At 42.2% G+C, this 243,793-nt stretch overlaps 4 protein-coding genes and 1 long non-coding RNA gene across 16 annotated transcripts; 1 reads left to right on the forward strand and 4 right to left on the reverse strand.

Moving 5' to 3' along the window:
- Window positions 1-3,281: 3,281 nt before the first annotated feature.
- On the reverse strand, window positions 3,282-20,835 carry LOC110501278 (COP9 signalosome complex subunit 8). Of its 2 annotated transcripts, XR_005038767.1 has the most exons (8): window positions 20,540-20,835; window positions 18,562-18,632; window positions 18,408-18,456; window positions 16,740-16,872; window positions 5,995-6,102; window positions 5,702-5,764; window positions 3,824-4,085; window positions 3,282-3,781 (listed from the first exon to the last, which is right to left on the reverse strand). XR_005038767.1 is itself a non-coding variant. In XM_021578706.2 (7 exons), the coding sequence occupies exons 1-7, from the start codon at window positions 20,633-20,635 to the stop codon at window positions 4,006-4,008; spliced, it is 600 nt and encodes a 199-aa protein (XP_021434381.1). In that variant the 5' UTR covers window positions 20,636-20,835; the 3' UTR covers window positions 3,282-4,005. The 2 variants fall into 2 exon arrangements, 1 of the variants encoding a protein (XP_021434381.1); XM_021578706.2 differs by having other exon boundaries at window positions 3,282-4,085.
- Window positions 10,344-12,111, reverse strand: trim63b (tripartite motif containing 63b). The gene is given in 1 exon segment (NM_001197215.1): window positions 10,344-12,111. A coding segment is annotated over 1 exon segment (1,056 nt). The 5' UTR covers window positions 11,951-12,111; the 3' UTR covers window positions 10,344-10,894.
- On the forward strand, window positions 17,424-22,891 carry LOC118943573. Its single transcript, XR_005038768.1, has 3 exons — window positions 17,424-19,270; window positions 21,312-21,448; window positions 22,012-22,891. It is a non-coding gene; the product is annotated as an uncharacterized LOC118943573 (long non-coding RNA).
- Window positions 22,892-50,056: 27,165 nt separating this feature from the next.
- lrrc3 (leucine rich repeat containing 3) lies at window positions 50,057-51,854 on the reverse strand. The gene has a single exon (XM_036959575.1). The coding sequence runs from the start codon at window positions 51,537-51,539 to the stop codon at window positions 50,739-50,741; it is 801 nt and encodes a 266-aa protein (XP_036815470.1). The 5' UTR covers window positions 51,540-51,854; the 3' UTR covers window positions 50,057-50,738.
- Window positions 51,855-69,895: 18,041 nt separating this feature from the next.
- pcbp3 (poly(rC) binding protein 3) lies at window positions 69,896-243,394 on the reverse strand. Of its 11 annotated transcripts, XM_036958551.1 has the most exons (18): window positions 243,074-243,379; window positions 224,232-224,328; window positions 220,334-220,424; window positions 219,837-219,947; window positions 218,515-218,641; window positions 139,692-139,861; window positions 131,915-132,058; window positions 125,355-125,378; window positions 125,227-125,259; window positions 125,010-125,126; window positions 124,355-124,486; window positions 123,803-123,931; window positions 120,671-120,745; window positions 116,890-116,931; window positions 112,390-112,468; window positions 73,026-73,078; window positions 72,475-72,644; window positions 69,896-71,163 (listed from the first exon to the last, which is right to left on the reverse strand). In XM_036958551.1, exons 6-18 carry the CDS (start codon window positions 139,764-139,766, stop codon window positions 71,109-71,111), a joined length of 1,128 nt encoding a protein of 375 aa, XP_036814446.1. In that variant the 5' UTR covers window positions 139,767-139,861; window positions 218,515-218,641; window positions 219,837-219,947; window positions 220,334-220,424; window positions 224,232-224,328; window positions 243,074-243,379; the 3' UTR covers window positions 69,896-71,108. The 11 variants fall into 11 exon arrangements, with proteins under 11 accessions (XP_036814446.1, XP_036814448.1, XP_036814445.1 ...); XM_036958553.1 differs by lacking the exon at window positions 224,232-224,328 and having other exon boundaries at window positions 112,390-112,465; window positions 243,074-243,394; XM_036958550.1 differs by lacking the exon at window positions 224,232-224,328 and having other exon boundaries at window positions 243,074-243,394.
- Between the last annotated feature and the right edge of the window lie 399 nt (window positions 243,395-243,793).

Consider the following 243,793-nt stretch of genomic DNA (forward strand, 5'->3'; position numbering starts at 1 on the left):
TTTTCAATTTAAAGTTTTATTAAGTTTTCTTGTTTTTCAATCAACCAACAAAACACATTCCACATTCACAGATGTGACAGGCTTAAAAAAATAAAAATAAAAAGTCAAAATATAATAGTACATTTGAAAAAATAAAAATACAATTAAAATGAAAGATAAAGTAAAATAAAAACACTTATTTTTCTTAATCTATTTATTGTCCTTGGTGCATATATATATATATATATATATATATATACACAGTGCCTTGCGAAAGTATTCGGCCCCCTTGAACTTTGCGACCTTTTGCCACATTTCAGGCTTCAACATAAAGATATAAAACTGTATTTTTTTGTGAAGAATCAACAACAAGTGGGACACAATCATGAAGTGGAACGACATTTATTCCATATTTCAAACTTTTTTAACAAATCAAAAACTGAAAAATTGGGCGTGCAAAATTATTCAGCCCCTTTACTTTCAGTGCAGCAAACTCTCTCCAGAAGTTCAGTGAGGATCTCTGAATGATCCAATGTTGACCTAAATGACTAATGATGATAAATACAATCCACCTGTGTGTAATCAAGTCTCCGTATAAATGCACCTGCACTGTGATAGTCTCAGAGGTCCGTTAAAAGCGCAGAGAGCATCATGAAGAACAAGGAACACACCAGGCAGGTCCGAGATACTGTTGTGAAGAAGTTTAAAGCCGGATTTGGATACAAAAAGATTTCCCAAGCTTTAAACATCCCAAGGAGCACTGTGCAAGCGATAATATTGAAATGGAAGGAGTATCAGACCACTGCAAATCTACCAAGACCTGGCCGTCCCTCTAAACTTTCAGCTCACACAAGGAGAAGACTGATCAGAGATGCAGCCAAGAGGCCCATGATCACTCTGGATGAACTTCATAGATCTACAGCTGAGGTGGGAGACTCTGTCCATAGGACAACAATCAGTCGTATATTGCACAAATCTGCCCTTTATGGAAGAGTGGCAAGAAGAAAGCCATTTCTTAAAGATATCCATAAAAAGTGTCGTTTAAAGTTTGCCACAAGCCACCTGGGAGACACACCAAACATGTGGAAGAAGGTGCTCTGGTCAGATGAAACCAAAATTGAACTTTTTGGTAACAATGCAAAACGTTATGTTTGGCGTAAACTGCTACATTTGTGTACAGAAAAATAAATCAGACTCCAGAGTCTGCACAATAGCCGTGGGAAGTAGGGGTGCTGAGAATGCTGCAGCACCCCCTGTTAAATCACATGGTCTGCAGGTCTGTGATTTCTTGACCTCTGTGTCCTCACTTCAAAGCCTCTCCCTCAGCAGCCTCACAACATCTGCATTCTTTTCAGGTTTCCAGTATGTGTTATGGTGCAGTAAACCTGGGTTGGCCCATCCACAATCACATTATATCACAAAGGAGTATCTGACAGGGTTATGATTTCGAAGACGCCCCAGGAATACACTGGGAATAGTGAGTTGAATGGAGGTTAGTGTGTTTTGAGCTTTCTGGTATAAAATGGCTGCCGTGGCATCCCCCAGCTGGGTGCTAAGCATTGGTAAGGGATGAGGTGAGTCCCCCCCCATAAAATGTAAAGCCTTTTGAGCACCTGGAAAAGGTGCTTGGTATAAATCCAACCCAGTCACATTAGAACAAGTCAGTCTAGACTCCTTTTGTTCGATGTCAATCTTTCAGCTGTTACTGTAAACATACCTGAGGTCAATGTAAATAGGCTAGGCCACAGGCTACATTCACAGGGCATCGGGGAATGGTGTGCGCCTGTGTACACAGATCTCCAAATTCATTACTGTTTATTTACAGTGTTGCAAACAACAGCTGTGCCCATTGTAAGCAGCCCAAAAAACAAGTTGGACCTTCCATCAAAAAGAGAGACTCGGCTTGATATTGTCCCCACGCAGCTGTTAGTCTAACATTGACTCTAAAGTCATAAAAAAGGTCCAGGTTGCACCTGTTGATATTGAGTTTCATAAATAATTAATGTTATAAGCCCCACACTATTTTAACTGTTGTGAGTCAAGGTGATAATGCAGCTCTATTGCAAATACTTTTCAGCGAGTGTAATGACCATGAGCATAACATTGTCATAGGACTGGGCTTCCCCATGATCACAACAGCTAAACCTCTATATTAGCCCATTAACAAACTAAACAAAAAGGAAGAACATGGATAACAGCAACGCAGGAAATAAGGATCTTTGAATTCGAAGCCAAAAAATGCATGTTCACAACTGGGAATTATTTGCATTAATTCCATGTGTGAAGAATTAGTAGTTTATCGTTGTTGATTATTTTCATTTGATGGTGTCCAAAGGCTTTATGTGGGAAGAGTAACAGTAATTACTTTGTCCATCTCCCCTTTTTATCAGTACAAGCATATAAGGCAAGTAATTACTTGCCATTAGTAAAATGTTAAATAGTTCACACATTCATGGTAATCAACTTTATCTCGAACCGCTCAGAAACGACCCTCACTTTGTCGACCTTCTCAATGTCATCAAGTTCAAATACAGTGATGCTTCCTTGCTCAATATAACTTTATGGCTGGCCCCCATGTGGATGACGAGCGATGTTGAAGTGCATATCAGACAGGGAGTAACGGATTCACTGAATAGTGAGTGATCGGGTCCAGTTACCACCAGCCTGACTGACACACCATAAACAGGACCATAGGGGTATACTACAACACAGGCTCAATGATTCTTAATTCCGGGTTGTAAGGCAACAAAATTGGCATTTTTCCTAAGGGGGTGAATACTTTCACAAGCCACTGTATTATGCCCCTAGCCTCTGGAATAGCCTGCCAGATAATCTGAGGGGGTGAAACTGTGTACATACTGTATTTAAAAGAGATCTTAAAACACAGCTTTTTAGCTTTGCTTTTCCTTAGGATTCTGTTTTGTCGTTCAGTTGTTATTCTTTTGTTTTTATCCTCTTATGTTGGTTGTGTAGTAAATATTGGGGCGGCAGGGTAGCCTAGTGGTTAGAGTGTTGGACTAGGAACCGTAAAGGTTGCAAGTTCAAATCCCCGAGCTGACAAGGTACACCTAGGCCGTCATTGAAAATAAGAATTTGATCTTAACTGACTTACCTAGTTAAATAAATGTATTTTAATTGTTTTTATTTTCTTCTGTGAAGCACATTGCGTTGCAATGTGGGGAGGGAGGAACGTCTTGGCCACCCTTCTTGTGGCATGTTGCTCTCACAGACAACTGACACTAGAGAGTCACAACTTTTCTGGTTTGCAGGGACTGCCCCCCCAAAAACCACCAAGTTCAGAATTAGAAACAAACCATAGCATTTATTCACGACTCAAAACACAAACAGTAATTCAAAGGCAAAGTCTATAGATGGAAGGGTGTTGTTGGAGAGAAGGGCCTACATTTTCTAAATAACCTGGAGTCATCTCTTACCTGAAGAATTTCTATTGAGGGATAACTTATAAGTGCTCAGGGAGTCCACATAAATAGGTATATTTATATATTTGGTATTGGGTAAAATGCAGTTCGGTGTCTTACTATGATCAGGTTCACTCCACTCTTTTGAGAAACCTTATAAATGCATGTAGCGATAAGGTGCGTACTCAAAGAGTATACTGAACAAAAATATCAAATGCAACATGCAACAATTTCAAAGATTATACTGAGGTTCATATAAATTCATTAGGTCCTAATCTATGGATTTCACGACTGAGCAGGGGCGTAACCATGTGTGGGCCTCGGAGGGAATATAGGCCCACCCACTGGGGAGCCAGGCCCACCCACTGGGGAGCCAGGCCCACCCACTGGGGAGCCAGGCCCACCCACTGGGGAGCCAGGCCCACCCACTGGGGAGCCAGGCCCAGCCATTCAAAATAAGTTTTACCCCACAAAAGACATGACCACAATCATGCACAAGGGGGGTCAGTTTGAGGTCCTGCGTGTGTGTGTGTGTCCATCTAAGCTTGGGAAAAGGGGCGTTCTGGTGTCCTCCTCATGGCAGACAAACAGAGCTGAAGAAAATGTATCAGTTCTCAAGAAAAGCCACGTAGTCAGTGAGCCTGGCCAGCTGCTGCTCATTTGGAACCAGCGATACAGGGGGAGGATCTGTTGAAAGAGAGAGGGAGTGAGTAAGAGGGATTCCTCATAGAGCCAAGTCTTCTACCATGTAGCATCCTCCATCTGTGTGTGTGTCAGAGTTTCCGTTATGAAAATGTGGTGCAGGACATTCGACCAGCAGCATTTCCATTTACCAGACATTTTAGAAATTTACGGGAACCATAGGCCTATGCATTGGGTGCGTAACCTGATTAAGGCATCCACCAACGGTGATCGGAATAACAAAAATCACATAATCACAGATTATAGTGATTTAATCTTAACAGAACGTGCAAGTCGAGGATGCAATGACGTGTCTCTTACTTACTGCGCACTTTGTAGATAGAATAACTGTTGACATTTACTTTTCCTCAGCCAACAAGACGAGTAACGAAAAGTACAATCATTAGCCTAGGCGGTGTGTGAGTTTGAAGCTAATTTTCACCATAAAAATGCAACTGTATTTGCAGACTTATGTAAAATAGCCTACTTTTCGGAATCTGACGAGTAGAGTGTATAGTCATAATTTAGGCTAATAATATAACTCAAATCACTGTTCGCAAAAAAAGATTGTCCAATGCATGGCTAAGCGCATATAGTAGAGAGGCCTAGGCTATATCAGATGTGTTTTTTCTTTCTTTGCGTAGGAAAAATTAAGCTTTTTATTTAGACGTATCATTCAATTCTACTACACTTTATAATACTGCAGACTTTAGCAGAATCTTTTTTAACTAATGAGTAGCCCACTCTGCTGACACTGACAAACAGATCAATAAAAACGACGTTGTCCATATAACAGTTGAGACAAACAGAATATGATATTCATCTAAGCTGGAGGAGGAAATGATTGCCCAAAAACAAACTTAAGTGGCACTGACCCGACCATGATAGAGTGAATATGTGCAGTGAGCACTCACCAAGGATATGGTCAATGCTCTCCGCTGGTGCCGAACAACATGAACATGACAGAAATGGGCAACAGGTTTCAACGGCATATGGAAGTCTTTATAAAAATAGGCTAATTGCCTCCACTGACATGGTCGGATTTTGCCTAAGCTACTTTGAAGCGAGGTAAAACATGCCTCCATATGTAGTGATACTTTCAGGTTTCAAACAATTAAGAAGCTATACATTTTCAAAATGCATACTGCCTCTAGCTCATTGCAAAGTGGTGTGTGACGCACTGATGAAGCCTGTCTTCATTTGCCTATGCATTTAAAAAGCAAATGGGAAGCGTGCTTCAATTTCCAGTTGAGAAATAAAAAACAATAGCTGTATGTATGACGTGGGACAAAAATATATTTTTAACACAAGATTGCATTTAGCATTGTTGCGCAATGATTGGGCTTATGAAAGTGCTGTCTGACAGATTTTCTGCTCAAAGGCTCTGTATGCTGATTCAATGTAAGAAAAATTGAGGTGCGAGAGGATTAATTGAGGGGCTGACGGATCAAGTCAGATGAACATATGTGCCACAGATTCTCAGCATGATGGTCTACTGATTACAGAAAGGGGCTGTTACAAGGTCCCGCAAAATGTTTCCATACAAAGTCGGAGGAAAAAGGCTCAGGCATGACAAATAGCCTACTGACGGGAGAAAAGAGAAGGGCAACAGCTCCACCTACCTGGCTTCTGGGGCATTACCATCCTGGTGGCAGGGTCTGCCTGCCAACCCTGGCTCACCACCCCTGTGGGAGGGAGAAAGTGATAAGAGAGAGGAGGGTTGGGTGGAGAAAAGGAGTGCAAAATAAGCAAAGAGATGAAAGGGGAAAAGTTAGACACACAATTTTTAGGTCTAAACTTGAAAAGTCACATGAAGAGATTAAGGATATACAAAACTATGGTATACGACTGTATTGTTGATCCAGTAGCCAGATGGTAGTGAGTATAGATTAGGTTCTGCACTGCTTCTGCTTACCCTTCACGGCGTCCTCCACGGAGTAGCCCACAAAGGCGGCAAAGTCTTCTGCCATGATGGAGGTGTATGCCTGGGCCACCAGGCCATACGCCCTCCGACGAGTGGTCTCTGTGGGAATAAAGATGGGTACACACGTGAGATGTCTGCATTTAAGAGAGGGCCATTTTGTCTTTCAAACATACAAAAAAAAAAATTGAATAACACCTCATGTAAACTGCACAACATGGAGCCCAGCCCCATGGTCAAAAAGTTATATTATTGTACTACTTATGTAGCAGTGCTAATAACAATGTTTATACTTGGACTGAGCAATAGCAAGTCAAATAGGCCTACAGTGTAAGGCAGATGTAAGGAAAAGGAGAGCACAAAAAAGGTCAGTGTATGATTTGGTCCCGAGTCAAGAGTGGGTCAACTGCTCCTTATGACGACATTGCAAAACAATTTAGCCTCACAGCTGACGGCAAACCAGACTTTGGCTTACACCTTTGATGGATTTGTATGTTTATTGATGCCCCGACAGCTTCAATGAACAAGCCCAAAGTTATCGCCTTCTCACTTTATAGCCTAGCAACAGTCTGTGTGTACTAACAACCCCCCATTTGCTACAACAGTGTTACCGGTGGTAACATAACAACTGGGACGAGTGGAGACAGCTGCGAGGACAGACGCAGTGACTGTCTGGGGTTTTTCCCCCTTTCTTCTCCCCAAAGAGCCCCCTGTTATCAATGTTACTTAATTTTCTGAACAAATGCCACATTTAGTTTTAACTACAGGCATTTGCCCGGAAAATCAACCGATATCCTTCCAACCACATTATGTAGCCTACTGTATATGGCACAATTAAGAGCCAGAGCATTATCAACTGGTGTGCTCAAGTAATAAATTAAAACTTCTGGTCCTGCCTTTTTAAGTAGACCTACAAAATGCCCAACCCACCTGAGGATGTCTTTCTCAGCCATCTACAGTGCATTCGGAAAGTATTCAGACCCCTTAACTTTTTCCACATTTTGTTACGTTACAGAAATGCCCCTCATCAATCTACACACACACACACACACAAATACCCCATAATGACAAAGCAAAAACAAGTTTAGAAATGTTTGGGAAATGTAGAAAAAAATTCTAAACTGAAATATCACATAAGTATTCAGACCCTTTACTCAGTACTTTGTTGAAGCACCTTTGGCAGCGATTACAGTATCAAGTATTCTTAGATATGGTTCTACAAGCTTGGCACACCTGTATTTGTGGAGTTTCTCCCATTCTTCTTTGCATATTCTCTCAAGTTCTGTCAGGTTGGATGGGGAGCGTAGCTGCACCGTTATCGGGTTCAAGTCCAGGCTCTGGCTGGGACACAAGGACATTGAGACTTGTCCTGAAGCCACTACTGCGTTATCTTGGCTGTGTGCTTAGGGTCATTGTCCAGTGAACCTTCGCCCCAGTCTGAGGTTCTGAGTGCTCTGGAGCAGGTTTTCATCAAGGATCTCTCTGTACTGTGCTCTGTTCATCTTTCCGTCAATCCTGACTAGTCTCCCAGTCCCTGCCTCTGAAAAACATCCCCACCACATGATGCTGCCACCACCATGCTTCACCGTAGTGAAGGTGCCAGGTTCCCTCCAGACGTGACGCTTGGCATTCAAGCCAAAGAGAGAATCTTGTTACTTTAGGTACCATTTGATACTTTCCGAATGCACTGTATTTCCTGTGCTTGAGGAGTATAAAATCAATCTCACTGGATTGATTGCGTTCATTTTATTCTTACTTGTGCCGGTCATTTCTTCCCATTAATGTTACGACCACGGAAACTTTTGTAATGTTACACCCTGGTAATGGCTGAAATGGACTCAAAGGAATAGATTGTCTTTCTGTTGAATCTATAAGAACGCTAAAGCTTTGTCAGGGACTTAACGCATAGTCTTGACACATACAAGAAATATCACTTTTTATGGGTGTTCATTTTTTTTAATAGAGTTGAAACGTTTAGAAATTTGATTTTGTATAGATAGGTGTAGCCTCTGCAGAGTCCCCAACAACCAGATTTTTTCAGTTTTTAGGGGAAATTAAAAAGAGCCTGTGACAAAGACTTCCGCTTTTGGACGTATACGAGGCAAAACTCCATCTTAAATCCTCCACATTTACTGAATTGGTTGAACAGTGCAGAAGAGAACCTTTGCCGACCTTTTTTTTTTTTCATTCTCGTCAAGACCAGTATATAGGGGATCAAGTTACAGGCATTTCTATTAAGCCTGCTACCTTACGTTAAGATACAGTGCCTTCAGAAAATATTCACACCCATAGACTTTGTCCACATTTTGTTGTGTTAGAGCCTGATTTTAAAATGGATTAAATGTAGATCTGTGGGCATCGGCCTACACACAATACCCCATAATGTCAAAGTGGAATTAAGTTTAGAAATTTGTACTAATTAATAAAAAATTAAAAGTTTAATTTTCTTGAGTCAATAAGTATTCAACGTTCAGAAGTACAAACGTGCTTACATAATAAGACACATAATAAGTTGCATGAACTAATAATAGTGTTTAACATTTTCTTATGACTACCTCATCTCCGTACCTCACACATACAGATAATTGTATGGTCCCCTCAGTCAAACACAGATTCAACCACAAAGACCAGGGAGGTTTTCCAATGCCTTGAAAAGGGCACCCATTGACATGAATATCCCTTTGAGTATGGTGAAGTTATTTGACTTTGGATGGTGTATCAATACACCCAGTCCCTACAAAGTTACAGGGGTCCTTAGTGGCCGGAGAGGAAGGAAACCGCTTAGAGATTTCACAATGAGGCCAATGGTGACTTTAAAACAGTTACAGAGTTTAATGGCTGAGATAGGAGAAAATTGAAGATGGATCAACCTTGTAGTTACTCCACAATACTAACCTAATTGACAGTGAAAATAAGTTAGCCTGTACAGAATAAAAATATTCCAAAACATGCATCCTGTTTGCAACAAGGCACTAAAAGTAATACTGCAAAAAAACGTGGCAAAGCAATTAACTTTTGGTCTTGAATACAAAAAGTAGAATGTTTTGGGGTAAATTCAATACAACACATTACCGAGTACCACTCTCCATATTTTCAAGCACAGTGGTGGCTGCATCATGTCATGGGTATGCTTGTAATCATTAAGGACTGGAGTTTTTCAAGATAAAAAAATATAAACCAAATGGAGCTAAGTACAGGCAAAATCCTAGCTGAGTTAGTTGACTTAAATCTATTTTAAAATCTATGACAAGAACTGAAAATGATTGTCTAGCAATGAAAAAACAATTTGACAAAGCTTGAAAAATGTGAAAATAATGAAACATACCCTGAAAGACAGACAGCTGTAATCGCTGCCAAAGGTGCTTCTACAAAGTTGTGACTCAGGGGTGTGAATACTTTTGTAAATGAGATTGCAGAAATACACATTAAAAAATCTAAATTAGAAAAAAAAATATGTTGCTAATGTTTTGACTTATTGTGTAGATGGGTGAAAAAATATGTATATATTCAAATTAGGCACATCATTTTCTGTATTTTAATAAAATATGTTTAGATTTTCTGATACCATTAGAAAAATGAATACAAATGCATTCTAAGAAAAAAGTGAATTTTGACAATAAATGTAACAATGGAATTCCCACCAAAATCCCTGAACTAAATATTTGTCCGCCCCAGTAAAATGTTTGTGCTCTAATTCAGTTAATATATAAAGTGCAGTGTCTTCATCCATTGTCTGTTGCATTTATTAGAATTGTTCTTAAAACCTTTTAACAATTTTGATGACCGTTGCTAGCACCACTGATAAAATTTTACAACTAATTCTAAAGGAATTTGGAGACTACAAGAACAGATGGCAGGAGCCATTGAACCAGCTGACTGGCAGGGTACTATCCAAAGATGACTAGTCATGTGGGCCGGCCCCTCCAAATGCCTCCACTACAGCTCTTCAGAAAGGAGTTGGTCGTTGCTGAGCAAGCCGGTCTATGACATGAGGGGGATGGTACTTAATGGAGGAGAAACAGGACCCCCACCTGACCTTCACTGACACTCTATTCCAGGGCCTCTGTCATTTCTCAACATCTTAACTTTTAAAAATAGCCACCCACTCCCCCCCAAACTTCACCAGCAAAGGCTTGCCACTGAGGACTTCGCAAGGGCTTTTATTTTTATATGCTGGCACATGCCAAGTGAGAGCAACAACATATTAGGACAACACCCAAATTATAGTTATCTTTCAAAACCATTGTTTTTACTTCAAACTGATTTGCTGGGTATGCATGTGTGTGTTTCTCTGTACCTTGAATAATCGGAATCTGATAAAAGCAAAGAAATATCTGCTTGAGTCATTTGAAGCATTGTTTATTTCAGGTTGCGATGAAAACAGATCTGTCTAAATATTCTGTTGCCAGTTGAGGGCACGCAATCAATTCAAGCATTTATCCGTTTGATACAACCACAGGCATTCTAGATGCAGATGAGAAATCAAAAATCAAAACTTTATTCCCATCTCAATCTCTACACCTGATAAAGTCTTCAAGTGTAAACAACCAGAGTGTATTCAACCTAAAGTACATAACAAATAGATCTGAATAAATCTGATATGGAAATACAAAAGTATAAAAAAACTATATAGTTTACCAAATGGCAAAGTTTAAGAGTACAAAATCCTAAATATTGCACTCAAAACTGGGGTAAGCCATTGTGTATTAAAGTCAATCCACTCCTTACGAAAACATTCTGACACAACTAACTTCTTCCATCCTTCCTTACTCCTAAATTATCTTAATATCTCTGAAACATTGAAACTAGAGTCCCTGCAATGGACATTCAGGTTGAAGAGCCTTCAAAAGTAGTAAATTGTTCATTTGTTCTGTTCATATATTTTCAAGTTTCATCACTCCTCCTCCTCTTCGTCCCCTTCCGCATCCTCAAACTCGTCATCGTCGACCATTCCAAAGTCCATCTTGGCCAGGACGACCTCCACATGCTCTGTGGACAGTGTGAAGTGGTCCATCTTCTCGAAGCCTGGCTCAGGCCTCTCCTCGCCCAGGGAGCTCTTGGCAGTGTCCTTGGTCTGTGTAATCAGGCCCTTGGAGGCCAGCAGGAACTCGGCAGCACCGCTCTGCTCCAGGGCCTGAACCGCCGTGTCAGTCAGCTCTGAGCCTGCCTGCAGTCGTTCGCCATAGCGCTGGGCCAGCGCCCGCAATGCTGTCACCTTCTCGTCCTGCTCCTTGCCGATCTGTTCCAGCAGCATGCCCTTACGCTCCTCCAGCACAGCGTAGAGCAGGTCGAAGCGCTCACCCAAGCTTTGCTTGGCACGCTGTGCATTGTCCTGCACCGCCCGGCAGGCGTCCTCCATTTGGTTGAGTAGGGCCTGAAGGCGCCCATTGCCCGCCACCAGGGCGTCGATGGCGTTGCTAAGCTCGCCCTTCTGCACCTGGTAAACACTGGCAAGCGGCGACACCTCACAGTCCTTGTGCTGGCCAAACACTTTGCACATGGAGCAGGTGGGCATCTGGCAGGTAACGCAGTAGATGTTGATCTTCTCCTCCTCGTGCTCCTGGCACATGGGTTCCTTAGAGTCCTTGGGCTTCAGTGGAGTCTCTGTGCTGTCTCCACTGCCACTACCCCCACCGCCCTCCTGCTGTTGCTTGTAGATGTCGATGATGTTCTCCACCAGCAGGTTGCGTTGAAGACCGTGCACGCCGTGGCGGTCCAGGACCACCTCGAAGCGGCAGGTGGGGCAGCGGAAGACGCCGCCCGAGAAGCGGTAGGGATTGCGTGAGTCGTAGAGGTCGCTGGCACAGCCACGGCACAGGTTATGCTGGCAGGGCAGGATGACCACGGGCTTAGTGAACATCTCCAGGCAGATGGGGCAGCTCAGCTGCTTCTCCAGGCTCTCCATGGGGCTTGGTGGACGCACCACCGAGGCAGTCCTCTGGACATCCATGCTGAAATAGGCTTCTCCTTAATGTTGGGCTAGAAAAGCTGAGTCTCTTTTTCGACACAGCCTTCTCAAACTTCAGTGTCTTGGACGACTGCTTCTTCTCCTATAGGCTTTAACAAGCCAGTAACTATGGAGGCTGGGGGCTGAACCTTTCTCTTTGGTAGCTGCTTCAGAGTCTGCTGAAGTGCTGACATCTGTTCTGGCTGGGGAATAGCAGCCCTGTCCTTTATACCAGCCTGCGACACCCGATATCTCCCACCAACCAGGGTACACATTCCTCCCTGCTTGTTTGCCAGACTCTTTTCTGAGAAAATACCCCCCACCCACTGGCTGCTGCATGTGTCATATGTTACACAAGGAGCGAGATCACCTCCCACAGTGACAGAAATTTGACAGGGCCAGGAGAACATTCAGCAGAGATAAAGCCCCCCATGTGACTGTCCCAGAGCAGTCGCACCTGAGGGAGATTTCCTTAAGGGTAAACAACATGCCTTGTCACGTCAACACACCCCTGACTTTGTTTACGACAAGCTGGTTTTCCAGGAGTATTACGACAAAGCCAACATAGGCTTCATAAAGCTGACCACCTTTCTCGCTGGTTATAGACTCTGGTCATATCAGAGCACTTCAGTAGATTAAATATTTCTCACTACATACTTTTTTGCCCCTTCTACATATGCCCAATGAATGGTGTTTTGAATCCAACATCTTTCTCGATAAACTGCCCCAACAAAACAAGCAAAATAAAATACCTCCCAGTGACATTTCTTTGGATTGAGTGCCGTTATATTACACAAGCGGTCAGCTATAGGTTAAACCCCAGATCGTGGAAATTGTCTTGAGTAACTCTCCTGTGAATGTGTAGCACATTCCGTGACGTTGAAAAATGATCAAAATAAAGAACAGTGAGCACCAGGGATGAGCTATTCTTAACCTTGCCGCATGAGTGACTTCATGTATGGGTCTACCAGGGTCCAAAAGTTAGAGGTGGTTACACGTGGGGAGTGTGAGCAGTGAAGGTCATACGTGTTTCCATATGACACTCTTATCTGCAGAGGCAGGAGCTTACTGATGGATATTTTAGTGTAATTTAAGACACCATCTTATCTGTCCATTTCATAACCTTGTGACAATACCTTTGTAATATACTCATCTATATTTACTACTGTCATTTTGAGAATCAAGAAAACAGATCTGTTTTGAACAATTGTGGTAGGCTAAATGGTGTGATGCTGCTTATGGTTTAACCTCACTAGGGTAGGGGGCACTATTTTCACCTCCGGATGAAAAGCGTGCCCAACGTAAACTTGGATAGAAAGATTTGGATAGAAAACACTAGTTTCCAAAACTGTTAAAATAATATCTGTGAGTATAACAAAACTGATATGGCAGGCGAAAACCTGAGAAAAATCCATCTAGGAAGTGGGATTTCTTTATGTTTGTAGTTTTCTATTGAATGCCATTACAGTATCCATTGACTTTGGACTCAAATTGCACGTCCTATGGCTTCCACTAAATTGTTTCAGGCTTGTATTCTGAAAATGAGGGAGTAAGACCACTTTGAGTGAGTGGACCCTGGGAAGTCGCAAGACCCATTTCCTGCGCACGACCGAGAGAGCGCATTTCTTGTTTTTCTTTTATATTGACGACACCATTGTCCGGTTGAAATATTATCGATTATTTAGGCTAAAAACAACTTGGGGATTGATTATAAACATCGTTTGACATGTTTCTACGAACTTCACGGATACTATTTGGATTTTTCGTCTGCCTGTTGTGACTGCCTTTGAGCCATTGGATTACTGAACAAAACGGAGGGTTTTGGATATAAAAAGGGACTTTATCGAACAAAACAAACGTTTATTTTGTAACTGGGAGTCTTGTGAGTGCAACCATACGAAGATCAAAGGTAAGGCATTTTTTATATCGCTATTTCTGACTATTTTTTGTCGTACTTGCCTGGTTGAAAGCTTTCGCCATAAAGCCTTCTTGAAATCTGACACGGCGGCTGGATTAACAAGAAGTTAAGCTTTATTTTGATGTATAACATATATTTTTTTACACGCTCTGCAATTTCACTGGATGTTGGCCAAGTGGGATGCTACTGTCCCAGGTACCCATAAGAAATTAAAGGGCTAGATTAAACAAGGTGAACTGTATCATATCCTGCTGTGCATCAATGGGACAATTTGTTTGTGTTCTTATAAAGCCTATTCATTTTCAATTAGGTATTACAAAACCTTTTAAAGATGGAATCCGCAGTACTGGAAAACAGCTCCACTGTCCGCATGACAAAGAGGAGCTGGGGAGCATCACATATGGTAAATATACATATGCTGCTGTTCTATCATGAGTGCAATAATGGGAGAAAAAAACTTGTTTGCAGTAACTTTTTGTTGTTCTTATAGAGCAAATGGACATGGCAGTTGCACAATTCAGGATTCCAACTTTAAGCTCCCTTATGTTTGCCCCGTATTACCATTTATTATTTATTTGACTAGGCAAGTGAGTTAAGAGCAAATTCTTATTTACAATAACGGCCTGCCTTGTTCAGGGGCAGAATGACAGATTTTTACCTTGTCAGCTCAGGGATTCATTCCAGTAACATTTCCTTTACTGGCCCAACGCTCTAACCACTAGGCTACCTGCCACCCCTTTTGATTATCAAAAACCCTCAATAGGCAGCAGACTACAATGTCCAGTTGAAGTCGGAAGTTGACATACACTTAGGTTGGAGTCATTAAAACTTGTTTTTCAACCACTCCACTAATTTCTTGTTAACTATAGTTTTGGCAAGTCGGTTAGGACATCTACTTTGTGCATGACACAAGTAATTTTACTTGTGAAGTCGGAAGCTTACATACACTAAGTTGACTGTGCCTTTAAACAGCTTGGAAAATTCCAGAAAATGATGTCATGGCTTTAGAAGCTTCTGATAAGCTAATTGACATAATTTGAGTCAATTGGAGGTGTACCTGTGGATGTATTTCAAAGCCTACCTGACTTGCCTAGTTAAAGTTATATATATATATATATATATATATATATATATATATATATATATATATATATATATATATATATATATATATATATATATATATATATATATGTGTGGCCTCCACGTGCCTGTATGACCTCCCTACAATGCTCCTGATGGGCATGCTCCTGATGAGATGGCGGATGGTCTCCTGAGGGATCTCCTCCCAGACCTGGACTAAAGCATCCGCCAACTCCTGGACAGTCTGTGGTGCAACGTGGCGTTGGTGGATGTGCTCAATTGGATTCAGGTCTGGGGAACGGGCAGGCCAGTCCATAGCATCAATCCCTTCCTCTTGCAGGAACTGCTGACACACTCCAGCCACATGAGGTCTAGCATTGTCTTGCATTAGGAAGAACCCAGGGCCAACCGCACCAGCATATGGTCTCACAAGGGGTCTGAGGATCTAATCTCGGTACCTAATGGCAGTCAGGCTACATCTGGCGAGCACATGGAGGGCTGTGCGGCCCCCCAAAGAAATGCCACCCCACACCATGACTGACCCACCGCCAAACCGGTCATGCTGGAGGATGTTGCAGGCAGCAGAACGTTCTCCACGGCGTCTCCAGACTATGTCACGTCTGTCACATGTGCTCAGTGTGAACCTGCTTTCATCTGTGAAGAGCACAGGGCGCCAGTGGCGAATTTGCCAATCTTGGTGTTCTCTGGCAAATGCCAAACGTCCTGCACGGTGTTGGGCTGTAAGCACAACCTCCACCTGTGGACGTCGGGCCCTCATACCACCCTCATGGAGTCTGTTATGACCGTTTGAGCAGACACATGCACATTTGTGGCCTGCTGGAGGTAATTTGCAGGGCTCTGGCAGTGCTCCTCCTGCTCCTCCTTGCACAAAGGCGGAGGTAGCGGTCCTGCTGCTGGGTTGTTGCCCTCCTACGGCCTCCTCAACGTCTCCTGATGTACTGGCCTGTCTCCTGGTAGCGCCTCCATGCTCTGGACACTACGCTGACAGACACAGCAAACCTTCTTGCCACAGCTCGCATTGATGTCCCATCCTGGATGAGCTGCACTACCTGAGCCACTTGTGTGGGTTGTAGACTCCGTCTCATGCTACCACTAGAGTGAAAGCACCGCCAGCATTCAAAAGTGACCAAAACATCAGCCAGGAAGCATAGGAAATGAGAAGTGGTCTGTGGTCACCACCTGCAGAACCACTCCTTTATTGGGGGTGTCTTGCTAGTTGCCTATAATTTCCACCTGTTGTCTATTCCATTTGCACAACAGCATGTGAAATGTATTGTCAATCAGCGTTGCTTCCTAAGTGGATAGTTTGATTTCACAGAAGTGTGATTGACTTGGAGTTACATTGTGTTGTTTAAGTGTTGCCTTTATTTTTTTGAGCAGTGTAGTAAATTGGTGAGAGACAAAGCCTAAGCAAGAGTTCAGTCTGTCTCAATAGGTCAATACAGTGAGCCTCAAACAAATCTGCAGTCAATCAATCACTCACTCAATGTGAATCATTACTCTCTGGAGTGTATTCAATAACACCCAGTAACAGTCTCCAGAATATGTTTTTCTCATCAGAAGACATACAAAAACAAAACAGCATGCATATTCTAAGAGCCCTTGCAGGACTAATGTTATATTTGAAAACCTGGAAACTCAGTCACAAAACCATGCGATCAGTCACATTGTGTTAGCAATGCATTTTGAGCCACAGATGTATATAGGATGTTTTCATTCAGGTCAGGTGTGTGCAATTGGTAACAGAAAAGTGCACGGCCATGACAGTACCTCTCAGGGCCTCCATGACTGGCAGGATGTTCTCAGACCACTGGTGAGCTGCGATGGCCGAGTAGATCCCTGGGAAGTCTCGCTGCCATATACGCTGACCCACGGCCCATACGGCCGTCAGTTCTAGGTTTGCCTGCACACAGCACATGTTTCAACCCACTTCACTGACATTACCATACATTGGGGCCTAGACTATAATGAATGACATGCAGGCTAGGAGGCCTGTTGATAGTGACACATTGGATACACTCATTCTCATGTGTTGAATTAATTCAGCGTGCAGGGCAGGTCCCACTGGTCTACCATCATTTTCAACGTGGGAAATTATATGATGAGTACCTATTCAATAGTTACGGGGTTCCCAGTGTAGCTTTAACATTTTTGTCTAACAACTATGGATGTTAACGGATAATCGTTTAAAATCGGTTAGCCGCTGAAAATACATTTGATTGGTCATATGCTCATCAGTCTATAGGTTAAATTGCCTAATTTAGGAGTTAAATTGGCACTTGTGTATATTCATTAGTTGTCATGAAGATTATCCCACCTGCACAGCATAGAGCCTAGTTTTAGGAGTGGAATGGCCTATCACGGGTAGGCAACCCTGATCCTGGAGTGCACCAGGATTTTTAGTTCCAACACTAGGCACCACACCTGACCAACTGAATTAATTGATCAGTTCAGTGATTGCCTAAATTCAACACACCTGGTCTTCCTGCAGCACTCCAGGGCTGCCTGGCCTATCACCTGTCAGACAGTGCAGCTCTTTAAAAATCTGGAGTGAAGCATGTGCTTTTATAAGCCCAGTCATTGCACAACAAATAACAATTCTAAATGCAATTGCATGTTAACTGTTTATGGCCACGATTAAGAGCTACTATTTTAAATTCTCAAACTCAACTCGTAATTAAAGAGTCCCTCCCATTCGCCATTCGAGTGCATAGGCTAGTCAACAATAGGCAGGCTATCATCATGTCACCCACCACTTTTCAATGTGAGCTTGAGGCAGTATAATTGTTTGAAATCTGAAAGTTTTACTTTGATTAAAATAATGAGGCATGTCTTACCTTGCTTCAAAACTTGGGAGGTAATTATTTAATACAGACTTAATGTCATTACCACCATTCTCCTGTTCTATTGGGTTTCATATCAACTTTCCTTCGTCGTCCAGAAGCCAAAGGCACAATCCTAGTCATATTAGCAACCCATCCTAGTTGTTGCCATTAGATTACCCTCTTTCTATCTTTGAGATTCACCTGTCACATATGGAACCACTCGCATTTGGTGCACTGTTTAGAACAGTGTTTTCACGTTAATTGCATTTTGGAAAATGTTTGAAAATTGGGGTTTATTAACTGTTTCATTACAGAAGTTGCATGTTCAATAATAGGCTTTAGTCTTTTAACTAAGACAATAGGAAGGCTTGCTATTGTTGCATGTTTGCATTAAGCTCTTAAAATGTAATGTGCATGCATTATATTTGGTTGGTCAGTCATTTGACTGTTTGGAGAGAGAAAATCTATTTGTTGATCGGTTAATGAGGTTAATGAGGGTCGATCAGGCGGCAGCAAAATTGACCCGAAATGTGCGTACCTACGAACAAAAAGACGCTTATGACACCAAGACATTTACAGCTATCTAAGTATGAGAAATTCAAACCCTTCTCACCGATTTAATGGCTTGAGGAATTCGCTTCCACAAGTACCTTGCGTTATTCCTGTAAAAAGAGAAAAAGTCATCTGACAATTAATTCCAATCATGTCTCAGTGGGCAGAAAATCTTAACTTTAGAAGGGCTTTTGGAAAGGCATAGCCTGACTTGCATGTCATTGTGCAGTAGATAGAGCACCAACAGCTGGGCATACACTTGAGGGGTAGCAATGCCACCTGGAGCCTGGCAATAAAAAGAGCATGAATTAGTTAATGCCTATGGTCAGACCATTCAAGCCAATTACTCATGAAGTTCCAAATTTGGTAGCACCCTCATGACTTGGGATAGCCCAATAATGGAGTAAAGGAGCCTACGTTACTCCTTACAGTCCAAGGACCTTACGTGTTCTGTTTAAAGGCGAATTGGCTCGAAGTCAAAACAGCTAAATACTCCATCTAATCCTGAATCGATTCTCAATTGCGGTACAGTTCTAGAATCAAATCCCTCAACTTTTCATATCAAATCAAATGTCACAAATGCAAAATACACACTTACTGTACATTGGTAAAACAGTTGCAGCCGACAATATATTTCAGTGAGAACATGTTTGGGGCATCAGTCTTCCATTTACACACAGGTGTTAGGAGACGCAGATAGCTAATTAGCACAAGTAGTCAACTGTCTTCAGTCTGTTTTCAGTAAACACGCACTGTAACATGGAGATATGGCCAAGTTGGAAACATGGAGAAACGGCATTACCATGCAGTGGTAAAAGAAATCATAAAAGTTCACATGGGAGGAACCATACGGAGGCCAAATGATCACTATTGTGTAGTTAGAGACGAGAAGACTCCCGCTGAACGACTGGAAATGTGTCTCAGGTAAGAATGACACTGGGACAATTCATCATTACTACATTTGGATATTGCGCCCTAACAGAACTGTTCTGTGCATCATTTTGCATGCCATCATGCAGGACCAGCTACTGATTTGAAATCAGTAATCTATATGGGAACAACCAGTTAAATGTATTGATGTTGCTAAAGATAGGAGACAGAAGAATAGGAACAAACTAGATTAAGTGTTATAATGCGCCATTGTGTGAGTCAGGCTGTTGGTAGGTCTGCCCACCTATGAAACCAGTAGGTCGATAGGAAAATAACTTGTCTGTTCTGTATAAGCTTTGGTCAAACAGGGAGAAAATTATCTTCTCCATGCAAACTCCCAAGTGACGCCCCCGAGTTGTGAAGCGGTCTAAGGCAGTGCTTGGGGCGTCACTAGAGACCCTGGTTCGATCACGAGCTGTATCACAACCGGCCGTGATCGGGAGTACCATATTGCGGCGCACAATTGGCCCAGCGTTATCCGGGTTAGGCAGCCATTGTAAAATAAGAATGTTCTAAACTGACTTGCCTAGTTAAAGTTATATATATACATATATATATTGCAGCCTTGCGAAGCAGATGTATCAAATAAGGAAAATGAGGGCTAGACATACGGCAAAACATGTGTATCTGGTGGACATCTGGCATTAATGTTCCAGTGTCAAGCCTTTAAAGCCACTAGTCTGCATTGTATATACCAAAGAGTAGCATACATTTAGAAGCTTAGTTTAAAACCTTGTCTGTGCATACCATCAGAGTAGGCCACCAACACAAAACGTACGGTTAAACAACGGACAAAATGTAAGCACTAGCCAACTGACGTACGAGTAACAAGATACTTTACGCACAACTCATTCAATGAATTGTGTTAGTCAATTTCATGTTATGAACTAGCTAGTTAGATGTGTCGTTTGCCAACTAACGCTAATGTGTCTGTGTGTGGATGGATAGCTAACTAACAACTGAACTTAGCAGCCAGCTACACCAAACGTAAACAACGGAGCAGATGCAAAAACACTAACGTTAGCAACATAACTAGCTAAATTAGCGAACTACGGGTGGCTAGCTACTTTCACTCACAGCGTTAGCTTTGTTCAACTTAACGGTAATGTTATGATCTAGCTAGCTCTAGACATGTTGTGTTCGCTGACGTTACCTACTTAGCGTGTGTGGATGGGTAACTTAGCTAGCTACAACACAACCCAAAGCAACTATCTTCGAACAGCGACATTTACATTATACAACTTTGAAGAAATACATAACTACCTCAAGCTCCTGTGTTTCGCACTGTTCTAAAAGTTTATCATAATTTTCACCCATTATCACTGCGGCAGGCATTTTGTTGCTGCCCAGATCAGTCATTCGACCAGATACTGGGTTTCCATTTGCACTAGTAGTTACCACAGCCACAAAGTCCAATTGGCTTGGTCTTTAAAACATTTATACAAACACACATTTTCTTCTTGGTATTCATATAAGGTTAAGGCCACGGGTTGCAGTGTGATTATGGTTAAAATCACATTTTACGATGAAAACATTGTAGAAATAGGCGGGGTTTATGACAGTGTGGCTGTGGTAACTAGTGAAGACCGAGGTACTGGGTAATTTCTTCTTTAAATATGTATTGGTTGATCGCAACCAAGTGAAAGCTGCATACACCGCTACCTACTGTATTGGAGTGCTAGGCGCCTATTAATTAATATATTTCTCTTATCGAGCCGTGTTTCCTCCTACTGTTCTTGGAAATTAAAAAATATAAAAATTGCCCTACCAACTAACCCTACACAAATTTAAACCTAACCACTATTCTATTACTGATGCTACACCAGGCCTGCAGCCTGGGAGGATCCTGGGAGGAACACACCTTGTTACTCTTCTTCAGTAAAATCTTGTACACCCAAGTACTTCTCTGCAACTACCACCACAACATTTATTTTCTGTATTTTATGTTCGATTTCTGCAGTACAGTTGATAACTATGGCTATGAATGCTTAGAAACCAACAGGATAACGGAAGCACATGTTATTCCTACTCACAGGTAGCCTCTTAGGATCCCTTGACCTACTCACAGGGAGCCTCTTTGGATCCTCGCCCTGCATATGACACCTTCTGTACTACTCTGATCCTGGCAACCTCAACCTGCCTTTCTCTCACTTCTTATCTCCGGCACCATGGGTAACCCTACAGTTAAAACACAAGTTTTCCCACCGATACTACACATTCCTTTGTCTCATGCCCTCCTGCACACTTCTCACATCTAGGAATCTCCCTCATACAAACTGCTGCAACATGACCAAAAGTTTGGCACCTAAAACACCATAATGGGTAATTGGATAACTGACACATCTTTACTTGACTTTGTCAGGTATTGATGCTGCATCAAAATTCAGCAGGACAAAGGGCCTCCCAAGTGGCATGGTCTAAGGTACTGCATCACAGTGCGCGAGGCATCACTACAGACCCGGGTTTGTAGTAACAGCTGACCGTGACCGGGAGATTGGCCCAGCGGGTTAAGCGAGCAGTGTGTCAAGAAGTAGTGTGGCTTGGCAGGGTCGTGTTTCAGAGGACACATTGCTCTCAAACTTTGCCGCTCCTGAGTTTGTAGGGGAGTTGCAGCGATGGGACAAGACTTTAACTACCATTTGGATATCACAAAATTTGGGAGAAAAGGGGTAACAGTACAAAAAAAACACAATAAAATTAATCAGAACAGACTGTATCTTCTGTTTCTCCACCAGGTCTGCATCTCCCCAAATGGGGGGCATCACAGACACCGGGAATCTTCCATTTCAATTGATCTTCCTCAACATAACGCCACCCCAGTTATCACTCCTTTCACTGGCACCCTGCTGCAGAGAGAGCAGTCACAGTTATTTCCCTAGGTGGGTGGTGCGGAGTGCCCACTCCCTCTGGATGGAAAAAATGCAAAAGATCATCACAAGTCTACTTCAACAGTCGCCAACCTCATCTCCACCCAATCCGATACCCACATATAGATCAGCCAGAATGTAAGGATTCATTCTCTACAAAAACCTCACTCCCACTGGGCCAGAATCATATTTGTCATCATCGGGATGAGGCTCTAACTCGGCTGTCTTCACCGCATATGCCGCCAGAGGTAATTAACCCTCTCTTGTCAGGTTCAATTTTTTTTTTTTTGTACTTGATGCCAATCTTCCTCACCACATGCTTCCCTTAATACCCAGCTCCTTTCCTTATTCTTCTCTGTCCATTTCTACATCTCCACGCTCCTTCATCCGCTGTAGTAGAAAACTGTTAAAATGGTTCTTGTATCTTGAATTTGGCGCAATGTCACATTGACTAAAAAAGCTCTACCAGCCACTGTTGCTCCTGTGCTACTACCGAACTGGGTCATGTCTAGGTGGGATCCAGCTTTTGTCAAATTGACAGTGCCTTCAGAAATTCTTCACACCCCTGGACTTTTCCCACGTTTTGTTGTGTTACAGCCTGAATTTCAAATGGTTTAAATTGAGATTTTTGGTCACTGGCCCACACGCACCCATAATGTCAAAGTGAAATGATGTTTTTAGAAATGTTTACAAATAAATGAAAAGCTGAAGTCCATAAGTATTTCATCTTTTAAGTTCAGGAGTAAAAATGTGCTTAAAAAGTCAATGTATTTGTATTTATTATGGATCCCCATTAGCAGCTGTTCAGTCGTGTGGTCAGGTGCCCACAAAAATTGGCTCGGAACAGGGCAGCACAATTGGCAGTTTATACAATTTTAAAAACATTACAATGCATTCACAGATTTCACAACACATTGTGTGCCCTCAGGCCCCTACTCCACCACTACCACATATCTATAGTACTAAATCCATGTGTATGTATGTTATTGTGTGTGTGTGCATGTGTCTTTGCCTATGCTTGTATTGCTTCATAGTCCCCACTGTTCCATAAGGTGTTTTTTAAATCTGTTTTTAAATCTAATTTTACTGCTTGCATCAGTTACTTGATGTGGAATAGAGTTCCATGTTGTCATGGCTCTATATAGTACTGTGCACCTCCCATAGTCTGTTCTGGACTTGGGCACTGTGAATATACCCCTTGTGGGGTATGCATGGGTGTCTGAGCTGTGTGCCAGTAGTTCAGACAGCTCGGTGCATTCAACATGTCAATACCTCTGATGAATACAAGTAGTGATGAAGTCAATCTCTCGTCCTTTGAGGCAGTAGATATTCAAATCAAATGTATTTATATAGCCCTTCTTACATCAGCTGATATCTCAAAGTGCTGTACAGAAACCCAGCCTAAAACCCCAAACAGCAAGCAATGCTGAAGCAGGAAGAAACATAGAGAAGAACCAGGCTATGAGGGGTGGCCAGTGCTCTTCTGGCTGTGCCGGGTGGAGATTATAACAGAACATGGCCAAGATGTTCAAATGTTCATAAATGAACAGCATGGTCAAATAATAGTAATAACAGTGAACAGGTCAGGGTTCCATAGCCGCAGGCAGAACAGTTGAAACTGGAGCAGCAGCACAGCCAGCTGGACTGGGGACAACAAGGAGTCATCATGACAGGTAGGCCTGAGGCATGGTCCTAGGGCTCAGGTCCTCCGAGAGAGAGAAAGAGAGAATTAGAGAGAGCATACTTAAATTTACACAGGACACCGGATAAGACAGGAGAAATACTCCAGAAATTACAGACTGACCCTAGCCCCACGACACATAAACTACTGCAGCATAAATACTGGCGCCTGGGGTCAGGAGACACTGTGGCCCCATCCGATGATACCCCCGGACAGGGCCAAACAGGCAGGATATAACCCCACCCACTTTTCCTAAGCACAGCCCCCACACCACTAGAGGGATATCTTCAACCACCAACTTACCATCTTGAGACAAGGCCGAGTATAGCCCACAAAGATCTCCACCACGGCACAACCCAAGGGGGGGAGCCAACCCAAACAGGAAGACCACGTCATTGACTCAACCCAAGTTGTGCACCCCTCCTAGGGACAGCATGGAAGAGCACCAGTAAGCCATTGACTCAGCCCCTGTAATAGGGTTACAGGCAGAGAATTCCAGTGGAGAGAGGGGAACCTGACAGCAAGGGCGATTCGTTGCTCCAGTGCCTTTCCGTTCACCTTCACACTCCTGGGCCAGACTACACTCAATCATAGGACCTACTGAAGAGATGAGTCTTCAATAAAGACTTGAAGGTTGAGATCGAGTCTGCATCTCTCACATGGGTATGCAGACCATTCCATTAAAATGGAGCTCTATAGGAGAAATCCCTGCCTCCAGCTGTATGCTTAGAAATTCTAGGGACAATTATGAGGCCTGTGTCTTGTGACCATAGCGTATGTGTAGGTATGTACGGCAGGACCAATTCGGAAAGATAGGTAGGAGCAAGCCCATGTAATGCTTTGTAGGTTAGCAGTAAAACCTTGAAATCAGCCCTTGACTTAACAGGAAGCCAGTGTAGAGAGGCTAGCACTGGAGTAATATGATCAAATCTTTTTGTTCTAGTCAGGATTCTAGCAGCCGTATTTAGCACTAACTGAAGTTTATTTAGTGCTTTATCCGGGTAGCCGGAAAGTAGAGAATTGCAGTAGTCTAACCTAGAAGTTACAAAAGCATGGATTCATTTATCTGCATCATTTCTGGAAAGAACATTTCTGATTTTTGCATTGTTACATAAATGGAAAAAAGCTGTCCTTGAAACAGTCTTGATATGTTCGTCAAAAGAGAGATCAGGGTTCAGAGTAATGCCGAGGTCCTTCGCAGTTTTATTTGAGACGACTGTACAACCATCAAGATTAATTGTCAGAATCAACAGAAAATATTTTTGTTTCTTGGGACCTAGAACAAGCATCTCTGTTTTGTCCGAGTTTAAATGTAGAACGTTTGCAGCCATCCACTTCCTTATGTCTGAAACACAGGCTTCCAGCGAGGGCAATTTTGGGGCTTCACCATGTTTCATTGAAATGTACAGCTGTGTGCCATACGCAAGCAGTGAAAGTTAACATTATGTTTTCAAATGACATCCCCAAGAGGTAAAATAAATAGTGAAAAAAATAGTGGTCCTAAAACGGAATCTTGAGGAACACCGAAACTTACAGTTGATTTGTCAGAGGACTAACCATTCACAGAGACAAACTGATATCTTTCTGACAGATAAGATCTAAACCAGGCCAGAACTTGTCCATGTATACCAATTTGTGAGTTTCCAATCTCTCCAAAAGAATGTGGTGATCGATGGTATCTAAAGCAGCACTAAGGTCTAGGAGCACGAGGACAGATGCAGAGCCTCTGTCTGACGCCATTTAAATGGTAATTTACCACCTTCACAAGTGCGGTCTCAGTGCTATGATGGGGTCTAAAACCAGACTGAAGCATTTCGTATACATTGTTTGTCTTCAGGGAGGCAGTGAGTTGCTGCGCAACAGCTTTTTCAAAAAAAAATGAGAGGAATGGGAGATTCGATATCGGCCGACAGTTTTTTATATTTTCTGGGTCAAGGTTTGGCATTTTCAAGAGAGGCTATATTACTGCCACTTTTAGTGATTTTGGTACACATCCGGTATATAGAGAGCCGTTTATTATGTTCAACATAGGAGAGCCAAGCACAGGAAGCAGCTCTTTCAGTAGTTTAGTTGGAATAGGGTCCAGTATGCAGCTTGACGGTTTAGAGGCCATGATTATTTTTGTCATTGTATCAAGAGATATAGTACTAAAACACTTGAGTGTCTCCCTTGAACCTAGGTCCTGGCAGAGTTGTGCAGACACAGGACAACTGAGCTTTGGAGGAATACGCAGATTTAAAGAGGAGTCTGTAATTTGCCTTCTAATGATCGTGATCTTTTCCTCAAAGAAGTGCACTAATTTATTACTGCTGAAATGAAAGCCATCCTCTCATGGGGAATGCTGGTTTTTAGTTAGCTTTGTGACAGTATCAAAAATAAATGTAGGATTGTTCTTATTTTCCTCAATTAAGTTGGAAAAATAGGATGATCGAGCAACAGTGAGGGCTCTTCGATACTGCAGAGTACTGTCTTTCCAAGCTAGTCGGAAGACTTCCAGTTTGGTGTGGCGCCATTTCCGTTCCAATTTTCTGGAAGCTTGCTTCAGAGCCCAGGGTGCAGAGGGAGTCTGGAAGGGCATCAAGGAATCTTTGGGTTGTCTGAGAATTTATATCACGACTTTTGATGCTCCTTGGTTGGGGTCTGAACAGATTATTTGTTGCGATTGCAAACGTAATAAATTGTGGGTAGATAGTCCAGGATTATGAGGAAAAACATTAAGATCCACAACATTTATTCCATGGCACAAAACTAGGTCCAGAGTATGACTGTGGCAGTGAGTAAGTCAGGAGACATGTTGGACAAAACCTGCTGAGTCGATGATGGCTCCGAAAGTCTTTTGGAGTGGGTCTGTGGACTTTTCCATGTGGATATTAAAGTCACCAAAAATGTGAATATTATCTGCTATGACTACAAGGTCCGATAGGAACTCAGTGAGGAACGCTGTATATGGCCCAGGAGGCCTGTAAAAAGTGATCGAGTAGGCTGCATAGATTTCATGACTAGAAGCTCAAAAGACGAAAATGTCGCTTTTTGTTGTAAATTTAAATTTGCTATCGTAAATGTTAGCAGCACCTCCGTCTTTGCAGGATGCGCAGGGAATATGGTCACTAGTGTAACCAGGAGGTGAGGCCTCATTTAACACAGTAAATTCATCAGGCTTAAGCCATGTTTCAGTCAGGCCAATCACATCAAGATTATGATCAGTGATTAGTTCATTGACTATAACTGCCTTGGAAGTGAGGGATCTAACATTAAGTAGCCCTATTTTAAGATGTGAGGCATCGCAATCTCTTTCAATAATGGCAGGAATGGAGGAGGTCTTTATTCTAGTGAGATTCCTAAGGTGAACACCACCATGTTTAGTTTTGCCCACAGACACAGACTCAATGGGGATAGCTGAGCTGACTACACTGACTGTGCTAGTGGCAGACTCCACTAAGCTGGCAGGCTGGCTAACAGCCTGCTGCCTGGCCTGCACCCTATTTCATTGTGGAGCTAGATCCCTGTCTATGTTCGTAGATAAGATGAGAGCACCCCTCCATCTAGGATGGAGTCCGTCATTCCTCAACAGGCCAGGCTTGGTCCTGTTTGTGGGGTGAGTCCCAAAAAGAGGGCCAATTATCTACAAATTCTATCTTTTGGGAGGGGCAGAAAACAGTTTTCATCCAGTGATTGAGTTGTGAGACTGCTGTAGAGCTCATCACTCCCCCTAACTGGGAGGGGGCCAGAGACAATTACTCGATGCTGACACATCTAGCTGATTTACTCGCTGAAGCTATGTTGCGCTTGGTGACCTCTGACTGTTTCATCCTAACATCGTTGGTGCCGACGTGGATAACAATATCCCTATACTCTCTACACTCGCCAGTTTTAGCTTTAGCCAGCACCATCTTCAGATTAGCCTTAACGTCTGTAGCCCTGCCCCCTGGTAAACAGTGTATGATCGCTGGATGATTCGTTTTCAGTCTAATACTGCGGGTAATGGAGTCGCCAATGACTAGGGTTTTCAATTTGTCAGAGCTAAGGGTGGGCATCTCAGATCCCTTAACGGGAGGAGTAGATACCAGAGATGGCTCGGCCTCTGACTCCGACTCGCTGCTTAATGGGGAGAACAGGTTGAAAGTTTCTGTCAGCTGAATGAGTGACACCAGTTGTGTATTCCTACAGCATTTCCCTCCAGAAGCCATGAGAAAGATTTCTGGCTGCGGGGACCGTGCGAGGGGATTTATACTACTATCTGTACTTACTGGTGACACAGACGCTGTTTCATCCTTGCCTACACTGAAATTACCCTTGCCTAACGATTGCGTCTGAAGCTGGGCTTGTAGCACAGCTATCCTCGCCGTAAGGCAATTGTTCTCCTGTATATTATGAGTACAGCGACTGCAATTAGAAGGCATCATATTAATGTTACTACTAGCTTCGGCTGTTGGAGGTCCTGACGAAGCATGTCCAGATAAAGTGTCCGGAGTGAAAAAATTTAATGAAAAACTAAAAATATAAACTGTAATTAAAAAGTAAAAACCGAGGGGCCTCCCGGGTGGCGCAGTGGTTAAGGGAGCTGTACTGCAGTGCCAGCTGTGCCACCAGAGACTCTGGGTTCGCACGCAGGCTCTGTCGGACCGGGAGGTCCGTGGGGTGACGCACAATTGGCCTAGCGTCGTCCGGGTTAGGGAGGGCTTGGCCGGTAGGGATACCCTTGCCTCATCGCACACCAGCAACTCCTGTGGCGGGCCAGGCGCAGTGCGCGCTAACCAAGATTTCCAGGTGCACGGTGTTTCATCCGACACATTGGTGCGGCTGGCTTCCGGGTTGGATGCGCGCTGTGTTAAGAAGCAGTGCGGCTTGTTTGGGTTGTGTATCAGAGGACGCATGACTTTCAACCGTCGTCTCTCCCGAGCCCGTACGGGAGTTGTAGCGATGAGACAAGATAGTAGCTACTAACTATTCGATACCACGAAATTGGGGAGAAAAAGGGGGTAAAATTCAACAATAAATAAATAAAAACCGTAAAGTTGTCAGGTATTAAAGTAAGGTTAGCAACAAAACGCACAGCAGCACGTAAACAAGTCTGCAAGTTGTGACCGGAAATGACACATTATTGACATGCATGTTATCTCTGTGTCCATCCTGAGCCAATTGTAATTTTCTTAAGTCCTTTCATAATTTGGTCTGACATACTTAAATGTGTAGTGTCAGCATTTGTTGCTGGCATGTCATCCCTAAGTTTGCTTATCTTGCCAATGAAAAAGTAATCGAAGTAGTTGGCAATATCAGTGGGCTTTGTGATGAATGAGCCGATTCAATGAATGATGGTGCCAAGTTGGCTTTTTTTCTCAAAATGTCATTTAAGGTGCTTTTAACTATTATTATTTATATAATTTATCTTTGTTTCATAGTATAGTTTATTTTTATTTAGCTTAGTCACATGATTTCAAAATTTGCAGTACATTTGCCAATCAGCTGCCAGACTTAATTGCCATATATTTTGCCTCATCCCTCTCAACCGTACAATTTTTTAATTCCTCATCAATCCAAGGGAATTTAACAGTTTTTCCAATCATTTTCTTAATGGGTGCATGCTTATTAGTAACTGGAATAAGCAATTGTATAAATGTGTCAAGTGCAGCATCTGGTTGCTCCTCATTACTCATTACACACCACAGACCAGCAAATATTATTTACATCATCAACATATGAATCACTCCAAAACTTCAGGTATGACCTCTTATACATTATATTAGGCCTAGCATTCGGGACTTTGGTTTTCCTAGATATGGCTATTATATTGTGATCACTACATCCTATGGATTTGGATACTGCTTTAAAGCTAATTTCTGCAGCATTAGTAAAGATGTGATCAATACATGTTGATGATTTAATTCCTGTGATGTTTATTGCAGGCACTGGTTACAGTTTGACATTTTTCCTTGAGTGGGCAGCTTGATGAGAGCCAGTCAATATTTAAATCACCCAGAAAATATACTTCTCTGTTGATATCACATACATTAAAAAGCATTTCACACATATTATCCAGATACTGACTGTTAGCACTTGGTGGTCTATAGCAGCTTCCCACAATAATGGGCTTTAGGTGAGGCAGATGAACCTGTAGCCATATTAATTTAACAATATTTAACATTAGATCATCTCTAAGCTTTACATGGTTCTGAATATAGACCGCAACACCGCCCTCGTTAGCATTTCTGTCTTTTCGGTAGATGTTACAACCATGTATTGCTACCACTGTGTCATCAAAGGTATTATCTAAGTGAGTTTCAGAGACAGTCAGATTATGAATGCCATCTGTTACAAGCAAGTTATTGACTTCATGGACCTTGTTTCTCAAGCTGCATATTTTAATATGAGCCATTTTTAGCACTTTTCTGCGTTGCTTGATTGTTTTTAATGCTTATCAGAATAGACTTGCTCATGTTATTTATTTTGGAGCTGATCGTGCAGGGTGAGCAGCACAAATTGGTCTTCCTACTAGGGCACACCGCCTCAGTGCTAACAGTGTACATTTGGTTCATAGGCTCATGATTACTGCATACAATAGCTGTAGGATAAACAGAGGTATTTGGTGCAATTAGGGGCACATACATTAAGTTACATTTTTTTCCAATGCCCCTAGGATAATGTACATTTGATGCAGCATTATGACAATTCATTTTCACAATGGTCGGGATTAACTGAGTTGGTCTTGGATCATTAAAACGTAATTGTTTCAATGCAGCCTTGAGTCCAGGAGCCAAGATGATTTGGATGGACTCCGTCATTCCTGTAGAGCAGTGGTTCCCAAACTTTTTATAGTCCCCTACCCCTTCAAACATTCAACCTCCAGCTGCGTACTCCCTCTAGCACCAGGGTCAGCTCACTCTCAAATGTTGTTTTTCCCATCATTGTAAGCCTGACACACACACACACACACTATATGATACATTTATTAAACATAAGAATGAGTGTTTTTGTCACAACCGGCTCGTGGGAAGCAAAATTAATGTTGGAGAATATAACACATTAGATTTGGTAAAAGATAACAAAGAAAAAACATGCATCTTTGAAATGCAAGAGAAAGGTCACAATGTATTATTTTAGGTTAGGCGCAATTCCAATTTTGGCTGTATATGTGCAAAGTTGTAGACTGATCCAATGAACCATTGTATTTCTGTTCAAAATGTTCAAAATGTCAAGTCTGCCCAAATGTGCCTAATTGGTTTATTGATACATTTTTAATAACTGTGCACTCCTCAAACAATAGCATGGTATTATTTCACTGTAATAGCTACTGTAAATTGAACAGTGCAGTTAGATTAACAAGAATTTAAGCTTTCTGCCCATATCAGATACAGTATGTTTATGTCCTGGGAAATGTTATTTTTACTTACAACCTCATGCTATTCACATCCTGTGGAGGTTTTAAGGAAACTAGGCATATATTTCGGTTCAGTGCCTCGCAGGAGAAGCATTTTAATGTTTTAATAAAAAAAAAAAACCTGTTTTGTATGTCTCTTCTTCGATATAGGGGGCGCTCTTTTAATTTTTGGATAAAAAAACGTTCCCGTTTTAAACAGGATATTTTGTCACAAAAGATGCTCGACTATGCATATAATTGACAGCTTTGGAAAGAAAACACTCTGACGTTTCCAAAACTGCAAATATATTTTCTGTGAGTGCCACAGAACTAATGCTACAGGCGAAACCAAGATGAAATTTCATACAGGAAGTGCCCTTGATTTTGAATGCGCTGTGTTCCAATGTCTCCTTATATGGCTGTGAATGCGCCAGGAATGAGCCTACACTTTCTGTCGTTTCCCCAAGGTGTCTGCAGCATTGTGACGTATTTGTAGGCATATCATTGGAAGATTGACCATAAGAGACTACATTTACCAGGTGCCCGCTTGGTGTCCTCCGTCGAAATTATTGCGTAATCTCCAGCTGTGTGCATTTTTCCATTTGGTTCAGAGGAGAAACCAAACTGCCACGAATTATTTATCATCAAATAGATATGTGAAAAACACCTTGAGGATTGATTCTAAACAACGTCTGCCATGTTTCTGTCGATATTATGGAGTTAATTTGGAAAAAAGTTGTAATGACTGAATTTTCTGGTTTTTTTCTTAGCCAAACGTGATGATCAAAACGGAGCGATTTCTCCTACACAAATAATCTTTTTGGAAAAACTGAACATTTGCTATCTAACTGAGAGTCTCCTCATTGAAAACATCCGAAGTTCTTCAAAGGTAAATTATTTTATTTGAATGCTTTTCTTGTTTTTGTGAAAATGTTGCCTGCTGAATGCTAGGCTTAATGCTATGCTAGCTATCAATACTCTTACACAAATGCTTGTGTAGCTATGGTTGAAAAGCATATTTTGAAAATCTGAGATGACAGTGTTGTTAACAAAAGGCTAAGCTTGTGAGCCAATATATTTATTTCATTTCATTTGCGATTTTCATGAATAGTTAACGTTGCGTTATGCTAATGAGCTTGAGGCTATGATTACGCTCCCGGATACGGGATTGCTCGAGAAGTAAAAAAAACTACAGTATGTATGCAATAGTGCAATACTGACCGACCCTGCAATTACATCTGTGACCCTGTGCATGTGACTAATAAACTATACAAGGAGTGGTTCAATTACATTTTGGGTGCTGAGACAGTTTTGCCTTCCTAGCATTCTTTAGCTTGACAATTTTCTCATCAATTGTTTTTTCAGTAAGCTTCAAGTTTCTTTTTGTCTCTTCTTTCAGACATTTTTTTTTCATCCACATTTTCAGATTCAATAATAAAAAATGTCTCATTCATATTTTCAGATTCATTTTCAGATTCAATAATAACTTCACATGAACCTCTCCTCGTGGGACGAGATTGTCCGCTGTTCACGGTACTGTGGAGGCACGAGCTGAGGAAAAAGGTACGAGCTGGACGAAGACAAGAGCGAGGACGACCCTTCACCTGTGCGGCCCGGAAGTATGCAGTTGACAACCCCCCCCCCCGGTGAACAACTGGAGGAGACCATCGATTTCGTGGGACCAGCCGAGACACCCACTGGGGGCCAACTGAGGATCCGAACTTGAAACCCGCCGTAGACCAAGTGATAGTGGTAGATGGACAGCTACTTCTGTGGGTGAGTGACTGGCGATACCCCCATTTCCAAAACAAGAATAACCTTTTGTATCAGGTGTCACGCCAACAGGGGGGACTTCGAGAGGTACTGTTGCTGCCCCGATGGTACGTGGGAACCGTTCTTCAACTGGCCCACCTGATGGGGGCACACCTGAGAATGGAGAAGACCCAGGAACGGATTGCCGCTCGGTTCCACTGGCCTGGGAGGAGGAGGGCAGTGGAAGACTATTGTTGCAGCTGCCCGGATGTCAAATCACGGCCCCAAAAGCACACTTCCGAAACCCGCTAGTCCCCCTACATTCATCGGGGTACCCTTTGTATACATCGCCATGGACATCGTGGAACTCCTGGTAAAAATGGCACGAGGACACCGGTACATCCTGGTAATAGTAGATTATGCCACCTGGTATCCCGAGGCCATTCCCCTACGGGCGACGATATCCAAGGGAATCGCCCGAGAGCTGTTCCTCCTCTTTAGCCGGTTGGGCAACCCCGAATGATATCCTGACATACCAAGGTACTGAGTTCATGTCCCGCCTAATGAAATATGTGTGTGCTCTCCTGCAGATCAAGCAGATCTGGACCTCTGACTTTCACCCGCAGACGAATGGGTTGGTCGAGCGGTTCAGTAAAACACTCAAACAAATGTTACGGAAGGTCATCGAGCATGACGGGAAGAACTGGGACCAGCTATTACCCCACCTGATGTTCTCGATCCGAGAAGTACCCCAGTCATTCACCGGATTTTCCCCTTTCTAACTCCTCTATGGGAGGAGGCCACGCAGCCTACTGGACCTTGCCAAGGAGGTGTGGGATGCCCAGCCGACCCTCTTACTTTCTGCGGTGTGGATTCAGACCAACACCTTGTCTCCGACCTGGTCTTCTCTGGGCTTGGGGCTTGTGGGCGCTGGTCCTTCTCCATGTGTTTCCTTACCACTGGCTATATGGCTGTCATCTACTCCCTCATCGTCTCCATGTGTTCTACCATGCTGTGAAGGTTCCTGGCAACATGGCATGGGCCGTACAAGGTGATAGAGAAGCTGGGACCCAGAACATCAAGCCCCAGGAGAGGAAGGTCCATGTGGTATGTGACTGGCCCGTTCCAAGGACCAAGACACAGGTCAAGTCCTTCCTGGGACTGGCAGGATGCTACAGCCGGTTTATGCCCAACTTTGCGGCTATAGCCTCCCCCCTTACCGGTCTAACCAGGGCTCACCTCCTGAAAACAGTGAAATGGACGTGCGAGACCGAAGCGGCGTTCAGACGCATGAAGGAAGCGCTGTGCTCCCATCCGATTCTTGTAACGCTCGATTAGCCATCCGGGGGGACTTTTCGAGGCCTGGTGACCGAGTCTACATCACGTGGCAATGGCTCTCTCTGCTGGACAAGCCAGGTCTCGACAGCCTCTCCGGCCAGAACTAATTGGGGCTGATTGTGGTTGGTAAGTAATCAAGGGGCTGATTGCTCACCAGCAGGACGAGTCCCATAAAGCTGCCAGATGGGCAGCACACAGGGTTGGAGACTGGGGGAAGAGTCCATTTACTTCCATATAGTCGTGCTCAGTACCAGAGATAATGGAGGGAGCTCGGTTTTGTTCCCGACAGGATACAGCAAGACTCTGGAGCCCAGAAGACAGTATACCGGAGGAGGTCTTCTGGGGGAGACCTATTATTTTCTCTTTGTTATTTGTTAAACACCCTTGAAACCAAGCTAATTCAATTGTGTCCCTGTCTGATCTGTGTAAACGTCTTGACCAAACCCCCTGGTCTGCCACATTATGTAAAAGTACAATGAAATGGTACCAAGCATATGGTTTTCATGTGGTTGATACCATTCCATTGACTCTATTACAGCAATTACTATTAGCCGTCCTCCCCTCATCTGCCTCTGGTATACAGTGAAAAATCTATTCCTTTAACTTCTCTAGGGTAGGGGGCAGCATTGGGAATTTTGGATGAAAAGCGTGCCCAAATTAAACTGCCTGCTACTCTACCATAAAAGCTAGAATATGCATATAATTAGTGGATTTGGATAAAAAAAAAACTTGAAAGTTTCGAAAACTGTTTGAATGTCTGTGAGTATAACATAACTCATATGGCAGGCAAAAACTTGAGAAAAAATCCAACCAGGAAGTGGGACATCTGAGGTTTGTCGTTTTTTGACTCTTGCCCTATCGAATACGCAGTGTCTATGGGGTCATGTTGCACTTCCTAAGGCTTCCACTAGATGTCAACAGTCTTTAGAACCTTGTTTGATGCTTCTACTGTGGGGGCGAATGAGAGGGGAATGAGTCAGAGGTCTGCCAGCAGCCAAGAGCTCAGTCTCGTGCGTTCACGTGAGAGTGACCTGCATTCCATTGCATTTCTACAGACACAGGAATTCTCCGGTTGGAACATTATTGAAGATTTATGTTAAAAAGATCCGAAAGATTGATTCTATACATCGTTTGACATGTTTCTACAGACTGTAACAGAGCTTTTGGACTTTGTCTGCTCGTGCGTCATGAAGTTGGGCTGAACGAACTAACAACAAGGAGGAATTTGGACATAAATTATGGACATTATCGAACAAAACAAACATTTATTGTGGAACTGGAATCCTGGGAGTGCATTCTGATGAGGATCATCAAATGTAAGTGAATATTTATAATGCTATTTCTGACTAATGTTGACTCCAACATGGCGGATATCAATTTGGCTTGATTTGTCGTCTGAGCGCCGTACTCAGATTATTGCATGGTTTGCTTTTTCCGTAAAGTTTGTTACATTAAGGAGAAGTATATCTTTAATTCTGTGAATAACACTTGTATCGTTTATCAATGTTTATTATGAGTATTTCTGTAAATGTATGTGGCTCTCTGCAAAATCACCGGATGTTTTGGAACTACTGAACATAACGCGCCAATGTAAACTCAGATTTCTGGATATAAATATGAACTTTACTGAACAAAACATACATGTATTGTGTAACATGAAGTCCCATGAGTGTCATCTGATGAAGATCAAAGGTTAGTGATTCATTTTTATCTATATTTCTGCTTTTTGTGACTCCTCTCTGGAAAAAATGGCTGTGTTTTTCTGTGACTTGACTCTGACCTAACATAATCGTTTGGTTTGCTGTCGTTGTAAAGCCTTTTTGAAATCGGACACTGTGGTGGATTTACAACAAGAGTATCTTTAAAATGGTGTAAAATACATGTATGTTTGAGAAATTTTAATTATGGGATTTCTGTTGTTTTTTGAATTTGGCGCCCTGCAGTTTCACTGGCTGTTGGCAGGAGGGATGCTACCGTCCCACATACCCTAAAGAGGTTAAATAAATAAATACTGCAATGTATTACTGAAGCAATTTAAAGCGATAATCCAACACTACACCACCACTGAAATGCTGCCAGTGAAGCATTAAGCATCCTAATTAGAAATTACACAAATAAATGTCATTCTTTTTCACACTCCATGCACCGTCTGTTGTACCCCTGTATAATCTCACCCCACTGTTCTTACAGAGCACTTGACCCCTTTCAAAACAAGACAAAACCCCCTTGACCTTTACACTGACGTGCCAGGTTGCAACGTGTTTTCGATCTTATCCTGTAACCCCTGCCCTGACATCTAGTGCAGCTCCGGGGTGCCACTTTCTTAATTACATTAGTTAGACATTAAAGCGAGGTGGGCTACTTTACAGGCTGCACTGAATGCATGATCTCCTATAGGCTCTGAGGGTTGCTGTTTTCCAAGAAGTGTTAGTGAGGTTCAGGTATTGATTTATTCCTACACCCTTCCCAAATATACCACCAAATCTATAGGTAACATTTATACCAGTTAATGGACGGACATTAATCTCTGTAGGCATAATCATTGCTTTGAATGGGAAGATGGGGGCTGGTTGAGATAGATTTGTGTATTTTAGTGATAATAAACCGTACCAATGAATAATCTCGATTAATATGCAATACCGATTCTTTCAGATCTGCATACGCTATCCCTGAAGCTGCAATTAAAATCAGATAAAATATACATTAAACCTTTGTTTGTTTGGTGTTCGGAGAATACCCAATGCTCTCTCATCAGAATACTAGCCAAAAATACTCCCTGTGATTGGAATCCAAAATGCTTTAATTTCTATTCATGTGAAGTTGGAATTACCTTTGCAGCAATACCACCGTAATCAAGTCGGTGAAAAAAAAAAACATAGAAGGGAGTACAAAACCCTACAAAGTCTAGGTGAAAGATGACAGAAAATATTGACTCTGCATTACAGATGCCACTGAAGTTCAGTTGATTGATGAAGTCTAAATTTATGGACACTGTCAATGTTTGAAGCCCTTCCTCCTCTAAATGTGATTAATGGGAAATCTCAGTGATGCTTTCAGAGGCAGAACACATATATTTTCAGAAGTGGTATATGGGCATCCAGTAACTGGCAGATGCAGAGGACTAAAATGATTAGGAGGAGGAGTGGAAGAGGAGGAAGAGTTGGAGGAGAGAAAGTGGTTAAAGAGAGGAAGAGGAGGAGCAGCGGAAGAGAGGGAAAAGAAGAGAGGAAGAGGACAAGGAAGATGGGGTGGAATATTGTAGATTAATGTTAACAGTTAAAGTCAGGAATAGTACACATACTAATGCAATTTTCATACTATTCTGTCAACCCAAACCATACTGTACTGGCTCTGATATTTTCTTAAAATAAAGATAGATACCCACATAATGTTGAATGCCCCCACTGTTTTATTGAGTGTATTGTTTATCTCCGGAAGCCTCTCAGCCTGACAAAGACGTTTGCAGAACACATTCAACCCGAACCAGGTCTTACTCCACACAAAAGGCCCACTACCCAGAACAATGTCAGTCACTGGACGGTGGGCAATGTCGCTGAGTCAACAGTATGCAACAATACACACTTGCTCTCCTGACCTTTTAATGCTATTTGAGAGCCACATTGATCTGATATCATAAGGTCATTCAGCACCCAGTCCTTTGAAAGTAATGAATTGCCTGTATGAATTACCGTTTTAATAATGCAGACTCTGGTACACACATAATCTACCTCAAATCACAATGTCTAAGAATAATGCAACAGGAAGGAGTCTTTTGGCTTGTGTTTTGAAGTAATGAGGACAGAGGGATGAATTCATGTCTCTCTCACTGTTCCTTAACCACAATGCATTTTCCTAACAGATTTTTATCTCTAGGTTAGAAAATTCTGTTGCATGCATAATAAACATCATAACACAAAAAAATATATTTTGACAATAGAATCAAGTACTGCTGACCACTCAATACATTTGTGCCAAACAGTTGCTGATACTTACATCTTAATTTGTGTCCCTTCAGCAAATGCCGCCAAATTAGTTGTGAATCAGCAATCAGCTGATAACTAATGTATCATGCTCATTTCCTTTCATGAATAGAGATGGAGAATAATGTGTTGTTGATGATAGTCATGTGTACAGGAAATGAAGTCGCTACTTATTGGGTTGGATGCGCGCTGTGTTGGGTTGGGTTGGGTTGTGTTTCGGAGGACGCATGTCTCTCGACCTTCGTCTCTTCTGAGCCCGTACGGGAGTTGTAGTGATGAGACAAGACAGTAACTACTAACAATTGGATACCACAAAATTTGGGAGAAAAAAGGGGGTAAAAAAAGTTGTTGCATGCAGCTACAGTGTACGCTAAGAAAGTGTGGCACTAGGGAGACATTCATTTAAATGCAGCCTATATTTTTGACTGTACATATTATCATTACAGATGTGGGAGAGGAAGAGCGGGATATGTATATGTTCCCTGATTGTATTGAGACAAGGAGTCTCTCGGTCTTGAGAGCACTGCAGCACAGAAATGCGCTCTTTGTCTCATCACAGTCTCAATCCACAGGGTCTGGTCTTGGTCTTGTCATGGCCTTGATACACTGGATACACCGGCACCGACAGAGATGGCCGCCTCGCTTCGCGTTCCTAGGAAACTATGCAGTGTTTAGTTTTTTTTACGTGCTATTTCTTACATTAGTACCCCAGGTCATCTTAGGTTTCATTACATACAGTCGAGAAGACCTACTGAATATAAGATCAGCGTCAACTCACCATCAGTACGACCAAGAATATGTTTTTCGCGACGCGGATCCTGTGTTCTGCCTTTCACCCAGGACAACGGAATGGATCCCATGCAGCGACCCAAAAAAACGACTCCGAAAAAGAGGGAAACGAGGCGGTCTTCTGGTCAGACTCCGGAGACGGGCACATCGTGCATCACTCCCTAGCATTCTTCTCGCCAATGTCCAGTCTCTTGACAACAAGGTTGATGAAATCCGAGCAAGGGTAGCATTCCAGAGGGACATCAGAGACTGTAACGTTCTTTGCTTCACGGAAACATGGCTCACTGGAGTGACGCTATCGGAGGCGGTGCAGCCAGCGGGTTTCTCCATGCATCGCGCCGACAGAAACAAACATCTTTCTGGTAAGAAGAGGGGTGGGGGCGTATGCCTTATGGCTAACGAGACATGGTGTGATGAAAGAAACATACAGGAACTCATCCTTCTGTTCACCTGATTTAGAATTCCTCACAATCAAATGTAGACCGCATTATCTACCAAGAGAATTCTCTTCGATTATAATCACAGCCGTATATATCCCCCCCCAAGCAGACACATCGATGGCTCTGAATGAACTTTATTTGACTCTTTGCAAACTGGAATCCATTTATCCGGAGGCTGCATTCATTGTAGCTGGGGATTTTAACAAGGCTAATCTGAAAACAAGACTCCCTAAATTTTATCAGCATATCGATTGCGCAACCAGGGGTGGAAAAACCTTGGATCATTGTTACTCTAACTTCCGCGACGCATATAAGGCCATGCCCCGCCCTCCTTTCGGAAAAGCTGACCACGACTCCATTTTGTTGATCCCTGCCTACAGACAGAAACTAAAACAAGAGGCTCCCACGCTGAGGTCTGTCCAACGCTGGTCCGACCAAGCTGACTCCACACTCCAAGACTGCTTCCATCACGTAGACTGGGACATGTTTCGTATTGCGTCAGATAACAATATTGACGAATACGCTGATTCGGTGTGCGAGTTCATTAGAACGTGCGTTGAATATGTCGTTCCCATAGCAACGATTAAAACATTCCCTAACCAGAAACCGTGGATTGATGGCAGCATTCGCGTGAAACTGAAAGCGCGAACCACTGCTTTTAATCAGGGCAAGGTGACTGGTAACATGACCGAATACAAACAGTGCAGCTATTCCCTCCACAAGGCTATCAAACAAGCTAAGCGTCAGTACAGAGACAAAGTAGAATCTCAATCTCAATCTCAATTCAATGGCTCAGACACAAGAGGCATGTGGCAGGGTCTACAGTCAATCACGGACTACAAGAAGACATCCAGCCCAGTCACGGACCAGGATGTCCTGCTCCCAGGCAGACTAAATAACTTTTTTGCCCGCTTTGAGGACAATACAGTGCCACTGACACGGCCTGCAACGAAAACATACGGACTCTCCTTCACTGCAGCCGAGGTGAGTAAGACATTTAAACGTGTTAACCCTCGCAAGGCTGCAGGCCCAGACGGCATCCCCAGCCGCGCCCTCAGAGCATGCGCAGACCAGCTGGCCGGTGTGTTTACGGACATATTCAATCAATCCCTATACCAGTCTGCTGTTCCCACATGCTTCAAGAGGGCCACCATTGTTCCTGTTCCCAAGAAAGCTAAGGTAACTGAGCTAAACGACTACCGCCCCGTAGCACTCACTTCCGTCATCATGAAGTGCTTTGAGAGACTAGTCAAGGACCATATCACCTCCACCCCACCCGACACCCTAGACCCACTCCAATTTGCTTACCGCCCAAATAGGTCCACAGACGATGCAATCTCAACCACACTGCACACTGCCCTAACCCATCTGGACAAGAGGAATACCTATGTGAGAATGCTGTTCATCGACTACAGCTCGGCATTCAACACCATAGTACCCTCCAAGCTCGTCATCAAGCTCGAGACCCTGGGTCTCGACCCGCCCTGTGCAACTGGGTACTGGACTTCCTGACGGGCCGCCCCCAGGTGGTGAGGGTAGGCAACAACATCTCCACCCCGCTGATCCTCAACACTGGGGCCCCACAAGGGTGCGTTCTGAGCCCTCTCCTGTACTCCCTGTTCACCCACGACTGCGTGGCCACGCACGCCTCCAACTCAATCATCAAGTTTGCGGACGACACAACAGTGGTAGGCTTGATTACCAACAACGACGAGACGGCCTACAGGGAGGAGGTGAGGGCCCTCGGAGTGTGGTGTCAGGAAAATAACCTCACACTCAACGTCAACAAAACTAAGGAGATGATTGTGGACTTCAGGAAACAGCAGAGGAAACACCCCCCTATCTACATCGATGGAACAGTAGTGGAGAGGGTAGCAAGTTTTAAGTTCCTCGGCATACACATCACAGACAAACTGAATTGGTCCACTCACACAGACAGCATCGTGAAGAAGGCGCAGCAGCGCCTCTTCAACCTCAGGAGGCTGAAGAAAATCGGTTTGTCACCAAAAGCACTCACAAACTTCTACAGATGCACAATCGAGAACATCCTGTCGGGCTGTATCACCGCCTGGTACGGCAACTGAAACTGGAAACACTTATCTCCCTCACTAGCTTTAAGCACCAACTGTCAGAGCAGCTCACAGATTACTGCACCTGTACATAGCCCACCTATAATTTAGCCCAAACAACTACCTCTTTCCCAACTGTATTTAATTTATTTATTTTGCTCCTTTGCACCCCATTATTTTTATTTCTACTTTGCACATTCTTCCATTGCAAAACTACCATTCCAGTGTTTTACTTGCTATATTGCATTTACCTTGCCACCATGGCCTTTTTTGCCTTTACCTCCCTTCTCACCTCATTTGCTCACATTGTATATAGACTTGTTTATACTGTATTATTGACTGTATGTTTGTTTTACTCCATGTGTAACATTTTGCCCGCTTTGAGGACAAAACAGTGCCACTGACACGGCCTGCAACGAAAACATACGGACTCTCCTTCACTGCAGCCGAGGTGAGTAAGACATTTAAACGTGTTAACCCTCGCAAGGCTGCAGGCCCAGACGGCATCCCCAGCCGCGCCCTCAGAGCATGCGCAGACCAGCTGGCCGGTGTGTTTACGGACATATTCAATCAATCCCTATACCAGTCTGCTGTTCCCACATGCTTCAAGAGGGCCACCATTGTTCCTGTTCCCAAGAAAGCTAAGGTAACTGAGCTAAACAACTACCGCCCCGTAGCACTCACTTCCGTCATCATGAAGTGCTTTGAGAGACTAGTCAAGGACCATATCACCTCCACCCCACCCGACACCCTAGACCCACTCCAATTTGCTTACCGCCCAAATAGGTCCACAGACGATGCAATCTCAACCACACTGCACACTGCCCTAACCCATCTGGACAAGAGGAATACCTATGTGAGAATGCTGTTCATCGACTACAGCTCGGCATTCAACACCATAGTACCCTCCAAGCTCGTCATCAAGCTCGAGACCCTGGGTCTCGACCCGCCCTGTGCAACTGGGTACTGGACTTCCTGACGGGCCGCCCCCAGGTGGTGAGGGTAGGCAACAACATCTCCACCCCGCTGATCCTCAACACTGGGGCCCCACAAGGGTGCGTTCTGAGCCCTCTCCTGTACTCCCTGTTCACCCACGACTGCGTGGCCACGCACGCCTCCAACTCAATCATCAAGTTTGCGGACGACACAACAGTGGTAGGCTTGATTACCAACAACGACGAGACGGCCTACAGGGAGGAGGTGAGGGCCCTCGGAGTGTGGTGTCAGGAAAATAACCTCACACTCAACGTCAACAAAACTAAGGAGATGATTGTGGACTTCAGGAAACAGCAGAGGAAACACCCCCCTATCTACATCGATGGAACAGTAGTGGAGAGGGTAGCAAGTTTTAAGTTCCTCGGCATACACATCACAGACAAACTGAATTGGTCCACTCACACAGACAGCATCGTGAAGAAGGCGCAGCAGCGCCTCTTCAACCTCAGGAGGCTGAAGAAAATCGGTTTGTCACCAAAAGCACTCACAAACTTCTACAGATGCACAATCGAGAACATCCTGTCGGGCTGTATCACCGCCTGGTACGGCAACTGAAACTGGAAACACTTATCTCCCTCACTAGCTTTAAGCACCAACTGTCAGAGCAGCTCACAGATTACTGCACCTGTACATAGCCCACCTATAATTTAGCCCAAACAACTACCTCTTTCCCAACTGTATTTAATTTATTTATTTTGCTCCTTTGCACCCCATTATTTTTATTTCTACTTTGCACATTCTTCCATTGCAAAACTACCATTCCAGTGTTTTACTTGCTATATTGCATTTACCTTGCCACCATGGCCTTTTTTGCCTTTACCTCCCTTCTCACCTCATTTGCTCACATTGTATATAGACTTGTTTATACTGTATTATTGACTGTATGTTTGTTTTACTCCATGTGTAACATTTTGCCCGCTTTGAGGACAAAACAGTGCCACTGACACGGCCTGCAACGAAAACATACGGACTCTCCTTCACTGCAGCCGAGGTGAGTAAGACATTTAAACGTGTTAACCCTCGCAAGGCTGCAGGCCCAGACGGCATCCCCAGCCGCGCCCTCAGAGCATGCGCAGACCAGCTGGCCGGTGTGTTTACGGACATATTCAATCAATCCCTATACCAGTCTGCTGTTCCCACATGCTTCAAGAGGGCCACCATTGTTCCTGTTCCCAAGAAAGCTAAGGTAACTGAGCTAAACAACTACCGCCCCGTAGCACTCACTTCCGTCATCATGAAGTGCTTTGAGAGACTAGTCAAGGACCATATCACCTCCACCCCACCCGACACCCTAGACCCACTCCAATTTGCTTACCGCCCAAATAGGTCCACAGACGATGCAATCTCAACCACACTGCACACTGCCCTAACCCATCTGGACAAGAGGAATACCTATGTGAGAATGCTGTTCAGCGACTACAGCTCGGCATTCAACACCATAGTACCCTCCAAGCTCGTCATCAAGCTCAAGCTGTGTCGTTGTATCTATCGAACTGCTTTGCTTTATCTTGGCCAGGTCGCAATTGTAAATGAGAACTTGTTCTCAACTTGCCTACCTGGTTAAATAAAGGTGAAATAAAAAAATAAATAAAATAAAAACTGGTCCTCCCACAACCGTAAGGCTCTCCAGAGGGTAGTGAGGTCTGCACAACGCATCACCGGGGGCAAACTATCTGCCCTCCAGGACACCTACACCACCCGATGTCACAGGAAGGCCATAAAGATCATCAAGGACATCAACCACCCGAGCCACTGCCTGTTCACCCCGCTATCATCCAGAAGGTGAGGTCAGTACAGGTGCATCAAAGCTGGGACCGAGAGACTGAAAAACAGCTTCTATCTCAAGGCCATCAGACTGTTAAACAGCCACCACTAACATTGAGTGGCTGCTGCCAACACACTGACACTGACACTGACTCAACTCCAGCCACTTTAATAATGGGAATTGATGGGACATGATGTAAATATATCACTAGCCACTTTAAACAATGCTACCTTATATAATGTTACTTACCCTACATTATTCATCTCATATGCATACGTATATACTGTACTCTATATCATCGACTGCATCCTTATGTAATACATGTATCACTAGCCACTTTAACTATGCCACTTTGTTTACATACTCACCTCATGTATATACTGTACTCGATACCATCTACTGTATCCTGCCTATGCTGCTCTGTACCATCACTCATTCATATATCCTTATGTACATATTCTTTATCCCCTTACACTGTGTATAAGACAGTAGTTTTGGAATTGTTAGTTGGATTACTTGTTGGTTATTACTGCATTGTCGGAACTAGAAGCACAAGCATTTCGCTACACTCGCATTAACATCTGCTAACCATGTGTATGTGACAAATCAAATTTGATTTGATTTGGTCTCAAGATCTTGGTTTTAAGGGTTCTGGTCTGGGTTGCAAGATCTGGTCTTGACCATAATGTATGTCTTGCCACATCTCAATAGCTACCAACCTAAATGACACATTATAAGAAAAGGTAGTGGATACATCACATGAATCACATGAGCATACTTTTCCTTTTGAAGGCTACTAACTGTTCTCATGAAAACTAACAGATTGGCTTATCACTTCTCTTGGATCTACTTCCCTTGGAGTAATAATGGTTAATAGAATTTTAACATTAGTTTGAGCCATTTTTCAAAATATGTAGATTTTTGTAGATTACTTATTATTTACGAGGGCTGACAAAATGTGAGTAAGGACAATTTGATGAGTCATTGCCAGATGAGATTAGTCAAAAGGGCTGTTACCTCTAAAATCACATTTCTTTCAATATCACTTTACGTTTCCAGGACAAGTATTTTATGTTGAAAGGAACGTATCTATTTTGAAAAGTTTACGTGGCTGAAGGCTTGGAGTTCAAGTCCCATTAGTGGATTAGACTAAATCGGGAGTAAGCAAATTGAGTGAATCCGTAGTGCAGATGTTCCGGCAATGGATTTAATTCAGGCTCAGAACTTCTACAGGATTGGTATCCCCCCGCAGGACGGTTGAACTAACTTGCGCTAATATGATTAGCATGAAGTTGTAAGTAACAAGAACATTTGCCAGGACATAGACATATCTGATATGGGCAAAAATATAAAAATCTTGTTAATCTAACTGCACTGTTCAATTTACAGTAGCTATTACAGTGAAAGAATACCCTGATATTGTTTGATAAGAGTGCAGTTATGAACTTGAAAATGTATTAATTAACCAATTAGGCACAATTGGGCAGACTTGATACAACACTTTGAACAGAAATACAATGGTTCATTGGATCAGTCTAAAACTTTGCACATACACAATCTAAATTGCACCTAACTTGGTATAATACATTGTGCCTTTCACTTGCATTTAAAAAAAACGCATTTAAAAAAAAAACACAGTGCTTTGAAAGGTTGGAGTGCTTTGAAAGGTTGGTAATGGCTCACATCAACACCATTATCCCAGAAACCCTAGACCCACTCGAATTTGCATACCGCCCAAACAGATCCACAGATGATGCAATCTCTATTGCACTCCACACTGCCCTTTCCAACCTGGACAAAAGAAACACTTATGTGAGAATTCTATTCATTGACTACAGCTCAGGGTTCAACACCATAGTACCCTCAAAGCTTGTCTCTAAGCTAAGGATCCTGGAACTAAACACCTCCCTCTGCAACTGGATCCTGGACTTCCTGATTGGCCACCCCCAGGTGGTGAGGGCAGGTAGCAACACATCTGCCATGCTGATCCTCATTACTGGAGCTCCCCAGGGGTGCGTGCTCAGTCTCTTCCTGTACTCCCTGTTCACCCACGACTGCATGGCCAGGCACGACTCCAACACCATCATTAAGTTTGCCGATGATACAACAGTGGTAGGCCTGAATGCCGACAACGACGAGACAGACTATAGGGAGGAGGTCAGAGACCTGGCCGGGTGGTGCCAGAATAACAACCTATCCCTCAACATAACCAAGATTAAGGAGATTATTGTGGACTACAGGAAAAGGAGGTCCGAGCACGGCCCCATTCTCATCAACGGGGCTGTAGTGGAGCAGGTTGAGAGCTAATCGTTACCTTGGTGTCCACATCAACAACAAACTAGAATGGTCCAAACACACCAAGACGGTCGTGAAGAGGGCACAACAAATCCTATTCCCCCTCAGGAAACTACAAAGATTTGGCATGGGTTCTGATACGGCAATTGCTCAGCCTCTGACCACAAGGCACTATAGAGGGTAGTGCGTACGGCCCAGTACATCACTGGACCAAGCTGTTTGCCATCCAGGACCTCTAAACCAGGCGGTGTCAAAGGATGACCCTACAAATTGTCAAAGACCCCAGCCACCCCAGTCATAGAATGTTCTCTCTACTACCGCATGGCAAGAGGGACCGGAGTGCCAAGTCTAGGACAAAAAGGCTTCTCAACAATTTTTACCCCCAAGCCATAAGACTCCTGAACAGGTAATCAAATGGCTACCCGGACTATTTGCATTGTGTGCCCCCTCCAACCCCTCTTTTTACGCTGCTGGTACTCTCTGTGTATCATATATGCATAGTCACTTTAACTATACATTCATGTACATACTACCTCAATTGGGCGGACCAACCAGTGCTCCCGCACATTGGCAAACCGGGCTATCTGGATTGTGTCCCGCCACCCGCCAACCCCTCTTTTACGCTACTGCTACTCTCTGTTCATCATATATGCATAGTCACTTTAACCATATCTACATGTACAGACTACTTCAATCAGCCTGACTAACCAGTGTCTGTATGTAGCCTCGCTACTTTTATAGCCTCGCTACTGTATATAGCCTGTCTTTTTACTGTTGTTTTATTTCTTTACCTACCTCTTGTTCACCTAATACCTTTTTTGCACTTTTTTGGTTAGAAAACAATACATTAATAAAAGCAAACCGATGCAGTATCTCAGGTGGTCCTCTGCTCAGTGTGTTTTGTGTCGATGTTCATGAACTAAAAGAAAAGTTGAAATCCTCCAAATATGATCATTTCCATATACAATATTTGGCTTGGTTGTAGACATAGTAGAAGTAGTGGTAGTGGTAATGGTGGTGGGGGCGGCTCCCGAGTGGCGCAGCGGTCTAAGGCACTGCATCTCATTCCTGGTTCGAATCCAGGCTGAATCACTTCCGGCCGTGATTGGGAGTCCCATAGGGCGGCACACAATTGGCCCAGCGTCGCCCGGGTTTGGCTGGCGTAGGCTGTCATTGTAAATAAGAATTGGTTCTTAACTGATTTGCCTAGTCAAATAAAGGTTAAATAAAAAAGTAGTAGTAGTACAACAATATTATAGGACCTTTATGATTCATATAATGATATACATCTATATTTTTGTACATTTATAGTAGTCAACTCACTCAGGGACATTGGTAAGCTGAAGAAAGTTATGAATAACAACCTTTATTTTCCAATGCTGCTATGGTGTCCATTTTGAATCCCACAGATTATAAATTTAAGTAACAATTCTACATTGACACATAGAAACAACAGAAATTGCACAATGGTAATTCCAAGAAATTACTGGAGACCTTTCAATTCTATAACAATGTGCAAATTTAAATGACCTAATGACAATAACACTTTAGACCGGGCCCAGTCCCAGAAAAACGGACACTTGGCCCATTCATTGAACATTATGACAACATTGAAACAACATTTTTACCTATTTTAGCATGTGGGATATCCCATACAAGCACAGATTGTATAAACCATACAAGATGTTGACTCACGTTTGACCACTAAAACACCAAATAAAATGAGGAAAAAGTCTAACTACACAGATAAAAACTTCCTACCCAGCAGGCAAAAATTGACACAACGTCTTAAGAACAATATTCTGATTGAGAAGACGTCATATTATCAGATGTCATATTTTGGTTGTTATCTGGTCAAATAACCAGATAAAGATGTATTTATATTGATTGCTAAAAATACATTAATGAAACTTCCTTAAAATAACCACTATACAACCTGACAATGACACCATAATTACTTCATTGCAACCAACGTTCCCCCTGAGTAGCAACTAACTAAATTAAAAGACAGCATTAACGGGAATTGTACATGGCAGAAGGAAAGGGGGGGCACATGATCTAGTACAGCCCAATACACAGTGTTAAGGTGTAGAATCGCAAGAGATGTCAAGTGAAAATAGTGTTCTAAAATAATTAACCTTCACCTGAATATAAATGAAATGATAGTCTAGATGATAAAATGCCGAATTTGTCAATGTACAGTGAGGGAAAAAAGTATTTGATCCCCTGCTGATTTTGAACATTTGCCCACTGACAAAGAAATTATCAGTCTATAATTTTAATGATAGGTTTATTTGAACAGTGAGAGACAGAATAACAACAAAAAAATCCAGAAAAACGCATGTCAAAAATGTTATAAATTGATTTGCATTTTAAGGAGGGAAATAAGTATTTGACCCCTCTGCAAAACATGACTTCTCCAAGTCATTAAGGTTTCGAGGCTGACGTTTGGCAACCCGAACCTTCAGCTCCCTCCACAGATTGTCTATGGGATTAAGGTCTGGAGACTGGCTAGGCCTCTCCAGGACCTTAATGTGCTTCTTCTTGAGCCACTCCTTTGTTGCCTTGGCCGTGTGTTCCGGGTCATTGTCATGCTGGAATACCCATCCACGACCCATTTTCAATGCCCTTGCTGAGGGAAGGAGGTTCTCACCCAAGATTTGATGGTACATGGCCCCGTCCATCGTCCCTTTAATGCGGTGAAGTTGTCCTGTCCCCTTAGCAGAAAAACATCCTCAAAGCATAATGTTTCCACCTCCAAGTTTGACGGTGGGGATGGTGTTCTTGTTGTCATAGGCAGCATTCCTCCTCCTCCAAACACGGGGAGTTGAGTTGATGCCAAAGAGCTCCATTTTGTCCTCATCTGGCCACAACACTTTCAGACGAGCATGTATATGTGCTTTCTTGAGCAGGGGGACCTTGTGGGCGCTGCAGGATTTCAGTCCTTCACGGCGTAGTGTGTTACCAATTGTTTTCTTGGTGACTATGGTCCCAGCTGCCTTGAGATCATTGACAAGATCCTCCCGTGTAGTTCTGGACTGATTCCTCACCGTTCTCATGATCATTGCAACTCCACGAGGTGAGATCTTGCATGGAGCCCCAGGCCGAGGGAGATTGACAGTTCTTTTGTGTTTCTTCCAATTGCGAATAGTCGCACCAACTGTTGTCACCTTCTCACCAAGCCTCTTGGCGATGGTCTTGTAGCCCATTCAAGCCTTGTGTAGGTCTACAACCTTGTCCCTTGTCCTCTTTGGTCTTGGCCATGGTGGAGAGTTTGGAATCTGATTGATTGATTGCTTCCGTGGACAGGTGTCTTTTATACAGGTAACAAACTGAGATTAGGAGCACTCCATTTAAGAGTGTGCTCCTAAACTCAGCTAGTTACCTGTATAAAAGACACCTGGGAGCCATACATCTTTCTGATTGAGAGGGGGTCAAATACTTTCTTCCCTCATTAAAATGCAAATCAATTTGTAACATTTTTCACATGCGTTTTTTCTGGATTCTTTTGTTGTTATTCTGTCTCTCACTGTTCAAATAAACATACCATTAAAATTATAGACTGATCATTTCTTTATCAGTGGGCAAACCCACAAAATAAGCAGGGGATCAAATACTTTTTTCCCTCATTGTATGTCCTTTTTCGTAATTTGATCACTCTGTTGTCAAACAAAATGTTCATGTGCCGCAGGAAATGCAACTTTTAGTGTATTTGAGGTTTAAAAAGGCTTCTAAAGTTTGGAATTTCCACTTTAAAATGTCAGACTTGGTTTCCCCCGACGAAAAACGTATCAACCCCTACAAAAATGCTCATTATAATCCACATAATAATTCACATTTCCTGTTGCGGAAAGATTATTTTCCTGCTGTGAGAAACTGGTCAAATTAAAATAGTATATCTGTGTCCATACAGAAATACAGAGAGCAATTATAAATACTAAAGGTCCAGATGAAGTCCAGATCTATTGTCTCCTAAGGCCACCTAAAATAAATCCCAGCTCAAAAATCAAGAACACCATTCCCCCTATCATCCACTCACTCACTCACTCACTCACTCACTCACTCACTCACTCACTCACTCACTCACTCACTCACTCACTCACACACTTTCTCAAATGTGTGCCACAGCGGGCCTGCTAGAGAACCGTGCTGATCGTGTCAAAGTCTTTGCTGATCTGCGAGCTGCTGGGCAGGGACTTGAGGTACTCCATGTGCCTCCTGGCATCCTCCTGGTTCTGCCGCACGTAGTAGATCACGTAGGCTATCACCATGGTGAACCAGCCGAACACAGTGACGAACATGGCCACATCGGTGGTCTTGTGGTGGAAGTTGCAGAAGTTGATGCCCGAGTCCAGGACCTTGATAATGGGTTTGCCGGCGTACTCCTCCTCCACAGCCGTGTGACAGCTCACCTCGTTGACCGTCTCTGGGTCCAGTCTCAGCTCCCTCAGGACCTCCTGCAAGCTGCACTCGCAGTGCCAGGGATTGTTGGAGAGGCTGATTTTGGCCTGAAGTTTGGCAAATGCCTCTTTGGGCACGCTGCTTATGCGGTTGTTGGACAGGTCCAGGACCCGAAGGACGTCGGAGACCCCCTGGAAGGCCCCAGCGTCCACCGTCTCAATGGCGTTGTTGGACAGATCCAGTTCCTGCAATCTGTTGAGGTCCTTAAAGGCCTGTTTGGGGATCTTGGTAATCCTGTTTGAGGCCAGCAGCAGGACTACAGTGTCATGCGGCAGGTCAGCCGGGATGTTCTCCAGGTTGCGCGACATGCACTGCAGCACGGCAAGGCTGTTCTTCTCCATGCAGTGGCAGCTCTTGGGACAAGCGGTCACCAGTGCACTTCTGAACAATATTCCAAAGTGCAAGGCCCACAAGAGAGCCGAGACAGCTGAGAGCAAGAGATTTCTGGGCCGATCATGACCCATACGGTTGGACATCTTCAGCTGTGTGCTCCTGTTGGTCCTGTCATGAAAGAGCAGTCATGGTTAAACCTTGTGTCACGTTGTTCTATCGTTATGGCTTGAAAACCACGAGACAAGACAGTTTTAACTTCCTTACAAGCTGTCAAGGTTTTATCTGTAGTTAATCCATCAGATCCATCGGTGAAGTATAATTTTCATGTCCTGCTGTTTCCAAAGGGTTTCAGTAGAGCCCAGTTTCACATGAGCTGCATTGAGAGTATTCCAGGTAGAATCCAAGAGGCTGATTTCTGATTGGAAAGAGAAGAGAGTTACTCAAGAGGGAACGGTATCTTAGAGGGAGATGAAGGCAACTATAAGGTGGAGGTAGGCTGAATGTGTTACCGGTACCCTCCTCCCATGTCGAGAACTGAAAGAAGAAAAATAGAATAGTGACAGTCCTAGTGAAAAAGGGAATTACTAGACATAGTTTCTTCTTAGAAGCAGTGACAGAGAAATACATGAAGGCCATACTGTAAGAGTTTTAGGGTAGGTTTAAGTATTTTAGGGATAAGGTTTTATATCAAGATTACTTTCCTAAAATATTCATACAATTGTCCTGAGGGCATCAGCCAAATTGGTTTTGCTTGCACATTGGGCATGGTCAATTCAAGTGTCACACTGTTTACACATTTGTAAAATGATAATCAAGGACAATCCATTTCACTTAAAGGAAATCTCATAAAGCAGAGAGACACATAGATTGATCTTCACTTACATTATCAGATCATATTAGGATAGCCTAATTCATTTATAATGACTTACAACATTTGAATGAAATTAATTTATCCTGCTTCTGCAGGATAGTGCCAGTTTAATAATGATTACACCCTCATGAACTGTGCTTCTCTTCTCATAACGTAACATATCAATGCTTCAGCTGCTCAATCATATTTCCACATAAAGGAAAACTGATGTCATACGTTTACACAACTAGAATGGATCCACTGTGCCAATCTATTATATCATTTTCACTATAGGTGCTCCCTCTTGTGGATTATGCTGACCATGCAGTTTATTGTTGTACTTGATGCCAACCTGTGATGGGACTGGGGGCACCAATGTGACATTTAGACATTTTATAAACCATTTTTGGGTACTGTACATCTCAATGTCTTCATTCCATGAGCACGCACACACACACAAAATATAGACAAGATTTCTTAAACAAGCCCCTCACCTTCAAATTTGAGCTGGAGATCATATGGAGGTGTCGACAGGAGTTTACACGCTAAAATGCTTAAGGGCACACTGGGACAGCCTGTAGTGACATTATGAAAGCACTGCCTTTGTTTTTTTACAAAACAGGCCATATTAATAGACCATGGCAGCCCTGCAGTTGAAGTGAGTTTAATAGAATGTATAAAATCATATGAGATTAATTTGGAGACAGAGCCAAAATATAACAAAATGTAAATAATTAGAGGTACTAATTGGTTCTCTACTTTGTTAGGTAACCATTTTTTATTCCAAGTCAAATAAGTTAATTACTGTAAATGCACTAAAATGTTGAGCACACATAATGTCATGCAGCAAATTGCTACATCCCTTTTTGGACTTTTAAATGAATGATATATACCCTTGATTCTTGAAGGATATGACTTGTAAATGCCTTATGAGCTTAGTTCAACTGCCCTACCCCATCAGAACCCAAAATATAAGTTTGTTTACTCCACTGTTTGTAAAAACAATACTGTATAGCCTCAAAACATAGTTTCAACTATAATTTTGATATCATGGGTGGTCAGTCCTTGCATCCACAGCTCTTGGAATTTGAGAGTAGTTACATTTCTTCAATCCCATCTCTAAGCTTTTTACCAAAACAGTGGTGGGTAAATTTGAAATAGTTTGAACTGCAGATTCCCCTGTAGATAATGTAGCACTGAATGTATCACAGATCAAATTAGGAGAGTTACAATCTGCAATATGATCACTTATAATAATACGGTTTCAGGCCACAATCCTGGTTTGCTATAAAGTTGAGGGGTGGGGCTAGATAAATGTAACCACTGTCAAATTCATAGGTGGAGCTATGGGTGCAAGGACTGAAAGGCGATCATCATGAGTTGCAAACATATTTTAAAGCGATAAAAACCATAAATAATGTAATAAAACAACCTTATATAATGGGGGAAGACAGTTCTAAGCTTACAAAGCAATTTACATTACATTTTTTACATTCAGAAGTTATATAAAACCATGCTATTTAATTGCAGTAGTAGCCTAACAAATTTTCCTCACATAATTTTACTGATTTATCTTTATTTAAATTGTCCTATACTTAATTATTTGCTCTTCCAAAAACCCACAATCAAAAAGAGTAATTCTATAGTTATTGGACATTAAATGTAGACAACTATGGCCTTTCCAAGTTTTTTGCCCCCAAAAATACAGAAACTTTTACAGTAGGCAGGATACAGATACAACTTACTGGAATCGTGGCCAACAATTTTCTCCGGAGTGTTACCATTACCATTATATTAAAAATTATTCCGCGTTATATCATAGTTATAAAAAGTAGCACACATCAGGTGTTTATCCAGCAGTCCATTTGCTCCAGAAGGCGTGCGTAAAAACTGGTGGACTCGTTTCCATTTTGAGAATATGTGCTTCTATATTTCAAATTTCCACCAAGATCCATACTTCTTCTTTAAGGCTAATTACTGCAGACATTTCTTATGAATATAAAACAAAACATAATTCAGACAGCTGTGGTCTGTACAACATGTCTTGCTTTCAGCACAAGGCATTCTATTCATAGTCTAAAATGTCAACGGTCAGCATAAAACCGAAGTTCCCGCATGGTCTGTACATGGTATTCCAAGTAACATCATCTCCAAAACAGGTACCCCACACCATAGATTACAGTTGTAATAGCTAATAGCCTACCGTTTTTTTAAAGAGATGACAGCAGCCACACTTGTTGATGTTCCTGTTCAGTCGCAGGCCTCATTCATCAGCACGTCCTGCGCCCATCAGTGGAGAGCATAGAAGAAGGTCGGTCGGGCTGTGTGTCGATTGGACTACTGTTAGTTTGGCAAGCCTCCACGTATTCCCTCGCTTGAAAAAAACGAGTCGATCCTGTATAGTCAAACAATGAATTTAGGGCCTGGTGGTTGAATAAAATATGCAATAAACCTGGAAAGCATTACAGGTTAACAATTTGTAACATAAATGTAAGGGGGATATATTAGGTGTTGTAAGACCTTGACTATAACCTGGTGAGTCGGTGAAGTCAATATGCATGTATTGCTTACTGTCATCAGTAACATGCTGACTGGACAGCCAACGTTGGTTGCACGAATATTGCTAAATAAATACATACATGTAATTCAATTGTTTCATTCAAACTGCATGTGCGCTTCAACGGGTGTCGGCGTAGCCAGGCGCATAGAACTTGGTAAATAAAAAAAACATAGAACTTGGTTCTATTTGAGACACTTGACGCACTGTAAATTCCTCCTATCCCCTCTACTGATTGGTTTTCACAAGCATACTAACCCAAGTGGGTGATTAAAAGATGAACAAGGAGAGATTCATCAAATTAAACAAACTAGGTTTCCACTTGTATCTGTGGATTAATTGTCAGAGTAGAGAACACACAATTTTGTATGACTCAAAATGTTTCAAAATTAAATTCTACAAAAAAGGGACAATATGCATTTCAGGTAAAATAACCAACACACTATGACAGTTTATTGTGAAATAGACACAAATTACTTATTCAAAATGTGTGACAGACACATGAAAAGTCCCCTTTTTGATTTTCTTTCTTCATAATGCATTAGTATACAGTACACGGATTCCAATCTGTGGTGGCTAATGTTAGCTAGGCTAGCTAGGTGGCTAACGTTAGCTAGGCTTTAAGGTTAGGGTTAGGTGTTAAGGTTAGGGTTTGGTTTAGGGGTTACGGTTAGGGCTAGTTAACATGCTAGCTAAGTAGTTAAAGGGTTAGGTTTAGGAGTTAGGTTAAAGGGTTAGGGGAAGGGTTAGCTAATTTAATAAGTAGTTACAACGTAGCTCAAAAGTAGTAAGTAGTTGCAAAGTAGCTCATTAGCGAAAATGCTAAAGTTATCAAATCAAATCAAATTTATTTGTCACATACACATGGTTAGCAGATGTTAATGCGAGTGTAGCGAAATGCTTGTGCTTCTAGTTCCGACAATGCAGTAATAACCAACGAGTAATCTAACCTAACAATTCCAAAACTACTACCTTATACACACAAATGCAAAGGGATAAAGAATATGTACATAAAGATATATGAATGAGTGATGGTACAGAACGGCATAGGCAAGATGCAGTAGATGGTATCGAGTACAGTATATACATATGAGATGAGTAATGTAGGGTATGTAAACAAAGTGGCATAGTTTAAAGTGGCTAGTGATACATGTATTACATAAAGATGCAGTAGATGATATAGTGTACATTATATAAATATGAGATGAATAATGTAGGGTATGTAAACATATTAAGTAGCATTGTTTAAAGTGGCTAGTGATATATTTTCCATCAATTTTCATCAATTCCCATTATTAAAGTGGCTGGAGTTGAGTCAGTGTGTTGGCAGCAGTTACTCAATGTTAGTGGTGGCTGTTTAACAGTCTGATGGCCTTGAGATAGAAGCTGTTTTTCAGTCTCTCGGTCCCTGCTTTGATGCACCTGTACTGACCTCGCCTTCTGGATGATAGCGGGGTGAACAGGCAGTGGCTCGGTTGTTGTTGTCGTTGATGATCTTTATGGCCTTCCTGTGACATCGGGTGGTGTAGGTGTCCTGGAGGGCAGGTAGTTTGCCCCCGGTGATGCGTTGTGCAGACCTCACTACCCTCTGGAGAGCCTTACGGTTGTGGGAGGAGCAGTTGCCGTACCAGGCGGTGATACAGCCCGACAGGATGCTCTCGATTGTGCATCTGTAGAAGTTTGTGAGTGCTTTTGGTGACAAGCCGAATTTCTTCAGCCTCCTGAGGTTGAAGAGGCGCTGCTGCGCCTTCTTCACGATGCTGTCTGTGTGGGTGGACGAATTCAGTTTGTCTGTGATGTGTATGCCGAGGAACTTAAAACTTACTACCCTCTCCACTACTGTCCCATCGATGTGGATAGGGGGGTGCTCCCACTGTTTCCTGAAGTCCACAATCATCTCCTTAGTTTTGTTGACGTTGAGTGTGAGGTTATTTTCCTGACACCACACTCCGAGGGCCCTCACCTCCTCCCTGTAGGCCGTCTCGTTGTTGTTGGTAAACTTGATGATTGAGTTGGAGGCGTGCATGGCCATGCAGTCGTGGGTGAACAGGGAGTACAGGAGAGGGCTCAGAACACACCCTTGTGGGGCCCTAGTGTTGAGGATCAGGGGGGTGTAGATGTTGTTACCTACCCTCACCACCTGGTCCATGATGAGATTCAAACACACATCCTTTGGGTAGGTAGATGTTCGCGTTATGGTGATTCAATAGATTGGAATAATCTATCACAGTATAACAACTCGTACTCTCAGTGATATATTGTTCCAATATATTGACACACTGTCACCTAAAAAATAATTTACAACCTGTGTATGACATGTTAATTAACTTGCAGGTGATTATGAAATTATGTAAACATAAGTGTTATTTTCAACCCAGTATCACAGATTGTGAAATAGACATGAATTGTTCATTGGAAATGTGTCTGTTTTGTGTGCAATATACAATTTTGTATACAGTGCATTTTAACTGATACCTTATACATTTATGCTACAAACATTCATTTACAAGGGCACAGTTATCAAAGTACCTCAAAGCATTCACATATCAGGCAGCAGCCATGTGTTTAGAATTTAAATGGAGTATATAACTGTAATTAACGCTATACTGTAGGTCAGAGAACATTCTTATATTCTTTCTATGGGTGAATTGTTTTTAACATCAACCCCAAACAATATGACCAAAATATCCCTCAAAATGTACTGCAGATGTTTACACATCCTCTGAGGATTGTGGTGGAGAGTATTATGCCTTTTAACGTAACACAATACTTTTTATGTGAGGAACTCTCATAAAATGTGTCTTCTCATCTGAGAAAGCTTGATAGATTTATAGTTGGTTTGTCACTTTCATTGAATGGAGGAGACCAAGGCGCAGCGTGATATGAATACATGATTTTAATGAAGACCAAGAACACTTACCAAACCGACCGTGAAGCTATATAATACTAGTGCAGACACAGGCAACTAGACATAGACAATAACCTACGAAATACCCAAAGAAGATGGCTGCCTAAATATGGTTCCCAATCAGAGACAACGATAAACAGCTGCCTCTAATTGAGAACCAATCTAGGCAACCATAGACATACATAAAAACCTAGATGGTAAACAAACCCATAAACCTACAAAACCCCTAGACAGTACAAAAACACATACATCACCCATGTCACACCTAACCAAAACAATAAAGAAAACAAAGATTACAAAGGTCAGGGCGTGACAGTACCCCCCCCAAAGATGTGGACTCCCGACCGCACACCTAAACCTATATGGGAGGGTCTGGGTGGGCATGACTCTGAGGTGGCGGTTCTGGCTCGGGACGTGGACCCCGCTCCACTTCTGACTCGTCACACTTACTTAATGTCTCTGGAGCGGGAACCCTCACCACCGACCACGGACTAGAAGACACCACTGGACTGATGGTCGAGTCTGGAGTGAGTGGCGGATCCGGACTGGAGGGAGACTGGCGGATCCGGATTGGAGGGAGACTCTGGCGGATCCGGACTGGAGGGAGACTCTGACACTGGGACCCGTCGTGTTAGGTTCCGGACTGCGGCCCGTCGTGGTAGGTTCCGGTCTGCGGACTGTTGCCGGACGCTATGGACTAGGTACTGTTGCCGGACGCTCTGGACTGCGTACTGTCGCCGGATGCTCTGGACTGGCGAGGCGCACTGTAGGCCTGGTGGGTGGTGCCGGCACTGGTGGTACCGGGCTGGAGACACGCACCTCAGGGTGAGTGCGAGGAGCAGGAACAGGGAGTACTGGACCCTGGAGGCGCACTGGTGGCCTGGTGCGTGGTGCCGGCACTGGTGGTACCGGGCTGGAGACACGCACCTCAGGGCAAGTGCGGGGAGAAGGAACAGGACCTACTGGGCTGTGGAAGCGTACTGGAGGTCTGGAGTGTAGAGCTGACACAACCCGTCCTGGCTGGATGGTTATACTTGCCCTGCAAATGCAGGGTGCTGGCACAGTACGCAGAGCCGGCGCAGGATATCCTGGTCCATGGAGGTATACTGGAGACCAAGAGCACTGAGCCAGCACCCTCCTTCCTGGCTGGATGCTCATTCTAACCCGGCCAATGCGAGGAGCTGGAATATAGCATACCGGGCTAGAAATGCGCACTGGAGACACCATGCGCATCTCTACATAACACGGTGCCTGACCAGTTACACGCTCCCCACGGTAAGCACGAGGACCTGGCTCAGGTCTCCTACCTGACTTAGCAAATCTCCTCGTGTGTCCTCCCCAAAAATTATTGGGGCTGCCTCTCGGGCTTTCGTGCTAGCCGTGTACCCATATATCGTCGCCGTTCCTCCTGTGCGCTCTCCTCCTGCTTCCATGGCAGGGTCTTGTCCCCTGCCATTACCTCCTCCCAGGTCCAGAATGTTTTTCCGTCCAGTATTTCGTCCCTAGTCCTCGATTCCACAAAGCGCTGTTCCTCCTTATCATGCTGCTTGGTCCTTTTATGGTGGGTTATTCTGTCACGTTCGTTGAATGGAGGAGACCAAGGCGCAGCGTGATATGAATACATGATTTTAATGAAGACGAAGAACACTTAACAAACTATACAAAAACAACAAACCGAACGTGACGCTATATAATACTAGTACAGGCAACCAGACATAGAAATAGACAATAACCCACGAAATACCCAAAGAAGATGGCTGCCTAAATATGGTTCCCAATCAGAGACAACGATAAACAGCTGCCTCTAATTGAGAACCAATCTAGGCAACCATAGACATACATAAACACCTATATGGTAAACAAGCCCATAAACCTACAAATCCCCTAGACAGTACAAAAACACATACATCACCCATGTCACACCCTGACCTAACCAAAACAATAAAGAAAACAAAGAATACTAAGGTCAGGGCGTGACATGGTTGTAATAGCATAATAATAAGTGGCGTCTGAGCTGGCTCTCGCATAGAATTCTATGACCTGGTACCAATTTCTTTTGGAAATTGTTTTCTAACTAACATCCTCCAGCCCAACTGGCTTGGATTCTGATAGTTTTATCTTATCTTTGTATGAAGCAGATGAAACCAGTACCACACATATTGTATTGCTGAGAGAAACTAAGACGTATGATAGAATAATAGGCATTTCAAGTTGTTTTCTGTCATTTTTAACGGAGACTCTCGGTTACCTCTGAAAGTTCCAATTTAGTAAAGCCCAGAATTAGTATCATTCTGTTCACCAAATGATCAATATGTAGCCTGTTCCCAGATCTGATTGTGCTTTAATTTCAACTCCTTGCCATGTTCTGCATGACAAGGAGTGGCATGATGGCACAAACTGAGTGGTACCCAGGCTAATGAATACCTGCTGACAGTGTAACACTGTCACTGTAACACTGAACACTTAAAAAGATGTGAGAGGCCTGTAATTTTCATCATAGGTACACTTCAACTATGACAGACAAAATTTGAAAAAAAATCAAAATCTTTAAGACAGTAGAAGATGTGGAAATATGTGTTTGTGTTCCGATTATCTTTGAAATACAATACCTTATCTTCTGCGAGAGGTACCTAAAACCTCCTAGCCCTCCCCATTGACATTTAATGTGGCTCATTGCATGGATTATTGATAGTGTAACTAAGCCCAAGTACAGAGTTATAAAGTTAAGGAAAACTATTTAAGAGAAGATGACATTACGGTGACATTTGCTTCTCAGAAAATCTTAGGTCAAGAGTTTTGAGGATATAGCTACTGGTGTGAGGCATACAAATCCTAACACTGCTGTCAATGAGCTCCAGCAGGCTTTCCACATCACCTTATGATCACATCCTTCAATCTTTGTCAATTCAATTCACGTCACCAGACAGAGGAGCTGGGGAATATAGAAAACATCAGATCAGCCTGGATGTGTGGTAGCAGTTTTATCTTCATTTGGATGTACCGTAACTTGTTTTGCTGCTGTGGGTTTCTTTTTCAATGGCATGTTTTTAAAAAGCAGCTAAGGTAATTGATATATATATATATATATATATATATTTTAAATGCTTTTCCACAAAAAAACATTGTTTGACTGAGAGCAAATACCTACAGCATGTGGATGGCAAAGGTGTAGTAAGTACGCAGCCCAGTCTCCCTCAATAAGATGCTGCTACCTTAAGCCCACGATACCAATGATGAGCTTTGGAGTGAAGTGCACTTAATGGTCTTAATTGATTTACATTAAGTAGTTTGGCCCATAATTGCCATGTAGACCACCAACAGCAACATGAACTGCAAAACACATTCATCTAAAGCTGTGCTAAGCACCACAGGCGGTGGTCCTCTGATACAATTAGCTGATTAATGTCCGAAAATTTGTGTTTGGATGGGTAGTATCAGGCATGGAAGAGAACACAGCGGTCATTAACAATAGAACAGGCAGACTGCAACTGTTTATTTACCAAGGTTGCTCATTCACTTCTCTGTACACCTGTGTCTTAATTAATTCCCAAGTGCTCCAACGTCCTTAATAGACAAATTACATGTGTCAAGTGCCAAGGGTGAATTCCGCTTCTATAGCCGACTTACTTATTCAAGCACAACGGTATTTTGTCATAGCAGATCCATCTTTTTTGATGGGCGATATCCTGCCTTTTGTCCCAAATTAATCACAATTACCAGTACTCTTACTGCCGCTCTGACCAAGGAATGGAGTTGGAGACCGCAAATGATATCAGTAGCTGGGTGATCGGGGTGTATCTGTTATTAGCAGCCACAATGCACTCTTGTGTTCTAAGTGCAACTCCAGAACAACTGAGAGCCAACATCGGACAAACAGGGCAGACATGTACAGGAGCTATTAAGTTAAAGAGCCATTACGGCACCATGCCTGTGGATATGTATTTATTATGCATAAGATACAAAACTAACGCCACATGGGCTCCTAAAACTTCCACTGATTGTCACAGATCCCCCCCCCCCCCCCCCAAGTACTGCTGCTCATTCCATTCACCAGCTCCAGAGGTCTATGTCACCGGCTTTCTAGGTGTCACTGAACTGGATTCATTTCCACCAACCCCAGACTGTCTTGTCTCATTACGCACACCTGGTTCCCATTCCCCCTGATTAGTATGTGTATATATGTGCCCTCTGTTCCCCATTGTCCTTGTCGGTTATTGTTACCATGTCCGTTGGTCTTGTGAGCACCTGTGCTGTTGTATCGGCCATGCTACGTGTTGTACACTTGTTTTATGGGTCTCGTCCCGTGTATTATTTAGAGGTTTACACCTCACTCTTTTGTTTGGATGGAGAAAATAAAAACCCCTATTACGTATTCCTGCGCTTGTCTGCTATTATTATACAGCGTGACACCGACACATTAGGCCCCCCATTTAATTTCTACTCAGAGGCAATCAAATTCCGGCATTGAAAGCCTGATGCAAACCCAATACTGAAGGTCTCCAGACATCCAAAAGTTTAGTCAATGAGATGAGGGTTCGATTCAATCAGGTCCGATTTAGCTACCTTCCCGCATAGCGGTTGTTTTGGCAGTGTCGGAGTTGAAACTGCATTAGAGCTGTCAAATCCAGAAGCTGCTCCCAGCATTATACCTGTAGAAGACATTTCCATTGGCTGCACGGAGTCGCATTATGAGAAATCCTATAAAGCGTTGTTTACAACTTCGAACACTGGAATGTGAGATGTAATCCACACCGCGATGAGACTCATATAACTCATATGTATTGAGCCTTGGGGTACGTCCTTGGTGACAAGCACTGGGTGAGACATCAGATTTTCTAACTTAGTAAACTGCACCCTTTGAGAGAGGTAGTTAGCAAACCAGGCCAAAGACCCCTCAGAGACACCAATACTCCTTAGCCAGCCCACAAGAATGGGATGGTCTACCGTATCAAAAGATTTGGCCAAGTCAATAAAAATAGCAGCACAATATTGCTCAGAATCAAGGGAAATGGTGACACCGTTGAGGACCTGGTTGCAGTGACACATCCATAACCTGAGCGGATACCAGATTCCATATCAGAGAGAATACTATAGACATCAAGAAAGCCAGTCAGTTGATTATTGATAAACAGGGCAAAATAGAAATAGGCCATTAGAATCAGCTTGATCTACCCCTTTAAAAAGGTTGGAGATAGGCTTGGCGATAATAAGGGCAGCAACCTTAAAGAAGAAAGGGTCTAAACCATCTGACCCGGATGCTTTTTTGAGGTCAAGTTTCAGGAACTCCTCTAGCACCTCAGACTCAGTGACTGCCTGCAGGGAGAAACTTTGTAGTTGGGCAGGGGAAAAAGAGGGTGAAGCATCGGGGATAGTCTCATTAGAAGGGGAGGGAGATGAGGAAATGTTGGACGGGCAAGGAGGAACGGCTGAGTCAAATAGGAATCCTGACTTAATGAAGTGGTGATTAAAGAGCTCAGCCATGTGCTTCTTGTCAGTAACAACCACATCATCAACATGGGCAGCTGTGAGGAGGAGGGTTTATTCTCCAGGTCTTAAATGTTGCCCAGAACTTCTTGGGGTTAGACCTACAGAGAGAGAACTGCTCCTTATTAAAGTAACTAACGTTGGCCTTCAGTATAGCCTGAGTGCACTTATTTCTCATTTGCCTTTCGCCAAATGCAATTATTGAGGTAGAATAACTCTGCAAGATCACGGTCGAACCAGGGGCTAAACCTGTTTTTAATTCTAATGTTCTTTATGGGGGCGTGTTTGTCAACAATGCCACAGAAAATATCAAAAAGAAGGTCTAAGCGTCTTCGACAGAGGGGATCAAGATGATTCTACATCGTTTTACAGAGGCCAGTTCACGAAGGAAGGCTTGCTCATTAAAGTTTTTTATCAAATGTCTATGACAAATCAGGACAGGTTGTTTCACTGAGCAGCCATTACGAACACAGGCTGTAAAACAGTGATCACTAAGGATAACATCAAGAAGAGTAGCCTTTTCTGGGTGTTTGGAGTCATACCTTGTGGGATTGGTAATAATCTGAGAAAGATTTAGGGAGTCCCATTGCTTAGGACTTGGTCGGGTGGTTTAAGAATCTCCCAGTTCAGGTCACCTAGCAGGACAAATTCAGACTTGGCGTAAGGGGCCAGGAGATAGCTTAGGGCAGGTAAGGTACAGGCCGGTGAGGACGATAGCACCCAGCAACAGTCAAGAGCTATTTGAAAGTTTAATATTTAAAACCAGCGAATTGTTTGGGGACAGACTTGGTGGAGACAACCGAGCACTGAAGGTGATCCTTGGTAAAGATTTCCACTCCCCCACCTTTGGAAGATCTGTCTTTCCGAAAAAGGTTATAACCAGAAAGGTTAACATCAGTATTCAAAACACTCTTCCTTAACCACGTCTCAGTAATGACCAACACATCTGGATTGACCCATTTTAGGTAATAAAACCCAGGCCTCCGGTGTCGAAGCCTTTGAGCCTGCCATTTGTTGGGCTCAAAGGCTTCGACACCTCTCGCTTCACACGTCAGTGCTAATTGAAGTTGATTCTCTTTGTCCTAGCAAGTTTAGTAGCCTTAGCATTCAGTCCTTACAAAGTAAAATATATCATTGTAATGTATTTTTCTTCTTGGCTTTTGAAAGTAAAAAAATAGCTTCAGACCAAGCATTACTAACTCAGGTCCAGGTTGGATGGTGTTTTCAGGTCTCTGCTTGTTTGCCAGAGCATTTGCTCTATAACTTGGAAATAATAATCCTTGGGTGTAGGAAGCATTACAGGTAATTCCAGGTAATTCTGTCCTAAATCAGCTTGTAGGGTTGGAGTTTTGTTTTGGAGTGAAGGCTATGTTGCTTAGGGTAGCATCCTGCTAAAAATATAAGTTTGTCTAACTCTAAATTGATCTATTTTTTAAAAACATGCTGAAAAATGTGGGAGCTCATCTGCTCATGATCTCTCTCTCTCGCTCTCGCTCTCGCTCTCGCTCTCTCTCTCTCGCTCTCTCGCTCTCTCTCTCTTCTCCCCCCAACCCATATAGACCAAATAGCTACATGTATAGCTGCATTGGAAGAGTTGGAGGAAAAATACCTCAGTGCCCGACCTCACTAATCCTCATGGCTGAATGGAAGCAAGTCCCAGCAGAAATGTTCCAACATCTAGTGGAAAGCCTTCCCAGAAGAGCAGAGGCTATTATAGCAGCAAAGGGGAGACCAACTCGATATTAATGCGCATGATTTTGGAATATGTTAGACGAGCAAGTGTCCACATACTTTTGGTATATATGACTGACACAAAAAGACAGACAGACACACACACACCAATGTGTCTTTCTCTCCCTCTCTTCCTCTTTCTTTCTTCGCATCACTGTACCCTCTACCATCATCACTGTACCCTCTACCACTGTTGTGCATTGCTATTGTTTTAACATTGTAGGTTGTAAAGCCTTATTTGCATATTTTCCAGCATGCCTTTCAAGTGAATGTGAGGGATACCCACTCATGACCGTTTCTTAGTGACAGAGACAATGTTGTTGCATTCAATAAATTCTATTCCTTAAACCGTCACCAAGTGACTGCCTAGTGAATGTGTTGGAATTGAAAGTAAATGCTTTATGACTATATATTATACATTTCATCAGGCCTTTAGTTATCCTCAACATTGTGTTCTGAAAGTCTTGGCTCATGGGCCACATCATACTTGCAACTCAATGTGAAATGATTAGTAATTCGGATCGGAATCCAGCCAAAGTAAGGATATCCAACAATTGGAATATTGACATGACAAACAAAACTACCAAAACCATCTAAACTGGACCAACCATCTCAGTAATGGGTGCAATAAGTCCAACCCCTTACAGATTGGATTAGTTTAGAAACATATACACTACATTACAAAAAGTATGATACCTGCTCGTCGAACATCTCATTCCAAAAATCATGGGCATTACTATGAAGTTGTTCCCTCATTTGTGCCTATAACAGCTCTTCTAGGAAGGCTTTCAACTAAATGTTGAAACATTGCTAAAGGGACTTGCTTCCATTTAGCCACAAGAGCATTAGTGAGGTCGGGCACTGATGTTGTGATTTTAGGTCTGGCTCGCAATCGGTATTCCAATTCATCCCAAAGGTATTCGATGGGGTTGAGGTAAGGGATATGTGGAGGCCAGTTAAGTTCTCCCACACCGACCTCGAAAAAACATTTCTGTATGGACCTAGCTTTGTGCACGTGGGCATTGTCATGCTGAAACAGGAAAGGGCCTTCCCCAAACTGTTGCCAAGCACAGAATCGTTTAGAATGAAAATAATAATAAAAAAAAATAATTGTTTAGAATGTCATTGTATGCTGTAGCGTTAAGATTTCCCTTCACTGGAACGAAGGGGTCTAGCCAGAACCATGAAAAGCAGCCCCAGATCATTATTCCTCCTCCACCAAATCTTACAGTTGGCACTATGCATTGGGGCAGGTAGCGTTCTCCTGGCATCCGCCAAACCCAGATTTGTCAGTCAGATTACCAGATGGTCCAGCTGATTCATCACTCCAAAGAACGTGTTTCCACTGCTCCAGAGTCCAATGGCGGCGAGCTTTACACAACTACAGTCGACACTTGGCATTGTGCATGGCGATTTTAGGCTTGTGTGCAGCTGCTCAGCCATGGAAACCCATTTCATGAAGCTCCCAACAAACTGTTATTGTGCTGAAGTTGCTTCCAGGGGCAGTTTGGTACTCGTTAGTGAGTGGTGCAACCAAAAACAGACACATTTTACGTGCTACGCGCTTCAGCACTCGGTGGTCCCGTTTTGTGAGCTTGTGTGGCCTACCACTTCACGGCTGAGATGTTGTTGCTCCTAGACATTTCCACTTCACAATAACAGCACTTACAGTGGACCAAAGCAGCTCCCAGGGCAGACATTTGACGAACAAACTTGTTGGAAATGGTGTCATCCTATGACGGTACCAGGTTGAAAGTCACTGAGCTCTTCAGTATGGGCCGTTCTACTGCCAATGTTTGTCTATGGATATTTTATGGCTGTGTGCTCAATTTTATACACCTATTAGCAATGGTTGTGGTTGAAATAGCTGATACACTAATTTGAAGGGGGGTCTACATACTTTTGTCCAGTGTAAGTTATTTATTTTTGTATAGATCAATTAATCAATTGATGTGCATGCAGAAATATCGATATTAAAACAAACTATTCTGAAAATCTACCTTCAACCAATCATTCTGGGAAGAATGATAATGAGACCTCGCCCATGTCTTTTTCACTCAGAGAGTTAACGGAAATGTACTCAACACAGTCAAGTAACAACAACACCAGACAGTGTTGATTCTACTGTGATTCAAATAACACTTGATTTATTCACGGTGAATAATGTTATAAAGTCTGTTTTGGACAGACAGGATTTTAGTTGTTTTGAGTTGTCGACTCCACTGTTAGCCTAAATAGTATTTACCGTAAATCTTAGCTTAGTTTTAGTTTTCGGAACTGGATTCTTTTGAGTTATTTCAGTAATCATGTTGCTTTTTTCATCGATTTTTTTCAGTCTTTAGTTGTTGGTATAATTAACTATTCTTGGGATGACCACTCAATAAAATAACAGCATGTTAAATGGCATTGGCATGGCTCATTGTTTCCCTTTTACAGCAATGTGCATCACTGGTCCAAAGTACGTGTCTTATGGCATTAGTTGCCCATGTCCCCAATGCTGGACTGGCACCCTGATGGTTCATGGGGTAACCTTGACTTGTCCAGCCTCAGATGCAGGCTCTGTCAAAATACCCGGGATAGAGATTAGGCCCTCAGAGGGGTAACACCTCCTCAGTCTCTTCTCCATAGCCACTACTTCTGACTACGGGACGATTGGATAGTTGAAAGTAATATGACAACATTTCCATCCAGCCAGTCAGAAGGCAAGATGAAGCTATTACGATAATGGTACAGCGACCCAATCCTCTCAGAGCTACTGGAGTTCTTAGGTGCAAGTAAGCTTTTGGATGTAGGCTAGGAGTCCATTTGGAATTGTGTTTATGTCACTGTAACACAGGTTATGGAGAGCTTAGAATAACTTATAACACATATAACATGCAACTTACATTTTTTCTAACAATAAATATTTTAAGAAAGACCCTCAGCAAAAATATGTTTATGATTGGATGTTAAGCATTATGATAATAACATTATATTTTATTATTAAAAAACACACACATAATAACAACCACCGATCCAAATGAAAAAACATAATTTAATTTATGTTAAAGTTTAAACTGATCTCAATAAATGTATCTAATATTGATCTGCAAGAAGCGAATTATCAACCATAAATACACTGTATATGTCACGTTCTGACCTTAGTTCCGTTGTTTTGTCTTTTGTTTTAGTCTGGTCAAGGCGTGAGTTGGGTGGGTTGTCTATGTTAGTTTGTCTATGATTTTCTATTTCTGTGTTTGGCCTGGTATGGTTCTCAATCAGAGGCAGCTGTCTATCGTTGTCCCTGATTGAGAACCATATTTAGGTAGCCTGTTTTCCATTGTGTTTTGTGGGTGGTTGTTTCCTGTTTAATGTTTTTGTTTCATTAATCAAGTCGACAATCTACTGGCAAATGCTTTTCAATTCTTGTCATATGAAGATAAATTATAGAAGAAACATACTCATTGGCCATTGGACATAAACATTACACAACAAGTTGGAAATCGCAAAATCAACAATGAGTGGTTTGGAAGGAATCAGTGGCCAACTGCAAGCATTGCAAAGCAATCACTATGCATATACTATGCCTGCTATTCAGTAGAGAGGTTGTGTGGTCCATGTCTGGGTTTAAGGGTCTCTTTCCCAAGCTTAAAAGGTTAAATGTTCACTCGTAACACACCATGGGCTAGAAAAAGTTGAAAACATTGGCCATGCTGTCAATCCAGCATGACTTCTGCCGCATTCAAAACAGCTGGAAACTTGGAACTGGGACATTTCAGTCTTCAGTGAGTTCAAGACAAATGGAAACTTGGGGGAAAAAACTAGCTCCAACTGGTCTTCTAGATCGGAATTCCAAGGCCTCTTTCTAGAGCTTCAACCTGAAGATCACTGACGTCACGATTCAACCTTGTTGTCTCGAAAGCATCATAAATCTAGAGACTGCCTGACTTTGATGATAACGTTTGATGACATCATTTGTCCACGAGAAGGACCACCTTCCTGTTCAAGTGAGCACAGCACAACAAGGTGAGTCCAAAAGTGTATTGTATGCTGCTGCAAAAATTATGTAATATGCCCACGAGATATGTATCTGTAGCTAAGAAAGTAATACTAAGTGTATGTTGTGTAGTAAGCTGTTAGTAGCTCATGTGCCTTAGCCTAATTCCCACTCATAACTTAGCCTACTGTTCTGACTTAGTGGTGAACCTGTAGCATATAGCCTGTTTTATGAAAATGGCATTAATTATTGTAGGAGCTTTACTTGGCTGCTGAAATAACAGCCCATGTTCTGAATTCTGTCGATATACATTTAAAAAATGCTGAACAAAGAGTTATATTGACTTCGTCCATCCTAGCTCGGTTAATTGATGTCTTAATCGAAATTACGGATTGCCTCTTATCCGCTCGTCATTCTGTTATGCCATAGATTGTACATCTCAATTGTCAGTAGAAACCACATTTGTTTAAGCAAGTCAGCCATATCAGAGATGTTTTTTTAAGGAGTAAATGAGGCTGAATGAACTGTTTCGCTGCCAGACAAGGCTCCGCTGATAGCCAGGTGTAGTGTTGGTAAGGATTCACTCCATGGTGCTGAAAAGAAAGCTCTGCTGTTGAGACAGCTTTATGTAGGCCCTGACAGGTTAGGAGCACAGTTTGTCACCCTATAGTGCAAGTAATGTATTGTTTAGTGTTGTGTTGTGTAGTGGGTTTGCTGACATGCATCTAAATAAAAATTGTAGTTTGCCTCAGCAAGATTTACTGTGCACATATCACCCAAAACTTTGCCATGTAATTATTTATGCAAAATATATTCAGATATTATTCCAATGTATGCATTTTTAGAGGCAAATACTCTGATGTGAATTCTTGGCTCAGTTCACTGTCCTAGCCTATTTCAATAGTACACTTATTAGCCTACTATTGAAGCATTGTGAATTACCTTGGTCCTAGACCCATGTTAGCAAATCAAAACATTAAAAACAAACACGTATTTTAATTTGGGACAGTTTATTTTCTTTTTGGGGAGTTTGAAATTGCACTTCGGGACAATTCTGGGATGGTTAGTCTCTCTCGAACCCTGCATATATCATGAGCACGCATAAAACACGATAGCTGTGTTTTAAACTTATTAAATAAACTGAATTTACAGTAAAGCACATGATAATGCCAAAAAATAAAGTGTCCTTTGAATAGTCGGTTGAGGGCAGGTGAGGAGAATCATGTTAACAGTGTGGGTATCATGTTTACTTTACATATAATAAATTAGTTAGGATCACTTAAAGGCGCAGGACAGATAAATACAGAGAACAAAAATAAATGTGCAATGCCATTGGCACATGGGTCGTGTGATGCAGTGAAGAATGATGGGTAGAAATTAGTGTTCACATTCCAGTGACCTCAGACGTCAGCCTAGAATAGCTAAGGAAGAGGGGAGAAGGGAAGGGTGAAGGAAAAAGTGAGAAATAAAACTATTCTGAGATTGGACACTTTCACACAACAGTGAAACTGCAGCATTCCGGCTTTTAGGTTTCCATGTTACATTTACTATTGTATATTGGTCATGCAAATGGATTTTATGATGCACTTTGATAAAAACCAATCCAATCTAATTCTGGATTTTCCCTAATTGAAAAACCTGCACCTAAATCTCTTGAACTACAAATAGTGTGTTTAAACGTAGTCCTCTATCACATTGGAAGTTGTTGACTCAATAATTTAAGTCTCCCTGCAAAAAGGAGAACCTCCAAAACCTCCTTACTATTTACATAAAAAGTACTTCCTTTTCATTCCAAATTTGACGCAACAATATCGCTTCACAAACGCATCACATCACTCAAGACTCATGGCCAATAGCATTGCTCAGTAGCAATCTGAATAGCAATATTTTTTTGTTTTCCACTTTTTATCCATTTTTAATTGCCTGACAATTAACTACAGAAAAATAATGTAACAATTATCCTAAGCATTCGGCATGCTGAAACACTATACGTAACTCTTTACATTACATGAACAGAATTCAAGTCAAATTTTTTCACTTTGCTTTACACTTTGCCTCTTTAGCCTATTCAAAGCTGCTAAAGCTTAATTAAGTGTCAAGTGCTAAAGGAATCAGGTAGCCATTAAGTTCTGTGGGAGTATACATGGGGTTATTGGGGAGACAGTTGCTGCTGTTAGCTTCTTGATAGTGGAACCAGATTTGGGCCTCAGGATGTTGTCATGGATGACGGGTCATTCCACATGGCAGCCACGTCCCTGAACCTGTCAGTGGAATTGTGGGAAAGCAATAGCCATTAGTCTCTTTCCAACCGCTTCTCTGGAAACCAAACCCTAAAACAAAGAAGTCACATAAAACAAAGCCCCAATGTTGTAAATTGTGTGTATCAGTAAAGATTGAAGCATATGGATTGGGACTGTACCCCTGACACTGTCTCATTTCAAAGTTGTGTTCATTAGGTGCTAAGGGAAGAAAACTGACTAAAACAGGGACAGACTACCTGGCCTTTGTTCTCCGTGCTCTCATGACCATGACCCAACTTTGAAGATAAGTTATATGAACATTTCTGAAACTTTATGGGAAAAAGCTTTAATGTTGTTTTGTGATAATGAAAGAGTGGTTTTAGAGGACAGTGAGAAGAAGGAGAGAGGTGAGAGCATAAGGGAACTTTAAAATACAAATTTGATCTCCAATATTGTATAATACACTGCTCAGCTCCTGGCTATACTGCCTCTGGCAAATACAGGAGTAGATGCTACCAACAACCACCAGGGTCAGATTTCCTTCTATTTAAAAGGTTAATGGACTTTGTGCTAGGACAAAGTCTAGGTCCGAAATGGCACCCGGCTGAATCCTCTGTAATAGCCTACTTGATTTATCTATAAATAAAGAGCTTGATACAGAAAAGAAAACCTAGTCAGTTGTACAGCTGAATGCCTTCAACTGAAATGTGTCTTCTTTATTTAACTCCTCTGAATCAGAGAGGTGCAGGGGGCTGCCATAATCAACATCCACAGCGCCCAGGAAACAGTGGGTTAACTGGCTTGCTCAGGGGCAGAACTACATATTTTTACTTTGTCAGCTCAGGGATTCGATCCAGTAACCTTTCGGTTACTGGCCCAATGCTCTAACCACTAGGTTATGTGTTACTTGTTACCTGTGTTGAGGTGGATGTGTTTTCTACTGTGCTCAGTCAAAAGCCAGAGCAGTGACACTTAACCTAAAGCAGCCTGCCATGAAAGATCAATCATAATATTTATATAAACCTCGTCAATAATGACACAACATTTTCAAAATGTAATCAATTACTGAATAATCTCAATAAAACATGTCATTGGGTTAGGTCTGTTGCCACCAAACTGCCATCACACGTTATGACTCATATTGATGCCAGAAATAGCCGTGGAGGCATTTGACAGAAGGCTTCTTTGCACAAAGGGACTCCTCCACAGACAACCATTTCCCACAGAAATGTACTGGAGGTCACTGATTCGGCCTCATGCTAACAATGCATACTACTTGCATTAGCATTATTAGTGTAGGCGCTCTGATGTTGGCGGTGGGTAAGAGGTTACCTTGCATTGATGAGGTACTGGGCAAGGCTGATGTTGGCGGGGGTTCCTGTGATAGTGATCTGGCGCTCCGACGAGCCCTCCATGGCATTAGCGATTTTGATCTGCGCCCCAGACATCTGGCGGATCTCGTTGATTTTGGTTCCCTGGCGCCCGATTATGCAGCCTATTAGCTGGGAAGAAATGGCAGCGGTTCTTAACTGGGAAACCTGGAACAGAAGCCTTGGGCTGGCTTTCATTGATTTGAGCTTTAAAAAGCTCAATCGTGAAAGCAGTGTGACATCATTGGCTCATTGCAGGGTCAGTTCCATTGAAACCCAGTAACAACAATTAATTAATTTAAAGTAATTTGAGAAATGTTTCATTTTTCATGAGGTATTTTTCATGTCATTGAAAGTTGATGGTGTTACAGGGCAGCATTTTTAAGTCTGTGTATGTCTGTGTTAACTAATATTTGTCTTCACAGTAAAAGTTATCTTGTGGGGAAGAGTTAAAATGAGTTGACCCTGATACCGGTTCATTAGTTGTTTATCCTACTGTTGTCCTTTACTCACATCATTTGGAATTGTGAGTTCATGAGTACTGGCCGGGGGGCTGGTATCCAAACCTGTGTTGGGGAACAGGGAAGGAGAGAGCATGGCATAAATAGCATTTTTTGTTAATTGGAGGATGTCTTGCTGTGAGTCAGGACCTTGGTCTCAGGATTGCAGTCCTAAGGCATCAAGGACCCTGGTTTGTTACCATAGTAGTCAACATGAGAGTCGTGCCCTTGGGGTGAGATCCAACATAATAGAGATCCCATTGAGTGGGATCCAAATTTATTGCCACCCTTGATAGAGATGAGCAAAAAAGACTGTATGAAATAAATAATACAATACTGAGCTGTATTGTATGCTCAAATAACAGGAATGTTTTTTTTATTTTATACTAATACAATTGCTCTGATAAAAATATTTTGTTTAAAGCCTCTATGCTGTCTTCTTAATTTAAATGTTTAAATCATCACTTTGTTCACTTATTATTATTTATTTTTATAACTTGTTATAATTTATTTCCCTGGGCCTCCTTTAGCCACTGAAATGCTCAGTCAGACTGTGTGGGCATGGGGATACAAATTTGAATATATGCTACATGACCAAAAGTATGTGGACACTTGCTCGTCAAACATCTCATTCCAAAATCACGGCATTCATTTGGAGTTGGTCGCCCCTTTGCTGCTATAACAGGCTCAACACTTCTGGAAAGGCTTTCGACTAGATGTTGAAACATTGCTGCAATGTTGCTTCCATTCAGCCACCAGAGCATTAGTGAGGTCTGGCACTGATGTTGGGTGATTAGGCCTGGCTCGGTGTTCCAATTCATCGCAAAGGTATTTCATGGGGTTCAGATCAGGGCTCTTTGGAGGCCAGTCAAGTTCTTCCACACCGATCTTGACAAACCATTTCTGTACGGACCTCACTTTGTGCACGAGGGCTGAAACAGGAAAGGGCCTTCCCCAAGCTGTTGCCATAAAGTTGGAAGCACAGAATCGTTTAGAATGTCATTGTATGCTGTGGCATTACAATGTCTCTTCCATGGAACTGAAGGGCCAAGCCCGAACCATGAAAAACAGCTCCCGACTATTTGTCCTCCTACACCAAACTTTACAGTTGGTACCATGCATTGCGGCAGGTAGCGTTTTCCTGGAATCCACCAAACCCAAATTCGTCCGTTGGACTACCAGATGGAGAAGCATGATTCACCAATCCAGAGAATGAGTTTCCACAGCTCCTGAGTCCAATGGCGGCAAGCTTTACACCACACCAGCCAAAGTCTTGGCATTGCACATTTTGATCTTAGGCCTGTGTTCTGCTTCTCGGTCAATGAAACCCATTTCATGAAGCTCCCGTCAAACAGTTCTTGTGCTGCCATTGTTTCCAGAGCAGTTTGGAACTCGGTAGTGAGTGTTGCAATCGAGTACAGGTGATTGTTATGTGCTATGCGCTTCAACACTCGCTAGTCCTGTTCTGTGCGCTTGTATTTGTATTTATTAAGGATCCACATTAGCTGCTGCCAAGGCAGCAAATCAAATCAGACTTTATTTGTCACATGCTCCGAATACAACAAGTGTAGACCTTACCATGAAATTCTTACTTACAAGCCCTTAACCAAGAGTGCAGTTAAATAAGAGTTAAGAAAATATTTACCAAAAAACAAAGTAAAAAAATAATAAAAAGTAACACAGTAAAATAACAATAACGAGGCTATATACCGAGTCAATGTGCGGGTGTTCAGGTTAGTCGAGGCAATTTTTACACACACTTAGTGGTGAAGTGATGATAAACAGCGAGTAGCAGCAGTGTACAAAACAAATGGGGGGGTCAATTGATTAATTGTTCAGCAGTCTTATGGCTTGGGGGTAGATGCTGTTAAGGAGCCTTTTGGTCCTACACTTGGCGCTCTGGTATTGCTTGCTGCGTGGTAGCAGAGAAAACAGTCTATGACTTGAGTGACTGGAGTCAATTTTTAGGGCCTTCCTCTGACACCGCCTGGTATAGAGGTCCTGGATGGCAGGAAGCTTGGCCCCAGTGATGTACTGGGCCATTCGCACTACCCTCTGTAGTGCCTTGCGTTTGGAGGCCGAGCAGTTGCCATACCAGGCGGTGATGCAGCCAGGATGCTCTTGATGGTGCAGCTGTAGAACTTTTGAGGATCTGTGGACCCATGCCAAATCTTTTCAGTCTCCTGAGGTGGAAAAGGTGTTGTCGTACCCTCTTCACAACTGTCTTGGTGTGTTTGGACCATGATAGTTTGTTTGTTATGTGGACACCAAGGAACTTGAAAGTCTCAACCCACTCTACTACAGCTCCAGAGATGTTAATAGGGGCCTATTCGGCCAACCTTTTCCTGTAGTCCACAATCAGCTCCTTTGTCTTGGCACCACACTGCCAGATCTCTGACCACCTCGCTATAGGTTGTCTCATTGTTGTCGGTGATCAGGCCTACCACTGTTGTGTGGTCAGCAAACTTAATGATGGAGTCATGTTCGGCCACGCAGTCGTGGGTGAACAGGGAGTACAGTAGGGGACTGAGTACAAACCCCTGAGCGGCCCCAGTGTTGAGGATCAATGTTGAGCCCCAGTGTTGACGATCAATGTCTGGATCCTGCAGACATTTTGTTGCCTACCCTTACCATATGGGGGTGGCCCGTCAGAAAGTCCAGGATCCAGTTGCAGAGGGAGGTGTTCAGTCCCAGGGTCCTTAGCTTAGTGATGAGCTTCGTGGGCACTATGGTGTTGAACGCTGAGCTGTAGTCAAAGAACAGCATTCTCACATAGGTGTTCCTTTTGTCCAGGTAGGAAAGGGCAGTGGGGAGTGCGATTGAGATTGCATCATCTGTGGATCTGTTTGGCCGGTATGCAAATTGGAGCGGGTCTACGGTATCCGGGAGGATTCTGTTTATGTGAGCCGTGACCAGCCTTTCAAAGCACTTCATGGCTACAGACGTGATAGCTACGGGACGGTAATCATTTAGGCAGGTTATATTCGCTTCCTTGGGAACAAGGACTATGGTGGTCTGCTTGAAACATGTCGGTATTACAGACTCGGAGAGGTTGAAAATGCCAGTGTAGACAGTTGTCAGTTGGTCGGCGCATGCTTTGAGAACACATCCTGGTAATCCGTCTGGCCCCACGGCTTTGTGAATGGTGACCTGTTTAAAGGTCTTCCTCACATCGGCTACCGAGAGAGTTATCACACAGTCATCCAGAACAGCTGATGCTCTCATGCATGGCTCAATTTTGCTTGCCTTAAAGCAAGGATTCAATCTTAATCCTGTATTGACACTTTGCTTGTTTAATGGTCTGTCTGAGGGCATAGCGGGATTTCTTATAAGCGTCCGCTCCTTGAAAGCGGCAGCTCTAGCCTTTAGCTCGATGCGGAAGTTGCCTGTAATCCATGGCTTCTGGTTGGGATATGTACGTACGGGAACTGTGGGGACGATGTCATCGATGCACTTCTTGATGAAGCCAATGACTGAAGGGGTATACTCCTCAATGCCATTGGATGAATCCCGGAACATATTCCAGTCTGTGCTAAAAAACAGTCCTGTAGCGTAGCATCCTTGAATCTAAAGTGTTGTTTTACGTTTTATGAGCCCCCAACCAATTGTGTTATTTTGCTTGTTTGTAACTTATTTTTTTACTATTTTTGTACATAATGTTGCTGCTAAATCCTTTTTCCTTTTCCTAATCCTAGCAGAATCCTTTTACTTATTTCACGACTCTGACAAGCCCGAGGCGGAGGATATACGACTCCCTCAGGAACAGGCCCAACCCCAGTGAGCTGCGTGAAGAGGAGATGGAGAAAGAGAGGCTGGAGGGCGGGCTGCCTTCTGAGGAGTAGGAAGCAATCGAATAAACCCCAACTCTCCTCAATTCTGCTCGCAAACATGCAACCTTTGGACAATAAAATAGAAGAGTTATTGGGAAGATTAAACTACCAACTGGACATGTAAAACTGTAATATCTTATGCTTCACGGAGTCATGACTGAACGACGACAATATCAACATACAGCTGGCTGGTTAGACGATGTACCGGCAGGATAGAACAGTGGCGTCTGGTAAGACAAGGGGCGGTGGTCTATGTATTTTTGTAAACAACAGATGGTGAACGATATCTAAGGAAGTCTCGAGCTATTGCTTGCCTGATGTAGAGTTTCTCATGATATTCTGCAGACCACATTACCTACCGAGAGAGTTTTCATCTATATTCCTTGTAGCTGTACATACCACCAATGAGCTGTATTCCGCCATTAGCAAACACGGAAACGCTCACCCAGAGGCGGCGCTGCTAGTAGTGGGGGACTTCAATGCAGGGAAACTTAAAGCAGTTTTCTCTATTTTCTATCAACATGTTAAATGTGCAAACAGAAGGAAAATAACTCTGGACCACCTATACTCCACACACAGAGATACATACAAAGCTATCCCTCGCACTCCATTTGGCAAATCTGACCATAATTCTATCCTCCTGATTCCTGCTTACAAGCAAAAATTAAAGCAGGAAACACCAGACACTTGATCATTAAAAAAGTGGTCAGATGATGAAGATGCTAAGCTACAGGACTGTTTTGCTATCACAGACTCGAACATGTTCCGGGATTCCTCCAATGGCATTGAGGCATTGAGGAGTACACCACATCTGTCATTGCTTTCATCAATAGCTGCATCGATGATGTTCTCCCCACAGTGACCGTACGTACATTCCCCAACCAGAAACCATGGATTACAGGCAGCATCCACACTGAGCTAAAGGCTAGAGCTGCCGCTTTCAAGGAGCGGGACTCTAACCCGGAAGCTTATAAGAAATACCTCTATGCCCTCCGACGAACCATCAAACAGGCAACGCGTCAATACAGGACTAAGATCGAGTCGAACTACACCTGCACTGACGCTCGTCGGATGTGGCAGAGCCTGCAAACCATTACAGACTACAAAAGGAAGCACAGCCAGGAGCTGCCCAGTGACACAAGCCTACCGACAAGCTAAACTACTTCCATGCTGGTTTCAAGGCAAATAACACTGAAACATGCTGAAACACTGAAACATGCTAACACTGAAACATGCATGTACCGTAAGACTGTGTGATCACACTCTCCGCAGCAGTAAGAGTAAGAGAGAGTAAGAACTTTAGACAGGTCAACATTCTAGCCGCAGGGCCAGACGCATTACCAGGATGTGTACTGCGAGCATGCGCTGACAAACTAGCAAGTGTCTTCACTGACATTTTCAACCTCTCCCTGACTGAGTCTGTAATACCAACATGTTTCAAGCAGACCACCATAGTGCCTGTGCCCAAGAACACTAAGGTAACGGGCCTAAATGACTACCCACCTGTAGCACTCACGTCTGCAGCCATGAAGTGCTTTGAATGGCTGGTCATGGCTCACATCAACACCATCATCCCAGAAACCCTAGACCAATTCCAGTTTGCACACCGCACCAACAAATCCACAGATGATGCAGTCTCTATTGCACTCCACACTGCCCTTTCCAACCGGGAAAAAAAGAGCACCTGAGAGCATGTGAGAATGCTGTTCATTGACTACAGCTCAGCGTTCAACACCATAGTGCCCTCAAAGCTCATCAATTAGCTTTGGACCCTGGGACTAAACACCTCCCTCTGCAACTGGATCCTGGACTTCCTGACGCACCGCCCCAGGTGGTAAGGGTAGGTAACAACACAACCGCCACGCCAATCCGCAACACAGGTGCCCCACAAGGGTGCGTGCTCAGCCCCCTCCTATACTCCCTGTTCACTCATGACTGCATGGCCAGGGACGACTCCAACACCATCATTCAATTTGCTGATGACTTAACAGTGGTAGGCCTGATCACCGACAAAGACGAGACAGCCTATATGGAAGAAGTCATAGACCTGGCCATGTGGTGCCAGGACAACAACCTCTCCCTCAACGTGATCAAGACAAAGGAGATGATTGTGGACTACAGGAAAAGAGGACCAAGCATGCCCCCATTCTCATCGACGGGGCTACAGTGGAGCAGTTGGAAGGCTTCAAGTTTCTTGGTGTTCACATCACCAACAAGCCAACATGGTCCAAGCACACCATGACAGTTGAGAAGTGGGCACAACAAAACATATTCCTTCTCAGGAGACTGAAAAGAGGGTAGTGCGAATGGCCCAGTACATCACTGGGGCCAAGCTTCCTGCCATCCAGGACCTCTATACCAGGTGATGTCAGAGGAAGGCCCTAAAAATTGTCAAAGACTCCAGCCACCCTAGTCATATACTGTTATCTCTGCTACCACACGGCAAGCGGTGCCGGATAACCAAGTCTAAGTCCAAGAGGCTTCTAAACAGCTTCTACCCCCAAGCCATAAGACTCCTGAACATCTAGTCAAATGGCTACCCAGACTATTCACATTGCCCCCTCCCCTCTCCACATCACTGCCACTATCTGTTGTCATCTATGCATTGTCACTTTAATTAACTCTACATACATGTACATACTACCTCAACAATCCGGTGCACCCACACATTGACTCTGTACCTACACCCCACTGTATATATTCTTTTTTTTACTGCTCCTCTTTAATTACTTACTTTTATCTCTTATTCTTATTCATATTTTTTTTAACTGCACTGTCTGTTAGGGGCTCGTACGTAAGCATTTCACTGTAACCTGTTGTTTTCGGCGCATGTGATTAATACAATTTTATTTTATTTTATCTGACCACTTCCGTATAGAGCGAGTCACTGGTACTTCCTACTTTAGATTTTGCTTGTATGCAGGAATCAGGAGGATATAATTATGGTCAGATTTTCCAAATGGAGGGCGGGGGAGAGCTTTGTATGCATCTCTGTTTGTGGAGAAAAGGAGGTTGAGAGTTATTTTCCCTCTGGTTGCACATTTGACAAATCAAATCAAATCAAATGTATTTATATAGCCCTTCGTACATCAGCTGATATCTCAAAGTGCTGTACAGAAACCCAGCCTAAAACCCCAAACAGCAAGCAATGCAGGTGTTGAAGCACGTTGGCTAGGAAAAACTCCTAAGAAAGGCCAAAACCTAGGAAGACACCTTGAGAGGAACCAGGCTATGAGGGGTGGCCAGTCCTGTTCTGGCTGTGCCGGGTGGAGATTATAACAGAACATGGCCAAGATGTTCAAATGTTCATAAATGACCAGCATGGTCAAATAATAGGTCTGGGACAGGTAGCACGTCCGGTGAACAGATCAGGATTCCATAGCCGCAGGCAGAACAGTTGAAACTTTAGCAGCAGCACGCCCAGGTGGACTGGGGACAGCAAGGAGTCATCATGCCAGGTAGTCCTGAGGCATGGTCCTAGGGCTCAGGTCCTCCGAGAGGGAGTGAGAAAGAAAGAGAGAAAGAGAGAATTAGAGAGAGCATACTTAAATTCACACAGGACACCGGATAAGACAGGAGAAGTACTCCAGATATAACAAACTGACAATCGCCCCCCAACACATAAACTACTGCAGCATAAATACTGGAGGCTGAGACAGGAGGGGTCAGGAGACACTGTGGCCCCATCCGATAATACCCCCGGACAGGGCCAAACAGGAAGGATATAACTCCACCCCCTTTGCCAAAGCACAGCCCCCACACCACTAGAGGGATATCTTCAACCACCAACTTACCACCCTGAGACAAGGCCGAGTATAGCCCACAAAGATCTCCGCCACGGCACAACCCAAGGGGGGGGCGCCAACCCAGACACATCAGTGACTCAACCCACTCAAGTGACTCACCCCTCCTAGGGACGGCATGAAAGAGCACCAGTAAGCCAGTAACTCAGCCCCTGTAATAGGGTTAGAGGCAGAGAATCCCAGTGGAAAGAGGGTAACTGTCCAGGCAGAGACAGCAAGGGCGGTTCATTGCTCCAGAGTCTTTCCGTTCACCTTCACACTCCTGGGCCAGACTACACTCAATCATAGGACCGATTGAAGAGATGAGTCTTCAGTAAAGACTTAAAGATTGAGACCGAGTTTGCGTCTCTCACATGGGTAGGCAGACCATTCCATAAAAATGGAGCTCTATAGGAGAAAGCCCTGCCTCCAGCTGTTTGCTTAGAAATTCTAGGGACAATTAGGAGGCCTGCGTCTTGTGACCGTAGCGTACGTGTAGGTATGTGTGGCAGGACCAAATCAGAGAGAAAGGTAGGAGCAAGTCCATGTAATGCTTTGTAGGTTAGCAGTAAAACCTTGAAATCAGTCCTTGCCTTGACAGGAAGCCAGTGTAGGGAGGCTAGCACTGGAGTAATATGATCAAATTTTTGGGTTCTAGTAAGGATTCTAGCAGCCGGATTTAGCACTAACTGAAGTTAATTAGTGCTTTATCCGGGTAGCCGGAGAGTAGAGCATTGCAGTAGTCTAACCTAGAAGTAACAAAAGCATGGATGAATCTTTCTGCATCAGTTTTGGACAGAAAGTTTCTGATTTTTGCAATGTTACGTAACTGGAAAAAAGCTGTCCTTGTCTTGATATGTTCGTCAAAAGAGAGATCAGGGTCCAGAGTAACGCCGAGGTCCTTCACAGTTTTATTTGAGATGACTGTACAACCATTAAGATTAATTGTCAGATTCAACAGCGAGCGAGAGCGAGAGCAATTTTGGGGCTTCACCATGTTTCATTGAAATGTACAGCTGTGTGTCATCCGCATAGCAGTGAAAGTTAACATTATGTTTTCGAATGACATCCCCAAGAGGTAAAATATATAGTGAAAACAATAGTGGTCCTAAAATGGAACCTTGAGGACCACCGAAATTTACAGTTGATTTGTGAGAGGACACACCATTCACAGGGACAAACTGATATCTTTCCGACAGATAATATCTAAACCAGGCCAGAACTTGTCCGTGTAGACCAATTTGGGTTTCCAATCTCTCCAAAAGAATGTGGTGATCGATGGTATCAAAAGCAGCACTAAGGTCTAGGAGCACGAGGACAAATGCAGAGCCTCGGTCTGATGCCATTAAACGGTTATTTACTGTCATGTATTGTCATGTTGTGTCTTTCTGTCCTTTCCTTTCACCCTGTCTCCCTCTGCTGGTCGTATTAGGTTACCTTTTCTCCCCCGCTTTCCCCCAGCTGTTCCTTGTCTCCTCCTAACTACCCATTCACCCCGTTTCCCACCTGTTCCCTTTTTCCCTCTGATTAGGTCCCTATATCTCTCTCTGTTTCTGCTCCTGTCTTTGTCGGATTCTTGTTTGTTGTGTTTCATGCCTGAACCAGACTATCGTCATGTTTGCTGTAACCTTGTCCTGTCCTGTCGGAATCTGCCGGTCTGTCTGAACCTACCTATGTTTGGTTATTAAAGAAGCTCTGTTAAGTTAATTCGCTTTTGGGTCCTCATTCACTCCCCGTGACAGAAGAATCCGACCAAGAATGGACCCAGCGACTTCGGATCCTCTCCACTCAGCCGTCGAGATCCAGGGAGCGATGCTAGGCAGACACGAGCAGGAATTGTCTGCTGCTCGACATGCCGTTGAGACCCTGGCCACCCAAGTCTCCAACCTCACAGAACAGGTTCGCCATCTCCGCCTCGATCCACCGGCCACTTCCAGGGCTTTCGAATCTCGGGAGCCCAGAATCAATAACCCGCCGTGTTACTCTGGGGAGCCCACTGAATGCCGCTCGTTCCTCACCCAGTGTGATATTGTGTTTTCTCTCCAGCCCAACACTTACGCCAGGAGCACTGCTCGTGTCGCCTACGTCATATCTCTCCTTACTGGACGGGCTCGTGAGTGGGGCACGGCAATCTGGGAGGCAAGGGCTGAGTGTACTAACCAGTATCAGGACTTTAAGGAGGAGATGATACGGGTTTTTGATCGATCTGTTTTTGGGGAGGAGGCTTCCAGGGCCCTGTCTTCCCTATGTCAAGGCAATCGATCCATAACTGACTACTCTATTGAGTTTCGCACTCTTGCTGCCTCCAGTGGCTGGAACGAGCCGGCCTTGCTCGCTCGTCTTCTGGAGGGTCTCCGCGCAGAGGTAAAGGATGAGATTCTCTCCCGGGAGGTTCCTTCCAGCGTGGATTCCTTGATTGAACTCGCTATTCGCATTGAGCGACGGGTTGATCTTCGTCACCGAGCTCGTGGAAAGGAGCTCGCGCTCTCCGTTGCCCCCCTCTCCGCATCACTACCATCTTCCTCTGCCGGCTCGGGAGCTGAGCCTATGCAGCTGGGAGGTATCCGCATCTCGACTAAGGAGAGGGAACGGAGAATCACCAACCGCCTCTGTCTCTATTGCGGTTCTGCTGGTCATTTTGTCACTTCATGTCCAGTAAAAGCCAGAGCTCATCAGTAAGCGGAGGGCTACTGGTGAGCGCTACTACTCCTGTCTCTCCTTCAAGATCCTGCACTACCTTGTCGGTCCATCTACGCTGGACCGGTTCATCAGCTTCCTGCAGTGCCTTAATAGACTCTGGGGCGGAGGGCTGTTTTATGGACGAGACCTGGGCTCGGGAACATGACATTCCTCTCAGACAGTTAAGGGAGTCCACGGCCTTGTTCGCCCTGGATGGTAGTCCTCTCCCCAGGATTCAGCGTGAGACGCTACCTTTAACCCTCACTGTTTCTGGTAATCATAGCGAAACCATTTCTTTTTTAATTTTTCGTTCACCTTTTACACCTGTTGTTTTGGGCCATCCCTGGCTAGTTTGTCATAATCCTTCCATTAATTGGTCTAGTAATTCTATCCTCTCCTGGAACGTCTCTTGTCATGTGAAATGTTTAATGTCTGCTATCCCTCCTGTTTCCTCTGTCTCTTCTTCACAGGAGGAGCCTGGTGATTTGACAGGGGTGCCGGAGGAATATCACGATCTGCGCACGGTGTTCAGTCGGTCCAGGGCCACCTCTCTTCCTCCACACCGGTCGTATGATTGTAGTATTGATCTCCTTCCGGGAACCACTCCCCCCCGGGGTAGACTATACTCTCTGTCGGCTCCCGAACGTAAGGCTCTCGAGGATTATTTGTCTGTAGCTCTTGACGCCGGTACCATAGTCCCCTCCTCCTCTCCCGCCGGAGCGGGGTTTTTTTTTGTCAAGAAGAAGGACGGGTCTCTGCGCCCCTGCATAGATTATCGAGGGCTGAATGACATAACAGTGAAGAATCGTTATCCGCTTCCTCTTATGTCTTCAGCCTTCGAGATCCTGCAGGGAGCCAGGTTTTTCACTAAGTTGGACCTTCGTAACGCTTACCATCTCGTGCGCATCAGGGAGGGGGACGAGTGGAAGACGGCGTTTAATACTCCGTTAGGGCACTTTGAATACCGGGTTCTTCCTTTCGGCCTCGCTAACGCTCCAGCTGTCTTTCAGGCATTAGTCAATGATGTCCTGAGAGACATGCTGAACATCTTTGTTTTCGTTTACCTTGACGATATCCTGATTTTTTCACCGTCACTCCAGATTCATGTTCAGCACGTTCGACGTGTCCTCCAGCGCCTTTTAGAGAATTGTCTTTTTGTGAAGGCTGAGAAGTGCACTTTTCATGCCTCCTCCGTCACATTTCTCGGTTCTGTTATTTCCGCTGAAGGCATTAAGATGGATCCCGCTAAGGTCCAAGCTGTCATTGATTGGCCCGCCCCTAAGTCACGCATCGAGCTGCAGCGCTTTCTCGGCTTCGCGAACTTCTATCGTCGTTTCATCCGTAATTTCGGTCAGGTGGCAGCTCCTCTCACAGCCCTTACTTCTGTCAAGACGTGCTTTAAGTGGTCCGTTTCCGCCCAGGGAGCTTTTGATCTCCTCAAGAATCGTTTTACATCCGCTCCTATCCTTGTTACACCTGACGTCTCTAGACAGTTCGTTGTCGAGGTTGACGCGTCAGAGGTGGGCGTGGGAGCCATTCTTTCTCAGCGCTCCCTCTCTGACGACAAGGTCCACCCATGCGCGTATTTTTCTCATCGCCTGTCGCCGTCGGAACGTAACTATGATGTGGGAAACCGCGAACTGCTCGCCATCCGGTTAGCCCTAGGCGAATGGCGACAGTGGTTGGAGGGCGCGACCGTTCCTTTTGTCGTTTGGACTGACCATAGGAACCTTGAGTACATCCGTTCTGCCAAACGACTTAATGCGCGTCAGGCACGTTGGGCGCTGTTTTTCGCTCGTTTCGAGTTCGTGATTTCTTATCGTCCGGGCTCTAAGAACACCAAGCCTGATGCTTTATCTCGTCTCTTCAGTTCTTCAGTAGCCTCCACTGACCCCGAGGGGATTCTCCCTGAGGGGCGTGTTGTCGGGTTGACTGTCTGGGGAATTGAGAGGCAGGTAAAGCAAGCGCTCACTCACACTCCGTCGCCGCGCGCTTGTCCTAGGAACCTTCTTTTCGTTCCCGTTCCTACTCGTCTGGCCGTTCTTCAGTGGGCTCACTCTGCCAAGTTAGCCGGCCACCCTGGCGTTCGGGGTACGCTTGCTTCCATTCGCCAGCGTTTTTGGTGGCCCACCCGGGAGCATGACACGCGTCGTTTCGTGGCTGCTTGTTCGGTCTGCGCGCAGACTAAGTCCGGTAACTCTCCTCCTGCCGGCCGTCTCAGGCCGCTTCCCATTCCCTCTCGACCGTGGTCTCACATCGCCTTAGATTTTGTCACCGGACTGCCTTCGTCAGCGGGGAAGACTGTTATTCTTACGGTTGTCGATAGGTTCTCTAAGGCGGCTCATTTCATTCCCCTTGCTAAGCTTCCTTCTGCTAAAGAGACGGCACAAATCATCATCAAGAATGTTTTCAGAATTCATGGCCTTCCGTCAGACGTCGTTTCGGACAGAGGTCCGCAATTCACGTCTCAATTTTGGAGGGAGTTTTGCCGTTTGATTGGGGCTTCCGTCAGTCTCTCTTCCGGCTTTCACCCCCAGTCTAACGGTCAAGCAGAACGGGCCAATCAGACTATTGGTCGCATCTTACGCAGTCTTTCTTTTCGCAACCCTGCGTCTTGGTCAGAACAGCTCCCCTGGGCAGAATACGCCCACAACTCGCTTCCTTCGTCTGCGACCGGGCTATCTCCTTTTCAGAGTAGCCTCGGGTACCAGCCTCCGCTGTTCTCATCTCAGTTCGCCGAGTCCAGCGTCCCCTCCGCTCAGGCTTTTGTCCAACGTTGCGAGCGCACCTGGAAGAGGGTCAGGTCTGCACTTTGCCGTTATAGGACGCAGACTGTGAGGGCTGCTAATAAGCGTAGAACTAAGAGTCCTAGATATTGTCGCGGTCAGAGAGTTTGGCTCTCCACTCAGAACCTTCCCCTTAAGACGGCTTCTCGCAAGTTGACCCCGCGGTTCATTGGTCCGTTCCGTATTTCTCGGGTCATTAATCCTGTCGCAGTTCGACTTCTTCTTCCGCGATACCTTCGTCGCGTCCACCCGGTCTTCCATGTCTCCTGTATCAAGCCCGTTCTTCGCGCCCCCGCTCGTCTTCCCCCCCCCCCCCCCCCCCCCCCATCCTTGTCGAGGGCGCACCCATCTACAGGGTCCGCAGGATTTTGGACATGCGTCCTCGGGGCCGTGGTCACCAGTACCTCGTAGATTGGGAGGGGTACGGTCCTGAGGAGAGGAGTTGGGTTGACGTGCTGGACCGTGCGCTGATCGAGGATTTCCTCCGTTGCCGCCAGGTTTCCTCCTCGAGTGCGCCAGGAGGCGCTCGGTGAGTGGGGGGGTACTGTCATGTATTGTCATGTTGTGTCTTTCTGTCCTTTCCTTTCACCCTGTCTCCCTCTGCTGGTCGTATTAGGTTACCTTTTCTCCCCCGCTTTCCCCCAGCTGTTCCTTGTCTCCTCCTAACTACCCATTCACCCCGTTTCCCACCTGTTCCCTTTTTCCCTCTGATTAGGTCCCTATATCTCTCTCTGTTTCTGCTCCTGTCTTTGTCGGATTCTTGTTTGTTGTGTTTCATGCCTGAACCAGACTATCGTCATGTTTGCTGTAACCTTGTCCTGTCCTGTCGGAATCTGCCGGTCTGTCTGAACCTACCTATGTTTGGTTATTAAAGAAGCTCTGTTAAGTTAATTCGCTTTTGGGTCCTCATTCACTCCCCGTGACATTTACCACCTTCACAAGTGTAGTCTCAGTGCTATGATGGGTCTAAAACCAGACTGAAGCACTTCGTATACATTGTTCGTCTTCAGGAAGGCAGTGAGTTGCTGTGCAACAGCCTTTTCTAAAATGTTTGAGAGGAATGGAAGATTCGATATAGGCCGATAGTTTTTTATATTTTCTGGGTCAAGGTTTGGCTTTTTCAAGAGTGGATTTATTACTGCCACTTGTAGATAGTTTGGTACACATCTGGTGGATAGAGAGCCGTTTATTATGTTCAACATAGGAGGGCCAAGCACAGGAAGCAGCTCTTTCAGTAGTTTACTTGGAATAGGGTCCAGTATGCAGCTTGAAGGTTTAGAGGCCAGGATTATTTTCATAATTGTGTCAAGAGATATAGTACTAAAACACTTGAGTGTCTCTCTTGATCCTAGGTCCTGGCAGAGTTGTGCAGACTCAGGACAACTGAGCTTTGAAGGAATACGCAGATTTAAAGAGGAGTCCGTAATTTGCTTTCTAATAATCATGATATTTTCCTCAAAGAAGTTAATGAATTTATTACTGCTGAAGTGAAAGCCATCCTCACTTGGAGAAGGCTGCTTTTTAGTTAGTTTTGCGACAGTATCAAAAATACATTTCGGATTGTTCTTATTTTCCTCAATTAAGTTTGAAAAATAGGATGATCGAGCAGCAGTAAGGGATCTTCGATACTGCACGGTACTGTCTTTCCAAGCTAGTCGGATGACTTCCAGTTTGGTGTGGCGCCAAACTAGTTAAAATGAGTTCCTCAGTTAGGTGGTAAACTGATTTTTGCCCTCTGACATCCTTGGGTAGGCAGTCTGGAAGGGCATCAAGGAATCTTTGTGTTGTCTGTGAATTTATAGGGTGACTTTTGATGCTCCTTGGTTGGGGTTTGAGCAGATTATTTGTTGCAATTACAAATGTAATAAAATGGTGGTCCAATAGTCCAGGAGTATGAGGAAAAACATTAAGATCCACAACATTTATTCCATGGGACAAAACTAGGTCCAGAGTATGACTGTGACAGTGAGTAGGTCCAGAGACATGTTGGCCAAAATCCACTGAGCCGTTGATGGTTCCGAAAAACTTTTGGAGTAGGTCTGTGGACTTTTCCATGTGAATATTAAAGTCACCAAAAATTAGAATATTATCTGCTATGACTACAAGGTCCGATAGGAATTCAGGGAACGCAATGAGGAATGCTGTATATGGCCCAGGAGGCCTGTAAACAGTAGCTATAAAGAGTGATTGAGTAGGCTGCATAGATTTCATGACTAGAAGCTCAAAAGACGAAAACATATATATATTTTTTTTAAATTGAAATTTGCTATCGTAAATGTTAGCAACACCTCCGCATTTGCGGGATGCATGGGGGATATGGTCACTAGTGTAACCAGGAGGTGAGGTTTCATTTAACACAGTAAATTCATCAGGCTTAAGCCATGTTTCAGTCAGGCCAATCACATCAAGATTATGATCAGTGATTAGTTAATTGACTATAATTGCCTGTGAAGTAAGGGATCAAACATTACGTAGCCCTATTTTAAGATGTAAGGTATCACAATCCCTTTCAATAATGACAGGAATGGAGGAGGTCTTTATCCTAATGAGATTGCTAAGGCGAACACCGCCATGTTCAGTTTTGCCCAACCCAGGTCGAGGCACATACACGTTCTCAATGGGGATAGCTGAGCTGACTACACTGACTGTGCTAGTGGCAGACTCCAATAAGCTGGCAGGCTGGCTAACTGCGCCGTATTTCATTGTGGAGCTAGAGGAGTTAGAGCCCTGTCTATGTTGGAAGATAAGATGAGAGCACCCCTCCAGCTATGATGGAGTCCGTCACTCCTCAGCAGGCCAGGCTTGGTCCTGTTTGTGGGTGAGTCCCAGAAAGAGGGCCAATTATCTACAAATTCTATCTTTTGGGGGGGGGGGGGGGGGGGCAGAAAACAGTTTTCAACCAGCGATTCAGTTGTGAGACTGCTGTAGAGCTCATCACTCCCCCTAACTGGGAGGGGGCCAGAGACAATTACTCGATGCTGACACAGCTTTCTAGCTGATTTACACGCTGAAGCTATGTTGCACTTGGTGCCTCTGACTGTTTCATCCTAACATCGTTGGTGTCGACGTGGATAACAATATCTCTACACTCTCTACACTCGCCAGTTTAAGCTTTAGCCAGCACCGTCTTCAGATTAGCCTTAACGTCGGTAGCCCTGCCCCCTGGTAAACAGTGTATGATCGCTGGATGATTCGTTTTAAGTCTAATACTGCGGTATTGGAGTCGCCAATGACTAGGGTTTTCAATTTGTCAGAGCTAATGGTGGGAAGCTTCAGCGTCTCAGACCCCGTGACGGGAGAAGTAGAGACAAAAAAGGCTCGGCCTCAGACTCCGACTCGCTGCTTAATGGGGAAAACCGGTTGAAATGTTCTATCGGCTGAATCAGCGACACCGGTTGAGCATTCCTACAGCATTTCCCTCCAGAAACCATGAGAAAGTTGTCAGGCTGCGGGGACCGTGCGAGGGGATTTATGCTAACGTTACTATCTGTACTTACTGGTGGCACAGACGCTGTTTGATCCTTTCCTACACTGAAATTACCCTTGCCTAACGATTGCGTCTGAAGCTGGGCTTGCAACACAGCTATCTTCGCCGTAAGGCGATCGTTCTCCTGTAGATTATGAGTACAGCTACTGCAATTAGAAGGCATCATGTTAATTCTACTACTTAGCTTCGGCTGTTGGAGGTCCTGACGAACCACGTCCAGATAAAGCGTCCGGAGTGAAAAAGTTGATTGACAAAAAGTTGACTGAGGGAAAACCAAAAATAGAAACGATAATTAAAAAGTAAAAAACTTAAAGTTGTCAGGTAGCAAAGTAAGGTTGGCCACAAAATGCACAAAACGCACAGCAAAACATGAACAAGTCTGCAAGTTGTGACCGGAAATGCCGTCAGCAATGCAGCAAAAAGCATACTGGTAGAAATTATGAAAAATTGATTTAAGTTTGCCTGCATTAATGTCCCTGGCCTTATAGAGCTGGTTGAGTGCAGTCTTAGTGCCAGCATCAGTTTGTGGTGGTAAATAGACAGCTACGAATAATACAGTTGACAACTCTCTTGGTAGACAGCTTGGTCTACAGTTTACCATAAAATACTCAACCTCAGGTGAACAATACCTCGAGACTTCTTTAATATTAAACATCGCACACCAGCTGTTATTGACAAATAGACACACATCCCCATCCCTCGTCTTACCAGACGCAGCTTCTCTGTTCAGCCGGTGCATGGAAAATCCCGCCAGCTCTATATCGTTGTTCAGCCATGACTCGGTGAAACATAAGATATTACAGTTTTTATTGTCCCGTTGGCAGGATAATCTTGATTTTCCAATGATTGCACGTTGGCCAATAGAACCAATGACAGTGGGAGTTTACTCACTTGCACAAATTCTCAGAAGCCAGCCGAATGACAAGGATTTGGGCCTGTTCCCGGAAAAACAGTATATTCTTCTCGTTATACTCGTTAAAGGAAAAAGCTTCTTCCAGTTCAAGGTGAGTCACCGCAGTTCTGATGTCGAGAAGTTATTTTTGGTCATAAGAGACGGTAGCAGCCACATCATTTACATAATTAGTTAAAAAATAAGTTGCAAACAACAACAAAAAACTAAGAAAATAGCACAGTTGGTTAAGAGCATGTAAAACGTCACCCATCCTCTCCGGCTACTCTTCCTGTGGTCTACAAACATTAAGGCAGTTATATACAGTTTAGAATATTACATGATATTACAGTGCCTTGCGAAAGTATTCGGCCCCCTTGAACTTTGCGACCTTTTGCCACATTTCAGGCTTCAAACATAAAGATATAAAACTGTATTTTTTTGTGAAGAATCAACAACAAGTGGACACAATCATTAAGTGGAACAACATTTATTGGATATTTAAAACTTTTTTAACAAATCAAAAACTGAAAAATTGGGCGTGCAAAATTATTCAGCCCCTTTACTTTCAGTGCAGCAAACTCTCTCCAGAAGTTCAGTGAGGATCTCTGAATGATCCAATGTTGACCTAAATTACTAATGATGATAAATACAATCCACCTGTGTGTAATCAAGTCTCCGTACAAATGCACCTGCACTGTGATAGTCTCAGAGGTCCGTCAAAAGCGCAGAGAGCATCATGAAGAACAAGGAACACACCAGGCAGGTCCGAGATACTGTTGTGAAGAAGTTTAAAGCCGGATTTGGATACAAAAATATTTCCCAAGCTTTAAACATCCCAAGGAGCACTGTGCAAGCGATAATATTGAAATGGAAGGAGTATCAGACCACTGCAAATCTACCAAGACCTGGCCGTCCCTCTAAACTTTCAGCTCATACAAGGAGAAGACTGATCAGAGATGCAGCCAAGAGGCCCATGATCACTCTGGATGAACTGCAGAGATCTACAGCTGAGGTGGGAGACTCTGTCCATAGGACAACCATCAGTCAGTCGTATATTGCACAAATCTGGCCTTTATGGAAGAGTGGCAAGAAGAAAGCCATTTATTAAAGATATCCATAAAAAGTGTTGTTTAAAGTTTGCCACAAGCCACCTGGGAAACACAGAAGGTGCTCTGGTCAGATGAAACCAAAATTGAACTTTTTTGCAACAATGCAAAACGTTATGTTTGGCGTAAAAGCAACACAGCTCATCACCCTGAACACACCATCCCCACTGTCAAACATGGTGGTGGCAGCATCATGGTTTGGGCCTGCTTTTCTTCAGCAGGGACAGGGAAGATGGTTCAAATTGATGGGAAGATGGATGGAGCCAAATACAGGACCATTCTGGAAGAAAACCTGATGGAGTCTGCAAAAGACCTGAGACTGGGACGGAGATTTGTCTTCCAACAAGACAATGATCCAAAACATAAAGCAAAATCTACAATGGAATGGTTCAAAAATAAACATATCCAGGGGTTAGAATGGCCAAGTCAAAGTCCAGACCTGAATCCAATCGAGAATCTGTGGAAAGAACTGAAAACTGCTGTTCACAAATGCTCTCCATCCAACCTCACTGAGCTTGAGCTGTTTTGCAAGGAGGAATGGGAAAAAATGTCAGTCTCTCGATGTGCAAAACTGATAGAGACATACCCCAAGCGACTTACAGCTGTAATCGCAGCAAAAGGTGGTGCTACAAAGTATTAACTTAAGGGGGCTGAATAATTTTGCACGCCCAATTTTTCAGTTTTTGATTTGTTAAAAATCCAGTACAATAAATGTCGTTCCACTTCATGATTGTGTCCCACTTGTTGTTGATTCTTCACAAAAAAAATACAGTTTTATATCTTTATGTTTGAAGCCTGAAATGTGGCAAAAGGTCGCAAAGTTCAAGGGGGCCGAATACTTTCGCAAGGCACTGTACATTTCATAACACTTTTCACAACACAAAGTTTGTGCCCTCAGGCCACTACTCTACTACAACATATTTACAATACAAAATCCATGTGTACGTGTGTAGAGTGCATGTCTTATCACACTCCCTGCTATTCCATAAGGTATATTTTAATCTTTTTTTATCTGATTCTACTGCTTGCATCAGTTACTTGATGTGCAATAGAGTTCCCTGTAACCATGGCTCTATGTATTATTGTGCTTCTCACATAGTCTGTTATTGACTTGGGGATTGTGAAGAGACATGGCATGTGTTGTGGGGTAATGATGAAGTCAATATCTCCATGCTGCCTTGTTTTGAGCCGATTGTAATTTCCCGAGGTCCCTCTTTGTGGCACCTGACCACCCGAGTGAACAGTAGTCCAGGTGAGACAAACTAGGGCCTGCAGGACCTGTCTTGTTGATAGTGATGTTAAAAAGGCAGAGAAATGCTGGCTTTACTCAAAGCCAGTGGCATGTTATTAGTAAAGATTGAAAAAAGTTTGGGGCCTAGACAGCTGCCCTGGGGAATTCTACCTGTACCATGTTGGAGAGGCTTCCATTAAAGAACACACTCTGTCTTCTGTTAGACAGGTAACTCTTTACACACAATATAGCAGGCGGCGTAAAGCCATAACATACGTTTTTCTATCTGAAAGACAATGATCAATAATATCAAAAGCCCACTGAAGTCTAACAAAACAGCTCCCACAATCTTTTTATCATCAGTTTCTCTCAGCACCAGTCATTTGTGTAAGTGCCCTGCTTGTTGAATGTCCTTACCCACAAGCGTTCTGTACACTCACTTCCGTCATCATGAAGTGCTTTGAGAGACTAGTCAAGGACCATATCACCTCCACCCTACCTGACACCCTAGACCACTCCAATTTGCTTACCACACAAATAGGTCCACAGACGATGCAATCTCAACCACACTGCACACTGCCCTAACCCATCTGGACAAGAGGAATATGTGAGAATGCTGTTCATCGACTACAGCTCAGCATTTAACACCATAGTACCCTCCAAACTCGTCATCAAGCTCGAGACCCTGGGTCTCGACCCCGCCCTGTGCAACTGGGTACTGTACTTCCTGACGGGCCGCCCCCAGGTGGTGAGGCTAGGTAACAACATCTCCACCCCGCTGATCCTCAACACTGGGGCCCCACAAGGGTGCATTCTGAGCCCTCTCCTGTACTCCCTGTTCACCCACGACTGCGTGGCCACGCACGCCTCCAACTCAATCATCATGTTTGCGGACGACACAAAAGTGGTAGGCTTGATTACCAACAACGACGAGACGGCCTACAGGGAGGAGGTGAGGGCCCTCGGAGTGTGGTGTCAGGAAAATAACCTCACACTCAACGTCAACAAAACTAAGGAGATGATTGTGGACTTCAGGAAACAGCAGAGGGAACACCCCCCTATCCACATCGATGGAACAGTAGTGGAGAGGGTAGTAAGTTTTAAGTTCCTCGGCGTACACATCACAGACAAACTGAATTGGTCCACCCACACAGACAGCATCGTGAAGAAGGCGCAGCAGCGCCTCTTCAACCTCAGGAGGCTGAAGAAATTTAGCTTGTCACCAAAAGCACTCACAAACTTCTACAGATGCACAATCGAGAGCATCCTGTTGGGCTGTATCACCGCCTGGTACGGCAACTGCTCCGCCCACAACCGTAAGGCTCTCCAGAGGGTAGTGAGGTCTGCACAACGCATCACCGGGGGCAAACTACCTGCCCTCCAGGACACCTACACCACCCGATGTCACAGGAAGGCCATAAAGATCATCAAGGACAACAACCACCCGAGCCATTGCCTGTTCACCCCACTATCATCCAGAAGGCGAGGTCAGAACAGGTGCATCAAAGCAGGGACCGAGAGACTGAAAAACAGCTTCTATCTCAAGGCCATCAGACTGTTAAACAGCCACCACTAACATTGAGTGGCTGCTGCCAACACACTGACTCAACTCTTGTCACTTTAATAATGGGAATTGATGGGAATTGATGTAAAATATATCACTAGCCACTTTAAACAATGCTACTTAATATAATGTTTACATACCCTACATTATTTATCTCATATGTATACGTATATACTGTACTCTATATCATCTACTGCATCCTTATGTAATACATGTATCACTAGCCACTTTAAACTATGCCACTTTGTTTACATACTCATCTCATATGTATATACTGTACTCGATACCATCTACTGCATCTTGCCTATGTCGCTCTGTACCATCACTCATTCACATATCTTTATGTACATATTCTTTATCCCTTTACACTTGCGTGTATAAGGTAGTAGTTTTGGAATTGTTAGCTAGATTACTCGTTGGTTATTACTGCATTGTCGGAACTAGAAGCACAAGCATTTTGCTACACTCGCATTAACATATGCTAACCATGTGTGTGTGACAAATACAATTTGATTTGATTTGATTTATGTTGTCAATTTGCGTACGGTAAAATAGCATTGTATCTGGTCAAACAGTATTTTTTCAGAAGTTTACTAAGGGTTGGTAACAGGCTCAGGCAGTAAAGGGAGCTTTACTATTCTTGGGTAGGGGAATTACTTTTTCTTCTCTCCAGGCCTGAGGGTACACACTATCTAGTAGGCTTAGATTGAAGATATGCAAATAGGAAAGGCAATATCATCCACTATTATCCTCAGGAATTTTCCATCCAAGTTATCGGATCCCAGGGCTTGTCATTGTTGATAGACACAATCTTTTTTTTCACCTTTTCCAGACTCATTTTACGGAATTTAAAATTATAATGCTTGTCTTTAATAATTTGATTAGTTATACTTGGATGTGTAGTTTCAGTGTTTGTTGCTGGCACGTCATGCCTAAGTTTGCTAATCTTGCCAATGAAAAAATCATTGAAGTAATTGGTTTTGTGATGAATGAGCCAATATCATTGGGTTTTGTGATGAATGAGCCATCTGATTCAATGAATGATGGAGCTGAGTTGACCATTTTGCCCAAAATTTCATTTAATGTGCTCCAAAGCTTTTTACTATCATTCTTTAAATCATTTTTAAAGTTTCATAGTATAGTTTCTTCTTTTTATTCAGTTTAATCACATGATTTGTCAATTTGCATTACATTTGCCAATTGGTTATGCAGCCACACTTATTTGCTATTCCTTTTGCCTCATCCCTCCTGCTCTAGTTTTGTCTTATCTTGATTATTGTTCAGTTGTGTGGTCGAGTGCTGCAAGGAAAGACCTAGTTAAGCTGCAGCTGGCCCTGAACAGAGTGGCACGTCTTGCTTTTCATAGTAATCAGAGTGCTGATATAAATATCCCATAACACACAGTATGACTTAAGTATGATCCCCAATTAGAGACACCGATAGCCAGCTGCCTCTAATTGGGAATCATACCAAAACATCAACATGTAAAAAAACAACTAGAACCCCACATAAAATATAAACTAGACTAAACCCCTAGTCACACCCTGACCTACTCATAGAAATAAAAACTTTTTTTTATGGTCAGGACGTGACAGTACCCCCCCCCCCAAAGGTGCTGACTCAGACCGCGAAACCTGAAACAAAAAGGGCGGGTTAGGGGGAGTGTCTAGTGTCGGTGGCAGCTCTGGTGTGGTGCGAAGTACTCGCTCTTCCCACGGTTCCACCAGCATTGGAGGTGGCTCTGGTGCGGGACGAAGAACCCGCTCATCCCACTGATCCAACCATGGACCCAGGCTGAGCACTGTGCCTGGACTGGACCTAGGTGCAGAAGAAGACTCCTGCCATGGAGCGGGACTGGATGCCGTGTCTGGACTGCGCATCGACACAGAGGAGGGCTCCTGCCATGGAGCTGGACTGGACGCCGTGCCTGGACTGGACATCGGCGCAGGGGAAGGCTACCGGCATGGAGCGGGACTGGACGCTGTGCCTGGACTGGGCACCAACACAGAAAAACAACTCTGGCCTTGGAGCTAAACTGTCGCCGGATGCTCTGGACTGGGAACTGTTGCCGGAAGCTCTGGACTGGGAACTGTCGCCGGAAGCTCTGGACTGGGGATCGTCCCAGGAAGCCTGGTGCATGGAGCCAGCATTGGTGGTACCAGGCTGGTGACACGCACCTCAGGGCGAGCGCGAGGAGCAGGCATAGGACGTACCGGACTGGGAGGCGCACTGGAGGCCTGATGCATGGGGCCGGTACAGGTGGCACCGGTCTGGTGACACACACCTCAGGGCGTGTGTGGGGAGCAGGCACAGGACGTACTGGGCTGTGGAGGCGTACTGGAGACCTGGTGCGTATAGCCGGCATTAATTGTAACGGAAATTTAACACACTTCGCACGGCACATGCGAGGAGCTGGCACAGGACATACTGGGCTGTGAAGGCGCACTGGAGGGAGAGTGCGAGGAGCAGGAACAGGACGTACAGGACTGGGGACACACACTTCAGGCAGAGTGCGAGGAGCAGGCACAGGACGTACCGGTCTGGGGAGAGGAGGAGACATATGACGTACTGGACTGGAGAGGCGCACCAGGCTGCTAACCGGATCCTCTGGTCGGATGTTGAGCTGAACACACTTGCACAACATCTCATCTCACTTTCTCCCAACTTTGCCATTTCCTTCCTGACAGTCTCTGGTTCCATCCTCTGCTCAGTTGCCAGCTCCATGTGCCAACCCCCCCCCCAAAAGAATTGGGGTTGTCCTTGGGCTTTCTGTAGCCGCGAACCCTGTCGTCATCGCTGTCCTCCATTATCTCCTTCCGTCTGTTGCCACGGAAGGGTTTTGCATCTCCCCATCACTTCTTCCCATGTCCAGAAATCCTTTACCTGGTGAACACGCTGCTTGGTCCTGGTTTGATGGGATATTCTGTCACGTTCGCTGGAATGAATATCGGACCAAGGCGCAGCGGATGTTGAGTTCCACATGAGTTTATGATAAAGTGAAACTGAACAAAGACAAAAACAAATAAACAATAAACTAACATCGAACCGTGACAACAGCGATGCTACGTGCACTAACTCAAAACAATATACCAATACAAAGAAGTGGAAAAAATGCTACTTAAGTATGATAGCCAGCTGCCTCTAATTGGGAATCATACCAAAACACCAACATAGAAAAACCAATGAGAACCCCACATTGAAAATATAAACTAGACTAAACCCCTAGTCACGCCCTGACCTACCCTACCAAAGAAAATGTTGATGATTTCATTCCTGTGCTGTTTGTAACTATGCTGATAAGTCGAATGAGCCTGAAGCAGGTTGCTGTCACGATCGTCGTAAGAAGCGGACCATAGCGCAGTGTGGTGTGAATGCATAATTTAATAGATGACGAAAAACACGAAGTAAACTGTACAAAAACAATAAACAAATAACGACCGTGACGCTATCATAAGAACTGTGCTGACACAAGCAACTAACATAGACAATCACCCACAAACAAACAGTGAAACCCAGGCTACCTAAGTATGATTCTCAATCAGAGACAACTAATGACACCTGCCTCTGATTGAGAACCATACTAGGCCGAAACATAGAAATCCCAAAATCATAGAAAAACAAACATAGACTGCCCACCCCAACTCACGCCCTGACCATACTAAATAACGACAAAACAAAAGAAAATAAAGGTCAGAACGTGACAGTTGCAGGCATTGGTTACAGTTTGAAGCTTTTTCTTGATTGGGCGGCTTGATGAAAGCCAGTCAATATTTAAATCACCCAGAAAAAATTACCTCTCTGTTAATATCACATACAATATCAAGCATTTCACACGTTATACAGATACTGACTGTTAGCACTTGGTGGTCTATAGCAGCTTCCCAAAAGAATGGGCTTTAGGTGAGGCAGATGAACGTGTAGCCATATTACTTCAACAGTATTTGACATTAGATCGTCTCTAAGCTTTACTGGAATGTGGTTCTGAATATAACCATGTATTGCTACCACTGTATCATCAGAGGTCTTATCTAAGTGAGTTTCAGAGATAGCCAGAATATGAATGTCATCTGTTACTAGAGAATTATTGATTTCATGAACCTTGTTTATTAAGCTTTTTTCTCAGGTTTTTGCCTGCAGTTCTGTTATACTCACAGACATCATTCAAACAGTTTTAGAAACTTCAGAGTGTTTTCTATCCAAATCCACTAATTATATGCATATTCAAGCTTTTAGGACTGAGTAGCAGGCAGTTTACCCTGGGCACATTTTTATCCAAGCTACTCAATACTGCCCCCTTGTCCCAAATAAGTTAATGCGGGCTATATTTATCACTTTTCTGGGATGCTTGATTGTTTTCATTGCCTTTCTGGGAAGCTTAGCAGAAGTAAACATGCTAATGTTATTTGTGTTAAGTGTAGGGTGAGCTGCACACAGTGGAATTCCTACTAGGGCACACCGCCTCAGTGGTAACAGTATAACTCTGGCTCAAAAGCACATGTTTACTGCATACAATAGCTGTCGGATCAGCAGAGGCATTCAGGGCAGTTAGAGGGAAATCATTTAGGTAAATACCATTGTGTCTACCAATGCCCCTGGGATAATTTATATTTGCTAAAGCATTATGACAATTTAGCGACACAATGGTAGGGATTAACTGAGCTGGGCTTGGGTCATTGATAAGACATTGTCTCATCGCAGCCTTATAATCCTGTGAAAGGATATAGGAACTAAAATCGCTAAAAGCGCTCTTTGGAACAATCCTCTTGCTGTTCAAAGTCTATTCCACTACAATATTGAGGAGAAGCATATGGAGACGACATCCTTGGCAGGCAAGTTCCTGGTAGCATAGGCCATTTGAATTGGGACAGATGACAAGGCGGGGATACATCTTTCAAACCAGAGCGGTGTCCAGCCACAGGAGTTGAGAATGAGAAATTTGCATTTTCCCCATAAGTTCGCGAAGAATTGAAATTTGGTTGCTAAGGATATCCACCTCATTCCTGAATCCTGAAATCCTCCGCATTGGTACTCCGGATTGTCAATATTGTCCCGGACAAGAGCATAATAACCACAGCTTCTACAGCGGTGGAAACGTTCATAAGCTGTTCCAGGTGAAGGGGGCTCCATTGAAACCTAGCTAGCTGTCTAGTTGGTAAACATCTAGTCCAAACCAGCAGGTTTTGACACAAACATTTATGAACAAAATAAAACTTCTGAAACAACAGGCCAAAAGAACAGGTCGAGCTGCAGAAGGTATCTGAGTTCATGACAGTCATATTTTTTGGCCTACCACTTTGCGGCTGAGCCGTTGTTGCTCCTAGACGTTTCCACTTCACAATAATAGCTCTTACAGTTGACCGCAGCAACTCTAGTAGGGGCAAAAATTTTAAGAACTGACTTGTTGGAAAGGTAGCCCCCTATGACGGTGCCACGTTAAAAGTCACTGAGCTCTTTAGTTAGGCCATTCTACTGCTAATGTTTGTCTTTGGAGATGGCTTTGTGGTCGATTGTATACACCTGTCAACAATGGTTGTGGCTGAAATAGCCAAATCCACTCATTTGAAGGGGGTGTCCACACACTTTTGTATAGATAGTGTATTTATATACAGCCCTGATTGGCTGATATAATTGTCTAGAGCCCACCCCTTTAAAAAAAATATTGTAACAAAGTCTCATGGTATTCAACCTGTCATTTGGGGCTGGAGTTGGACCCTGAAAGTGACAAACTTCCACAGGTGTGTAGGCTACGTTATTATTCAAATAAAAGGCATGCACATCACACATCTTCATTTGCTATATCATTCTTGTACTGTTTTCAATAGGTCACTAGAAGATGCAGGACCAAAACGTTTGCTATGTGGGCCATCCTGGCTTTTACTCTTCATTGCAGAAAGCCATGATTATCTACAGGGCAGACTCTAGGCCTCTGTGTCTCAGAGGTCAAACACAGTAAGTTATAGTTAGAACTGAGACACAGAGGCCCATGGTGTAATCTTCAATATCATCACAAAGCCTAATTAATCATTCGAAATAGACATTCTGATGATACTATTTAAATTTGTCTAATGAGTAAATACTCTTGAGTTACACATTTTGGAATGTTTCTGTGTTGAAAGAAAATAAAGAAACCAGATTGCAATAAAAGGTTGTTGTCATTCTTCATATATGTTTCTTATTTATTTGCATAACATACTAAACAGATCGTAAACCATGTTATAATGAAAGTCTAAATCATGGTATGTAAGTATTTTCAAGTTATTGTTTTACAACTCAAGCTCTTCAAAGTATAACTCATAGTAAATGTATTTAGATTATGATTCATTCAAAATAAGGAACACCTGTTTGTGACTGATTGTACTTTTAAAACATTTTTCATGGAATTTTCCATAATCTGTTTCTTATCCAGATAGTAAATTAAACACACATTTGCACCCAAGCAAAGTCAAAGTCTTACATATGATAAGGAACGACATACACAAGTAATATAATATTAACAAAACAATTACTTTATTGAAATAATAAGGTTAGGGGAATACATTGTCTCATTCAAACCTAGAAACAAAGTGCAAGTTGCATCAATATTAGAACCATAAAATATCCACAACTACCTGCCCTCGCATTGGGATACCACAAAAGCAATCCATGTCATATTCTCCTTTCTATCTTTCCTGTAACAAAGACAACCATTTCTAGAGCAGTCCTCAAGTACATTTAAGTTTCACTCTTTCTGTTCTGACATTCAGCCAAATGTTAGCTTGGTCTTCGATCTGTTTGTGCTATATGTATAGCCAACTGCTGTGGTAACATGGCATGCCAACTGTCATGCATTAGAAGTTAGCACGACAGCATAAACAGATCTGGGACCAGGCTAGAGCATTTTTACGACCTGCACCACCAGCTTGGTATGTACAGCAGCCACCTCCAACAGCAACAACCTAGGAGGATTGGGGGGAACCAGTTCAGCTGCTTCTCTGCCAGTCAATGTTTATCTGTCTGTCCTTTGTGTGTGTCATACGCTTCATCATCATCTTCATCAAGTAGCTTCTCATCAAAAGCATCTTCTTCCAAGAAGTCCATGACCTCATGGTCCTCCCTCAGTGATGATCCTTTAGCACATAAAAAGGGGACTATCAATGGAAGGCAATTGTGTCACAAGTTATCAACCTGTTTGCAAGGTGACAAAGTTCAATTATATAATCCTAAGGTTTTCACTTGAACATTGGAGAAAACATGTAACATAATTTAATATCTGATAGTCCATAACTGAAATATGATAATGTATGCCTGTAGCGAATCCTCCTAGACCTCCAGTCCGAGTTTTCATAAATTATATGATCTATCTATCTATACATCCATTATTGCATTCAACAGCCAGAAGGCTTATTATTTTTTAGGAATCACATCACAAACAAACATCAACCTTATGAGATATCTAGCTAGCTAATAATAATAATAATAATATAACCTCTCTCTTTCTTCTGTCTTGCAGGCCAGTTTGTTTTTAGCTCTAATGACAAATACTTTTCAAATGGTAAATTTCAGCTATTTATTTTGTATAGTCAAGGAAAACATTAACATAAAAATACAAGACACAAGCTAAATCAAATAGGCTACATTGGTCTGTTGTGGTTGACTGACTGACTGCAGCTGGAACAACAGTCAAAAGCCTATATAGCTAGCATTCGATAGCTCAAAGACTTTACTAGCTAGAAATCTAGACACTTTAGTGGCCTGGAATACAATGACATTGGTAAAGTAGGAAACAACTTTGCCATTATTATCACGTCGTCAAAGTTACTTTAGAGAGATGCCATAGCGAGAAAAGTTAATCAAAAATAGCTAGCAAGGCTAACTTTAGCTAGCTAAAATCCGGTCTGACTCCTGTTCCTCAATATTAGCAAGGTAGCTAGCTAAAGTTATACTCCGTCTAAAGTAAAACTGGCAACATCACAGTGATGACTAAATGTTTTCCTACAAATTATTTGCCTCCTTTAAAAATGTCATCTGTTTTCTAAGTCACAATATTGTGAAGAAGCATGCAACCCACGAATAGCATATAATTTACTTACTAAATAAAAATAACTATGTAATACTTACTTCAGGAATGGTTGCTACTGCTGTTGGTTTCAAGATCCATGTGACATAAAGATAGAGCTGCTGGAAAATCCAGATGTGAACCCAGCCTGATTTGGAATGCAGTCTGATGTGTGCTGTGCAGATGTGGAGGTTCAGACTGAACTTCTCTGACACTTGATTATAACGCCAAATAAGACAAATTGATTGTTCGGATGGAAGACTTTGCAGTATGGCTATCTTTGCACTGTCTCTCATGCTTTTGGGCGGGACCAGCACCAGAACTAGGAGGAAACAGTATATGCAAATGAACGATGAATGTTCATTAGTCTATTATAATCAGATCAGTTTACACAGAAAGGGCATTATCAGTGTTATTTCGACTTCATGCAGATGTAGGATCTTAATTTGATCACCCTGTTGCAGGAATACTTGTAGTGTATTTTTTGAGGATTTAAAAGTATTCTGAAGTTTGTAATTTCCACTTTGAAATTTCAGACTTGATTTTCCGATACACAAAATGTATCAACCCTTACAAATATTAGTTATAATCAACATAATAATTCAAATTTCATGTTGCTGCAGGATTATTCTCCTGCTGTAGCAAACTGGCCCAAATGAAGATCTGTATTGTGGAAATATTTCATATAAAAAACAAGGAAATCACATTTTGGCTGCACTGGGCCTTTTACGACTAGGGGGCGATATTTACATTTTTGGATAAAAAACGTTCCCGTTTTAAACAAGATATTTTGTCATGAAAAGATGCTCGACTATCCATATAATTGACAGCTTTGGATAGAAAACACTCTGACGTTTCCAAAACTGCAAAGATATTGTCTGTGAGTGCAACAGAACTGATGTTACAGGCAAAACCCAGATAAAATCCAATCCAATCCAATCCAATCAATCCAATCCAACCGCCTCATGCCAATGACTCCTTATATGGCTGTGAATGAGCTACGAATGAGCTTACGTTTTCTACGTATTCCCCAAGGTGTCTACAGCATTGTGACGTCTTTTTACACATTTCTGTTGACGAATAGCCATAAGGGACCACATTTAGCAAGTGGTCACATGACGTCTCCCGCAGAAAATCTTGCGTAAAACACTGAGGTAGACATTTTTCCAATCGCTTCTTATGAGAAACCAATTGCCTCGGCGGATATATTATCGAATATATATGTTAAAAACACCTTGAGGATTGATTCTAAACAACGTTTGCCATGTTTCTGTCGATGTTAATTTGGAAAAAAGTTTGGCGTTGTAGTGATAGCATTTTCCGGTCGATTTCTCAGCCAAGCATGATGAACAAACGGGAGCTATTTCGCCTACAAAAATAATATTTTTGGAAAAAAGGAACATTTGCTATCTAACTGGGAGTCTCCTGAGTGAAAATATCCCACGTTCTTCAAAGGTAAATGATTTAATTTGATTGCTTTTCTTATTTTCGTGAAAATGTTGCCTGCTGCCAGCAGAGCCTAGCATAGCATTATGCCATGATAAACTTACACAAATGCTTGTCTAGCGTTGGCTGTAACGCATATTTTGAAAATCTGAGATGACAGTGTGATTAACAAAAGACTAAACTGTGTCTCAATATATTTCATTTGTGATTTTCATGAATAGGAAAAGTTTCTAGGGGTATTTATGTCCGCTGCGTTGTGCTAATTCGTTTGAGGCTATGATTACGCTCCCGGATCCGGGATTGCTAGTCGCAAGAAGTAATAACAAGTCATGTTATTTTTTCTCTCAAAAAGATAAGGATCAACATTATTGGCTCCTGTTTTGTATGCCTCACCTTGCAAGGATAAGTATTTTTCTAAAATGCTATATGAGATTAGAGAACACATTGGGAGGGATCTTGACCATTCCTCAATGCATAATCTTTCCAGATCCTTGCTATCCTTTGCCTGCTGCTTATTGACTGCTCGCTTCAATTCAAACCACAGCACTGGGCAAAAACTGTGAATATTAGGGGATATATTTATATATTTCCAGATATCTGGCATTTTATTAGATATAAGGTGCTCCAGATACATATGTCTTTTTAAAACCTTTAGTCTAAGCCGGCGGTCATACCAAGATGGTCATTACCAAAGATCATTTAGTTATTTGACTTAGAATTTTAGGACCTCTTTAGATATACATAAAAATATGAAAACATTATTTGACGAAACATTGAATTTGGCCTTACTGCCAGTAGCCCATAGAAACACATTGAATAACACATTCATACATGGAACCACAGATTGTCAAAAAATACAATAAAAAGGAAGTTTGTTCTGAAATGTCTGTCCTATATCTGAGAGATATAAAAAAGATCAGGAAATGATAAAACAAAAATATTTGACACAACCTCTTTTTTTAGGAACTAAACTACTTCCATAGTGTATACTTCAATACTTTAAAAAAACTGGTACCGGGCTACCTTCAGATGAGTCTTGTGAGGCTTGCGGGCATCCTAGAGCAAACCGACATGTATGTGTTTGTGAGAGTCTCACCTTCCATAGTGGGGTCATAATACTGTAGTTTGTGGGCCAAACCGTTCAGACACTACTGATGTTATCATGAGAAGACCGATTTTTCAGGATGTCTCATGGTCTGACAAACACAGCTGCAGCTCTGCTGCCTTTCACCACATATGTGGATGTGGTGTATTGAGACACAGCACATGCAAAAAAAACATACCTGCGGCTTCAACAGAATTATTTTTATGGGGATTTTTTAAATTTTGGTAATTCGATTTTCACAGATGCGCGAACATCGAATCTAGGGAGTTTAATTTCCTATACGGAGCTAGGGTATTCTCGGTAATGGGACAGTTTATACATACATTCAATCTGGACCTCCAAAATCTCCCTGCTACCATTTGAGTCCAGGGAGATATCTGGGTTGAGATACTTTCAAGACACGCACCTGATGAGCATGCATATTTGTTGAATATTCAAACTCCGGGTGTCAACATGCAGACAAATCTAAGCCTTTATACTCAGGCATGAACAAATCCACGTTTTCAGAAATGCATCATATCTGATCATTTATGTATCTGTATTTCTCAACTTATTCATATTTTCAATAGATATCATTAAAATATATATATGATTTACAAATCATGTAATGTTTCATCCTTGCATGTCTCTGCTATTTCTGTTTCAGAAATGCAGAAATTCAAAACCACAGCTCCAATCATACATTTTCTGGAAATATGCAAACGTAGGCCAATCTTTGCGGAAAGTTATTTATTTAACAAAAAATGTAAGTTGCACACCCTCAATACCCCTGCCTGCCCTTTCTGTTATTATGGACAATGAGATGAGTGCTGATTGGGTCGTCAGTGGCAGTCTCTTGGTAATCCAGACCCAACGTGAGGGTAGAGTGTTGGTCTGTGTCCACTCCAAACTGTCAATGCATAAATCTAAATTGTGTCGATATTGCAAGAAAATGTTGTTACTATACTTACTTCATTCATGATGAGAAAATTGTCTGGAACTAGCTAGCTAAAAAAAGGGAAGTCAATTGTATTATTTGTTAGCTAGACTACCAGTTAGCTTTTACATCCCTATTATTTTTGTATATATAGAAAATAAAGTAGCTGCGTAAAGTGCAAGATTGTGAAAACAGAGGGAAAATGACACTTTTAAATATTTCTCTGTTAAACTTAAGAGCCAAAACAAAACAAAACAAATGTCTATGGAAAACATGCAGGAAATCTAAAATGTGCAGAAGTTCAATTTGCTGGCTAAACACAGAACACACAAATCGTATTGACTGCCCACCCTCGAAAGATCAAGTTGTCCTTGCCGCAGACATGTTGAATTTCAAGGGGGAACTTCTGCAATATCAGATTCCAGTGAAGGAGCCGGTCATTTGTGGAACTAGTCCTTTGCAGGAAAACGCGAGAGGTTATGATCGGTATAGACCACTAGAGGGGTAGCTAGACGGGTAGAGGCTGACACATACAGTGACTTCAAGAACGATTCATACCCCTTGATTTATTCCACATTTGGTTGTTACAGACAGAATTCAAAAAGGATGACATTTGTTTTCTTAACCATCTACATCCAATACCACATAATGAAAAAGTGAAAACATGTTTTTGTAACGGTTTGCAAATGTATTGAAAACGAGAAGTGTACACAGCCCTGAGCCAATACATGTTATAATCACCTTTGTCAGCAATTACAGCTCTGAATATTTCTGGGTAAGTCTCTAAGAGCTGTGCACATCTGGATTATACAATATTTACACATTGTTCTTTACAAAATTATTCAAGCTCTGTCAAGTTGGTTGTTGATCATTGCTAGACAACCATTTTCAAGTCTTGCCATAGATTTTCAATCCGATTTAAGTCAAAACTGTAACTAGGCCACACAGGAACATTCAATGTCGCCGTGGTAAGCAAATCTGGTCTATATTTGGGGTTGTGGTTTAGGTCATTGTTCTGCTGAAAGTGAATTCATCTCCCCGTGTCTGGTGGAAAGCAGACTGAACCAGGTTTTCCTCTAGGGTTTTGCATGTGCTTAGCTCCATTCCCTTTCTTTTTTATCCTGAAAAACTCCCCAGACCTTAACGATTACAAGTATACCCATAACATGGTGCAGCCACTTGTATGCTGGAAAATATGGAGAGTGTTACTCAGCAATGTGTTGTATTGGATTTACCCCCAAACATAAAACGTATTCAGGACAAAAAGTAAATTGCTTTGCCACATTTTCTGCAGTATTACTTTAATTCCTTGCCAACATTTTGGAATGTTTTTTATTATGTACAGGCTGCCTGCTCTTCACTGTCAATTAGGTTAGTATTGTGGAGTAACTACAATGTTGATGATCCATTCTCATTTTTCTCATATCACAGCCATTAAACTCTGTAACTGTTTTCTTCTTCTCCGGCAACTGAATTAGGAAGGATGCCCGTATCTTTGTAGTGACTGGGTTTATTGATACACCATCCAAAGTGTAATTAAACACTATTTTTACACACAGTGAGTGAGTGAGTCCATGCAACTTACTATGTTATTATTCACATTTTTACACCTGAACCTATTTAGGTTTGCCATAACAAAGTGTTTGAATACTTATTGACTAAAGACATTTCAGCTTTTCATTTTTTATTAATTTGTAAGAATTGAGGCTGTAACCAACACAATGTGGAAACATTCAATGGGTGTGACTACTTTCTAAGGCACTGAAATCAAATCAAATGTTATTTGTGCCGAATATAACAGGTGTAGACCTTACTGTGAAATGCTTACTTACAAGCCCTTAACCAACAATGCAGTAAAAAGTACCACAAGAATTTACATAACAATAATGAGGCTAAATACAGGGGATACCGGTACCGAGTCAATGTGGGGGGTACAGTTTAGTCAAGCTCATTTGTAAAGTAACTATGCATAGATAATAAACAGAGAGTAGCAGCAGAGTAAAAACAAAGGGATAGTCCTGGTGACCATTTGATTAGTTGTTCAGCAATCTTATGGCTTGGGGGTAGATGCTGATAAGAAGCCTTTTGGTCCTAGACTTGGTGCTCTGGTACCGCTTGCTGTGCAGTAGCAGAGACAACAGTCTATGACTTGGGTGATTGGAGTCTTTGCAAATTTTTTGGCCCTTCCTCTGACACCTCCTAGTATTTAGGTCCTGGATGGTAGGAAGCTTGGCCTCAGTGATGTACTACCCTCTGTAGCACCTTACGGTCAGATGCCGAGCAGTTGCCATACCAGGTGAAGCAACAACCTGGGCAAAGTTCGGTGCAATTCCTGGCGAGAAGACCGGTCTGACTTTTCCTTGGCCCTTCCCGAGATACACTGTTGTGCGATGTGCATACACATTCAAACGTGGCATTCCTTAAACTGAACAGAAGACAAAGGTAAGAAAACAAAAACAGATAGCTCTTCGGCGCCCTCAGATAGAGGGGCAATATCCCTTCAGCAGATCAAACTTGCTAACGTACTTGGCAGCACCAACACAGTCTACACAATTGTTGACCCTGGGCAAAGGGTATGAGTCTGGCTTAGTAATGGTATTGTGTTTACGAAAAATCTGGGGAAAAAATGCAGAGACCCACCCGGCTGAGGTACTATTATACAGGGCTAATTCCACAGACTGTTGCCATGTTGTGCAATGCGGTGTGCAAGCATGAACTACATCTTGCTGCAGAGTTTCTCTCTCTTTTCAGGATTCACTTGATAGACGTGCTGTTTATTTGGGGCAGAGTCCCCAACGTCAATGTCATGCTCTAAATTTGTCTGAGTCAGCACATCTGAGAATAAACCTTGATATTCTAAAAGTAGTGCAGCAATGTCGCCTTTATCCCTGTAGATAAGTGTACCAAAAATCCATTATCGTTTTGCAGGATCACTGAGTTACTCAACCATACCACAGGCACAGGGCGAATCTGGCTTTCCTCATGCTCTCGATGAATAAGCAGGACCAACACAGTCCACCAGAACCCTGTCGGAAAGGTTTGTCTAAAGCATGTATAGGCTGAAAAGATGCAACCGGAACAGTTTGATTGGGTTAACCCGTCAGCTGGCAAATGCGACAGGATGAGTACAGTAAGCTACAACATAATTTTTCAGACCAGGCCATAAGAAGTTATGCGTCCCTCAGTATCTCTTGTTGGACTGTAACTCCGTCAGTTGTCTTGCCCAGAAGTGGCATGAGACTGACATTTCCTCATCAGAACATCATCTCTGTCAAAGTACCCCACAAACTTAATCAAATTCCTCTTCTGGACGTATTGTACCAGAAAGAGGGGAGAGAGAAGCATCTTTCTCTGTTTGGAAATCAGCTGCTTCCTAGACATCGAAGTGTCAACTGTAGGGACCCTCTCTTCTTTCAGATGTCCTGCTAACTCGCTCACCTTTGGGACTTTTCAAACTCTGGAGGGATTACCGAAGTCAGGACCACACCTAAATATCACAAACAGGACAAACATGGTGGGATCGGTGACATCCTCCTCAACAATAGACTTCCTTTCAGCAATCTTCTTAGTCACGGCACATGTAACAGCACATGCTGGGAAGACTGTAGGGTATTTATTTGATAACCCGTCAGGTTCCTCTACTCTGGGCACCTTACAAACGACAGGATTTGGCACAACCTTCCCACCAGCCAAATCGTTGCCCAAAATTAATGAGGCCCCCTTCACATGTAGACTAGCTTCACTCCAGCGACCACAGGACCAGAAACAAGATCAGACTCGAGTTTCACTGCATGAATGGTTCACTACATGGATGGACTGCATGAAAATACCATGCAGCCCACCTCCATGCCTTGAACTAACACATTGTAACCAGTTGCAAAAGTTTCAAAGGCAAAACACCCTCCACAATGAAGGACTCGGCTGACCCAGTGTCCCGCAATATCTTTAAAGACTGCTTAACAGTATCACCACTCTACAGAGACACAAACCCATCTGAAACAAAGGGTTCATTCAAGTCTGACCAAAACGCTTGTTTAGGAGATAAACCAGTCCCAACCAGAAACTTAATGGGCTGGAGGGCTCCCACAAGAAGAAACTGCTTTTTCTCTATCTCATTTTCTGTTTTAACTTAGGACAGTGTGGCCTTTCTCATGGCAGCAATGACAAATTGGTGGATACAAGGAACCAGTTTTTTGCCCACCCCTGTCTTTGGGCACTGGAGAAAAAGACTGAAGCTTTGTAGTGAGTGGTGACTTCTCTGGATATTTCTTTGTGTAGGGATAGGTACTTAGTGCCTTGCTTGTGAAAGTAGTTTTACGTCAACACAAATTTATTGTAATGATTTTCGTTGGCGGAAGGAGAGGAGGACCAAAGTGCAGCGTGGTACGTATCCATACTACTTTTAATTAAGGATGAATAGACGAACAAAAACAACAAAACGATAAACGAACAGTTCTGAAGATGCGACAAACACTAACCAAGAAAATATTCACCCACAACTCAAAATGGGAAAACAGGCTACCTAAATATGGCTTCAATCAGAGACAACGATAGACAGCTGCCTTGCTTTTTTTCCAGAATTCCCAGTTGTTTTGAAAGCACCATAAATCCAGAGAATGTCACACTTTGATGACAGGCCCTAACAGTTTGTGGGCACCGCTATAGTGCAATTAATGTATGTTTTAGTGTTGTGTTGTGTAGTGCCTTTGCTGGCATGCATCCCACTTATTTTTTGTTGCCCCACCAAGATTTATATGGTAAAATCAGCCCTGAACGTGTTAAGGAACTAGGTACACAAGCTAAAATGGAGAGAAAAACCAAGGCCTGTAACAATGTGTGTGGCCGAAGAGTTGTATTTTCATGTAATTTTACCATAGCACTGATTCCAATCTAAGTGCCAATGCCGTTTATCAAACTTCAGGTGTTTACAATTGTTGGATGACATGAAAATAGAGCTCTTTGGCCACGCACACAAGTGGTGGGTTTGGCGTCGAAATAAGGATGCATAAGCAGAAAATAACCCCATACCTACTGTAAAATATGGTGCTCTACCTTTGATGTTAAGGGGCTATTTTGCTTTCACTTGGACCCATGTTAAGGTGAATGGCATCATGAACTTTACCCAGTACCAGGAGATTTTAGCCAAAAACCTGGTTGCCTCTGCCAGGAGGCTGAAAATTGGCAGCAAGTGGATTTACCAGGGAGACAATAACCCCAAGCACACATAATCCACAAATAAATGGTTAAATGACAACAAATTCAAAATTTTCCAAAGGTCAGTCCCCTGAACTTGAACACCACTGAAAACCATTGAAAACCTGTGGTTTGAAATGAAGAGGGCAGTCCATAAGCGCAGGTGAAGGATATCAAGGATCGGGAAGGATTCTGTATGGAGGAATGGTCCCAATGTGTTCTCCAATCTCTTAAAACATTTTAGAAAAAGGCTCAGTGCCATTATCCTCGCAAGGTGAGGTATTGAAAAGTATTGAAAACTGGGGTGGCAATAATTTTGACCACTTTTTCGAGAAAAAAGATATCACTTGTTAATTAAACAAAACCTCTTTCTCTGAGTAATTGTAACAGTATAAAATACCATAATTTCCCAATTTTTTTAGCATACAAATATTCTTTATTTTTACAGTCTTTTTTGCTCATCTTTATCAAGGGTGTAATTCAATCAATTGCAATAATAATTACAATCATTTTGGACCCCACTGTACAGTCATGTACAGTTAGTCAGGTGTTTGTGAAAGAGAGTACGAGGTTATTTAGGCCTATTGTTTGGTGCATTGCCTGCTCTGAAAGAAAAGTACAAAATAGTGATTTCACCGTCAAATAAAGTGCAACCGTCTTGCTTTTTTCAAATTCGAAGAACATTGACAGCTGGATGTTTTTGATGGTGTTCCTCCTCGTGATTCTCAGGATCTGTTTTGAAAGGCATTTAGGAATCAGGAACTCTGAAATGTAGGGTCAATAAGACCCTTTGAAAGGCCTGAAAAGCTGGTTGTTGTTTTAATCAATCAATCCTGTCCTGAATAAAATGGTAATCGTCAAGTCCTTGTAGATGACACTGGTGGAAAGAGGACTCAAACGGCGCCATCTTTATTCATGAGACCTTGGTTGTGTCTTTTACAAATACCTGAGTTTTACATTATATGAGGACAATCATTTTAGTACTAAAGTCCAAGCCATATAATGCAGATGCAGGAGACTGGAGTTGTCCTCTGTCCATGTGTCTGTCCTTTTTATATTAACTGGGAACTAACTAAATCTCAAAAGAGACCATAGCTGGGATGTAGCAAATAGTTGTTGCCAGATGGTATTTCAAAATAGAGTCCTCATGCATGACAAAATGTCAACCAAATGAAGGCAGGGCCAAACAAAAAGCCAAGCATAGGAGAAAAGCAACCTCCAGAGACATAGGGAAAGAGAGGAAAGAGAGAAAAAGAAGAAAGAGATGACAGTGTCTACAGATACAAAGAGAAGGAAGTGTTGAGAGAGGGTTTGTGGGTACGTACCAGGGAAAGCAGGGGTGGTCTGTCCGAGGGGGGTAAAGGGGGTTTGCTGCATAGCCAACTGGTGGAGCTTGGTCAACTGCTGAGGGGGGTAGGAGCGACAGTAGAACTAAGAGGTTATTGTAAGGTCACACCGACAAGAAATCAAGAACTTAAAACTAGAACAGTGAGGAGAAACAGTGAGGAGAGGAGGCATGACACATGGTGGTGGGAGATGAGAGAGCAAAAGAGAGACACACACAGAGAGAGAGAGAGAGAGAGAGAGAGAGAGAGAGAGAGAGAGAGAGAGAGAGAGAGAGAGAGAGAGAGAGAGAGAGAGAGAGAGAGAGAGAACTTGAAGGACTTAGCCCAATGTGGTTGAGATGGGGTGTTATATTTGCTGCTGTATCCAGTTTGTAATAGCAGATGGATTGCATAATCAACAGAGATGCAGCTTTTTCACAGGAAAGATCAACACAGACAACTTGTTGCATTATAATATTTTCCATTGATAATGAAGACATCAACTAACTTCTTAACATTCTAATTTAATGTATTCATCTGTGATGCAATGTATGTGTGAACACTTCAATCTGGTTGGTTTTCTGGTTAAAAGGTCCAGTAATTTTTGCAACATTTATCAAAACATCTGACTCACATCCGAAATTGTCTGATTAAATAAATATACCCCTAATACATGGTTGAAGTCACCATTGCTGTTGTACCTAAAGTTGGAGTCTAGGGTTAACATACAGTAAATACTGCAATTGCAATCACAAACCTTGTGAGCTAGACTTAAGTTTATGCAATTAGACAAGCTAAGGAAAGAATGTTTCAATGTTTTATTTAAGATTAGCCATGACCGGTTTGGGGCTTAAATTTAGAACACAGAACAACGTGGTCTGACCAGTAACTTAAATCTATGTGAGATCCTAGTTTGTCATTTATTGTTGTTGCATCTGAAACTTCAAAACATTGAACAACTCCTTGATTCAAAACTGTATTCCGGTAACTTTGGGGAAAATCGATGGTGCGTAACACTGATGGAACAATATGCTCATCTTACAACGTGGATGACACATTAGTCCGAAATTCACAAATCCTGTATTTATTCTTTACAATTAATAATCTAGTAACATACAGTATAACTCAAGATTGACCACTCAAACCATTTCTTACAGTAAACCAGAGATAGGCAACCTTGCCAAGACCAACAAGACAACCTTCATGGGCCTGGCTGTCAGTCCAACAACACTTGGCCCATATAAAACTTTGCAATTGACAATTTTCCCTCACTGTCTATCATTGCCATCAATAATGAGTGAGGATGGATGCTTGGGAATCCCTCACCCTTTAAAGAGTAGCTTAAAGAGGGTGGGGAGGATGTCAAGGCCCTATTTGAGTGATTGTAATGTCAACCAATGGTTCCCCTGACATCAATCATGCCTTCTCCGAATTAAAGGATCTGACACGCGGTAGCTCTCGAGATGCTCTCGAGACAGAGACAGATGAAGTTAAATTATTAATGGACCCTATGTAGAATATGATTTATCCTCCAAAAAAGATAGAACAAATATTACAATAAATAATAGGGTTAAACTCAAATATACTGATTAATAAAAAAAACATTCTTTATTGATTTTCAATAAAAGTGGTATTATATTTCTTAATAACATTCGAAATAGAAAATAATTGCTGGAGATAAGTCACATATGCAGCTTTCAAAAATACAAGTGAATGTCTGCTCAATCCCAATTTATAACCAACTGATTGCAGCATTACCACATAAACGGAGGAGCCAAGTAGAAGAGGGAGAAGTTAGGGAACTTGTTTGTTGTCTGCCATATATTAAAGATACAAATTGACTGAAAATAATTGGCATAAATAGAAAAAACAGTTTCATTTGAGGACAAAAATGTTGACAGCTGCGCCATACAGGTTGCAAAATAAATGGGAAGAGATTTTCGATGGTTTATGAACTGATACAAAAAACACTTGATTCAACACAAGTTTGTCCATTTAAATTACTATACAAAATTCTTGCCACCAACATAATGGTATATACAATTTCAAGAAAATGTGAACCCTTTCGAAAAAAATTGATATTTTCATAAATTGGTCATAAAATTTTATCTGAACTTCATCTAGGTCGCAGCAATAGACAAAACACATGCTGCTTAAACTAATAACACACAAACCATACATTCTCATGTCTTTATTGCACACCGTGTCAACATTCACAGTGCAGTCTGGAAAAAGTATAACTCCCTTGGAGTTAGTAACTGGTTGACCCTCCTTTGGCAGCAATAACCTCAACCAAACGTTTTCTGTAGTTGCAGATCAGACCTGCACAGGTCAGGAGGATTTTTGGACCATTCTTAAGTTTAGCAATATTCTTGGGATGTCTGGTGTGAATTGCTTTCTTGAGGTCATGCCACAGCATCTCGATCGGGTTGAGGTCAGGACTGACTGGGCCACTATTTTCTTTTGTCGAAGCCATTCTGTTGTTGGTTTACTTCTGTGTTTAGGGTCGTTGTCCTGTTGCATAACCCAACTTCGGTTGAGCTTCAATTGGCGGACAGACATCATCCTGCAAAATGTCTTGATAAACTTTTTTTTCTGTCAATGATAGCAAGCTGTCCAGGCCCTGAGGCAGCAAAGCAGCCCCAAACCATGATGCTCCCTCCACCATACTATACAGTTGGGATGAGGTTTTGAGGTTGGTGTGCTGTGCCTTTTTTTCTCCACACATAGTGTTGTGTGTTCCTTCCAAACAACTGAACTGTAGTTTCATCTGTCCACAGAATATTTTGCCAGTAGCACTGTGGAACATCCAGGTGCACTTTTGCGAACTTCAGACGTGCAGCAAAGTTTTTTTGGACAGTAGTGGATTCTTCCGTGGTGTCCTCCCATGAACACCATTCTTATTTAGTGTTTTACGTATCGTAGACTCGCCAACTGAGATGTTAGTATGTTCCAGAGATTTATGTAAGTCTTTAGCTGACACTCTTGCAGGGCTCTTGCAGTCATTTTTGCAGGACAGCCACTCCTGAGGAGAGTAGCAACAGTGCTGAACTTTCTCCATTTATAGACAGTTTGTCTTACCGTGGACTGATGAACATTAAGGCTTTTAGAGATATTTTTGTAACCCTTTCCAGCTTTATGCAAGTGACCAATTTTTTATCTTAGGTCTTCTGAGATCTCTTTTGTTCGAAGCATTGTTCACATCAGGCAATGCTTCTTGTGAATAGCAAACTCAAATTTTGTGAGTGTTTTTCATAGGGCAAGGCAGCTCTAACCAACATCTCCAATCTCGTCTCATTGATTGAACTCCAGGTTAGCTGACTCCTGACTCCAATTAGCTTTTGGGGTTCACATACTTTTTCCAACATACACTGTGAATTTTTAAACAATGTATTCAATATAGACAATAATTTGTGTGTTATTAGTTTAAGCACAGTATGTTTGTCTATTGTTGTGACTTTAATGAAGATCAGCTCAAATTTGATGACCAATTTATGGGTAAATCCAGGTCCAATTCCAAAGTTCACATACTTTTTCTTGCCACTGTATATGGGGCATACAACAATCTCTGCTCTGTAGATTTTGCTGCGAAGAGACAGAATCTCTAGATAATTTATTCTGGTATTGCCCTTATGTATGTTTCTGGTCAGGAATGGTAAAAAAAAAAAATCACAACATTCACTTAAAATGAACCTTACAAATAACAATGTTGGGCGATTTGGAAAGCCATAGTCAGTCAATAAATAATTTTATAATACTTGTAAGAAAGGTTTTCATCTTTAGCTCACAATCTGTGTATACCATGGAATTAGAAAGGTTTAAAATGTATGTAAAACATCCCAGCACAATTGAAAAATATATGGCTCATGGAAACCAAACAAGGGTGGTCTATGGTGATAGGTGGAATGGGCAGAGAGTGGCTGAGGGGTGGGATTAAAGAGCTTATGTTCAGTAATATATTATTGTCATGTGATTGCTGTATATAAAAGTACCATGTATGTAATATGAATATGTAAAATGTATGTAAATGTAGCATAAAAGTTGTATAAAAAAACAAAAGATGTGTGTCCTCCGTGGATGGGTTCATTTTTTAAAAACACACGAAAAAACATTGGAGACTTTGTATGGCCTTGTCGAATTTAGGAGGTGTCCACACCCAGACAACCAGTTCTATAATGTTCTACTTAGTCATAAGTACTGCAACAGAGCACGACATTAGTCAGAAGCAATTTCCTGGATGTGGAGACTGTTGGATATTTGCGATATTTGGGTATTTGCGATTCTAAATCTGAAAAAAATCACTCTGAACCAAAAACTTGTTTCTTAAGTGCCTCATTTTAAAATTTTAACAGGCCAAGACCTGAGATTGGAGGTTTCGGAAGGCTTACACTGAGAACGATGTTGTATTAATATGACTGGTTAATATTCATAGGTGTAAGTCTAAGAAATGTGCAGACTTTTAACAGTAATAAGATGTGACAGCAGAGACTTGGAACTCACATCTGGGTGTGGGATGGCATATTGTCCCTGAATTGTGTAGGCCTGTATGGAGGAAGAAGAAACACAAAAATGGAATATTATCATCTATCTTCACAGGGAATAGGGTTTATACATGTAATCTCAGAGACTACTCTGAAGTTCAATCATTATCTGAGACTTAAGTACTGTCTCATTCAATTGCCTAAATAGTCTTTGTTTCCCTCGAAGGCATTTTATACTAGACAATGTTGCATAAATGTCATCCACCAAGTTTATATAAAATATGAACACTGAACAATTTCAAACCACTGTGAATAAACTAACATGACTTTCGAAAAACTTGCCTTATATGATATCCCTTTAATAGGTGATAGTCAACCACATGTTTGTACTTTGATGCCTTGACTATATCTACTATTCATTACATGTAATATCTTTGAATAATTTACAGTAGTGGTAGTGGTTGAGTAGTTGTATTAGTAGCAGTAGCAGTAATCAAAAATGTTAAAGTTAGAATCAGCGAAAAGACGTTGCTACGAGCAGCACCTCAGATATAGAGATGAGCAAAATGTAAGACTTCGCTTTCACACAGTCACACACAGTATCTGCACATGGGCACAGTTAAGCTTCATGCTATCCACAGTGTGGTAGCCAGGGCACCAAAACAGAGGAGGAGTTGAGCCTCTCGCGTCCATGCTTTTAGTTGTTGCGGAAAATGACTCACTATGCTGTTTACTTTCTGCATCTAGACTATATGTACAAAAGTATGTGGACACCACTTCAAATGATTGGATTTGGCTATTTCAGCCACACCCGTTGCTGACAGGTGTATAACATTGATCACACAGCCATGCAATCTCCATAGACAAACAGTGTCAGTAGAATGGCCTTACTGAAGAGCTCAGTGACTTTCAACGTGGCACCGTCATAGGATACCACCATTCCAACAAGTCAGTCCGTCAAATTTCTGCCCTGCTCGAGCTGCTCTGGTCAACTGTAAGTGCTGTTATTGTGAAGTGAAAACATTTAGGAGCCACACACAAGCCTAAGCCTAAGTACACCATGCACAATGCCAATCGTCGGCTGGAATGGTGTAAAAGCTCGCTGCCATTGGACTCTGGAGCAGTGGAAACGTGTTCTCTGAAGTGATGAATCACCCATCTGGCAGTCCAACGGACAAATCTGAATTTGGTGGATGCTAGGAGAACGCTACCTGTTCCAATGCATAGTGCCAACTGTAAAGTTTGGTGTAATGGTCTGGGGATAATTTCCATGGTTTGGGCTAGGCCCCTTAGTTCCAATGAAAGGAAATCTTAACTCTACAGCATACTGTCATGGCCAAAATGTTCGAGAATGACACAATATTAACTTTCACAAAGTCTGCTGCCTCAGTTTGTATGATGTAAATTTGCATATACTCCAGAATGTTATGAATTAATTGCAAAGTCCCTATTTGCCATGCAAATGAACTCAATCCCCCCGAAACATTTCCACTGCATTTCAGCCCTGCCACTAAAGGACCAGTTGACATCATGTCAGTGATTCTCTCGTTAACACAGGTGTAAGTGTTGACGAGGACAAGGCTGGAGATCACTCTGTCATGCTGATCGAGAACCAATAACAGACTGGAAGCTTCAAAAGGAGGGTGGTGCTTGGAATCATTGTTCTTCCTCTGTCAATCATGGCTACCTGCAAGGAAACACGTGCTGTCATCATTGCTTTGCACAAAAAGGGCTTCACAGGCAAGGATATTGCTGCCAGTAAGAATGCACCTAAATCAACCATTTATCGGATCATCAAGAACTTCAAGGAGAGCGGTTCAATTGTTGTGAAGAAGGCTTCAGTGCGCCCAAGAAAGTCCAGCAAACACCAGGACCGTCTCCTAATGTTGATTTAGCTGTGGGATCGGGGCGGGTGGACAAGCAAAAACCCACAAATTCTGACAAACTCCAAGCATTGATTATGCAAGAATGGGCTGCCATCAGTGGCATTCTCAAAACTTTTGGCCATGATTGTACAATGACATTCTAGACAATTGTTATTGTATGCCCAACATCAGTGCCCGACCTCACTATGCTCTTGTGGTTGAACGGAAGCAAATTCCCGCAGCAATGTTCCAACATCTAGTGGAAAACCTTCCCAGAAGAGTGGGGGCTGTTATAGCAGCAAAGGGGGGACCAACTCCATATTAATGCCCATGACTTTGGAATGAGATATTCACCGAGCAGGTGTCCACATACTTTGGTCATGTAGTGTTTGCAAGTTGCTACATTGTATTGACTTCAGCTTGGACACTTTTTCTGTACTTTGTTCTTGGTACTTGAATGAGGAAATCAACATTGGTAGACCCAAAATGTCCAATACTTTTGGCCATGTAGTTTATCTACCTCAATTACCCAGTACCCCTGGACATCGACTTGGTACTGGTACCCCGTGTATATAGCCAAATTATCGTTGCTCATTGTGTATTTCTTCCTTGTTATTACTTTTGAATTGTTTCCATTTTTATATTATAAAGTAGTAATAATTTCACTGTTTTGATTTTGAACTTGGTAATCTATAGGAAGCGTAACATGGTCACTCCTGTTCTTCGAATTATTGATGCCACATGACCTGCTACAGTTTGTGCATATATATTGTTGTGTTGGATTACCCTGTTTCTGACTCCCTATATATATATATTCACGAAAAGTGCACAAAAAATGTAGTTCTGATCTACTACTTAAATGCTTGAAGGACTTACTAAACAAATAGTTAGTAGCTGGCAGCTTAGTTGCACAGAATATGTCAATGATTCATTTTAGCTCTGTCCAAGCAACTTTGGTCAAGGCTATTATAGCAGCAAAGGGGAGACCAACTCCATTTTAATGCCCATAATTTTGGAATGAGATGTTCTTCGAGCAGGAGTCCACATACTTTTGGCCATGTAGTGTACGTCATATCGCTGAGTCTACCTTTAAAAAGATGTTTACAAGTCATCAGGAATGTTAAAAGGATATTATATATTTTTGAAAGAGGAGGTGTGCACTGTACAATTAGAGCTTGCATGCAAGTAATTAGTTAGGAGTGTTTTGAAACACAATCTGAACTTAAATTTTCTCTTTCGATGGTTAACCCACAAAGGTGTTAAAAGTCCAATAGCCATGCTGTTCATTTCGGTCCTGACATCCTAAAGGACCCCTCATCGTGTTAATAGTCCAATAGCCATGCTGTCCAATAGACATGCTGTTCATTTCGGTCTTGACATCCTAAGGGGCCCCTCATTTTGAAGGTTTTTGTTCCAACCCCCCCATCCCAACACCCCTTTATCATTTTAATGTTACTGTCAAGAGGTGGACTTGAAATTAATAGAACAGAATTAAGTGAAAGTCGGAACAAAAACCTCTGTGAGCAGGGGTCCTATAAAGCATCACCGTTACAAACTATAATGGCCCTCTATTGAGTAGTAACCTGCAACAAGGTCCGTCACTATATCCCTCCCTCCCTCTTGGCCTAGCTGTACCCTGCCTTACATTTAGGTTGCGAAAAAGTTCACAGCCGCAGGCCGTGATAGTCTATACGTCATATAGACATCCACAACTAGATAGGAGCCTATCAAACAAGGCTTGTTAGAATGTAATATAAGGAGCCACACTGACTCTTGTGGCTGCTCTGAACTTTGTACATTGGGCTTTACAAGAAGGGGGGCGGAATGCGAGTGAGTGTGAAGGTGAGAAAACCTGAGTGCACTAACAGGCCGTGGTTGATGCTGGAATAAAAGGCTGATGTTGGCTGCGGTTGCCACCAGCAGCTCGGCTCTTACCTGGCCACCTGAAAAAATGACGGGGGTGGAGGCGGGCTTTGGGCGGTAGGGAATGGTGGCACCTTTCGGTGGGGACTAGGAGAAGAGGAAGAGGGAAGACACAGAGAGAGCGTTAGACCAGGACTGAGTGTGTGGCCGTGGGTTTGACAAAAGAGACGAGGGAGACAAAGATTACATCAGATTACATGTCACCTAAGTCAAGCATTATAGAGGGAATAGGATGCTGTTTCAGACAGATGTGTTTTCCCAGCCCAGTGTTTCTGTGAGGAGTTTGTCTGTAGCATTCTATTCGCCAAATCTTGAAAAAAAAGATTGAAAGACGGCTGGGTGTTTCAATAATGTAAAGTATAGGGGCAGCTGTAGCTGAATGTGTTAACAGCAAAAAACACATTGAATCTGATCTTTTGAGTTTTGTCTTATTCCACATTTTCGTATGTAGTTCTTAATCCTGATACAATTCCGATGTTCCATTAGCGACCTCAGATCAGATGGGTTTTTTTTGCACGTGACCTGCCGTTACCACAACAACCCCCCAAAACATTAAAGGAACACTGACAGGAAATGAGCATTGCATCTGTGTGATATTTGGCAACATCAGTGTGAATGTGCAAATCTGATATGGGTCACATAAAACCGAGTGTGGAAAGTCAGAAAAAGTATTGGATATGAAAAAATATTGGGCTCTTAGAATGCATGTATAAACACAGCCTTAGAGAGCTGCTTGAGTAAGACACATGATATATTAATGTGGCAGTACACATACACTTTGGGTGATGATTAACTCCATCAGATTGTATCACTAGCCTTAGCAAGACAAAAGCTACATGTCAGTTTAACTGGTTATCAGACAAGAATAATCTGTACATTAGTAAATAGACTATCAACCAGCAGTGCTTGACTTGGGCAGGAGCTCACCGGAGTTGAATACTGGTACCTCAAATTTTCTACTGCTTGAACTCCTGTTTATAGAATATACTCCTGCACCTAAATATAAAATATAAACAATATAATTGGCACCCAAAATGAGTAACGGAACCTATTTCAGTCCAACCAGGAACAAGAAATAGTTGACTTCGATGGGGAAAATTGGGGCAATAATAACTACATTGCTCAAAAAAATAAAGGTAACACTAAAATAACACATCCTAGATCTGAATGAATGAAATATTCTTATTAAATACTTTTTTCTTTACATAGTTGAATGTGCTGACAACAAAAACACAAAAATGATCAATGGAAATCAAATTTATCAACCCATGGAGGTCTGGATTTGGAGTCACACTCAAAATTAAAGTGGAAAACCACACTACAGGCTGATGTCCTTAAAACAAGTCAAAATGAGGCTCAGTAGTGTGTGTGGCCTCCACGTGCCTGTATGACCTCCCTACAACGCCTGGGCATGCTCCTGATGAGGTGGCGGATGGTCTCCTGAGGGATCTCCTCCCAGACCTGGACTAAAGCATCCGCCAACTCCTGGACAGTCTGTGGTGCAACGTGGCGTTGGTGGATGGAGCGAGACATGATGTCCCAGTCCCAGTCCAGTCCATAGCATCAATGCCTTCCTCTTGCAGGAACTGCAGACACTCTCCAGCCACATGAGGTCTAGCGTTGTCTTGCATTAGGAGGAACCGCACCAGCATATGGTCTCACAAGGGGTCTGAGGATCTCATCACATGGAGGGCTGTGCGGCCCCCCCAAAGAAATGCCACCCCACACCATGACTTACCCACCGCCAAACCGGTCATGCTGGAGGATGTTGCAGGCAGCAGAACGTTCTCCACGGCGTCTCCAGACTATGTCACGTCTGTCACATGTGCTCAGTGTGAACCTGCTTTCATCTGTGAAGAGCACAGGGCACCAGTGGCGAATTTGCCAATCTTGGTCTTCTCTGGCAAATGCCAAATGTCCTGCACGGTGTTGGTCTGTAAGCACAACCCCCACCTGTGGACATCGGAACACCCTCATGAAGTCTGTTTCTGACCGTTTGAGCAGACACATGCACATTTGTGGCCTGCTGGAGGTCATTTTGCAGGGCTCTGGCAGTGCTCCTCCTGCTCCTCCTTGCACAAAGGCGGAGGTAGCGGTCCTGCTGCTGGGTTGTTGCCCTCCTACGATCTCCTCCACGTCCCCTGATATACTGGCCTGTCTCCTGGTAGCGCCTCCATGCTCTGGACACTACGCTGACAGACACAGCAAACCTTCTTGCCACAGCTCGCATTGATGTCCCATCCTGGATGAGCTGCACTACCTGAGCCACTTGTGTGGGTTGTAGACTCCGTCTCATGCTACCACTAGAGTGAAAGCACCGCCAGCATTCAAAAGTGACCAAAACATCAGCCAGGAAGCATAGGAATTGAGAAGTGCAGAACCATCACCTGCAGAACCACTCCTTTATTGGGGGTGTCTTGCTAATTACCTATAATTTCCACCTGTTGTCAATTCCATTTGCACAACAGCATGTGGAATTTATTGTCAATCAGTGTTTCTTCCTAAGTGGACAGTTTTATTTCACAGAAGTGTGATTGACTTGGAGTTACATTGTGTTGTTTAAGTGTTCCCTTTATTTTTTGAGCAGTGTAATTTAGTGATTCGATCAGAAGCTGTGTCTACACCACATTTCTGAGTTAAAGGCAAAATAACACTCTTCCCATGTTGTGAGATATTTGAACTAAGGTTTTATTTCTAAATGTGATGTTAATTTAAAATGATTGAATTGATTTTTTGAGTTCTCTCTGTTAGAGCACACAAGTTGGTTTTGTCTAACCCCTGAAACTTCTGGACCTACAAAGTTTTTACTGGGGAATTATTATATTATGTTCAGTCCATTATGTCAGACATTTTTTACCATCACAGCAAGAGTATTTATTTATTTATTTATTTTTATTTTACCTTTATTTAACCAGGTAGGCAAGTTGAGAACAAGTTCTCATTTACAATTGCGACCTGGCCAAGATAAAGCAAAGCAGTTCGACAGATACAACAGTATCTTGGAAGGGGCTAGGGATAGAGACCATTCAGAGTGCCAGCAGTAGCATGGCTCTCTCTGTATCTTTGTTCTGGCTATGTGGGTTTTGGTGGCTAGATTCCCATTGTATTGCACTGAAAATGTCCTCTCCCTCCAACATACTTTACCTCAAGCATGACCACACAGATTTGTTTGACACACTGGATTATGGCTTCAGGGGTCCCAGAGATTGTCACGGCACGCTCTGTGGAGTTAGGCAGCATGTCCCCTGCCACCTGAACCTGTGCCCCTGTGGACTGGGGAGAGATAGACATGGCACAGTGAGACATAGTTCCAGTGCAATTCAATTCACTTGCTGTAAATTGGCCTTATTTATCTTGCATCTTGAGCTCCTGAGTAAAGACAATCAACGTGTATAGATCACATTGATATTGGAAATAACAACATAAGGTCACACTCACAAAGACACAGAGCCATTGACAACTCAAGTAATACGGTGAGGGTCATTGCCTAGTATGATACGTTTGTTGGGTTTATTTAGTATAGGCAACAGTCATAAGACAGAAATGAAGTATAGTAAATTGAGGAGTGAGCAAGTGCACACTTCTGGTAGAAGGGTAAAGAATCGGAATGCAAACAATCTTGGCATCATCTTGATTCCATGATTCATGTCTGATGTTCATGGTATAGCCTGCTACTGTACCTGTACTGTAACGTACCTCTCTCATCTCCTTTATCTTGGAACCTCCCTTCCCAATGAGAGATCCACACTGGCTGGCTGGCACCACCAGACGCAGAGTGACAGGGGGCTTGCTGGTTGCTGGACTGTTGCTCATGGAATTGATTATATCCTGGAATGGGATATAATCTGGTCAAGCATAAGAAACAGTTGCCTGTGTAAGACATATTTTACTTTGATGTTTACTACACCTTCTTTCCATGGCCATTTATGTTTCTCCCTTTTGTTGGCAAATCGGTTTTGTTGGACCACGGTTAAAGAAAGTAAAGGAGGTTATTCTTCATAATTATATATTTTTTTTTGCCTAAATGTGAAATGCTTTTATTAAATTGGCATACCCACAGGGATTAAACATATAAAAACCTGGCAAACTTTTTGGCTTCACATACTGGCTTCACAAACAAATTGTTTCATGTTTTTATTAATCCCTGTTACTATGCCAAACTAATTAAGACATTTTATATTTTCACAAGGTTGAAGAGTGCCTTGAATTCGTCTGAATATGAAGACAAAATCAACAACCCTCCCAAGGAAAGCACCATCTGAAGCTATTCTCTATTTGTCCTCACCCAAGCAGTGGTAGCACTCCTGCCTCTGTGTAAAGAAGTTACTTAGGACAAGAGAAATTATGATACCTCCTCAAATTTATAGGCAATCATGGCAAAGGCCTTAAAGATGGCGTCGGTTGGGCCGGTGATGGTGACGATCCGCTCGGGGCAGTTGCCCTCAGAGATGTTGATTCTTGCTCCGCTCTGTGAATAATAACAGACGTCATTATGAGCAGCCCTTGGATTAATTCTAACTCTCATGATAAAAGTGTATAATGGAAGAAAAGAGGGATTGACAACGCACCTCCTCGCGCATTTTCTTCACTGTTTCCCCTTTCTGGTATAAAAACATTAAATGTTTACAGTAATCTCAAGTAATTATTATTGTGATTGTGTTATGTACAAGTGCGTGATAAACGAAGTCTTGCATACCTTGCCAATAATACTTCCAACCTCCTAAAACAAATAAGGGAACATAAACATAAAACAGTAGTTGTAATTAACGTTTTAGGGTAATCTCAATGCTAACAATAATTATTGATACTGCTTTGGTAACACTTCATATTAAGGTCCATTAATAAATAATTTATAAATATTTTGTGTTACTTAACATTTATTTATAATTAGTCAATTATTTATCTAATAAGGTATTTGATCATAGTATGTTCACAATTTGTAAAGGATTTATAATGAACTACGAATGTACTTAACCAGCTACAGTTGAAGTCGGAAGTTTACATACACTTAGGTTAGACTCATTAAAACTCGTTTTTCAATCACTCCACAAATTTCTTGTTAACAAACTATAGTTTTGGCAAGTCGGTTAGGACATCTACTTTGTGCATGACACAAGTAAGTTTTCCAACAATTGTTTACAGACAGATTATTTCACGTATAATTCTGTTTATCACAATTTCAGTGGGTAAGAAATGTACATACACAAAGTTGACTGTGCCTTTAAACAGCTTGGAAAATTCCAGAAAATTATGTCATGGCTTCAGAAGCTTATGATAGGCAAATTGACATAATTGGATGTGTACCTGTGGATGTATTCCAAGGCCTACCTTCAAAATCAGTGCCTCTGCTTGACATCATGGGGAAATCAAAATAAATCAACCAAGACATCAGAAAAAAAAATTGTAGCCCTCCACAAGTCTGGTTCATCCTTGGGAGCAATTTCCAAACGCCTGAAGGTACCACGTTCATCTGTACAAACAATAGTACGCAAGTATAAACACCATGGGACCATGCAGCTGTCGTACCGCTCAGCAAGGAGACGCATTCTGTCTCCTAGAAATGAACGTACTTTGGTGTGAAAAGTGCAAATCACTCCCAAACAACAGGAAAAGACCCTGTGAGATGCTGGATGAAACAGGTACAAGTATCTATATCCACAGTAAAACGAGTCCTATATAACCTGAAGGCCACTCAGCAAGGAAGAAGCCATTGCTCCAAAACCGCCATAAAAAAGCCAGACTACGGTTTGCAACTGCACATGTGGACAAAGATCGTACTTTTTCGAGAAATATCCTCTGGTCTGAGGAAACAAAAATATAACTATTTGGCCATAATGACCATCATTATGTTTGGAGGAAAAAGCGGGATGCTTGCAAGCCGAAGAACACCATCCCAACTGTGAAGCACGAGGGTGTCAGCATCATGTTGTGGAGGTGCTATGCTGCAGGAGGGACTGGTGCACATAACAAATAGATGGCATCATGAGGAGGTAAAATTATGTGGATATATTGAAGCAACATCTCAAGACATGAGTCAGGAAGTTAAAGCATGGTCACAAATGGGTCTTCCAAATGGACAATGACACCAAGCATACTTCCAAAGTTGTGACAAAATGGCATAAGGACAACACAGCTAAGGGATTGGAGAGGCCATCACAAAGCCCTGTCATCAATCCTGTAGAAAATTTGTGGGCAGAACTGAAAAAGCGTGTGCGAGCAAGGAGGGCTACCAAGCTGACTCAGTTACACTAGCTCTGTCAGGATGAATGGGCCAAAATTCATGCAACTTATTGTGGGAAGCTTGTGGAAGGCTACCTGTAGGCGTTTGACCCAAGTTAAACAATTTAAAGGCAATGCTACCAAATACTAATTGAGTGTATGTAAACTTCTGACCCACCGGGAATTTGAAGAAATAAAAGCTGAAATATATAATTCTCTCTACTATTATTCTGACATTTCACATTCCTAAAATAAAGTGGTGATCCTAACTGACCTAAGACAGTGTCACATCCTTACCATAGAAAGCTTTTATTTTCTATGATGGAGTAGGTCAGGGTGTGACTGGGTGGTGTTCTAGTTTTATTATTTCTATGTGTAGTCTAGTTTTTGTATTTCTATGTTGGCCTGGTATGGTTTCCAATCAGAGGCAGCTGTCTACCGTTGTCTCTGATTGGGAATTGTCACGCCCTGACCTGAGAGAGCCTTTTTATGTCTCTATTTTAGTTTGATCAGGGTGTGATTTGGGTGGGCATTCTATGTTTTGTTTTCTAGATTTTTGTGCTTCTATGTTTTGACCGGGTATGGTTCTCAATCAGGGATAGCTGTCTATCAATGTCTCTGATTGGGAATCATACTTAGGCAGCCTTCTTTCCCTGTTGTATTTGTGGGTAGTTGACTTTGTTAGAGGAATTATAGCCGGAGTTAAGCTTCACGATCGTGTCCTTGTTTTCTGGGCTACATTTTCTATAAATAAAAGGAATATGTACGCTCACCACGCTGCACTTTGGTCCACTTCTTACGACGCCTGTGACAGAACTACCCACCACTAAAGGGCCAAGCAGCGTGGTAAGGGGGACTCATGGACGGTAAAGGACCCTGGAGGCAGGCTGGGGAATATCTCCGTCCCAAGGAGGAGCTGGAGGCAGTAAAGGCGGAACGGCAACGCTACGAGGAGTTGGCTCAACGAGGCGTGCACAAGAGGCAGCCCCCAAAACATTTTTTGGGGGGAGGCACACGGGGAGATTGGCGGAGTCAGGTTATGGACAGTGGGGAGAGAGTGACTAGTCAGGTTCCAGTTTATGCGGCTTTGCGCCGTGTGTCTCCAGTGCACTCTCATAGCCCGGTGCGCTCTCTGCAAGCTCCCCGCAGTTGCCGTGCTAGAGTTGGCATTCAGCCAGGAGGGATTGTGCCGGATCAGCGCTCCTGGTCTCCGGTGCGTCTCTTCGGCCCAGGTTGTCCTGCACCAGCTCTACGCACGGTATCCCCAGTTGCCAGGAGAACCCAGTGCGGCCTGTTCCAGCTCCCTGCACGTGCCGGGCTAAAGTGGGCATGCAGCCAAGAGGAGCGGTGCAAGGGCTAAGCACCAGAGCTCCAGTGCACCCCCATAGCCCGGTTTGACCTGTGCCTGCGCTCGGGAGGTGCCGGGATAAAGTGAGCATTCAGCCTGGAAGAGTGGTGCCAGAGATAAGCACCAGATCTCCAGTGCTCCCCCACAGCCCGGTTCATCCTGTGCCTACTTCTAGAACCAGGCCTCCTGTAGGTCTCCTCAGCCTGGTGGGCCCTGTGACAGCACCACGCACCAGGGTGCCTATACGTCTCCTCCCACCAGCGACGGTCCCCAGTTTGGAGCCTTCAGCGACGGTCCCCAGTCCGGAGCCTCCAGCGACGGCCTCCAGTCCGGAGCCTCCCACGACGGCCTCCAGTCCGGGGCCCACAACGAGGGTGCCCAGTCCGGAGCCCGCAACAAGGATGCCCAGTCCGGGGCCAGCAGCGAGGGTCCCCACACCAGAGGCGCCACCAAAGCGGGGTGAGCCAGAGGTGGATCGGGGTCTACGTCCCGCACCAGAGCCGCCACCACGGATAGATGCCCACCCGGACCCTCCCCTAAAGGTTCAGGTTTTGCGGCCGGAGTCCCACCTTTGGGGGATGGGGTGGTACTGTCACGCCCTGACCTGAGAGAGCCTTTTTATGTCTCTATTTTGGTTTGTTCAGGGTGTGATTTGGTTGGGCATTCTATGTTTTGTTTTCTAGGTTTTTGTGCTTCTATGTTTTGGCCGGGTATGGTTCTCAATCAGGGATAGCTGTCTATCGTTGTCTCTGATTGGGAATCATACTTAGGCAGCCTTTTTTCCCTGTTGTATTTGTGGGTAGTTGACTTTATTAGAGGCATTATAGCCGAAGTTAAGCTTCACGGTCGTTTCCTTGTTTTGTTGGCAACATTTTCTATAAATGTATTTTTATTTATTTTTATTTATCCGTTATTTTACCAGGTAAGTTGACTGAGAACACATTCTAATTTGCAGCAACGACCTGGGGAATAGTTACAGGGGAGAGGAGGGGGATGAAATAGCCAATTGTAAACTAGGTGACGGTGATGGTTTGAGGGTCAGATTGGGAATTTAGCCAGGACACGGAGGTTAACACCCCTACTCTTACGATAGGTGCCATGGGATTTTTATTGACCTCAGAGAGTCAGGACACCCGTTTAACGTCCCACCCGAAAGACGGCACCCTACACAGGGCAATGTCCCCAATCACTGCCCTGGGGCATTGGGATATTTTTTTTAGGCCAGAGGAAAGAGTGCCTCCTACTGGCCCTCCAACACCACTTCCAGCAGCATCTGGTCTCCCATCCAGGGACTGACCAGGACCAACCCTGCTTTGCTTCAGAAGCAAGCCAGCAGTGGTATGCAGGGTGGAATGCTGCTGGCATATAAAAGGAATATGTACGCTCACCACGCTTCACTTTTGTCCACTTCTTACGACGCCCGTGACAGGGATCATATTTAGGTAAACTTTTCCCTACTGTTGTTTGTGGGATCTTGTTTATATATTGTTGCTTTTGAGCCCTACAAGGCTGTACGTTCGTTTGTTTGTTTCTCTTTATTGTTTTGTTGCTGGTTTACATTTAAATAAAATATGATGAACCCAAATCAAGCTACGCCTTGGTCTACCCATTTCGCCGAGCGTTAGACAGGGAATTTTTACTGGGATTAAATGTCAGGAATTGTGAGTTTAAATGTATTTGGCTAAGGTGTATGTAAACTTCCGACTTCAACTGTATGTAAGGGATAAATGCTGACATTCTGTAGATTACCTTGAAAGTAATGGACGATGCAGCGGGATGAGGTGGAGTCAAGTCCCTTTGCAGAGTTAATTATTCCAAGGTCATGTACAGATCAGAGGCGTTTATCTAACTTATATCACAGTTGCCAAAGAAAACAATAAACAATATGAAAGCACACATTTACCGGTATAAATACTTTTTTCCCGTTGATGTTAACATTTTTATCTTTTTTTTATAATTCATACTTTCTCATCTTCTGGTTGCTAGAGACCCAGTTGTTCGTTTGATTAGTTCGATATTTACAGACGCGACACAGCCGTTGGTTCTTTTCTCCGTTGCCATGCTCAGTGGCAACATTCTTATTCCTTGCTTGCTGCTAGCTAGCCAACTAGCTACGGCTACATAGTCACAACCTCCGCAGCTGAATAACAGCAAAGTTTATTCCTTTGCGTTTGTTTAAGCTGTTTATCCTGCTTATACCACAGTTGCCAAAGAAAACAATTCGAAGCACACCTGTAGAAATGACATTTTCTCATAGATTTTTTTCATTTATATATAGTACCAGTCAAAAGTTTGGACACACCTACTCATTCAAACAGGTTTCTTTATTTTTGCTATTTCTACATTGTAAAATAACGAACACGAAAACTATGAAGAAACGTGTGGAATTATTTAGTGACCCCAAAAATATATTTTATATTTGAGATTATTCAGAGAAGCCACCCTTCGCCTTGATGACAGCTTTGCACACTCTTGGCATTCTCTCAACCAGCTTCATGAGGAATGCTTTTCCAACAGTTTTGAAGGAGTTCCCACATACAGTTGAAGTTGGAAGTTTACATACACCTTAGCCAAATACATTTAAACTCGGTTTTTCACAATTCCTGACATTTGATCTCAGTAAAAATTCCCTGTCATATGTCAGTTAGGATAACCACTTTATTTAAGAATGTGAAATGTCAGAATAATAGTAGAGAGAATGATGTATTTCAGCCTTATTTTTTTCATCACATTCCCAGTGGGTCAGAAGTTTACATACACTCAATTAGTATTTGGTAGCATTGTCTTTAAATTGTTTAACTTGGGTCAAACATTTTGGGTAGCCTTCCACAAGCTTCCCACAATAAGTTGCATGAATTTTGGCCCATTCATCCTCAGCGTGTGCTGAGCGGCCTTTCAGGTTATGTTGACATAAGACTCGTTTTACTGTGGATATAGAACTTTTGTACCTGTTTCCTCCAGCATCTTTGCACAAACTCCTTTGGGAACTCCTTTGCTGTTGTTCTGGGAATGATTTGCACTTTTCGCACCAAATTTTTGCACTTTTCGTAAGTTCATATCTAGGAGACAGAATGTGTCTCCTTCCTGAGTGGTATGACGGCTGCGTGGTCCCATTGTGTTTATACTTGCGTACTATGGTTTGTACAGATGAATGTGGTACTTTCAGGCGTTTGGAAATTTCTCCCAAGGATGAACCAGACTTGTGGAGGTCTACATTTCTTTTTAATTCTTTGCAGATTTCTTTTGATTTTCCCATGATGTCAAGCAAAGATGCACTGACTTTGAAGGTAGGCCTTAAAATACATCCACAGGTACACCTCCAATTGACTCAAATTATGTCAATTAGCCTAACAGTAGCTTCTAAAGCCATGACATAATTTTCTGATATAATAATAATTTCCAAGCAGTTTAAAGGCACAGTCAATTTAGTGTATGTAAACTTCTGACCCACTGGAATTGTGATACAGTGAATTATAGTGAAATAATCTGTCTGTAAACTATTGTTGGAAAACTTACTTGTGTCATGCACAAAGTAGATGTCCTAACTGACTTGCCAAAACTGTAGTTTGTTAATTAACAAGAAATTTGTGGAGTGGTTGAACAACTAGTTTTAATGACTCCTACATAGTGTATTTAAACTTCTGACTTCAACTTTAGTGTTGAACAGTTGTTGGCTGATTTTCCTTTACTCTGTGATCCAACTTATCCCAAACCATCTCAACTGGGTTCAGGTTGTGTGATTGTGGAGGACAGGTCATCAGAAGCAGCAACCCATCACTCTCCTTGGTCAAGTAGCCATTACACAGCCTGGTGGTGTGATTTGCTTCATTGTCCTGTTAAAAAACAAATGATAGTCCCACTAAGCACAAACCAGATGGGATGGCGTATCGCTGTAGAATACTGTGATAGTTATACTGGTTATGTGTGCCTTGAATTTTGAATAAATCACTGACAGTGTCACCAGAAAAGCACCCCCAAACCATCACACCTCCTCCTCCATGCTTCACGGTGGGAACCACACATGCTAAGATCATCCATTCACCTACTCTGCATCTCACAAAGACACGGAGGGGTTGGAACTGAAAATCTAAAATTTGGAATCATCAGACCAAAGGACAGATTTCCACCTGTCTAATGTCCATTGCTTGTGTCCCTTGGCCCAAGCAAGTCTCTTGTTCTTATTGGGGTCTTTAGTAGTGGTTTCTTGTGGTTGCAGCAATTTGACTGTGAAGGCCTGATGAATGCAGTCTCCTCTAAACAGTTGATGTTGAGATCTGTCTGTTACTTGAACACTGTGAAGCATTTTTTGGGGCTGCAAGCTGAGGTGCAGTTAAATCTAATGAACTTATCCTCTGCAGCAGATGTAACTCTGGTTCTTCCTTTCCTCTGGCAGTCCTCGTGAGAGCCAGTTTCATAATAGATCTTTATGGTTTTTGTGACTGCACTTGTAGAAACTTTCAAAGTTCTTGAGATCTTCAGTACTGACTGAACTTCATGTCTTAAAGTAATGATGGCATTCCATGTGACTACCTCACGAATCTGGTTGAGAGAATGCCAAGCGTGTGCAAAGCTGTCATCAAGGCAAAGGGTGGCTATTTTGAAGAATCACAAAATGTAAATATATTTTGATATTTTTCACACTTTTTTCCATTTGTGCTATTTCATAGTTTTGATGTCTTCACTATTATTCTACAATGTAGAAAAGAAAAATAAAGAAAAACCATGGAATGAGTAGGTTTGTCCAAACTATTGACTGGTACTGCATGTGAATTCATACTTTCTCATCTTTTGGTTGCTAGAGACGTGACCCAGACATTTGTTCAATAACTTCGATATTTATGGACACGACCCACTCTTTTGTTATTTACTGTATGTTACATTGCCATTATTGCTGGCAATGATCTTATCCCTTGCTTGCTAGTTAGCCATCTAGCTACAGCTAACACAGTCATGACCTCTGCAGCCAGAATAACAATTAAGCAGTTGTTTTCTATTGACATTCATTTGTATACATCCACACCAATGAGCTGATAATGCAGATTTTGCCTGGCATAGCTATCAAAGTTTGCTTTCTCGTCAGGACACTCGTCAACAGTGACTGTTAATTATGAGGAGATCGCATAGCATATCAAATACTAGGCTAGAAGCGAGATACATTTTTTCTTCTTGCAAAGCTGCCAATAAGATGACCAAATTCAAAAATATCCGTTGCTGAAAACAGCTGGTCTAACTTAAAACATGTTGGAGGATTTGACATCTTTGGGGTTAGCCGTGAAGGTTACTAGAGAAATTCATGCTCATCACTGACGATACTAGGTCATTAGATGCACCCCAAAAATATGTCTCTGCAAAAACAAATCAATGCTAGCTAGCTAGCTATGTTTTTTCCTCGTCGGACCTGCGTTTACAACTCATTGAATTTAAGTTTGTGTAGTTATTTGTTTAGCTTTCTATAAGTTTGTAGCAAATATGGTCTGCATGCGTAGGCGCTTATTATGTCATGATTGCAAGTTATCCCTATATCTTTTCCTACTGTCCCGTTATCCAGCTTTAATGTCCATTCCATAATGCCATTCTAGACAATGAGAAATTAGTATTCAACAACGCTGTGGTATAAAAAAAATATTATTGTCAACTCATAAGTTTATTTTTAGGCATTTGGTAATGGCTGATTAATCCTTTCAACACCATGTCTCTAGGTGGAAAAGTCCACCTAATTTTTACTCATGGTTTGACTCACCATTTCTTTAAATATGTATAAATGTATTTATATATATCATCGATTAGATATTTATTAATTGTTAATGAGTCAAATGAAATACATTTTGATTTGTCACATACTTCGCAAACAACAGGTCAACACTAACAGGGGAATATTTTCTTATGGACCCTTCCCAACAATGCCTAGAGAATAACACAATTAAAAAATACATAACGAGTAAGGATAACTGGGCTATGTACACGGGCTAGCAGGACCAAGTCGTTAGTGCAGGGTTAAGACCTAATTGAGGTAGAAATGTAGATATAGGTAGGGGTAAAGTGACGAGGCAACAGGATAGATAACAATGATTCAAAGGAGTTAGTCCAAAGACTAAGTCCAAAGAGAGTCAATGCAGATAGTCTGGGTAGCTTTTTGGTTAACTATTTAGTAGTCTTATGGCTTGGGAGTAGAGGCTGTTCAAAGTCCTGTTAGTTACAGAATTTTTAGGGCCTTCCTCTGACACCACCTGAAATAGAGGTCCTGAATGGCAGCGAGCGCTGCCCCAGTTATGTATTGGTACCCTCTGTAGCGTCTTGGGGTCGGATGCCAAGCAGTTGCCATACCAAGCTGTGATGCAGCCAGTCATGATGCTCTTAACGGTGCAGCTGAATGGTCTATGGGTCTCCTGGGGGGAGAGGTGTTGTCGTGCCTTCTTCATGACTGTGTTGGTGTGTGTTAATTCCTTAGTGATGTGGACACTGAGGAACTTGAAGCGCTCTACTCGCTCCACTACAGCCCTGTCGATGGGGATGGGGATATACTAGGCTCCCGTTTCCTGTAGTCCACGATCAGCTTCTTTCTATTCCTGACATTTGAGGGATAGGTTGTTGTTCTGGCACCACACTGCCAGGTCACTGACCTCCTCTCTATAGGCAGTCTCATCGTCGTCTGTGATCAGGCCTACCACCGTCATGTCATCAGCAAACTTAATAATGGTGTGGGAGTTGTGCGCGGCCACAAAGTCGTGGGTGAACAGGGAGTATAGAAGGGGCATAAGCACGCACCCCTGAGGGGCCCCTGTGTTGAGAGTCAGCGTGGTGGATATATTGTTGCCGTCCCTCACCACCTGGGATGGGCAATTACGAAGTCCAGGATCCAGTTGCAGAGGGAGGTGTTCAGTCCCAGGGTCCTGAGCTTGGTGATAAGCTTGGAGAGCACTATGGTGTTAAACGCTGAGCTGTAGTCAATGAACAGCATTGTCATATAGGTGTTCCTCTTCTCAAGGTGTGAGGTGGCATTGTGGAGTACAACAGAGATGGTGTCATCTGTGGACCTGTTGGGGCAGTATGCAAATTGCATTTGGACCAGAGTGTCTTGGATGATGGTGTTGATGTGAGCCATGACCAGCCTTTCAAAGCACTTCATGGCTGCAAATGTGAGTGCAGATATGAGTGATAGTCATTTAGACAGGTTACCATGCCGTTCTTGGGCACAGGGACTATGGTGGTCTGATTGAAACATGTACTGTAGGTATTATAGACAGGGAGAGGTTGAAAATGTGAAAAAGTGAAGGGCACCTGCCAGCTGGTCAGAGCATGCTCCGAGTACGCGTCCTGATAATTCCTAGTAATGCACCCTGGTAATGCGGCCTTCTGAATGTTATCCTGTTTAAAGGTTTTACTCACATTGGCTATGGGGAGCGAGTTTACAGAGTCGTCTGGAACTGCTGGTGCTCTCATGCATGGTTCAATGTTTCTTGCTTCGAAGCGAGCATAGAAGGCATTTATACTGAACAAAAATATAAACGCAACATGTAAAATGTTAGTCCCATTTTTCATAAGCTGAAATAAAATAACCCAGAAATATTCCATATGCACAAATAGCATATTTCTCACAAATTTGTTTACATCCTTGTTAGTGAGCATTTCTCCTTTGCCATGATAATCCATCCACTTGACAGGTGTGGCATTTCAAGAAGCTGAATAAACAGCATGATGATTTTAAAGGGACAATAAAAGGCCACACTAAAATGTGCAGTTTTGTCATACAACACAATGCCACAGATGTTTCATGTTTTGAGGGAGCATGCAATTGGCATGCTGACTGCAGGAAAGTCCACCAGAGCTGTTGTCAGAGAATTGAATGTTCAACGTCCAATGTTCAATGAGCCAACTTTGTTTTAGAGAATTTGTCTGTATTTCCAACCGGCCTCACACCCGCAGACGACATGTAACCACACCAGCCCAGGACCTCCACATCCGGTTTCATTACCTGCGGGATCGTCTGAGACCAGCCACCCGGACAGCTGATGAAACTGTGGGTTTGCACAACTGACAAATTTCTGCTAAAATGGTCAGAAACCGTCTCAGGGAAGCTCATCTCATCTGCATGCTCAATGTCCTCACCAGGGTCTTGATCTGACTGCTGTTCGTCATCCTAAACGACTTCTGTGGGCAAATGCTGACCTTCAATGGTGACTGGCACACTGCAGAAGTGTGCTTTTCACGGATCAGTCCCGGTTCCAACTGTACCAAGCAGATGGCCAACAGCATGTATGGTGTCGTGTAGTGTTTTGCTGAAGTCAACTTTGTGAACAGAGTGCCCCATGATGGCGGTGGGGTTATGGTATGGGCAGGCATAAACTATGGTCAACAAACACAATTGCATTTTATCAATGGCAATTTGGATGCACAGAGATACCGTGACAACATCCTTAGGCCCATTGTTGTGCCATTCATCTGCTAACATCACCTCATGTCGCAAGGATCTGTACACAATTCCTGGAAGTGCGTTCCAGTTCCCACTAGTATCCAGCAACTTTGCACAGCCATTGAAGAGGACCGGGACAAAATTCCAGAGGCCACAATCAACAGCCTGATCAACTCTATGAGAAGAAGATGTGTCTCACTACATGAGGGAAATGGTGGTCACACCAGATACTGATTGGTTATCTGATCCATGCCCCTACCTTATTTTTAAGGTTACTGTGACCAACAGATGCATGTCTGTAATCCCAGTAATGTGAAAACCATAGATTAGAGCCTAATACATTTATTTAAATTGAATGATTTCCTTATTTTAACTGTAACTCAGTAAAGTCTTTGAAATTGTTGCATGTTGAGTTCATATTTTCGTTTAGTATAGCTCATCTGACTCACTGGGCAGCTCGCGACTGGGTTCCCCTTTGTAATCCGTGATAGTTTGCCAGCCTTGCCACATCCAATGAGGTCGTAGCGGGATTTCTTATAAGCATCCAGATTAGTGTCCCACTCCTTGAAAGCTGCAGCTCTAGCCTTTAGCTCAGTGCGGATGTTGTCTGTAATCCATAGCTTCTCGCTGGAATATGTATGTACAGTCATTGTGGGGACGACATCACCGATGCACTTATTAATGAAGCTGGTGGCTGAGGTGGTAAACTACTCAATGTTATTGGATGAATCCTGCAACATATTCCAGTCTGTACAAGTGAAACTGTCCTGTAGTTTAGCATCCGCTTCATAAGATCACTTTCGTATTGAGCTTGTCACTGGTACTTCCTGTTTGAGTATTTGCTTGTAAGTAGGAATGACATGCTGGTAAAAATGAGCTAGTAAACATTTGGTAAAACTGATTTCAGTTGCCCTGCAATCAGTGGCCACGGGAAGTGCCACCTAGTGGATTTGCTTTTTCTTGTTTGTCTATGTCATTTATAAATGTGAATACATGCACTTACTAATACCTCAGTTGATGATTAATGTAGATCCTTATAAACCACTTATAAACCATATAATCTAAAGAGTGCACTATACATATACTTTCTGAGCATTTATATATGACTTGCTCCTCCCCAAAAGCTGGCCACATTAGTAGACATTACCTGATGCTCCACGCTAGCCTAGCATGCTTAAAAAAAGGTAGTTTAATAAAACATTTGCGGTATTTCAATTTCCTCGATTTTGCAGATTGGATAATGGGGAAGTTAGGAGTACAGCGACACCTTCCATACCTAGATTGGGGTACATTTTCAAGCAATATCCCTTGTCCGTCACCGCGGCGAAAACATATTGGCATAGGACTGAACTTCAAGTGAAGTGAGTATAGTGAGTATACAAAACATTAAGAACACCTGCTCTTTCCATGACACAGACTGACCAGGTGAATCCAGGTGAAAGCTATGATCCCTCAATGATGTCAATCCACTTCAATCAGTGTAGATGAAGGGGAGGAGACAGATTACACAAGGATGTTTAAGCATTGAGACAATACCACACCTGTTCCCGCTTTCCCTCGCGTGCCAGGCTCCCAGCATTACGTACTCCTGCCACCATCAGTACGCACACCTGCCTTTCCCCGTCATGTGCATCAGCGTATTATTGGACTCACCTGGACTCAATCACCTGTTTATTACCTCCCCTATATTTGTCAGTTCCCCACCTCTGTTCCCTGCTGCTGCATTCATAGGTCATTTGTCGATGTATACCCGTGTGCTGACGCTGCTCCTGTCTTGTTCTCTGTCTATTCTTAATTAAATGTCAACTCCCCGTACCTGCTTCTCGACTCCAGCGTCGGTCCTTACGGGTTACGGGTTTGTTTGGCATAATCAGTGTGTATAGTGCAGATTAGTGGCTGCAAAGTAGTTGATTAATAATTAGTCAATGGTTTATAAGGATTTACGTTAATCATCAAATGAGGTGTGCAAGTAAGCACATTTACAAATGCACTCATTACCAATTAATAAATATCCCATTCATGAAATATTATAAATACATTTAAAAATATGTAAATAAATGCTCTGTCAAAATATTAATCAACCATTAACAAATGCCTTATAAATAATCAAAAGAGTTGACAATAACTCCTTTTAAATAGCTGGTTTATCAGTACATTATTAATAATTGACACATTGTGAACATACACATTGTGTATGTGAACATTTGAATTTATCAAACACCTTATGATTTATTTTATCAATAATACATCATTTAAAATAGTGTTGATAAATGCGTAAATGACTCAACATATTGTTTATTGACATTTACAAATGTAAGAACAATGATTAATATATGGTAAGTACACTTTATAACCTGTTTATAAATGGGTTATTAAGGAACCTTAATATAAAGTGTTACCACAACTTTTCGAGGCATCACTTCATATTCACGAGCAAAGAGCCCAAGTGACAATTGCAATGTACTTGCAAAGGTCGAACAGCTACCCAATCTAACTGTTGCCAAACTAAAATATGCATGCAATCACTCTCTATCATCTTGGTCTGGTCGCAGTACAACTAGGGAAGCCGGGCAGTGATGGCTTTGAGGGCTAATACTCTCTCATCTCTCCTCCATGGTCAAATGCACTCAGCATCACCCAGAAGGATAGCAGCTGAGTCACCGGCAGCCAGCTTGCTAATTATTAACAACAACAATCATTCGAATCACATTCCCATCTAGCATCTGTTTGGTTGTGAGATAACATTATAGTGTAGGAGATTACTATTTTTTATTTGAATTTCTGAAAAGATCATACAAACATCCACTACATCACACCTGCACAGATCCACTAGCACACACCCCATCTCCAACGCCCGCATGATGTTGGCTGTTTAATTTATTTTGTTTTGTCAGTGTTTGGTTTTGCAGAAACGGTCTGATGAGATGAAAGTAAAACGTTCTCTTTATTTCATGATTCCATGTTCTGGGTGAGCTACTGTAATTCAGACATATATCAACTACTATCTAGGTTTCTCTTCCTTAACCACAGATGTATGAAGACTAGAGATTACTTACTTTGCCGTGCATGAGGAGGCGGATGGTGAGGGTGACATTGAGGCCGCCCTCTGGCTGGACTTTGTTGGGTTCCATACTGGGAGTGGAGGTGAAGAGAGGAGGAGTGTGGTCGTGAAGAGGGTTTCCTCAGGAATGGGAGGAGTGTGATGGTACAGTAGCCAGCCAGTCACCTGGAACACAACAAGGAGATACCAACATACCCAGAAAGGTTAGGTCATTCAATCAACTAATCAAAGTTTAGGTCGAGTGACTGATTTTAGACATGAGTACAAATTCTTCCATACAGAACACGACAATAATAACTTTTCATGTTGGGTCCATTTAATTTGGATTTCAGACAATTTAGTAAATACATGTAATTTCAGTTTAAAATCGAATTGGGTTTCATTCCAGCCATGTACTGAAATAGCTGGAATTGACTTGATCACGGATCATCTTCATGAGAGTTTGTAACACAAGAGGGAGCACCTCTCAAACTGTAATCAGGACAGGCTTCTCAGATGTTGCTACAAGTAGGATCAAATGAATCAATAAGAAAAGGTTTACAACAAACACATGAAATTAGTGACCATCCCAAGTAGATCTCAACTCAATCGTACATTTTCTACTGTACTTTTACAATTTTTAAAACACTTTTAACATCCGGCATGGCAGACAGACTTCTCAGGAAGAGGGGGTTTTCAGTACACCAGTGCTGGAAAGTGATTTAAAGCCACAGTCTAAAAATGAGTTCAGCAGCCTTGCTAAGATCCTATAATCATATTTCACAGCACTGTGCTGAAGCTCAAATTGCATAGTGACAGCAAATCCATCACCTCCACACTTGGCTATCATCACCTCCACACTTGGCTATGGATTTCGGGAAGGGTTGGGGAGTAACTGATTACATGTAATCACTAACATGTAATCTGATTACGGAAAACAATCGCTGTAATATTAGTTATGTTAACAGTTAAAATATTGTAATCAGATTACATATACTTTATAAAAACTAGATGATTAATTTTACATTCAGAAGGGATGTTTGTGAAGGGTATTGAGTTTGCATAATCCAAAAGTTATGTTACTGTTTAAAATTTTGGACAGGTAACCAGTTACTGTAACAGAGAAAGTAGCCTACCCAACCCTGATTAGAAAGTTGCCTGCCCAACCGTGATTTCGGGGCTTCCAATTTTGACTTCCTCATTTAAGTACCAGGATCAAAGTAGAGAAAAAGTGTCCAAGCTCACCTGAAGTCAATACAATGTAGCAGATTACATACACTACATGACCAAAAGTATGTGGATATCTGCTCGTCAAAAATCTAATTCCAAAATGATGGACATTTATACGTAGTTGGTCCCCCTTTGCTGCTATAACAGTCTCCACTCTTCTAGGAAGGCTTCAACTAGATGCTGGAACATTGCTGCGGAACAAGATTATTAGTGAGGTCGGGCAGTGATGTTGGGCGATTAGGCCTGGATAGCAGTCGGTGTTCCAATTCATCCCAAAGGTGTTTGATGGGGTTGAGGTCAGGGCTCTGTGCAGGCCAGCAAAGTTCTTCCACACTAATCTCGACAAACCATTTCTGTATGGACCTCGCTTGTCATGCTGAAACAGGAAAGAGCCTTCCCCAAACTGTTGCCACAAAGTTAGAAGCACAGAATCATCTAGATGCTGTAGGGTTAAGATTTTCCTTTACTGGAACTAAGGGTCCTAGCCCGAACCATGAAAAACAGCTCCAGACCACTATTCCTCCATCACCAAACTTTATAGTTTACACTATGCATTCGGGCAGGTAGCATTCTCCTGGCATCCGCCAAACCCAGATTCGTCCGTCGGACTGCTAGATGATGAAGCTGATTCATCAATCCAGAGAACGTGTTTTCACTGCTCCAGAGTCCAATGACGACATGCTTTACACCACTCCAGCCAACGCTTGGCATTGCACATGGTGATCTTAGGGTTGTGTGCGGCTGCTCTGCCATGGAAACCCATTTCATGAAACTGATGACGAACAGTTCTTGTGCTGACGTTGCTTCAAGAGGCAGTTTGGAACTTGGTAGTGAGTGCTTCAGCACTCGGTAGTCCCCTTCTGTGAGCTTATGTGGTCTACCACTTCGCGTCTGAGCCGTTGTTGCTCCTAGACGTTTCCACCTCACAAATACAGCATTTACAGTTGACCGGGGCAGCTGTCTTGTTGGAAAGGTGGCATCCTAAGACGGTGCCACATTGAAAGTCACTGAGCTCTCCAGTTTGGGTCATTCTACTGCCAATGTTAGTCTATATAGATTGTATGGCTGTGTGCTCGATTTTATACACATCTCAGCAACGATTGTGGCTTAAATAGCCAAATCCACAAATTTGAAGGTGTGTCCACATACTATTGGTGTAAATAAAGTGGTTCTTAACTGACAACTTAATTTTGACCTATAGTCTCGTAAGGAAATGGCCCCTTCGGAAATGTTGTGAATTCATAGGCAGGTCTTTTTTTGGTTTTGTTCATTTATAGAATGAGAAAGTCTGTGCCAAAACATTGTAACTGAAAATTTAAGAAAGGATGATTGATATTTAAAATGTGTCTTTGAAAGCATAATGGCGCAGCATTACTTCCTTCTCATTATTCCTGAAGAACATCCATTATGAGTGGATGGTGCCCCTTTCTGCCTCCCAGACACAGTGACACATGCACCTCTACTCTAGGCCATACAGCTCTCTTTGATACAGCGGCGGAGCACAATTGTGTTCAGTTTTAATGGGTCATATGGGTCTTTGATCAAGGGATTGAGAGACTGAAATACGCCATAACTTGCGTCTGTTGCAGTCCATCCAGAGTTATCAAGGGGCAGTGTGTCATGCTTTGACACAGGTGTGGACATGAGTCATTGATGCAAAACTAAATCAAGTTCACATACATTTTTGTGTGATTGAGTTTAAGTGTGTCTGTTAGCACGTGAGTGTATGTATGCATGTGTGTGTGTGCTGCGTGTCTATGCCTGTGTGAGTATTTCTGAGCACAAGATAGCGATAAAAAGATTAATAGATAGGAAGAGGGTACATGGATGAGTGCTATGATAACAGCCAACCAGTAGTGCTCCCAATCCTATGCAAAATGGGGCATGCTGTACAAACATGAAATAAACTATTTGTTGGTTTTCTCCATCAGTGGACATACAAGAAACATGCTGGATAAGGTAATTGAAATTGGTCATCGAGGGAACAAAATACACAATGTTTTCCTAAATTAAAATATTTTTCCCAGCTTCCTGTTCCTCAGACAGTGGAGTATGTTACGGTCAGTGGAAATCACCCCTTACTACTCCCTCCTGGCCGTTACCACTGCTTTCAGCCATCTGTGTTTGCCTAGCTTTCTTGTCCGTAACCACTGCAGTTCATTGTGTGGAATTCACACATTCATATATCAGAGTAATACTTCATTTGTAAGTGCTGGTCCTTTTTCTATACAACCCCATATCACTCTCTACCACACATCACCACTGCCCTTTAGAAACCTTTTGTGTGGCAGCCACTCTCTCTAGTTGTCTTGACACGCTGACCAGCATAGTCTTCAATATCAAACACAATCACGCTTCATAGCTGGTGCCAGATTTGAACCTCCAACCTCTGCCTAAAAAGCAAGTCGCAGGGTCGGTAGGGGCGGTAGGGGCTAGGGGTCGTTTCTGCTGGACGGACCATACATTTGAATAAGCTTCTATTTAGAATGATAATCCCATCCCATTGCAGTATATGATACATAACATTATAACAATATATTTCATTTTTATTTGTGGTGTGTGTAATTTCATGTAATTTGCATATTTTCCTTGTTGTTATTAGGAGCATTATCTCTCGTGACGTGTGATGTAGAAAGAGGGTCAGGCTTTCCGCTAGCTTCCGGCCCCTTCTTTGTTGCTAGCTGTTAAATCTAATCATGCTTAAAACCTTTTTGGGATAGGTGGCAGCATTTTCACTTTTGGATGAATAGCGTACCGAGAGTGAACTGACTCCTACTCTGTCCCAGATGCTAATATATGCATATTATTAGTAGTATTGTATAGAAAACACTCTGAAGTTTCTAAAACTGTTTGAATGACGTTTGTGAGTATAACAGAACTCATATGGCAGGCGAAAACCTGAGAAACTGGTTTGAGGATTCTACTATAAAGGAGGGGCTCATGAGACCTGTTTGAGTCAGTGGTCCAGTGCTTTTCTTCAGACATAAGAATTCTCCGGTTGGAACATTATTGATGTTTTATGTTAAAAACATCCTAAGGGTTGATTCCATACATCGTTTGACTTGTTTCTACGACCTGTAATGGAACTTTTCAAGTTTTTGTCTGGACGTAGTGCTCGCGCCTCATGAAGATGGATTACTGGGCTGAACACGCTAACAACAAGTGGCTATTTGGATATAAATGATGGACTTTATGGAACAAATCAGTAATTTATTGTCGAACTGGGATTCCTGGGAGTGCCTTCTGCTGAAGATCATCAAAGGTAAGTGAATATTTATAGTGTTATTTCTAACTTCTGTTGACTCCAAAATGGCGGATATTTCTCTGGCTGGATTGGGCTCTGAGTGCCGTTCTCAGATTATGCTTTTTCCGTAAAGTTTAAAAAAAATCTGACACAGAGGTTGCATTAAGGAGAAGTCTATCTTTAATTCTGTGAATAACACTTGTATCTTTTATCAATGTTTATTATGAGTATTTCTGCAAAATCACTGGATGTTTTGGAATCAACATATTACGCACGTAACGCGCCAATGTAAACTGAGATTGTTGGATATAAATATGCACATTATCGAACAAAATATGTATTGTATTGTGTAACATGATGTCCTATGGGTGTCATATGATGAAGATCATCAAAGGTTAGTGATACATTTTATCTATATTTCTGATTTTTGTGACTCCTATCTCTGGCTGGAAAAAATGGCTGTGTTTTTTTGTCCTGGCGGTGATCTAACATGATCATATGTTGTGCTTTCGCTGTAAAGCATTTTTTAAATCAGCATGATGGGTAGATTGACAAGAAGTTTATCTTTCATTTGCTGTGTTGGACTTGTTAACCTGTCTACGATACTGGTTCCCAATTGGGAATCAACCCTCCCACGTGCAGCTGGAACGGTGGCGCATGGAACGCAAAAATATTCTTAAAAATATTTAACCTCCACACATTAACAAGTCCAATAGCTCAAATGAAAGATAAACATCTTGTTCATTTAGCCAGCAAGTCAGATTTCTAAAATGTTTTACGGCGAAAACATAGCACATATATATGTAAAACCACCACCAGACACAGCTCATTTCAATAGCCAAAACATGCAATCAACAAACGCAGGATTAAAAAATAAATCGCTCACTAACCTTTTGAAAATCTTCATCAGATGACAGTAATATGACATATTACACAGTACATATTTTTTTTTTTCAATAATATGCCATTTATATCCATAAATGTCCATTTACAGTGAGTTCACCTTCAGAAATTACTCAAAAACGCCCGCAGGAAATCTATGTAGCGCGGCAAGATAACGTAAAATAGACATCATAAACTTTGACTAAATATACATGTTCTACATATAGTTAGAAAGATACACTGCTTCTTTATGCAACCGCTGTGTTAGATTTATTTTTAACGTTACAGAAATCGCACACTATTCCATATGCTGAGACAGCGCTCAGTTCCAAGCTACATTTCCACGTAATGTTGGAGTCAACAGAAACACAGATTTAAGCATAAATATTCCCTTACCTTCGATGGTCTTCGTTCAGAATGTTCTGGAAGGCTTCATACTTACCCAATACATCGTTTGGTTTCAAGTCTTGCGTCTTTGTATTAGCTACTGCTAATAACATCAGCTGAAATGCACCCAAAACGTCCTCTGGTCCGGATAAGTTGCGCATCAAAACTTCAAAATTACACATTATATGTCGACTAAACAGGTCAAACTAAGTGCAGAAGCAAGCTTTATGATGTTTTAGACGTGCAAAACAAACTTCAATTCAATCGCCCATCGTCTGCCCTTCTCTTCAGTGCTGGAAACAAAGGAATGACTGTGACCAATTCGCGCCCTGACGCACAGCCTATTCTCTCGTGGCACGCACTAATTTCACTCCCATAGGGTCAATTCTCGCGCGATTTGAACGGTTTGAAGCTCTAATGAAAGAGGACATCTAGCGGAAGAGATAGAAAGTGTCCCCAGAATCATAGCTGGTTGGGAGGGGTGGGGGCATGACGTCAAAGTTGCTCCAACTTTCATGGCCACAGAAACTAGTTTGGAAGAATGCCTGCCCTGTGAGTTCTGCTATACTTACAGACATAATTCCAACGGTTTTAGAATCTTTAGAGTGTTTTCTATCCAATAATAATTTTTATTTGCATATATTAACAATTTTTGAAAGATTTTTTTTCCAGTTTACTAGGGGTACCCAATCTCTCCAAAGGGGGCGTATATCTGCCATATCCTCAACAGGTTAATGTGGGAAAGTTACATATTTCTAAATATTTTTGAATTTTGCGCGCTGCCTTTTCAGCGGAATGTTGTCGAGGTGTTCCGCTAGCGGAACGCCTGCGCTAGAAAGGTTAATGCCTGGTCAAACTGCTACCCAAATTGTATTTTTTCCTTTTTTCTCTCATTTGTCTGTTGAAACTGAAATTCTGTTGACAGTATACATGTAACCACACCAATCTACACCAAATCCCAATTACGTGATATCACCTGGGACTGGGAGTCAAGTAATGTAACAATTTCATCTGCAAAGATCACTATTGTTGTAAAATAGTCACTTATTTTCTAGTGAGGGTTTGTTACAATCACCCTCAATGCATATACAAAGCAAAGTGTCTTTGATTCATAACTAGTTCTCGTTTTTTCTGCTGTTTTCATGAACACAGCGAGTCAGGACTGTGTTACAACAAATTTCCAGCGATGCAGAATTAACCTAGGGCTATCATCTCTTTTCTCCATACCAAAGAACCCAAACATGACCCTTCTCACTAAACTGTCTCGATAAAATGTTCTTTTTCAAATTGAGATTATAAATCGAAATCTAACTGAGACCACAGGCTCTTTTATTAATTAGTTTGAAACTGGGAAATGTTTTTTCTATCCTCACCTGATAGGAAAAATATTGTGTTTGAATGAGCTTACTATTGCAAGAAGGTAATCTATCCCCTATCAAACTATTCAGGATCAATGTAGGCAACGTAATGAAAATAATTCAGGCACCCTCCTCAAAAATAATTTATGAATAAAGTAATGAGACATTGAAGAGGACACAAGCCAAACAGGGAGATGACCGTCAGTAGTCTTGATTATCTCTGAATGCTTTATTGTTTATTTTCTCTGTGGCATAACTCAAGAGGTGGATTTTGACAGTGTATTCTATTGGTGGTCTACTCTGCACAATTCGTTGAAAGCCAATGAGAAGGCTGTTTCCTATACATGTACCAAACAAAGCACTTCTATTAAGGAACGCGTAAACTGAGCTTGTTATACACTGGAGGTGGCAAATACCTTCCTCTTCTTGAGCAATGACCTACAGGTAACTGCCAAAATAAAGGAAACTCATAAAATGTCTTAATAAGGCGTTGGGCCACCACGAGCCAGAACAGCTTCAATGCACCTTGGCATAGATTATATTAGAGTCTGGAACTCTATTGGAGTGATGTGAAATCATTCCTCCACGAGAAATTCCATAATTTGGTGTTTTGTTGATGGTGGTGGAAAACGCTGTCTCAGGCGCCACTCCAGAATCTCCCATAAGTTTTCATATGTGTTTAAATCTGGTGGCTGACGGCCATGGCATATGATTTCATCATTTTCATGCTCATCAAACCATTCAGAGACCACTTGTGGATGGAGACATTGTCATGCTATGGAGACATAGCCATAGTGGCCAAAATAATGGCTTGCCCAGCATTTTGTACATGACCCTAAGCATGATGGGATGTTAATAGCTTAAATAACTCAGGAACCACAACTGTATCACTCATTTACTCAAGCATTCCATTATTTTGTCAGTTAACTGTACATTATATGGCCCACATAAAAATAATATACCATCAGGCTATATTTTCTGTTACTCATGCCACTCTTTCATAAATAACAGATGTGATATGGCGATGAAAATACAGTATATGAATGGTATGTCAGATGCGCCGAATACAACATGTGTAGACCGTAGAGTGAAATGCTTACTTACAAGCCCTTGTCCTGTAGTCCACAATCATCTTCTTTGTCTTGATCACGTTGAGGGAGAGGTTGTTATCATGGCACCACATGGCCAGGTCTCTGACCTCCTCCATATAGGGTGTCTCATCATTGACTGTGATCAGGCCTACCACTGTTGTGTCGTTGGCAAAGTTAATGATGGTGTTGCACTTGTGCCTGGCCATGCAGTCATGGGTGAACAAGAAGTACAGGAGGGGACTGAGCACGCATCCCTGAGGGGCCCCCGTGTTGAAGATCAGTGTGGCAGATGGGTTGTAAAACCTACCCTTACCACCTGGGGGAGGACCATCAGGAAGTCCAGATTCCAGTTGCAGAGGGAGGTGTTTACTCCCAGGGTCCTTAGCTGAGTGATGAGCATTGAGAGCACTATGGTGTTGAAATCTGAGCTGTAGTCAAAGAATAGCATTCTCACATACAGTGGGGAGAACAAGTATTTTATACACTGCCGATTTTGCAGGATTTCCTACTTACAAAGCATGTAGAGGTCTGTAATTTTTATCATAGGTACACTTCAACTGCGAGAGACGGAATCTAAAACAACAATCCAGAAAATCCCATTGAATGATTTTTAAGTAATTAATTTACATTTTATTGCATGACATAAGTATTTGATCACATTCCAACCAGTAAGAATTCCGGCTCTCACAGACTTGTTAGTTTTTCTTTAAGAAGCCCTCCTGTTCTCCACTCATTACCTGTATTAACTGCACCTGTTTGAACTCGTTACCTGTATAAAAGACACCTGTCCACTCACTCAATAAAACAGAATACAACCTCTCCACAATAGCCAAGACCAGAGAGCTGTGTTAGGACATCAGGGATAGGCAGACCTGCACAAGGCTGGGATGGCCTACAGGACAATAGGCAAGCAGCTTGGTGAGAAGGCAACAACTGTTGGCGCAATTATTAGAAAATGGAAAAAGTTCAAGATGACGGTCAATCACCCTCGGTCTGGGGCTCCATGCAAGATCTCACCTCGTGGGGCATCAATGATCATGAGGAAGGTGAGGGATCAGCCCAGAACTATACGGCAGGACCTGGTCAATGACCTGAAGAGAGCTGGGACCACAGTCTCAAAGAAAACCATTAGTAACACACTACGCCGTCATGGATTAAAGTCCTGCAGCACACGCAAGGTCCCCCTGCTCAAGCCAGCGCATGTCCAGGCCCGTCTGAAGTTTGCCAATGACCATCTGGATGATCCAGAGGAGGAATGGGAGAAGGTCATGTGGTCTGATGAGACAAAAGTAGAGCTTTTTGGTCTAAACTCCACTCGCCGTGTTTGGAGGAAGAAGAAGGATGAGTACAACCCCAATAACACCATCCCAACCTTGTTGCATGGAGGTGGAAACATCCTTCTTTGGGGATGCTTTTCTGCAAAGTGGACCAGGACGACTGCACCATATTGAGGGGAGGATGGATGGGGCCATGTATCGCGAGATCTTGGCCAACAACCTCCTTCCCTCAGTAAGAGCATTGAAGATGAATCGTGATTGGGTCTTCCAGCATGACAACGACCCGAAACACACAGCCATGGCAACTAAGGAGTGGCTCCGTAAGAAGCATCTCAAGGTCCTGGAGTGGCCTAGCCAGTCTACAGACCTGAAGCCAATAGAAAATCTTTGAAGGGAGCTTAAAGTCTGTATTGCCCAGCAACAGCCCCGAAACCTGAAGGATCTGGAGAAGGTCTGTATGGAGGAGTGGGCCAAAATCCCTGCTGCAGTGTGTGCAAACCTGGTCAAGAACTACAGGAAAGGTATGATCTCTGTAATTGCAAACAAAGGTTTTTGTACCAAATACTAAGTTCTGCTTTTCTGATGTATCAAATACTTATGTCATTCAATAAAATTCTAATTAATTACTTAAATAAAATACAATGTGATTTTCTGGATTTTTATTTTACATTCCATCTCCCACAGTTGAAGTGTACCTATGATAATAATTACATACCTCTACATGCTTTGTAAGTAGGAAAACCTGCAAAATCGGCAGTGTATCGAAATCTTGTTCTCCCCACTGTATGTGTTAATTTTGTCCAGGTGGGAAAGGGCAGTGTGGCGTGCAATAGAGATTGCATCATCTGTGGATTTGTTGGGGCGGTATGCAAATTGGAGTTGGTCTAGGGTTTCTGGGATAATGGTGTTGATATGGGCCATGTGAATGTTGACCTGTTTAACGGTCTTACTCACGTCGGCTACGGAGAGTGTGATGACAGTCGTCCGGAACCGCTGATGCTCTCATGCATGTTTCAGTGTTGTTTGCCTCGAAGCGAGCACAGAGGTAATTTAGCTTGTCTGATAGGCTCGTGTCACTGGGCAGCTCGTAGCTGTGCTTCCTTTTGTAGTCTGTAATAGTTTGCAAGCCCTGCCACATCTGACGAGCGTTGGAGCCGGTGTAGTATGATTCAATTTTAGTCCGTTGGCTAATAGGACTATGGTAGAAGCAGATTACCCACTCGCCGTCGGATCCTTACAAGGCACCCCGACCTACGTCCCGATATCTCTGTCTCTTTCTCCTGTGAATGAAGGGGATGAGGGCCTTGTCCGTTGTCTGAAGTAAAGCCTTCGCTTCTGAATCTTTAAAGAAAATGTTTCGTCCAGTACGAGATGAGTAATCACTGTCCTAATATCCAAAAGCTATTTTCTTTCATAAGAGACGGTGGCAGAAGCATTATGTACAAAACAAGTTACAAATAATGCAAAAAAACACACAAAATAGCAGAATTGGTTAAAATGGTATCCACATCCACTGATAGTGTATAGCCTGACTGCTCCAGTGCTCAAATACAGTGCATTCGAAAAGTATTCAGACCCATTGACTTTTTCCACATTTTACTTAAGTATTCAGACACTTTGCTATGATACTCGAAGTTGGCCAAACTGATCAATCGGGGGAGAAAGGCCTTGGTCAGAGAGGTGACCAAGAACCCGATGGTCACTCTGACAGAGGTCCAGAGTTCCTCTGTGGAGATGGGAGAACCTTCCAGAAGGACAACCATTACTGCAGCACTTGACAGTGAGTGACCAGACAGAAGCCACTCCTGAGTAAAAGGCACATGATATAGACTTTGACAAAAGGCACCTAAAGGACTCTCAGAACATGATAAACAAGATTCTCTGGTCTGATAAAACCAAGATTGAACTCTTCGGCCTGAATGCCAAGTTTAACGTCTGGAGGAAACCTGGCAAAGATTAACGGAGTAAAGTACAGAGAGATCTGTGATGAAAACCTGCTTGAGAGAGCTCAGGACCTCAGACTGTGGTAAAGGTTCACCTTCCAACAGGACAACGACCCTAAGCACACAGCAAAGAAAATGCAGGAGTGGCTTTGGGACAAGCTTTTGAATGTCCTTGAGTGGCCTAGCCAGAGCCTGGCCTTGAACCCGATCTAACATTGCGAGAGAGACTTTAAAATAGCTGTGCAGCGACGCTCCCCATCCAAACTGACAGAGCTTGAGAGGATCTGCAGAGAAGATTGAGAAAACTCCCCAAATATAGGTGTGCCAAGCTTGTAGCACCATACCCAGGAAGACTCAAGGCTGTAATCGCTGCCAAAGGTGCTTCAACAAAGTACTGAGTAAAGGGTCTGAAAACATATGTAAATGTCATATTTCAGTTTTTATAAATATGTAAAAATGTGTAAAAACCTGTTTTGCTTCGTCAGTAAGGGATATTGTGTGTAGATTTATAAGGGGGAAAAAACTATTTAATTAATTTTAGAATAAGGCTGTAACGTAACAAAATGTGGAAAAAGTCAAGGTGTCTGAATACTTTCCGAATGCACTGTATTTGGTAGCCTAGACAGATTAGTTTATCTTTTTAGCAGGAGCCATTTGCTTTCCAACCTGTGTTTTCCAGCGATTATATTTGAAAAATTGCGAAAGGCCGGTTTTGGCTGCATGCTGTTCACGTTCACTGACAGATTTGCCACATATTCCAGACTGGAGGCATGCCTTGTGATTGGGCTACACACAATCCACAACTAGGCAACTTTTTAAAAATAAGCTATTGATCCTCTGTGGCTAAATTATAGGCCTACTCCTGGTGTAGTATTCTGAATTATTTCATTTTTTTCTTTACAGACAACAGTAATAACTTTGGCAAATGTAAGTGCTGCAGCACTTCCAGCACCCTTCCCACGGCTATGATTCTAAAAGGATATTAATGATGAAGCGCAACGCTGGAGAGATGAGAGTTGCAGAAAGAGGTAGATAGATCATAGAAAGTGAATCTCATTCTAGTTCTGTGAGAGATACAGGCATGTTTCTCTTTCTCACCACAACAATACCCACGCAGTGGTCTATAGCAGGGGTGGGCAAACTTTTTGGCTCGAGGGCCACATCGGGATTTTGAAATTCAATGGAAGGGGACCAATTGTTTTTTGAAATCAATTTGCGGGGGTCTCCCGAGTGGCACAGTGGTCTAAGGCACTGCATTGCAGTGCTTGAGGCGTCACTACAGACCCGGCTTCGATCCAAGCCATTGTCACAGCTGGCCATGACTGGGAGACCCATGAGGCGGTGTACAATTGGCCCAGCGTCGTCCGGGTTAGGAGAGGGTTTGGCAGGCCGAGATTTCGGGCGCATGCATGCTGACACAGTCGCCAGGTGTACGGTGTTTCCTCCGACACGTTTCCTCCGACACATTGGTGCGGCTGGCTTAAGTGGGCATTGTGTCAAGAAGCAATGCGGCTTGGCTGGGTCGTGTTTCGGAGGATGCATGGCTCTCGACCTTCGCCTCTCCCGAGTCCGTACGGGAGTTGCAGCGGTGGGACAAGACTGTAACTACCGATTGGATACCACGAAATTGGGGAGAAATAAGAGCAAAAAAATAGTAATTTAGGAAAAAATTATATCTACGTGTTGTTTTTTTTCTGTCTCGCGGGCTGGATTGAAGTGTGTACTTTGTCCCCCCCTTGGTCTATAGGCTAAAATGTTGTGCAAACCATGAACCCGGGACAACACAAATCAATTCTTAGAGTATCAGGCATGTTTTCACATTACGTTTTTTAAAGGGCAGAATCATTTACATGATTGCTTTTATTATAATTTTTTCATTACAAACAGTGAAAATTAGATCCTGGCAAATTAGTTCTGAACCTAACAGTCCAAAACTGGATCCTGATCCGGCTCAAATTAAGCACTGGTGATTACCCCAGCTCCATCCCTCAGCTAAATAGCAAACTAAGTGGTGTTGTTGATGTTGACTGAAAAACAAATTAAGGAGCGTGCCTTTAATGGAACCACCTTGATGTGGAAAGAACCTCCTTTTTGGTACATTGAGTCTATTGACAGCCCTTCCTAATCCCTAGTTTGGGACTCAAGAGGCTTCATCTCTCTCATTGCTTGAGTTTGGCTTTCTCAGTGAGCAACGGGCCCCTATCTCAAATGAACACAAACCTCCTTTAAAGGCACTGGATCCCTCTCTGAATGACTGTGTATAACATTTTGACAGCATGTGAATACCATTGTTTCTATAAAGGTCTCAAGCCAGGAAAAATGTTAAATAAAAAAGGAGGACCAGTACCGCTTTGTTATAGAATTATGTAATTTAAACGTGATGACTACATTGTTCCTTGTGGCTAAATAAATTCGATTTTACTTTATTCATTTATTTATTACAATTCAGATAATAATACATGACATAGATAATACCCAGTCATCATACTAATGGTGGCTTTTTGCAGTTTAACGGATTTGCCATTTTAGCAGAACATTTCACCACTCTCTCAAATGGCTAACTCCGCCCTCTTGCAGCACATGCCTAGGTCCAGAGAAATGAAACAATCTACCTCAGCTCGGAGTCGGCTCAAATAGGCTATTATAAACGCTTCAGATGGTGTGTTTGTGTGATGCCGGACAAAGGCCATTTTCAAACAATCCCACGACTACTGCTGTGTCTAGCCCCCCAAAAAACAAAAAACAAATCTCAGAGAATGAGTGCACAACTGACAAATAATCACTTTTACTGTGTATATGTCAGTCAGTCAGGTGGCTTGCCGCCGGCAGAGACCTTTATTGCATTAACGTTGAAGAGCTCTGGCTAGTATTACTTTGCCAGCTAGAAGGATGAAGGTAGAAGCTAACATTCAACAGAGCCTTCCTCAGTAGGAGCAAAAAGTAGGCTACTTAAATTCTCATAATAACTCCTTGCTCGTACACACTTTTTCAGTTCTGCCCACAAATTTTCTATAGGATTGAGGTCAGGGCTTTGTGATGGCCACTCCAATACATTGACTTTGTTGTCCTTATTAAAGGCACCTTCAGCTTAGTGTATGTAAACATCTGACCATCTGGAATTGTGATATAGTGAATTATAAGTGAAATAATCTGTATGTAAACAATTGTTGGAAAATTGTATTTTGTCATGCACAAAGTAGATGTCCTAACCGACTTGTCAATACTATAGTTTGTTAACAAGAAATTTGTGGAGTGGTTGAAAAATGTTTTAATGACTCCATCCTAAGTGTTTGTAAACTTCCGACTTCAACTGCATAGCCAGGACGAACTTTTGGACATCATAGCGGCGGTAATTCACCAGCATTGCCAGCATTATGACCAGTAATACGACTTTCTCGAATCGGATCTTTTGTTCGTACCCCCAGGGCAATTGAATTGATTCCAGAGGCTGATCCAAAATACCTCCGGCAGAGAAGAGGTGCTAGGAATGGACTTCTACTCCGACTCAGGAGTCCGACTCCCACCACTACCGAGTATATTACTTGCTAATGTTCAGTCTCTGAATAATAAAGTTGACGAGCTCAGGGCTAGGATTTCCTTCCAGAGAGTCATCAGGGATTGTAACATACTCTGTTTCACGGAATATCTTGGGATATACTGTCTGAGTCCTTACATCCAGTTGGGTTCTCAGATCATCGCATAGACAGGAATACATATCTCTCAGGGAAGAAGAAGGGTGGGGGTGTATGTTTTATGATTAACTACTCGTGGTGTGATTGTGATAACATACAGTAACTCAAGTCCTTTTGTTCACTTGAACTAGAATACCTCACAATCAAATGACGACCGTATTACCTTATAGTCACAACCTTGTATATTCCCCCTCAAGCCGATAGCACGATGGCCGAAAATTAACTTCACTGGACTTTATGAAACCTGGAAAACATATATACTGAGGCCGCATTTCTTGTAGCTGGGGATTTTATCAAAGTTTTATTGAAGCAAACGCCACCAAAGTTATATCAAGACATTGACTGTAGTACTCGCGCTGCTAAAACACTAGACCACTGCTACTCCAACAAGGCCCTCCTCTGCCCTCCCTTCGGCAAATCCGATCACAACTCCATTTTTCTCCTTCCTTCCTATAGGCAGAAACTCAAACAGGAAATATCCGTGCTAATGGTTATTCAACGCTGGTCTGACCAATCGGAATCCATGCTTCAAGATTGTATTGATAACATTAACGAATACACTGATATGGTGACTGAGTCTATCAGGAAGTATATAGGAGATCTTGTACCCACTGTGACTGTTACAACCTGTCCTAACCAGAAACCGTGAATAGATGGCCACATTCGCGCAAAACTGAAAGCGCAAACCGGAAATCAAACAGGCAAAACGTCAGTGTACAGTGGTTCGTCCTTTAAAAGTTGCAGCATACTGAGGCTCAGCTTGCATGGTACCGCAGAATTCTATGGCACGTTATTTAAGTGTGAACCACTGGTACAGTTATTCCTAGTTAGTGCTAGTTTGACCATCTTTGAGAAGCATTTTATAGCATTCAATAGTGGCTGTACTAGAGAATTTAAAACATTTTTTTTTAAACATATTACATGGGACAGATTTTAAGAAACTTTGCTAATTTATTTTATTAAAATTATGGTGCTTTTATTCCAATAAAAATTTAAAAAACCCTGGGTTTACGTTAAGATGGACTGGAAAATATGGCGCTGTACAACGTGACGAATCCCAGTGTCGTGCGGGCACGCGGGAGATAGGGGTTCAATTCCCCGATGGGGAGGTGTCACGCCCTGGCCATAGATAGGCTTTTATTCTCTATTTTGGTTAGGCCAGGATGTGACTAGTGTGGGCATTCTATGTTAATTTTCTATGTTTTGTATTTCTATGTTCTTTGGCCGGGTGTGGTTCTCAATCAGAGGCAGCTGTCTATCGTTGTCTCTGATTGAGAACCATACCTAGGTAGCTTTTGCCCACTGGGTTTTTGTGGGTAGTTGTTTTCTGTTTTTGTGTCTGCACCAGACATAACTGTTTCGGTTATTCCCTTTGTTATTTAGTGTTCAGTGTCAATAAAATAACATGAACACTTACCACGCTGTGCTTTCCTCACCTTCTTCCACCAACAACCGTTACAGTAGGAAGTCATTGTAAATAGGAATTTGTTCTTAACTGATTCCATATGTGTTATTTCATAATTGTGATGTCTTCACTATTATTCTACAATATAGAAAATAGTAAAATTAAAGAAAAATCCTGGAATGAGTAGGTATGTCCAAATTTTGACTGGTACTTGCTTAATTCATTTGAATAATATTATGGTGTTTCTCTACTCCAAGAAAAACTAAAAGCCCTCTAGGTTTCCGTTAGGATGGAACGGAAAATATGGCGCTGTACAACGTGACGGTCTGGAGTAGGCTACAGTACTGGGCTATTTAGCTAAAGAATTCCTGTGTCGTGCAGGCATGTGGGAGACCGGGGATCAATTCCCTGACGGGGAGGCCGGCCGCCACCGGGAGACCCATGAGGCAGTTTTTGGTTTTAATTTAGAATCTTCCTATCCTCTATATGTAATTTTTGGTGGAGAGTCACGTTATATTTTTCAACATGCTGTAGGCCTACCAATAGTGTCTTAGACAGCTGTGCCACTCGGGAGGCCCCATCCACAAAGTATCAAAATACAGAGAGGTGTTGGTAAAGGTATATTGTCCTGCTAATAGCCTGTAATGGGCTATTATAATACTGTACATGGTGTCCAGGTCAGGAAAACCAAAACATTTCTTTATTAAAGACTATCATGAAAAATGTTGGAACTTAACTTATTTATTGTGATCCAAAGCCATGAATGAGTGAGTCACTCAGCTTTATGTAGCTGTCGGGCTAAATGACTATGCCATCAACTTGATAATATATATAACAATATTTTGGAGGTTATTTCGTTTTCAAAAACACTAAAGTGAGCGATTGTAATTTGAATAAAGGCCAAAATAATATTTGCATAGGCCAAAACATGTATTTATGCTTTTAGAGGGAGAGAAACGCTGGGCTAATTGTGCGCCACCCTACAGTATGGGAGTCTCAATCACGGTCCGATGTGATACATAATAATAATAATTTTTGTTGTATTATTTGTTTTGTCTTTTCTGGTGGATTAAACTGAAATTGCAACCAATCACGGTAAGAAATACATTTGACAATAGAATTCTCCCCCTACCCTCCTTCTAGGCAACTTCATTGTCCAGCTACCTGCTAATTGCCATAATGGCACTGTACAATGTCACCATATGTTTGAACAATCATTTTCCAGTAAACAACAATTTATTCACCTTCATTAGACAACTTTGTTCCAATAATTCTGTAATTCAGCTATATTTATTCCCATAGTAAATCGTTAAGGATCCATAACTAAATAAACATTGGCACTTTGAAAGAGTATTTTTCTCATTATTTTATTAAGGAAAGCATAAAGATGCTGATGAAGAAATACAGTACTATACAGTATATTGTACTGTATTGCATCTTGTTTACATCTGGTTTACATTCTTTACTGTAACCACAATGTCACAAAGAATTTGTATCTACCTTTCCAATTACTTTTAGAGTTTGGGATTCATTTGATTAATATTATGGTGTTTCTATTACTAAAAAAAACAAAAAAAACTCTGGATTTCTGTTAGGATGTAACGTAAAATATGGCACTGTACATCGGTGCTAAAATAGTTGTAGGCTGCTGCTTCAAATCCTATTGCTTCTGACTTCAATATGCTCTTTAAAAAAAGAATACCTACACCCCTTTTAACCTTTTTGGGATAGGGTGCAGCATTTTCACTTTTGGATGAATAGCGTGTCCAGACTGAACTATCCCCTACTCTGTCACAGATGCTACTATATGCAGTTTGTTAAACTGTTTGAATGATGTCTGTGAGTATAATAGAACTCATATGGCAGGCAAAAATGTGAGAAGAAATCCAAACAGGAAGTGAGAAATCGATTTTCAAAACAGTGCCTATTGAAATCCCAGTGAGATATGAATGAGGATGCACTTCCTAAGGCTTCCACTAGATGTCACCATCTTAAGAAACTGGTTTGATGATTCTGCTATAAAGGTGGGGCTCATAATAGCTCTTTGAGTGAGTGGTTTGGCAGAGAGCCTCAGTCTCATGACGCGCGCTCCCGACAGAGTTTGCTCTCGTTTCAATGTTTTTCTTCAGACTATGAAATTCTCCGGTTGGAACCTTATTGATGATTTATGTTAAAAACATCCTAAAGATTGATTGCATACATAATTTGACTTGTTTCTTTTCAAGTTTTTGTCTGGATGAAGTGCTCGCGCCTCATGAAGATGGATTACTGGGCTGAACACGCTAACAACAAGTGGCTAAATGATGGGCTTTATGGAACTTTATGGAACAAATCAGTCATTTATTGTCGAACTGGGATTCCTGGGAGTGCCTTCTGATGAAGATCAAAGGTAAGTGAACATTTATAGTGTTTTTTTCGAGCTTCTGTTGATGCCAAAATGGCAGATATTCCTCTGGCTGTTTTGGGTTCTGAGCACCGTTCTCAGATTATGCTTTTTCCTTCAAGTTTTTTTTAAATCTGACACAGCGGTTGAATAGAGGTTAAGTCTATCTTTAATTCTGTGAATAACGCTTGCATCTTTTATAAATGTTTATTATGAGTATTTCTGCAAAATCACCTGATGTTTTGGAATCAAAACTGCAAGTAATGCGCCAATGTAAACTGAGATTTTTGGATATAAATATACACGTTATCAAACAAAACATACATGTATTGTGTAACATGATGTCCTATGAGCCCCAGACTTTTATTCCTCCTCCACCAAACTTTACAGTTAGCACTATGCATTGGGTTAGGTAGCGTTATCCTGGCATCGTCTAAACCCAAATTCGCCCATCGGACTGACAGATGCTGAAGCTGATTAATCACTCCAGAGAACACGTTTCCACTGCTCCAGAGTCCAATTGCGGTGAGTTTTACACCACTCCAGCTGACGATTGGCAGGTGCAGCTCTAGCAGGACAGAAATTTTAATAACTGACTTGTTGGAAAGGTGTCATACTATGACGGCAAAGCTAAAAACGTTGAAAGTCACTGAGCTCTTCAGGAAGGTCATTCTACTGCCAATGTTTGTCTATGGGGATTGCATGGCTGTGTGCTCGATTTTATACACCTGTCAGCAACGGGTGTGGCTGAAATAGCCAAATCCCAACATTTGAAGGGATGTCCACAGACTTTTGTATATCAACTCAGCAAAACAAGAAACATCCTCTCACTGTCACCTGCGTTTATTTTCTGCAAACTTAACATGTGCAAATATTTGTATGAACATAACAACATTCAACAACTGAGACATAGACTGAACAAGTTCCGCAGACATGTGACTAACATAAATGGAGTAATATGTCACTGAACAAAGGGGGGGTCAAGATCAAAAGTAACAGTCAGTTTCTGGTGTGGCCACCAGATGCATTAAGTACTGCAGTGCATCTCCTCCTCATGGGCTGGACCAGATTTGCCAGTTCTTGCTGTGAGGTGTTACCCCACTCTTCCACCAAGGCACATGCAAGTTCCCAGACACTTCTGAGCCCTCACCCTCAGATCCAACAGGTCCCAGACGTGCCCAATGGGATTGAGATCTGGGCTCTTCGCTGGCCATGGCAGAACACTGACATTCCTGTCTTGCAGCGTTGAGATTGCCTGCAATGACAACAAGCTCAGTCCGATGATGCTGTGACACACCACCCCAGACCATAACGGACCCTCCACCTCCAAATCGATCCCGCTCCAGAGTACAGGCCTCGGTGTAACTATCATTCCTTCGACGATAAACGCGAATCCAACCATCACCCCTGGTGAGACAAAACCGCGACTTATCAGTGTAGAACGCTTTTGCCAGTCCTGTCTGGTTCAGCGACAGTGGGTTTGTTCCCATAGGAAACGCCGGTGATGTCTGGTGAGGACCTGCCTTACAACAGGCCTATAAGCACTCAGTCCAGCCTTTCTCAGCCTATTGCGGACAGTCTGAGCACCGACGGAGGAATTGTGCGTTCCTGGTGTAACTCGGGCAGTGTTGTTACCATCCTGTACCTGTCCCGTAGGTGTGATGTTCGGATGTACCGTTCCTGTGCAGGTGTTGTTACACGTGGTCTGCCACTGCAAGGACGATCAGCTGTCCGTCCTGTCTCCCTTTAGCACTGTCTTAAGCGTCTCACAGTACGGACATTGCAATTTATTTCCCCTGACACATCTGCAGTCCTCATCCCTCCTTGCAGCATGCCTAAGGCACGTTCATGTAGATGAGCAGGGATCCTGGGCATATTTCTTTTGGTGTTTTTCAGAGTCAGTAGAACTTTCAGAACTGTGACCTTAATTGCCTACCGTCTGTAAGCTGTTAGTGTCTTAATGACCGTTCCACAGGTACGTATTCATCAATGGTTCATGGTTCATTGAGCAAGCATGGGAAACAGTGGTTAAACCCTTTACAATGAAGATCTTTGAAGTTATTTGGATTATTTTTAAAAGACAGGGTCCTGAAAATGGGACGTTTCTTTTTTGCTAAGTTTATATTGTATGTACCCAGTATGTCTCTCAGGTTCTCTGGCACTGGTATTTTAACTATTCCAAAGCCTAGGACCAAGAGGCATGGAGAGGCAGCCTTTAGTTATTATGCCCCCAGCTTCTAGAATAGCCTGTCAAAGAACATGAGGGGTGCTGAAACGGTTGACATATTTAACAGAGATCTTGAAACATTTTTAGCATTGCTTTTCCTCATTGTGATATTTAGTTGTTCAGCTTCTGTCATTCTTTTGTTTTTTATCTTATGTTTGTTTATCTTATATTTCAGTTTTTATTTTCATCGTTTTTCATTTTTTTCCAGTAAAGCACATTGCATTGATAATCTGAAATGTGCTATGTAAACGAAGCTTCACTTGATTTGATTTTATATAATAGCCATATCTAGGAAAACCAAAGTTTCAAAGCCTGGGCCTAATAGTAGTAGTAATAGTGTATATGTGTTCATTCAATAAGTTTTGTAGTGATTCCGATGTTGGTGATGTAAAGAATATTTTCTGGTCTGTGGCTTATAATGCGGAGTAACCAGACGCTGCCCTTGACATGTTTAGGAAATTGCTTATTACAGTCTGCACCCATGAAGAAAATTACTGTAAAGACTGATAACTCCCTGTGGATTGATGAGGAATTGAGAAATTGTATGGTTGAGAGGGCTGAGGCAAGATTAATGGCAAATAAGTCTGGCTTCACAACCGATTGGCAAAAGCACGGCAAATTGAGAAATCATGTGACTAAACTGAATAAAAATAAGAAGAAACTAAACTATGAAACAAAGATAAATTATGTAATTAATGATAGTAAAAAGCTTTGCAGCACCTTAAATGAAATTTGGGGCAAACCCAGCTCCACCAGTCATTGAATCAGATGGCTCATTCTTTACAAAGCCCAATAATATTGACAACCACTTAAATTATTTTTTTAATTGTGAAAGGTAGACAGACAGACAGACAGACAGACAGACAGACAGACAGACAGACAGACAGACAGACAGACAGACAGACAGACAGACACATTGTAATTTTCAATTCCGTAAAGTAAGTATGTAAGGTGAAAAATATATTTTGATCTATCAACAATAAAAAGCCAACTGGGTCTGACAACTTGGATAGAATATTAATGAGGATAATAGCGGACAATATTTGCCATATCTTAAATCTAAGCCTACAAGAAAGTTTGTGCCCTCAGACCTGGAGGAAACCAAATGTCATTCCGCTACCCAAGAACAGTAAAGCCCCCTTTACTGGCTCAAATAGCCAACCAATCAGCCTGTTACCAACCCTTAGTAAACATTTGGAAAAAATGTGTTTGACCAGATACAATGCTATTTTACAGTAAACAAATTGACAACAGGTATGCTTATAGGGAAGGGCATTCAACATGCACAGCACTTACACAAATGACTGATGAAATTTGTGTTAGAAAAATTGATGTTAAAAAGATTATGGGAGCTGTTTTGTTAGACTTCAGTGTGGCTTGACATTATCTGTTGCTGGAAAAACATATGTGTTATGGCTTTACACCCTCTGCTGTACTGTGGATAAAGAGTTACCTGTCTAACAGAACACAGAGCGTGTTCTTTATTGGAAGCCTCTCCAAAAGTTATCCAGGTAGAATCAGGAATTCCCCAGAGCAGTTGTCGAGGCCCCTTACTGTTTTCAATCTTCACTAATGACATGCCACTGGTTGACTCAACACTATACATGTCAGCTACTAAAGAGAGTGAAATCACTGCAGCAGATAACAAAGAACTGCAGTCAGTTTCAGAATGGGTAGCGAGAAATGTTAGTCATAAATATTTCAAAAACTAAAAGCATTGTATATGGGACAGATCATTCATTAAACCCTAAACCTCAACTAAACTAATGAATAATGTGGAAATTGAGCCAGTTGAACTGTAATGGTCAAAACATGTTGATCCAACATTAGCTAAGATGGGGAGAAGTCTGTCCATAATACAGCGCTGCTTTGCCTTCTTAACAACACTATGAACAAGGCAGGTCCTACAGGCCCTAGTTGTGTCACACCTGGACTACTGTCCAATTGTGTGGTCAGGTGCCACAAAGAGGGACTTAAGAAAAGTACAATTGGCTCAGAACAGGGCAGCATGGCTGGCCTTTAAATGTACACAGAGAGCTAACATTAACAATATACATGCCAATCTGTTATGGCTCAAAGTAGAAGAGAGATTGACTTCATCACCACTTGTTTTGGTCAGAAGTATTGCTAACACTCACTCTACCCACACGTACACATCGGCTTTGTATTGTAGATTGGTGGTAGTAGAGTAGTGGCCTAAGGGCATACACTTAATGTGTTCTGAAAATGTTCTGAAATGTAATGTCATGTAATACCTTGAAATGTATATAAATGCCTTAATGTTACTGAACCCCAGGAAGACTGTAGCCAAGGTGATAATGCCTCCCCCCATCATCCTTTCGGATCTCACTTAAACTCATAGTGACGGATCTGTGGCATTTAAACGTATTAAGCCATCATTGAGATAATTTCCCCAAAATGATTTCAAACTGTCAAACCATGTCGTCATCTGTGCAATGCATTATGGGTGACAATAGCCAAAACTGCTTCATCTGCAAAATTATATGTAGGTGAGGACAGATAATGCATGCCTTTTTCATTCATCAACAAATTTGAGCACTGCTTATCATGGTCAGCAACTTCAGAGTCACCAAACGCATAAGGGACCTTCCTTAGCATTTTAATGCCATCTGAACGCACCCAATATCTAATCATGATCTGAAAGCATATCCACTCATGCTTCAGCCCAGTTTGAACAAAAATGGCTCTAATGAAGGCATCAAGGTTCTGACGGTGTCCAACATCGAAACGTAAGCCTATTTGTTTGTCCCCTGAATAAACTCAGATCTACAGATTACAGACAGAGTGCTCCTTTTTCTTTATTTTCCTGGATTTTTTGTTTTCTAATCAGAATATATCCTCCGACTGTTATTTTGTCTGTTGTAATATTTTTTTAACATTTTAATATCATCCACAAATACTGTGTTTAGGGAGCAAGTGGGTAAAATTGACTGGTCACCTGTGCTGGATAGTGTAGTGCCTGGGAAGCCTTCAAATATAGATTCCTTGATGTGGTGAATGTGATGGCTCCCATTTTACAAGTCAGAGTAAGCAGAGATCTAGCCCATGATTTAATCATGAGATTCTAGAATCTATCTAAGCAAGGAATACGTCCTTTAATACATTTAAGAACTCTCAAGAGCAGCATGATTTTGTCCTATATAAACATCACAGAAATTAATCACAGAGCAGAATGGACAAAGCTAAGAGGGGTTACTTTGCTGATAAAATTATTGAGAACAAAAATGACCCTAAACTTTGGAAATAATTTAAGGAACTAGGCTATAGTAGTACTACCAATAACAAACTCAACAGTATTGGACTAAACATCAGGGAGGAGATGGTATATGCTCAAAGTTGTGCTGCCCTTGACCAGCACAAAAACATCCTGTGGCACTAGCTTCAAATAGTCCCCGTGTTATGCAACTTTTCAGGAAAGTCAGGAACCAATATACACAGTCAGTTAGGAAAGCAAAGACTAGCTTTTTCAAACAGAAATGTGCATCCCGAAGCACTAATCCAAAAAGTTTTCGGACACTGTAAAGTCCATGGAGAATAAGAGCATCTCTTCTCAGCTGCCCACTGCACTGAGGCTAGGAAACACTGACACCACCGATAAATCCACGATAATCGAGGACTTCAATAAGCATTTCTCTACGGCTGGCTACGCTTTCCACCTGGCTACCCTAACCCCGGCCAACAGCTCTGCACGCCCCACAGCAATTGGCCCAAGCCTCCCCCGCTTCTCCTTCACCCAACTCCAGACAGCTGATGTCCTGAAATGCTAGTAAAATGAAATGCAGGCTCTTCAAGTGATTGCTGCCTGCACCCGCCCGCCTGACTAGCATCACTACTCTGGACGGTGTGTGTGGACAACTATAAATACCTAGGTGTCTGCCTAGACTGTAAACTCTCCTTCCAGACTCACATTAAGCATTTCCAATCCAAAATCAATTCTAGAATCGATTCCTATTTCGCAAAAAAGCCTCCTTCACTCATGCTGCCAAACATACCCTCGTAAAACTGACTATCCTGCCAATGCTCAACTTCGACGAAGTCATTTAAAAAATAGCTTCCAACACTCTACTCAGTAAATTGGATGCAGTCTATCACAGTGCCATCCGTTTCGTCACCAAAGCCCCATATACTACCCACCATTGCGACCTGTATGCTCTCGTTGGCTGGTCCTCACTACATATTCGTCGCCAAACCCACTGGCTCTATAAGTATTTGCTAGGTAAAGTTCTGCCTTATCTCAGCTCACTGGTCACCATAGCAACACCCACCCATAGCACGTGCTCAGCAGGTTTATTTCACTGGTCATCCCCAAAGCCAACACCTCATTTGGCTGCCTTTCCTTACAGTTTGCTGATGGCAATGACTGGAACGAATTGCAAAAATCATCAAGTTGGAGACATATCTCCCTTACTAACTTCAAGCATCGGCTGTCAGAGCAGCTTACCGATCGCTGCAGCTGTACTTAACCCATCTGAAAATAGCCCATCCAACCAACTACCTACCTCATCCCCATATTTGTTTTTGTTTTTTTTCTGCTCTTTCGCACACCAGTATTCCTACTTGCACATCCTCATCTGCACATCTATCACTCCAGTGTTCATTTCTAAATTGTAATCACTTCCTCTGTGTAAGAAGGGGACAAAGTCTGACCCTGGGACTTATAGGCCTGTATCTATCCTCAGTATAGCATCAAAAATCCTGGAGAGTTTTACATGAGAAAATGTATGAATATGTCAACAAACAAAGTCTAACGTATAATTTTCAGTCTGGTTTTAGAAAAACATACTCCACTGATTCATGTCTACTTTACTTCATCAGGAAAGAGATTGATGAGGAAAATCTCTGTGGAATGCATTATCTACAGAAGGCCTTTGATACAGTTAACCACCATCTCATAATCTCCAAACTGGAGGCACTGGGGTTAAGCAGTGTCCCTCTAGGCTGGTTAAAGTCCTATTTGTCAGGTAGGGAGCAAGTAGTAGAGTTTAATGGTTCGCTGTCTCGAGTTCCGCAGGAGAGTGTGCTTGGGCCGCTACTGTTTTTACTGTTAAAGTGTCTCATTAGAACCATCCCATGGACTCCTCGGTGTGTCATTAGAACCCTCCCATGGGCTACTCAGTGTCTAATTTTTTACTGTATAAACGATCTGAAAAATGCTTGTTCTTGCCGTGACTCTACACTTCTGATGTCTCGTAAAAGTAAAACTATGTTTTAGAGAATACTTAGCACAGAGCTTACTTACATTAGCAAATGGCTAGGAGATAATAAGTGATCTCTTCACTTAGGTAAAACTGAGGCAATTATTTTGTGGTCCAGACCAAAATTGTGTAGGTCCTCTAAAATCAGTGAGGAGTTAGGGTGTGAGGTGCTGACTACTAAAACCTCTGTTAGCTACCTGGGATGCATCCTTGATAAAAGCTTGGAGGTGTGAGCATGGCCACTAAAGTGCTAGGGTTTGACTAGAAAGTCCAAGCTGCTTGGTAAGGACTCCATGAGAGTGCTAGTCACTGCCCTCATTCAATGCCATTTTCACCACGCTAGTACTCCTGGTTTGGGGGTCGTTATCGACGCTTCTGAAAGGGAAGCTCCAGATAGCACAGAATAAGCTGATCAGGATAGTATTGAATATGAGTCCACGTACTCACATAGGCATTAGCTGCTTTCGGGAACTCAACTGGCTGCCTGTTGAGGCTAGTGTCCCAGATTAGACTAGGTTTGGTTTACAGGAGAACTTATGGTTCCTAGATACCTAACTGATTACTTTCCCCAATGTTAGGGATGCACACAATCACAGCACCAGATCAGGTGTTGCTAATGTGTGCTTATACATGTCCAGTAGTAATGCTGGGAAAGGTACTTTTTGTATATTGGAACCTCAGAGTAGAATGAGTTTCCTTTTCCCGTAAAAACAACATCTTCTCTGGGCAGCTTTAAAAATAAAGTAAAAAACTGTTTGTCTTCTGTGCCCATATGAATGTACCCTACAATGTAACCACAATGATGAGATAGATGTTATTTTTCTTTGTTTTTCTGTTTTGCTATCTTGCTGTCATACTGTGTTCAACAATGTTCGATCTTGCCTAGCCATCTTGTTTCAAGAGGACCCCAATGGAAACAAGTCCCAGACTTTATTGTGCGTTATCCTCAATGATTTTATGTATATGCATGTATGGCTTTTTCAAGTTTAATGTGCGCTTCTTTTTTAAATGGTCAAATTAATAAACTAAACTAAAACACACAAACCTCGGTAGGCCGAAGCCATGGATGAAACAACATTAATCAAAAACTAAAAGAGTAGGATCATGGGTGAAACATTACAAACAGTCGAACAAGTGGCGCTAAGCTCCTGCTACTCAGGAGCGAATGGCAATTCTTTCTCAACAGGATTCTTGCAACCTCAACACAATGAGACCTGCCTAGTAATACGGAGAAAAGCTACACCAGAATTGGAATCAGAAAGACCATATTTCAGGTGCCCAGGGGGAAGGGTGTTGGTGGACCCTTAGCTCCTGAGTGACGCAAGGGTCTAAGGCACTGCATCTCAGTGCTTGAGGCATCACTACAGACCCTGGTTTGATTCCAGACTGTATCACAACCAGCCGTGATCGGGAGTCCCATAGAGCGGCCCACAATTGGCCAGTGTCGTCCGGGTTAGGGTTTGGCCGGGTAGGCTGTCATTATATATAATAATTTGTTCTTAACTGACTTGCCTAGATAAATAAAGTGTCTCATTAGAACCCTCCCATGGGCTCCTCGGTGTCTCATTAGAACCCTCCCATGGGCTACTCAGTGTCTCATTAGAACCCTCCCATGGGTTCCTCAGTGTCTCAATAGAACCATCAATGTCTCCTCGGTGGAATGCCTGACATACACAGCCAGGGCATTCTGGTCATGGACAGAGAGGGACGACTGAGAGTGAGACACACTATTTTTCACATAATCACTCTTTCCTTATCAGTGAGACTGGATCACTGAGGAGACTGGAGACGTGTGGAACCCTGGGTTCACATTAACATATATATATAGACACTGAACCCAGCCACACCTCCCACTGGGGTAAAACAATAGTCATTTCCAGTTCCACACCCGGAACCAAATCTTGTCTGTATAGGGACCTCAACACTCCACAGCAAGAGGAGTGCATGTGAATAGCATACACACCTGGTTTGTAGTCTGGTATATTCAGGACTAGGATTTAGGGGGGAAATGGGTCATCTAGAGTGAGTTTAGCCACAAATACACCAGGCTCAAAGTTTTTACCTCCACAGAAATATACTGAAGCAGGTCCAGGTTTGGGCTCAGACAAGCGTACTGTTTTCAATTATTCCTACTGACTGCTCCCCTTGGTGGCTGTGAGAGATAGGAGCAGGCTGAACGTGTCCTTGAACAGATCCCTCGACAGCGGGGAGAAACACGAGGAATAAAACAGCTACTGCATAATGCAAATGCCTTTATCATTACACAAAATTGTTGCCATTCAAGGGTTGTGTCTCAAAATACATTACAGCATCTGCTGACTACCAGACTGACTCCCTCGTCAGTTAATATTTGTGATAGCTACATTTCTGTCTTGAACCTGAAGACAGGAACCTGTGTATTCTGTATTTTCCCTGTTATTTCCACCTGTGATAGAAAACCCTACATGAACTAGTACAACCTCAAAGACCAAGGGTTGTGTTTCATTTGCTGATACCAGAAATGTGAGAGCAGGAATATCAGATGTATATCCAAATACATTTTTACATTCACCTTCACTCTTGACTGTGAGAGGTAATAATACCACATTTTCCTCCATATTTAAAAAGTACCTGTTCCATATTAATCAAAATGTGTCTGCTGTTACACAAGACCTAACACGTATTAATCTATAGGCATTATTCTAATTGGGTAAGGAGTGTTGAACTAAATATAATGCTTGTCTTCAAGTAGACTGAAGCTTTAGAAGGCAATTATCTTTTGACGAAATAATCAAGCTCAGTAGGCCACAGTGGGAACTGTAATCAAAATGATGGTACAGAAAAGATTGAAGACAAAGTGATGTGCTGTTCCAACAGATACGGTGTCATTCAATTGACTCCTGTAGAAACAACTTTTTGTTGCTGACACCATTGATATTGCAATATGTCCTTATATTGCCTGTTTTACTGAGACACACTTTTTGAGGATGAAAACAATACATTTCAAACCAAAGCAGATAGCAGCACGCCCATAAGGCTCTGATCAAAAGTAGTGCACTATGTAGGGAATAGGGTGCAATTTGGGATGCAGCTTTGGTCTATGCTTTGAGGACATTGCTGCTAGGGGCATCAGAGAAATTACAATGAAAGGTGCAGACTGGGCTAGCGGAAGCTTCCGTGATTATCCCATACAAAGCACAACTAAAATGTTGACAGCCTTATCAGCAGCACCCTCTGGCAAATATTTAACAGCATTACAGTGAATGTGGAAATGGTCCATCTTCAAATGTCTGAGAAATATGTCCTGACAGAAACTAGAGGTCAGTCATTCATTGAACTTTCACAGACGGTAGATACATACTTTTGGAAATGCTACAAGGCAGTCACAATATACAGAAAATTGACAGAGATTGAAAGCACTACTTTTACCTTTACTTTATTCACAAGTGAGATTTGCACCATCAATATCTGTACAGTAGGTGAAAGAAATTAGCACAACTGGGAAGGTAAGCCTACTTACTGTATGGTGTCATTGCTTCATGTCACCAACACCTAGCTTTACAGTCCAAGATTAATTGTGACAGTTAAGTTATAATCTCCTCTAATAGCAGTGAAAGCCATTATGCATGTTCCAGCACAGTCATTATTTTATAGTCACACTTCACCTAGTCATCAGGCTGAAAATAATGTCATTAGCATGACATAACATTATGTACGCAGGTAACCATGATAATGGATAATATATCGAGTTATATCGAGTTATTGCAGGATATGCTGTGATTAAATCAAATTCAGAATTTTTATACAAAAAGCATTACAGGAATATTGACGTCTTGATGTTAGAAAATCAGGTACAGTGAACAAAAATATGTATGCAACATGTAAAGTGTTGGTCCCATGTTTCATGAGCTGAATTAAAAGATCCCATACAGTGCATTCGGTAAGTATTCAGACCCCATCACTTTTTCCACATGCTACATCCACACGTTACAGCCTTATTCTAAAATGTATTCAATAAAAAAATTTCCTCATTTTGGACACAACAGAAATACCTTCTTTCCATAAGTATTCAGATCCTCGAAATTGAGCTCAACTGTGGAGTCCACCTGTGGTAAATTCAATTGATTGGACATGATTTGAAAAGGCCCACACCTGTCTATATACGGTCCCACAGTTGGCAGTGCATGTCAGAGCAAAAACCAAGCCATGAAGTCAAAGGAATTGTCCGTAGAGCTCCGAGACAGGTTTGTGTTGAGGCACAGATCTGGGGAAAAACACCCAAAAGATTCTGCAGCATTGAAGAACCCCTCTAGGCTGGTGTCCCCAAGAACACAGTGGCCTCCCTCATTGTTAAACGGAAGAATTCTGGAACCACCAAGACTCTTCCTAGAGCTGGCCACCCGGCAAAACGGAACAATCAGGGGAGAAGGGCCTTGGTCAGGGAGGTGACCAAGAACCAAGTTTCACGTCTGGAAGAAACCTGGCACCATCCCTATGGTGAAGCATGTTGGTGGCAGCATCATGCTGTGGGGATGTTTTTCAGAGGCAGGGACTGGGAGACTAGTCAGGACCAAGGGAAAGATGAACAGAGCAAAGTACAGAGAGATGAAAACCTGCTCCATTTTTTTATGCCTGTTTTTGCTTCGTCAATATGGGGTATTACGTATAGAGTGATGAGGGAAAAATTTCATAAAATGTAGAATCAATTGGATATTCCAAAGCGAGTGCGGAGTCTCCATATCGAATGTCCATATTTAATATGAATCAAAATATCAATTAAACACCAATCATCATCAAACGCTAGGAATGTTTCGTATGCAGCATCTCAGTACTAAGAATTGACAATAGCAACAAACACCCTCACAATTCTATTCTAGTAATACATTTGTAAACTTATTTCAATAATTAAATTCAAATAGATTTTACCTTTGTCCGGGTCCAAACAGATTCCCACCACTTTCAATGTTGAAACAAAAGATTAGAAAAAATAAACATATTTCTCAACTTCTCACTCACCCCGACACTTGATTGGGCCTGAGATGTGATCATGTGGGTGACATAAAACGCACAAAAAAATTCCCCAAATCCGAGAATTCCCAACTACGGGTCAGACGTGTACACGATATGACCACTGTTTTGGAAGACAGTTGCCTTTCTGATGGGTCAAAAAGGTCCCAAGGTTGCCCCAGATCGAGCTTCCCCCTGGGACTAGAAGAGGCACCAGCCGCGGCTGGGGTCCACACTGGGTGACATGTCACTTCAGCAGAGCTGTCTCCAGATGCTGCACATGCCCACTGGACCCCAGTCTGGTTCACCGCAACTGACACATCCCATCCTAATCAAATATCCACCCATATCATCCAAATTGTGTAATTTTTGTCTATGGCACCTTAATATCTTTACATGACATGTAACCCCCCCCCCCCCTCCCCCTCCATCACTTCTGTGATATGATATAATGACGGTCTAATCCTCATTGTGCTGTGTGGCCTCTTTCATATGGCTGTGCTGGGAATCATATGAGCGAGGATTATAAACCCTCGGGCCAATTCCATTTCAGATGGACAGTGAAATGAGAAGTTATCAAGAGTTATTGCGGTGAACACACTGAGCTGAAGCAGGCATACAGCAGGGTTGTGATCTGATATATGAACAAAGCTGTGGGTGTTGGTTGCTCTGTTTATGTCCATAGTTAAGTTCATTTAAGATCATGTTTTTTGTTTCTTTACTATGAAATGCCCTATCCTAGTAATTCCTCTTTTAAAATATTTGTGAACGAACACTTGCACTTGGCTTTTTTCCACCCTTACTAGCTCTGACTTTGATGACAAATTTGAGGACAAATGTATTTACTATGACGATGATAGGTGGGACCCACCTATCTACTGTATCTTTAGATGAATGTACTAACTGTAAGTCACTCTGAATATAACTAAAATGTAAATGTAAATTAGGCTGAAAAAAAATTTCTATGACTATGCTGTGCTCATTGATTTCAGTATAGATTAAATGGTTGTAAAGATGGGGAGAAGTCTGTCCATAATAAAAAGATGCTCCGCTTTTATGACACTGCACTCCAAAAAGCAAGTTCTGCAGCCTCTAGTTTAGTCTTATCTTGATTATTGTCCAGTCGTGTGGTCAAATGCTGCAAGGAAAACCCTAGTTAAGCTACAGTGCCTTGCGAAAGTATTCGGCCCCCTTGAACTTTGCGACCTTTTGCCACATTTCAGGCTTCAAACATCAAGATATAAAACAGTAGTTTTTTGTGAAGAATCAACAACAAGTGGGACACAATCATGAAGTGGAACGACATTTATTGGATATTTCAAAATTTTTTAACAAATCAAAAACTGAAAAGTTGGGCGTGCAAAATTATTCAGCCCCTTTACTTTCAATGCAGCAAACTCTCTCCAGAAGTTCAGTGAGGATCTCTGAATGATCCAATGTTGACCTAAATGACTAATGATGATAAATACAATCCACCTGTGTGTAATCAAGTCTCCGTATAAATGCATCTGCACTGTGATAGTCTCAGAGGTCCGTCAAAAGCGCAGAGAGCATCATGAAGAACAAGGAACACACCAGGCAGGTCCGAGATACTGTTGTGGAGAAGTTTAAAGCCGGATTTGGATACAAAAAGATTTCCCAAGCTTTAAACATCCCAAGGAGCACTGTGCAAGAGATAATATTGAAATGGAAGGAGTATCAGACCACTGCAAATCTACCAAGACCTGGCCGTCCCTCTAAACTTTCAGCTCATACAAGGAGAAGACTGATCAGAGATGCAGCCAAGAGGCCCATGATCACTCTGGATGAACTGCAGAGATCTACAGCTGAGGTGGGAGACTCTGTCCATAGGACAACAATCAGTCGTATATTGCACAAATCTGGTCTTTATGGAAGAGTGGCAAGAAGAAAGCCATTTCTTAAAGATATCCATAAAAAGTGTTGTTTAAAGTTTGCCACAAGCCACCTGGGAGACACACCAAACATGTGGAAGAAGGTGCTCTGGTCAGATGAAACCAAAATTGAACTTTTTGGCAACAATGCAAAATGTTATGTTTGGCGTAAAAGCATAAAAAAAACTGGTCACTGAAAACCAAAAACGTCATTTTCATTGACAAAAATAATTTGAGTCATGACCAATAGATCCTTCATTCCATCCAGCCTACAGCAATCGATTTTGGAAGAGAGAAAAATGGACATTGTTTTCTTGAGTAGCTGCTATTGAATACAGATCACCCAGTGATCAATTTGATCGCTTATTAACGTTTACAAATACCTAAAGTTGGGTTACAAAAGTAGGTTGAAGTGTTTTGTCAAAGAATATAGGCAACTTATATAATTTTTAAAAATGACGTTGCGTGTTGGAAGAGAGCATTTTTCCTGAACCAGACAGGCTATACAAATGGATATTTTGGGCATACATGGACGGATTTAATCGGGAAAAAAGACCCAATTGTGATGTTTATGGAACATATAGGAGTGCCAACAAAGAATATCATCAAAGGTAATGAATGTTTTATATTTTATTTCTGCGTTTTTGTGTAGCGCCGGCTACGCTAATTCTTTTGTTTACGTCCCCTTCAGGTATGTTGGGGTGTTGCATGCTATCAGATAATAGCTTCTCATGCTTTCGCCGAAAAGCATTTTAAAAATCTGAGTGTAGCTTTAATTCAATACCCTGCATGTGTATTTTAATGAACATTTGAGTTTTAACGAGTACATTTAGCATTTAGCGTAGCGCATTTGCATTTCCAGGTGCCTAGTTGAGACGTCTGCGTCTCAAGTAGGATCAAGAGGTTAATTCGAATTTCGTTTTACCCACAATTTTTACCACGAAGACAAGTAATCAGGTAAATGACTGCCTTAGTGGAGCACGTGATAATACCTTTGATTTGGATCTGTTTCCCTGTTTGGGGATGTTTGAAGGATATACATTTGTAAGTGCCATTGCATTGAGCACAGCCATTACACATGTAGTTTCCATTTGGGTGCAAATGGATGTGCAGGGGTATTTTGGGTTGGTAAATTAGAGTTTACCAATTGATCTCTGAGATTTCTGCCCTGCGAGAATACGACCAAGGGAGGGTCCAAAAACACATTTCCGATACTGTCATCGGATCTTAGGATGTGCCAATGTTTGTGAATGATTCCTTTAATTTGTTCAGAGCACTTCGAGTAACGGAGCGCAAGAATGTTTATTTTTCCAAACTTTCCTTGAAAGAGATTATGTCTCAATGTCTGGCAGTTTTAATCTGGCAGTGTTAATCTGACCGTTTTTGTACCCCCTCTCCTTGAATTTATTTGCGTCTCAGCCATATTTCTGTCGAAATCTGATTGTTTTTTGCAAATTATTTTGATTCGACAGAATTGGCTGTAGGACAAACTGTTTTTCAAGGGAAGTGGGTGACAGCTATCAGCCCTCAACAAAATGTTACTATCAGTAGGTTTCCTGTAAAGATCAGTGTATAGAACGTTATCCTCACACAATATCAGAAGATCAAGGAAATTGATTTGACGTGTGTCAGATGGCATAGTAAATCTCAGGTGCTCAGAACAAGAGTTAAGAAAAGCATGGAATGTCTGGAGTTGTTTTGCATCACCCCTCCATAGAACAAAAAATATGATCAATATACCATTTCCAAATAATAATGTTAGGCAAGAAAACATTTTTGAGAGGATTGAAAATAGACTGTTGTAACCCATGTAACCCACATACAAATTAGCATAGTTAGGAGCCATATGGGATATCATAGCAGTACCCTTTGTCTGAATAAATAAAGTAATTAGAAACATGAAATAGTTGTGTGTGAGTACAATTTCAAGAAGTCACTAATAAAGAAGAAGTCAGAAGTCACTAATAAAGTATTCTCAGGGAGAGGATCAAGAGATTCAATAATAAAGATCATACCACTGGTATCCTTTACAAAGAAGGGGAGCTGTTCTGCAAGTGGTCTAATAAAAGAGTATAGAAAGTGGCAATTTTAGCATGTTGAATAGCCAAAAAGTTGTTATTTTTTGGTGATTTGACCAGAACTGAAATACCCATCTAGGACAGTAAAGCTAGTGTTCTGAAATTGGGAAGTGGGGTCACTTCTGAATTTCTTGTAAAAGGTGTTGACACTCAATTACATAAATTGTCCTATCCATGAGTACATCCGAACCACCCTTATCAGCAGGGCGGGTAAGCATGTTTTTCATCCTTAGGTAAATTATGGAAAGATATGTACTCATGTTTGTTCTTAAGGGGATTACCAACATCTTTTTCAGTGAGTCTGCTATATGTCGCTATAGAGTGATTTTGATTGGCTGGAGGTACAAAATAACTCTTACTTCTAAAAGGAGTCTGAATATGTGTAGGTGAGCAGCCTGAACCAGGAATTCCTCTAGCATTTTGCCTGTGCTTAGCTCTATTCCATTACATTTATCCTAAAAAAAAATCCTTGCTGATGACAAGTATACCCATAACATGATACAACCACCATGCTTGAATATATGAATAGTGGTACTCAGTGATGTGCTGTGTTGGATTTTCCCCAAACATAACACTTTGTATTCAGGACATGAAATTTAATTATTTGCCCAATTTTCTGCAGTTTTACTTTAGTTCCTTATTGCAAACGGGATGCATGTAAATGGCGTGGTGTGAATGTCGCCGTGAAGGGATGGCTGCCTTTATACGGGCTCCTAACCGATTGTGCTATTTTGTGTTGTTTTTTTTGGCGTGTTTAACTTATTTTGAACATAATGTTGATGCGACCATCGCATATGACCGAAAAGAGCTTCTGGATTCAGAACAGCAATTACTCACCTCGAACTGGACAAAGATTTTTTTCTTTAATGAGTCTGATGAAAAGGATAATGTTGCTCCACAATGCCCATATCCCTGGATTTCGCATAAAGATAAGAAGGAGATACGTAGATCAGGGTGCCTTGTGAGAATTTGTCGGCGAGTGGGTAAACCGCTTCGACCATCCGTTCTATTGGCCAACATGCAATCACTGGAGAATAAACTGGATGAGCTCCGTTCAAGACTATCCTAAACTGTAACATCTAATGTTTCACTGAGTCGTGGCTGAACAATGACGTGAATAATATACAGTTGGCTGGATTTTCCGTGCATCGGCAAGACAGAACAGTGTGTGTCTATTTGTCAATAGCAGCTGGTGTGCGATGTCTAATAAGGTAGTCTCAATGTATTGCTCACCTGAGGTAGAGTACCTCTTGATAAGCTGTAGACCACACTATCTACCAAGAGAGTTTTCATCTATTTTTTGTAACCGTCTGTTTACCTCCACAAACCATAAGCAAACAAGAAAATAATCATCCAGAAGCGGCACTCCTAATGGCAGGGGACTTTAATGCAGGCAAATTATATCAGTTTTTACCTCATTTATACCAGAATGTCACATGTGCAACCAGAGGGGGAAAAAACTATACGCCACCTTTACTCAAGACACAGAGACGAGTACAAATCTCTCCCTCGCCCAAAATTTGTCAAATTTGACCATAATTCTATCCTCCTGATTCCTGCTTACAAACAAAAACTAAAGCAGGAAGTACCGGTGACTCGCTCTATACGGAAGTGGTCAGATGTTGCGGATGCTACGCTACTGTCATGTTGTGTCTTGTTTCTGTCCTTTCCCTTCACCCTGTCTCCCTCTGCTGGTCGTTATTAGGTTACCTTTTCTCCCCCTCTTTCCCCCAGCTGTTCCTTGTCTCCTCCTAACTACCTCGTCACCCCTTTTCCCACCTGTTCCCTTTTTCCCTCTGATTAGTCCTCTATATCTCTCTCTGTTTTTGTTTCTGTCTTTGTCGGATTCTTGTTTGTGTTGTTCATGCCTGAACCAGACTATCGTCATGTTTGCTGCAACCTTGTCCTGTCCTGTCGGAATCTGCCGGTCCATCTGAGCCTACGTTTGTTTTGTTATTAAAGAAGCTCTGTTTACGTTAATTCGCTTTTGGGTCCTCATTCACGCACCTAACAGAAGAATCCGACCAAGAATGGACCCAGCGACTTCGGATCCTCTCCACTCAGCCGTCGAGATCCAGGGAGCGATGCTAGGCAGACACGAGCAGGAATTGTCTGCTGCTCGACATGCCGTTGAGACCCTGGCCACCCAAGTCTCCAACCTCACAGAACAGGTTCACCATCTCCGCCTCGATCCACCGGCCACTTCCAGGGCTTTCGAATCTCCGGAGCCCAGAATCAATAACCCGCCGTGTTACTCTGGGGAGCCCACTGAATGCCGCTCGTTCCTCACCCAGTGTGATATTGTGTTTTCTCTCCAGCCCAACACTTACTCCAGGAGCACTGCTCGTGTCGCCTACGTCATATCTCTCCTTATTGGACGGGCTCGTGAGTGGGGCACGGCAATCTGGGAGGCAAGGGCGGAGTGTACTAACCAGTATCAGGACTTTAAGGAGGAGATGATACGGGTTTTTGATCGATCTGTTTTTGGGGAGGAGGCTTCCAGGGTCCTGTCTTCCCTATGTCAAGGTAATCGATCCATAACAGACTACTCAATTGAGTTTCGCACTCTTGCTGCCTCCAGTGGCTGGAACGAGCCGGCTTTGCTCGCTCGTTTTCTGGAGGGTCTCCGCGCAGAGGTAAAGGATGAGATTCTCTCCCGGGAGGTTCCTTCCAGCGTGGATTCCTTGATTGAACTCGCTATTCGCATTGAGCGTCGGGTTGATCTTCGTCACCGAGCTCGTGGAAAGGAGCTCGCGTTCTCCGTTGCCCCCCTCTCCGCATCACTACCATCTTCCTCTGCCGGCTCGGGTGCTGAGCCTATGCAGCTGGGAGGTATCCGCATCTCGACTAAGGAGAGGGAACGGAGAATCACCAACCGTCTCTGTCTCTATTGCGGTTCTGCTGGTCATTTTGTCACTTCATGTCCAGTAAAAGCCAGAGCTCATCAGTAAGCGGAGGGCTACTGGTGAGCGCTACTACTCCTGTCTCTCCTTCAAGATCCTGCACTACCTTGTCGGTCCATCTACGCTGGACCGGTTCGTCAGCTTCCTGCAGTGCCTTAATAGACTCTGGGGCGGAGGGCTGTTTTATGGACGAGACCTGGGCTCGGGAACATGACATTCCTCTCAGACAGTTAAGGGAGTCCACGGCCTTGTTCGCCCTGGATGGTAGTCCTCTCCCCAGGATTCAGCGTGAGACGCTACCTTTAACCCTCACTGTTTCTGGTAATCATAGCAAAACCATTTCTTTTTTAATTTTTCGTTCACCTTTTACACCTGTTGTTTTGGGCCATCCCTGGCTAGTTTGTCATAATCCTTCCATTAATTGGTCTAGTAATTCTATCCTCTCCTGGAACGTCTCTTGTCATGTGAAATGTTTAATGTCTGCTATCCCTCCTGTTTCCTCTGTCTCTTCTTCACAGGAGGAGCCTGGTGATTTGACAGGGGTGCCGGAGGAATATCACGATCTGCGCACGGTGTTCAGTCGGTCCAGGGCCACCTCTCTTCCTCCACACCGGTCGTATGATTGTAGTATTGATCTCCTTCCGGGAACCACTCCCCCCCGGGGTAGACTATACTCTCTGTCGGCTCCCGAACGTAAGGCTCTCGAAGATTATTTGTCTGTAGCTCTTGCCGCCGGTACCATAGTCCCCTCCTCCTCTCCCGCCGGAGCGGGGTTTTTTTTTGTTAAGAAGAAGGACGGGTCCCTGCGCCCCTGCATAGATTATCGAGGGCTGAATGACATAACAGTGAAGAATCGTTATCCGCTTCCTCTTATGTCTTCAGCCTTCGAGATCCTGCAGGGAGCCAGGTTTTTCACTAAGTTGGACCTTCGTAACGCTTACCATCTCGTGCGCATCAGGGAGGGGGACGAGTGGAAGACGGCGTTTAACACTCCGTTAGGGCACTTTGAATACCGGGTTCTTCCTTTCGGCCTCGCTAACGCTCCAGCTGTCTTTCAGGCATTAGTCAATGATGTCCTGAGAGACATGCTGAACATCTTTGTTTTCGTTTACCTTGACGATATCCTGATTTTTTCACCGTCACTCCAGATTCATCTTCAGCACGTTCGACGTGTCCTCCAGCGCCTTTTAGAGAATTGTCTTTTTGTGAAGGCTGAGAAGTGCTCTTTTCATGCCTCCTCCGTCACATTTCTCGGTTCTGTTATTTCCGCTGAAGGCATTAAGATGGATCCCGCTAAGGTCCAAGCTGTCATTGATTGGCCCGTCCCTAGGTCACGCGTCGAGCTGCAGCGCTTTCTCGGCTTCGCGAACTTCTATCGTCGTTTCATCCGTAATTTCGGTCAGGTGGCAGCCCCTCTCACAGCCCTTACTTCTGTCAAGACGTGCTTTAAGTGGTCCGTTTCCGCCCAGGGAGCTTTTGATCTCCTCAAGAATCGTTTTACATCCGCACCTATCCTTGTTACACCTGACGTCACTAGACAGTTCGTTGTCGAGGTTGACGCGTCAGAGGTGGGCGTGGGAGCCATTCTTTCTCAGCGCTCCCTCTCTGACGACAAGGTCCACCCTTGCGCGTATTTTTCTCATCGCCTGTCGCCGTCGGAACGTAACTATGATGTGGGAAACCGCGAACTGCTCGCCATCCGCTTAGCCCTAGGCGAATGGCGACAGTGGTTGGAGGGGGCGACCGTTCCTTTTGTCGTTTGGACTGACCATAGGAACCTTGAGTACATCCGTTCTGCCAAACGACTTAATGCGCGTCAGGCGCGCTGGGCGCTGTTTTTCGCTCGTTTCGAGTTCGTGATTTCTTATCGTCCGGGCTCTAAGAACACCAAGCCTGATGCTTTATCTCGTCTCTTCAGTTCTTCAGTAGCCTCCACTGACCCCGAGGGGATTCTCCCTGAGGGGCGTGTTGTCGGGTTGACTGTCTGGGGAATTGAGAGGCAGGTAAAGCAAGCACTCACTCAAACTCCGTCGCCGCGCGCTTGTCCTAGGAACCTTCTTTTCGTTCCCGTTCCTACTCGTCTGGCCGTTCTTCAGTGGGCTCACTCTGCCAAGTTAGCCGGCCACCCTGGCGTTCGGGGTACGCTTGCTTCCATTCGCCAGCGTTTTTGGTGGCCCACCCGGGAGCATGACACGCGTCGCTTCGTGGCTGCTTGTTCGGTCTGCGTGCAGACTAAGTCCGGTAACTCCCCTCCTGCCGGCCGTCTCAGGCCGCTTCCCATTCCCTCTCGACCGTGGTCTCACATCGCCTTAGATTTTGTCACCGGACTGCCTTCGTCAGCGGGGAAGACTGTTATTCTTACGGTTGTCGACAGGTTCTCTAAGGCGGCTCATTTTATTCCCCTTGCTAAGCTTCCTTCTGCTAAAGAGACGGCACAAATCATCATCGAGAATGTTTTCAGAATTCATGGCCTTCCGTCAGACGTCGTTTCGGACAGAGGTCCGCAATTCACGTCTCAATTTTGGAGGGAGTTTTGCCGTTTGATTGGGGCTTCCGTCAGTCTCTCTTCCGGCTTTCACCCCCAGTCTAACGGTCAAGCAGAACGGGCCAATCAGACTATTGGTCGCATCTTACGCAGTCTTTCTTTTCGCAACCCTGCGTCTTGGTCAGAACAGCTCCCCTGGGCAGAATACGCCCACAACTCGCTTCCTTCGTCTGCGACCGGGCTATCTCCTTTTCAGAGTAGCCTCGGGTACCAGCCTCCGCTGTCCTCATCTCAGTTCGCCGAGTCCAGCGTTCCCTCCGCTCAGGCTTTTGTCCAACGTTGCGAGCGCACCTGGAAGAGGGTCAGGTCTGCACTTTGCCGTTATAGGGCGCAGACTGTGAGGGCTGCTAATAAGCGTAGAACTAAGAGTCCTAGATATTGTCGCGGTCAGAGAGTTTGGCTCTCCACTCAGAACCTTCCCCTTAGGACCGCTTCTCGCAAGTTGACCCCGCGGTTCATTGGTCCGTTCCGTATTTCTCAGATCATTAATCCTGTCGCAGTTCGACTTCTTCTTCCGCGATATCTTCGTCGCGTCCACCCGGTCTTCCATGTCTCCTGTATCAAGCCCGTTCTTCGCGCCCCCGCTCGTCTTCCCCCCCCCCCCCCCCATCCTTGTCGAGGGCGCACCCATCTACAGGGTCCGTAGGATTTTGGACATGCGTCCTCGGGGCCGTGGTCATCAGTACCTAGTAGATTGGGAGGGGTACGGTCCTGAGGAGAGGAGTTGGGTTCCCTCTCGGGACGTGCTGGACCGTGCGCTGATCGAGGATTTCCTCCGTTGCCGCCAGGTTTCCTCCTCGAGTGCGCCAGGAGGCGCTCGGTGAGTGGGGGGGTACTGTCATGTTGTGTCTTGTTTCTGTCCTTTCCCTTCACCCGGTCTCCCTCTGCTGGTCGTTATTAGGTTACCTTTTCTCCCCCTCTTTCCCCCAGCTGTTCCTTGTCTCCTCCTAACTACCTCGTCACCCCTTTTCCCACCTGTTCCCTTTTTCCCTCTGATTAGTCCTCTATATCTCTCTCTGTTTTTGTTTCTGTCTTTGTCGGATTCTTGTTTGTGTTGTTCATGCCTGAACCAGACTATCGTCATGTTTGCTGCAACCTTGTCCTGTCCTGTCGGAATCTGCCGGTCCATCTGAGCCTACGTTTGTTTTGTTATTAAAGAAGCTCTGTTTACGTTAATTCGCTTTTGGGTCCTCATTCACGCACCTAACAGCTACAGGACTATTTTGCTATCACAGACTAGAATTTGTTCCAGGATTCATCCAATGGCATTGAGGAGTATACCACCTCATTCACTGGTTCATCAATAAGTGTATTGATGACTTCGTCCCCACAGTTACCGTATGTACATATCCCAACCAGAAGCCATGGATAACAGGCAACATCCATGTGAGCAAAGACCTTTAAACAGGTCAACATTCACAAGGCCGTGAGGCCAGACGAATGACCAGGACGTGTCCTCAGAGCACGCACGGACCAACTGGCAAGTAGTCATTTAGGCAGGTTACCTTCACTTTCTTGGGCACAGGGACTATCGTCTGCTTGAAACATGTACAGTACCAGTCAAAAGTTTGGACACATCTACTAATTCAAGGGTTTTTCTTTATTTTTACTATTTTCTACATTGTACAATAGTGGTGAAAACAAACTATAATAACACATGGAATCATGTTGTTACTAAAAAAAAGTGTTAAACAAATATAAATCTAGTTTATATTTGAGATTCTTCAAAGTAGCCACCCTTTGCCTTGAGTGTGCAAAGCTGTCATCTTGGCATTTTACCCCTAGCTACATGTACAAATTACCTCGACTAACCTGTACCCCCGCACATTTGACTCGGTACTGGTACCCCTTGTATATAGCCTTGTTATTGTTATTTTATTGTTACTAAATAAAACATGTAAAAGTAAATATTTTCTGCTTTGTTATGGAATATTTGTATTCTGTACAGGCTTCCTTCTTTTCACTCAGTCATTTAGGTTAGTATTGTGGAGTAACTGCAACGTCGTTGATCTATCCTGAGTTTTCTCCTATCACAACCACCTAACTGTTTTAAAATCACAATTGCAACTTCTTATATTACTTGTTAAGCATATTTTTTACACTTCTTTCAGCTTTTAATAAAAAGATACATCCACTTTGACATTATGGGGTAGGTATTGTGTTTAGGCCAGTGACACACAATCTCAATTTAATCCATTTTAAATTCAGGCTGTAACAGGAAAAAGCCAAGGGGTGTGAATATTTTCTGAAGGCACTCTATATGAAGTAACTACAAACACTGCCTGAAATGTAATTCATTTTATTTTTAAAGGTCAACTGGCAGCACCCATCTTAATCACATGCTTGGAACTCATTGAGAACACAGATTGGGTAATGGCAAACAAGCTACATCAACCATAAACTAAAGGCTGTGGCTGTGGTGTTCAATATACATTATCAGCTGCCCTTATAAGACCTCTCCAAATCTATTCATCCCCACTCAGCCTTCTCAATCTGCTTTCCATTGTTTTTGTTACGGTCCATAATTTGTTCAGTTAAATACTTCGTTATTTTTCCCTGATTTTTAGCTCCTTCTCCACAATCTTGCTTTTGAGCCAGGTTTGGAAACAGTCTGAAAATACACCAAACATAATATTACTAAGCAAGCTGGGGGGTGGAGATGTTTTTAATGTGGGGCAGGCTTTTCCCTCCAGGTTCCTGGTGCTGAGGGTTGCTGAACCCCAGATGGACAGGATTCATTCTTTCACAAACATGAAATCTCTCTGTTTGCTGAATTGTATCCCCAATGGTCCAGTCGGATGAAAAACCCCTCTCCAATATGGACCTGTAAAACAATTATATAGGTTTAAACTACTTCAGTGAACATCATTTCATCAGGGACTTCATCAGGAGTATATTGAATCGAGAAGAAACTACTGTGACCCCTATTATTCAACAGGCAAACCAACATTAACTGAACATTGTGCCCCGGACATGTATTTGTGTACCCCTGTCCCTAGCTTCAGATAACTCAGAATAGCCCTGCCCCCCCTCTCTTACTCACCCTGCCTTCCTCTCCTTGACTCACCTGTACTGTATGCCAAGTAACCCTGCCATCCTCTACAACACTTTTTGCCAAGTGTGTAAAAAGCAGTCAACTGAAGTATCAAGTGCTAATTCTACATCTAAGATTAATAACCATAACAATCAGACTTTAGAAATATTTTTGTAAACAATATAATACCTAGAATAGTATAATATAATACCTTGTCATCCAGGTGGTCTCCTCCGGGTGGGGCGAGGTGGTCTCTTCCGGGTGTGGCAAGGGGCTAAGAGCTACTATTGATAGAGAAGTAACAGTGAAGTTATTTTTACTGAACGGAAATATAAATACAACATGTAAAGCGTTAGTGCCATGTTTCATGAGCTGAATTAAAAGATCCCAGCAATTTTCGTCATGTACAAAAAGCTTATTTCTATCAAATGTTGTGTACAAATGTGTTTACATTCCTCTTAGTGAGCATTTCTCATTTGCCAAGATAATCCATCCACCTGACAGGTGGGGCATATCAAGAAGCTGATTAAACAGCATGATCATTAAACAGGTAGGTGCACCTTGTGCTGGGGACAATAAAAGGCCACTCTAAAATGTGCAGTTTGGTCACACAACACAATGCCACAGAGCGTGCAATTGGCATGCTGTCTCCAAGAATGTCCACCAGAGCTGTTGCCAGATAAATGTTAATTTCTCTACCATAAGCCGCCTCCAACATTGTTTTAGAGAATTTGGCAGTACATCCAACCATCCTCACAACTGCAGACTAAGTGTAACCACACCAGCCCTGGAACTCCACATCCAGCTTTTTAACCTGTGCGATTATCTGAGACCGGCCACACGGGCAGCTGATAAAACTGTGGGTTTGCACAAACTAATAATTTCTGCACAAACTATGAGAAGCTCATCTGCATGCTTGTTGTCCTCACCAGGGCAGATGGCAGTGTATGGCATTGTGTGGGCGAGCTGTTTGCTGATGTCAATGTTGTGAATAGTGCCCCGTGGTGGCGGTGAGGTTATGGTATGGGCAGGCATAAGCTACTGTATGGAAAATGAACACAATTGCACATTATCAATGGCAATTTGAATGCACAGAGATACCTTGATGACATCCTGAGGCCAATTGTCGCGCCATTCATCCACCAGCATCCACCAGCACGTTTCAGCATGATAATGCACAGCCCCATTGATCTGTACACAATTCCTGGAAGATAAAAGTGGCCCAGTTCTTCCATGGACTGCATACTCACCATTGAGCTTGTTTGGGATGCTCTGGATCGATGTGTACGACAGCGTGTTCCAGTTCCCAACAATATCCAGAAACTTTGCACAGCCACAATCAACAGCCTGATCAACTCTATGAGAAGGAGATGTGTTGCGCTGCATGAAGCAAATGGTGGTCACACCAGATACTGACTGGTTTTCTGACCCCTTATCTTTTTTAAGGTATCTGTGACCAACAGATGCATATCTGTATTCCCAGTCATGTGAAATCCATAGATTAGGGCTTAATGAATTTATTTAAATCGACGGATTTATTTATATGAACTGTAACTAACATTTTTTGTTCAGTGTAGTATATTTGACATTCATCTTGATGAAAACATTCATGAACACTTTTGTTAAAGTGCATGGTGCAAAAAAATTACGGATGGGTTTAAGTTTGGCGATCAGGCATTCCTGTAGGTCCACGTTGAGTTCTCTGTAATTTGCCACCTCTGCCTCCATTGTCTGTGGCCTCATTCAACTTCTTGGTCAGTGTCTTTATTTATTTTCTTAACTGTCACTGAGTTGTATTCTTGACACCACCTCGTCATCTCTTCCAGCAGTCGTGCTCTCTGTCTGCCCTGTACTCATTGGGTGGCTCCTTTTAAATGAAGTGCCTGACACACTTCCAGTATGCTCATCAAGTTTGCCTGCTTGGCTTCTGCAGCACAAGACTTCTGAGTGGCCTATAACCAAGAATGGCATGTAGAACAGCATTCACTGGTTGTTCTTTAACCAAAGTATATATTCAGAAAGTGTTAGCTTTCATTATTTCATAACCCCTCTTTACGGTCTTTGTAAATTCCTTTTGGTATTGGTCCCATAACTCTCACAACTCTTTCTAGGGTATTCTGACTTGCCCATGTGAGGGAGCCAAACCACTATATGTTAAGACAGGATCAATAAAACATCTGTATTCGTAGTTTGCTATAGCCTAAGTTATGAATGATTGAATAACTGGTCTATGATAATGTAAATATGTGACTTGCTCCATCATCCTAATGATGATCATGATCAGTCGCATGGACCCAGACGTATCTAAATTTTGAGCTTTATTGTTTATGAGGAGATTCTAACCTTCGCATGGATTTGAACTCTTGAGCGCAGCAGAGTTAGTTAATAGAAAACCAACCCTGACATTTGTTAGCTAGCTAGTTTTTAGCACAGTGCCATTTTGTTTCTGCAGGTTGCAACTGCAAGATATGTCTGTTATTTAGCTAACTTGCAAGCTACTATTTATACTAGCCAGCTAGCTAACGTTAGCTGATAAGTAATCCTGACAATCGACTTAGCTATCTAAAATGAAAAACAAGGTCACATACATCACAGGTTAGCTGTCTAGCTAATGTTAATCACTTGCTCCATTCACACTCATAAATATTTCTGGGTCCTAGCTGGCTTTTAGTTGATAAATAGCTTGCTAAGTTAGGTTAACTAGCTAGCTAGCTTATTTTCAGTGTGGATCGATAACTAATGCTTGCTAGCTATTTAGCACGAAAATTACTCACCTTTCATGAATATGATTTGTCCTTTGTAGTAATTGTCATGTCCAAATGGCACCAGGTAGAGATTTAATATTGCATATTTCTATGGTGGTCTTGAACCTTTCTTCATAATAATTGATGTCAGCATACAAGGCTAGCTAGCAAAATAATCAAATAGCTACTTTTATTTGAGGACTTTAGTCTATAGTGAAGTGACAGTTGCGGGCAACAAGCAGTACGTTAAGTGCACTGCTCCAACTGTCAAAGCGCAAGAAGGAATGTTCGAATTTGAATTCCAAAAAGGGAGCACATAACCTCGACAACCATCTGGAAGTTTCGCGAGACTACATTCTCTTTGATAGCGCAGAGGCTAGTGCCCACATTCTGCCCAAAATGTTGTTATTTTATAAGAGACTGCGTTCACACCCAGGTGTGACCCCCACGGCCCGGGTATGACCCCCACGAAAGGAGGAGTCATCACATCAGACCACTTTGGATCAAAAAATACCTAGCTTCTTTATTTTCAGCCTGGCATCAATGGAGGTAAGTTGCCTTCCACTCTGTCTTCTGTGTCTTCTTTTATCTGTTTATTTCTGTACACAACCACAACTAAGAGGATATAGCACGGTAAATGTTTATTATTAAAATTTAGATAACGTTTTGTGTATTTTTTTACTGAAAAAAAAAAAAAGATAACATTAGACAAAATTACGCCTTTTAAAGTCAATGTTGAGCATTGCTATATTGCTGGTTAGCTAGCTTAGCATTAACATATGTCTTTAATGAGTTATAGTTAACTTTGTTTCAACTTTAACCAGATCTGAGGTTATTGTGGAAGTATATTTTAAATACAAAAGAATCAGAATGTATGGGACGAGATCACTTTGAGTCAAAATGCAGGCTGAGATCTAACCTACTGCTCTGAATGGCGAACATGCAATGAAGATGGAATTCATGGCATGATTCTCCCACCACCATGCTTCACAGTAGGGGTGATGAGCTGTGCCTGATTTTCTTCAGACATATTGCTTTGCAGCCGAATTGTGACCGGTAGACCCAGGAGGTGGCGCACAATTGGCCCAGCGTCGTCCGGAGTTAGGGAGAGTTTGGCCGCCCGGGATGTCCTTGTCCCATTGCGGTCTAGTGACTCCTGTGGCGGCCCGGGGTCATGCATGCTGACACGTCCCTAGTTGGTCGCCAGTTGTACAGTGTTTTTCATTGGACACATTGCTGGCACAGAATTGGGGATAAAAAAAGGACAAATTAAATAATAACAACAAAAACTAAAGATAGATTTTTTTAAATCTGGCCAAATAGTTATATATATTTTCTCATCAGACCACAAAATATTTTGCCTTATTCTCTGTCTTTCACGTGGCTTTTTGAAAACTCCAGGTGCACTGTCAAGTGCCTTTTTCTCAGGAGTGTCTTCCATCTGGCCACTCTCCCATGAAGCCCAGATTGGTGAAGTGCTGTAGAGACAGTTGTCCTTCTGGCAGGTCATTGGGTTCTTGGTCACCTCCCTGACCAAGGTCCTTTTGCCCAGTTGCTCAGTTTGCTCAGTCGGCCAGCTCTAAGCAGTCTGGGTAGTTCCAAATTTTTTCTATTTCCCAATGATGGAGACCACTGTGCTCTTGGAATCTTTCAACACTCTAGATTTTGTTTTATACCCTTGCCAGATATACTATATGCCTCATCACAATACTATCTCAGATATCTACGGACAGTTCCTTGGACTTCATGGTATATTTTCTGCTCTGACATGCACTGTCAATTGTGGGAACATATCTAGAAAGATATTTCTTTCTAAATCATATCCATTTTTTTTTTATAAAGATGTAATTTATTTGCACCAAAGAAAATAAGTTCTAAACAACAATACAGCTTAAAGAACATATATTAAACGGTGTGCAGGTGTGGTTGGAAGCCCAAAGGCTTATATAAAAACCACAACACAAAAAACAATATATTTTGAAATATAAAAAAATCCACTAATCAAAAATGTACAAATGAACCGATCAGCATTCACCAAAAAAACACGTCTGTTTTGTTTAAATGTGTGTGTGCATGTGAGAGTTGGGCTGTTTGGAGGAGATTACTGAGTAGTTTGGTTCAACAGGCTGACCCCCAGTCTTCGCTTATTGAGGGTTGATGAGGTTTTGGTAATGTGAAGATTGGCATTCCAGAGTATGGAACATCTGTGTCTGATAGAAAATTGACTACGTGAGGTGCAGCAGTGGGGAGGGTGAAGATTTTCGCAGTATCTTTGCAGTGGTATATACACTACCGGTCAAAAGTTTTAGAACGCCTACTCATTCAAGGGTTTTTCTTTATCTTACTATTTTCTATATTGTAGAATAAAGTCATAAACTCTGAAATAAGACATAATAAATCATGTAGTAACCAAAAAAAGTGTTAAACAAATCAAAAAATAGATTTTATATATTTGAGAATCTTCTAATTGCCACCCATTGCCTTGATGACAACTTTGCACACTCTTGGCATTCTCTCAACCAGCTTCCCTCACCTGGAATACATTTTAGTTAACAGGTGTGCCTTCTTAAAAGTTAATTTGTGGAATTTTTTTTAACTATTGAATGCGTTTGAAACAATCAGTTGTGCTGTGACAAGGTAGGGGGGTAGCTAGTTATTAGTGCACTTTTTGTTCTTTTTTTTTTTTTACAATTGAAGATAAGTTGTGACCGACCACCTCAATTTTATGTAGCAAAATTTGAAATGGTGTTTTTTACATTGGATAAAAGTAGAGATGTCATACAATGTCATACACTGGTATGTCATACACTGCAGTTGAGGAACAATGGGGAAGTAATTCTGCTTTGAAAGTTGATAAACTTGTAACCCCACTTTTGAGAAAATGTCCCTTGATTATTTTTGGTACACCTACCGGAGAGCTCTTCTTTATCTACACCCATTTAGCATCGTTCACACCATCTCAAGCCTTACCTCCACCCATCTCTTTAAGGATTCACATGTGAGGCCATGTGGTAAACACACACTATATGTTTATTTGTCACATGCACAAGATACAGAAGGTGAAAATGGCATAGTGATAGTACTTGCCTATTTGCACAGTAGAAATATCAAAAATATATTTATTTTATAAATATTTTTACCAACACACCTGTCTAAATTGATGGGTCATGTGAAGGAAATGCTATAACCACCTCTCACCCACATCTAGCTAAGTGGATGGGTCACTATTGTCTAGACATGTACACATGTTCATGAAATACAAATCGATGGCCGTAATCACCCCCAGACACACCTGCTAATTTGTTGGGTCATGTAATAATCTGGCCGAAGTAGAGTCTTTTGTTTATGTAGGTAGCTAGCTAGCTAAACAATAAACTGGCATAACCCCAACTCAAACTAGTACCAATACAAACATTGTCATAGCTGTTGTATGTATCTGCAGGTAGCTAAAGCTAACAAACTAGTTTCAATGTTAGTTAACTAACATTAGGCTATAACTAGCAATGCAAATGGCTTTCAGATTCAAATAATATTACTACACAGATCATACACGTAATGTTAGCTAGCAAGCCAGCAAGCTAACGTTTTCTAGTTAACAGTAAGCTTTAATTTACAATAAAAATGACTTTCTGACAAAATCTGAAAATTATATCTGGAAAATGTAGCTACTCTTACCCTTATACATGGATGAACGCTTCACGGCAGAATGGAACCATTTTTTGTAGTTACATCTTGTTTGGCCAGCTTTGGGTCAAGTGACTCCTTTTCACACTGACTGGGGCGTGTGCAGAAAGTAGCTCATGACTTTTTCCTACTGATCTGTTGATAGTGTCTGCTAAACTCAGAGCATCAATGTTGTTGAGAAAAGTAGCAAAAGCTTTGTAGTTCTCGATAGCTAATGTTATATCTTTCAAAAACGGCATGGTAGAAAGGACTGTCAACAACACATAATGAGCAGCTCACGTTATAGACAAAAGCAGCTACATGGATACCTATCCAAACTCATCTCCTGGCATGTCAAACCCATACATTATCTCAGCCAATCATGGCTAGTGGGAAGGTTCTCCTTTTTCCATGGCAAACCAACTAGGCTCGTCATTTAACAATTATATTCATAGTTATGGATGGAGTTCAAGTTTGTTATTAAGGCACATACATGAAAGTTCACATGTTCCAGAAGGCATTTCTGCCCAAAATGTATTTTTTATATATATATTTTTTTTACTCCTTTTTCTCATCAATTTCGTGGTATCCAATTGTTTTAGTAGCTACTATCTTGTCTCATCGCTACAACTCCCGTATGGGCTCGGGAGAGACGAAGGTTGAAAGCCATGCGTCCTCCGGTACACAACCCAACCAAGCCACACTGCTTCTTAAACACATTTTGATAAAAAAAAATACATGTTTACGTTAAAATGTGAAGTAGTAACATGCGACATAAGCCTAGTATCCTGAAACGAGTCACATTTATTTATCTGGAAGCATTCTGAAAATTTGGCCATGCCGGAGTTGGCTTCAATAATTAGTGAGTCAAAATTATTGTGTGATAAAAGCAAATTGGTAGCATCAGCAAAGAGAATGGGAAGTGTGGTAGAAGACACAGCAGCAAGGTCATTGATATAGATTAGGAATAACAAAGGTCCAGTCATCGAACCCTGTGGGATGCCACAGGATATCTTGGCACTGGTTGATGCACAGCTGTTTGCAGAAACAAATTGTTCTCTATCATAAACATAACCACAAAGTATATGTATAATCATGAAAACCGTAATAATGCCATTTAGAAAGTAATATTTCATGATTAACCATGTCAAACACTTTGGATAAATCAAAAAAATATGCCAAGAGCGTATTCATTGTTGTTAAGGGCTGTAAATATTTTATTTCACAAGTTGCAATAGAGATACATCTGTGCACCGCCAAAAGCATGTAGCGAATAAAAAATAGCAACGTAAGCCTTTATTGTTGTGTTTTTAATATAAACGTTTGGCAATCGACTAGGAATGCCTTGGAGATAGAAGAGTCAATCACGTTCAACCGTTTGGTGACCACTGCTTTAAAAGTGTTTGCTGCAACATAAATGGTCAATCTACAAAAGAGCTTCAACCCAATTCCTGGAGAGTTACTTTCCTGTAGGTTTTCGCTAACCCTAATCTAATAATAACCTACCCGTACAACTGGAGGGTAGCTCTCCAGAAACAGGGTTGGCGAGCCTTGAACTATAGGTTTAGCTTTGTTGTGAATATAGAGGCAAATGTGACAAATGTTGCACTCTTGCTACAACATTACGTTTTCATCCGTTCCCTGCCTGTTCAGTCTGCTGCTTCTATCCTGTCTGCTGCAACTATTCATCAAGTGTGGTTGAGTACTTTTCAGAGTAAGTAAAGGGAAATAGAAATACAACCACTCTCAAATTCATAGACCGAACTATGGATGCAAGGACTGGCCATATATGAGATCAAAATTACAGTTTTAACCATATATTGAAACTATACAGTGCTAGTTCACATTGATAGTTCACTTTGTTTACAAACATTGGAATAAAACAAGCTTATATTTTGGTTTCTGATGTGAACATCTGTGACGACCCTCCCACTCTGTCTGCCGTATTCTGTCTTTGTTCTTGTTTCCTTATTAGGATGCCGGTGGGCGGAGTTGAGAGGGTCGTCAGCTTCATGGGAAACACCTAGGCCAGGTGTCTCCCAGGATAAATAGACCTCTTCCAGATTCATGGGGGGAACTCTCTCCAAGCAGACACCTTTGTAGATTGTGTTGTGGTTCTTGGTGGCCGTTTGTTTGTTTGTTTGTTTTGGCACCTTTCAACACCCCGCATTATCACATTCATGCATGCAAAACACTCACTTACACTACTGATTACTGATTACACACACCATTGTATATTTTCCTTAGTTGCTTTAGTTAATAAATATATATTTTGTTACTCCTTATCTCGACGTTGTCTCCCTTTGTTACGGGCTTTGAGCCGGTTCGTGACAACATCCGTCTAAACACTCCACCATAAATGCCTGATTGGTGGAGTGCTGCAGAGATGGTTGTTCTTCTGGAAGGTTCTCCCATCTCCACAGAGGAACTCTGGAGCTCCGTCAGAGTGACCATCGGGTTCTTGGTCACCTCCCTGACCAAGGCCCTTCACCCCAGATTTCTCAGTTTGGCCGGACAGCCAGCTCTAGGAACAGTCTTGGTGCTTCCAAACTTCGTCCATTTAAATTAAGAATGATGGAGGCCACTGTGTTCTTGGGGACCTTCAATGCTGCAGAAATGTTTTGGTACCCTTCCCCAGATCTGTGCCTCGTCACAATCCTGTCTCAGAGCTCTACGGACATTTCCTTAGACCTCATGGCTTGGTTTTTGCTCTGACATGCACTGTCAACTGTGGCACCTTATATAAACAGGTGTGTGCCTTTCCAAATCATGTCCAATCAATTGAATTCACCACAGGTGGACTCCAATAAAGTTGTAGAAATATCTCAGATGATCAATGGAAACAGGGTGCACCTGAGCTCAACTTCGAGTCTCATAGCAAACAGTCTGAATACTTATGTAAATAGGGTATTTCATTTGTTTTGCTTACATTTCTAAAAACCCGTTTTCGCTTTATTGCTTTGTGTATTGTGTGAAGATTTTTTTCACCTTTATATAACCAGGTAGGCCAGTTGAGAACAAGTTCTCATTTACGACTGCGACCTGGCCAAGATAAAGCAGTGCGACACAAACGACAGCACAGAGTTACACATGGGATAAACAAACGTACAGTCAATAACACAATAGAAAAGTCTATGTACAGTGTGTGCAAATGTAATAAGATCAGGGAAGTAAGTCATAGTGGCGAACAAATTACAATTTAGCAATTAAACACTGGAGTGATAGATGTTCAGAAGATGAATGTGCAAGTAGAGATACTGGGGTGCAAAGTAGCAAAAAATAAATAACAATATGGGGATGAGGTTATAGGGTGGGCTATTTACAGATGGGCTGTGTACTGTTGCAATAAACGGCAAGCTGCTCTGACAGCTGATGCTTAAAGTTAGTGAGGGAGATATAAGACTCCAGCTTCAGTGATTTTTGCAATTTGTTCCCGTCATTGGCAACAGAGAACTGGAAGTAAAGGTGGCCAAAGGAGGAGTTGGCTTTGGGGAAGACCAGTGAAATATACCTGCTGGACTACGTGCTACGATTGGGTCCTGCTATGTTGACCAGTGAGCTGGCTTTACCTAGCAAAGACTTATAGATGACCTGGAGCCAGTGGGTTTGGCGACGAATATGAAGCAAGGGCCAGCCAACGAGAGCATTCAGGTCGCAGTGGTGGATAATATATGGGGCTTTGGTGACAAAACGGATGGCACTGTGATAGACTACATCCAATTTGCTGAGTAGAGTGTTGGAGGCTATTTTGTAAATGACAGAATATTTTCTGAATCCACTGTATATACAGTACCAGTCAAAGGTTTGGACACACCTACTCATGCAAGGGTTTTGTTATTTTTACTATTTTCTACATTGTAGAATGATAGTGAAGCCATCAAAACTATGAAATAACACACATGGAATCATGTAGTAACCAAAAAAGTGCTTCAGATTTTAGATTCTTCAAAGTAGCCACATATGCTGAGCACTTTTTGGCTGCTTTTCCATCACTCTGCGGTCCAACTCATCCCAGACCATCTCAATTGGGTTCAGGTCGGATGATTGTTTAGGCCAGGTCATCTGGTGCAGCACTCCATCACTCTCCTTCTTGGTCAAATATCCCTTACACAGCCTGAAGGTGTGTTTTGGGTCATTGTCCTGTTGAAAAACAAATGATAGTCCCACTAAACCCAAACCAAATGGGATAGTGTATCACTGCAAAATGCTGTGGTAATCTAAATAAATCACAGACAGTGTCATCAGCAAAGCACCTCCACACCATAACACCTCCTCCATAGTTCACGGTGGGAACCACACATTCAGAGATCATCCGTCCACCTACACTGCATCTCACAAAGACACAGCCGTTGCTCGTGTTTCTTGGCCCAAGCAAGTCTCTTCTTGTTATTTTTGTCCTTTAGTAGTGGTTTCTTTGCAGCAATTTCGACCCTGAAAGCCTGATTCACGCAGTCTCCTCTGAACAGTTGATGTTGAGATGTGTCTGTTACTTGAAATCCGTGAAGAATTTATTTTGGCTGCAATTTCGGGAGTTGGATAACTCTAATGAACTTCTCTGCAGCAGAGGTAAAGCTGCGTCTTCCTTTCCTGTGGCGGTCCTCATGAGAGCCAGTTTAATCATAGAGCTTGAGGGTTTTTGCGACTGTTTGAAGGAACTTTCAAAGTTCTTGAAATTTTCCAGATTGACTAACCTTCATGTCTTATATTAATGATGGACTGTCGTTTCTCTTTGCTTATTTGAGCTGTTCTTGCTTTAATATGGATTTGGTCTTTTAGCAAATAGTGCTATCTTCTGTATACCACTCCTACCTTGTCACAACACAAATTATTTGCTCAAAGACATTAAGAAGGAAAGAAATTCCAGAAATTAACTTTTAACAAGGCACACCTGTTAAATATAATACATTCCTGGTGATTACCTCATGAAGCTGGTTGAGAGAATGCCAAGATTGTGCAAAGCTGTCATCAAGGCCAAGGGTGGCTACTTTTGTCTCAAATATTTGGATTTGTTTAACACTTTTTTTGGTTACTACATTATTTAATGTGTTATTTCATTGTTTTGATGTCTTCACTATTATTTTACAATGGAAAAAAAAAGAAAAACCCTTGAATGAGCAAGTATGTCCAAACTTTGGACTCGTACTGTATGCCCAAACTGTAACCGGTCATGTGGCATGAAGAACTTTGTTACCCTTCCTATAGATTCTCAAGTACAAGCTCTGCTTGAAAATGTCAAAGTAAGAGACTCCCTTAATCACAGATATACATGGGCAACATCAGTGAATATACTTGGTGACATTTACGACGATGCAATGTACAAAGAACAATGTACAAAGAACACATGCTTCATAAACAACAGGTGTAGGCAACCAGTGAAATTATTACTTACACGCCATTCCCAACAATGCAGAGAGAGAAAAGAGAAATAATAGAAAAATCTAACAAATTCTAAAATATTAACAAGGAATAAATACACAATGAGCAACGATAACTTGGCTATATACACGGGGTACCAGTACCGAGTTTATGTGCAGGGTTACAGGGTAATATACAACTTGGCCATAAGTATGTGGTCAACTGCTCGTTCTACAATCATGGGCATTAATATGGAGTTGGTCCCCTCGTAGCTGCTATAACAGCCTCCACTTTTCAGGGAAAGCTTTCCACTAGATGTTGGAACATTGCTGCGGGGACTTACTTCCATGCAGCCACGGGAATTAGTGAGGTCGGGCAATGATGTTGAGCGATTAGGCCTAGCTCGCAGTCAATGTTCTAATTCATCCCAAAGGTGTTTGATGGGTTTGAAGTCAGGGCTCTGTACAGGCCAGTCAAGTTCTTCAACACTAATCTCGACAATCCATTTCTGTATGGACCTTCGTTTGGTGCACGGGGGCATTGTCATGCTGAAACAGGAAAGGGCCTTCACCTGTTGCCACAAAGTTGGAAGCACAGAATTGTCTAGAATATAATTTTATGCTGTAGCCTTAAGAGTTCCCTTCACTGGAACTAAGGGGCCTAAAACAAACCATGGAAAAACAGCCCCAGACCATTATTCTTCCTCCACCAAACTTTACAGTTAGCAGTATGCAATGGGGCAGGTCGCGTTCTCCTGGCATCTGCCAAACCCAGATTAGTCCGTCGGACTGCCAGATTGTAAAGCGTGATTCATTACTCCAGAGAAAGCCTTTCTACTACTCCAGAGTCCAATGGTGGCAAGCTTTAAATCAAATCAAATTGTTTGGAAAACCGGTATCAACTTTTCCGTGAAATGCTTACTTATGAGCACTTAACCAAAAATGCATTTCAAGAACTAGAGTTAAGAAAATATTTACTAAAATAACTAAAGTAAAAAAAAATATAAAAAGTAACAATAAAATAATGAGGCTGTATGCAGGAGTAACCTGTACCGAATCAGTATGCGGGGTGTACAGGTTAGTTGAGGTAATTTGTACATGTAGGTGAAGTGACTATGCATAGATTATGAACAGCGAGTAGCAGCAGTGTACAAAACAAATGTAGGGGGTTAATGTAATAGTCTGGTGGCCATTTGTTTAATTGTTCAGCAGTCTTATGGCTTGGGGGTAGAAGCTGTTTTGGTCCTAGACTTGGCGCTCCGGTACCGCTTGCCGTGCGGTAGCAGAGAAAACAATCTATGACTTGGATGACTGGAGTCTCTGACAATTTAATGGGCTTTCCTCTGACACCGCCTATTATATAGATCCTAGAGGGCAGGAAGCTTGGCCCCAGCGATGTCCTGGAACATGCACACTACCGTCTGTAGCACCTTGCGGTCGAATGCCAAGAAGTTGCCATACCAAGTCTAACCTGTCATATGTGTTCAACACAGATGGAAGCACTTTATTCAACTCCTCTGGATCATCCAGTTGGCTATCAATGAATTTCCTTCCGTTGATTGAAAAAGACATATGCTCTTGGCAGGGTTATGGTTTAAGAAAGGGGAACTGAACATTTTATTCAGCAGACTACACAAGACCGAAAAGGTATGACACTGTCATTCTTCTTAAGATTAAAACTATGGGTGTGGTCAGCAACATTTTTATTTGATCAACTGCTGACTCAGATACAGTAAGTGTTTCATACTGTTGAAATAGTATCTGCTCCCCATATTATAGTGTGTTCTCCCCAGATTGAGGACTTTAGGGCTCTTCCACCAACTGATATATTAAGCAAATGCTTATTGATCAGCTTTTCAAGTGAAACATACTGTACAGTATATAGTCACATTCCCAACTGGAATTGAAAGGGATGTTTAACCATGTCAAGCAATATGATGATTGCCTGCTCATCTAGAATGAGCCAAAGGCTTACAAAAAGACTGTGTCCAAGAGTCCTTGCCATTGTGTAAAAAAGAGATATAATGACCAGCTTGACCAGCTCAAAATCCAAGCTGGATAGTCCGGCAGGGTTAGACATCTATTAGAAAAAGTCTTAAAGCTATTAGAAATACATCAAAACACCATATTGTTGAGTAAAGACCCCTGGGAATGAATATAAACACTTATATTTCATTTTCAAGAAAGTATTTACCTTCTGTAAGTTTAAGAAACATTGCCTTGTGCCTTGTAATTCGGTTACCAAAAACCCACAATCTTTAAGATATTTTCTAATTTCATGCACTCTTTCCATTTACTATAACAAGCATCCTCACCCACTGGGCATTGACTGACACCAGGCGTCCTTGGACATTGAAAAGTAGTTGAAATTTGGTAGCGTTCAGTACAGCACACTAGAGTAGTGTACTGTACATGTCTGCTGTGCTGTACTCTACTGTGATGTCCAATCTTGTTAAACATAATCATAGGTGACTGTTTCTGTTTTGGTCTAGTCCTGACCAACCAAATGCAGTCTTGTTTGGGGGCGGAGCTCATTACAATAATAGCCAGTGTGTAGAATAATACCCAAATATGCAAAAGAAGGTTATTGTATATTTCTACATTTGTGTACTTATTTAGGATACCTCAGCATGAAGATGATGATTTTCGTATCCATAATTATTCATTTTTGTATAGTACAGCTCCGGAACCCCTGATGTAATTACGTTATCGGATATAAATCCACTGCAACTAAAGTATTCAATAACAAAAACATATTCTTTCCAACTCAAGGTGTCATGTAATAGCTGACACCCCATTCTTTCTGCAGACATCTTTTGATTCTTAATTTGGAGCAGATAATTAACATTTTTGGAAAATGTCGCATGAAAAACTGAGGGAGATTTTACTGTAATTCTGTTTCCAAACTATGCATCTGTACAGTTCTAGTAAATGTGTTTTTGTGAAATGTTCTGTGTAAATTGTTCATGGCAGTCCTTGTGCATCGAGGTATATCGTTTGGTTAAACTTCAAAATGGTTTATTTGGCATACATTTTAAAGTAAAAAATCCAAGTCGACGCTTAATTCCGTTACCCTAGAATTGCCCAAGAACAGATCCCTTTGGGGTCATATGTTAATACCTTAACATACAGTAGTTGTGTAATGTAGCCTATTAAACATAAAAATGATGTTTCAAGTGAAAATGAGGCATGACTAATAAAGAAAGGAAATGATTCCCTTACAAAAAAAACAGGCTTCTGCCAAACAGTTTGCCACACATTGCCAGCAAGCTCATATTTTCACATGCAAATTAGCTTTGTGCCAACCTGATGTTCCGAATTCTGGCAAACAATTCTGGGAAACTTACAGCAAACATTCTACTGTTTGCTGCAAACTCATTATGTATATGAAAATTAGATCAGGTGTTTGGTTACTTTGTGTGTTAACACCTATTACGTTCCCCAGTAAGAAAACAGAATGGGGAACTAAAAAGAAAAGAGTCACTGACCACAGCCAAAACTAAACAGATGGGATTTTAGGAACGCTTCTGAAAGACACTCATGGGGTTGTACACTGTAAGTTGGATAGTAACAACAACTGGGACCTAAAAGACACCCACCATAGGCACCCACTAAGAGGCAAACAAAAGAAAAACCCACACCTAAACTTAAAGACAGGAAGCAATCCAAAAAGTTGAGGGAAACAAAGGAATGTCTTTCTAGAAATCAAATAGGGAGAGCCAACTAAAGGTGTTGAGCCTCCACATATCTCACGACACTGGAGCATTGGGCCAGCCACTCTTAAATATCACCTTGCCAGCATAGGTGAAACACCTTCCGACTAACAAGGTGACACCAATCGGTGCGCCCTACGTGCTAATGTGCTAAAAATGCTAAAAGTCCAATCTCAAAACATAAACTAAAAAACCAAAACCTGTAACACATTAAACTGTCATATCTACATAAACCAAATCACATATAACTTTAAATGAACTTGCTTCTTACAGAGTAAACAAAACATCCTAAATGCACTAAATATACTAAACAACATTTATTCAATGTCTTAACAGATAAAAATAAGTCCAATACAACTTGAAATCACCAGCATGCTAATGAAGAAAATACTGAATATTTCCTAAATAAATTGTTTAATTAAATATGTTTATGTAGCTACAACATTTACATGAGAGAAATGTGAACACTATGGAGAGATGTTGACCTTAGGATGTTTAAAACTTGTTGGGGATAGGGGGGCAGTATTTTCCCTTTGGATGAATTGCGTGCCCATAGTGAACTGCATCCTACTCTGTCCTAGATTGCTAATATATGCATATTATTATTACTATTGGATAGAAAACACTCTGAAGTTTCTAAAACTGTTTGAATTATGTCTGTGAGAATAACAGAACTCATAGGGCAGGCAATCTTCCAAACAGAATACATGTCTAATTTCAAGTCATCGCCTATCCACTTGCAAATAAGATATGGATCTGGAAGCACTTCCTACGCCTTCCACTAGATGTTCTCATTCAGTAGAACGTGGAATGGAGCTTCTGGTGTGAACTTTGACCGAATGGGAGGGGAAATAGTCACGGTCTTGGCAGAATGCAATTTCCCTGTGGCGCATTTCTCTGTGGGTGTCACCATCGTTCCATTTGGCTGCAGATGAAAACGCATGATCTGGTTGGAACGTTATTGGATATATATGAAAATAACATCCTGAAGATTGATTCTCTACTTAGTTTGACCAGTTTATTCAACCTGGAATATATATTTTTGAAATTTTTGTCTGAGTTGTCCTGGACCAGCGTCAGCTTTTGGGCATGTGAGCTGAAAGTGCTAGAAAATGCAGCTAATTGGACACTAGTATTGGACATTATGGAACAAAACAACGATTTATTGTGGAACTAGGACTCTGCACTGCATTCTGATGAAAGATCATCAAAGGTAAGGGAATATTTATGATGTAATTTCGTATTTCTGTTGACTCCAACATGGCGGAGAAATATATATACGCCTGAGCGCTGTCTCAGATTATTGCATGGTAGGCTTTTTTCGTAACGCTTTTAAAAAATCTGACACAGCGGTTGCATTAAGAACCAGTGTATCGTTAATTATATGTAGAACATGTATCTTTAGTCAAAGTTTATGATGAGCATTTCTGTTATCTGGCATAGCTTTCTATAATTCCTCCGGATATTTTGGAGACATTTCTGAACATGGCGTCAATGTAAACCGAGATTTGTATATATAAATATGCATATTATCGAACAAAACATAAATGTATTGTGTAACATGATGTCATATGAGTGTCATCTGACGAAGATTTTCAAAAGGTTAGTGATTCATTTTATCTCTAATCCTGCTTTTGTGACTCTATCTTTGGCTGGGAAAAATGGAGTTTTTTTTGTTGATTTGGTGGTGGTCTAACATAAATATATGTTGTGTTTTCGCTGTAAAACATTTTAAAAATCGGACATGATGGGTAGATGAACAAGATGTTTATCTTTCATTTGCTGTATTGGACTTGTTAATGTGTGAAAGTTAAATATTTCTAAAGGATATTTTTGAATTCCCTGCGCCACCTTTTCAGCTGAATGGGGGGTGGAGTTCCCCTTAGGGGAAGGCCTCGTCATAACAGGTTTTAAAGGGGCAACTACAGAATTTACATGAGCGAAGTGATAACTGAGCAATGAGCTTTCAACCAATGGATGTTTAAAAGGGAACAAACAACATTTTTATAATAACAACAATAAAAAGTAAATCAAACCCAGATCAGAACTATTGCAGTTTTGAGTGAACTTTGGATATGGCGATCCTGGGGAAGTCCTTCTTCAAAAGCTTGTTGAATGCATGCACTGAAACAATTAGAATACACAAAACAAAAACAACATTAGGATACTGAAAACATTTTCTATTTTGTCATCTTAAAAGGTAGACTCAACGATTAATGGGCGGGTTTGGCTTTGGAAAAACAGGGTCAAATGTTACAAAGTTGCCTTGATGTTACTATGCTTCTCACTGAAACTGGCATTCTATATATTTTTCCAAAAGGAAACAATGCATCTGCTTTTTATAAATGCTATATTAACAAACAATGTAGCGAGCATAAACTGAGATTTAGGCCTACTAGCCTTAATGTGTGGACAACTATTCCTAGAGAGCCGCAGTATACAATTTGTTTCTCCAGCCAAGCCTCAACACAATTGATTCAACTAATCAAGATCTTCAATCTAGACTGTGGACGTCATTAAGAGACAGTTGTTTTTTGAGACTTTTTGTCTTCCTGACCTAGGTGTATAAGGCTTGTTTGGAAGAAAAGCAACATAAAATTGAGTTATTCCTAATATGGCAATTAATATAATTTTTTGAAAATGATTGCTAACCGTGCATGCAAGAAGCCTTGACCTGGTGCACACATTTCTCTGTCCTTAGTTTGATAGAAGGCCTCAATCTGCCTTTTTGCCTAACAGATTGCTTCCAGAAGGAAAGAGAGAAGGATCAACTCATGATTAAGATGCGCTAGCTACTAGTTTAAAGCAATGAAAGATCTAATCGTTAAAATAATGAATGTATAGGTAGGATGTCCAAAAGGGCTTTGGTGATGAAATTTCACTTCCTTATGTTCTAAAATACATTTTAACAAGACAAATATGATTATTCTGAATCATTCAGTGGGGTCTTTCTCTAAAATATCATTAACATTATATTCAAAAAGTAGGATTTCCTAGAAGGATGTAAGGAGGAGTAGCGAGAAGGATCGGAGGACCAATTTGCAGCGTGGTAAGTGTTCATGATGTAATATTTAATTAATCTAAACTGAACACTGAAATACAAAAAACAATAAAGTGAACGAACGAAAATCGAAACAGTCCTGTCTGGCGACATACACAAAGACAGAAAATAAACACCCACGAAACACAGGTGGAAAAAGGCTACCTAAGTATGATTATCAATCAGAGACAACTAACGACACCTGCCTCTGATTGAGAACCATACTAGGCCGAACACAGAAACCAACATAGAAAAAACAAACAAGACTGCCCACCCCAACTCACGCCCTGACCATACTAAAATAAAGACAACACAAAGGAAATAAGGTCAGAACGTGACAATTCATCCAATAATAAGCACAGAGCTCTGTTGACAGAGTTGCCACTTCTCGCAGAGACTTTTGTTTCTGTGGGTCGCAAAAAAAAATAACATGACACGAGCTGAATTAAATGCAAAAGGCTTTGAAGAAAATAAAAATGCTCTGACATTTCACAGAGATGTTTGTTTTTCTGAAAAATCTTTGAAAAAGCATATACTTAAATATGAAAGTACTACATGTCATATCTCAAAATCGATATCTATCTTATCTCTATTGTTTTATGTCCTCCAGATTTGAGAATAAAAATTACAAGATCAACGGTGAGCCTATTAGTTTGCCTTAATTCTCCTATCAAGCTCGTAGCACTCACTTCTGTCATAATGATATGCTTTGAGAGGCTAGTTAAGGATCATATCAACTCCACCTTACCCGACAACCTAGACCCACTACAATTTGCATACCGCCCCAACAGATCCACAAATGATGCAATCGCACTGTACACTGCCCTATCCCATCTGGACAAGTGGAATACTTACATAAGAATGCTGTTCATTGACTACAGCTCAGCCTTCAACACCTTAGTGCCCTCCAAGCTCATCACTAAGCTCGGGGCCCTGGGTCTAAACCCTGTCAAGTGCAACTGGGTCTTGGACTTCATGACGGGCCAACCCCAGATGGTGAAGGTAGGCAACATCACCTCCGCCACGCTGATCCTCAACACGTGGGCCCCACAAGGGTGCTTACTCAGCCCCCTCCTGTACTCCCTGTTCACTCATGACTGCATGGCCATGCACGTTTCCAACTCAATTATCAAGTTTGCTGAAAATACAACAGTGCTTGGCCTGATTACCAACAATGACGAGACAGCCTACAGGGAGGAGGTGAGGGGACTGACAGAGTGATTCCAGGGAAATATCCTCTCCCTTAACGTCAACAAAACGAAAGGAGCTGATCGTGGACTTCAGGAGACAGCAGAGAGAGCACGCCGCCATCGACATCGACAGTGCCGCAGTGGAGAGGGTGAAAAGCTTCAAGTTCCTCGGCATACACATCAATGACAACCTGAAATGGTCCATCCACGCAAACAGTGTGGAGAAGAACGTACAACATTACCTCAGCAGGCTGAAGAAATGTGTCTTGGCCCCTAAGATCCTCATAAACTTCTACAGATGTACCATTGAGAGCATCCTGTCGGGCTGTATCCCCCCCTGGTACGGCAATTCCACCATCCGCATGGCTCTCCAGAGGGTGGTGCAGTAAACCCAAAGCATCACCAGGGGCATACTGCCTGGCGTACAGGACATCTACAGCACCCAGTGTCACAGGAAGGCCAAGAAGATCATCAATGAACTCAGCCATCCTGGCCCTGGCCTGTTCACTCCTTTACCATCTAGAAAGCAGAGACAGTACAGGTGATTCAAAGCTGGGACCTCCAGGCCATCAGACTGTTAAATAGTCACCACTAGACAGCCCCTGAACTTAGTCACTGTTACTAGCTGGCTACCACCCGGGAACACTCTCCTGCCACCCTATGTCCGTAGTCATTGAACACAGGTCACTTTAATGATGTATACATACTGCTTTTCCCACTTCATACAGCTCCTTCAGAAAGTATTCATACCCCTTGACTTATTCCACATTGTTTGTGTTACAGCCTGAATTTAAAATTGATTAAATATATTTTTTTCTCATCAATCTACACACAATCGCCCATAATGACAAAGTGAAAATGTTTTTAGAAATTTTAGCAAATTCATTTCAAATGAAATAGACCCTTGAGTCAATACTTTGTAGAAGCACCTTTTGGTGGCGATTACAGCTTTCAGTCTTTTTTGGTAAGTCTCTTAGTTTTGCACAACTGGATTGTACAATATTTGCACATTATTCTTTTTTTAATTATTTAAGCTCTGTCAAGTTGATTGTTGATCATTGCTAGACAGCCATTTTCAAGTCTTGCTATAATTAAATTGGCTTGAAAATCTAAGTCAAAACTGTAACTAGGCCACTCAGGAACATTCAATGACATCTTGGTAAGAAACTCCAGTGTAGATTTGGCCTTGTGTTTTAGGTGATTGTCCTGTTAAAAGGGGAATTTGTCTCCCAGTGTCTGTTGGAAAGCTGACTGAAGCAGTTTATGGTCTCGGATTTTGCCTGTGCTTATAGCTGTATTTGTCATGGCTCCATCTGTCATCAGAGGGCGGCAGAGACCATCCTAGAGACAATTACGATACTCGGGTGTGTTCTGTTCTGTTTCTCTTTTGTAGAAGCTTGAATTGTTTACCATGTGCATTCGTGTCCTGAGTCAGTTTTCGAGACTTAGTGTTTGTACAGTGATCCTACGGCTACTGTGTCTTAGTATACATAAGTATTATGTTTATCCTTAACCACTGATTCCTGGTCTCTTCTCTGCACCTGGGTCCAACCTCACCACGTCACAGTATTCAGTTTCTTTATTTCCTAAAAGACTCCCTAGTCCTTACCGATGACAAGCATACCCATAACATGATGCAGCCACCACCATGCTTGAAATATTAAGTTATACTCAGTGATGTGTTGTGTTGGATTTGACCCAAACTCAATGTTTTGTATTCAGGACAGTATTACTTTAGTGCCTTGTTGCAAACAGGATGCATGTTTTGGAATATTTGTATTCTGTACAGGCTTCCTTCTTTTCACTCTGTCAATTAGGTTAGTATTGTGGAGTAACTACAATGTTGATCCTCAGTTGTTTTCTCATATCACAACCATTAAACCCTATCTATTTTAAAATAAGTAAAAAAATAAGGTGGAATCCCTGAGCAGTTTCCTTTCTCTTCTGCAACTGAGTTAGGAAGGACACCTGTGTCTTTGTAGTGACTGGGTGTATTGATACACCATCCAAAGCCTAATTAATAACTTCACCATGCTCAAAGGGATATTCAGCAACTCTTTTTTTTTTTTACACATCTACCAATCGGTGTCCTTCTTTGCAAGGAATTGAAAAGCCTTCCTGGTCTTTGTGGTTAAATCTGTGCTGGAAATTCACTGATTGATTGAGGGACATTACAGATAATGCTATGTGTGGGGTACAGAGATGGGGTAATCATTCAAATAATCATGTTAAACACTTATTGAACACAGAATGAGTCCACACAACTTATTATGCAATTTGGTAAGCACATTTTTCCTCCTGAACTGATTTAGTCTTCCCATAACAAATGTGAATACTTATTGACTAAAGACATTTTGTATTAATTTCTAAATAAATAAAACATATTCTTTGACATTATGCAGTAATGTTTTACTAACACAATCACAATTTAATACATGTTATATTTAGGCTGTAATATAACAAAATGTGGAAAAGTAAAGGGGTGTGAATACTTTCTGAAGGCACTGTACATCCTGTATACTAGCCAAGGCTAATCCTATATAAATACCACCGTACACACCTTTATACACTATACAAAACATTAGCTAGCCAGTTAGTGGTGCTGACGGATTGAAACCGTTATAGCACCAAAATGTGTTTCACTCTATCCCATAAAACATGACATTGCTAGACAGGCGTCAATAAGCTAACACCATTTTAAAGTTAGGCACTCACCAGACAGCTTCAGTAGCTTGGTTTCCATTTTTCAACAGATTTTTCTTCTCCCTGTCATCTGGTCGTCAACAGTTACTGGTCGTGGAACTCATTTGTTCAACAGAAACAACTTCTGGTAAACTGTTTGCCACTAGTGGCAATAAATGGAAATAAATAAATGGCAATAAATAAATCTTGAGAGAATTGTTTGTCATTGTTGCCAAAGGTGTGCTGCAGATTCACCACTAGTGGCAAACATTTGCAAACTTCTGGCAACATTTTGTGGGACACTATTTAGTTTGCAGCAAATTTGCCCCAAACTTGCAGGAAGTTTGCTGCAACAAATTGTTTTTGTAAGGTTAGCCTACTTCACCCATATTTTAAAAAAAGTAGTGTGTAGTTCCATGCTACATGGCAAAAAAAGTAATTCACTACTGAAAACATTACCTGGATTTGAATTTAGTTCAACTACCACCAAGCTACTGCAAAATCACATTTTATTAGTCACATGTGCCGAATACAACAGGTGTATTACAGTGAAATGCTTACTTACAAGCCCCCAACCAACAAGGCCGTTTAAAAATATGAATAATAAAAAATAAAAGTAGAAACAGCAGTAAAATAACAATAGCTAGACTATATACAGGGGGTACTGGTACAGAGTCATTGTGCAGGGGCAACAGTTAGTCGAGGTAATAGAGGTAATATGTATGTACTGCAGGTAGAGTTATTAAAGTGACTGTGCTAGATAGAAACAGAAAGTAGCAGTGGCGTAGAAGAGGGTGTGAGGGGCAATGCAAATAGTCTGGGTAGCCATTTGTTTAGCTGTTCAGGAGTCTTATGGCTTGGGGGTAGAAGCTGTTTAGAAGCCTCTTGCGGTAGCAGAGAGAACAGTCTATGACTAGGGTGGCTGGAGTCTTTGACAATTTTAGGGCCTTCCTCTGACACCGCCTGGTATAGAGGTCCTGGATGGCAGGAAGCTTGGCCCCAGTGATGTACTGGGCCGTATGCACTACCCTCTGCAGTGCCTTTCGGTCAGAGGGCGAGCAGTTGCCATACCAGGCAGTGATGCAACCAGTCATGATGGTCTCGGTGGTGTAGTTTTAGAACCTTTTGAGGATCTGAGGACCCATGTATTTACATTACTAGTTGAACTACATGTAGTTCCCTACTCCCCAGCACTGCATGTACTTCACACATGCATTCATACATACTGTACATGAGTGTGCCTATTGATAATGTGCATATGCAGTGTATTTGCATGTCGATGGCCTAACGGTGTTTTCAAGACTGGCTTTTGTAGGCCTACAGCTTAAAATGCTCTGCCCAAAGCGAGTCAGACCAAATCAGCCTCCAAAATTGATCATTAGTCTTAGACCCCAAGGAAGCCTTAACAAAAACCTACTAAGCTATTTGAAATTGTTTTAATACGGTCATACTAAAGATTATTTTTCTATTTGATTCTAATTATGCACTACAAAAATAAACAGCCTCTTGCTAGGTGTGCACTTGAATTAAAGGGTAACTACACCCAAAAATGTTAATTTCTCACATTTTTACCAGACCTCAAAACTGGTATCTTGATGTGGTTTTCAGCATTGTTGTGGACAAATGTAGTTGTTTTTCTATTAAGTGATTTGGAGAGCAAAAACCTGAAACAAACCTGGAAAAACTAAATAGAGAACTCAATTTGTCGAAGAACAAAATGGAATCAGGCAAAAAATTTAACAGATTTCACAGCGCCCTACCTAATCTTTTTAAAATTAAATTTAGGCTAAAATAAAGATATAATACTTAAGACTGATATAACCCTTTTTAATTTTAATTAAAAACATTTTTTTAATGTTGGATATTTACTTTGAAGAAAATACAAAATACATCGTGGCAATTCATAACTTGCAGAAAAACTGTAAATAGGACTTTAATCTCAAGAGTTAAATGTTAAAAATGGTTTCATGTTCTCTTACTTAGAAAATAGTCCTGATCATATAAGCCTAGTCCTAGACAATATCCAAAACAACTAACAATACAATGAATTCATACATTTTTAACTGTAAAGTCATTCTACACAATACTACAACATTTTTCCAATCTGGAAGTTAAACTTGATAAAGTATTCAATAATTTCCCTGTGTATTCAGATGGAATCAAGGCATTAGAATGTACCAGATGCCACCAAAATAGAGCTCCTTGGACAAAAAAAATCTAACCCTGGATGGCTACTTTTTCTATTTGGCTATCTGCTCTATGTACTTGTTGAAAACACTGTCCTGTGCCATTTCAGAAAGTTCATGAAAATACAAATCCATGCATGTCTAGTACCCGGTTTGTCCTGGGGAAGTCACCTGATGGTCGCAACGAAATGTTATCCTCCCCCCTAGTTTATTTGTATTTTTTATTTTGGGTCAGAGTGCATTATTTATTTTGTTTCTTTAATTTTGTATAAACAAACAGAAACACCACAAAAACAACACAACCACCACACCCGAAACACACCACAACATGCCCACAACTGTCCATTAAACGAACAAAATCACACAGTAGCCTCCCCTTTCAATACACAGTACATATCAAACGTGATTATGTCTGTTGGGAAATGTCACACTCCTCAAGAATGTCAATGTAAGGTTTCTAGATTTGATCAAATGTCTTTTTTTTGCTTAATTTTATTAAACATGGCATCTAATCAAATTCATTATTGACGGCAATATGATGCTTTCCAATTGATATCTATTAATTTTTATGCTGCAATTAGTTTTTGATATTGAGCACCAATATTTACACTTCCCAACAGACATAATCATGGAGATGGATGGATATAAATTCCTAGACACAATGATATGATAGCACAGACATCCCAAAATAGTGTCAATTTGTCACAGGACTACAGCATATGCAATAGGGTTCCTGATTAGTTTTTTAAATCTCCAACAGAGATGAAACATACAGTACATTCTGGCAGGAATTCTTTTGAATTGCAATAATTGATGTCTAAGGTTGTAAGAGCAAATATGAACATTTTCACATATCGTTGACCAATGGTTGCAAACATTTCTAATAACATGTTTTACTGTTGTCATTATGGGATATTGTGTGTAGATGGGTGAGAGAAAACATGTGCTATGCAGACAATACACAACTTTACATTTCTGTGTCACCATAGGATTTTAGCTGCACAAATACATTATTAGAGTGTATTAGTGATTTAAATACTTGGATGGCTCACAACTTCCTGCAGCTAAATTAAGACAACACAGAGGTACTTATTATTGGAGCCAAAGCACAGAGAGAGAATTTGGCCGCACATTTTAATTAATGTGCAATAAAGATAAAACACCAGGTAAAAACCTAGGTTCAATTTTTGTATCTGAACTCCTTTTCGAATCACACATTAGGAATGTGACTAAAATAGCTTTTTACCACCTAAGGAACATTGCCAAGGTGCAGCCGTTTCTATCTCAGGCTGATACAGAGAGACTAATCCATACTTTTATTACAAGCAGGCTTGATTACTGTAATGCTCTCCTGTCTGGTCTACCCAAGAAGGCCATTTGGTCAACTGCAAAACATACAGAATGCCTGCAGCACAGGTACTGACTGACCAGACGGAGATCACACATTACACCGGTTTTAAGGTCTCTACACTGACTGCCTGTGAGTTTTAGAATTAATTCTAAGATTCTTCTATTTGTTTTTAAATCAATCCACAATTGTGCACCCCAATAAATATGAGACATGCTTTGAGTTATGTACCCAGTAGGTCCCTCAGGTCCTCTGGTACTGGCGTTTTAACTATCCCAAAGCCTAGGACCAAGAGGAATGGAGAGGCAGCCTTTAGTTACTATGCACCCTGCCTGCCAGAGAACCTGAGGGGGTCTGAAACTGTGGACATTCTATATTTAAAAGAGATCTTCAAAACACACCTTTTTAACTTTGCTTTTCCTTAGGGTTTCAGTTTTTGGCATTCTTTTTTTCTTCATCCTCTTATGTTTGTTGTGTAGTAAATATGTATGTTTTTACTGTGAAGTGCATTGAGTTGCATTCAGGGGGCTCCCGAGTGGCGTAGCGGTCTAAGGCACTGCATCTGTGTGTGCTAGAGACGTCACTACAGGACCTGGTTTGATTCCAGACTGTATCACAACCGGCCGTGATTGGGAGTCCCAAAGGTCGGAGCACAATTGGTCCAGCGTCTTCCGGGTTAGGGTTTGGCCATGGTAGGCCGTCATTGTAAATAAGAATTTGTTCTTAACTGACTGGTTAAATAAAGGTTAAATAAAAAAAATTATCAAGCACATTGCATTGCATTCATGTCTGAAATGTACTATATAAATAAAGGTTGATTTGAATAAGTCAAGGGTATGAATACATTCTGAAGGCACTGTAACTCGTTTCATTACACTTAAACCCTTTTTACTGTTGCCAAGCCCATCAAGGATTGATGAGTCACTAATCCAGGCACAGCTTTTTTTCTTTTGGCAATGCTAGGGACACCCCCCCCCCCCCCCCCCCCCCCCACACACACACAGTGCTTTTAAAATTGTGTGTCAAATATGTAATTAGAAAACACCATGTAATCATGTATGTCAAAGTGTATGTTTGTTCATACAGTAATTTTTGTTCACCTGGGATTTGAACACCTGGAATTTGAACATTAAGATCTTCCTGCTACGCCACTATGTCTGTATCAATGACTGATTTCACCTGTAAGCCTATTCCTACACTTTGCACTTCAAAGTACATCTCAGCTCTGTTAAAAATACAATGAAGAAAAACTATTATATTTGTAATTATCGTAGTGATTCAGGAGTAACATTAAAACAAAATAATAGTCCCCACCAACATTAGACAACTATACCAAAAACCCAATGAGAGAATTGTCAGATTAACTGAAAACTAAAAGTCAAGTACTAAGTGATCATGTCAAATGTAATCATATTGTCAGTGATTATAATTTTTAAAACTATTTTAGCTGAATAGCATTTCATTACTTTACTTACAATAGTTTGGGACACCTGGTACCATCACGTGACAAAAACCTCCAGGGGACCATGACACAATGTCCCAAGAATATTCAGAGGACCATGACACAACGTCCCAAGAACGTCCTAAAAACGCCCCCCCCGGGTCAAACCGGGAACTATAGAAAGGTCCCCCAGAGAACGTTCCCTTGGGACCATCATGCAACGTCCTAAGGACTAGTAAAATGAAAGTCCTGAGAACGTCCTAAAAAAGGTATTGACATGGTCCTCAGTGATGTCCTGGGAACTTACAGAGAACTATACAAAGGTCCCCCAGAGAACGCTCCCTTGGAACCATCACACAACATTCTTAAAATGTTCTCAGAACGTCAGCCTTAATTAAGGAACCAAATGGGAATATTGCCAAATGTCCTCAGACATTCCCTGTTTGCTGGGTAGGCTACACAACTGTCATTCCAATTCAAGTGTCTAAACTACAGTTGTTGCGTGTGAAAACTGAAAGAAGGAAGACATAGAGACCTTCGGTCAGACTATGAGAATAAAAGGAAGGATCACGAAGACAACACTTAGTAAAGCAAATCAACTCTTAATCATTAAAGCTGTGGGTTTCAGATAAATAGATGCATAATTTGTATAAACATTCAGTGTAAATTTAAGTTTGCTTTTGTTGAATCATGATGTATTGATCAAGCAGTACAGAGTATTGTAGGAAACTCCCAGGTCTGCTGTTCATTCAGAAACTCGAATGTAATTATATTGGACACCTTGTCTTGTTGTCAGATGCCATGTCGATTTCCCTGCTGCAAATCCTTTCACTCATTCAAGCCTTGCTAACGTGCTGTTTCTGGTTGTTGTGGTCATTCAAAAAATGCAGTATGTGTTGAAACGAGAGAAAATGAATTATGGTTCTGCAACTTTCTTTTTTTGCTTTCTGAATTGGAATACTTGTTGTTGTGATGGAAGGAACTCATGAGAAATTAGAACGTTTTAGGCTATTATTTGGGGAGAGAAATATGATGGTCCGTCTAGTGATGACAGCTCTTCACGAAAAAAAGTTCAAATGTATGCATGCTCTGGATAAGAGCGTCTCCTAAATGACTAAAATGTGTCCCTTTTAGCCTTCATATCATATTGACAGATTCATCTACTGTGTTAACCTGGCTACACTCATTCATAATCATATCCGTAAATTGAAGGGTGATACTCGTGGTGGGAAAAAAATGGAAGAGTTTTGTTATGCTTAAGTAGATAAGGAGTAGCACACGGAGGTGTGTGTGTCTGTGTCTGTTGGGGAATAGTGAACTATATTTAGTTTACATTTTACTCATTTAGCAGACGCTCTTATCCAGAGTGAGTTACAGTTAGTGCATTCATCTTAATGTAGCTAGGTGGGACAACCACGTAATAATAAGTTTTAAAAAATCCTAAATAAGTAGTTATCAGCAAAGTCAGAGCTAGTAAGGGGGGGAAAAAGTCAAGTGTGAGTGTTCATTCACAAAAAGGCTTTCCCCCCCCCCAACTAGTAATGTAACTACATTTTGCAGTAGCTTGGTGGCAGTTGAACTAAATTGAAATCTTGGTCATGTTTTCAGTAGTTAATTACTTTTTTTTGCCATGTAGCATTGTAGGTAACTACTGGAATTACACAACTTTTTTAGCAAAAATAAAATATGGGTGAAGTAGGCCATACTTGATTTAATTATTTTGCACCAGAACTGCCTCGTTCTCACTTGAAACATTGTTTTTGTGTTTTAATAGGCTACATTACATCTTCTGTTAACATCTGACTCCAGAGTGATCTCATTTTGCAATTTGTATTTTATGACATTTCAGATTTGGATATGATAATTTTTCACTAAGTAGTTTGGATGTTTTTTTATTTCACCTTTATTTGACAAGGTAGGCAAGTTGAGAACAAGTTCTCATTTACAACTGCGACCTGTTGTAGTTAAGTAAACTATATTTTTCTTAAAGGCAGCTTTAGTGTAGCTTAACACGGTATCTTGGTAAACTGTATTTTCGGATTAGCTTCCCCAACACTGGTCTGTGTCCTGTCCTCAGAATTTGCAGCAGGCAGACAAGTTTGCTGTTACTCAGTCCGAATGCACATCAGCATTTATTCTTCTTTCCATACTCTGCAGCAAGACAAACATCATGCCCATCAACATCAACACAGCAAAAGCAGTCAAAATCATGGAACCAAACCTGAAGTTAACCCACAGATTTACTTACCTTGGGAGCAACGTACAGTGCATTCAGAAAGTTTTTAGACCCCTTGACTGCTTCCACATTTTGTGACGTTACAGCCTTATTCTAAAGTTGATTGAATTATGTTTTTTCTCATAAAACTACAAACAATACCCCATAATGACAAAGCAAAAACAGGTTCATAGAAATGTTTGCAATTAAAAAAATAAAAAAAAACTTATTTACATAAGTATTCAGACCCTTTGCTATGAGACTATTGAGCTCAGGTGTATCCTGTTCCCATTGATCATCCTTGATGTTTCTACAACTAGATTGAAGTCCACCTATGGTAAATTCAATTGATTGGACATTATTTGGAAAATCACACCTGTCTATATAAGGTTCCACAGTTAACAGTGCATGTCAGAGCAAAAACCAAGCCATTAGGTCTAAGGAATTGTCCCTAGAGCTCCGAGACAGGATTGTGTTGAGGCACAGATCTGGGGAAGGGTACTAAAAACATCTGCAGTGTTGAAGATCCCCAAGAACACAGTAGCCTGCATTATTCTTAAATGGAAGAGGTGTGTAACCACCAAGACTCTTCCTAGAGCTGGCCGCCTGGCCAAACTGAGCAATCAGGGGAAAGGGTCTTGGTCAGGGTGGTGACCAAGAACCCGATGGCCACTCTAACAGAGCTCCAGGGTGTCTCTGTGAGATGGGAGAAACTTCCAAAAGGACAACCATCTCTACAGAACTCCACCAATCAGGCCTTTATGGTACAGTATCCAGATGGAAGCCACTCCTCAGTAAAAGGCCAATGACAGCCCTCTTGGAGTTTGCCAAAAGGGACCTAAAGGACTCTCAGACCATGAGAAACAAGATTCTCTGGTCTGATGAAACCAAGATTGAACTTTTGGCCTGAATGCCAAGTGTCACGTCTGGAGGAAATTTGGCACCATCCCTTTCAGTGAAGCATGGTGGTGGCAGCATTATGCTGTGGGGATCTTTTTCAGCGGCAGGAACTGGGAGACTAGTCAGTATTGAGCTGTTGTTGGCAAGTAATGAATCTGCCAGCTTCTGACATGACTAAGTCCTTACATCTGCGAAAGTTTAACAGACACCCTCTCCATTAATTAAACTGCTCATGACGTTTAATGAATTCATTTCCTCTCCTGTGTTTTAATTATTACGTCAATTGAGCGTTCCCTATACAAGCTCATTGTGAGATTAATTTGATTTGTGCTAGTAAAAGCGCAATGGCAAAATAAAAAAATGTTGCTAGTAGAGGCTGTATTAATATCTGACAAATTCTATGTAGTGTTAGAGCATGACTCAGAGATAAGGTAGTGATGTGTGTGCGCGTACATGCTTGTGTGAGTGTGTGTTTGTGTGAGAGAGAGTATGTGTTTTTGTTTGTACTCTGTACTAAGGTGAGCAACATGAATGCCAGTGCCTGCACACTATTTCAAAGTTATTGAAGGAGTACGGCGGAGGAAATTAGACTGCCTCCCTGTGTCCTGGTCTGACAGATTAGTTTATGAGTAATGAATACATTAATAAATGCTGCATTTATAAAAGTTACAACATATCCAGAAGAAAAACAAGCAGTGATGATGACAGTGGCCGTTAAAAACTCACAGATATTAAAAATACTAATCTTTGGCCCATCTTGATCAGTCACTCTCACGCAGATTGGCCCCCATGTAAGTGGGATTCTCTGCCTCTAACCCTATTACAGGGGCTGAGTCACTGGCTTACTGGGGCTCTCTCATGCCGTCCCTGGAGGGGGTGCGTCACCTGAGTGGGATGATTCACTGATGTGGTCATCCTGTCTGGGTTGGCGCCCCCCCCCCCCCTTGGGTTGTGCCGTGGCGGAGGTCTTTGTGGGCTATACTCAGCCTTGTCTCAGGATGGTAAGTTGGTGGTTGAAGATATCCCTCTAGTGGTGTGGGGGCTGTGCTTTGGCAAAGTGGGTGGGGTTATATCCTTCCTGTTTGGCCCTGTCCGGGGGTGTCCTCGGATGGGGCCACAGTGTCTCCTGACCCCTCCTGTCTCAGCCTCCAGTATTTATGCTGCAGTAGTTTATGTGTCGGGGGGCTAGGGTCAGTTTGTTACTTCTCCTGTCCTATTCGGTGTCCTGTGTGAATCTAAGTGTGCGTTCTCTAATTCTCTCCTTCTCTCTTTCTTTCTCTCTCTCGGAGGACCTGAGCCCTAGGACCATGCCCCAGGACTACCTGACATGATGACTCCTTGCTGTCCCCAGTCCACCTGGCCGTGCTGCTGCTCCAGTTTCAACTGACCTGAGCCCTAGGACCATGCCCCAGGACTACCTGACATGATGACTCCTTGCTGTCCCCAGTCCACCTGACCGTGCTGCTGCTCCAGTTTCAACTGTTCTGCCTTGTTATTATTCGACCATGCTGGTCATTTATGAACATTTGAACATCTTGGCCATGTTCTGTTATAATCTCCACCCGGCACAGCCAGAAGAGGACTGGCCACCCCACATAGCCTGGTTCCTCTCTAGGTTTCTTCCTAGGTTTTGGCCTTTCTAGGGAGTTTTTCCTAGCCACCGTGCTTCTACACCTGCATTGCTTGCTGTTTGGGGTTTTAGGCTGGGTTTCTGTACAGCACTTTGAGATATCAGCTGATGTACGAAGGGCTATATAAATACATTTGATTTGATTTGATTTGATTTAGTGTGCCATTCTGACACGAGCGTCACTCAGCTCAAAGTGCGGACTCAGAGGAAACCATAGACAACCACATCTGCCTGCCTGCACATAGTCCTAGCAGTATAACTATCTGCCACAGTTATATGAACCAATATATATTTGCATACAGTATATGATGCAATGTCTGCACTTCTGACTAACTGAGAACGGTAAAATAGCTCCTATTCTCTCACATCCTTGAGAATAAGAAAATACTATGAAAGCCATGCTCTCTCGAAGAGTGACCTAACTGTTACCACCCTCCCTTTGTATAGACCTACCTTGCATTGCAGACTGGTCCCATAGACTGGACGTCACATTGTATAAGTTAACCTGTGACACTTAAATTAGTTTGGTATGGTAACATAAGACAGATGAGTACTTAAGGTAAAAACCAAAGTAGGGTGGTTGGTCGGGATTGATGGATGGGCTATTACACTAACGTCTAGCAATCCCAACTACTTATAAAGTTAGCTAACCCTTCCACTAACCTTAACCATTTTAGCTAACCCTCCCTTTAACCCTAACATTAACCTTTAGCTAACCCTTCCCCTAACCCTTTAACCTAACTCCTAAACATAGCCTTAACCCCTAGCCTAGCTAACGTTAGCCAGCTAGGAATTGTAACATATCATATGTTTTACAAATTCATAATATATAGTAACTAGTAACTGTAACCCATTGATTTGAGTTGAAAAATAAATGCTGCGCTCATGGAATGGCATGCTTTGAGCACTACTAAAAAGTGATATTTACATGTGAAAAATGAATGCCATATGCTGTATTTGCTATAAGCCTATTTTGTCGCCTGCCTCTGTTTTGGTAAAAAGCTGAGGGATGGGCCTGGAGAAATGTAACCACTCTCAGATTAATAGACAGAGCTATGGATGCAAGGACTGACCATCCATGTTATGAGGTTAAACAGTGTGTGTTTACATTTACAATGTTTACAAACATTGGAGAAAAACAAGCTTATATTTTATAAGTCCAAAAATGGATGTAGCAACTACAGATTCCCCCTTTTAAGTCTATCAAAAGTGTGCGAGTTTGAGAATGTGTCAATTAGGCCTATGGAATTTTTTTTATCAGCATGAATTAGATTGAGCAATAAAAGCCTCACTTGTATTCTATAGGCTGGGATCCGCACTATGAAGCTGTTGCAAGAGCGCATTTTTCACTGTCTGTGAACTGGTTTGAAAACAATGATTGATAGGCAGTTTAAACTTCTTGAATTCAACCATTATTCGGTTCAAATACACATTTAGATTTGTGAACAGCCATCCACAACAACCACAATCCATAAGGCGCAAGTAGCTCAATGAAAGAGCAGCAGTGTGATTAACATGTAGATATCAATAATAAGTGATATCCGTATCGCCGTAGACTACACCACTGCTGTCATCCTTACCTCCAAGCGTTTATTCAAGTTGGATAATCTTTGGATGCCGACAGCAGTCGCATCATTAGAAGACATATCTTGCCTACAAAAGCCTATTCCTGTTCTTGAATGTCATTTGAGAAACTTAAAAGAAATTTAAAAGTAATCCTTGAAGTAATCATCACATTTTTCAAAAGTATCTGAAATCTGATAACAATATTTTTCCTGGCTACGTAACGGATTACAGTTTCAGTTTTTTTTAAACCCTTACATGTAACGGAATACAATGAATCTGTTACTCCCCAACCATGCATATAGTACATTTTGCAAATTCGTAACATACTGTATATTTAGCTAATTTGTAACAAATAGTATGTTTGCAAATTCGTAAATATAGTATGTTTCCAATTCATAACATAGTATGTTTTGAAAATTTGTAAACATATTATACAAATTGTAATCCGTAACATATTATACAAAATGGGTGATGGACATCCACTAATTAATACATACCATAGGACACGTAAGGTATCATACTAAACGAAGTGTCTCGGACATACATACAGAATAAAACAAAATGCTCAGAGACCAGGTTGTGCTTTTGCCAAAGATACAGTCAGCTTTTGGTGTTTCGCGCTCACCATTTTCCCTCTCTCTGCTCTTTATGATCTAACATGTACATAAGTAGCGGCATAACTCTGGGCGTGAGTCTGAGTGAGTTATTTTTACTCATGACTCGGCAGCGCCTGAACTGGTCACCCTTGAGCAAAAGCTGCCAATGTGGCAAAACTAGTTAGGATGACAAAAGGACAACATCTCCCTGGGGAGTAACATCCCTGGTGGAAAGGAAGCAATGCGATGCAACAACTTTGTGGATGATACAACACGGGGATTATAACGACGACTGACATTTTGAATGTCACTCGTCCACACGTAAGAGCAGGCGACATTGGGGACCATTTTTCTTCGATATGACTTGCCAGTAATTTATCTGATCAAAAACTATGTTATAGTGAAACAAAACATCAGCTAAATGGTTTAGAAACCATTTTCAATCCTGTGTACAACTTAGTCTTTTAGAAAGGTGATGCAACCAAAATCCTGAATCAAAAAGTACGAATCATCCCATCCTAAATCACCCATCTCGACGCCTATCAGCACTACCATTAGTGAAAACTTAACAGAAAACCTCTGTCTCTGTCAGGAATAAAGCTTTCCAAGACGGACACAACAAAAGAGGAAAACTAACATCATGGTATGGAATGGAGACGGGGTCAATACCCAATTTAAACTCAGCTAACTCAGGGAAACCCTTGCGAGCCAATTTCCAAATCCAATTAGTAGTATTAGTACAGAGCTTCTTCGGAGCACCATGTAGGAAAAGAAAAGAGCTAGCGTAGCCTTACTCACCAGAGTTGCGCTAGGCCGTGGGTTCTCAGGGCATTAATGGAGCCGGTTGGCAGAGAGCAGAGGGGACGACCGTGCAGATCAGTTCATCAGCCTTTAGACTTGTTTCCAGGTTGATAACCGGCCCATTCTACACAGCCAGAGCACCAAACATTGAAAGTTAACATCTAGATAGGGCTAATTGACATGACAAACGCAATCATGTGTCTGTCATCTCTTCTGGTTCATACGTTCTATGGCAGTAGACCAGACCTTGTTCAGGCATGGCCTTCATGTACTGTTAGCTAAAGAGGAAAGGGCCACCGAGCAAAAAGGCAAGCACATGTGCATGTGGACTGGGTTACTTAATCTTCATGCGTTTTGCTAAGTTCTCTCAAAGGTCTGATGTTATAATCTCCACCCGGCACAGCCAGAAGAGGACTGGCCACCCCACATAGCCTGGTTCCTCTCTAGGTTTCTTCCTAGGTTTTGGCCTTTCTAGGGAGTTTTTCCTAGCCACCGTGCTTCTTCACCTGCATTGCTTGCTGTTTGGGGTTTTAGGCTGGGTTTCTGTACAGCACTTTGAGATATCAGCTGATGTACGAAGGGCTATATAAAATAAATTTGATTGATTGATTGATTGAATCAGGGAAAAGTCGCAAAAAGAGAATTGTTACAGTAAACTACACCATTATGTATTTCCCATAATTTCCTCTTTCAATTATAGTGGGGCATCATTTATAATGATTGCAGAGATGCAATGCTATAATGTCGATCTGTCTCTTTGTGTATTTATGTGGGTGTTGTGGGCATGTGCATGCATTTATAAATGCATGTGTGATTATGTTTTTGTTTGTGTATATGTGGGAATGCATGTATGATTGATTGAATGGATGACTGACTGTGTGTGTAAGCATGTGGGCATGTACATATCTGTGCTGCATTGTCGTATCTACTCAGATGGATAGATATTCTTGTTACAGTTTCGACGGGCTAACCTAGCTTCCATTTGCTACAGATATCAATTATAGCTTTGTTCATATTCATGGGTTTTGGCTGAGAGGTGGATTATTCTTTATTTTATACTTATTTAATGTTAATTTAAACCAGGAAGTCCCATTGAAGTCAAATACGTTTTTTCAAGGGAGACCTGGGTCATGTTCAGTAGGCACTAAAAGGATCTAAATGGACTGAAAATGGGAGGGAAAACCTGAACTTGTCCAATAAGAAAGGCTCATTTTTGGTTCCCTTTGCAAAATGTTTTATAACACTTAGAATTGCGTGACCCTAATGAACATGACCCAGGCCGAGAAAGGCAGATCATTGAGGTGTGATTGTTCTCTCACCAAAAAGGGATCCCAAAAGTCTCCTGGGTTTTCTCTTCCAGGTCATGTGACCTTGTGCTGTCAACCTTCCAGAGGACTGGGGAGACTTCCGTCTGTCCAGTGCCGTTCTACCTGGAACAGGAGAGATGGACAGACGGTCATGAGGTAATGGTGGAATACAGTAAAATGTCAAGTACATGGTACACTAGAATATATCATCACAATGATGGGTTACAGTTGTGAATGTCTCTGCTGTGCTGTTATACAGTATATTGTTTGCTCTGACATTGTAATTGTAATTTCCAGTTATACATTTTAGGTTATTTGGTTTTAGGGGGCAGTTATTAAATAATTTGAACAACTCTGTGGCAGTTATATTAATTTGTCAAGACCTACCCCCACATTTTATGGACAAGTGCAGGCAAAGGCATCAATGTTGACAAGAAATTAAATGAAATGTGAAGTAAAACTCAGAAACTTAAGGTACACAGCATTAACCCACCTATATTAGTACTTACCTGAGCAATGCTTCCTTGGTGACCACTTCAAATGGTTTAAGTGTCCAATAATATGTTCCTCTTCAGGTTTATATTGGATTCGTTGGAAAAACTGGAAGAAATCACAGCAATTAAAGGTAATACATCAGTAACAAAGTAGTGCCCTGTGCATTTGACTTTCATACTTTACATGAATATCAATTCATCAATAGAGAAAGAATAAATGCTGTACTGTGTTTTTACCTACATTCTACCAGCATGTCTCAAATCAATAAAATGAATGTGTTTCATATGACAATGTGGTATTTTACAGCCTGTAAAAACACGTAGTTAAGCCATTTCAAGACAACATCCAAGGCATGGCCGGCCCTAGTCTTTTGGGGGCCCTAAGCAAGATTTGGTTGCCCCCCTCCCACACATTTTAGTAGCCCCCGTCTTGACGGTAGAGAGAAACAGTACATTTCCTGCAATTCTACACATTTTGCCATGGGGAGTAGAGACAATGTTGTGGTTTTAAAGCAACATTTCTGCAATTCTTCACATTTTGCCATTGGGCAGAGAGCAGTTTAGAAATGTTATGACAAATTTCATGCATTTCTACTATTTTTGCCAAGACTTAAGCCATGTTAATGACATCTGAGTGAGAGTGACAAACAAAATCAATGGTGGCCCCCTGGATGTCAGGGCCCTTGGGCAAATGCCCTGCGGGCCCGGTCGGTATTCGACCATGATTATTACAAGTTTAGACAGCTGGCTAGACTACTTGCTTATGTTGCTTATGCCTGGAGCCAGACACTACTCCAGGGGAAAAGAGGGGAATCATGTGACAAAAAAACTATGGATTGTATCCTCACAAAAGTGATGTGGCTCAAGGCACATGTTGGTAGCTTTTATTGTGTCCACAGCTCCCTCTGCTGGCTTGTACCATGCATTCAGCAGCATGGGATGGGGAGCTATGTGATTGTGAATAGAATAAATGCAAGCATGCATGCACACAGACAGGCAGACACACACACACAAACAATAATATCCAAAGTTTTTGGCCTACAATAACAACAATGTTAAAGTCACATTAACGATGTGTTGAGGGTGGGGGAGTGAGGATGTTACATGGTGTCTTTAGGGCCCGTATTTAAAAAGTGTTTCAGAGTTTAAGTGCTGATCTAGGATATATTCTTATTCAGTATGATCTAAAAGGCAAGCCTGATCCCATATCAGCACTCCTACTCTGAGACTCTTGTGAATACTGGCTCTGACTTGCTCCAGTGTGAAGATTCCCCAAATCTAGGATCAGCTTCTCCAGTCCTAGTCCTAACCTTAACTATTAGTGGGGGAAATGAAAAACGGACCCAAGATCAGCCCTACACCACTTTGCCACTGAGATTGATTTACTAGGGGAGGACACTGCCCTCTGCTGGATTATCACATTCACTTTCACACAATAATACACCACAAAATCTTAACCTGGCCTAACCCTTAGCCACGCCATGCCAGACGCAGAATGTACACAAGATTCCATGGTTGCTAGATATTGTTTGCATCATGTTCTAGGTTTAAAGGATGATATATTCTGTTAAATATTAGTCTAATTATTTTCAATGGAAATTGCTTTTGAATTTAGAAAACAAGCCTCCCTGGATCAGAACATTTGTCTGATGTACTCAACCCCCATCCCCAAGACATCGCTCTTCTAGTCTACAGGAAATGATAAAAGACAGGGACAGATAGGCGCACACAGAGAATGGGAGCTTATCTTCCTCCTCGGAACTAGGGTGGCGTATGGTGAGCGGATCTCTCCTCTGACAGAGAATCCCAGAGGTGAAACTCTATTACAACGCAGCATTGAAGTCAACAAAGGGCCTCGGCACATGAATCAGATATGAATGTGTAATGATATCTAAAAAGCCTAATACTTTATCCTCGCTTATTCCTCCTTTAATTTCCTCTTTAAATATCCTCACAATATCCTCACCTTTAGAGATTAGCGTTTGACCCCTGTTCAGGACTATAGGCTGTTCTGATAGTAATAGCATACCCATCTGTCTGAGCAGATTTGGGAGACAGACAGGGAGAATAAAGGAACTTAGGTATATACTGTAGATCTACAGAGTAGTTAACCTTTATAAGACTGTGGGGCAAGTACATTTTTCCAGGTCTATATGGTATGGCCCTTATAAGAATGCCTCTCTGACATGTACCATAAGGATTCAAGTCAGTTCTGTTCATATTTCTACCTGCAACATTCCACACTGTTCGCCTACTGAATGAGGCCAAGGCATTGGATTGATGTGTGACAAGCTGACATTGACAATGCACTGATCGTCCATGTGATTGGAGCAAAACTACTACTCAGAAGCTTGTGAGCTGCATTTAAATGCAACTTCATTCGTAAGCATCAATAATGTCTCTTTCCACATTGAGTTGAATACTGGTGTATCTATAAAGTAAGAGTAAACAAAATACAAGCAAATACCAACTGATTACATCATAAAGAGCATACATCCTATTACCGCAGATCGTTATTCCCTGAGGTTAGCACCGTTTTCAATTTAAGACCACCATTTTATGTTCCCAAATAAGTCACTCATATCTTTTTGCCTTGCAGAACATATCATACAATATTAATCCAACCTAAACTATTTATATTATGAGTATTAATAATGAATCGCAGGCCCCTACGAAAGCTTGCTACGAAACACAAGCCGTCAGGGGGAGGCAAGCAGATGCATCTCTATATCCATATTATCTCCGGAGGAGTAAAAGGAGCTGTGCTCTTTGCAGATGCTGGTTCAAGACCCGTGCCGGCCGTGACCGGGAGACCCATGACGCGACGCACAATTGTCCCAGAATTGTCCGAGTTAGGCGAGGGTTTGGCCGGCCAGGATGTCCTTGTCCCATCCCACGATTCAATCAGGGGAGCCGGAAGAGGGGAGCGAGTAGGCTCACATTAACTAGCTAGCTAGCTAACTTTGCTGGTACATTGTTTCCCATGCGAGGAAGTCAGCCAGCATTTTAGCCTGGTAAGCCATGACAACAAAAACTAAAAGTGTACTGTATGACAGAGCCATAGACCGTTTTGCCAAAATGAAAGAGAGGAGGATCACATTGGCGTTCAACTAGTCTACAAGTAGGGGGATTCCCAATTTGTTTTGTTTACTTAGGCACACACATGCGCACCAACACAGAGAAACCAGTACCATGGACAGCCACATGATATTTAGAGACATTGATTGGCCTAAATTATTGGTATCTTTAAGTTTGTTTTCAGTGTATTAAACTAAGCATATATAGCCTTGTTGATTTGATAACGTTTAAATGTTTAAGTTGAAATAGCGGAGGCAGCTGGAATAGCAGAGGCAGTGCTCCTGTTGTCTTTGTGCTGACTTCCGATAACTCAGTGGTTCTAAATCAGTAGTTGTTTAGTAAATTGTCAAAAACATTAACTTGCTTGAACAATCTGCAGGTCATATCACTGTTTGGTACATGCAGTATTTGCTTTGTGGACTTCACTGGACACATGTTGCTCTCCGGTTTTGTGATGAAACAAACTTCAGTGTAGAATTTATTCCACCAGTGTGTGACTGCTGTCTTTTTGTTGTCATGGCCTTATTGTATGTCTCGGTGGCGTATGAACGAATTGGTTATAGAGCAAACTACGCAATTAACACAGGTTGTAATATGGCTTTTTTTACTGACTTGGCTTGGCTTCCTCAGTGATTTTACCTACACACTGCAACAGATTTTTTTTCAAATAGAAGCAGTTGATTTGGCCACATTATTTGAATATCCTTAAATACACCGAAAATAAGTATTTAAAATACAAACACTTAAACACGCATATATTTGAACTCAGGTCTTGTCGCACTATAGCCTCACTCCCCAGCTTGAAATGTCTACACCTTCGCTATCGGATTGGTACCTTTTCGGTGGCACAACTGGCTAAGATGGTGTCACTTGTGTTTGCGAAGCAGAGGACCCGAGATCAGTCGCAGACATGTGAGGAAGGAACCTATATACTGTTGAGCAAGCAAAATGACACATTTTACACATAGTTACTATGGGACAGTACAAATGTTTTTAACCTATTCATCAAATATCAATGACATAGTTGAATATCGGAAGTTTATATACACCTTATCAAAATACATTACTTTGAAGGTAGGCCTTGTAATACACCTCCAATTGACTCAAATGATATCAATTAGCCTATCAGAAGCTTCTAAAGCCATGACATCATTTTCTGGAATTTTCCAAGCTGTTTAAAGGCACAGTCAACTTAGTGTATGCAAACCTCTGACCGACTGGAATTGTGATACAGTGAATTTTAAGTGAAATGGTCTGTCTGTAAACAATTGTTGGAAAAATGACAAGTCATTCACAAAGTGGAGTGGTGGAAAAAAACAAGTTTTAATGACTCCAATGTAAGTGCATGTAAACTTCCGACTTCAACTGTACATAGATCAGTAATGTAAGTACAACAGCATCATTGATATACACTGAGTGTACAAAACATGCTCTTTCCATTACATAGACTGACAAGGGGGGGGGAGATCCAGGTGAAAGCTATGATCCCTTATTGATGTCACTTGCTAAATCCACTTCAATCAGTGTAGATGAAGTTGAGGAGATAGGTTAAAGAAGGATTTGAAAGCCTGGAGACAATTGAGACATGGATTGTGTATGTGTGTGCCATTCAGAGGGTGAATGGGCAAGACACAAGATTTAAGTTCCTTTGGTAGTAGGTGCTAGGCACACCGGTTTGTGTAAAAACTCCAACACTGCTGCGTTTTTTCATGCTCAACCATTTCCTGTGTGTATCAAGAATGGTCCATCACATTGGAGTCAACATGGGAACACTGTGGAACACTTTCAAAACCTTGTAGAGTCCATGCCCAGACAAATTGAGGCTGATCTGAAAGCAAAAGGGGGTCAACTCAATTGTATTCTTTCACAATCTGTGCTGGCAAGGACGTTTTAAGGTACAGTACTTTTGACATACAGTCTTTAAAAAATCCTGACTGAAAAGTTTGTGAGCTTCAACATCCAAGGTTCCAGATAGAACATTTAGGGGAGGGGATCTCATTCTCTCTCTCACGCACGCACACACCCATACACATAAACACACACAAACAGGGAAATTGTAAAACTGCTCATACCTAGAAACCCATCAGGAGCTGTAGGATTTATAATCACTTTTATACAAAAGATTCAGCAGAGGGGCTTAGCTAGCCATATTAAGTTTTTTAGCAAACACTACATAATGTATGAATTGCTTAATTGCACTATGGGCCACCAGAACTACTTGCATCACATAAGTTTGACTGTGTGTATAATTCCTTGGAGCGCTTTGATGTAGCTTGGGGAGAGCCCATTCACTGTGCAGTAAGATGACTTGCTTTCATGTCATTTTGTGCCACTGTAAAGGGAGGATTAGTAGAGCTGTGTGTGTGTCCCAAATTGCATCCTATTCCCTATATCGTGCACTCTTTTACCCTATTGGTCAAAAGTAGTGCACTAAATAGGGAATAGGGTGCCATTTTGGGCGTAGCCCATTTTTATACACAGGTTTACTAAAGTTAATGTGTCAGCTCTTCAGAAAGCTGAAATACACAGTTTGTGAGGTGACATACCGCATGATATGACATTCTGTGGAAAAAAATTGTCCCCCCCAAAAAATCAAGACTCTACAAAATAAATATTTGGAAAATATAATCTAGACCAGCAATCACCATTAACGGTCCTGGAGGCTTGAAACAGCCTCAGAAATCACCTTCAAAATTCAATCCCCAGTGCACAGGTCATTTGGAATAGTTATTTTAAGAGAAAGTAATGCTATTTTAAGAATTTACCATGTTCATGTTAAGTCCATGTTCAGCCTCATTAGTTATTGTTATTATGATGAGAAAAATAAATATGCTATACATATTCATGAATATTACATATAATATCATAAGATGGTGCCGACGGAGATGGCAGCATCGCGACTAGCTCTTAGAAAACTTTGCAGTATTTAATTTTGTATGTATACAACTTCCCTGGAGCAGATCCTTTGTTCAATCTACCCAGAGCAATTGAACTTATTCCAGAGGCCGACCCAAAACATCGCCGCCGAGATGCACTCGAGGCAACCTGCAAGTTCGACTTAGGAGTCGCGCACACCACCCACTGCTTCCGAGTATGTTGCTCGCTAATGTTCAGTCTTTGGATAACAAAGTTGATGAGCTTAGAGCAAGGATTTCTTTCCAGAGAGACATCGGGCCTGTAACATACTTTGTTTCACGGAAACATGGCTCTCTCGGGATACTCTGTTGGAGTCAGTAAAGCCAGCAGGATTCTCAGTACATCGCGCAGACAGGAATACATATCTCTCCGGGAAGCAGAAGGGTGGAGCGGCGTGTTTCATGATTAATGACTCATGGTGTAATTCTAGGAACATACAGGAACTCGAGTCTTTTTGTTCACCCGACTGGAATATCTCACAATTAAATGCCAACCATATTATCTCCCAAGAGAATTTTCCTCTGTCATCAACACGGCCGTTTACATCCCACCTCAAGCCAAGACCTTGACGGCACTCAAAGAACTTTACTGGACTTTATGCAAACTGGAAACCACATGTCCTGAAGCTAAATGTATTGTAGCTGGGAATTTGAACAAAGCAAATGTGAGGACTAGGCTGCTGAAGTTCTATCAACATATTGAATGTACTACTCGCGCTGCTAAGACTCTCAACCATTGCTATTCAAACTTCCGTGATGCTTACAACGCCCTCCCCCGCCCTCCTTTCGGCAAATCTGACCACGACTCCATCTTGCTCCTCCCGTCCTATAGGCAGAAACTCAAACAGAAAGTACCCGTGCATCGTACTATTCAACGCTGGTCGGAGCAATCGGAATCCACACTTCAGGATTGTTTTGATCGCATGGACTGGGATATGTTTCAGGTAGCTTGCGAAAATAATCTAGACGCATACACTGATACGGTGAGTGAGTTTATAAGGAAGTGTATAGGAGATGTAGTACCCACTGTGACAATTAAAACCTACACTAACCAGAAACCATGGATAGATGGTAGCATTCATGCAAAACAAAGCGTGAACCATCGCATTTAACAGCTGCAAGGTGACTGGTAATATGGCAGAATATAAACAGTGTAGTTATTCACTGCGCAAGAAATAAAACAAGCTAAACGTCAGTATAAAGATAAAGTGGAGTTGCAATTCAACGGACACGAGACGTATGTGGCAGGGACTACAGACAATCACAGTCTACAAAAGGAAAACCAGCTACGTCGCTGAGACGGACGTCTCGCTTCCGGACAGGCTAAACACATTCTTTGCGGTTTTGAAGATAACACAGTGCCACCGACACAGCCTGCTACCAAGGGCTTTGGGCTCTTCCTCTCGCCCAGTAGCACTCACCTCTGTCATCATGAAGTGCTTTGAGAGACTAGTCAAGGATCACCTCTACCTTACCTGCCCCCCTAGACCCACTTCAATTTGCTTACTGCCCCAATAGATCCACAGATGATGCATCACCATCACTCTGCACACTGCCGTATCCCATCTGGACAAGAGGAATCCCCCTGTAAGAATGCTGTTGACTATAGCTTCACCATAGTAGCCTCCAAGCTCATCATTAAGCTTAAGGCCCTGGATCTGAACCCCGCCCTGTGCAACGGGGTCCTGGACTTCCTGACGGGCCGCACTCAGGTGGTAAACGTAGGAAACATCACCTCCACTCCGCTGATCCTCAACACTGTGGCTCCACAAGGGTGTATGCTCAGCCCCTTCCTGTACTCCCTGTTCACCCACGACTGTGTGGCCAAGCACGCCTCCAACTCAATGATCAAGTTTGCAGACACAATTAGTCGTAGGCTTGATTACCAATGATGATGAGACTGGGAGTGTTGTGCCTGGAATACAACATCTCACTCAATGTCAACAAAACAAAGGAGATGATCGTGAATTTCAGGAAACAGCAGAGGGTGCACCCCCCTATCTACATAGACAGGACCGCAATGGAGAAGGTGGAAAGCTTCAAGTTCCTTGGCGTACACATAATTGCAAACTGAAATGGACCACCCACACAAACAGTGTGGTGAAGAAGGCGCAACAGAGCCTCTTCAACCTCAGGAGGCTAAAGAAATTTGGCTTGTCAATAAAAACCCTCACAAACTTTTACAGATGCACAACTGAAAGCATCCTGTCAGGCTGTATCAACGCCTGGTACAGTAACTGCACAGCCTGCAACCGCAAGGTTCTCTAGAGGGTGGTGTGGTCTTCCCAACTATTGCCGGGGGCAAACTACCCGCCCTCCAGGACATCCGATGTCACAGGACGGCAACAAAGATCATCAAGGACATCAACCACCCGAGCCACTGCCTGTTCACCCTGCTATCTTCCAAAAAGCAAGGCCAGTACTGGTACATCAAAGCTGGGACTGAGAGACTGAAAAACTTCCTCAAGGCCATCAGACTGTTAAACAGCCATCACTTGCACATTAGAGGCTGCTGCATATAGGCATAGCCTAGAAATCACTGGCCACTTAAGAAATGGAGCACCAGTCACTTTAATGTTTACATATCTGGCATTACTCATCTCATGTTCTGTTTTCTATACTATTCTACGGCGTCTTATTCACTTAATAATATTTACATATCTTGCATTACTCATCTCATATGCATATACATTATCCTATACTATTCTACTGTATCTTAGTCCATTCCGCTCTGACATCGCTCGTCCATATGTATATAGTCTTAATTAATTCCTACTTAGATTTGTGTGTATTCCGTATATGTTGTGTAATTTGTTAGATATTACTTGTAATAGGAGCACAAGCAATTCACCACACCCGCAATGACATCTGCTAATCATGTGTATGTGACCAATAAAATTGGATTTGATATTGTCAGTAATCTAAAGAGCAGGCCTTATGTTATTTCCCACTCAGGATGAAGAGGAGTAAGCAAACGTTCACAGCATCATATCACTCCCCACTATTTATGTTAAATAGAGTAGCCCAGTTACAGCAATGTAAGCGATCTGGCTAATCAAATAGCACATCCAAACAGGCTCTAGCATTCCTTGTTATCAGTAATGAACTACCATAAAACCGGTGCCGCTTCAAATTTGGTTGTTGTCAGCCCTTGGTGAAACTTATCTAGAGGCGATTGATATGGATGTGTTTTGCATAATTCTAAAGAGGTTATTTAATATTTCCTTAGACACCCTTTGTTTGACCCCGTTAGGTTGTCTACTTTTGTGCAGTACCACAGAGAAAGATGAGAAGCTAGCCAGCCTGCCAGCCAGCCACAGTATTAGACTGATCCACTCAGATGTATATCTTGAACCTGGACATGTTTATGCCAGAGGAGCCAGGCTTTCTGCCTCGTCATCGCAGTCCTGTTTGTGTGTGTGAGTGCATGTGTGCGTGTGTCTGTGTGTGTGTGAGTTACTGACCCATGATATTATTTACAAGTACCATCACTAACCACGTGAGAAAATCTAATGTTAAAGCCACAATCTGGTGTCTGTGTTCAAGCCCAATGGCAGGCCCGCCACTATCTGAGGATATCCCAGATTGTCTATGATGTTGTACAGGTCATATTCCAAAAATTACAAAATCGTTTTATTTTGTCCAAAACAAGACAAAGTCCACCCACCGCCAGTGCTACAAACTCAAACACCGCAATTCAATCAGTTGTTTATAAAGGATAACTGCCCCACAAGTTTAAGGATAATGTTTATGCTGTATTAGGTGAGGTTTTGAGTCCATATGACAACATCTCAAATACAGTGCTAGGAAAAAGTATTTTCCCCCTTCCTGGTTTCTTTTTTCACATTTGTCACACTTAAATGTTTCAGATCATCAAACATATTTAAATATAACACAAAGATAACCCAAGTAAACACAAAATGCAGTTTTTAAGTGATGATTTTATATATTAAGGGAAAAAAGCTATCTGAACCTTCATGGCCCTATGTGAAAAAGTAATTGCCCCCTAAACCTAATAACTGGTTGTGCCACCCTCAGAAGCAACAACTGCAATCAGGCATTTGCGATAACTGGCAATGAGTCTTTCACATCGCTGTGGAGGAATTTTGGCCCACTCTTCTTTGCAGAATTGCTTTAATTCAGCCACATTGGAGAGTTTTCGAGCATGAACCACCTTTTTTCACTAGGCCACTCCAAAATCTTCATTTGTTTTTTCTAAGCCGTTCAGAGGTGGACTTTCTGGTGTGTTTTGGATCATTGTCCTGCTGCAGAACCAAAATGCGCTTCAGCAATAGGTTACGAACTGATGGCCGGACATACTCCTTCAGGATTTTTTGGTAGAGAGCAGAATTCATGGTTCTATCAATCCTAGCAAGTCATCCAGGTCCTGAAACAGTAAAGTAGCCCCAGACCATCACACTACCACCACCAAATTTGACTGTTGGTATGATGTTCTTTTTCTGAAACGCTGTGTTACTTTTGCACCAGATGTAACGGGACACACACCTTCCAAAAAGTTAAACTTTGTCTTGTCAGTCCACAGAATATTTTCCCAAAAGTCTTGGGGATCATCAAGATGTTTTTGCCAAAAGTGAGACAAGCCTTTATGTTCTTTTTGGTCAGCAGTGGTTTTTGCCTTGGAACTCTGCCATGGATGCCATTTTTGCCCAGTCTCTTTCTTATGGTTGAGTCATGAACACTGACCTTAACTGAGGCAAGTGAGGCCTGAAGTTCTTTAGATGCTGTTGTGGGTTCTTTTGGGACCTCTTGGATGAGTTGTCGCTGCGCTCTTGGGGTAAGTTTGGTAGGCCGGCCACTCCTGGGAAGGTTCACCACTGTAACAAATGTTCTCAATTTCTGGATAATGGCTCTCACCGTGGTTCACTGGAGTCCCAGAGCTATTGAAATGGCTTTGTAACTCTTTCCAGACTGATAGATGTCAATTACTTTGTTTCTCATCTGTTCCTGAATGTCTTTGGATCCCGGCATGATGCCTTGCTTTTTGAGATATTTTGGCCTACTTCACTTTGTCAGACAGGTTCTATTTAAGTGATTTCTTGTTACAACAGGTCTGGCAGTAATCAGGACTGGTTGTGGCTAGTGAAATTGAACTCATCTTTCCAAAAAATGTGATGAACCACAGTAAATTAATGATTTAACAAGGGGGAGCAATTACTTTGTCACATAGGGCCATGAAGTTTCGGATAGCTTTTTCCCTTAATAAATAAAATTATCACTTAAAAACTGCATTTTGGGTTTACTTGGGTTATCTTTGTGTAATATTACAATTTGTTTGATCTGAAACATTTAAGTGTGACACATGTGCAAAAAAATCTGAAATCAGAAAGGAGGCAAAAACTTTTTCACAGCACTGTACATCTTAAACAATCAGGGTGAAATGGCAGTGTGGTTTCCAATTGATTAAGACCCTTAATAACATATTGGTTCAACAACATTATATAAAGTCCTGTAGAATATGTATTTATTGGTCCATTGTAACGGACACTTGTCTTTTCGCTGTCACAGTACCAACCCCTAACCCACCACACACACTAACTGTCTGGGAGCAACACGGGTCAGCCAGATAGCATTGCCCTTGTAGCAGTTTAGGGACTCAAGTGGCAGTAGGTGATGGCCACTGAGAAAGTAACCTTGAATATCTGCAACAGTTACCCAACTAATGCTTAGGCCAGAGTTATTCAAATATTACCCTATGAGATCCGGAGCCTGGTGGTTTTCCGTTCTACCTAATAATTAATTGCACCACCTGGTCTAAATAAGTCCCTGATTAGAGTGGAAGAATGTGAGGGGCCTAGGCTTCAGCTCAGCAGCCTAGGTCAACGGGTCTACTCATGAAGGTTATAAAAAATTGTTATGAATGCCTAATGTACTGTATATCCCCTTCATGTAAAATGTATTCGGAAGTTTGCATACACCATAGCCAAGTACATTTAAACTCAGTTTTTCACAATTCCTGACATTTAATCGTAGACAAAAATACCCTGTCTTAGGTCAGGTAGGATCACCACTTTATTTTAAGAATGTGAAATGTCAGAATAATAGTAGAGAGAATGATTTATTTCAGCTTTTATTTCTTTCATCACATTCCCAGTGGATCAGAAGTTTACATACACTCAATTCGTATTTGGTAGCATTGCCTTTAAATTGTTTAACTTGGCTCAAACATTTCAGGTAGCCTTCCACAAGCTTCCCACAATAAGTTGGGTGAATGTTGGCCCATTCCTCCCGACAGAGCTGGTGTAACTGAGTCAGGTTTGTAGGCATCCTTGCTCGCACATGCTTTTTCAGTTCTGCCCACAATAGGATTGAAGTCAGGGCTTTGTGATGGCCACTCCAATACCTTGACTTTGTTGTCCATAAGCCATTTTGCCACAACTTTGGAAGTATGTTTGGTGTCATTATCCATTTGGAAGACCCATTTGCGTCCAAGCTTAAACTTCCTGACTGATTTTCCTCATCATGTCATCTATTTTGTGAAGTGCACCAGTCCCTCCTGCAGCAAAGCACCCCCACAACATGATTCTACCACCCCCGTGCTTCACGGTTGGGATGGTGTTCTTTGGCTTGCGAGCCTCCCCCTTTTTCCTCCAAACATAACTATGGTCATTATGGCCAAACAGTTCTGTTTTTGTTTCATCAGACCAGAGGACATTTCTCCAAAAAGTACGATCTTTGTCCCCATGTGCAGTTGCAAACCATAGTCTGGCTTTTTAATGGCGTTTTTTGAGCAGTCGATTCTTCCTTGCTGAGCGGCCTTTCAGGTTATGTCAATATAGGACTCATTTTACTGTGGATATTGATACTTTTGTACCCATTTCCTCCAGCATCTTCACAAGGTCCTTTGATGCTGTTCTGGGATTGATTTGCACTTTTTGCACCAAAGTACGCTCATCTCTAGGAGACAGAATGTGTCTCCTTCCTGAGCGATATGACGGCTGCATGGTCCAATAGTGTTTATACTTGCGTACTATTGTTTGTACAGATGAATGTGGTACCTTCAGGCGTTTGGAAATTGCTCCCAAGGATGAACCAGACTTGTGGAGGTCTACAATTGTTTTCTAAGGTTTTGGCTGATTTCCCCTCAAAGTGGAGGGAATATCCCTCCCTTTCCGTCTCTATCTCTCTTTCACTCACTCGCGCACTTTCCCTTTCTAAATAATAAAGGATATTATAATCACACATGCATAGAGAAGCATAAACATTTCCTCACTAATTAGGGTGTCAAGATGGACCTGACAATATGACAGAAATAAAATGGTGTAAATGGTAAAACAAAAATTCAAACACAAATTAACAAGGCCTTTCTCTCACTGACCATTTTACATAATTTTGGAACATAACCATGAAAAAACTGTCGAAGTCTAACCATGATCGACTCAACAACAGAAGCAGTATTTGTCATTTGAATATGCAGGTAAAATAAAATAAGATTGGTGGGTGAGAGGAAGGGTAATATTCTGAATCGTTTAGCAGCGTTTGACATCCTCACACCTTCAAGAGGCAACGCAGATCCCCTCCTCATGAAGCAGTGACATTAAAGCACTTTGATGATTTGGAGACTTTAATGTCTTAATCCCACAGAAAAAAATATATATTTTGGAAAATTCAAAGGCATTTCCCCAGACTTGAATATCACCCAAACCACCCCCTCTTCCTCCCCCACACACATTCTTGTCCCCCTCCAGAGAAGAATAGATAGTGCTTCTTTTCTGCTTTTACCTAGACTGCTAAGCTTTTCAAGAAATAAGGGGAGGGGGAGGGCATCATGATGTCACAGGCTGCAATACTCTCTGAGAGATTGTGAAAGCGAATTAGCCGATAGATCAAACTCCAAACTTGGAGGGAGAAATCGTACCACGCTAAGTTATATGCTACTTAGATTTGCCTGCGGGAAACAGATTGCGGATCAACTTGGTGATGAGCTCTTTAAAATGTCAAAATAGTGGAGCCGTTGTTAATTGCGCACCACTTGATGCCTTGAGGAGTTCTGCCGTTGTAAGGAGGCCAATGTGTCATTCTCGAAAAGCCAGAAAAAAATAACACAAACATCCTGGTATCTGTCAACGAATAATCTTTGACCTTTCATATCACAATTGACAGAAGCAGGATTTTGGTCCAGGCCTGCACTTCATCTCAATGGTCTAAGGTGACTTCCTTTCCTTGTTTCCTTTCCTTCTTCCTCTCATTAAACAACTGGTGAGGTGACAGCAGACACCCCTGTTGGTTCTCAGCATATTACCCTATTTTACCCTCACCGGTCCATGTGTCTGATCAGTTCAGATGAAGGAAAGGAGACGAGGAGAGGAGGCAGCATTAGTGGAGATTCCCACATGATCTGCTAAGTATTAGCACATACACAGTTTCAGCATTGCATTATATGAATAATAGATAGTAAGAAGAGGGTAATAGCATTTCATTCATAATGTGAAGGGGATGGGGCGTGGGTGGGGGGGTAGAGAAAGAGAAAGGGATGAAACGAAGTGCTAGGTTTAAGGTGGAGAATGTTTTCCTAGTGTTGCAAAGTAGCGTGTTATACCTAGAAAGTTGTTTTTGTTTACATTGAAATAATTTTGTTGACTACATTTATCTGAAACATAAATTATTGCAGAGCTTAGAGGGTATTCTATTTGGTTCTTACCTAAAAACATTACCAGTTTTGATTCAATCGGGCCAAGGGGTCTTTAACTTTTAGTGACTAATGAATTAGCGCAGAGACTAGGGAAGGTGGGATAATGTGAATAATGGGATTTGAAGCTGATTTAGATTTCTGCGGGCGACACAATAGACACAGAGGCCCTGTACACTGCAAAGAGCGGAGAGGGAAGTGTTTCTCAGTCTTTCTAGAGCCGTCCGCTCTTTTCTACATCTGCTTATGCAGCGTTCTTGCTGACTTAGCGGGCTCTACGGATGCCTTGGGATCCGAAAAACCAACAGCTCAGGGAAAGTATGTCAGGCAAGGGGCACATCCTCCATCCTCTCTCAAAAAGGGGTGAGAAGGAACCAAACCCAGCTCTAAGAGTACTACACCTGGTATTTCAAGTTCAAACTTGGTTAGGCAATGGGTACCTTAAGGCTTTAGCCCAAAAAATGTAATAATGATGCCTCAGTGGCAGCCTACACCTTTTTCCTTCCCACCCTACGTCCCCCCCAACTGTGGCCAATCTGTCCGGCAGGCATGTCACTGTGCTGTCGCCTGTGGCTGTGCCAAAAAGTCGAAGGGGTAACACAACACAGCCCGACTACCAAGAAGAAGAGCTTTCGTTATGATTCGATATCTCTTACACAAGCTGAAGATCATCCCCAGTCAAAACAGTATCAAACAAGTGATGTACCATGTACGTCGAACGTGTGGCAATGTTCTCATGATGTTATGATTTAATGCTAGAGTGTGCAGGCTTTCTAGAGATGCTTTGAAGGGAATTCAACACAGACCAAACAGCAGACCAAAACTGTGATTACATTGTTTTTGCCACACACTTCTTACAGTCATATCACGGCAGGCATATCATGGGGAATGCTCTTTAAAGTAGTTCAAGAAAACTGGACAAAGTAAGATTCAGAGAATACTCCAGAGCCTTCCCCATTTCGGGAACATTATTTAACCCTAGAAATACCTGTTGTGTTGATGAGCCACAGGCACCCTGCAGAAGTGGAGATGGCATGACCCCACAGGGAGAGGCGTGAGTTGTGTGTCAGGCGCTGCTGCGACACACACACTGTCGGGGGGGGGAGGGGGGGGTTAATGACCTATTTCACTGGGTCATAACCACGTGACCTGGTGACACACTCTCACATCCCTGTGGCATAAGGAGGAGGCGCAATAGGAGAGTCCGACCGGTGTGCTCGCCTCACACAGTCAACCATCGCTGCTACGCTACTGGGGTGGATTATGTCTATATAAAGCCTCTGCACCACATGAATCACTGTGCTATGCACTGATCCCCACAAGCTATGAGACAACAGGTCTGCCTTCTGCGGGCTGTCTCCATCTTTTCCCATTTCCTAAACTCCGCTCCCTCAATGAAGACAGAATGAAAGAGAGAGATTGAGACGGAGAGAGAGGGGGAAAAGAGTCGATGTTAATCATTCGAGTGCCGTGGCTTAGCCTAAGAGGCTTGAATAATCAGCGGTTAAGCTGTCAGCCCTTGCGCTCGCACCTATCGTGCTCTACAAACTCCTGGGTTGCTTTTAATCAAGCAAAAACGCTGAGAGCGTGTGGGCTAAGTGCAGGCTAAGAGACAGGGCTCAAGCATATCCCTTACATTTCTCTTGACATTACCAGATAGCATTTCTGTATAAGCTGCAGACATGTCTCTTTGCAAGAGCACACAGTGTTACAGTACAGTAGGTCTTTGGCTTTTGAGGGCACTATAGAAAGCAGAACCACAAAGTGTGTGACCGGCTTAGGTCATTGACCACTTTAAACTCCACTTTGCTCTGGCTTTTGGGACCTAGGGTCCTACTGAATTAAAACCAGCATCCATGGGTGTCAGGGATATGGTGAAACAATATTGTTCTCACCGTGCAAGGAAACATGTTCTCCTTTTATTCTGAACATTAATCTGTGGGATCATTGGGTTAAAAAAGCACAAGCAGAGTGTTGAACTCCTGCATACCAGTTTTGATTGAACAGCGCTCCTGGTTGTAATGGAATCACAGCATCCATCCCATGCCACCAACCATACTTTGATCAACAAAGCCTGTTCCTAGCTAACAATAATATTTCCACGTTACATCCCACTAGAGCATTGCTCTGAACCCCCTGTGTATTAACGGGTCTAAAAATAGCTTTTTGACATTGTGGCAGCTTGCCTATACAAGGCCTAACTGCACCACCCAGAGCAACGTTAACACAGGCAGCGGGAGGCAAAGCGCCAAGCTCCACCCCTATCTCGCTCTCCCTCCGGGCTCTTCAGCCCCTCATTGATCTCACGGCCCATTGCCTGCTTAAATTACATTGCCGAGACAAAAGGCCTCTGATTTCACAGGTCATAATTCTCTCATATAGCCTCAACTTTGAAAAGGTACAGCGTTCCGTTTCAGCCCCCTCCAGCATTGCATTTGCTTATGAGTTATGACACGGGCCGGACGCCTTTAAGTTACAACCCAGCGCAGTGGGGGAGGCCTGTTTACCAATCAGGGCTGAGATGAAGGAGAGAGGGAGAGAAACAAGGGACACAAAAGCAGTGTCCCGCCATTGCTGTGGCGTAGTGCATCTATGTCCATAGGACATCAAAAGGGCGTTAAGGCGTTAGAATTATAGGATTCTAATCTACAATATGTTGTTCGGGAATAATGTATTGACCACGGACATGCTCTGAACAATGCACCTATACCACAGCAATATCACAGCCTACAGCTCATAGGCATATAAAGGTTCAAACGAGGTGTGATTATTGCAGAAAAAAAAGGTGTATGCAAAATACTGAAATTCTGTTTAAGAGAAAGATAAAAACAGAAAATGTCAACATAGCTCAAATCATTCAGAACATGGAACTGATGAATGCCTAAAACTATCCCTTTTGGCCCGACGACACTGTTTTAATGACAAAAACAATGTCAAACTAAAGAGTGTTCATGACAACAGAAGCCAGATCTGACCAGAGTAGATGCTACTGGTACCGTATGTGTCTGCTTTGTGCTCGCCCCATCCCTTCTGGCATACATGGGGACACTGGCCAGTGAATGTCAGTGCCCTTTTCACGCTGTGCCACTGCTGCCGAGGCAACTCCCAAGCCAGGACAGCATGAGATCCGGAACAGGCAGAAGCAGCCACAGCACAAAGGGACCAGCTGCTTTGAGAGCATGGCTCAAGACAAGAAGAGGTCTCTTCAAAGAGAATAGACTCAATGTTATTGTTGTACTGTATTATTGTTTCATTTCTGACAATGCAACTGTTTGGTAGTGGTGGAACTACTTAGCGATACTACGGTATATGTAAGAAATTATTTTCAAGTGGTGTTATATATTTGAGTCCCCAATATTTTGATAACACTACTTAAGCTATCATTTATTATGGTGTGGCATAACAAGAAGGGAGGGATCATACCTGCTTATAAAGAATAATAGTGCATTACTATGGGTTTAAGTGAAGTGTTAGCAACATTTCCACTTCAATTTTGATACCATGCAATACTACTTATGATGTATATACTGTAAACCCTGGATTGCTGATGCTATATAATGGCCATTGAGTCTTTGAAGGCACCGGTCAGCCATATTGGCACTCCCCGGTAGGAGTAGTCCTGCCTAGGAATGCATTGAATTATACAGTGTTTCAATTCAATGTTTCTCGGACAAAATGACATGCATCTCTAAAAATGATACTTCAAAGAACATTTTTACATTTTTTTTTATTTAAAATGTTTATGTTCATCTCATATAATATAATTTAAAGTTTGCATTAAGGTGTCTGAAAGAGTAAATATGGCAAAAACGAATGCATATATTAATAAATTCATTTATATGCATAAAACAAATATATATGATGGTGGGGGACTGCAAGATTGAGGCACAGTGTGTGCATGGCTTCAACACAGCACACCAATTAGTCATCTAGTGTATATATAAATTATTGAATAGTACACACTAGCATGTTGATGAAATAACATAAAACTGATGTGGAACACCAGTCACTTTAAGAACGTTTACATACTGCTTTACCCATCTCATATGCACAGTTGAAGTCGCAAGTTTACACACGCTTAGAGTCATTAAAACTTGTTTTTCAACCACTCCACAAATTTCTTGTTAACAAACTATAATTTCAGCAAGTCGGTTAGGACATCTACTTTCTGCATGACACAAGTAATTTGTCCAACAATTGTTTACAGAAATATTATTTAACTTATAATTCACTGCATCACAATTCCAGTGGGTCAGAAGATTACATACACTAAGCTGACTGTACCTTGGAAAATTCCAGAAAATGATGTCATGGCTTTAGAAGCTTCTGATAGGCTAATTGACATCATTTGAGTCAATTGGAGGTGTACCTGTGGATGTATTTCAAGGCCTACTCAGTGACTCTTCGCTTGACATCATGGGAACATCAAAAGAAATCAGCCAAGACCTCAGAAAAACAATTGTAGACCTCCACAAGTCTGGTTCATCCTTGAGAGCAATTTCCAAACGCCTGAAGGTACCACATTCATCTGTACAAAAAATAGTACGCAAGTATAAACACCATGGGACCACGCAGCCATCATACCGCTCAGGAAGGAGACGTGTTCTGTTGCCTAGAGTGGAACGTACGTTGGTGCAAAAAGTGCAAATCAATCCCAGAACAACAGCAAAGGACCTTGTGAAGATGCTGGAGGAAACAGGTATAAAAGTATCTCTATCTACTGTAAAACGAGTCCTATTTCGACATAACCTGAAAGGCCGTTCATCAAAGAAGGAGCCACTGCTTCAAAACCGGCATAAAAAAGCCAGACTACAGTTTGCAACTGCAAATGGGGACAAAGATTGTACTTTTTGAAGAAATATCCTCTGGTCTGATGAAACAAAAATATAACTGTTTGGCCATAATGACCATCGTTATGTTTGAAGGAAAAAGGGTGAGGCTTGCAAGCCGAGGGACACCATCCCAAACGTGAAGCACGGGGGTGGCAGCATCATGTTGTGGGGGTGCTTTGCTGCAGGAGGGACTGGTGCACTTCACAAAATAGATGCCATCATGAGGAGGAAAATTATGTGGATATGTTGAAGCAACATCTCAAGACATCAATCAGGAAGTTAAAGCTTGGACGCAAATGGGTATTCTAAATTTATAATGACCCCAAGCATACTTCCAAAGTTGTGGCAAAATGGCTTAAGGACAACAAAGTCAAGGTATTGGAGTGGCCATCACAAAGCCCTGACCTCAATCCTATAGAAAATGTGTGGGCAGAACTGAAAAAGCGTGTGCGAGCAAGGATGCCTACAAACCTGACTCAGTTACACCAGCTCTGTCAGGAGGAATGGGCCAAAATTCACCCAACTTATTGTGGGAAGCTTGTGGAAGGCTACCCAAAACATTTGACCCAAGTTAAACAATTTAAAGGCAATGCTACCAAGTACTAATTGAGTGTATGTAAACTTCTGACCCACTGGGAATGTGATGAAAGAAATAAAAGCTGAAATAAATCATTCTCTCTACTATTATTCTGACATTTCACATTCTTAAAATAAAGTGGTGATCGTAACTGACCTAAGACAGGGTATCTTTACTAGGATAAATGTCAGGAATTGTGAAAAACTGAGTTTTAATGTATTTGGCTAAGGTGTATGTAAACTTCCGACATCAACTCTATATACTGTATTCTATTCTGCTGTATTTTATTCAATGCCACTCCAACATTGCTCAATCAAATATTTATATATTTCTTAATTACATTCTTTAACTTTTAGATTTGCTTATATTGTTGTGAATTATTAGATACTACTGCACTGTTGGAGCTAAGAACAAAAGCATTTCACTACACCTGCAATAACATCTGCTAAATATGTGTATGTGACCAATAAAATGTGATCTTTATTTAACTAGGCATGTTATTTAAGATCAAATTTGTATTCGCAAAGATGGCCTGCAAAGCCAAACCCAGACGACGCTGGGCCAATTTTGTGCCGCCCAATGGGACTCCCAATCACGACCGGTTGTGATACAGCCTGGATTTTAACCAGGGTGGCTGTCGTGACGCCTCTGGCGCTGAGATGCAGTGCCTTAGATCGCTGCGCCACACGGGAGCCCCAAAGCCTCTTTTAAGTTTCAAATTTTGACTGTTGTTCCCCTTCAATAAATGATAGATGCCCATTGGTTCTTGAATAATATAACGTAGAAGTGCCTTATAATCTGATCTTGGGTGTTTCTGATTGGATAAAACAATTGTACTAAGATTATGGAGGCTAGGATTGCAATTGGCATGATAGTTTTAAGCATTTCTAATAGAGTTTGCTTACAATACTAACAGCCTTTGATCTTGGGTGTTTCTGATTGGATTAGACTGTTAGTATTGTAAACAAACTCTATTCAAAATGCTTAAAAATATCATGCCAATTGCAATCCTAACCTCCATAACTATGTCAAGGAATATGACAATAGTTACAATTCCCCAGCCCCATTCTTTGGATTACCAAAAATATGTTCTTATTTGAACTTTAACCTCTGACATGACATACTAGTGTTGTCTCAGAGAGTCCAACACACCACAACTCCTTATAAAGAGAAGAAAAGAGAAGAGAGAGAGAGAGATAAAGAAAGAGGAGAAGCCAGGTCACCCATGACACAAGTCAGTATTCAACGTCCATCCATGTCTGAGGACATTGGGAGATGACGTGGAGACCGGCCACTTATTCCTAACCTTAAACATTTGACATTTCTGCCATATTGCAGACACCTATTCAAGTGGGGGGAAAAAACATTTCAAAAGCTTAGCAGAAATTTCGAGAGCCACTTTCACTTGATCCTGCCTTCGGCACAGAGCCAGCTCGGCTTCATAGGGATATCGGTGTAAATGAAGACACCTGTTCTTCTCTCTGAAAAATCCACACAACCAATCTACGCCTCATCACTTCTCACTGACACTCAACTTCAATAACAGCTATATACAACTGCAGTCATTGACACATAGGTACTGTATGTTTCTCTCAGACTAAATTAACCAATGTTGTTTAAAGTAGAAAGGACAAAAGTCATTGTTGTCTCAAGGGGCCCTCACAGTACTTTCATAGTCCATTGTAATTGTACAGAACACACCAGAACAATCTCAGCAAGGGCTGTTACCTCCCAAGAGGGTTGCTCTCTCTTGAAGGCCCCATACTCCCAGCAGGCTTTAGCAGAGATGCATTTTTCAGAGCAAATTAAAAAATCATTATCACAAATATAAAGGTCACCCTTCACACAGGGGAAGCCCCTTTGAAATAGCCAAGCATCAGAGGCTGAGTTAAATTTGTTGAAACCTCCGGGGGCCCAGTTGTATTGACATCTAAAAATCACTTTAGTATTGCACAACATCCCCTTCCTGGCAAAACACAGGATGTGTGGAGGACAAACAAGCTTTTTTCTTTCTTCTTCTGCTGTTGCCAGAAATGCTTTATAGAGCATGCTAATGTTGGAACTGCTTGCTGGAGAAAGATAGATTGCTCGATTCAATCAAGGGAGTAGCGAACGGTGTAAAGTCATTACCGTTTGTGCAATGTCATGCGTTCTGGTTTCTGGTGGACCTGCATATTCTCCATTTGGGGAAGTAGCTAGCGCATGCTGACACTGACATCTATAAATAGTTATTGCAAACAACAGTAAATAGTGTAAATCAATTAAGGATGCAACCAAAATATGGTGCGCTGTCACAGACCGGAACAGCTTGAGTTATATCCAGAACAGTTTGAGTAGGAGAGCTAATTTCCTTCTCTCTGTGTTAGTTTCCGCTCGAACCCTGAGGGCCCGAGATCGTAAAGGCAGATGGGAAAGAGGAAGATATATGACTGTGGAGAAAAGGTAAGATCTCTGTGTGATATCAGTTGGAGGGAGAAAAGACTGTGACCTCCCAGGTTTAATCTCCCTTTACCTTCCACTTTCAAAACATGCCTAATTCTGAGGGGAACTGCTGGAGGGAGAACTTGAAACCTAGAAAGACAGTGAAAGAGAGAGAGAGATAGCGAGAGAGAGGGAAAGAGATATGGAGTAAGGAAGAGAGAGAGATCCAAAGGAGGAAGGAAAAAGGGGGAGATAAGGAGAGTCGCAGCAGTATGAGCATCTTACCTGCTCAGTTGACAAAGCGGGTCGGAGAAGTGAGGAGAGTCAAAGGGGTGATGGGAGGGGGGTCCTGGGGAGGTCCAGGGTCTATCCGACTGGAGGCAGGGTGGTCCGGGAGGGAGGAAGAACGGAGTGACAGGGAGCAGGGAGACGGGGAGGCTAGAGGGGGAAAAGAAACACTGCTCGCCTCACTCTCTCTTTTTATCTCTTTCCCTCTCCAACACACACACTCCCAGACACACACACACGCGCGCACGTTCAGAGGCAGACACCAATACCTGCAGTCACTCAAACAATGAGAGAAAGGAGTACTTGCATTCACACGCTTTACCAAAGAAGAAGGAAAGGGAGAGCTACCCTCCCACTCTCTCCTAGGAGCCAATAGCGAGCAGCCAATAGACACCCCTGGCAGCAAATCAGAAACCCGGCAGCCAGTGCCGTGCCCCAGCCAATAAGTGCAATTGCTCATATCCAATTGGAATTATTACTCAGGGAGCAGTGTGAAGGAAGCTTCCCTCCGAAGGACAGACAAACCAGTGCACTTAGCCATTAAGTGTGATTTAAGATGGCAACAGACATTAGAGTAATTAGATTTTGAGGCACTTAACCCAGCACAATAACACTGCATGCTCCACTGCAGACCTGGCAAAGGCTGCCTCCAGAAGAAAGAGCAGGTTTGTCGAAGTGGAGTGGAGTTAGGGAATGGATATCTCTGCACACTGACAC

Source organism: Oncorhynchus mykiss, chromosome 22, assembly GCF_013265735.2.
Source record: "Oncorhynchus mykiss isolate Arlee chromosome 22, USDA_OmykA_1.1, whole genome shotgun sequence".
NCBI lineage: Eukaryota > Metazoa > Chordata > Actinopteri > Salmoniformes > Salmonidae > Oncorhynchus > Oncorhynchus mykiss.

Coding starts and splice junctions, on each gene's coding strand:
- LOC110501278 (XM_021578706.2), bottom strand. CDS start 20,635: ATGACTGATCTGGGCAGCAACAAAATGCCTGCCGCAGTGATAATGGGT. Junction 18,457..18,561: donor TATCTACTGCACAATGACAT/GCAAGTCAGGCT, acceptor CTCTTTTTACAG/GAATAACGCAAGGTACTTGT. Junction 4,086..5,701: donor GGTAATGCCCCAGAAGCCAG/GTAGGTGGAGCT, acceptor CTCTTTCAACAG/ATCCTCCCCCTGTATCGCTG.
- lrrc3 (XM_036959575.1), bottom strand. CDS start 51,539: ATGTCCAACCGTATGGGTCATGATCGGCCCAGAAATCTCTTGCTCTCA.
- pcbp3 (XM_036958550.1), bottom strand. CDS start 139,766: ATGGAACCCAACAAAGTCCAGCCAGAGGGCGGCCTCAATGTCACCCTC. Junction 125,379..131,914: donor GGGATAAGTTGGATCACAGA/GTAAAGGAAAAT, acceptor TATTTGTTTTAG/GAGGTTGGAAGTATTATTGG. Junction 116,932..120,670: donor TCATTTTTTCAGGTGGCCAG/GTAAGAGCCGAG, acceptor TCCTCCATACAG/GCCTACACAATTCAGGGACA.